The 260,994-nt window shown below is 38.5% G+C and overlaps 4 protein-coding genes across 7 annotated transcripts in view; 1 reads left to right on the forward strand and 3 right to left on the reverse strand.

The window, feature by feature from the left end:
• The window catches only part of LOC122739680 (pyroglutamylated RFamide peptide), a 1,941-nt gene extending 84 nt beyond the window's left edge, over positions 1–1,857 (forward strand). The window contains exon 2 of one of the 2 annotated variants that reach the window (XM_043981330.1): positions 1,444–1,857. In XM_043981330.1, the coding sequence (XP_043837265.1) occupies positions 1,444–1,857 (414 nt within the window). Of the gene's footprint in view, positions 1–1,428 lie in introns of those variants that run through there. The other variant, XM_043981329.1, reaches the window with a different exon arrangement.
• Positions 1,858–7,779: 5,922 nt separating this feature from the next.
• ABL1 (ABL proto-oncogene 1, non-receptor tyrosine kinase) lies at positions 7,780–216,090 on the reverse strand. Of its 2 annotated transcripts, none has more exons than XM_043989353.1 (11): positions 214,480–216,090; positions 60,841–61,017; positions 59,989–60,284; positions 50,579–50,851; positions 22,039–22,123; positions 21,211–21,388; positions 19,406–19,590; positions 18,258–18,410; positions 17,276–17,365; positions 16,806–16,970; positions 7,780–11,770 (listed from the first exon to the last, which is right to left on the reverse strand). In XM_043989353.1, exons 1-11 carry the CDS (start codon positions 214,613–214,615, stop codon positions 10,062–10,064), a joined length of 3,447 nt encoding a protein of 1,148 aa, XP_043845288.1. In that variant the 5' UTR covers positions 214,616–216,090; the 3' UTR covers positions 7,780–10,061. The 2 variants fall into 2 exon arrangements, with proteins under 2 accessions (XP_043845288.1, XP_043845289.1); XM_043989354.1 differs by lacking the exon at positions 214,480–216,090 and adding an exon at positions 73,426–73,829.
• Positions 216,091–230,046: 13,956 nt separating this feature from the next.
• EXOSC2 (exosome component 2) lies at positions 230,047–242,548 on the reverse strand. Its single transcript, XM_043987294.1, has 9 exons — positions 242,408–242,548; positions 241,637–241,738; positions 240,374–240,419; positions 239,285–239,374; positions 236,637–236,702; positions 235,283–235,351; positions 233,774–233,950; positions 232,372–232,500; positions 230,047–230,494 (listed from the first exon to the last, which is right to left on the reverse strand). The coding sequence occupies exons 1-9, from the start codon at positions 242,527–242,529 to the stop codon at positions 230,414–230,416; spliced, it is 882 nt and encodes a 293-aa protein (XP_043843229.1). The 5' UTR covers positions 242,530–242,548; the 3' UTR covers positions 230,047–230,413.
• Positions 242,549–257,034: 14,486 nt separating this feature from the next.
• Positions 257,035–260,994, reverse strand: part of PRDM12 (PR/SET domain 12) — a 22,862-nt gene continuing 18,902 nt past the window's right edge. For both annotated transcript variants that reach the window (XM_043987745.1, XM_043987746.1), the window contains one exon: positions 257,035–258,929. In XM_043987745.1, the coding sequence (XP_043843680.1) occupies positions 258,544–258,929 (386 nt within the window). In that variant the 3' untranslated portion in view covers positions 257,035–258,543. The remainder of the gene's footprint in view (positions 258,930–260,994) is intronic.

Consider the following 260,994-nt stretch of genomic DNA (forward strand, 5'->3'; position numbering starts at 1 on the left):
TAGCTTACACACATCTTTGCTCATCCCTGAAGATGGATGCAGGACAGACCCAGTTCCTGTCTACTGCAATTAACCAATAATGCTCAGCTCAGACAGGTGCAAACTGGAACCAGGGTCCAGACTGGATCAGGAGGTTGGACAAGATTGTAGGATTGAGAACTGGGTGCTTCCAACTTCTAAAAAGCTTGAAGTTGGACACTAGGAAAAGTCATTTCCTACTTCAGGCAGTTGAAATCTTTTCAGAGTGCTGATGAACTGATTTTCATTATGGGGATGAGATAGGCTTTCCTTTTTTTTTTTTTTTTTTTTTTTTTGACCCTTCGAGTCACCACCTTCCTACCTCCCTTTAGCAATCATTTCATTTGAAAAGCCCAATCTCCTTCAACCTGTGCAGGATTCTACTGCAAAGGATTTCCTAGGAGAAAGCTAAATTAGCTTAAGGGATGAAGCAATTGGTTCTTTAAAAGCAGACAGGTTTGTAGGGGGTGCATTTAGGTAGAGAGGGTTTTTTTGGTTTGTTTTCCTTCCTTTCTTTCTTTTTTAATTTCTTTCATGCTTTCTGGCCAAGGTTGCTTCTGTAAAATGTTTTCAAATGAACTGATTTTTGGAAGGTGCTGAAAAGTTCTGGAGAACATAGTTCTGTATTCATTAGAACTGTCTTTATCTAAATCATAATTTTACTCCCTAGGGGGCAGAAAGGGAGTCCTAAACTCTAGCCACCCATACTGGGGCCTCTCAGCTACAGAGGGAGAGCAATTACTGTAGAGGCAAAGGTGTTTAGAGAAGATTTATTTATGCTTCAAAGTCTACAGTGGGCCAGCCACCTTGTCTCTAAAAGCTGGGGTGATAGGACTACCTTGCCAATTTCTCTAAGTATGGTGAATACTACCGTGCTGGTTCTAAATTCTAGGAGCATCTTATTTAAATATTAAGAGGACGTTAGTAAGCAAGCTAACTAAACAGCTTAGCTAGTCCTATATATTATCAAGTTGAGGCCTATTAGAAGTGGATACTCATAACTTTCCACCCAGTGCTTCTGAGATGATAAAGCCCAAGAGTCAATAATTATAATAAAAGACTAATGAGACCAAATTCACTCAGCCCTACCAAGGCAAACCCGCACTGCTGTAAACCATTCAAGCAGCTGCAGTATTATAGCACTAAGCTGCCAAAGCAGCCAAATCCAGGGGATTTCAGTAGAGTGAAAACCAGCCTAATTGGTACAATCAACTCCCAAGCCTGCTAAGAAAATAAAAGCCTAAACACCCAGCCTAGTGACACTAACTAATGCTTCTTGGAAGTTGGGCTCAGCTGAGGAGCTCCAGCTCAGCCCCACAGTGTTTGCCCAGACTTTGAGATGTTACTGTTGACAAGTTGTTTTGAAACACTGAGTATGTGCAGTCTGTAACTTTCTCCCTCTGCTCCCCAATGCCAACAAACCAGATGAAAGCACCTCACTCCCTCTCCTGTCTCCTTCTTCTGACTCTGGGTGCCTGCTTTCCTCCAAGTGACAGAAGAGAAATCGGAGATCCAGCGGATAGCATTGGCAGGGTTCAGATGAGCAGGTCGGAGACAGACGGAGGTCACCAGCCTGGCTTCCTGGAGGGAGCGCCTAGGTGGAAGAGATTCCAAGATCCAGCCTCCCTGTTCATCATGGCTAAGAAACTACGGGGACTTGGGAAAGAGCGAGCTGGTTTCAGATTCAGGTTTGGGAGGCGAGACGTGGACAACAAAGCTAACAACATCTACCTAGCAAGTGAAGAAAAGCACAATGGGCTACTGGGGAGCCTGGCTGAGGAACTCAGCAGTTACAACAGAAAGAAGGGGGGTTTCAGCTTCCGCTTTGGCCGGAGATGAGGGGCTGTGGATGGCTAGGGTAGTAACATGGAAGGGAGTCTGTTCAGGGACTTTCTCCCATCTGCCTCCTTTGAGTTAAATTCCCTGTCCGTCCCTGGTTCTGTCTTCTTCTAATTCCCACTTACCCTAATTCCCAACATAAACTGCCAAGAAACTTAGAACGTTGTTATTTAGGCTTTTCTCAATGTTGATGGGTGGGTTCATATGTGAGTTGAGTGACCCTTCAATCCCAAACTTTGCTCATGTAACAGGACGAGAAACAAATGGTATATTCTGGTAAGGAAAAGCGCAGCCTTTGTTTAGATTCACTGAGAAGCAACAATGCTCTCAGTCCGTACATTCCCTCCCTCCCCCAGCGGTCTGTTTCTGATTGTTTTAAAGCAATCCCCTGGCCTCAGTGGCACTGAGCTGAGAAAGATGCAATGCAATGAATAAGAATTGGGAGAGCTTGTATGCCAATGCTCTAAGTTGAAGGCAGGAGGACTGAGTGATTATAGTGGGATAATCAAAGTGTTGACAGTCTCCACAGGGATGCCTGTAAGCTGACATCCAAAATGTGGCTGTGAATGAGGAGTAGATTCTACTGGGCACTGTGCACAGGTTTAAAAAGTCAAATTAAAACAAATAAACAAAACAGACCTACCAATATTCTTATTCTCCATCCCCATTAACACAAAATGCCCCTAGCAGGAAAACACTGCTCCAGGTTGAGATGCCGTGGCTGGCCAAGCTATTTGGATAAGCCATCTTCCAAGTACCATGCTTTTACTGGGCCAGGGATCTCGTGGGAATTGAATGAGCCATGCGTGAAAAGGCATTTGATGTTGCTGTTTAACAAGGCTGTATTTCAAATTTTCAATATATGTATTTCTTTTTAAATAAAAGTTACAACCCCTGCAAACTACAGACTCTTTTAACTACAGGCTGTTCACACATTAGAACTTAATTTTAACTGTGTTGTGAATGTCTTAACACTTTGAATACTGAAACTGCATTACATATACCCACACACCTTGCTCAACGTTTCTCTCTAATGGACAGTCTAGGAAATAGCAGTGGCCGAAAGGTTGAGACAATATAGAGTATGTTTTCTTATTCTATTTGGCTTTTGCTAGTTTCTTTGGAGAGAACAAATGAAAAACAGATCACCTACCCCAGGAAAAAGCAGAGCTAAGCCTGCCTAGTGGTTTCAGACCTGGGGCTAGGTACCTTGGCTATTTCAAACACAGCTTTGGTGTCTGCTTAGATGCTATCCCATGTCAGATATAGTGATCTGATGCTGCTCACATGCTGGTCGGCTTCAACTGCTAAGACAAGGAGCTTATATTGATGTAACTATAGCAACATTTCCCCTCCTCTTTTAAAGCCGTACCTTACCCCTGTTCACAATTGAATAATTTTCCATTGAACTGTCACAATTAATTGGTGGATTTTTATTAGCCTTTTAGAACCATACTGGGCTGAGCCCAGCTTGGCAGCATGTAGTATTCAACAGCCCTTTCTCATTTTGTGAGGGACTTGAATTCTCTAGCAACAGCCCTCAATCTTCAATAGTCAAAGAGCTGCTTCATTATGGAGAAACATATTGGTGCTACAATAGAACCAAACCGATTTAGAATAGAGAAACATGGGTAATAAGATGGAAAAGGAATACTGGAGTTAATAATTTACTTTCCATTAGGGCAAGTCTCTTTCCACTGGAGCTTTTCACTTAACTCTAAAGTGGACACTAACAAAGACAGATTTAATCTCTGCGCCTGGCAACATGTGATCTGCTTTTGATGACCATTTTGGTGTGGGACAGCTACAATGAAGATCAAATGATGGGATAATCAAAGGAATATAATGAGACCAAAAAGAATGTGTGTCATCATTTGAGGGAAAGACAATTCAGAAGGCTTCCTGCAAGGAAGGAGTGGACTTTGAATTAATACTAAAATTGCAACAGGTACTGATTCTGGGAGGGTAATCCCCCATTTGCTTTCCCTTCTAATCACAGAGGGTGAAAGTTCTAGAACTCTTAAGCAAAAACTCTTTTTGTTCAAATTTTTTGAACTGAATTCCCAGGAAAGTCACACTTTTGTGAATGTATAAATGTATATAGTAATTCACAGTCAATACTCTTTCATACCAGGTGTGTTCAATATACAGAGCATACCAAAAGTCCTAGTGCAGTTTTCAGCTTTAATAGCTTCAAATTTACCCATGTTCCCAATTGACTTTTGGGTCAGTCTCTACGTATATGTACTTAAAATAAACGGTAACCTGGGGACCCTTCCCTTAGTACATTAACAAACATCTCAAAAGTATTTAATTGCATTGTCCACCCATTAAACCAGAAAGGCCAAAAAAAAAAATCAGAGCTATGAAGAGTACCTTGAATGAATTCTTCTCAAATTTTTGTTCCTTTTTCTAGAAAGACACTCACATGGTCACTAATTAATGTCACTTTGCAGGATACTAAGAGTTGGGCCACCAGTGCGTATGTTGTGTAGTTTTTGACTGCAGCATTTGACTTATCTACTTTTGCCAGAAAAAAAACAAAACATGAGAGCAAGAGAAAGCATGGTTTCAGGGGAATGGAAATACTGACATTAAGTTTTCACCTTAAAGAAAAAATACACAAAAACATCCAACATTGAACAACAAATAAAGCTAGTCTTCCAGTTTACTTGCACATTCAGGCTCAATAATCCTGAAAATTGGAGCAATCAAATTGTTAAATGCATTGATCTGTTAAATCACCTCCCACTGTATTTGGCTAAATTTAGTCTTTAACCCCCCTGCCCTCCTTCATACCAACCCTGCCATTTCCTGGTTAAAGGTCTGCTTCTTCCTGATGTCAACCAATCATCCTATACTATGCAGTTACCTTCCGAGTTCTTCACAGTAAAAAATTACTCTCCAGATTAGTGGAGGTGAAGGTCTTTGGAAAACATTTATTTTGGAAACAGATTAGGCTCCCCTGAGCAACTCATTCTCATTCCCTTACTTTTCCAAATCAAGGTCACTGAAGCATCTCGATGACTGTTTGCATCTGTTAATTGCATTTATCTAATACACAAAAAGGTCTCCATTTTGGGTGTGTAAATCTAAAGGATTTTAGCTATTAAAACTGAAGGTGGAGATAAATCAACAAGGCTAATGAAATACAATCTTCCTCTTGAGCTTTTACAATTGTGGCCATTTTAGATCCCTAAATAAATTCATATTTTGTCATATATACAAATTGTGGCATTAAAAACATTCACAAACCATCTTTCTCCAAGTATGCCAACCACGAATAGATTTAGTTCATGTCTCCCCATGATGCTGAAGTTCAAACATTCCCTTAGCCTCTATGCTAATGGGCATCTGTGCAGAAAGGGGTATACCTGGGAAAGTGTCTCAGAATCCAGCTAAGGCAATGAGAAGAGGTCTCTAACTCTCTAAGAGGCTCAGTACAGCTGAGCAAGTTAGTCATGGGATGAGTCAAACTCAGTTCCACACCCCACCCCGCCCCCCACACTTTACTCCCTCTACCAGTTATATTGCTCAAAGATCCCAAATTGTACATATGGGAGCAGAGGTAATACCCTCCTTCCAGAACAGTGTCCTAGAACCCTGGAAACTGAGGAAAACTGACAGACGTTAGACATGGTACCTCTCTGATCCAAAGAGTAAAGCTGCAAGTCATGTTTGGAGCCTCCCAACCCCCAATGCCCAGCCAAAGATGAACTGATTTGATATGTTCTTGAAGGTGTTCCCTTTCTCCAGCTCTCGTGAGGCCTCAGTCTCAATCAGTGGTAAAGGATATCATTCTATGAATCTCTTTTGTATAGGTAAATTTGGGGCATAGGCTCTCCTTTTCCTTCTTAGTGTAGATGCTAACTTTCCACAAAATCATTCATTTGGTAAGGCTAAGTATAAGAATTAAAATAAGTAGGAGAACTTTATCAATTCTCTTTAAAGAAAATAACCCTACAAAAAACTTACAAAATAGGATGAATTCACCAATGTTCTTTTTAGCATGATATGAATTGATTCAGGGAATGATACCACAAGAATCTCTACAACACCTAAGGAAACTAGTCTCAATGCGATTTATCACAGGTTTTCCCCATGGATGTGAAGCCCCATGAGATGTCACAGGCAACAGTGAGATGTTTATAAAAGGCCATTTTAAGTCTAGTGTTCATATCTTGGGGATCTCCCCAAATCATTTTATTGGGGGGTCAGAAAGATCCCTAGAATTCTCCAAATGAAAAATTGAAAGTAGTGACATGCAGTGATATGAATGAACTGGAGTTTGGGGCAGGATGAATCCATTAGGATGCTTGGGAAATTCTTGGGAAGCAAGATGAGTCATCCACTTATCCCACTTCTTTCAGATTTGAAACTAGAGATCAAATGAAAAGGGAGATTTAGTTACTTGTGGAAGAAACACTAGACTAGTCAGGAGACCTGGGTTCCAGGACTGGTTTTACCACTAGCTAAATCCTTCCCATAATGTTTCAGCTGGAAAGAACCTATGAGACCATGTGGTCCAACTTCTTGGAAGTTTATGGATAAGGACACCGAAGCTCTTGCCTAAAGTTGCACAATTTGCACAATCTACTAGGTACCAAAGGGGGATTCGAATGCAGGTCTTCTAACTCTGTGCTCAGTCTGGGCAAATGGGTTCAGGTCCCTGCTTTTCATCTACAAAATGAGGGCATTGGATTAGATGATGGTTTAAGTGCCTTAGAGCTCTAAAGTGGTACAGTTCCAGATGTACAAATCTACTCATGCAAATCTTTTATCTAGGTTATTTTCCTCTTCCAATGATGTTCAACACATCCTGTTGCAACAGAGTTCCTTTCACAGGGTTTCTGTGAACCGCACTTTTCAATATGCTTTGGTGAGCATGATATGTATTCCTTTGACAAGTCTACTGGTTTAATAAGTATTATTATGAGAGGGCTCTACTTACTTCCCCAACTTCAACTTTCCAAGCTGTCAGCCAGCGTTAAATGGAGACCAAACCCATGAAGAAAGAGAGTCCCTCTTGACAACCTGTGCTCAGTGGGTGGCTAGAATAGGCCTCTGTAAAGGGTTACCATTATAGTCTTATAACACCGTGTAGGCCAGCACTCCACAGCTATTCATCATTCCCACAAAGAAATAAGACACTAGGCATGTCAAAGACAGGTAAATGAGGGGTGCTTTAAGGCTGATGGGTGGTGGCAGAGAGAGGGTTCAAAGGCAAAGAAGAAATGCCTTTCTGGAGGTGTTAACTCTTTCAGGACAAGAAGGAGCTATTCAGGAAATTACCTCTTTCTGCACACCAAACAATACCCCAATAGCATAAAAGTTAATGCAGTTTCACAAAGGAAATCATGTTTTCCTTTCTGCCTGTCACTATCAAGTGGGGTAAATTCATTGCTGTTTAGCCCCACCTTAGTTGCTGAATTACAAGCAGTCCAGGTTACTGGAAAGTAAGTTTCTTATGATGCAAGAAAGGTTTGAAAAGAGGGACAAGGAAATTGTTCCCGACTGCAGATAATGACACAGGACACAAGACAGCCACAGTCACTGTGTGCTAGTAACCACTTTGGGAAGGAACAGTGAACCTTGTTCCATAAGAGGTGGAAAATGAAATAGCCAAAGGAAACGGACTTGCTTTCTGCAATAATGATTCACTTGTCTTCCCTTTCATATTTTTTTACCACACCCTTCCCCCCTTCCCCCCAAAATATAACATTAAAACCCAAGACCCTTGCCCCTCTCCCCAGACTCTGACAGGCAACAGCCCTTATATTCCCTTTACCAAAACAAGAAATCTTCCTTTTACCACAAACTGGATGGCTCACAAAAAATGAGGAGTTATGGTTTGAAACAATATATGAAGAGGCTCTTATTTTTGCCAACATTGATTTATTTAAAAAATACTAAGGAAGACAGATTTGGACTCAAAAAAACATTAAGAGAGTCACATATTGAACAAAATGTATTGGACCAAAAAAGAAAGAAAGAAAGAAAGGAAGAAAGAAAGAAAGAAAGAAAGAAAGAAAGAAAGAAAGAAAGAAAGAAAGAAAGAAAAAAAAAGAAAATGGCACCATAGGTATTACAGAAAGGACAGTTGAAAAACTATTTACACATTTATAAAAGAGTAAGTCTATAAAAGAGTGTAATAGCAAGATACAAATGCATAATATAGTGGCACATTATGTTAACAAAACAAAAACAGTACCTCATAAAACAGTCCAAAGGGGTGTGTGTGTGTGTGTGTATGTGTGTGTGTGGTTTGTTTTGTTTTGTCTGTTTAAAAGGCAGCTGGTGGTGTTTTAACATCTCTTTCTGTTTTTAAATCACAGCAGTCTGTGAGGGCAAAGAGGTGACATGAGAATATAAAAAGGGTACTGGAAGGAAACCATTTAAAAAACCATTTCTAGCAGAAAAATAAAATACAAGTTAAGGTGATTAGCGTAAAAATAGTGTAATGCAATAGGGTCATAGGAGTTAGAGGGAAGGGGGAAGGAATGTGATTTTTCTCCCAGTTTCTATAACTATCAAGGGGTTAAATTGCACCATTAATAGGCATAACCCTTGTTTCTTGGGTAATGTTGTGAGTTGCTTTTTAGTTCCTTGCCTATTGCTTTCTGCCCCTCAACTAGCCTGGATACTGGCACACAGAGGTCAAGGAAAACTACGAGTGGCTGCCCCGTGAGTCATGGTCCCGTACCTTCAGCACTCCTGGGGAGTCCCTGGGGAAGAATGAGCAAGACAAAATATGGCTGCCTGCCTCATTTGAAATACTTTCTGTGGCCTTTCCCTCCCCCCTTAACAGTCCCTGATAGAACCCCCAGAGAAACATTAGATTGATAAGTGTTGTTCATGGTAATTAAAGAAAAGGCATTTTCCAAACTCCACGCATGTGGCCAAATGTGGCCAGGGCTTTTGCATGTCAACACTTTTCCCTTTCTCTTTGGTGCAATGAACTCTGTGCTCACCGGCAGCTAGATTCTGACTAAGACCCAGCTGTCGGCTGTGATGAAGCTCATAGGTTTGCAGAGAATGGAGCTTGTTCGGGGAGCCTTCAAGAATGCCAGGAAACTAAATAGTCTCTTGTCTCAGAAAAGGGTTTCGAGAATGTGCTTCGCTTAGAGGAGTGCATGAGGAAGAAATAAATGAGTACACTGACTGGATGTAGACTTTTGTTCTCAGTATGGCATCCTGTCACTAGAACTGTACGCAAAAGGGCAGCACCAGATCTGCTGAGTGTACAGACTCTGCTTGCTGTGGGTGACTGAACAACTTATGCAATAGTCCCCCGGCTTCCTTTCCTGTTCCTTCTCTATATTACAGTGGCGGCGGCAGCAGTGGTAGCAGCAGCAGCCCCATTTTCTTTAGGAACCAAAGCCTGCTGGCCTCAGTTTGGCAGTACATGTCACAAAAAGGAGGCAATTTATTCTCTAGGATAAAGGAAAGGCTGGATGACCACACTGCACCTCCTCCTTGGCTTTCCCTGCTCACTACAGGAGCCACTCAGTTGCTGCCCCTATTACTAACCCAATAAACATCAGCTCTCCTTCACGTAAGAAAACAAGGGGAAAAACTCAGCCCTTGTCCAACAGGTGAATCAGAGGGGTCAACCTTTCAGTGAATGCTCTGAGCATCTTTCTGAGTGTTTGATTTCCTCAAGCATGCTTTTTAGCTGAGGAGACTTAAGAAAACCCAACAGGACTATTCCCTTCATGGGACAAGGAGAGGTGAGTGTTAGCAATACTTTACTGGAGAGGCTCAAATGTGTTAGTGTTCAGGAGATTCATCCTTTGGGAAAATGGCCAGAGGACGCAGGAACGCTTCTGGAAGGGAAGAAAACAAAATCCCATGTCTTCCATCCCCACTTCCAACTTAAAGCTCATTCAAAAGCAACGTTAATAAACAGGGATAGTGGGGCTTAGCATTTGGGCTTTAGTTCACAGAGATGGAACTCCACAGATGAGTTTCAGAACAGCAAAGACTCAGGGAACCTGGACCGAGAGGGAGAAAAACATATCCCGATTGACATCCCGTGGCCTAGGTGGTCAGGCTGCGTGTGCTCTACAACAGCACACAGTCTGTACCTCGTATGCCTTTTCCTGTCCTGGAGACACTGGTTCACTGGTCTTTTGTCAGTCTACCATAGCTCTTAGGCTACACCTATCAGCAGTCAGCTCTGGCCAGCTGAGCCCCGGCTGCTGCTACCTCTGAACAATATCGCTGATTTCCTTCACTGAGCTGAGAAGTTTGCTAAAGTCCTGGGTGGCAGCAGGGCCACTGCCCGCTGTCGCGGGACAGATCTGGAGCTCACGAAGATTGTTTTCCAACTTGTTGATGGCCTCCCTGAAAGCAAACTTGTTCCGCATCTGCTGGATGGAGTCCACGTAGCTCACACAGAAAGTATAAAGGTTTTTTCCTGCTTCCAGCACAGCACTATGGCTGGCCATCTGCTCTGAGTTTTTGGAGATAGCCAGGCACAAGGCCTCAGTGCTGTCCAGGACCACACCTTTAGTGATAGCACCACTAGCAAGCCTCTCTGGGGGCTGGCGGGTTTTCCGAAGGGACACTCGGGTAGATATGAGAGGGATGAAAGCAGTGGAAGATTGCTGCTCCCCTCCCAGGGCCGATGGAGCAGACGGCAAAATAGGAGGAGAGGTGGTTGGAGTGGTTGTTGGGGCCATCGACAGTTTGTTGGATGACTGTGGCTTTGGTACAGAGGAGAGCGCAGGCTTTTTGACACTCTCTCCTAACTGGTTCTGTTTGGCAGCATCACTATTCACAGCATCTGCTACCATAGTCAACTGCTTTGCTTTAATACTAGGTCCCACATCCCCCAAGGCTTCATGGCCAGGGCTATGAGAAGACTTTGAGGACTTCCCAGCAGATGATGATGGTGGGGGAGGCGGGGCAGGTTTAAGTCTGGAGAGCTTCCCCTTGTCCTTCCCTAATGATTCAGAAGGATGTTTGTGCCTCCTCACTCTGGGCTCCTCACTGGAGACCTTATTGGGCCCCATAAATGCACTGGAGGCACCTTTGCTAACAGGGACTTGTTCAAGTACAGCAGACGCTCCTGAGGCACTAGGCTTCCCGGCTTCATCCTTGTGGGATAGGCCAGAGGAAGCTGTTGCTGTGACTTGCCTACGGACAAGTTTTGGTGTCAGACTTGGGGGGCTGGAACCGGGGCTGGACTCTGTATCTTTGAAGACGTCGTCAGCAGCCTCCTCGCTCTGTTTCAGTAGCCTGGGAGGCGGGGTCGCCGTGCCCCTGGAAGTCACTTCAGATTTATTCTCACTCGCCCGTTTCCGAGGCAAGGCTGGCTTCTCACTCTTGTGCCCACCAAATGTAGAAGAATCAAACTGCCTCCCAGTGGACTGCAGGTCCCGAGGTAGCGTTACTGACCTCCACTCTGTGTCCTTGGCCCCATGGGGTACGCAAGAGGCAGAACATGACCTCAGGAAGCGCTTGCTGGAGCTGCTGTTACTTTCTTCTTCATTGGCTGCCGATCGGCTACTTGTTGATGCGATGGATTTTTTCCACAAGTGGGGAGACCGGAAGCCTGAGCTCCCTGATACAGCTCCATTGCTAACACTCACCCCGTTGCTTGGGCTTGGGAACTTGGAGGGCTCAGCTGCATCTAAGGGAGCTGTAATCAAAGTGCCATTGAGGATATCTCGGGTCTCGTCCTCTCCACCTCCCCTGCGGTCTGAATGGCCATCCATCTCCCGAAAAGAACTGCTGCGCTTGGGCGGGGTTGGAGCGGTTTTCTTCTTCTTCTTGATGAGAGCACTAAAGAGGTTGGTTTTCTTATCTTTGGGGAGAAGGCGTTCATCTTCATTCACGCTACCGTCTTGGGGAGCTCTTTCTTTCCTTGGAAGCAGTGGAGAAACAGCAGGCTCATGATCCAAAGGATCTGAAACAAAATTAGGAATGTTTTAATTAATCAAGAGAAAGCATTTCCATGCCCCTTTTTGTGACCATGTCATTAAGACCTCCTTCCTATAAGACCAGATTGGCACACAGATTCTGCAGCATGGGAGCCATGTCAGGCCACGGACTCACTGCTGACAAACTAACACACTATTTCCTAAAATGATTATCAATAAATTTTTTTCAGAGTAGAGATTTCTACCTAATTTTCACAAATTAGTTCTTTTGTATTCAGAGCTCTGCATTTTAATGTTGTAATTATTAACTATTTATCAAGTATGTAACTGCTTTCTCCTCAAAGTAAGCCTCTCATTCATTGAGGAATTAAAGATATAAGAATAAAAAGTAGGGGTGACACTTGTCTCCTTTACTCCCTCATTTGTTTAGATTAAAGCACAAGAGTTCCATTCTGACATCATTATCTGGTCAAGTGAAAACAATGACAGAGTCAAACAGAAACTCAGAACCTATTACCCTCAGATCACTCAACCATCTGAATGTTCTAAGTGGCCTACTTTGGAAGGGAAGGTGCTTCATGCCATAGAAACATAGTGGCAATGAGCTATTAGCCTCTGAAGACAGAGGGGATGACCTTTTAAAATTTTCAAATTGGCATCCTTTAAATATGAATAATGGTTTACAATAAATATATTTGGAATCTTCAATGTCCTCATTTTTTGAATGACAGGTATTTTCACCAACAGGTCAACTATTGGAATAGGGTTTCTCTGCTAGCACTCTCTAATTCTAAATAGAGTTGATTATAGGACAATATATTCATTTGCCCTAAGTCAGAGATAAGAATTAAGGGAATCTGAATGATTGTTAGTCACTCAGATTTTAGTCTGGGGTAGAGTCAGTGAAGAAGGGAGAAATTCTAGTAAAAGATTTTCAATGATGATACTTGATGCTCTTGGCTTCACACTATATTTTCCATTGACATATAGCTTTAAGTTGCCAAAAATGAGACACATTTCTTATTAAGGTGTTTTTTATCCTGCACTGAAGTCCTAATACAATGCCTCATCATGGCATGGAAGAAGCCCAACTGATGCCAGTGGAACACGAGTTCAGTGTTAAGTTGAGAAGGCTTTAGTATGGGTTTCTTTTTTATATTTTTAAATTATGTAAAGCATTTCCATATTAATCATTTTGTATATGAAGACTCAAATAAAGGAAGAAAACGAAAGAAAGTGAAAAATAGCATTCTTTGGGCTGTGTTCACTATCAGTTCCTTCCCTGGAGGTGGATAGTATGCTTCATCATTATTCCTTTGGGATTGTCTTGGATCACTATATTGCTGAGAATAGCTAAGTCACTAACAGTTCTTCATCAAACAATATTTTGGTTACTGGTTCTATTCTTCAGTTCATCTAAGTCTTTCCAGGCCTTTCTGAAATCATTCCGCTTGTCATTTCTTATAACACAATAATATTCTATCACAATCGTATACCACAGCTTGTTTAGCCATTCCCTAATTGATGGGTATGCCTTTGATGTCCAATTCTTAGCCACCACAAAAATAGCTCCTATAAATCTTTTTGTACAAATAGATCCTTTTGGACCACATGTACAAAAATATTTATAGCAGCTCTCTTTGTGGTGCCAAAGAATTAGAAACTGAGGGAATGCCCATCAACTGGGGAATGGCTAAACAAGTTGTGGTATATGAATGTAATGGAACACTACTGTGCTAAAAGAAATGATGAGCAGGCAGATTTCAGAAAAACCTGGAAAGACTTAAGTGCACTGATGCTGAGTGAAGTGAGCAGAACCAGGAGAACATTGTACACACTAAGAGTAACATTGTGCGACAATGAACTGTGACAGACTTATGTATTCTCAGCAATACAATGATCCAAGACAAATCCAAAGGACTCATGATGGAAAATGTTTTCTACATCCAGAAAAAAGAACTGTGGAATCTGAATGCAGATTGAACCATACTATTTCCACTTTTTTTTGTTTCTTTTTTGAGGTTTTTCCTTTTTGTTCTGATTCTTCTTTCACAACATGACCAATGTGGAAATATATTTAATGTGATTGTACATATATATAAAACCTCTATCAGATTGCTTTCTGTTTTGGGGAGGGGGGAGGGAAGGGAAGGAGGGAGAAAAATTTGGAACTCAAAATCTTATAAAAACAAATGTTGAGGGCAGCTAGATGGCGTAGTGGATAAAGCACTGGCCTTGGATTCAGGAGTGCCTGAGTTCAAATCCAGCCTCAGACACTTGACACTAGCTGTGTGACCCTGGGCAAGTCACTTAACCCTCATTGCCCTGTTTAAAATAATTAATTAATTAATTTTTTAAAAAACCAAATGTTGCAAACTAAAAAAAAAAAGTAAATAGATCCTTTTCTCTTTTTTTTTTTTGGATGTCTCTGGGATACAGACCTAGCAGTGGTATTCCTTGATCAAAGAGTATACACAGTTTTATAGTTGCCCTCCATAATGGTTGGATCAGTTCACAATTCCAGCAACAGTGAATTACCATCCGTTTTCCCACATCCCCTCCAACATCCAACATTTTCTGTTTTCATCATATTAGCCACTCTGATAGGTGTGAGGTGGCACCTCAGAGTTCTTTTAATTTGTATTCCTCTGATTAATAGTGACTTAGAGCATTTTTTCATATGACTAAAGATAGCTTTGTTTTTTTTTGTCTGAAAACTGCCTGTTCATATCCTTTGACCATTTATCAATTGGGAAATGACTTGTATTTTTATAAATTTGACTCAGTTCTCTCTATATTTGAAAAATGAGGCCTTTATCAGAGATACATATTACAAAAATTCTTTCCCAGTTTTTTGCTTTCCTTATTTTGGTTGCATTGGTTTTGTTTGTGTAAAAGCTTTTTTATTTTATATAATCAAAATGATCTAATTTACACTTTGTAATGCTCTCTTTATCTTCTTTGGTTCTAAATTCTTCCCCTGTACATAAATCTGACAGATAAACTATTCCATGTTCTCTTAATTTGCTTATGGTATCACCCTTTATGTGTAAATCATGCACCCATTTTGATCTTATTTTGGTATGAGATGTGAGATGTTGTTCTATACCTAGTTTCTGCCATACTGTTTTTCAGTTTTCCCAAGTGTCTGTCAAATAATGAGTTTTTGTTTCAAAAGTTTGGATCTTTGGGTTTGTTATATACTAAACTATCATATACTAGATTTATCATATACTCTATTATTATAGTAATTTACTATAGTGAGTATGGGTTTCTTGATGGCCTGCTGATACGTTAATGAGAGGATCAACTTAACTAAGTTCACAGAGGCTCCTGATCAGAGGGTTGGTCACTAGGTGATGATTAATTTTTGGTTACACTAATTCATTAAATGATCTACTATGGGTTGGATGTGATGTTCATCCATAAATATTCACATCAATAAAATCAGAGATCGGGGACAGCTAGGTGGCGCAGTGGATAGAGCACTGGCCCTGGAGTCAGGAGTACCTGAGTTCAAATCTGGCCTCAGACACCTGACATTTACTAGCTGTGTGACCCTGGGCAAGTCACTTAACCCCAAATGCCTCACTTAAAAAAAAACAAATAAAAAATAAAAAAAATAAAAAAATAAAATCAGAGATCCTTTATGTAGTGATTGGTTAAGAATTTTCATTAGAATCTTTTTCTTAAAGGCTTTCTCAATCAAATTCAAAATTTAAAAGTCAACAAATATTCATTAGGTTCCTACTATAGGTATGTATCATGCTTAATGCCTCATGTCATGGCCCTAGAAGGATGAAAAGCAGATAGTAGTGAGGGGTTTGAGTTCCACTGCTGAGAATGTCCACTCAAGACCTGCTTTGCTTATTAGTTATTCAGACAGAAAATTCCAACTCCGCTATAATGGTTTAAATCATAGCTACACTCAAAATCATGAGACCCTCTAACATACCAATCCAACCTTCTTTATTCCCCTAGGGAACAACATTGGAAAGGTTCTTTTTTCTACACAGTATTTCACCAAATGCTATGTTTGTTTATTCATTTATTTATTTAATATTATTATTATTATTATTGTTATTTTGTTACCAAATACTATGAATGGAAGAATGGTACAGTAGTAAGAGCACTGATGTAGTGGAGAGGACAATGATTTTGGAGAACCAAGCTCAAATCCCAGCTCTGACAGTTACTAACTTTGTAACCCTGGGGAAAAAATTATTTTTTGTTTTGTTTTGGTTTTTTGAGGCAATCAGGGTTAAGTGACTTGCCCAGGGTCACACAGCTTGTAAATGTCAAGTGTCTGAGGCCAGATTTGAACTCCGGTCCTCCTGACTCCAGGGCCGGTGCTATTCACTGTGCCACTTAGCTGCCCCAGGAAAATTATTTAACTCCCTCCCACCCCCAATTTATTTCCTCATCTATAAAATGGGGACCACTACTACTTGCACTACCTATTTCAAAAGACTGTCATGGGAAAAGCATTCCATAACCATAAAACACTATACAAATATGTTTTTTCACACCACTAGTTCATTACTGGAGGCTGTGGGGTTTTTTTTTGGGGGGGGGGAAGGGAATGGGAGTGTTGATTTGGTTTTCTTTGAGTGAGCTTTTCATGTCAATGTTCCACCAACAATTCCCCTTTCATTTGGGTTCAATATTTATTATTGTTTTATCTGCCCTGGAATGGGAACCACAAACGCTTTGAATAATAGATGAAAAGGTGGATTAGTTTCTCAGTAGATTTTATAAGCATCTCTGCCTCTTTGACCGAACTAACTGCCAAAGCCAATTGCTCCTTAATGATTCCCAAAGGGAGAGAGGGGTGCTGCAGGGTGATTAGCTTTCTGTTTTCAATGGGAATCCTTCCACTTTCAAAAAGGCTAGACACTCTATTTCAGGACATGCTCCTCTATGTAGGGCCTAGTTGATACAGAAAAGACAAGAATAGGTTCTTCCTTTTACTTTCCATTCCTGTACATCTGACCTTGGATGTTTCTAGTAGCTTGGAATCTGCACGGTACAAGGGAAAGCACAAGGGCCAGCTGTACATACCGCCTTCTCCCTGACTCCTCGGATGAGGGGTGTCCAGCAGCTCACTGGCATCTTTATTTTCAGCAGTTCTCCTGGATGTTCTGGTTTTAGTTGGCAATTCTGGTGCTTGCAGCAGTGTACTGACAACACTTCGAACACCTTTCTTCCCCAACTCTTTTTCCACCTCTAAAAACACATGAAAGAACCATCAATGGCAAGAGTCTTGGTCTTGTTTTGTTTTTTAAACTAACAGTGATTACCTACAAATTATTATGGAAAAAAACCAAATGTTAAAGCAAAACTTAACATTTTCCATTGCATGTTTACAAAATAAAGTGCTTCCTATGCCTCTTTCCTTCTTGCACATACTCCCTTCCATCATGCAGGAGCACAGAGAATACTGCTGCATGTAGTCCACAGGGCATCCCCCTAGTCTACACGCTCCCATCCTAGCCTCTTATTGACCTTGGCACAGCACTACTATATGTTACCATCTGATATGCTGGACTCCTGGAACATCGTTTCAAAGGCTTGGTGGATTTCAGCAAAGGAGGGCCGGTCAGAAGGACTCCACTGCCAACCTGGACAAATAAAAACCAAGTTAAATAAACCATCAACAACTCCTTATGAAGCAAGTGTGAAATTATTGCTGAGCATTCTAAATGAAGAATGGGACTATTAAAGAAACATCCTACTCCCGTTTGCCAGTAACTAGGTGTTATGGTGCACAGAGTACTATACCTGGGGTCAGGAAGACTCATCTTCCTGAGCTCAAATCTGGTTTTAAATACTTCCTACTTGGGTGACCCTGGGGGAGTATCCTTGTTTGCCTCCTCTGTAAAATGAGCTGGAGGAGGAAATGGCAAACCACTGCCATATCTTTGCCAAGAAAACCCCAAATGTGGTCATAAAGAGTCAGACATGATTGAACAACAACAGACAGACTCTCATTTAGCACCACATAATGGACCAGGAGTCAAAAATGATGGATGCTAGTCCTAGCTCTGCCAAAAACTCATTGAGTGATCTTGGGCAAGTCATTTCCCCACTGGGGACTTCAATTTCCTCAGCTATGTAATGCAGGGACTGAACTAGATGATCTCTAGGTTTCCTTTTAGCTCTAAATGCTAAGACTATGGTCTTTTCCTTAAAAAAAAAAAAAGACTATAATCTCCTTATGTTGCTACACTAAAAATTTGAAAACTGGGTATAAACAGGTAGAAATGTATCTTTCAAATTCTCAGATAGTGCTTGAAAACTTGTGATTCACATAATATGTGTGTGTGTATATATATATATATATATTCACGCATAAAAATACAAATTTTTTATTACCAAGAACAAAATTCCTTGGAAATAACATGGCCAAAGGATTCTGCTTCTAACCTTCCACATATATCACTTTATGAAAAAATTTCAGTTTTTCAGGTCAGCTAAACAAACTCTTTCTTGCTGGGTTTGCAGAAAACTCACATGCTCTCATAAGTTCATAGACTTTTTCTGGACAGCCTTCTGGACGCTCCATGCGATAGTTTTTTTCCAACAATTCATATACTTGTGACAGATCAATTCCAGGGTAAGGGGACATACCATATGTCGCAATTTCCCAAAGCAAAACCCCAAATGCTGAAAGAAAGAGGAAGAAAAATAAGTTTAAATTATCAAGATTTATCTGTGACTGTGATCTGTGCATTAAAACCATACAGAAGAGGCAAGTACTATGCTCAAAAGCATTTCAGATGCTAACAGACTTTAGTTAACAAGCTTCTTTGTTAACCAAGACCAGTGACACAACAGAGTAAAATTAGACTACCTTTCAATTTACTCCCTCTTTCAGACTTGAATGCTCTGAAAGAATTAGGATCTTTCAAGTTCTATTAAAGGCATAATTAAGGAAAGTCACAGTGGATTAGCCATTATGTAGTCTCTAGAAATATAATCATTTTGACACTGCAGTACAGTGGATATTCACCTTCATTAGGTGCTCTACAACCAAGTCAAGGACCCCTGTGATCCCCAGCAAAGTAAGCTCTGGGCTTCAGTTGAGACCTCTAAGGTTCTACCTAGCTAAAGAGATTCTGAGATAGTGTTTTAGAATATTTAAGTTCAAGACCTAGTCAAAGAAAGTAGTGGAGATTACTCTATCCTATGGACATCCATGCCTACATAAAACAGGAAGCAGCAAGTAGGATCTCTTATTAGTGGCAACCATAGGTAAGCCAGTTAAGATTTGTCACATGACAAGCTGAAAGGTAACATCCAAGAAAATCACTGCAAGCACAGAAGCACTGATCATGAGGCCCAACGTCCTATGTGTCATTTAACACTCATGCCAAATCTAGATACCACAGTTTGAATAAAAACAAAAAGCTGGTTAAGAGAAGAGAATGCAATTTATATTCAAATTACTTTGGAAGAATAAATTCATTGGTACATCAAACAACAGGAAGAACTGCTTCTCTTTGGAAGGAAAGAGAAAAAAGAAATGAAAAATCAGGAAGAATACAAAGTATATAAGAGAAAGAAAAGAAAGGAGCTAGCAAGAAAGAGAATGCCAGCCAGAAGATAAGATGGAAGGAATGAGTGATTTTTTTTTTTAAACCAAATATACAAGTCCTTACCCCAGACATCTGACTTAATGGAAAATTTATTGTAAGCCAGGCTTTCAGGTGCTGTCCATTTGATTGGGAACTTAGCTCCAGCATGGGCTGTGTAGGTATCACCTGTCATTAACCTGCTCAAGCCAAAATCAGCCACCTTCACCAAGTGGTTTTCCCCTACAAGGCAGTTTCGGGCAGCAAGATCCCTAGGGAATACAGAAATCAATCCATCAGAGGTCCTGAACATCATTTCAGTTTTGGAGATCAATAACAGTTGAATTTAAAAAAAATAACAGCAATCAAAAGTCGTCTATTTCCTTTAAACTTAGGTTATCTCATTAACTCTGACGTCAGAAAAAACTCCTGAGACTCTCCTTGCCCCCTCCATATTTTAAGTATATTTTACTCAAACGGCATTTGTCAATTTGTCTTCTTCCGTAATGCTTGCGGAGATACATCTCAAAATCTCTCTCATTTGTAATCTGCCTCGTCTCCTGACTCACCCAGCAAAATTTCAGCCTAACATTGTGGTTCATGGACATTAGCTACAAAATCATACAGCAATCAGGATAGGGGGATGAAAAGCAGCAGCTTATGAAGATGACTGTTTAAGATAACTTGGTCATCAGCAATCATAGAGAAATTAAACGCAGAAGAGTTTAGTTTAATAGGATTTTGGTAAAGTATTTTAGGCGTGCCTGAATGCAGAGGGTACAAACTTAACAGTGCAAGGCAAATCAAAAGTCAAGAAATCTCAATTTGCAGCATCAGAGAGTTTACTTTCCTGAGTGACAGAAAGTATTTGAATCAAACTCCCATGCAGCATAGAAAATATGTCTTACAAGGAATTGCTAGCATTTCACACACGATACTCTTATTCCTCACTATGGAATCTCATGTACAGATTTCATACTTCAATTAATTGGGTAAGAACGGTCAAAATCATGGCAGGAAGAACATCTTGTATAAAACAGACCTCGCAAAGCCCATCAGGCCCCAATTCAGGCTGTGTCATTACTTTGCTAGGAAGCCATTTCCACTGGCAAAGAATGCAAAGCACTAACATAATTGCAGCACAGTCGAAGGTCAAAACACTTCAGCCTTTAAAACAGCAAAGAAGCTTAATTCAAAGATACATGCAATTCAGACCACAGCAAAACATTCCTGAACCAGATGAGAGTAAGGTGATTGGACTTTAATAATAAAGGGGAAAAAATGCAAACATTGGCCACTAACATGAGTTTGTTTAAAGGCAATGCCTACAGCTCCCAGGAAGAAGTCATTACTGATGAAAGCTGTGCAAAGGAACAGTGTGTCCTCTATCGCAAAGAGAACTATGATTATTAGGAGTCAAGCTTTTAACGAATCTTATTTAACATACCACTAAAACCAAAATAGCTCAGATCGAATTATACATGCCCCTGAGATTTTTTTTTTTAGTGAGGCAATTGGGGTCAAGTGACTTGCCCAGGGTCACACAGCTAGTAAGTGTTAAGTGTCTGAGGCGGAATTTGAACTCAGGTACTCCTGACTCCAGGGCCAGTGCTCTATCCACTGCGCCACCTAGCTGCCCCCATGCCCCTGAGATTAACCACTAGGGTGGTCCAGGGTCCTTTCCTTTTCTCTTTTAAATCCTGGTTTTGTGCCCCTAAAGATCGCAAGACGAAGAAACTTCCCTATGCTTTTATTTCAAGGCCCAATATCCTGCCAACACCAAAGTTAGAGGCTGATTCTTAATACCAAGAGAATAAGAAGCTTTGTAAAAGAAAGTTCCAGCCCTCACGCTGAGGCTTTAAGTGGCCCAGGATGCTAAGCACAGCTCCTACCTGTGGATGAAGTTTTTCTTCTCCAGGTACTCCATAGCTGATGAGATCTGAGTGGCCATGTATAGCAGCACAACTGCATTCACCTCCTGCCGATTACACTCTCGTAGATAATCTAACAGATTCCCATAGGTCATGAACTCGGTGATTATATAGAATGGGGGTTCCCGAGTACACACCCCTGTGGAGTAAGACATGAAATACTTCAAGCTACTGCTTCATCTACTACTTAGTAGACATCAGAATGACTGGCTTTAGGGAAAATGACTTCTGAGAAACATTCCAACACCATACCCACATCATAATCCTAACCTACCAATAAAAAATACAATATTTGTGGCTGTAAGTTCACCTCCAATGAGATGGGTGTTTCTAATCTCTCTCTTTCCCCTAATGGTAAAAGACCTTGGATATGAAAAGTACCACAAAGTTCAGAATGGAAGAATTAGCATAAAAAAAGGAATTACCAGTAAAACCTAACCACTCAAGCCCCCCATACAAAACGATCTAAACCATCAATTACTTTTATCAGAAGATTGCTTTGACCCTCAGAATCACTTTGTGAGAGGTGAGAGAACTGAAAATTCTAATGTTTCAGCAGTCAATTTTAGATTTGCATTCCCTGATTACTTTCAGATACTAGCGCAAGTAATAACAGATTAGCATACCAAAAAAATGCCTCTTGCTTTCAAGTGTTGAACGTTGGTAGAGAATAGCTGTCTGGATCTGAAACCTTAACAGGGTAAGCAGCTTATCTCTTCTTCTATGGCACCTATATCACCCCAGAGGGTTTAATTAAAAGTTCCTCTGCTTGGTACTTCTCTCACTTACCTAGTAATTGTACTAAGTTAGGGTGTTTGATCTCTTTCATTACTGCAGCTTCTTTCAAGAACTCTTCCACCTCCATAGTGTCTTCCTGCAGAGACAAAGAGGAAAAGTTTCAGCAAGGAAAATGTATAGGAGAGGAAAGGGGTTGGGAGGCTGAGCTAGTTTCACAGTTAGTGTAAATTGGAGCTCTGAGCTGCAGCTGTCCTGGGACTTCCACTCTTCACAACCACATTACATTGATTTGCTACTGGATGTGCACCGTGCCTGCCAATCTGTTTGACTTCCTTTCCCAGGGCTCACTCTTAGCATGAATGCTTCTATGCGGCACCTCCCCACCCGTGGCACTGAGCTTCTCTCATTCACCTACGGCAACAAATACTAGTTAGTGTCTGTGTGCTTGGTAGCTTACTTTCAATGGCAGCTGTATAGAATGTACGTTTCTACAACAACATGGTGTTTTGCTAGCATGTAAGGTGATGGTAAAAATGGAATCCGATTCAATATCAAATATAATGGACTTAAAATAAAAGATAGTTTAAAGAAGCTGACATGCAACTCACTTAAGGAAACAGAGCAGTCTACTCTCAGGGACACAAAGTAGCACTGTATATAATAAGAGGACACACACAGAACACACTAAGATGGATCATGGGATTCTTACTGAAGTAGCCACAGTTGTCTGTCACAGGATCACAGGATTGAGAATTGGAAGGAATATGAAAGATCATCTGGTCTGACCCCCTGACTTTACAGATGAGGACACAGAGTAATGAGGTGACTGACTTAAGGTTGAGTAACCGGGAAGCAGCAGATCTGGATTTAAGCCCAGGTCCTCTTCCTCATACTACATTTCCTCAAAGGAATGAGGTGAGCCCCAGAACACAGCACTCAGGGCTAGCTGGGGCTGATGCCATTGCTGGCCATGACTGAGACAGAGGAGATTTCCTAAATTGAACCAGGAGTCTAAATTATTTGAGGGGACTTTGGCATGTTACATTGAAGTCCCCAGCTGTGAGGACTGTGGGTTGAAGTGGAGAAAAAGACTGTGAACCAAGTAATGAAGTGCTTGAGAAAGGAGCGGGGAATGACCAAGAGGACAGTTCATGATAGTAACAAAGAACTCTGTCTCAGAGTTCCAGCCAAGATCCCAAGCCTCTAACAAACCAGATCCAGGCCAGAATCAGAGACTGAGCCACCAAGGAGGATGAGAAAAAGTGACAATGCCCTAACCCTCCCCAATCATCGAGGGCCCACCTCTAAACATCCAGGGCCGAGGACACTAGGCTTCTAGTCCCTCAAACTTAGTGTAGAACCAAAAATAACTATGGAGACAATGAGTAAGCCAACAATGCCACAGGCCCTCCATCACCCCAAGGCCTGCCCTGGACCAAGGAGCTAACAGTTCTTACTGACAGAATGTCAACCATCCTATGTTCATAAACTGCTTACTCCTCCTCTTAGAATGCCTGTGATTCAGAGCTGTAGACTTCTGAGGTGAAAACTAGCTTTCCATGCCTATCTTCCTCTTCTCCCAAACCTTCATCATTATTTACCTCAGCCCTTTTTCCTCCAGGCTCCCCATCCTGCTCAGCCTTTCCCTTACATCGTGCCTTTGGAATCCCTGATTCTATCGTTAACAAACTTCCCTTCATTTTAGATCCTCCTTATGTTCCTTCTGCCTTTTTGCACCATGGAGTTTTGGTTCCCTCCAGAAGACGCTACATCCCCAACTACCTTCAACAGTACTAGTACAGCTCTCGCGCTACCAACACACTGTCCAGGAAGGAAGGAATAAATCTTAATTAAATGTCTACTACACATCAGGTGCTGTGCTCAGCATTTTACAAATATCTCATTTGAGACTCATAATAAGCCTGTGAAGGAGGTGCTATTATTATTACCCCTAGTTTATAGTTAAGGAAACTGAGGTGGAAAGAGGCTAAGTTACTTGTCTAAGGCTGAATTTGAATCCAGATATTCCTGACTTCAGGCTTAGCATTCAATCCACTGAACCACTGAGTCACATCTAAGGAGAGGCTCACTTCATGCTTCTTGCTTCTCATTACCACTGCCACTGCTATTTTCCTCTGCTGCCAATCAGCACCCTTTCTTCCTTTGAGGTTCACTCCACATTTCTGTTTTCACCCTATCCTGATCTCTGTTACAATCATGAACAGTTTCCTTGGTCATTCCCCACTCCTTTCTCAAGCACTTCATTACGTCACAGTCTTTCTTTCCACTTCAACCCACTGTCCTCAGAGCTGGGGACTTCAATATACAGTATAACATGCCAAAGTCCCCTTAAATAATTTAATCCCCTTAAAAATAATTCAACTTCCTTAATATATCACTATCACCATCTCCTCCTCCTCTTCTTCCTCCCTCCCTCCTTCTCTGTCTCTGCCTATCACTGTCTCTCTGTCTGTCTCTGCAATCTCACTCACTCTGCAATCCCAGTCCATCAATCTGGCTTTGACCTCACTTTCTTTCTTTTAGAATCCTGAGGTGCCATACATAGTTAACCTGTTCTACTATATACTATCCTCTACTTTTGAATCCCTTGCCCCTTTGTACTACAGCCATTCATAACTTGCAAAAGTCAACTCTGGGTTACCTCTGCCTCATCCGCTCCTACTCTCATGCTACAGAACACCCCTGGAAGAAGTCAGTGGGGCTATTACAAATTTTTATGATCATAAGAGCAGCTCGAATTTATATAGCACTTTAACATTTACAAAGTACTTTATATAAATTATCTTGCTGGGGAGCAGCTAGGTGGAGCAGTGGATAAAGCACTGGCTCTGCATTCAAGGAGGACCCGAGTTCAAATATGGACTCAGACACTTGACACTTACTAGCTGTGTGACCCTGGGCAAGTCACTTAACCCCCACTGCCTTGCCAAAAAAAAAAAAAAAGAATAAATGGATGGATAGATGGTTAAATAAATAAATAGATAGATAAATGAATAAATGGGTGAATTATCTTGCTTGACTTATGGTATTTAACTTCAAAAGGATACTCACTGCTATAGGGCAATCCTTTCACTTTTCCCTGTTTGAGACCCTCCACCCATCTATGACCCCTCTATGACTCTCCCAAACTTTTTCTTCTGTTAAGCCATCCACACAATTTCCCCCAAAACAGTCCTTTCAGCAGAGGACTCTGCCTTCTACTCAATAGAGACCATCCATATAAATTCCTTCTCCTCCCCTATTTTATACCCAGAAACCCTTTCACCATTATCTCTCATTCTCTCCTTTTTTTCTAGTCTCTGATGAAGAAATAGTCCTTTTTGCCAAGGCCAATCCTTTTACTTGTACACCCGATCCTATTCCCCACCCTAACCTCCATCCCCAACCTCTTCTGGATGCTTGTTCCCTTCAACCGTCCTCTCCCTCTTTGTAATCTTCACTGGCCTAATCCACTGGTTTTTTTCGTGGGAAAGAAGGTAAGAAAAAAGACAAAACTCTCTTGATATTACCGTTCCCTCAGGCTATCATCCTCTATCTCCTCTTTTTCACTGCCAGACTCCTAGAAAAACCTTATTATCATTTCATTGCCCTGGCAATGTAACCAAATACCTCAACTTCTATCCTCTTATCCTCCTCTTTCCTGACCTCTCTGAGGTTCTGGACACCATGACCCTCATCCCCTCGGAATACTCTTCTTTTCCCCCAGCATTAATGACACTTCTTTCTTCCACCTTAGTGCACTGTCTTTAATCATGTTTACAAGTGAAGCAAAACCAGAGACTTGTCAGTGTATAGTAACTAAGTGTGGGACACCGAGAGACTAAAACTTAGAAACAACTTATTACTCTGTAAAAAAATGGTGCTATATGCCTAATGTCAATTAAATATAGTTAGTTGGTAGTCACTGTGTCAGATTGCACTGGGAAAGAATTATTTCCAGGCTCAATACCATAGGCTGTTTAATTCTTCTGAGTCCTCTCTGTTCCTTAAAATGCTCAGTAGACCATATAGTTTTTGGCCCAGAGTGCTTTGATTTACCAGGGTGACACTAATGTCAAAGGCACAAGAGCTAATGCTTGCTGCAATTCTTGAATTTAATGCTGTTCACGAACTGAAGTGGGGATTTAAAAATCTTGCTAGGTCAACATTATATTCCAAAAGGAGCTCTGAAATGATGTACTTCTATTCCATTAAAAACAAAACAAATAGGCTACCATGTAATAATTTCAGGTGTATCATCACCTCTTCTAATTCCTTTCCTTTCCTAAACATCTATAACATAGATTTGAGAAAGGGAAGAGCATACTATGACAGGTAACTCCCTTTACAAAAAATTAAAATGATCCTCTGTTTATATCAGTGTGAACTTGTCTCCCCCTGCTGGAGTCAGACCAATTTCACTGGTATTTTAAACCAGTAAGAAAGCAATTTTCATTTTTAACTGGATACATCTTTGATACTGTTTAACTGGAGACACTGTTGTTTCTGTTTAGTTATATTCATCAATATTTATTTTTTAAAGTTATTTAATCCTTTTGAAGGGTTCTTTCATTCATATAGTAAAATTTCAGTAATTCAAACTAATTAAGGAAAAATAATCCAAAACTTGTATTAAAGAATGTCATTTTATTGTTTTCAAGTACATATTAAATAGATAGTAGAATTAAATAAATCCAACAGAAAAACAAATCTTCCTCAAAATAACCATAGAATCTATAACATATTTGGAAGCACATTGACTGAAACATATACAGGAATAACACAAAAACTACAAAATACAATAGAAATAAAGGTAAACTTAAATAATGAGAGAAAAATTAATTACTCATGGTTGGCCCATATTACTATTATTTATTTTTTTTGCAGGGCAATGTGGGTTAAGTGACTTGCCCAGGGTCATACAGCTAGTAAGTATCAAGTGTCTGAGGCCAGATTTGAACTCAGGTCCTCCTGACTCCAGGGCCAGTGCTCTATCCACTGTGCCACCTAGCTGCCCCAGGACCATATTACTATGATGAAAATTATAATACTATTTAAACTGATTTACAGATTCAGTGTCATAGAAAACTATTTTTAAGAACCAGACAAAATAATAACAAATTCATTTGAAGAATGAAAGATAAAGAACCTCGACAGAAAAAATGAAAATAAGTGGGAAGGGAGCCTTGGCAATACAGCTCTCCAAATATACTGCAAAGCAATAATTATCAAAACTATATGTCACTATAGAAGACTTGAAGGATGAAATACAAACATACACACACACACACACACACGTCCAGAAGAAACCACAAATAATAGCATTGTGTTTGATAAATAAAAGAACACCAACTACTGGGATAGGAACTGACAAAAACTGCTAAGAAAATTGGAAAGCAATCTGGGAGAAATTGGGTTTAGACCAATGTCTCACACTATATACCATAATATGTTCCAAATGGATACAAAGTCAAGATATAAAAAGTATCTTAAAAATATCAGAGGAGCAAGGAATAAGCTATCTTTTTACAAGTATGGATCGGTAAAGAGTTGCTGATCAAATAAGGATAGAGAGACTTAGAAGAGATAAGATGGACAATCTTAACTACATAAAATTGGAAATTTTTGGCACAAACAAGATCAATGAAGTATGAATTAGAAGGGAAACAGGTAATTGGGGAAAATCTTTCTGGGATATTCCTCTCATAAAGATATGCTATTGTGAAAATTGGAGTGACACCCCCTGCTGGAGAGATCTGTAGGAAAGCTCCGCCATGAGGAGTAGGCATCTGAGGACAAGCCATGTGGCTTGGAAGGTCAGTTCCTTGACGTTAGGAAGTGACATTTGCTTGTGGGTACTGTCGATCAAAACTACCAGCCAATTAGCTTGGAGCTGTGTGTGTGGGTGGATGGGATGTTTCTGGTTTTCACAGGAGGCTTGTGGGATGAAGAAGGGGTGAGGTTCACTCTCTTTCGCCAGGACCTCGGGTAGAGTGGAGATGAGGTGCTGGCTCCCTTAGACACATGAAAGCATCTTGGCCTCTTTCTCTCTCCTCACCAAATTCTTATGCTCCTTAATAAATGCTTAAAAGTCTAAACTCTTGCTAAAGCTTCTAATTTATTGGCGACCACTCCTTACATTTTAGACAATCTAGCTAAAATTTTAGCCACCTCACAGATAGCAACTTTACACTATCCAAGATACAGTGTGTTCCAAAACTCTTAGTTCAGCTTAAGGTATATATATGGTTAAAAGATGTAAACAGACTGTCTTCCAAAGAAAAAATGCAAGCTATCAACAAACATATAAGAAAACAGCTATGAGGTCTCACCTCAGGCACATCAGATTGGCAAAGAGGACAAAAAGGAAAATGACAATTATTGAAGGGGTTGTTGGAGGATAGAAATGCTGATGCACCACCGGTGAACCTATTAAGTTGTTCGACTATTTTGAAAAGCAATTTGGAATCATACTGAAAATAAACTAAACTGTACATAACCACTGAAAAAGCAATAGCACTACTAGGCTTATACCACAACAGAGATCAAAAAGAGGAAAAGGGTTTAGATGTACAAAAATATTTACAGCGGTAGTTTTTTGGTTTTTTAATAGCAAAAAACTAGAAACAAAGTGGGTGCCCAACAACTGGGGGAGGGCTGAACAAACTATGGTACATCGACATAATATTAATGTGCTGCAAGAAATAATAAAAGGGGGCAGATTCAAAGAAACCTGATCAATGCAATGACCAATCACAACTCTAGAAGACTAATGAAAAAGCATGCTTCCCACCTTTTGGCAGAGAGGAGACAGATTACAGGTACAGAACAAGATATGTTTTCTGATATGACCAATACAATGCAAATTTATTTTGTTTCACCACTCTTATTTGTTCTAAGGGAGGATTCTTCATGGGAGAGGAGAGAATGCTAGTAGTAGGTGACAGCGATAGCAATAATGCAGAAAAAAGAGTCAATGAAATGGTTTTTTTAAAATATAAAAGAACACAGAAGGATATTCCAAAGGAGACAAAGGTAAGAATGACAGTGTTGGTACTACAGTGTTACAGTTGATGCAGACTTAAAAAGAGACAGTATGATGTGGAAAGAATGTTTGACTTGGAAGTCAGGAGACTTGGGTCTGATTCCTGCTAATACCTACTAGCTATGTGACCATGACTAAGTCACTGAATCTTTCCAAATCTCATCTATACAATGGGATTAATAATGACTGCAGTACCTACACAAGTTTTTTTTTTTTCTTTTTGTTTTTTGTGCAGCAAGGATCAAATGAGATAATGTATGTGTAAAGTTCTTGGTAAATCTTAGAGAGCATTATTAGTGTTAGTTATTATTAACAATGGCCCATCCTTGAATGAGCTAATAGACCCTGTTTAAATGAAGAAAAATATCTGGTGTAATTAAAAACTTGGACTTCAGATAAGCAACATAAATAGAGCTATCCAACAAGGAAGGAATGAAATACTAGTCCTTCAGTTAAGAACTAGTTTTCTGCCTTTCTGGATCAGAACCAAGTTTTCCAAGACTAAATGTCACAACCTAAGTCTCATATCTAGCTATTGACTCTCTCTGACTCCTCCTCTCCGATCAGTTGTAAAGTCCTAGGAATTCTATCTTCATAGCATTTCTCCTCTGACACTGCCACCACACCAGCAGAGACCCTCATTACCTCATGCCTGGTGTATTGTAGTTACCTTCTTGTTAGACTCCCTACTTCAAATCCCTCCCCAATCCAGTCCATTCTCTACTCAATTGTCAGATTGATCTTAAAGTACAGGTCTGCTCATGTCACCTACCCTATTCAAGAAATCCAGTGGTTCTCTATCACCTCTGACATAAAATATAAAATACTCTGTCTGGCATTCAAGCATTCAAAGTATTTCAAAAACTTTAGATCCCTCCTTCCATTCAGTCTTATTACACCTTACTCCCCCCCACCCACCCCCATCCTCTGCAATCTAGTCAAGATACTCCAACAACTCTGAGCATTTCAGTTGTTCCCATGTATGAAATTCTCTCCCTCCTCACTTCTGTCTCTGCCTTCTTTCCAGTCCCAACTAAAATCTCACCTTTAAGAAAAATCATTTTATTTATTTTATTAAATATTTCCCAATTAAATGTAAAAAGCAACAATCATTTTTTAAAATTTTGAGTTCCAGATTTTCTCCCTCCCTCCTGCGCCTTCCCTCCCACCTTGAGAAGGCAAATAATTTGATATCAATTAGACATGTGAAGTCATGCAAAACATAGTTCCATATTAGCCATGTTGCACAAGAAAACACAAAGTAAAACAATAAAAATAAAGAGAGTAAAAAATGTATGCTTTTCAATCTGCATTCAGAGTTCATTAGTCCTCTCTCTCTGGAAGTAGATAGCATTTTTCATCATGGGTCTTTTGGAACTGTCATGGGTCTTGATCAGAGTAACTAAATCTTTTACAGGTGATCATCCTAATAATATTGCTGTTACTATGTATAATGTTCTCCTGGTTCTGCTCACTTCACTTTGCATGAATTCATGTAAGTCTTTTCAGGTTTTTCTGAAACCATCCTGCTCATCATTTCTTGTAGCACAACAGCATTCCATCATAATCATATACTACAATTTGTTCAGCTATTCCTCAATTGATAGGTATCCCCTCAATTTCCAATTCTTTGCCACTACATAAAGAACCACTACCAATACCTCTGTACAAACAGGTCCTTTTCCTTTTTCTTTGATCTTTCTGGAATACAGACCTACTAGTGTTATTGCTGTGTTAAAAGGTGTATATATACAGTATTATAGCCCTTTGGGCATAGTTCCAACTCATTCACAACTCCTCCAAGAGTGCATTAATGTCCCAATTTTTCCATGTTCCCTCCAGTATGTTTTTTTCCATTTCTGTCATGTTAGTCAATCTGATAGGTGTGAGATGGTATCTCAGAGTTGTTTTAATGTGCTTTTCTCTAATTAGCAGTGATTTAGAATATTTTTATGTGACTATTGATAGCTTTTATTTCTTCTTCTGAAAACTGACTGTTCATATCCTCTGACCATTTAGCAGTTGGGGCATGGTTCTTATTTTTATAAATTTGATTCAGTTCCTAATATATTTGAGAAATGAGGCCATTATCAGAGAAATTTGCTGAAAATTTCCCCCCAGTTTTCTGTTTTCCTTCTAATTCGCCTGCATTACTTTTATTTGTGCAAAAGCTTTTTAATTTCATGCAATCAAAATTATCCATTTTATATCCCACGATAATCTCTATCTCTCATTTGGCTATAAACTCTTCCCTTACGCACAGATATGACAGGAACATTTTTTCTCACTCCCTTAATTCACTTACATCACCCTTTATGTCTAAATCATTTATCCATTTTGACCTTATCTGTATATGATGTCAGAAATTGGTCTATGCCTAGTTTCTGCCAAACTGCTTTCCTATTTTCCCAGCAATTTTTGTCAAATGTTGGGTTCTTACCCTAAAGCTTGAATCTTTGGATTTATAAAATCTCACCTTTGCCAGAATCCTTTCCAGAGTCCCCTAATGCAAGTGCCTTCCCCCTGGTGATTATTCCCAATTTATTCTGTATGTACCTTGCTTGTATGTAGTTGTTTGCATGTTATTCCCCTCCCCACATTAGATTGTGGACTCCTTGAGAGTAGGACTGTTTTTGACCTTTCTTTGAATCCTTAGTGCTTAGTACAGTGCCTGGCACATATTAGATGCTTAACAAACAGTTATACTGACCAATTACTAAATGTCTGACAAGTACCTTTTAATGGGTTTCTTTTTCTAACTTTATCATATGTACAATATTCAATAAGATCTATTCCAAAGTGGTGTGGTATTTCAGTAGTTTTTTAATAGCTCTTAATAATACTCATGCCATATTAATTTGAGCAGGATTGATTCAAAGAGTGATCCTCCAGCCTGCTTCATTACTTTAATGAACTGGATTAAAAGAAGGAAACTATTAGTGATAAGACATTGTGGTGCTGTGGGAAAGAACAGTGAATTTGGAATCAGAGTGTCCTGGTCCAAATCTCAGCTCTATTATTTACTACCCATGTGATTTTGAAAAAGTCACAAGCTCTTTGGGCCTCAGATTCCTCTGTAACACCAGGGGCTTAGTAACTGCTATTATTCCTTCCAATTCTAAATCTACGATCCTATGAACACATAAGAATTATTTGTAATTAGCATGATCATTTAAATGAAAATTTGATTCTTCAAAAGGATATAAAAACACAATTTTCGGAATGTGCCATATACTGCCTCCACCTAACCAACCCCTTTCTCTTTTTTTCCTGGAACCAAGCTGTGCAGGCCAGATGGTGCCCCCCTGATGTTCAATGTGTAGAACTGTCTGACCCCAAAACTCTACTGTCCTTTTGGAGAAAGGAGGAGGATCTTCTGCCCCTCAACCTTCTTTCTTTATCACTGCTTATAGTTCAGTTACTCTACTTTTGATAATCTCTCCCACTAAAGAGCTCTTCTTTAACATTTTTTCCTTTCCTCTCCTTTTAATTCTATTTGTGAACTAAGGAACTTTAAAGATCATATAATCCAACCTTCTCACTTTACAGATGAGGACACTGAGTCCCAGGAAGGCTAGATAACTTATTCAAGAATATAAAGTTATGAATAATGCAGAGATGCTGAAAAATGGGTGTGAAATATTGCATATACTATCAGCTACACTGTATGTATTGGCTTTGTTGAATTCAGTTTTTTGCCTCTTTTAAAATTTCACGAAGTACTAGAGGGATATATTCAGAAATAAATGTGATATAAAAACAAAAGGCATCCATAAAAAATTTTTAAAAGAAAAAGGAGCAGCTAGGTGGCGCAGTGGATAGAGCACGTCCCTGGAGTCAGGAGGACCTGAATTCAAATACAGCCTCAGACATTTGACATGTAGTAGCTGTGTGACTAGATAAGTCACTTAACCCCAATTGCCTCACCAAGAAAGGAAGGAAGGGAGGAAGGGAGGGAGGGAGGGAGGGAGGGAGGGAGGGAGGGAGGGAGGGAGGGAGGGAGGAAGGAAGGAAGGAAGGAAGGAAGGAAGGAAGGAAGGAAGGAAGGAAGGAAGGAAGGAAGGAAGGAAGGAAGGAAGGAAGGAAGGAAGGAAGGAAGGAAGGAAGGAAGGAAGGAAGGAAGGAAGGAAGGAAGGAAGGAAGGAAGGAAGGAAGGAAGGAAGGGAAAAGGAAAGATATTCATTTGAAAGTGATATTTGAGACCTGAAGCAGGGCTATCAAGCATTAATGCTCTGAAAAAAACTTTTAGAATTCTAATAAATGACTTAATTCCTCCTCTAAGCCTATAGTTGTTTTCCTCAAGTATCAACACCTAAGATAAATTTTTAAACCATTTCCTCAATCTTATTGTTTTTCTGCTTTGTTTAATTACTAATACTACAAAACTATTATTTTTCACCATTATTCACTATAAATATACAGTTTAGTTTATATCATATGTTAATTATAGGCTTTTGTAAGACAGCCCAAGAATCTAACCACCAAGTTTTATCACTGTAAAAGGTGGTTGAATGAGATGATCTCAGAGGTCTCTTCCAACTCTAAGAGTCTGTGATTTATTAGTTTGCTTCTATGAGAAAATGTGTTCCAAGTTCCAATGAGCTTTTTGGAACATGACCCATTTATAAACTGGGGACTTCCCATACTTGAAGACAGTTTGTTCTCTTAGGCCAAACCTTTTCCTCATTGATAGTGCAATAATAAACTTAAATCTAGTTCCTGTTCACAAATTCAAATGAGTGGAGCCAAAATTAACAAGCTTGTTATTATAACTCTGTTGTCCCTACATAAAAAAATTCAGTCATGCTTGACTCCTCACTGTCCCTCACCTTACATAGACAGTAAATGGCCATATCTTTTTTTCATCTTTCTTTTTTTTAAATAATTATTTTATTTTTTCCAATTACATGTAAAGATAGTTTTCAACATTCATTTTTGTAAGATTTTGAGTTCCAAATTTTCTCTCATCCTCCCCTCTCCCAAAGCCAGCAAGCAATCTATAGGTTATACTACAATCATGTTAAGCATATTTCCACATTTGTCATATTGTGAGAGAAGAATTAGAACAGAAAGAAAAAATGCAAAAAACCCACCAACAACAAAAGTGAAAATAGTATGCTTCAATCTGCATTCAGACTTAATAGTTCTTTTTCTGGATGTGGAGAACATTTTCCATCATGACTCTTTTGTTTGTTTTTTTGTTTTTGTTTTGTTTTTTTTGCAGGGCAATGGGGGTTAAGTGACTTGCCCAGGGCCACACAGCCAGCAAGTGTCAAGTGTCTAAGGCCAGATCTGAACTCAGATCCTCCTGAATCCAGGGCCAGTGCCCTACCACTGTGCCATCTAGCTGCCCCCATCATGACTCTTTTGACAGTCTTGGATCATTGTATTACTGAGAAGAGCTAAGCCTCTCACAGTTGATCATCCCACAATGTTGCTGATACTATGTACTATGTTTTCTTGGCTCTGCTCATTTCACTCAGCATCAATTCATGTAAGTCTTTCCAGTTTTTCTGACATCACCTGCTCATCATTTCTTTTCTTCCCTCCCCCCACCCTCCCCGCCCTTGGCAAGGAGGGTTAAGTGATTGCCCAAGGTCACACAACTAGTAAGTGCCAAGTGTCCAAATCCAGATTTGAACTCATGTCCTCCTAAATCCAGGGCCAGTGCTTTATCCGCTGTGCCACCTAGCTGCCCCCTCATCATATCTTACAGCACAAGAGTATTCCATTACATTCATATACCACAGCTTGTTTAGTAAATGGCCATATCTTTATGTTTCTATCTCTATACCATCTCTTGCATCTCCCTCCTCGCACCACAGCTAGCCTAGTTTAGGTCCTCTTCACTTTCACCTGGACTATTGTAATACACTCCTAACTGGTCTCCTCACCTCAAACTTCTCCCCTCTCCAATCTGTCCTTCACACAGCTGCCAGTACAAGTCTGACTGTGTCACTCTTCTACTCAATGAATTCTGGTGATTCTCTATTACCTCTAGGATCAAATACAAACTCCTGTTTGGCAGGTAAAGTCCTTTACAGCCTATCTTTCCCCTTTTAGTATGTATTATTCTTTTTATGAACACTGGCATCCAGCCAAATTGGCCCTCTTATGGTTCCTCACATACTCCTCTCATCCCCATGCCTTTGCACAGGCTGTGCTATACAGCTGGAATGTACCAATTCTTCACTTCCACCATTTAGAATCCTGAAATTCCTTCGAAGCTCAGCTCAAATGCCACTTTATACATAAGACCTTTCCTGAATGTCCTAGTTGCTAATGCTTCTGTATTTCATATATACAAAATTCTCTCCCTCAATGGATTGGAAGCTTCTTGAGGACACTATGGTGTCTGACACATAGTAAGCATTTAATAAATGCTGATTGACTTAAAATATTAGGTTTAATCTTATTCCAAGCAAAAAAGTAAACTGTCCACATTTTAGACATGCACAGCATACCCTGAAAGTGGGCGTTTATTTAATAAAGACCTAGTAAGTGTGCTGCATCCATTTCCTCACCAACCTCTTATAATTTGGCTTATCAATGAGCAATTAAGTGCTAATTGTAAAGATAGACTTTTCTAGTTTCTTATCTTTCATTTTTTTTTAAATTAAAAAACAAATTGTATTCAGGTAAGTAGGTAACATGATAATTCAGTTAAACATTTATTAAGCACCTGTTGCATGCAGAGAATTATAACAATTCTTAGGGGAGATACAAAGCATCATTAGATAAGGCAAGGGGCAGCTAGGTGGCACAGTGGATAGAGATCTGGCCCTGGAGTCAAGAGGATCTGAGCTCAAATCTCACCTCAGACACTTACTAGCTGTGTGACCCTGGGCAAGTCACTCAACCCCAGTTGCCTTAAACATTCAGGGCCATCTCTAGTCATCCTGATGTATATTTTGCCACTGGACCCAGATAGCTCTGCCAATTCTGATGTTAAGGTTCACTGACTCCCCAACTCCTTCCCCCTCTTCTGCTCTCCTCCATAAGCTTTTTTCTTGTTTCCTCCATGTAGAACCCCCTCTCCCCAGACCATCTCTCCCCTTCTCCCTCCCCCAGTTTATTCCTCCTACACCTCAACCCCATTTTAATGATGTCATCATGGATTAGTTAGGTGGCACAGTGGACAAAGCACCAGCCCTGGACCCAGGAGGTCCCAAGCCCAAATCCAGCCCCAGACATAAGACACCCCACCCTGTCTGCCCCACAAAGAACAAAACATAAATGCTTTACAGATATCATCCCTACATATTCAGTTCAGACCTGTGTCTTCTCTGAGTTTCTTACTGAGATAGTTCTTATGATTTCAAAGTATTATCTTCCCATATAGGAATGTAAATAGTTTGATCTTTTAATATCCCTCATGAAGTCTTTTTCCTGTTTATCTTTTTATGCTTCTCCAGGGTCTTGTATTTGAAAGTCAAATTTTCTATTCAGTTCAGGTCTTTTCATCACAAATGCTTGAAAGACCTCTTTCTCATTGAAATCCCATTTTTGCCTCTGAAAAATTATACTCAGTTTTGCTGGGTACGTGATTTTCAGCTGTAGTCCCAGTTCCTTTGCCCTCTGGAATATCATATTCCATGCCCTTCGGTCCTTTAATGTAGAAGCTGCTAGATCTTGCTTTATCCTTATTGGAGCTCCACAGTATTTGAATTCCCTTTTTCTAGTAGCTTGCAGTATTTTCTCCTTCACCTGGGAGTTCTGGAATTTGGCTATAACATTCCTGCAGGTTTTCCATTTGGGATCTCTTTCAGGAGGTGATTGGTGGATTCTTTCAATTTCTATTTTAGCTTCTGCTTCTAGAATATCAGGGCAATTTTCCCTCACAATCTCTTGAAGGATGGTGTCTAAGCTTTTGTTTTGGTCATGGTTTTCAGGTAGCCCAATGATTTTCAAATTATCTCTCCTAGATTTATTTTACAGGTTAGCTGTTTTTCCAAGGAGATATTTCACATTGCCCTCTATTTTCTCATTCAATTGGATTTGCTTTACTGTGTCTTGGTTTCTCATAAAGTCACTAGCTTCCATTTGTTCAATCCTAATTCTTAGGCAATTATTTTCATCAGACAGTTTTTTAATCTCCTTTTCCATTTGGCTTTTCAAACTGTTGACTTTTTTATGACTTTCCTGCATCGCTCTCATTTCCCTTTCCATTCTTTCCTCCTTTTCTCTACATCTTCTTTCTATTTCTCCTACTTTCTCTTCAAAGTCCCTTTTGAGAGCTTCTATGGCCTGAGACCATATTTTTCTTGGAAGCTTTGGATGTTGGAGCTTTGATCCTGTTATTATCTTCTTCTTCTGAGGTTGTATTGTGGTCTACCTTACCCCCAAAGAAGTTTTCGATGGTCTTCTGCTTTCTTTGCCTACTCATCCTGGCTTACTATTTCTTGGCTTTTAACTCCTTCTTAAAGTGTGGTGCTGCTTTCAGGACACACCGTTCAAGCTACGGCATGGCACAGGGGATGGTTGGGCTTCTTCTCAGCCTGCCTGGCCTCACTTTCATTTGATTTTAAACTCTCCACTGGGGGGGTGATTGGGGGGGGGGGAAAGGCTGCTTCTCGGCTCCCTCCTATTTCTCAGCTTCAGAGGGTCCCAGGTGTTTTGGGTTGGGGGGGGGGCAGGCTTTAATCTCACCTGGCCTGTTCTCAGGTCTGGAGATAACCTCAGGCCTACTTTATTAAGCAACCAACCAGCAAAGCTTTCTGTGGTGTGGTTCTTAGCTTCCAATGAGACTGCTCCCCTGCTCCCCTCCCCCACCTGGGTCTCCTGCCACTCAGGATTTCTTCCTGGTCACCTGCTGGGGTGGGACAGTCAAATCCTTCCCCCCAGTCCACTGGTACCCCTTCCCCTCCCCCACCCCTCCTGGCCAGCCGTTCAGCCCGATCGCGAGCTTGGTTCCAGAAGACGCCGGTGCTGCAGCCAATTCAGAGGCACTGGGGCAAATTCCTCTGGCGGGTGTCTGGTATGTCAGCCTGATTGCAGGGTTAGGCTTTATTCGTGGCCCAGCACGGCCCCCTGAAATCTATCTACAGCTGGAGAAAACTCTCAGCCCGTATCTTTGTGTGTTTTTCTGCCCCAAGGGTTCTTTTATTGCTCTTTTTGGGGTGATTGTATCAGGAGCACTCTGTTTAATGTCTTTCCTCCGCCATCTTGGCTCCATCATTTCTCATCTTTCTTAACCACTCAGCAACTTTTGAAGATGTTGACCACTCTTCCTCTTGGATAGTCTTTTTTTTCTCACAGCCTAGGTGTTTCAGCTTTCCCATGGTTCTCTTCCTACCCACCACATGTCTAACCACTCCTCAGTATCATTTACTAGATCACCTCTTTTCCCCATGCCTAAACATGAATGTCTCCCAAGACTCTGTCCTGGACCTGTTTCTCTCCCTATATTCTTTCTCGGTGATCTCCCATAGACTCAATTATCTCTAATCCCAAATCTATATAATCAGCCTTAATTTCCTGAACTCCAGCCCAGGACCTCTAAGTACTAGCTATATACTATAGATCTAGCAGCAGTATTTCAAATTAAACATGACCAAATAGAAATCTGTCTCCCAAAAACTTTTCCCCTTCCCAATTTTCCTGTTTCTGTTAAGTCTGTCACCCCAGTTCATAATTTTGGAATCATATGCTTAGCATTTCCTTTTCTCCTCACCTCCTGTCCCCCTTCTGTTTCTTATGTCTTCATAGTTATCCCAAATATTCCACCCTCTCCCAGACAGCCATCCCATAAAACAAATAGCACTTTTTTTTTACAGAGAGGAAAAAAATCAGCATAACTGGCCAATGCATTGAAAAAATCTAAAAATATACACAACGTATAATACCTGTGGCTCTCCCACATGCATAAAGAGGTAGGTTGAGGTATCTTCTCACAGCTCTTCATTTGATTCCCATTTGATCTGTGTAATTTTGTTATGTTCATTTTTTACTTTTTTGGTATGTCGTTGCTCTTTCCATTTCCACTGTGTATGTGTGTATGCGTGTGTGCACATATTTATTCATTCATTTATTTATTTACTCATTCATTCATCTACTATTTATTTATTTATTTGATGCTCTGCTTACTTCCCTGGTGTCCATTCATATAGATTTTTCCATGCTTCTCTGTATTCGTCACACGTCACCTGCTTACAGAACAGCAATGTTCTGTTACATTCACATATAACAATTTGTTTAGCCATTCCACAATTGATAGACGTTTACTTTATTCCTAATTTTTAACTATCACAAAAAGTGCTACTATAAATATTTTGAGGTATATGGAGACTTTCTTCTTATCAATGGCTTCCTCTGGAACCAGTAATAGTTTAAAAATATAGACATTTTAGTCACTTTATTTGCATAATCCCAAATTGCTTTCCAAAATGGCTGTAATGTGAACATGTGTTTTGCATGACTTCATATATGTATAATAGGTATCATATTTCTTGCCTTCTCAGTGGGTGGAGGAAGGGTTGCGGGAGGGAGAAAACTTGGAACTGAAAAAGGTTTTTTTTAAAAATTAAATTACTTTGAAATTATTTGAGTCCTGTGTATATTCATAATTAACTACTAGATCTTTAAGGGATTTTAATTTTATTTTCAATTTTTTTCCTTATCCCTTTTCCCATTTTTGATACTAATAAATAAAATGGTGATAGCACAAGATTTAGTAGCTTCTACATAAAAGGACAAGAGGCCTTGGAATATGGTATTCTGGAGGGCAAAGGAACTAGGATTATAACCAAAAATCACCTACCCAGCAAAACTGAGTATAATCTTTTTGGGGGGGGTGTATGTGGGGGGATGAAGTGGATATTTAAGGAAATAGAGGACATTCTAGCATTCCTGATGAAAAGATGATTTGAACAGAAAATCTGACTTTCAAATAGACTCAAGAGAAGCATAAAAAGGTAAACAGGAAAGAGAAATCATAAGGGACTCAATAATGTTAAACTGTTTATATTCCTACATGGGAAGATGATACTTGTAACTTCTAAGACCTTTATCATTATTAACACAGTTAGCAGTACACATAGACAGAGGGCACAGGTAGGAGTTGACTATGATGGAATGATATCTAAAAAAATTAAATTAAGGGGTAAGAAAGAGGGATGCACTAAGAGAAAGGGGAAAAAAGTAGAATGAGGTAAATTATCTCACATAAAAGAAGCATAAAACAGCTTTTACAATGGAGGTGAAGATTGGGGAGGGACCCTTGGAAAATGCTTGAACTTTACCCTCATCAGAATTGGTTCAAAGAGGGAATAACATACACATTCAGGTGGGTACAGAAATCTATCTTACCCTACTGGGAAGTAGCAGAGGAAAGGGATAAGAGCAGGGTTAGGCTGATAGAAGGGAGAGCAGACTAGGGAAGACAGTGGCCCAAAACAAAACACTTCTTTTTTTTCTTTTTCATTTTTTTCTTTTGGTGGGGTAATGAGGGTTAAGTGACTTGCCCAGGGTCACACAGCTAGTAAGTGTCAAGTGTCTGAGTCCAGATTTGAACTCAGGTCCTCCTGAATCCAGGGCTGGTGTTTTATCCTAGCTGCCCCAACAAAACACTTCTGAGTAGGGAGAGGGTGGAAAGGATAGAGAGAAGAATAAACAGGGAGGGGGGAGGATGGGGTAGAGGGAAATACACAATAATAATAACTGAAAAAAAATTATACCAAGTTTCTCTGATAAAGGCCTCATTTCCCAAATTTTCTAAAGAACTGAGTAAAATTTATAATACAAGTCATTCACCAACTGATAAATAGTCAGAGGATATGAACAGGAAGTTATCATACAAAGAAGTCAAATATAGTCATATAGTCATATGAAAAAATGCTCTAAATCACCACTGATTAGAGAAAAGCAAATTAAAACAACTCTGAAGTACCATCTCTCATCTACCAGATTGTTTAATATGACAGGAAAGGACAATAACAAATGTTGCAGGGGATATGGGGAAATTAGGACACTAAAGTACTATTGGCAGAATTGTGTATTAGTCCAACCATTCTGGAGAACAATCTGGAACTATGCTTAAAGAGCTATAAAACCATACATACCCTTTGACCCAGCAATACCACTATTACGTCTGTATCCCAAAGAGATCAAAGAAAAATTCCTTTTCAGCCTATTTTTACAAAAATATTCATAGCAGCTCTTTTTGTGGTAGCAAAGAATTGGAAATTGAAGGATGTCCATTGATTGGGGAATGCCTGAACACTGTTAGTTTACGATTGTGATGGAATACTATTTTACTGTAAGCAATGATGAGCAGGATGGTTTCAGAAAAACCTGGAAAGACTTATATGAACTCATGCAAAGTGAAGTGAGCAGAACCAGAACAGTGTACAAAGTAACAGCAGTATTGTATAATGATCAAGTTAACTACGAATAACTTAGCTATTCTCAGCAATAAAACAATCCAAGACAATTCTGAAGGACTTGATGAAAAATGCTATCCACCTCCCAAGAAAGAACTGATGGCAACAATGCAGATTGAAACAATCTCCCCCCCACTTTATTTCTCCTTTTTTGTTATTAGTATTTTCCTTTACAACACGATTAATATGGAAATATGTTTTGTATGACTACACGTTTAACATGTCAAATTGATTGCCTTCTCAATAAGGCGAGGGAGGTTGAGAATTTGGAACACAAAATTTTTTAAAATGAATGTGTAAAATTGTTTTTACATGTAATTGGATAAAAGATATAACAATACTTAACACTTATATGAACTGATGCAAACTAAGCGAGCAGAGTCAGATCACTGTACACTATATTGTACAATGTTCAAATGAATGACTTAGCTATTCTCAGCAATATAATGAAACAAGACAATCCCGAAGGGCTTATGATAAAAAATGCTATCCACCTCCAGAGAAAGAACGGAGTCTGAACACATATCGAAGCATACTTTGACTTTATTTTTCTTGGGGTTTTTCTTTTGTCTGTGTTTTATTTCACAACAGGACTAATACAGAAATATGTTTTGCACAACTGCACACGTATAATCTGTATCAAAGGGCTTACCTTCTCAAAGAGGGGGCAGGCAAGGGAAGGAATTTGGACCTCAAAAATTATTAAAAATGTCAAAAATTGCTTTTACATGTAATTAAGAAATAAATAAAAACATTATTTTAAAAAACACATCCCTACCCATAGCTATGAGAGGTGCATGAGCTATTTCTCTCATAATTTTTTCAAAATATAATCTTTTATATTAAGGTCACATATTCACTTGAAATGTATTGTAAAATATGCCATAAGATGTTGGTGTAAGTCTAATTTCTGCCAAACTGCTTTCCAGTTTTCCCAGCAGTTTTTGTTTTTAAATCAAATAAGGAGTTTTTTCCTAGGTAATTTATGTTTTTTCTGTCTTATCAAATACTGTGTTATTGAGTTCTGTTGTTTCTGATTTTCCCTTGTCTAGTCTGTTCCATTGAGTTATTTCTTATTTGGTTTTTTAAAACCAATATTAGCACTGGCCCTGGATTCAGGAGCACCTGAGTTCAAATCCGGCCTTGGACACTTGGCACTTACTAGCTGTGTGACCCTGGGCAAGTCACTTAACCCCCATTGCCTCACAAAACAAAACAAAAAACCACCCAATATTAGAGGGTTTTGATGACTGCTGAATAGAATTTGAGGTCTAGAAATACTACTCTCCCTTTATTGCTACTTCTTTTCATAATTTTCATAATTTCCCTTAATATTCTAGATCATTTGTTTTTCCAAATTAGTTCTGTTATAATTTTATCATGTTCTATAAAGTATCTGCTTGGTAATTTGACTAGTATAGCATTAAAGTGTAAATTAATTTTGGTAGTATTGTCATTTTTATTATATTGAAATGGCCTACACATGAGCAGTGAATATTCTTTCAGCTATTTAAGTGGTCCTTTATTTCTTTAAGGAGTGCTTTGTAACTGACTCTGTAAGTCTTCTGTTTTGGTAGGTCATTCCCCAGATATTTCACAGATTTTGTAATTATTTGGAATGCGATTTCCCTTTCTATTACTCCTCTATGCTTCTCTGTGCATTTTGTTATTACTATATAAAAATGCTGTTGATTTTTGAGGGTTAATTTTGTAGCCTGCCACTTTGCTGAAGCTATTTTCTCAATTAGTATCTTTGCTGATTCTATCGGATTTTGCAAGTATACTGTCATATCATCAGGAAATAGAGACAGTTCTATCTTTTCTTTCCCTGTCTTTATGCCTTGGATTTCTTTCTCTTGCCTTACTGCTGTTGCTAGCATTTTCAGAACTATATCAAATACATAGTAGGGAGAGTAGTTATCCTTGCTTCATTCCCATATCTACTGGGAAAGACTCTAGTGTATCCCCACTGCATATAATGCTTACTTTTGATTTTGGATAGATGCTTTTTATATTAAAAAGAGATTCTTCTTTGTCTATACTTTGTAATGTTTTTATTATAAAAGAATGTTGTACTTTGTCAATTTAATAGCTTTTTAATTGGTCTCTCTGCCTCCAGAATCTCCCTTTCTTGAATCCATTTTTTACACAGCTGCCAAAATTATCTTCTTTATGCACAGGTCTATCCTTATGGTTTCTAGGATTGCTTAGCTTGGCACCTGAACCCTGCTGCAACCTGGTTCTAACCTACATTTCCAGTCATATTTTGGAATGCATTCCCCTACACACCTGCATTTTCAGCCAAACTTGAATACTAGCTCGAGTTCCACCACTATCTTTGACTCCTTTCTCCAAACAGAACAGCAGTCACCTGATCACCCCTGGCTCTAAGTAGACACCCTCCAGGGATCACAGGGTGACCTCCCTCATCATGATGTCCAGCCTGGGAAAAACACCCACCAGGAAGGACTGCTAAGATCACAGAAGAGAAGGTGGCATGTATTCCACTACTTTCCCCTTCTTCCCCAATAGTAAACTCTGAGAGCAGAAACTGCCTACCTCAGTGTACCTAGAATGAAACAGCACGCTGCCTAGATTAAGCCTTCAATAAAGGTTTATCAGTTGCTGCATTTCCTGACAAACAAATAATCTATCCCTGAGACAGTTAGGTGGTAGAGTCAGGAAGATATGAATTCAAATTTGGCCTCAGATACTCATTAGCTATGTGACTGTAGGCAAGTCACTTAAAAAACAAATGAGGGTACTAATAGTATCTTCCTCCCAGGATTGTTGTGAGGATCAAATGAGATGATATTTGTAAAAGTGCTAGGCACAGAGTCTGGCACATAACAGGCACTTCATAAATGTTTGTTTCCTTCCCTCCCCACCCTCATCCCCACTGTAACTGAAGGCATTCAGAGTCAGTAGATGTGTTTGCACATCATTCTAATTAGAACTCTAAATGTGATTTTGCTGCCTCTGCCCACACTCTCATCCCTACCCAGTTCAGCCTCTGCCCTCTCTAGTCCCTATGGTCTCTGTCCTCCTTTTTCACCAACATCTTATGGCATAGATCTCTTCTCACGTTCTCTCCACTCTCTGCTCTTCACTGAAACTCAGTTTTTTTTTCCTTGATGACACCACATTTTTAGCCCCCTATCCAAGGCTGACTATTGCTTCCCTCACACCCTCAAAAGAAACCAAAAGGATAGATTACTTCTATAGTCTGTGTCCAGTACTCCACCCTCACTTGGGACTGAAGGGCCCACCCCAGGATCCTGGGCTCGGATGAGGCGGTATTCTACCTAATCTTGCCTGGTCTCACTCGCCAAGATACTTTCTGGCCATCTCCATGCTATGTCATAAAAAACCAGTGTCCTCTCCTTCTATCCTCCCCTCCCTTCTGACTCTAACTCTGTAAACTGTAATAAAACCAATACTACACTTCCTTGTAAGGACACGTCAGTCAACTCTCTATTGCTCCAATCAGGACTCTCTAGAACTTCCCTGTCCCAAACCCTCCTCCATGGCCGCCACTGTCCTGTACATGTTGTCTTCCCCTGTTAGAATGTAAGGTTGTGGAGGGCAGGGACTGTCTTGCTTGTTTGTATTCGTACCCCTGGTGTTTTTAGCACAGAGCCTGGAACATAGTAAACTTACTTAAAAAATGTTCATTCATTCGGTAATCTATCCACTATGCCAAGCTGTTTCATACTTTCACCTTTCTTCCAACCTGACAAAATCCTTGTCATTATTGTTTAAGGAGCTCCAAGTCACTCTTTCTTCTCCACAGTAAGTTTAGTACCTGGCTAACAGTATTCTTTCATTAGGAGCAGCCAGGTACTTTAGTGGATAGAGTGATGAGTCTGCATTCAGGAAGACTTGGGTTCAAGTCTGGACTTAGACACTTACTAGATTGTGACCCTAAGTAAGTCACTTAACTTGTTTGCCTCTGTTTCCCCAACTGAAAAATGGGGATCACAGTGGCACCTACCTCATAGAGTTGTGAGGATTAAATGAGATAATATTTTGTAAAGCACTTAGCACAAGGCCTGGCATGTATTAAACACTAAATAAACACTTATTCCCTTCCCTTTTCACTTCAATTCCTGGCCCCTTTAAACATCTTGACCTCCCACCATGCCTTGTCTCCAGTCTTCTTCAACCATACACAGGAGTCGTTATACATTAGATGTCCCCAATTCTCATAATGGGACTTATGGGCCAAGTGTTTCTCTCTTCCAAGACCCACTTCTCCTTCATGGCTGCCCTACCCCAACTCCTCAACAGCTGTTCCCACCTTCCACAATGCACAACACCCCTTTCTTTGAGAATTCCCTGTTAGTAAGAGATGAACCCAGTCTGGTCAGCATTTCTGTATATATTCCAAATGTGAAATGCAAGGCATGTATAGCTGCATCCCCAAATGATCCACCCAATAAATGTAAGTGAGTAGCTAGTGGGAATTAAAGATATGGAGCAGCTGGAGTTTTTGCCCTAAAATGACTCCCCCTCTTTCTTGCTTTTTGGCTGTAGAGCAGTCCTAGGGTTTCTGAAAGGCTTCTGTTAAGGGCTAAAATTTTAGCTAAATGTCTAAAATATCTAATGAGTGGTCACCAATAAATTAAAAGCTTTAGCAAGAGTTAGACTTTTAAGCATTTATTAAGGAGAATAAGAATTTGGTAAAGAGAGAAGAAAGGCCTAGATTCCTCTATCTATTAAAGGAAGAGCGCATTTCTAGCTGCCTTCTCCACCAGCATCCCCAGGAAAAAGAGCGAGACCGAGGGCCAGTCTCTTCCTTCCTCCTCCCACTAGCCCGCGTCACTTCCTGACACCAAAGAAAAGACTCCTGGTCTTGCCCTCAAAGACCTTCGCTTCATGGGCGGAACTCTTCTACAGTAAGTCTCCAGTAGGTGGCGTCATTCCAATCGTTACACTACCCTGGGAAGTCAGCCTGATACTTCTAGCTACACCACTTACTTTGTCATCTCAACCACTTGATTTCCCAGCTACCTTTGACATGCAAGGTACCCAGAGCTGAAGGCCATGATTTGGGATTTGAGACTGGGCACCTAAACTCAAAGGCTAGCTGGAAAGGCATTACATAAGTGTTGTAGGTAAACAGAAAGAGACTTTAAATTTGCACTGAGCCAACTCTGCCCTATCGTATACCATCCTTAAACCAAGCCTAGATAACCCCCACCTTAAGGTAGCTTCCACATAAGAATCAATCCTTGTTTCTAAGATCATCCCCTTCATGGAAAGTCATATACCTTTTCATCTACATCTCAACATGATTCTTTGCATCATACTCTAATACCCTATCTTAGCACATCATTTTCTAACATTCTGTCCCCACTGAAAATTACCTTTCCAGGACAGTTACACCCTAATCTGTCAGGGACTTAGCGAATCCTGACTGCCTCCACCCCCCTCCTTCTATTTCACTGCATCCAGAGCCATCACCAGACCTCCTGACCCATGTCTTGTGACTGGAGTCTGTTGACTCTAGAGGAGAGAATGAAGTTGACAACTTTGCACAGCCGTTCCTCATTTAAATCCAATTCACTTGCAAGACAAGACAACACCCTCCTGGTGTCATAGGTTCTCTTCCATTAAGAAGGACAAACAACAATAACAATCTATTTCAAGGTACTACATCCCCCAGTCTTTTCTACTCCGGGCTTTCCTCAGTCCCCTCATCATCCTTGTCACCTACCTCTGGTAGCCTCCAATTTAGTTTAGTAACCAGGGACCCATGAAAACTAAAGAAAAGAGCAACAGCAGCAGTAGCATTATTCTCTAGTTTGGATTTACACGCTGAGGGTAGTTTAGGAAATTCCCCGTTGGCACTATAGGCTGACTTTGTGGAAGCCAACTTCTAGGTTTTGAAACACAATAACAATGTATAGATGACACATTATTGTGTCCATTTCCAGAAACAGTGGCAGCATCCAGGGGCTTATACTACTATACCAAGACCCTGTCACCCTTGATAATCCTTACTCTGTTGTTTAGTTTGTGACGGTGTTTTTCTATGCTAATGCCAAAAATTAATCTCAACAAAATGGAAACTTCCCTCAAGAGCACTAGAGTTGGAGTCAAAGGGCCTGGGTTAAAATCCCTGGTGTCACCTTGGGGAAGTAATTTAACCTTTGTTGGCCCTGGTTTCCTCATTATAAAATAAGGATTTCTAAGGTTCTTTCTGGTGGATCTACTACTCACTTTAACCAGTTACCAATAATAGTGTCCCAGCTTTGTTGTGGTACTACTGAAGAAAAATTCCCATTACATTAGCATAATCTCTAGAGAGAAAAATATCTGATACTGCTAATAACAGAATGGGTCAGAAGTCCTTTCTTGTTTGTTTGATTGGTTGGTTTTTTGCAGGGCAATGAGGGTTAAGTGACTTGCCCAGGGTCACACAGCCATTAAGTGTCAAGTGTCTGAGGCTACATTTGAACTCAGGTGCTCTTGGATCCAGTGCTGGTGCTTTATCCACTGTGCCACCTAGCTTCCCCCCAGAAGTTCTTTTGAGAAGGATTAACCACACTGAGAAACAACAGAGTACGGTGGAAAGAACACTGAAGTTCCAGTCAAGAAACTTGTATTTTATTCCTTTAAAAAAAATAACATTTTTATTTAAAGTTTTGAATTCCAGATGCCATCCCTCCTCCCTGAGGCAGTAAGCAATTAGATATAGGCTATACATGTGCGGTCATGTTAAACGTTACTTGTATTCTATTTCCAAGTCTGCTATGAGTTTCCCCTGAGGAGTCCCATGCTCACATGGAGCCTCAGTTTCCTCACAGAAAAAGAAGATTAGGTGGTATTTGAAGTTCTTTTCAATTCTGATTTTCGATGGTTCTAACTTTTACTTGAATTTCTTTGTCTTTGATGAGTGAGTGGTTGGATGTTTCTTCTTTTTTTCCCCACTTACTACGATAAGAACTGACTCCATTTTTCTCGGTAATTTGACATAACCACAGTTCAGCTAAAGGAATCAGAAAATAATGCTGGTCAACACTAGGGGACACTCTAGTCCCAAGTAAAGCCATACTATCAAGATTAAGAAATAGAAGGGACTTTAGAGTTCCATACTTTGAAGGAGTTAAGTTGGAAACTAAAAACCTTTCCTTGGGGGTCTCACTATGTCAAAGACCTTCAAAAGAAAGCATTAAGCTCTGGAAATCACAAATGCTGAGTATTCTAATAGGCTAAACTCACAGCCAGCAATAAAGTGTGAAGATCATTTCAGTCATAAAGTCTCTGGTTATCATAAGGCTTTAATATAATCTTGCCATGTCTCTAAGGGAAGAGAGGTAATATTTGGAGATACCTTATGCACCTCACTTTCAAAGAAGGTAACACAACTGGGATAACTCTTAAAGGATTCCAACTCAGAAAAGTTTCCTTCTTTGAAATCGCAAGAGTAAACAGCTACCTAACACCTGCATTCAACAGAAATTCATCACTTCCAAAGAACCTTTTCAAAAACTGAATGTCCCCAGTATCAACCGATAGCAGTGACAAAAGTAGCCAAGGGCACAATGACGATTCACCATGCTTATGGGGAACTCCTCAACCACCCATGAAGAGGAGAGAAAAGGAGCTGTGACCCCTTTGCCCTATGTGCTCTCTCATGTTTCCTCTGTACTCTATGTGTACTTGTGAGAGAATGTGTCACAGATTGTGGGGGGAATATTTTGTACCAACAGCTATTATTATACCACCTTAGTAAATACCTCTTTCTAAGAGTTACCTAAGGTTGGCTGACAGACACACAGCTGCCCAACCTTAAGCCCTGGTAAAACTCCATCCAAAGCCAACCTCTGTGGATAATGATAAACTACCTGAACTCATTCTTCAATGACTAACATACTTTCATCCAGTAAAATCCCCTCCATCCCAGTGATTCCAAACCTTGGCTTCCACTATTTAAACTCTATTCTCCAATCCCCACTGATCACCTTATTCCCATCTTCCTCAACCCAACTCCCAACTTCAAACCCCCAGTTTAAAGCTACCCCAACCCTTCCATTGAGCTCTCTGGAATGCCTGGTTCAAAGATAACAAATTTTAAACCTTTTCCTTTCTCATGCCATCCATCTTCTTGCAATTAACTGAAACCTGGCTCTATCCTGATGACATTGCTACCCGGTTAGCCTCTGACACTGAAACCACCCTGGTGCAGGTCCTCCTCATGTTATAGCTAAACTACTGCCAATTGGTCTTCTTGCCTTAAGTCTCCCCCCACTCTAATCCATCTTTTACTCAACTGTCAAATTCACCTTCCTAAAGTACAGGTCTAACTCTGTTATCTAACCCTGCCCCACCATTCAATAAACTATAGTAGTTCTCTATCACTCCCAGGATCAAATATAAAATCCTCTATTTGACCTTCAAAGTACTTCATAAGCTGACCCCCTCCTATCTCCAGTCTTTTCACACCTTATTCTCCTACATGTACTCTGCAATCCAGTGACACTGGCTTTCTTCCTGCTCCTCACACATGACAGCTCCCCACTCTGAGTGTTTTCACCAGCTGTCTCCCATGTCTGGAACACTTTCCTTCCTCATCTCTGCCTCCTGGCTTCTGTGGCTGCCTCCAACTCTTCACTCAAGGTTCACCTTCTGCAAGAAGCCTTTTCCAGTTCTTAATCTGAGTGCCTACCTTACAGACTACCTCCAGTTTTTCCTGTCTATAGCTTCTTTGTACATATTTGTTTGTATCTTGTTTCCCCCATTAGACTGTCAACTCCTTGAGAGCAGGGGATAATTTTTCCTTTTTTGCCTTTCTTTAAATCCCAGCACTTAGTACAATAACTAGAAACCCAGTAGGAACTAAGTGAATGCTAGTTTACTGACTGAAATGACAAATCCTATTATCCCCAAGAATCTTAGCCATTCTCACCTCTTCCCATGTGTGCCAACATATTAAAACTATGGAGAGTTCAGTCCTTACACAGAAATATAATAACGAGGACTGAAATGAACAAACTGGCACAGACTAACTCATAAGCTTGGACTTATTCACAGATGGCACAATTTCTGGCTATGTTGCTTTCCATTAGTTACTAAAGTAACTAACCACATTTAAGTTCCATACCATCAGCACCATAAGCATAAAACATACAGTAAGAGTATGCTGCACACAAGGACTTACCTTCAAGGTTTTTACAGCCACAGTGAGGCTGTATTTTTTCCATACACCTTCATACACTTCTCCATACTGCCCTCCTCCAAGTTTGTGCTTCATGGTAATGTCTGTCCGCTCAATCTCCCACTTATCGTAGTTAGGAGACACTCCATATATGGTGGGTTTGTTTCTCTTGGGAGCCGGGTAATGCAGAGTGGTAATCAATCCATCTGCCACTGTTGAATGGTGATGAACCAACTCTGCCAAAGTGTTAAAGCGGCTTTCTGAAGAGACGTATAGCTAAAGCAAACATAAAATGGCATTTTATTAGATAGTATAGACATAAGATGAAATAAATCAAGCAAGAAAGCCTTATTAAGCCTCAGTTTAATAAGCTGCCAAATAGAAAACTTACCTTTTCTTCTTAATGATCAGGCTGAGTGTGCACATGTCTATGTATGGTATCACTAGTCACCTCTTACCCCATTTCACATGCCAACCATACCTTCTCTACTAGAACTACCGTCATGGTCTCTTTCTCACTGGTTACTATGGACTAGAACCCTTGGTCCCTTGGCTCTGAGAGATGAGTTTTTGCCTTATCTTACTGGGGCCCAAGCTTCCAGGACACTTCCTGCCCCGCAAAGCTCTCTTCTACATGTTGTCTTTCTCTTATTGGAATATAAGTTCCTTAAGGTAAAGGACTCTTGCTTGCTTAGCACAGTGCCTGGTACATAGTTATTACTAATAAATGCTCACAATGAGTGCGCAGATAGGTGCATTTCTACTGAGGAATAGTGGAAAAGATATGGATATAAACTGCACAGGTTACAAAGTTTATAAGAGGAAGGTATTGATGGAGAATATACCCATAAATTAAATGAAAGATCCAAATAAAAAGGTATTGTTTTACCCTAAACAGTTCAAATTACATTATGGGTAACATAAAGTAGTCTTGCAAATATAAAATCCTCTCTTTGGTATTCAAAGCCCTTCATACCATACACCACTTCCATCCCCACCCCATGCCTCCCTTTCTATTCTTCTTATACCTCACATTCCCTTTATGTACTCTTCAATCCAGCGACATTGGCCTCCTTGCTGCTCCTCAAAAAAGACTCTTGATCACTAACTCCAGGCATTTTCAGTGGCCATTCCCCATGTCAAGAATATCCTCCCTCTTCAACTCTACCTTTTGGCTCCCCTGGCTTCCTTCAAGTCTCAACTAAAATCCCATCTTCTTCAAGAAGCCTTACCTTGTCCTTCTTAGTTCTAGTGCCTTCTCTCTATTGATTACTTCCAACTTATCTTTGTATCTACTTTGTATATAGTTATTTGCATATTGTCTGTCCCATTAGACTGTGAGTTCCTTGAGAACAAGGACTACATTTGACTTTTCTTTGTATCCTTGGCACATAGCAGGCTCTTTTTTTTTTCTTTTTCTTTTTCTTTTTGGTGAAGCAATTGGGGTTAAGTGACTTGCCCAGGGTCACACAGCTAGTAATTGTCAAGTGTCTGAGGCTGGATTTGAACTCAGGTCCTCCTGACTCCAGGGCTGGTGCTCTATCCACTGTGCCACCTAGCTGCCCCACATAGTAGGCTCTTAATAAACACTTACTAACAAATAGGTATCCCATCAGGTAGGAACATGGACTTGCAAGGAGAAACACAATCTACTGATTTGGAAAAAAAAATCTTATTTTTTCATTATATTTTTAAAAGGATTTGTTCCAAGGAAGCTCCAATAATAAGCTAGAAGTTATCAGGTACATGAGATCCTCTCTATGATTCATATTTTTTTGCTCTTTGGACCACACATCATTTTCCCAGGGTTCAAAAATCTCAGCTGTCTAACCCTCAAAAAATGAAGCAATAAGAAACAGGCTTGTCCAGGAATAGATCCGAGGTCTTACTAGTGGAGTCAGGGCTAAAGTGTCTCAATAAAGAAAGTGGGAGGAAAGAGGTAATATGTCTCTTTCAAATCAAGTTCATCATAGGAAAGCATAAAAATTTGTAAGACAAAAATAATATCACTTTCTTTATCTAGGACCTATAACATTACAAGACTGTTATAGTCAAAAATTCTCAATGAAGATTGGAAGGAAAGGGGGGAAAGAGGAGGAGGAAGGGAATGAAGAAAGAAAAGAGAAAGAATAGGAAGGAGAAGGAAGGAGGGAAGGAAGTAACAGAGGGGTCAAGAAAAAGCTATTATGTGAGTGTTGGTGGCTGTGTCTGTGTCTCTTTTAAAGGGGATAAAATATTGCTTCCTACTTTTTTAAAAAAAGGACTCTATTGGGGTAGCTAGGTGGCGCAGTGGATAGAGCACCGGCCCTGGAATCAGGAGTACCTGAGTTCAAATCCACCCTCAGACACTTAACACTTATTAGCTGTGTGACTCTGGGCAAGTCACTTAACCCTATTGCCTCACCAAAAAAAAAAAAAAAAAGGACTCTATTTTAAAATTCCTCATAACATGCATACAAGACCAGATATATACATCTAAGACTATATGCTTACTGATGATAACAACTAACTTTAAAATAAGTAGAAAGTGGTAAGACTTGTATGAAGTTCAAAAAGAAATAATGGCAAAATGTTCAAGCCAATCTAGACTTGAACCCACAAGAGGAAAGAAATTCATTATGTTCACAAGGGTAGTTTTATGGTTTTGCTCAGGTTACATTAATTACAAAAGATTTATATGGTAGGCTGTAGTGTTAAAAACCTTTGTGAATCAATCCATCTAATTCAATACCAAAAAATAAAGTTTTCAATCAGAAAGTGTGTTCTTGGAATGGAGACAGGAATAGATCACCAACAATTCCAGACATGGGTACACCATTCTAACATGCTATTTCTGTTCAATAATACTCTTTGAACTGCTTAGAAGGGGGAAGTATGGCCCAAGCATGTACCCTAGATCTCTTCAAAGCACATGAAGAGAAACCACAAAGTGAATTGTTCTAGAGATAACATGAGTCACACAAAAACACAGACATCCAGACCTGGCAACTTGGGGGAAAAAAACAACAAAAACCTGGTAAGTTGAATCTCTGAGATTTGTGGTTTGTATAACACATACAAATAAATGTGTGTGTGTGTGTGTGTGTGTAGTTATGTATAGAGTTCTCTTCCGTGTTAGGTACTAATAATACTAGCATGGTTTATATAGAAAATTATGTGGAAGATAAGGGACACTTAATAATCCCTTCCCTACTTCTCCCAGGAGAAGCCAATTGTGATCAAATTATTTCACTGAAGTACTAATAATAATGCTCCAGATCCTGCCTCTTCAGTTAGTTCATGTTGTAATTTTCAACATTATGGAAAAGAGGGAAGGATATACAAATTCTACAAGATGTTCCTTAGAATAAGCAAATCCCTAGTAATAAGCTACATGGAACCACAGGGGACAGAAGATGCATATGGCTGTTAGCATTGAGGCAGACTCACCTGGGAAGAATGCTCATTGCCCAGTTTCTCCTGGTTATACTATGAAACACAGAGTCTATAAACAAAAAGTTCCACCTGATCCCACAAGCTCACATTCCTTCTGCGGCACAAAATCCTTTTAATAGTTCTCCATAGCCCTTATTTATACAGATTTTGTTCTTGGACCTCTTTTCTTCCCTCATAGGCTACTTTGTTAAAGAGATTTCAGAATTATGGCAAGTTTCACAGAGAAGGTCAATTTTATCCTTTTCAATAATTAAATTTATAGTTCCTGTTATTTATTTCCTCTTCCACTATAAAATTTACATACTAAAACTCATTAAACATTAAAACTACTGTCTTATACTGAATATTCTGTTCATGGCTATTTCTTAATACTCTAGTCTGGTATCCTCCTTCCTCAGTTCAGTACTATGCTCTCTGGGGAAGAATTATGCTGATGAGCTGCAATCTGTATCAGGAATTCATGGCATGTTCAGAGAAAAGAATGAAATTAACAACTATGAATGGCCTGGTACTTTGGTTCTGAATATTTCATAAATACAGCACATTTCCAGAACTACCTCTTTCTAATCATCCCAGTAACCTGAAAGATCTCCTTGTCAAAAAAAAAAATAATTTAAGCCTATGCTTTATTGCGAATGACCAGACCCAAAGGCTTAACTGAGCTTAACTTGTGCAGCACTGGGCAAAACAGAATGCTGTCACACCTCTCTCATACAATGTTTACAGGCTGCTTTGCCCCAGAGTTGATGCTCCCCTGGGACCTTCTAATAGAGAAAGGCTCTAAGCCAATGATGTACTGGAGCCAACAGACAGATCTTAAGAATCAACTGTTAAATTTTCAGTTCAACCATTTACACCTCAGAAATTGGCAAAACTACAAATCAGGGCCAGAATTATTGTTTTGTTGATTATATAGATTTAAGAAAGTGATGGAGAAAATGTTAATAATGCAGATTAAACTTTAAAGTGTGTCATGTGTACATATTCCCCAGAGAGCCAGTTGTTAAAATTTACCAGCACACCAGTGCTATAAATCCAATTCTGACACTAACTTTCCAGACTTTTCTGCATGGGAAGATTCAATTGTACTTCAGCAAGCTCTGCTCAAGTCCTACCACAACTGCTAAGTCTTTTAAGGCAGGTAAAGGTTAGAAAACTTGAGAGATTACAGAATTGGTTCATCATTTTTGCCCACACTCTACTCTTATCAAACTGAGCATATGTGACTTATCATCAAAGTAATCCATAAAAATGAAATTATAATGAATACTGAACCTCTCTTCCTAGGAAAGAGTAATAAGAGGTCTAAATTAGCAGTACAAGGAAGTGCTGGCAACTTGAGAACTACAATGAACTTGAAGAAATGAAAATATAGCCTAGAGTAACTAATGAGCAAAGCAACCAAAACATAGACTTCAAGATCACTCTCATACCATGGTCCTAAACTCCGAAAATACCCTAAGAACTGTGATAAAATCCCAGTAATCCTTGTTATGAAAACTTAAGATATTTTAAAGCCAACCAGAAAATAATGATTGCTCAACTTGGTTAGAGAACAGGAGAATAAGAGCTTCTAATTCAAAACAACAAAAGCTTTCTGGAGTAGACTAGTGGCCCAGGTCTGGCAGCTTTGGGTCAGCTAGCTGGAAATGGTCATTTATAAACTCCTCTATGAAAGCCCAGGAACACAGAGACAGATGAGCCAAGAGGGTGGAGGCAAGAAGAAAAATCCTTAGGGGACTTATTTGCAAATCTCTTTTACTCCAATACATTTTTTAAAGATTACCTAATATGAAAATAAGAATAATTAAGCATAGTCGAACTCAGCCTACCCTTCCTAATCACCCTTAAAATTTCCCTTTGGAAGCTTACAGAAGACTGTATCAAAGTTCTGCTATGTTAGGCATACTTTTAATGCCAAGCAGCAGTTCCACACATTTTTGCAATACCTCTCCCTTCCTATGCTGTTTTCACTCAAGTCACAGGATATGATCCCACCAAAGCCATTCATCCCAGCTGTGGATATTAAATTCCTCAGATTGGCTGACTAATGACACTAAAGGCTGAGGTGTTTCCAGGTGCTCAGACAGATGAGGGAAGAAAGATCCTTATTCTGGGACAGGAGGGCAAAGATTAGTACCTAGAAATCCAATCTGTTACCCAGGGGTGAATGTAATCGGACAAAAGTAATCCCCTGTGAGGAGTCTGGAACAAAAGCAACCTGCTTGGAATATTATTGATTTTTATATGGTGGAGGCCTAGGAACAGAGCACCATCTTCTACAAGTTTCAGTCTCAGTCGCTTTTAAATTCTTTTTTCTCTGACCGACAGCTAATAGATAGTCAAAATAGGCGACAATTTTTTGAATCCATTCTTAACAATGCTAATCAAACATATTTGTGGGGGGGGGGGTTGTGGGGGGCACTATCTTTCCTAGTTAAAGACTAATAAATAAGCAAGCTTGTTTAGGAAAAACGCAAACTCATCACCTGGCCCTGAATGACTGTTGCCCAGGATAAATATTAGTAATGGGATCCATTCATTCAGCTTCAGAAAGTTACCCTGAGATGAATGGGATAGAACAACTCTCTTGGAACAGTAAACCCTATAAATGAATTGAATCTATTTCCCAAACCATCAACATGTCCAGGGGAGCACCTAGATAGAAAAACATAGCTCAGCACTTTTGAAAGTAATGAGCGAGGTCAACTAGGTGGCACAGTGGATAAAGCACTTGCCCTGGATTCAGGAGGATCTGAGTTCAAATCCAACCTCAGACACTTGGCACTTACTAGCTGTGTGACCCTGGACAAGTCACTTAACCCTCATTGCCCTAGGGGGGAAAAAAAAGGAAAAAAAAGAAAGTAATGAGCTATTATGTCTAGAGCCCTGTTATCTATTAACATTTACTGAGAGCCTAGGGCCCATAGGATTTACCTTTAATTGTATTAAATGTGGCCGATAACTAAAAAGAAAAGGAATTAACGAATTTGTGCATCAGGTACTTGTTTAAAAAAAAAAAAGTACTCCCGCTTAACATTTCAAATAGCAGACTCTGGAAAAAAAAAAGAAAATACTAGCTAGGTTAGACTAGGGAGATGATTTTTATGCCTTACCCACTAAGTTTTGAGGGTTCAATTATCCCATCAAGTTATCCAGGTCCAAATCCCTTACAAATAAACCATTGGGATAAAAATAAATATATAAAAGCAGGTCCAGAGCCCCAGCTGATAAGCCATGTATTTCAAGAATTATCTAAATTGGGGCGGCTAGGTGGCAAAGTGGATAAAGCACCGGCCCTGGATTCAGGAGTATCTGAGTTCAAATCCGGCCTCAGACACTTAACACTTACTAGCTGTATGACCCTGGGCAAGTCACTTAACCCCAATTGCCTCACTAAAAACAAACAAACAAGAATTATCTAAATGAACAAAAGTCCAATACAACAAAGCATTAGTATAGTTCTTTGGAACTATAATGAGATATGACTTCAACCAGCACTTTCATAAAAAATGATGAAAATTATTTTCCAATACATGAACTGGCAGTTTCCAAAGGAAGAAATACAAGCTGTCAACCACCATATGAAAAAAGAAATGTTCCAAATCACTAATAACTAGAAAAATACAAATTAAAGCAACTTCTGATATTCCACCTCAAACCCATTAGATTGGCAAAGTTGACAAAAAAAGAAAAATAACAAGTGCTAGAGGGATTGTGGGGGAAAAGGTACATTAATACATTATTTGTGGAGCTATGAATTGGTGTAGACATTCTAGAAAGTAATTCAGAACAATGCCCCCAAAGTTATTAAACTGAACATATCCTTTCGCCCAAATATGCCCCTACTAGACCTATTCCCTAAAAAAATCAAAGAGGAAAAAGATCCTTTTGTATAAAAATATTCATAAAAGCTTTTTTTTTGTAGTAGCAGAGAAATGGGAGCTAAGTGGGGTATCCTTCTATGTTATACAAATATAATGGATATAGCAGGGGTCAGCAAATCTGCATCACACTCTGTTTTTATATGGCATGAGAGCTAAGTTAAAAATGGGCCAAACCCTAGAATATAGTACTGCTCCATAAGAAACTATGAAATTGACAGTTTCAAAGATACCTGGGAAGACTTGAATGATGCGATGCAAAGTAAACTCAGCAGAGCCAGGACAATGATTTACATATAATAACATTATCAAGAAAAATGACTTTGAAGGACTTAAGAATTCTGACTAATGAATGATCAAACGTGATTCCAGAGAGCAGATGATGAAATCTGACAGAGAAGTGATGGACTAAAGATAAAGAATAAGTAAATTTTCAGAAACAATCAATGTAAAAATTTGTTTTGCTTGACTGTATATATTGGTCAGAAGGATTTTGTTTTTCTTTCCCCTTCCCCCATGGAATGGGGTTGGGGAGAGCAAAGGGGATTTAATGATAGGGTAGCAGAAAGGGGAACGGGAAAGAGATAAAGGGGAAAAGGAAAATGAAGATGAAAAGAAAGAGAAAAGAAGAAAAGAGAATCACTGGAGAATCTTTTTTTCCCCTCCTACAATGAGAAAAGAAGGAATGTCAGAAAGGTCAGAAAAGCCGATTAGCTTTGAAAGCTACAGATTATTGTGATTTTATACATATATATATATATTTTTTAAAGCAAGCTATATATAATAGAAACCTAGAGTTTCATGTATAATCTTTTTTTCTGTTCATGTATATGTATGTATGTATATACATACACACACACACATACATATATACACAGAGAGAAACATCTATCTATACATAAGATCATAGTTAACATTTATGTAGGGCCTACTATGTACCAGACATTGCACTAAGCACTTTTACAAATATCATTTCATTTGATCCTCACAACAATTCTACTAGGTAAAGGCTAAAATTATTCCCATTTTACAGTTGAGGAAACTGAGGCAAACAGGGATTAATAATTTGCACAGCGTCATACAACTAGTAAGTATATGAGGATAGATTTGTACTTAAGTTCTTCTTGACTCCAGCTGGCTCTATCAGCTATACCATCTAGCTGCCTACACACACACACACACACACACACACACACAAACACAATTTATCTATATAAATGTCCATTCTATTTGGTGTTTAAATTCAGACTAAAAATAAAAATTACTTGTTGAAAAGAATGGAAATTATTGCTACCATCCACAAAATGAAACTCCTGAGTGGACTCTGATGCATCATATATAAGGCAAAAAATAGAATTTCTCCAACTTAGAACTTTTAGACTACTCCTATCCTTCAGTATAGTGAACCTAATGTAAAGGGACCAAAAATTTAATCCCAAATCTGTTAAAAACTAGCTGTGTGACCTTAGGTTAGTCACTAACTTCTCTGGCCTTTGATTTCCTTACCTATAAACTGGGGTGGGAGGATGCCTATGTAAAATCTATGATATCTTTATAGCTATAGTATTAATAACTATAAATATTTATATGTATATATACATATATACTCATACACACATACATATCTTTAAAGTTTTCAAAGTACTTTAGAAAAAGTAAATTATTTTATCCTTACCACAGTAGGTTGCTGTCATTGTTCAATTGTTCAGTAGTGTCCAACTCTTTGTGATCCTGTGGACCACACTACACATGAGTTTTTTTTCATAAAGATACAGGAGCGATTTGCCATTTTCTTTTCCAGTGGGTTAAGGCAGTGGTTAAATGACTCACCCAGGGTCATACAGCTAGTAAGTGTCTGAGGCTGCATTTGAACTCACATCTTCCTGATCTTCCTGATTGTATAGAGGTCCAGTCCTCTATACAATGAGCCACATAGCTGCCTCCAAAAACACTAGGAGGTGGGTGCTATTACTATCCCCAGACAAAGGTAAAATAACTTGCCCAGAGTCACACAGTAAGTGTATGAGGCCAGATTTGAACTTATAACATTTTTTGTTCCTAGGGCTCCAAGTCAACCTTCTCTGGAAATCCTACCTTTCCATCAGATGCAGTGTTTATCCTGTAGTGGTACACCCTTCCCTCATATCTTAGTGAAATGGATCGCTGGCCTGGACTGCTCTCACTCTCTCGAACCAGAAAGCTTCCATTGATTCCACTGCTCAGCAGGTATTCAGCAGCATTTCGTGACACAGGCCCATGGTACCAGGAATGTTTCTCTAAACTGTTGACAGGGGTGATGTAGTTGCTTGGGACCCACCCCTGTCCATTCTTGGTTTGGGCTTCGCACCATTCTCCATTGTGATTATAGCCCAAGACACGGAGCTTTTCACCTTTAGAAGAAAACCAAGTTAGATATGTCACCTTCTCTGGGATTCCAGGTCAGCATGTTATTTCATATCTATTTAATCTTATATAATAACTACATTGGTGTCTTTAGATTCCTAAATATATAGTTTACTTTGGCAAAATCCATTCTTATATGCATATGTTCATGTGTATATGGAAATATGTATCTAGATACTATGGCTAATGTGGTCCATTCCTAATATTAGCCATTTATTGAAAATTATGCTTTTATCATAGAACAAAAATATCATACACCAGATATAAATCAAAATGTCTCTATAACTAGTCTAGTTCTGCTCTGTATCATAAAAGAAACTTCACCTTGCATACTAATAGCTCTATTTTTCTTAAGCATCAATGTGGTATGAATTTTTAAAAGTAGTCTTTACTAAAATGATTTCTTCCATTTTTTCTAATGGTCTTTACTATTCTAAACTTTAAACCTATTATTTAAATGGCCTAAGTGGTGGTCAATCCAAGCTATAATTTCTCTGAATTTTGTCTCTTAAAATCATTGCTAGCAACTCACAGTGCTCTTACCTTTAGTGATACTTAGAGTGTTATCCCCACTGGCCACAAAATCATACAGTGCAACAAAAAGATTAGGGTCATTTTCACTGGGACCAGCAAGAAGGTTTTCCTTCGAGTTCCAACGAGCAGCTTCACTCAGACCTTGTGGCTCAAAATCAGGAGCAGTTACTGGCCTCTGAAGGGCTTCTGAAAGAGAAGAAAGGGAAAGGAGAGGAAAGGGGAGGACAGAGAGCAAAAGAAAGGAAGAAGGTAAGGAATAGAAAAATTGGAAAATGGAGAGAAAACAAAGCTAGTGTTACTCTCAGGTATGATATAAAAATCATTTACTTTTGCAACACATTTGAGTTCAAATAAGATCTCCTCTCTCAATATCTGTACTCTTTGTGCAGCTGGATAAAGGTGGCAAAAAAGATCCCTTAATTTAAAAATGATCCTTTAGTTTAGCTTTATTGGAAAATATAAGCTCTTTCATTCCAACGTGCTTTGGTGATGCTACTTAGATTCTATTTCTGAAATGGTTTAAAGTTTTCAAATTCATAATTTCAAAATTAATTTAGTTGGAAATCCTTCTGCCATCACATATGTGGAGTTAGGAAGACATCCTGCTCATACTCCAAGGTGCTTCCAAAGAAGCATCAGCACAGCTCCCCTTAGTGGATACTGATCATTTCCTCTCCATTGATACTTGCAATCTTCTGATTATTCTATGAGGAATTTATAAACTAACAACAGCAACAAAACCTGAAATGTGAATTTGAATCTAGAAAGGCAAGAAGGGATCTGGTATGTGCCAGAATCAAGGACAAGAGGTAGTGTAACAATGAGGACCTTGATTCTGGAATCAGAGAACCCCGGTTCAAATTCCACCTGATATTCATTATTTGTGCGTCCCACAGGCAAGTCTCTTTCTTGCTCTGGGCCTTAGTTTCTTCAGCTATAAAACAAGGGAGTGGGACTAGACGGCCTCTGAGGTCCCTTCCAGCTCTAGATCTACATAATTCTAGGATCCTACACAGAAAACAAAAAGTTTCTTTTTTAGTATAAAAGAAATCATATTCAAATTTTCCTTTTCCCTGCACCTAAAGAATACCAAAGCATCTCTTGCTAAGCCTCACCCAGACTAAGGAAGAGTCCTCATTTTTCTATTTACAAACAGCTGGATGTGTTCAATTCTGACCTAAACTCATTTCAGAATAGAACTAAGCCTTCACACCCATTATTCTGGAACAAGTTGGGGCTCTTTAGAATGCAAACCAACATGGGTGCGGGGGAATGAGGGGAGGGAAGTCTTTCAGGTTTAGCTTCTGGACTCCTCGGTAAAGTAAATCTTCAAAGATGGTTTCTTTTTAAAGGATAATTTTCAGCTTGTATCTTCACCAGATCTTGTTATCTCACCTTATAAATCATGAGGATAAAGAGAAGTAGAGAAGAAATGTGTCCCGTTTTAACATTAACATTTTCTAAACTATAGAATAGTCCCAATGACTTATGAGGTACTTGTTCCTTTAGCATATGTTACAGGATTTGAAATATTAAATACAAAGATAACTATCTTTGAAATATTACATCAAGAGTGTTAGGGGGCAGCTAGGTGGTGCAGTGGATAAAGCACTGGCCTTGGATTCAGGAGGACCTGAGTTCAAATCCAGCCTCAGATACTCTACACTTACTAGCTGTGTGACCCTGGGCAAGTCACTCAACCCTCACTGCCCTGCCCCACCCCCCAAAAAGAGTGCTAGTCCTCAACTAGACATTCATTATTAGAGAAAACACAAACAATAAAATGGAAAAGCTTGTTTTTGAAGTATATAAGATAGAGAAACATACACAAGTACCTCACTACTCCAGAGTTGTAGAATATGTAGAACATTTAAAGTCTGGTGAACCTGGGTTCAAAACATGTGTTCCCTGGGTGAGCCCTCGTTTGTACAATGAGTTGATGGATTAAATGACTCCTCAGGTGCCTTCCAGTTCTAAATCTATGAGCCAGGTACCCCCATAGCTTCATAAAGCATACATGTGTTCAGCCCAAGTAGACTTGTGCATTCTTATCAAACTAAAATCATGACCATAGAAACGGTTTGGGTTTTTGTTTTCTTCAAATGATACTACGTGACCTCTCTCTGCAACACTAAACAGTGTCTGGGTTTTATAAAAGAAATTCCATAATGGGGTAGGGGGTGGGGAGGAGATGAGGCAAAGACTGAAAAACACCTGGAGTCAGCAAAATGTAAATGACAGCCAGAGGCCAGCTGACACTTCAAAGTGCTGATGAGAGAAGTGCTCTGAGGGGCTACCCCCAAAATGGAGGCAGATGCTGGGAATTCTAGGCAATAGGATATGGCATTTCATAGGAAGGAAAGGGCCTCCCACTGCTTTCTGATTCAACAGGAAGGCAGGAAATCCAAGGCAGTCCCCCAATTTTCCTCCTCAGATTCTTCCCTGCTCCACAAATTAATGACTGAAACCTAGTGGGGAAGTTTGCTTATGACTGCCTTTGAATCAGAATACTGGAGTGGAGCCACAATCCAACACCAGAATCCTCCATTTAATTCCCAGTCCAGACTGATGTCAAAACTGACTCACAGTGTACAAATGCCAAGTTTCTTGCTTCATTTCATAACAAACTCCACTGTCAAAGCTTAAAAATGATCACCACTTAGAAAAGTTGAAAAAAAAATAGAAATCTTCCTTGCTTATTAATACTAATACATTAGTACTGCTGGTAAGTAATTATACCACAAAAGAAGTCTCCAAACTTTCATTAATATCCTTGTACATTTGAGAAGATTGCAGAAACAGAAACAAGTTTTCTCATTTCTTCTCCTTATAGATCCTTGGAATGGTGTAGAAGTCCCTACAAAAAATTTTAGTAGGTACTATATTTTGAAAAGGGCAGCTAGGTGGTACAGTGAATAGAGTACCAGACTTGGAGTTAGGAAGACTCATTTTCCCGAGTTCAAATCCAACCTCAGATGCTTCCTAGTTGTGTGAAACTGGGCAAATCACTTAACCCCAATTTGCCTCAGTTTACTCATATATACAATGAGCTAGAGAAGAAAATAGCAAACCACTCCAGTATCTTTGCCACGAAAACCCCAAATGGGGTCATGGAGAGTCGGACACAACTGAAACAACTGAACGACATTTTTAAATGATTTTGGCAGTCTCCTTGAATCTCTTAATGTATACCTCATGATCACTTCTTCCCAAGAGCCTGCCTTTGAGGGCAGCACAGTAGAGTGAACAGAGAGCGTGACTAACTCAGAAAGACCTGAGTTTGAGTTCTGCCTCTGCCACACACTGAGCAAATCATAGCCTCTGTGGCACCAGGCAACCCTCAGCTTTTAAAACACAAAGACAAACAAACAAAAAACCTACAAAGACATGCTCATCTACTTCAGTAAAGGAATCTTCTTCTCTGAGTTCCTGAGAGGTCTCAGCTTAACCAAAACCAAACAAAACAAAACAAAAAAGCCCAAAGCCCAAAACAAAAACAAAATAACACTCCTCTAATCACATCTAAAATGGTTTTCAAATAGTCATTCTGACACCAAAATGGCTTTCACCTGCCAACAAAAGTATAAAACAAACCCGAATCGTCAAACAAACACAATGTATCAGTGACAAAATACCCGGAGAGCCCTCTGATGGTATCCAATGGTAAACATGTCAAAAAAATTCAGTCCATACTATCCCATTAAGACACTAGATCTGGAGGTAGACAATCTGAGTCCCACTCTAAGGTTTGCTTTTTTAAACCAATCCTCCCATGCTACATGATAAATCCTTCTCTAAGGTTGTGCTGTGACTCAGTCAGTGCTCCCAACTGTTTATAAAAGTTTCTCAGATGGAGAATACTTCTGTTCTAGACTTCCAAGACTTGCTATTTAAGCAAATACTAAGGAACAACAAGGGAAGTAACCTTCTTATAAACTTCAATGGCTTGCTACTTCACAATCCCAGGGGGAAGAAAAGTCCTCCAACTCCAGGAAAAACATCCCAGAGAGGCTCCCAGACTTCCTATTGGCATTTTACACAGTCACAGTTTCCTCTAAATAGCGGGACTTGTCAGCTGTATTTCTGTATCTATTCTCATGCTAACCATCTGATTATTCCCTGCAACATTTCTGCATGGAAGTGGGGAAGATACAAGTACCCAATGAGTAAATTCATGCTCTTTAGTTTTGCTCATATTCAGTTATTTAAACACTTCCCACGTTGCCCTTGTTATTTCCTTAAGGGCAGCTCACTGCCTTCCTCCACTTCATCGAATATCTGTATTTTAAAATCTATAAAACAGATCCTTCCAAGAAGGAAGAAGGTTTCATGTTTTATTTAATACTCTGTTCCAGTTAGTGAGATCATGCTCAGGCTATTCTCAAATCAGTTTATAAGAATCTCATATAACTTTTTATACTATGAGCTTAGAGTAAAAGCAGCATTTCCCATCATTTGAATTTGGTTAGCATTAGCCAATTTCTTTATGCCTGGACCATATGCAGATATCATTTTATGTACACTGTGTCCAGTCAATTAATTTTGCATTTTTAAAAATAGCAAACATGTCTAAAGTGCTTCAAACTAAATAGCCCTAGCTAGCTAAGCCTAGTCACATCCTTAACTACTCTTTTAAAACCATTACTTGTTGAAGCACTTTACTGAGTGTTATAGAGGATACAAAGAAAAAATAAAGGTGTATGTAGTTCCTGCTCTGGAGCCTGAAATCGAGGTAATAGGGAGATAAGATTAGGATGTATGAAAAAACTAAATTAAACAGTATCAGAGAAATCACAGGACAGGGTATGTGTCAAATGAGTGAAATAGATAGAAAAAGTTAAAAGGGGGGAAGGGAGGAAAAGAAGTACACTGGTAACTGGGAAGACTTGATGGAGAAAATAGAACTGAAGCTTGAAACACAAATTTCACATACACACACACGCGAAAAGGATTGTGAAATCGGTTCAAATGAGTAGATCACCATAACACTTAGCAACCTAGAATATTCAGAAGTATTTAGACCAAGAATATCTAACCAATCTAGACCTTTTTTTTAGTTGAGAAACGGAGATTAAGGTAGAGAAAAAAGCCAAACTGAATGTAAAAACTTATGGAATGTTTAAGAGATGTAGTTTGTTTTTCTGCAGTGCATGTAATAATTACAACTGGTTGAAAAATGCTTTACTAGGCAGGGGTTCTGACAAATTTGCTTTAATGTAAAAAGAATTGTTTCAAATTAGCCCTTTCTTTGTTGGTATGCAAACTGATACTAGCTAAAGCTTTTTTAAAAGTTTCTCCCTTAAATAGGTTAACTTAACCCAGGAATTTTGTTTACCTTACTTATTAATTTAAGTAAACTTTTTTTTTTTGCTTATGTATCACCCCAGCTCCATGAAACTAGCATAAATCTGTATTACTAGTGATGGAATTGATCATGTTAAAGTATTTATTCAGGAGCAATTAGAATATTTAATCAGGGTAAAGTATTTAATCAGGTGGAAAGAGCACCAAACCAGGTTGTCAACACAAGGTCTGAATTCAAGTCTCTATTCTGTCACCTATTAGCTCTATGACTTTAAATGAGTCACTTCATGAACCTCAAGTTTCCTCATCTGCTAAACAGGGATAATAATCCTTGCCTACTTCCACTGTAATAAAATAAAACAACATAAGTAAAGTGCTGTATAATTATAAAATAATCTTTAAAAATCATTTCTAAAACTAGCTCTAGCTACCCACTCCTCCACCCTCCCACAACCAGCATAAAACTCACTAGCAAAGCAGTCAATAATTACTAGAAGGAGCTACAAACAAAAACAAAAGACAAGACAGCATGTCACCAAACATCTATTGAATGTCTACTCTGTGAAGGGAACTCTGAAGTTATTTTTGGAACTAAGATAAAACACTTAAGATTTAGACTTGAAGGGGGCAGCTAAGTGGCACAGTGGATAAAGCACCGGCCCTGGATTCAGGAGGACCTGAGTTCAAATATGACCTCAGACACTGGACACTAGCTGTGTGACCTTGGGCAAGTCACTTAACCCTCACTGCCCCACAAAAATAAATGAATGAATGAATGAATGACTAAATAAATAAAAGACAGACTTGTAAAGGAAATATAAATTTTCACTTGTTTCAAAAAGATGATGCACTTATTTTTTTAGATTCTTAACACTTTACCACAAAACTAAAACTAATCCATACTTTACAAGCCCATGAGGACATTCTATGCCTTTAAGTTAGGTACTTATGTAAGAAATATTGGAAAAAACGACAAATTTGAAGACAGAGGACTATGGTTGAAATCCTAGCTCTGTCACTTGGTACCTGTGTGCAAGTCATGTAACCTCTCTCAGCCTCAGTTCTTCATCTGTAAAGTGAGGAAGTTAGATTAGATGACCTCCATTCCAGCTGATCTTTCCTGTGATCTTTAGTTGTTCTATGGAGGACATAAGGCAGGAGACGAGAAAGGAGCCCTAAAACATGACTGTATTGCTGGAGTGACCCAATTAGTGCTTGAGTTGGAGTCAAGTTGAAACAGTCCCTATCTAGCCACCACTTCATGATTCTGTCTTTTATTTCCTGAAATATATGAAAATATTTTCATTCTGCCATAAACCATTTGCAAAGGATTAAAATCACTCCTCCCTTATGTTAGCCATATGATAGTTTGAAAGCATTCATTACACATTTCCTGCTCTTTCAATGTGGATTGTAGTCATTTGAGGCTTGATACACTGGGAATACAAGGTTAGTGGTTATCTTGGTTCCAATTTCTACATAGGTGTAAGGTTACCTGTTAATACTTAATTAGGCTCATTTGTCTAATTCAAGGTTGGTTAATTAATTTTCCATTACAGCAAGCATTTCAGACTGTAACTTGTCAATTCAGGCAGCTAGGTGGCTCAGTGGACTAGGCCTGGACTCAGGAAGACTCAAGTTCAAATCTGGTCTCTGATATTTACTAATTAGGTGACCCTGGGCAAGTCAGTTAGCTTCTAGTTGCCTTAATTCACTGGAGAAGGAAATGGCAAACCACTCCAGCATCTTTGCCAAGAAAACCCCATGGACAGTATTGTTCATGGGGGTCACAAAAAGTCAGATACAAATGAACAACAAGGAGAACTTATCAATCCATGGTGTTTTCTTCAAAAATCTGAAAATGCAATTTTGTCAATGTGAGGGAACCCTTCCCCACCCCAGTTAAGAAATTTCCTCTATCAATGCATATTAGTAACTGTCCTTTGGCTACCACTCTTAGAGGGTCAACTGAGACACTGAGTAAGTAACCTGCTCAGGGTCACACTGCCAATTTGTTAGAGGCAGAACTTGATCCCCGGTTGTCTGGATTCAAAGGCCAGTTCTCTGTCCGTTAGACAAAACTATGTCTCAGAATCCGCTCTGATACAATTATAAAATGGTATGATGCTCAACATATAGTTTTGTTTCCTAGGTTTTGGTCTTGGTGAGGGCCAAGTTACTAACTTTAAATACTTTTAAAGGAATGAGGTAATTGTAAATGCAATACAGTGATAAAGGGAAAAAGAAAATCCATGATTTCTGGTTATACAGAAGCAGAAAAGAAGTGCTGGTTAGCCTCCATTAGAGTTTTGGACTAAACTTTGCACATATATTGAAACCACACAACCTTCCTTTATCACAAGCCTAAAAGGAAAGGCCAACAGGCAACAACCCTAGTTTTACTGGCTTCCTTTAAAGAGCAGACCATCACAAAGCCTGAACATAAACACCAGCTACAAACATATAACAAGGCAAAGAACCAGACCAGAAGTCAGGAGGGAGGGAGGAAAGAAAGAGGCTCTCTCACACAGAGAACAACAAAAATGTCTTACTTTTTGAGGTGAAAAAGTAGAATTTAAAAGTCAATTTGAATAATAGTGACAACGCAGAGCTTTAAGCTCTTATATCTGTTATTCCTAAAGGCCTAGGACTAAAAGTGCAATTTATTTAGGCAAGGACACTCGATTTAATATGACTAAACTAAGAAACTGCTGGCATGGTTTAACCTGGGAATGTGGAGGTGGGGATAGATTCAAATCATTTGAAATGCATTTAAATGCTGCATTGGGACATCAATATTTGTAGTGGTGGTGGGTTTTTTTTTAAAGTTTTAGTTCCCTTTTTTCTGTTCCTATTCCAATTCTAAGGGCTGCATTTTCCAAACTTCAGCTCCTTAATTTCACACAAAGAAAGTAGTTTGTTTGAACTACTGTTTCAAATGTTTCGCGTTTCTGGAGGTGTCTCAGGGAAGAGGGCAAGGGGTGTCTAAAATGTGAAATGTAGACCAATGTAACTTTTCCCATCCCCAACTAAAATATTTACCATGGGGAAAAGTGAGGGTCAAGAGAGAGAGAAGAAACTTTCCAGCTTAAAATCAAGTACAGGAAGTATTAATTATGTGCATCAAAACTAGTCTGAAAATGAATCTTTTCTATATAATAAGGGATGGACAATTTAGTTCAATTCTGAGCAACTCAACTGAAAATGAAAACTTCAATGTCAACACTAAATAAGAATATTTTTAAAACTATATGTTTAGGGACAGCTAGGTGGCACAGTGGATAAAGTACCGGCCCTGGATTCAGGAGGACCTGAGTTCAAATCCTGCCTCAGACACTTGGCACTAGCTGTGTGACCATGGGCAAGTCACTGCCTCACCAAACACACACACACACACACACACACACACACACACACACACACACACACACATACACACACACACACCCAACCCAACTATATGTTTAAAGTCCAAAGGAGCCACAGTTCTATCACCTTACAATCTGTATACCCTTATGGTTTTGCAAAGTCTTTTCACAAGTAATATATAATATCCTTAACAGCCTAATTAGGGAAGCAGAACAGATAATATCATTATTTGACAGATGAGAAAACTGACACCCCAAAAGAGGAAGTGATTAGTCCAAGGCAACACAACTAGTAAATGAAAGGTGGGAGAAACTAGTTCCCTCAATTCTCATTCCGGTTCTCTTTCTACTCTATTCACACTGGAATGGAGTTGATGGTGTTCTCTGTGACAACAACCCAATAGTGTTCCAGTGCACTGTGGTAGAAGAAATGCTGACAGATGTAAGGAGACGGAAGGCCTGGGTTTGGGTCCCAGTTTTGCCACAAGAGACTTTGAATGAGTACTTCACCTTTTGGGAACTATTTCCTCATCTGAAAAATGACTGGTTTGGGATAAATGTTCTCTACTGGGTCTCCAACAGTTCTAAGACCCATTCTAGCTTTAATGTTCTAAGACTCCATATCTTTTTGATGATGTAAAGAATAACTAGCAAATAGTAGGGACTTTAAAAATGTTTGCTGACTGGGAGATCAATTGGCGTTTTCGTAAGCAAAATTAGGCAATTTCCCTAATTTTCTCATATTACGTGAGAATTTTCCTTTAATTTAAGAGGCAACATAATTTATAAAGAGAAACAGAGCACAGTGCCTGGCCCATAGGAATCACTTAATAAATTCTTGTTTTATTCTGAGAAATGCGATTGTATTGCTACCATATAAAACTAGCAGTTATTTGCAAAAAGATGAGTTTAAAATGGTCCTTTGTAAAAGTGTTTGCAATGTTCTCAAAGGGTTGGTTGAATTGCTATTAATTACTGATTTACATAATATGAATGTATCAAAATAGCCACTCCTACCGACGTACAACAAATTTAAATGGTAAAAATTAATTCAATGTCTGAAAGGAAAATATTTCAAAACATCACCAGATGGGGCAGCTAGGTGGCACAGTGGATAGAGCACTGGCCCTGGAGTCAGGAGTACCTGAGTTCAAATCTGGCCTCAGACATTTGACACTTACTAGCTGTGTGACCCTGGGCAGGTCACTTAACCCCAATTGCCTCACTTAAAAAAAAAAAAAATCACCAGAAAATTGAATGAGCCAGAGATTACATGGCTTAAATGTCACAAAGAGAAAATTAGGCCTAGATGCCATGAAGTTGGGCATCACAAATCAACTGCTAAAAGGTGTACAATTTTTACTGATATTATATTCCTTTCCCTCCCTCCTCTACTCCTGTTGGAATCCTCTCATTTCTGAGATCAGTTATAAGAATTTAAAGGGTACCACTGATATCTTACATTTTTCCTGGAGAAAAGTGATTCTTACTAATAATAATTCATATTGGGTTCAAAAGAACAGTTTTATATTGGAGAGAAATAGTCTGTGTTCAGATGGAATTGTGTATGAACAGTCAAGTTGCTTTACCTGTTGTGGAAAAGAAATCAAAGATTTGATTGTGGTCAACTTTATTGATCAGTAAATGAAAACTTCTGGGCCAAACAGAGAATAAAATGCTCAACCAATACTTATTCATTGTTTGAACAATTATGAAAACATATTCCCTGTAGGAACAATTGTATGACTGACTGGAAACGTTAGTGAAAATGCAAAGGTAAGATTACTTACCCAGCTGTTGGCAACCTTTTTTTTCCCCCAAGCAACTAATGACCTTAACATTTCTTAAGTCATTATCACTGAGATTTAAAGTCTCAAATCAACTACAAAAACATGAATTCCATTACCCTATCTCTATCTAAACACAGTACTAAAATATGAAGATCTCCTAAGAATGAATTTCTAGATACTTGAGTTACTCTTATACATGAAGTAAACTTCATGTTTACTTAGGCCTAAAACAATATGCCACACCATGAAAAGTTTTTTGAGAGAGATTTTTCCTGTTTTTGTTTCTCTAATTACCAGTAAGATAATTCAAAATTCCAGAATTTCTAGAATGAGGATTTCTAAAATACTAAAATTTCCAAATTGGGAAATTTGGACAGGGTTATTCAATTTACCCCAAGAAATTTCCAAGTTTTAGAGAAAATGAGCGTCAAATGACTTTAGTTTTATTCCAGTTCCACTGATACATACATTGATACATAACTGAACCTCTGGCTCATCTGTAAAAAAAAAAAAAGGTTTTGATGAGATAATACTTAGTCTCTACGGGTTATTGAGTAAATAATGGGCAAAAAAGTTTTCTGCTACTTGGAATACAAATGCTATTTGAATTACAAGCTTCATCAAACTTAAATAGTGAGAACTATAATCACTCAGAGCAAACTTGGAGACCCCCAAAAAACCTATCACTTTAGAATGCTGTGATTTTTCTCCAGCTTGTCTGATCTGTAAATTCCTTCTTATAGTACAGCAAGCATACAAAAACATCAAACTAGTGTGTGAAACAGCTGTGCTCATCCTGTTTTCAATAAAAATAAACATTTTCCACCTATCTCACTGGAATTTAAAATCTGGAACAGCATACCTAGACTTCATAGAGCCCTTCCAGGAAGTCAAGGATTCAGAGAGAAAAGAACGTGGGGCTAGTAAATAAGTGAGTCCTTAGTTTCCATCAGAAACTTACTAGAAATACATCTAAAAACCAGAACACTTCATAGGCTTTAATAAAATTCCATTCTTCCTAAAAGCTTCTCTCTTTATTACTCAATTCTGTTTTAATCAATAACCACTTATTAAACATTTAGTATGTGCTGGGCATTGTGATGTGCTTTGGGAATACAAAGATGAAAAATTCCAGCTCCAAAGAGATAATTAATACTCAAGAAGATTAAAATGCTAGGATTAGGTCTTAGAGTTGGAAGAGATCATATCCTCACGTCCAAACTCCTGATTTCTGGATGATACCATATTGTTATCTCCAAAATCTTGTGATATTAAAATGATTACTAACAATCACAATGTGGCCAACAATTTCCACAGAGATGTTAATGCCACACCAGCCACTACTTACTGTGGTCAATTTACTTTTTACAAATCTTACACCTTTTTAAAGTTTAAAAAAAGGAAAAAGAAAGGGAAAGGAGGCAGCAAGAGGAAAGAAAAAAGAAAGGTGGGAGAAAGAGAAAAGTGAAATGCTCCCAGCACTAGGCCTTATTATTGAAAGAAATGAGAACATAAACTTTTTCCAAGTACTTTGACTCATTTAGAATTCCTTTCTAGATCATTTATCTTTCTTCCCCAGCATAAGAAAGTTATTCCTCCAACCAAATTCAGGGCCTGTAGATAAGATTGGGATGAGGTTTCTCCCCATCTACTCTTGGATGATCAGAAAGAGGACTTGAAATTTTGCAACCATAAATGGTATAGCCATGTCCTCCTAGTAGACGAAGCTTAATGCAAATCACATGTTTTCACAAACACGAATTCACACTTTTAACATGCAATTCTCCGTTAACGGTGAAAACTACTCAAGTTTGGCTATTTGACAAGAAGACTATCACGGATACTTTATCAAAACTTCCTCATTTAAAAACTTTGCCAGAAACTCTGGTGAAATAGCTATCACATCACAAATTACAATTCTAACCTGGAACCAAAATCCTTTCTTAATTTATATCCTGGGAGGCCATATCTACACAATGAGACTGCTCTTCTCACAAAGCAGGGCCATGGGGCTGGCTAGGGAGAGGCCTAAACAAACTGGATTCCGTACTTCAGGAATCCAGCCCCTAGGCCCTCAGGACCCAAGCCTGTCTTCTGAAGCCAATTAAAAGCTATTGGAGCCTTGAACTTACCTTCCAAATAACAGCTGGAGGAAGAGGAAAGTCCCTTCTTTGACTTGCAACCCACCAACTTCAAACAAATCTCCAACATTTTCATTTGTTAGAGAGCGTCCTTGATATGTGTTTTTCCTCCCTCCCCTCCCCGTCCTTTTTGCTTGAATCAGTCTCTCACATAAAAATCCTTTTGAGAAGGCCAAAGAATCCAAAGCTCTGGATTATTAAAGTGCCCAGTAATGGGGCTCCTCCACTGTGCCCATGTTGCCTGTAACTTAAGTACAGCTTCTTGTTCCTTTGGGGTCCCTCTTTTGGCGGGAGAAAAAAACCCCACAAAGTTGAAAGCAGTTATTCCTTCTGGCAGCTCCCAGACTGCCATCCGCCCCTCATTCTCGGGCCGCTGAACACTCAGTAGAGTCAGAAAGAAGTGCTTGGTTCAATTGCCAACAAAGGGCCCCCTTCAGGCTTGGGCTGTCTGACTTCATGACATCAGGCAGGCTAGTAACGCCCACAGAAGCCCAAGTGGGTGGATTCTTAACTCTTTCATTACCTGGGCCACAGAGAAAGCCCAAAAACCCCCCAGACTTTGCTTAGCTTTCCAGCTGTCCTCCAGCTTCTCGAAATTTGCTGCCCAGTGTGGTGTTATTTTTCTCCCCATGGCAAAATATTCAGATGAATTAATTAGAGACAAATTTCTATGGCAAAATGAAGCAATAAAAATGTCTTAATACCTTAAAAGAACCATACTCTAAAACCCAGCCATTTAAAAACAATCAAATCTAGCTCTCCCAACCATATGCTTGCTCTAAAATTTGATGACTGTTGTGCTAGCTCTTGTGAGAAATAAGCTGAATGACTCCAACAGTGAGAAATACTATTATTCATAATCTAGTCCAAATCTTTCATTTTATAAAGACACATGGGGGCTAAAAAGGTCATACAGGTAAGTACTATCTTAGCCAGGATTTTAACTCTGGAATTCTGGTGTCAAATCCAAAAACTCTTTCCACTAATTCACAAAGCCTCTCGTTTGACTCATAAAATCTATGGTGTAACAGGTTTCTAGCATATGTTGGAGCATTTCCCTTTTAAATTGAAAACTTAAAACTAAAATGGCAATCTGTTAACTTAAAAATGAAAACCAGCAACATCAGTTTAAAAATACTGATCATAGCATTCACATTAATGCATTAATCCATGCTGTGGAGTGTCTGCTTTCTCAATAAATCTGAAACACTCTACTTCTTAAGTTGTCTTCATGTCATCCTGAGGTTTCTCCAAATCTCTGGCTTGGGAATGCTGCTGCATAAGGAAGAATTCCACTCAAAATCTTATGCCAAAGCACATCCTATGTCTCAAGAATGCCGTTGAATAATGCAGAAATTCCAGTGGAATTACCTCTACTAGTGCCATCAATGCAGGCTGATTCAATAAATATCAGAGGGATAAATAAACAGTATGTTTACTGTATTAAAGGAACAACGCTTTAATACTTTATATCTAGGTTCTAAATTATTTTATTCTTCTCAGACCTAGGGTAGAGTTACACACTATTCAAAGCAGTAATAAGGCATGTGGGGAAATGGAGGTTTTAATAAACTGATAGCACAGGAAGAAATGAGAAGTATATCACATGATGTCAAACTTTTGAGTATTGTATTAGTTTGGATTTTTGTGTGGTTAAGTAGGTAAAAATGTGCCCTGATATAACTACTGCTACCACTACCAGTAGCACCAGGTAATCAATAATGTAATTTCTATTCAGCACAATAAAGTTTAAAAATAATTCTACACACACACAATCACCCAGTGAGGGATGTAGTAACACACCCCCATTTTACGGATGCACTGAACCCTGAGGCTTATTTATTAGTTTGATTAATTAGTCTGAAACTGAGGTTCAGAGAGATGGACGACTTGCTTGAGATCACACAGTGTGGGAGTCAAGATTTAAGCTCAAGCTTTATGATCCCAGGAATAGGGGCCTTGTCACAACAGCAAGCTTCCTCCTCATTCTGTTTCTTAGGGGAGTTATTGTGTCCTCTGCGTACTAAAGCATAATGCTGTACAGCAGCTGGAACATTACAGATTCAAAATACATTTGAAATAATAGAGGATACATGGAGTCATACCTAACAGAAGTAAAATTCTTGTTAGGCTCCAAATTTCCTTTTCTCTAATAATATATTTTTCTTTCTAAATGTCATTCACTATATACCACAGCAGGAAGCTCATCACACCCTTCTCTTTTGTTGGACTCCCATTTTAATTACTTTGGTTAGAGACCAGGATTGGGGGAAGAGGGTGGCCTCATCTGCTACAAGGGAACCCCAGGGTTAGGAAGGCACTGACAGCAGCACTAGTCTCATGAAGCAAAGCAGTACTTGCTTGCTGCTGAGCGCATTTTTTTTAGTCTATCTTGTAATGACTCAAACTTGGATAAATCTTCAGGGCATCGTGCATATTAAGTAACAAGATATTCACTTATGCCTGCCAAAGAAAGCACACAAGAATTCAAGATTGGACTGGATATGGTTTGGAGGGTTAACACTAGTGTATATCATATAACCTATTATTACATACCATGTTAGATTTCAAGTACTATATCTCAAATCATGGGCTAATGCTGATAGGTGTTCATTAATGGGCATTTGTTACAATGTTAATCCATATCTTTAAAGATTATTAAAAAATGGAGGGGCAGCTAAGTGGCACAGCAGATAGAGCACTGGCCCTGGAGTCAGGAGTACCTGAATTCAAATCCGGCCTCAGACACTTAACACTCACTAGCTGTGTGACCCTGGGCAGGTCACTTAACCCCAACTGCCTCACTAAAAAAAAAAAAAAAAAAAGGATCTAAATCCTCTGCTGGTACATATTACGTTCTTATACATGCAGATATGGGCAGATACACAGTGTGGTTGCAGAGGTGTCGAACTCAAATAGGAACAGGCCAGTAAACCATATACAAGTATCTCTCCAGGCTGTATATGTTGACTTAGAAAATCACATGTTAACATCATCTATGTTGTTCTGAATTTTTATTTATTTTGTTAAATATTTCCCAATTACATTTTAATACGGTTTGGGGCACTTGGGAGTACTGCCAGTCACATTGGTCCATGGACCTTGTATTTGACACCATGGTGAAGTAGAGAATGTTAGACTTGGAATCCAGAAGACCTGAGTTTGAATCTTGCTAGAGCTTCTAATTTATTAGTGACCAGTCATTAGATTTTAGGCAGTATAGCTAGATAGCAACTTTACACCAGATTTGAACCCAGGTCCTCCTGACTCCAGGACCAGTGTTTTATCCACTGCGCCACCTAGCTGCCACTGATGCCATCATTCTTGATAAAGGTCTGATATTCAAGACATATAGACATTTAACAGAACTGTACAGGACCAGAAGCCATTGTCAATATGAAAGTAGTCACAGGATATGAACAAACTGTTCAAAAAACGATTGTAACCTATTAACAATTATATGAAAGAATGCTCCAAAGAGGCAGCATGGAGTAGTAGATAAAGCACTAGACCTAGAATAAGGAAGACCTGAGTTCAGAACCATCCCCATCAGATACTTAGTAAAACTCATTTGTAAAATAAGGAGGTTGGACTTGATGACCTCTGAGATCTCTTCCCATTTAAATCCATGATGTTTAATTCTATGAAATTGCTAATAATAAGAAAAATGTAGGGGCAGCTATATGGCACAGTAGATAGAGCACCGGCCCTGGAGTAAGGAGTACCTGAGTTCAAATCCGGCCTCAGACACTTAACACTTACTAGCTGTGTGACCCTGGGCAAGTCACTTAACCCCAACTGCCTCACTGAAAAAAATTTTTAAAAAAGAAAAAAAAAAAAAGAAAAAGAAAGAAAAATGTAAATCAAAACAACCTTGAGGTTTCACCATACATCCATCAAATTGTTAAATATGACAGAAAATGATGGTCTTTCTTGTGGAGTCATAGAAATGCAAACAATGCTAGTGCATTGTTCGTGAAACTGTAAATGTATACAACTATATAGAAAGCAGTTTATGCAAAGGAACCGAGGCAAACAGAAGTTAAGTAACTTGCCCAGGGTCACACAGTTAAAAAGTGGGGGGGGGGGGAGGAGACAGCTAGGTGGCTCAGTGGATAAAGCACCAGCCCTGGATTCAGGAGGACCTGAGTTCAAATACTGTCTCAGACACTTGACACTTACTAGCTGTGTGACCTTGGACTTAACTCTCATTGCCCTGCAAAGCAAAAAAAAAATTTTTTAAAGGCTCTAAATCACCATTGATTTAAATGTAAATTAAAACAACTGAGGTACCACAGAGTATCAGATTAGCTAATATGCCAGAAAAGGAAACTGAAAAATGTTGGAGAAGATGTGGGGAAATCGGGACACTAATGCACTCTTGGTGGAGTTGTGAACTGATTCAACTATTCTGCAGAGCAATTTGGAATCACGCCCAAAGGGTGATCAAACTGTACACACTCTTTGATTCAGCAATACCAGTACTAGGTCTGTATCTCAAGAGATCATAAAAAAGGGAAAAGAATCTATTTGTACAAAAATCTTTATAGCAGTTCTTTTTGTGATGGCTAAGAATTGGAAATTAAGGGGATGCCCATCAATTGGGGAATGGCTGAACAAGTTATGGCATATGAATGTAATAGAATATTATTGTGCTATAAGAAATGACAAACCTGGAAAGACAAGTGGACTGAAGCTGAGTGAAGTGAGCAAAACCAGGAGAACATTGTACACAGTAACAGCAACACTATGTGATGATCAACTGTGACAGACTTACTTCTTCTCAGCAATACAATGATCCAAGACAATTCCAAAGACTCATGATGGAAAATGCTATCTGCATCCAGAGAAAGAACTATGGAGTCTGAATGCAGATCAAAGAATACAATTTTTATTTTTTGTTTGTTTGTTTTTCTTTTTTGTGGCTTCTCCTTTTTGTTCTGTTTCTTCTTTTACAACATGACTAATGTGGAAATATGTTTACATGATTGTACATGTAACCTATATCAGATTGCTAGCTATCTTGGGGACAGGGGATAGGAGGGAGGGAGGGAGAAAAAACTTGAAACTCAAAATCTTATTAAAAAATGAATCTTGAAAACTATCTTTACATGTAATTGAGAAAAATAAAATACTATTTCTAAAAAAAAAAAGAATGAGGGTATCACGGGATCAAATATTTAGATATTTGATACTAAAAATTTTCCCCCAGTGGACCACTTCCTTTCTTTCCTAGTTATATTATTTTGTTCATACAAAAGTGATTCCTTGTTTGTTTATTAATTCATCTCCCACCCCCAGACTTGTATGAACTGATACAGTATGAAGTGAGCAGAGGCAGAGAACAATGTAACAAGAACACTGAAAGAGAAACAACTATGAATCACACTGGTGAACTGTGTTCAATGCAATGACCAACCACAGTTCCAGAAAACTACTGATAAGGCTCGCCATGCACCTTGACAATACAGAATTTCTAGCAGACCACTTTTCAGTTTTCCTAGTAGTTCTTACTTAGGCTGTACATACTTAGGTAATTTATCTTTTCAGGAGTAGATAACCTCTGTGCTGTGCTCCTTTTAAGTTTATCCTGTGATCCTAATTGTTATAATTTTATCTTGGGTGGTATAAATGAATAGTATAAATGAGTTTCTCCTTAACTTTATCAGAAGATCTAATAGTCTCAATTCTTCCAACCTTTTTTCTTAAAGCCTATTTTCTTACCCATCAATAATTTTAATTCCTTTACTCTGCCTCCCTCCCTCTGAGTTGTCCACATATTTTTTTTAAAAACTACTTTATTGTTTTGGATTTCAATTTTTATCCCTCTTTCCCTCCCTCCACTCCTCCCCTCCCCAGGTGGCAAACAAGCAGATATGGATTATACATGTGCAATTATGTAAAAACATTAACATATTTGTCATTTTGTACAAGAAAACTTGATTAAAAGAAAAAAATGAAAGCAAGTGAAAAATATGCTTCAGTCTGTTCCATCAATGTCAGTTCTTTCTTTGGAGGTGGATAGTATGTTTCATCAATAGTCCTTTGGGATTGTCTTGGATCATTGTATTGTTGAGAATAGTCAAGTCATTCGTCTACATATTATTTAAGATGTGACTTCCTGGGGGCGGCTAGGTGGTGCAGTGGATAGAGCACCAGCCCTGGAGTCAGGAGTACCTGAGTTCAAATCCGGCCTCAGACACTTAACACTTACTAGCTGTGTGACCCTGGGCAAGTCACTTAACCCCAATTGCCTCACTAAAAAAAAAAAAAAAAAAAAGATGTGACTTCCTGGGAAGCTAGGTGGCGCAGTGGATAGAGCACTGGCCCTGGAGTTAGGAGGAACTAAGTTCAAATCCAGCCTCAGACACTTGACATGTACTAGCTGTGTGACCCTGGGCAAGTCACTTAACCCCAATTGCCTCAAAAGCAAAACAAAAAAATAAAATAAAATTGAATAATAATTAAAAAAAAAAACAAACAAAATTTTGGGGGCAGCTAGGTGGCACAGTGTTTAGAGCACCAGCCCTGGATTCAGGACTACCTGAGTTCAAATCCGGCCTCAAACACTTAACACTTACCAGCTGTGTGACCCTGGGCAAGTCACTTAACCCCAATTGCCTTACTTTAAAAAAAAAAATGTGACTTCCCACTCAGAAATAATGGCATCCAGTAGCCTTCTAATTAATTGATCTCCCTGATGCAAGCCTCTTTTCACTTCAATCTATCCTTCACAAAACTTACAAAATGATTTTCCTAAAATGCAGGTCTCACTATGTCACTGTCCTACTCCAGGGCAGGTAAAAGGATGGACTGGAGTGGGGAGAAACTTTTGGAAGGCAGACCAACCAGCAAATTATTGCAACAGTCCAGGTATGAGGTGATGAAGGCTTGCACCAAGGCAGTGGCAGTATCAGAGTAGAGAACAAGGAATATTACCCTGTCTAGTCTCTCTGGCTAGACTAAAATCACTGAGAACTGACCATACCAGGGGCTTTGTGTCTTGACCAGCTGGCCAGATAACAATGAGATTAATATTCAGAACTAGAAGGTTCAAACGCTCTCTTGTTATAGAGGAGGAAATCAAGACCCTTAAATGGAGAGGGCCCTTGCCCCTACCCCCACCACACAGTTAGCAAGGAAAGTGAGCAGAACCAGGAGGACAGTTTATATAAAGATAAGATTATTGTAAAGACAAACAATCTGAAAGACCTGGAACTCTGATCAACAAAATGACCAGCCACAATTCTAAAAGACTTCTGACTAAACATGCTACTCACCTCCTGATAAAGAAAGGATGGAATCAGAGCACAGATTGAGAGTTTGTTTTGTTTTGATTTTTGGACATATCCAATGTGGCAACTTGTATTGTTTGACTATACATGTCTGTAACAGGGGTTTTATTTTTCTTCCTTTCTCAATGTTGGTGGAGGTAGGAAAGGTCAGAGGAAAAGAATTAAGACCTTAAAATAAAATTGAATGGGGGGGGTGTGGCTAGGTGGCACAGTGGATAAAGCACTGGCCCTGAATTCAGGAGTACCTGAGTTCAAATCCAGCCTCAGACACTTGACACTTACTAGCTGTGGGACCCTGGGAAAGTCACTTAACCCCCATTGCCCTGCAAAAACAAACAAACAAACAAACAAAAAAATAAAATAACATTTAATGGGGGAGAGTGGAGGGGAAGGAAGGTATTGTGAACATTTGTTGCCTTAGCTTATTTTTTTTTAATTATTTTTTTTTTAGTGAGGCAATTAGGGTTAAGTGACTTGCCCAGGGTCACACAGCTAGTAAGTGTTAAGTGTCTGAGGCCGGATTTGAACTCAGGTACTCCTGACTCCAGGGCTGGTGCTCTAACCACTGCGCCACCTAGCTGCCCCTTGCCTTAGCTTATTAAAGATAGTGAACGATTCTAGATAAATGACTGTGTCTTTCTAGGTATCCAGTAGTTGCTAATTTTTTGAAGCCTGTTTTTGAACCTCTACTGTATAATCTATACAAATCAATAAATCCAAACTCCTTAAAGATAACCTTCCTGTAATTTCTAGTGGCAATGATCCAATTCTGATCTCCCTTCCATTTCTTTTTCCTTTCTTTTCTTTTTTTTTTTTTTTTTGGTGAGGCAATTGGGGTTAAGTGACTTGCCCAGGGTAACACAGCTAGTAAGTGTTAAGTGTCTGAGGCCAGATTTGAACTCAGGTACTCCTGAATCCAGGGCTGGTGCTTTATCCACTTCGCCATCTAGCTGCCCCTTCCCTTCCATTTCTATAAACAAATATGTATGACTTAGACATTCATTCAATAGTTCTTTGTTGTTGTATTGTTGGTTGTGTTTATGTGGATATTGTCTATGGAGCACCATATGAATTCTACTTCTGGAACTCAGTCCTTTCACAGGGGTTATCCAGAGATAAACCACATTTGGTTGTTTCACAAACCCAATGGCATATACTTATGATCAGTCTTTATTATTACTTTATGAAGTAAGATCTTGTTGGTCCCAAAAATATTCCTGTAAAAATATTTTAACATGTTTATTACATGCTCTGTGAACATTCTTTAATCTTTTCCCTCCTTTTGTGATGAATTGTTAGTCGATGATAGCTTTAGGATAATGAGCCCTGGGTTTCATTAAAATTTCATGGGTTTTAGCTCAGATCCTTCTAGATGCACTATAGTCTCTTTTATTCAGCCAAAAGTATATATATGGTAAGACTGCTATTTTGTAGAGGTTAATCACTCTAAATGTCTTCTTCCTATAAAGACTTGACTTCAGAATGTCAAGCAGTATCTCAACATATAAGGCCTCAGCTTTCTCCTAGAGAGTTTTATACTTGGTGTGCCTTACCTGAAGGAAACCAAGGCACTGGTAACCATTTTCATCCATGGTTCAATTTGACCTTCAGATTTAAGCTCAAGCTTTTTGTCTCTATTCTCCCCTGATACACATTAAGAATTTTATACTTATTGTGTCCAAATAATATTTTGATGTTGAAGAAAGTTTCTTTAAAATATAGTAATTGTTTAATTTGCTTTTCAGTAGTATGTATAACTTGGTGTCAATGAGGTATATCAGGCCACTAATATCGTATTTTGTAAAGATCCCTCTTTGACTTGAAAACCATACTTTAGTTTTATTCAGAAATAATAATGATGACGGATTTGAAGTTAGGCAAAATCTCAGTAGGTTTAAGTGGTCTCTCTGGAAGACCATAGGATCAGATTTTGAGCATCAAGGTACCTCTGAGGCCATATAATCCAATAACCTCATTTTACAGATAAAGAAACACCTGGGGGCATCTAGGTGGCACAATGGATAAAGCACTGGCCCTGTATTCAGGAGGACCTAAGTTCAAATTTGGCCTCAGACACTTGATACTTACTAGCTGTGTGACCCAGGGCAAGTCACTTAACCCCAATCACGGAAGAAGGAAGGAAGGAAGGAAGGAAGGAAGGAAGGAAGGAAGGAAGGAAGGAAGGAAGGAAGGAAGGAAGGAAGGAAGGAAGGAAGGAAGGAAGGAAGGAAGGAAGGAAGGAAGGAAGGAAGGAAGGAAGGAAGGAAGGAAGGAAGGAAGGAAGGAAGGAAGGAAGGAAGGAAGGAAGGAAGGAAGGAAGGAAGGAAGGAAGGAAGGAAGGAAGGAAGGAAGGAAGGAAGGAAGGAAGGAAGGAAGGAAGGAAGGAAGGAAGGAAGGAAGGAAGGAAGGAAGGAAGGAAGGAAGGAAGGAAGGAAGGAAGGAAGGAAGGAAGGAAGGAAGGAAGGAAGGAAGGAAGGAAGGAAGGAAGGAAGGAAGGAAGGAAGGAAGGAAGGAAGGAAGGAAGGAAGGAAGGAAGGAAGGACTAAGCCATGAATGTGGAACTGAGTCATAGGAAGCAGCAATCAATGACTATGATGTAAATGTTATGATGCCTTTCAGTAGTTTGTTTAATAATCGCCAAATCATTAATAAATTATTCTTTACATGTAGCCCTGGGATTTTTTGGCACATTCTTTCTCTCCTTCAACCAGTATATTGTTTTCTTATAAGTGTTTACAGACCTTTTTTGAGTGTTACAAGCTGTAAACGCTTTGTAAAAGTATATAAACATATACTTTGGCCCCTATTTGGAAGGTCACTAGTATTCTCATCTTTTGGTAATAAATTTATGCTGCCTTTTGTTAAGAAAAAGATGGGATTAGCCTTGAATTTGAAAAGAAACTAGTAAGTGTTTGCTAGTAATTAATGGGTCACCATGAGGCATTTGAGCTAATAATTCTGGATCCTAATCAGACCCACCCCCTTTTAGTTTTACGGAGAAGCTACTTTACAAAGTAGCTCTTTAGTTACTTACCTTGACAAAAATGTTTCGTGATTCATTATATTAATGGTGTATTCATTCTATTTTTTGTTTGATCCAACTTGCATTTTTTTATGTTAGAATTCTTACGAGAATATGGATGGCAAGAATTTCCTTATCCTCCTCCTTCAGGGTTTTCTGTATTATCTGATCTCTTTGCTTCTCAAATAAAGTTTTTTATTAATTGATTGTTGTTTGCATTGTTTTGACTTCTAGCATTCCTATAGCTTTCTGATTTTTGCTTTTAGTTGCTGATAAAGGGAATCTACAATTTCTCATGTATTTTTGTTTTCCAAATTCTATTCCACACAATCTGGGGGGGGGGGTTCCCTTTAATTGAGCAACATGGTAATCACATTTTCTCCTGCATGTACTGGAAAGATGTTGAGGTGTTGTTCTACTGCCTTTCCACAGTTCTTTAATAGATCTCTCAATTAGCTTTTGTCATAGTAATGTTTGATACCTGTTCTTAAGAATATTCTTTGAGGGGGGGAGGGAGGGAGAAAAATTTGAAATTGGAAATCTTATCTAAACAAATGTTGAAAACTATCTCTACATGTAACTGGAAAATAATAAAATACTTTTATTTTTAAAAAAAGAATATTCCTTGAAAGCACCAACTTTCCTCTTCAGGTTCTTTCCATGGCAACAATCATATACTTCTGAGTGCAGATCTTGAATGTTTTTTATGTTGAGTCAAGTATTTGTTCATAATGGTTATAGTAATATCAGCTTTTCAAAAGTAATCTGTCTTAGCACAGTTGGGCTGCTAGTTGGATTCATGCTATCAAACCTAAAAAGGGCTTTAAGAAATTCTAGTCCAATCTTCCCATCTCCTTTTCAGTCATGTAAAACAAGGGTATTATTCTGTCATATAGTTTGTTACTAAATATAGTTTTTGAAGTTCGGTATTAAGTGAAGATTTTCAATGATCTCGGGTTCCTCAACTTTTCCTTCTTCAGATTTTGGTAATTCTTCAATTTCAACTTTTATTTTATCTGACTGAGGCATAAGGGAATTTCTTTTTGATGAATTACCTTACTGGTTAATAATACTTCATTGTGTGACTTTGGAACTGAGGGTGCCATTGCCAAACTGCAATGAGAAGCAATGATCATAATTGTTAAGATCTGTTTCCATTTTTATTATGAGAAGATACTGGAATATAATGAAAATGTTCATATCTTCCATGCATTTCATGTGCACTCATCGTTTGTCTACTTTAGGGTTCAGCTTCATTGGACCTGAGGTATTTACAACAGTCAAGCTATGGGTATATCTGACTTGTTCCAGTGAATTTTGTCTACTTGTGATATAAGAATATGAAGGAGCACCACCTGCTTCTATTAAGCTAATCATCAAAACCGTTTTTAATAGGACCAACTTGCAACACCATGCCGCCGCCTCCTTCCTCCTCTTAGAAGCAGATATATTACTGTGAATAGGTGTCATCCCAATTAGTGGCATCCCCAAAGTCTAATTTGACAGCATTCCAGGTTTCCTTTCATGCTTTCACATGACAGGAGTCAGAACATAACAGTCTCAGAACAGAAAATGTTCATTCCTACTGTCTAAAAACTTGGCTGGCAAATCTGTACTTTTCTGTACCCCATCTCCTCCACCCCAAACATGACAAGCAGGAGAACAAATTGAATTTTGAGTGAGTTAATTATTATTGTTAATGTTAAAAAACAGTTAAAATTTGAACCCGTGTTCTCTGACTACCAATCCAATACTCCTTTTATTATATTAGTTTTCAAATATACAATTATGTAAGCAGTTGGGTAACATTTTACATCTACCAGGTACAAAGGGGAATAAAAAAAAAATTACTTATATCCCAACTTTGCCACTTACTACTTGTGAAATCTTGACAAATCACCAAACCTCTTATTCTAAGCCTTTGTTTTTCATTCACAGAATGAAAAGCTTTGAGGAGATAACTAGATCTATGATCCTACTGGGTTTGTCTCCTGGCTCCAACACTAACTGAGCTGTGTAAGAAGAGAAAGGGGAGAAGATACAAGAGTAGAACCAGATATTTCAGAATTCTATTTATTTTATACTCTCTCTGTTCTATATTCCTACCACAGGCAAGCATTCATAGTAAGAGACTAACAACCATGGAACAAGCATATTCGTTTCATATGCAAATTTCAAGGAAGAAATCACATTTAATATTAAAAGAGAAGCCCAGATAGGCCAAAATGAAGAACCTTAAAAGTTAGAAGGGACCTTAAAAATCCTATAATCTGGGGCAGTTAGGTGGCACAGTGGATAGAGCACCAGCCCTGGATTCAGGAGGACCTGAGTTCAAATCTGGCCTCAGACACTTGACACTTACTATCTGTGTGACCCTGGGCAAGTCACTTAACCCCATATGCCTCCCCCCAAAAAGAATCATATAATCTATAAGAACACCTCCAATAACATGTCCAACAAGTAGCCATTGACTTTGCTTAAAGACCTTCCACGAAAAAATCCTTTATATGAATAAATAATTCTCAAAAGAATTGCAAAGTAAATACAACCACATGAAAAAAGTTCCAGATCACTAATAATAAGAGAAATGAACATTAAAACAACCCTGAGATTTCACCTCATACTCTGCAAATTGGCAAAAATGACAAAAATGGGAAAAGTCAATATTAGAGGGGTTACAGAGTAATAGGCATATTAAAGGATTGTTAGTGGAGCTAGGAAATGATACAATCTTGGAAAGTAAATAAAGTGACTAAAATGCCCATATGCTTTGAACCAGAAACTCCATTACTGGGCATATATCCCAAGGAAGCCATCGATAAGAAAAAAAAGTCCCCATATACTCCAAAATGTTCATAGCAGCACTTTTTGTGACAGCTAAGAATAGGAAACAAAGTTGATGTCCATCAATTGGGAAATGGCTAAATAAATTGTGGTACATGTATGTAATTAAATATTATTTTACTGTTAGAAATTATGCATATGATGAATACAGAAAAGCATGGAAAGATCTATATGAACTGATGCTAAATGAAGTAAGCAGAGCCAATAAAACAATATATGCGGTAACTACAATATAAATGGAAAAAATGGCACATCGAAAATCAAGAGTAAATATAACAAAATCATAAATATCAAGCAGAACTCAAAAGAAGAGGTATGAGAAGATACACCCACCCTATCCCTTTGTGGAGATGGAAGATCCACAGGTGTTGACCACTGCACATGTTTTCACATTTTTTCAATATATCAATCATCTGTGGTGACTTTTTTTATTGGTCACTAAAAAATACTATTCCTATAGGATGGCTCCCTGAGAGGGAAGAGGGAGAGAATAATGTATAATAACTATGATCATATAAGAAATAGAAAATATCAATAAAAACTATTTAAAAGGAAGAAAGAGAGGAAGGAAGGAAGGAAGGAAGGAAGGAAGGAAGGAAGGAAGGAAGGAAGGAAGGAAGGAAGGAAGGAAGGAAGGAAGGAAGGAAGGAAGGAAGGAAGGAAGGAAGGAAGGAAGGAAAAGAAAGATTCCTATACCTTCAAAGGCAAACCACTTTTGGCAAGCTCTGCAAGTTAGGAAATGGTTCATTTCATCAAGACTAAATCTGAGGGGGCAGCTAGGTGGCACAGTGGATAAAGCACCAGCCCTAGATTCAGGAGGACTTGAGTTCAAATCCAGCCTGAGACATTTGATACTTACTAGCTGTGTGACTGTGGGCAAGTCATTAACCCTCATTGCCCCTCAGCAGCAGCAGCAACAACAACAACAACAACAACAACAACAACAACAACAACAACAAACTAAATCTGCCTCTTTGCAAATCCTACTCATTTCTAACTAGTTCAGTTCTCTGGGATCAAGCAAAACAAATTTAATTCCTCTTCCATTGACCAGCCTTTCAAATACTCAAAAACAACTCCATGCCCCATATCTACATCTTCTCTTCTCCAAATATTCTCAGTTCCTTCACCTTATACTCATATAGTATGGTCCATATCTCCCTCATTATCTTGGTTACCGCCCTCTGACACACCAGGTGGTTAATATCCTACCCAAAGCCTAATCTCTCTAAAGATGAAATAAGACTTGCATCAGAGAATACTCGAGTGTTTCACTAATAATTGATGCACCACCCTAAAATACTTAAGTTCATAAGTATGAATTCCATTCAAACACACTACTTTCCATTATGATATAAAGTGATTGTTAGTTCTATTAGTGATTTCCATTATTTGCTAATAATTTGCTAGGACCCAAAATTGAGTACCCAACATGGTTAAGAACAAAGTACAACCAAAACTATCACTTCTTTGATTTTTAATGCAATCTAAGACTACATTGGTTTTTCTTTTCTTTCTTTTACTAGTTAATCAATTTATTAATGGTGCAACAAACAATACAAAGACATATTTAAATGTATCACAGTGAGAAAAATCATATAGCTAGAGTCACCTCCCAAACAACAACTTCAACTGCTGACTTCAAATCTGGGGAGACAGTCCCATCATTCAACTTTATCAAGATCAAAGTCACAAATTTCTCGAGAATTCTCTTCATAATGCTCCTATACAACACATGAGTTAAATGATTTTTTTCTCAAGAAATATCTCATTAGACTCTTTTTTCTTGACAGCTAACTAAATTGGCAACTAGGCAGTGCAGTGGATAGAGTGCTGGGCCAGGAGTAAGGAGGACCTGAGCTCAAATCCAGCCTCAGACATTTACTAGCTGTGTGAGCTGGGCAAGTCACTTGACTGCTGTTTTTGCCTCAGTTTACTCATCTGTAAAATAAGGATAATAACAGCATCCATACCACAGGGTTTCTGTGAGGATCAAATGACATAATAACTGTAAAGTGCCTAGCACAAACGTTAGTTATTATTATTATTATCAACATTATTACTCTTTCAGTAGTAGTTTTTTTTAGTTCTCTGGGTCCTCACACAGTTGCTCTCCAGCCACCAGTTAACAGGAATGACATTTAAACTTCCAGTCTTCTTATACACTTCTCACAAATGATAATTTAAAATTTTTTTTCACTTATTTTCACTATTTTCTTTTACTCCTAACCTCCACTCAAATTCAAAAGAAAAACAAATCCCTTTAAACAAATATGCATAATCAACTGAAATAAATTCCCACATTGGCTATACCCCCAAAATGCTTCATTCTGCGCCCTAAGTCCATTCATTACCTTTCTGTCAGAGGATGGGTGACATAATTCACCAGTTGTCTAGAATCCTGGTTGTTCACCACATTGATTAGAGTTCTTAAGTCTTTCGAAGACAATGATAACAATGTTGTTATCATAAAAATTCTTCTCCTGGTTCTGTTCAACTAGTTCACACAAGTCTTTCCAGGTTCTCTGAAGTGATTTCATCTTTTTTGACAGACCAATAATATCCCATTGCATTTATATACTATAAATTATTCAGTTATTCCTCAACTGATGGAAAATCCTATTAGTTTCCAGTTATTTCTCACTACAAAAAGGATTGAGATATATATAGATAGATACAGAGATAGAGATAGAGATAGAGATAGAGATAGAGATAGAGATAGAGATAGAGATAGAGATAGAGATAGAGATAGAGATAGAGATAGAGATAGAGAGATAGGTTTATGTTTTTGGTTTTTTGCAGAGCAATGAGGGTTAAGTGAAGTGCCCAGGGTCACACAGCTAGTAAGTGTCAAGTGTCTGAGGCTGGATTCAGGTCCTTCTGAATCCAGGGCCGGTGCTTTATCTATAGGGTTGCTATATTTTTATACCTATGAGTCCTTTACCCCCATTTTCTCTTTGGGATGTAGGCCTAGTGGTGTGTTATTGCTAAGTTATGCCTGGCTTTTTCTGATTGCAATGTCATAGCACTGATTCATAGATAGCTTTCATTCTACAAAATTCCCCAGGACTTTTTGGTACAAACTTTAATTCAGATATACCTATGCCAGTCTGTATTTATCAAACTGATTATATGTGGAAATATGTTTAACATGACTGTAATGTATAGCCTGTATCAAAGTGTTTACTGGCCTCGGGAGGATGGGAGAAAAATCTGGAACTCAAAAAATATCTTTACACGTGATTGAGAAAAATTAAAAATTAAAAAATTAAAAATCATTAAGCTGATTAAAAAACAAAACAAAACACTTTAACCAGGGCTTTATATTTATCCTTATTAAATTTTATCTCTATAGTTGATTTTTGTGAGTCCAGACTTTTTTTTGGCAAGGCAATGAGGGTTAAGTGACTTGCCCAGGGTCACACAGCTAGTAAGTGTTAAGTGTCTGAGGCCGAATTTGAACTCAGGTACTCCTGACTCCAGGGCCAGTGCTCTATCCACTGTGCCACTTAACTGCCCCTCTATAGTTGATTTTTGCACTATATAGCTAAAGTATATTCCTTTCTCTTGCAATCACTGGGACTACTACTAAACTGTGAAGTGTCCCAAAGGTACCAGATCTATGTTTCCTAAAGTGTTCTCTGAACATGGCAGAATGTGCTCTAGAGTTTACATGGAGGTCCTTAAAGGGCTGAAGGTTCTGCTAAGGAAAAGAGAGTAGTCAAATTGGAAGAGAGAGCTCCATCACAAATTAAAAAGTCACAAATGTTTGGTATAGATACCAAATGAGTATACATTCAGAAGAGATTGAAACAATGGCCAAAAAAATTTCAGGGAACCAAGGAGAAAAATGTTATCAAGAGAAACAAACACTAGCCACAGGAATGAACACACTGAAAACTGAAGAATATAGGCCTTTCAGTCCTATGGTAAGGGTTTGGGAACCAAGGCCAAATAGGAAAAGTGAAGCACACTCCATTTACTGGATACTTTTCTACTGGAAGCTGGGGCCAAGAGGCTTCATTGCCTTTTAGATGACACTACTTCAGAACAAGGCCCTTTGGGTATTTGAGTAGTTAAAGTCCCAGGATAAGTCACCAAAAGATAAGACGAAGTTGTCTTATGGCAAATCTTGTTATTTATTAAGTTATGTTATGTTATAGTGAGTTTTTACTATGTTATTATTCAACTTCTGGGGAAAAAAAGGAATGATACAGAGAGGTCAAATTGTAAAGGGCTTTAAAAGGAAAAATAATCAAAAGGCATGTTTTAAAAACACACACAAACAACTAACTAGAATCCTCACCCCCTCCTCAAAAAAAGACTAGCATGTAAATTTATGGTATCTGACTTTTAAAGTCCTGTTGACTTAAAACTGGTAAGAAAATGGTTAATTTTTTTTCCATTCAAGACTAAAAGAATCTGCCAAAGCAGAAGACCAGGCCTGAGAGATCACATTACACTGGAGGAAGGGAATGGGGTGCAGGGAGAAAGGCTGAAAAGGAAAAGAAAACAAGTATTCTGAACCTCAGCACAGTGAAAGACCCAGCAGGGATTAGGAGGGACATGGAGGAGCCAATATTTATCCAAGTTATCTCCAGGGCAGTTGAAATGGACTGAAAAAATATCTATGCATGCTCTCTTTTTATTCAAATATTCCCAGCAGCAGAGTTAAATGAGTTATCTCAGTTATGTGTAAAAGATCTTGAAAAGTAAAGCATGACAATTCTAAAGATTTTTTTAAAAGGTCGGTGCCTTCAAAACATTCAATCCCAATTTGTTTTTGTTGTCAAGGTTTAAAACAAACACACATAAGGCAAACAGCCTGAATGCCCTGCCTTTAGCATGTTTGACAGCAGCATTAGCCGAAGAGAAGCAAAGGCACAGATGACAACAGGCTACTCTGTTTTAGGTTTAAAATGAGAGATCTGGTGTCATAACACTACACTAAGTATGATGTGGTTAACATAAAACAACAACAACAACAACAACAATGCTTATTAGGCTGAACTTTAATAATAGGAGGAAACAAGTCAACAATTGTCCTTGAGTGACTTACAGAGAGAAAAGTACACAGACAACTAAGGACTGTAAGAAACCTTTCCTGGTCGGTCCTCTTAGTGACTTCTCTCTGAGAATATCTCCAACTTATCTTGTATATATCTCATTTGTACATAGCTGACTGCATGTTGTCTTCTCCATTAGACTATGAGATACTTAAAAGAAGGAACTCTTTTTGCTTTTCGATATTTCCCCAGTGCTTAGCTCATTGTCTGGTATCTAGCAAACACTTAATATGCTTGTAGACTTGATTTCAAAAAAAGCTGCCTTAACAAAAGCAGTCTTCTCACCTGGTACTCTTCATCACTGACTGTTCTATACCATACACATTTAACACAACAACCACAAAATAGGATTTAATACCTAAGGTATATTCTACATTCCTTAAAGCAGGAATAACTAATATTTAGAGCTATATCACCTGAAAAGTAATCTAGTGCAATTTTAATACAGAATTAAAACAAACTTCTTAGCAAGTGGTAGGCAAGCAATTTCATCTCAATTATACTTTCTCTGATAATAAACAGAAAACCTCCTGAGGGCTGGTGAGAAGGAACTGAAGTCTATGTCCCTACAATAATTCATGTAATCTGTTCCATCATATAAAGTATTTTTTTCTTTTACAAATATGAGCCAGGAATCAAATATCTGAACCAGCTGTAGAGCTTCCACAATCAAGAAGGATAGGCCTATCTAAAGTCGTTCTTTAATAAACAAATAGTAAAAAGATAAGAACACAAATTTTTCAAAAGATGAACTGCAAATTATCAACCATCATTGAAGTATTTCTCCAAATCACTAACAAGAGAAATGAACATTAAAACAACTCTGAAGCTTCACTTGACAACTATCAAATTGGTAAAGATGAAGAAAAACGAATAGTAAAGGATACTAATATCACTGGGGGTCTATTCTGGAAAAACAATTTGTAATTATGGGGGTAAAAATCACTAAATAATTCATACCTTTTAACCCAGGGTAATCACCACCACCACCATGCCCATCCACTGGGCATATATCCCCAAGGAGGACAAATAAATAAATTTCTCATATTCACCAAAATATGCACGGCACTATTGCAGTGCCTCCAAATAGAATGAACCAGAAACAAGTGGATGCCTACTAATGGAGAAATGGCTAAATAAAATGCACCATCTGAATGTAATGAAATATTATTATTCAATACAAAATGAACTGATGTATTATGAATTAAGCCAAATGCAAACATACACAATGTCTAAAACAACTCTAAAAAGTATAAACTCCAATTAATTGTAATGGCCAATCTTGATCCAGGAGAATACATAAGAAAATACTCCTCCGTTCCTAGAGGTAGGGAGTGGAGGGGGAGTGCCTATGGTTATGAAATGCATTATGTACAGCCTGCACCATCACTCGATGGTTTAATTTTACCTGCTTTGCTTTGTTACAAAGGAGAGCTGGATCTGTTGCAGGGAGGTAAGGGGATAGCAGTCGATATCAGAAAGTTACCATGGTGTAAAAACAAATGATAATAATAGAACTTAGAAAGATGAAGCTGAAACTGTCTGTTGCCCACAATCACCAGAATTGGGAAATCAATCATCCTAGTCAGAGAAACAAATGGAAAAAAATTCATACTTCTTGACAGAATATAAAATCAACATTTCCATTGAGACTATTTTATACAAAACGCTGAGTACTAATCAACTCACAGAATCACAGGATTGGCCAGAGGAAGCAGCCACAGAGCCAGGACTCACACCCGGGTCCTCTGATTTCCTGTCTAGTAGTCTTCTGTATTCAAGAGTCTACTGGTAGTGTGAAATTTTGAGAAAATCACCTCAGACAAACTTTTGAACTTTAGATTTGCTGCACAGGAAGATCTCAAGATTCCCTGGATAGTTTCTCTTGGTTTAGTACAATTGAACATTTATTGTCCCAGACCACTGTCTAACGGTAAATTTATTCTCTGCTCATTTCCAATGTAAGGGTTTCAACGATAATAAACAGTCATCTATTGCCATGGCACCAAGGTACAAATGAAGCCATTGACCTAGAATGCTACTCTCAAAGAATTTTTCCCCCCTGAAGGTGCTAGGATCTCCTTTGCAGTTATACTTAATGATGACTTGTAAAATCTTGTCATCATCTCCTATCACTGTTCTTTTCTTGTCGTCCCCCCACACACACACCACACACAACCATTTCTTGTATCAGTGTTTCTTTTCACTGTCCTTCTCTCTTCATCTATCCCCTTTTCTTCTCTCTTCTCTCAGTCCCCCTTCTATGCAATGCTATCAGACAGCATTCTCCTGTTCTTTATCCTGAATTAAGGTTATTATAGGTAACTCATTAAAAGAATTTGGCAAATTTTTATTGGAAGGGCACCCATTATTACCCTTTGTAGATAAATTGTAATTAGCTCCCTTATTCAAATTTTCTGGTATTGAAATAGACATAATGAAGAAGATAAAAGATCAAGCACCAGGGGCAGCTAGGTGGCATAGTGGATAGAGCACAGGCCTTGGATTCAGGAAGACCTGAGTTCAAATTTGACCTCAGACACTTAACACTTACTAGCTGTGTGACCCTGGGCAAGTCACTTAACCCTAATTGCTACACACACAACAGATCAAGCACCAAAAAGGACAGGTATACAATAAAGTTCTTTTAATTTATTGCTTCAAAACTCCTCCAAAATGTGATTGCATAAAATAGGCAACAGGTGCTGTAGGTGTTAAAAACTAATTCAAGATTGTCGATTCTTGAAACTGCCACAAGTATATCTTCTTTAAAAGCATCTGGGCAAGAGCATCTATATAACAATATCTTCATTCAAATTTTGACCTTCAAAGATCTCACTGTAAGTTGCTTAAAAGGCATAGGTCAACACTTAGGTGTTAACTACACAAATATCTAGTAGAATTCAGGCTGAGAATGTACTGCATAGATGAGAAATATGGTTTTCACACTGAAAAGTGCCTGACTAAAAAAGAAGAAATATCAGAAAGCAGAAACTTTGCAAAACAAATAACAAAATGTACAATTTCTGTTCCTACAGAGCTCAGGAAACCTGAGACATGTCTGACTGAGTCTTCTTGTCAATAAAAAGGAAGCCGAAGCACTAAGAGGACCTAACTATACTTCTCCACTTACTTCAATATTGCATCCTCTAATCTAGATGATCTACTCAATACTCTGAATGTCTTCCTTTCCTGGTTGATAATATCCTATAAGCAATTTCTGCAACATAACTTAATGAAACATGTTCTAAAATATCACCTCATTTTTAATCGAGTCTAATGAAGGCATCTAGTCCAATTCCCTTGTTTTACAGACAAACAAACTGAGGTCCAGAAAAGTGAAATGTCTTTCTAAGGTCACAAATTAATAAGTGGAAGAACTAAAATTTAAATGTACTTCCTAAGTGGGGCAGCTAGGTGGTGTAGTGAATAAAGCACCAGCCCTGGATTCAGAAGGACCTGAGTTCAAATCCAGCCTCAGACACTTAATACTTACTAGCTGTGTGACCCTGGGCAAGTCACTTAACCCTCATTGCCCTGCAAGATAGATGATAGATAGATAGATGGATGGATGAATAAATAAATGAATAAATAAATAAATATATACAGTTCCTCAGACTATAAATCAAGTATTTTTTGCAATGTACTGAAACAGAAAGGTAGGATTCAAATCAAAGGGGAGACCAAACAATTAATAAGCATTTAATAAGTGCCCATTATGTGCTAACCACTAAAGACCAGAAGAATAAAACTACTCCTACTGGCAAATAACTTACATTTTAAAGGGGAAGACAGTAAGTGTTATGGGATTAAGACACAGGTCTGAGGTAACTCTCCTGGAGAAGCTAAACTGAAGGACAAAACACACCATGAGAAGCAAGAGAGATAAACCCATTAGGCGTAGCTGCTGCCTGAGTGGTGCCATGGGGACATAGATAACTCTGGAAGTCCTCTCATTCAAACCTTCACTCAAGCTTTCCCCACCCCCAAAGGGAACTTTCCATTGTCACATGGTGATCACCCCATCTGCCATCTATAAAAGTTTTTGCCTTTCTCCTGTTTGAGGAGATAGGTATCTCAGAGAACCATGTCTCTAGAACTATCTCCCCTCAAGACCCCTCTCAAGGTTTCCTTTCTCTAGCACTTAAATAAAAGATTATTTTATTCTGATTGGATTTGTGTGCAAGAGGGTGTAATTCTTTAAAGGAGAATACCTAAAGATCCCCACCAACCTATTTCCCCATAACAGAAAGTATCTATGTAAGTATAAACATAAGAGATATAAAGCTAATAAATGCAAAATAGTTATATCCTTAAAAGTTTGGATGGGAGAGTACTTGCAATTGGGGGGATCAGGAAATGTTTTATGTAGAAGATGGTACTCGATGTCCTGAAGAGAAGGATTCTCTACAGCAGAGATGAAGGCCTGGGGAATAGAGAAGTGGGAAGGGAGAGTCATAAGTGAAGAACTAAGAGAAGGCCCGTTTGTTTGGAATGCAAAGTGTGGAAGGGAGAGTACTGTCCAATGAGGCTGGAAAGATGGTTTGAGATCAGGTTATAAAGGGCTTTCAAAGCTGAACAGAGGAGTTTACAAATTATCCTGGAGACAATGAGAAGCCACTGGAGTTGACTGACTAGGGGAGTCACATGATCAGATCTGTGCTTGGAAATAGTATGGGCTGGAATAGGGAGAGACTTGAAGTAGGGAGACCAGTTAGAAAACTATTTCAATGATCTAGATGAGAAGTGATGGAGGTCTGAACTAAGGTATTAACTGTATGAATAAAAAGAAGGGGCCAGATATGAGAGATGTTGTGGAGGTAGAAAACGACAAGCTTTGGCAACTAAGTGGATATGCTAGGTGAAGAACTGAATCATGGAGAATGAAGGCTAGATTAACCTGAGAGACTAGAAGGATGGTGGTTCCTTCAAGAAATGAAGAAGTTTGGAAGTGGGAAGTGTTGGGCGTAAGGGAAGGAAATTTTGGAAATTTTGAGATCGAGGTGTTTCCTGGATATCCAGTTTGAAATCTGTCTTAAGCAATTAGTGATTCAGGACAGAAACTTGGCATGAATATATATCTGTTTGTATGTATATGTGTAAATGTACATATATGTGCATATATACGTATATATGAGAGCCATCTGCATAGAAATGATCATTAAACCAATGGGAGCTGATGAGCTACTGAGAGAGACAGTGTGTAGAGGAAGGAAAGAAGAGGGCCTAGGACAGAACCTTGAAGAACACCTATAGTTAAGGGGTAAGATATGGATGACAGAGAGACAAAGGAGACTGACGAGTGGTCAGACAGGGGAATGGGGAACTAGAAGAGAGCAGTATCATGAAGGCCCAGAGAGGATGGAGTATCCAGGAGAAAAAAGTGATTGGCAAGGTTAAATGTAGCAGATAGGTAGAGAAGGTTGAAAAGTGAGAAAAGATTATAAAATCTGCCAATCAAAAAATCATTGATAACTTTAGAGAGAACATTTCCAGTTAAGTGAAGTCAGAAGGCAGACAGCAAAGGATGAGAGAAGATGTAGAGATGGTAAATATAGATAGCTTTTCCATAGAATTTGACTGAGAAAGGGAGGAAAGATGTTGAACTTGAGTAAATGGGAGGGTCTAGTGAAAATTCTTTTGTGGATCAGGGGAAAAGGGGAGAGCATGCCTTTGAAAGCGACAGAAAAGGAACCAGTAGATAGGGAAAGACTGAATATTGGAGAGGGAGTTACAATTAAGTATATAATCAATCTTCTGGAGAAAACTGGAGGGAATGACATCAAGTGCAGATGTAGAAGAGTTGGTCTTGACAAGGAGAAGGGCCAACACTCTGACAGGCACTGGGGAAAACACTGGAAAATAATGTCAAGGGGTTTTGAAATAGAGAATGGGAGAAGAGTGAGCTCACCAAGTGTGGCTTCAATTTCTTCAAGAAAGGAAGAGGTGGGGCAGCGAGGAGGCGCAATGGATAAAGCACTGGCCCTGGATTCAAGAGGACCTGAGTTCAAATCTGCCCTCAGACACTTGACACTTACTAGCTGTGTGACCCTGGGCAAGTCACTTAACCCTCACTCCCAATCCCACCTCCCCCCAAAAAAGAAAGCAAAAGGTAAGGTCCTTAATTGAAAGAAAAGGAGTATAGTAGACTTTGGGAGGGAAGAGAAGGTATTGAAAATTTTCCATGGGAAGTAAGACAGGAAATGGATTAGGGAGAAATAAAAGGACTACTTTATGGCAGTAAGGGCCCAGATAAAGTTAGATGATGTGAATTTATAATGTAACCCAATCAGTAGAGTTGTATGAATTTCTTCAGTGCTTAGCACAGTGAGTAGCACATAATAAGTGTTTAATAAATGCTAATTGATTGAATCCAGCTCCATTCAACAATGAATAGTAGCTGAGGAGGCAGTTGGTGGTTCTATTCCAGGACTGAGTTTTGGCAAGAAATATATTTAAGGTATGACTGAAGAAGACTTTTTAGAATCTTTAAATTTCTATAATTTTAATGTGCTTAGAGTTAAGATCTAACATCAATCTTAAAGAAAATAACCTGGATAATAACTTGCTTATCAATAACCACAATTCATGGATTATAAGCATCACATTGTTGCAGAGTGAAATGAGGAGCAGAACAATTTATACAATAACAATATTACAAAGAAAAACAATTTTTCAAGACTTAAGAACTCTGACCAACACAATAACTAACCACAATTCTAGAGAACTCAAAATTAAAAAAAAAACAACAAACAAACATTATTTGCTTCCTTCCTGACAAAGAAGTGATAGACTCAGGGTGAAAATTGAGGCATATATGTTTTGACATGGCAAATTTAGTTTTGCTTGACTACACATATTTGTTACAAGAGTTCGGCCCTCCCCATGGGAATTGGAGGACGTGGGAAGGAAAGGAGATAGATTTTTGTTGAGTGAAAAGAACACAATTTAATTTAAAAAGAGAAAAGTTTTTTTTAAAAAGCATCATAAAAACAAGGAAATAAATCAACAACTGTAACAATCACTGAGTGTTCATACTGTACCAGGCACTGTGGAAATTTAAAATGCAGAAACATAAAAGGTCCCTACCAAGTATCTATTCATTCTTCTCTTCATTTTCTCCCCACTTTGTCTATAATGGTTTTTATTAAATTCATGATATTTTAATTGCATGTTTGGGGATCATAACATACAGATCAATGGAATGGGAGATTTTTCCTCTTCACTATCCTCCTTTCCTGATTTTCAAATAAATTAAGACTGCAAATAGAATACTGTGCTTGTCTTCCTGAAAGCCTAATTCTACAGGCTACAAGTGCCAGTGACCAGCCTTTGCTTTTCCGGATGGACGACAATGCCTGGGGATTTCCAAAATGAGAAACAGGATACCAGAGCACTACATGATTTAAAATTATTAGGCTCAGTAGGAAATACTAGTAGCCTACAAGAACATTTGCATTTAGTTACTCTCCATGAATTCTTCCTTAAGACTGGGCTCAACAAATTTGCCTTGGATCAAAAGCCATCTCTCAAATTTAAGGATCAAACCAATTTTTCAGGTTTCAAGGAAAGAAAAACAAAAATGTTGGGTATGAGGCAAGGGACTATGTCAGAACCAAGTATTATAAAATGTTATATCAGGAGATCATTTGGTCCAACTCTGCCATTTTATAGAGGAGGAAAGAGACACACAGGCAAAATTAAGCACCTTACCTGAGGTCACAATGCTATTTTAGTGATAGCCACATTATCTTTTCACAGAGTCATAACCTCAAATGGAGACCCAAATTAGTATCACAAATTATCTCCTAAAAGGCATTAAAAGATTCTCTGGAAAGACTCAAAGAAGTTGCTGACCATATCTTACTGCATAGAAACATCTCAAGGAACTCACATTCCATTGAAGGAGACTATCTATCTATTAGATAGAGAGTGTTATAAATGTATGTGTGTATATATGTATACACATATAATATAATATATATCACATATACATATACACACATACATATAAGGTAGTTTTGGGAGGGTAGTATCAGCTTGGAAGCTCAGCAAAGGTTTCATGTAGAAAACAGTACTTGAGCTGAGTATTAAAAGAAACATGAAAATCTAAGAGGTGAAGGTAAGAAAGAACACCTTTTAGGCATGAGGAACTAAGTAAATGCTTCTATAGTTTCTTCATGAAAACTTTTCTGAAAATACTGGGTGACAAAATAAAATTACTAGGCCTGATGACTTGGGAATCCAAGTTTCAACAAACTGTGCCTTAATAGGACACAGACCAGATACAGAAGCACCACAAATTATCAAGCTCAGACAACACGATTAAAAGGTATAGAAAAAGAATCCTAACAAGATTCAATCATGGGTTCACTGAACTCTTTTCTCTGATAAACAATCACAGAATCACAGAGTTGGAAGAGATCTGAGAAAATATCTATTCTGGATCTGACTCATCTCTATAATGTCCTTCATAAAGCTCCTATGTAAGGCACTCTACTAAGTACTAGGAATAAACAACAACAAAAAACCACAAGTAAACAGTACCTACATTCAAGGAATATATACAATTCTACGGGCAGAGGAGTGGTGTGGAGAGTAGTACAACACATACATAGTAAATATAATACACAGTAAGAAGTGAAGGAGAGGGGGGCAACTAGGTGGCACAATGGATAGAGCACCAGCCCTGGATTCAGAAGGGCCTGAATTCAAATCCGACCTCAGACACTTGACACTTACTAGCTGTGTGATCCTGGGCAAGACACTTAACCCCAATTGCCTCACTTTAAAAAAAAAAAAAAAGACATGAAGGAGAGGGAACAACTAGGTGGTGCAATGGATAAAGCACAGGTCCTGGATTCAGGAGGTCCTGAGTTCAAATTTGCCCTCAGACACTTGATACTTACTAGCTGTGTGACCTTGGGCAAGTCACTTAACCCTCACTGCCCCTCCCTCCCCCCACCCCCAAAAAAAGTGAAGGGGAAAAAGTAAAGATCAGAAAAAGTACTCCTGGAAAACAGAGAAAGCAGTGACAACTGAAGTGGCACCTGAGATATCCTCAAAGAAAAATCAAAAGCCTAAACGGCTTGAAATGAAGTGAGTGTATTCTGGGTATGGAAGTCAGCTTGTTCAAATGTTATAAAGTGGAGGGTGGTATGTCAAATTTAGGAAACAACAAGACGTTTAGTTTGCTTATAACATAATATGAAACACAGTTAGAAAAGTAGGCTGTAATCAGATTATGAGGAGTCCTAAGTATAAGGTTGAGGAATTTATATTTTATCTTAGAGGTGACAGGCAGCCACTGAAAGTTAAACCTGAGTGGGGCATTATCAGACATGGGGATTAGGGATGATATTTTGGCCGCTGAATCGGAGGTTTAAGCATGTGATGAGGAGGGTCTCAACAGACTGGTGGCCATGGGATTAGAGAAAAAAGGGACAGACATAAAAGATTGGGGAAGAATTGAAAGAACTTGCTATAAACCACATAAACAAAAGTACTTTGAAGGGGAAGTCCTCAACAATTTTTAAGAGTGTACAGGGGTCATGAGACTGAAAAGTTTGGGAACTGCTGCTACTGTAGACTCTTGAGTCAGAAGGAGAAAATGGATGATGGGTTCTGAGTCCCAAAACTGATATGGTTCCCCTTCTTCCCTTCTTCTCCCCTTGCCTCTAGTCTCTTTTCTCTCCCCTCTTTCTTCTACTCTCCCCTCCCTTCTCTTTTCTGCCTCCTCCCTCCTCTTTCCTCTTCTCTCTTCTCCCTTTACAAAAAGCAAAGCGGCTAATATGTTCTGGACTCACCTTGATGATAATCTTATTCTTCAAAAAGTGAAGAGTGAAGCAGAACTGGGTGTTGTTTTTGTTTTTGTTTTCCTGGCATCTGATTCTGACTAATATGGAGAAACAGACTATTTAGTAGAAATACTGGGAAGCTTGGTGTGTATTAAGCCCTTATTAAGGGTTAGGAGTTGTGCTAAGTCCTAGGAATACAAAGAAAAGGGGGGAAAAACAGTCTTTGCCTTCAAATCAAGTCAAAATGCATTAACTAAGCACTCACCATGTACCAAGTGCCAAACTAAAAACTAGGAATACAGAGAAAGGCAAAAAAGGTTACTGCTCTCAAGGAACTCACAGTCTAACAGAATAGAAAAGACACAAACTACTATATGTACAATATATACACGATAAATGGAGACAATCAACAGAAGGATGGCAATAGCATTAAGAAGGATGGGTAAAGACATTTTGTAGAAGATGGGATTCTAGCTGAGACCCAAAAGAAGCCAGGAGGCCAAGATGAAAAGAGAGGGAATTCCAGGCATGGAGTTTAACAACACGTACATATATAAACATATACTAAAAAATAAATAAATAAAATCTTAGAAATAAATAAATAGATGTAAGATGCAAAGTAGATACAATGTAACTTTATAAAAGAAGGTACCAGCATGGACTTGGGCGGGTGGGGGGCAGAACAGAAAAGGTTTCCTAGAGGATATGGCATTTGAACTAAATCTTAAAAGGAAGCCAGAAGTTCTAAGAGGCAGGGGTGAGGAGACATGGAGAACCATCAGTGCAAAGGTACAGAGCTAAAAGTAGGGCCATTGTGAGTGTGGAGAAACAAGTGGGCTGGGCCAGCTAAACTGAATAGTCCATGGAGAGGAGTAATGTGTGAGAAGACATAAGAGTTCATGGAGGAGGGTAATGGAAAGATAGTAAGGGATGAGATTGTAAAGAAATTTAAATGCCAGAAGAGTTAATATCGATTGTAGAGGTAACAAGGAACCAATGGAGCTTACTGAGTAGGGGGTTTCACGGTCAGACCTGCACTTTGAGAAAACTATTCTAGCAGCTATGTGGAGGAAGGGGAAGAATTGAAAACAATTCATATTCTTGAAGACCCCATGCTGATTCATAGCAATCACCCTTTCTTAGAGCTTGCAAACCATCATAATATGTTTTAAATTTTTGCCATGAATCAAAGTCAAACTCACACATCCCTTTGTTTAAAGAATTTTTTTCCCTCCTCCAGTCCTATAGCACTTTGTCTCATATTCACTACAATTTTTGCAAAGCTCACCAAAAACATCTGAACAATCACATACAAAAATTCAGTACACAGGGATGTAATTTGTCTGGAAATGATGACTTGAAATAATTAAGGGAGTTTAGGTACTTTCATATCATCTTTTTCACTTATGTAGTGTTTAATCCTATGTTAACCATTTTTGTTCTATACTTACTAAACTGAAGAGTTTTTTCCCCTGGAACAGTAAACAGAAACAAATTATTTCAGTAGTCAGGTGGTCAATAAACATTTATTAAGAAAAGGAACTGGACTAGTGGGGAGGATAACAAATGAAACAAAAGACAGACCCTGCCCCCAGGGAGTTCACAATCTAGCAGGGGAGAAAACAAGCAAACATAAATGTATAAACAAGCTACATGCAGGATACATAGGAAATAATTAAAAGAAAAAAAAGGCTCTAGAATTAATTAAGAGAGGTTGGAAAAGGCTTCCCCCCAAAAAGATGGAATTTTAGTTGGGATTTGAAGAAAGCCAGGAGACAGAGATGAAGAAGGAGAACATTCTGGACCTAGGGGACAGCCAGAGAAAATGCCAGGAGCAGAGATGGAGTGTCTTGTTCCTGGAACGGCAAGGTCAATGTCACTTAATCAAAGAGTGCATAACAAAGAATAAGGTGAAAGAAGACTGGAAAGGTATGAGAGGGCTAGGTTATAAAGGGCTTAGGATACCAAACAGAAGAGTTTGTATTTGATACTGAAGGTGATATGGAGCCACTGGAGTTTATCAAGAAGGCAGATAATGTGGTCGGACCTGCACTTTGGGAAAATCATGGTGCCTGAATGGAGGATAGCTTAAAGTAGGAAGGTGGACCCACCAGCAGGCTACTGCAATAGTCAACAGGCCTTGTTGGCAATGGATTGGATATGGGGCATAAGAATTCTACCTTCTTGTCAGAATCCAAAATCATCACATCTCTTATGCTCCAACTAAAGTTTCTATACCTTCTTTGATGTTTCTTTTGATTCTAACCTACCTAAAAAGGCCTTTATTGTCATTACTATTCATGATAATCCTTAGGTCAGTCTGGGTTACTCATACTAGAATCATTCTTATATGACTATACTATTCTTTTATATTCATCCTCAGTTCTGCCCTTGTTTTAATTTCTGCAATTTTTTTTTTTAATGAATCAGTCCACTCCTCTTCCAGGTAAATAGATCAGGTTCAAAGTATGGCATATGCTGTCAGACACAGTCTGTGTATTGGCTGGTTTTGTTTAACTGTTCATTACAATGGGGACAAGGAAGGACAAGAGCACTGCTTTACACACAATATCAAGAGATTTAGAGAAAAGCTTCCAGGATGTTGCCTGAACCCTTGCAGAACACATGTAGGCGGAAAGGGACAAGAGATGCAAGGGATAAGCAGGCATGGATTGGAGGGGGGGGTGGAGATGAGGGTACAATAAGTATACCACAAAATAACTGTACTATTAAAAGGCTTCAATAAAATAGAAAGAAATGAATTAGTAGATCTGCATTAGTTTCTTTTGACAGGTCTCCCATTTCCTCCTCATCAGAATAATTTGCCAATCAATAAAAATGTATTAAGCCCTGACTATGTGCCAGGAACCATGCTGAGCACTGGGGGTATGAATACAAATAAAAACAAAGATGGACCTTGCCCTCAAGGAGCTTACAATCAAATGGGGGAGACAACACAAAAAAGGATGGGGGTGGTGCAGAAAGGGGAAAGAAGATACTTAATGTAGGGCATGATGAAAAGTTCCAAAGAACTGTAGCTAGGTAGCACAGTAGATAGAGTACTGGCCCTGGATTTGGGAGGACCTGAGTTCAAATGTGACCTCAGACACTTGATGCTTACTAGCTGTGTAGCCCTGGGCAAGTCACTTAACCCCAACTGCGAAGAAGAAGAAGAAGAAGAAGAAGAAGAAGAAGAAGAAGAAGAAGAAGAAGAAGAGGAGGAGGAGGAGGAGGAGGAGGAGGAAGAAGAGGAAGAGGAAGAAAAGGAAGAGGAAGAAGAAGAGGAGGAAGAGGAAAAGGAAGAAGAGGAAGAAGAAGAAGAAGAAGAGGAAGAGGAAGAGGAAGAAGAAGAAGAAGAAGAAGAAGAAGAGTAGCTGGTGGAAAATAGGGAAAAGGCCTGGGCTGAGTCCCTTAATTAAATAGAGGCCCTGAAGCCCCTCCAATTAGAGAATACTGATAAGATATGAGGACCAGGCACATTCAGTCTTACAGAATAATGAGATTTCTCAATAATGAGTTTCTTGGAGGAGAAAGAATGGAGAGGTTCAAAGAAGTCCAAAAGCAGTGGAACTGGTGGGAAATGGCATCCATTTGTGTCACTGGATTTTCAGGTAAGTTTCCTATACAGTCTTAGGATCCTACCTAACCTTTCTCTGAATTCTTTGAAATATACGCTAGAGCATATCTAGGCCTGGCTTTACCTCCCTTATTTAATATGAAATTTTTTTTTTCCGGGGCAATGGGGGTTAAGTGACTTGCCCAGGGTCACACAGCTAGTAAGTGTTAAGTGTCTGAGGCCGGATTTGAACTCAGGTACTCCTGAATCCAGGGCCGGTGCTTTAACCACTGCGCCATCTAGCTGCCCCCTAATATGAAATTTTAAATGGCACAGTCACTTCCTTCCAAGGTTCACAACATTCCTACTGAACAATCAATTCCTCCCTGTTAGTCAGAATCAGGTGCCAAAAACCAGTTCTGCTTTACTCTTCACTTTTTGAAGAATAATATTATTATCAAGGCAAGTCCAGAACATATTAGCCACTCTGCTTTTTGTAAAGGGAGAAGAGAGAAGAGAAAAAAAAGGAAAGAGGAGAGAAGGGCAGAAAAGAGAAGGGAGAGGAGAGTAGAAGAAAGAGGGGAGAGAAAAGAGACTAGAGAGAGGAAGGGTGACCATATCAGTTTTGAGACTCAGAACCTATCATCCATTTTCTCCTTCTGACTAGACAGTCTACAGCAGCAGCAGTTCTCAAAATTTTCAGTCTCATGACCCCTGTACACTCTTATTATTGAGGACTTCCCCTTCAAAGTACTTTTGTTTATGTGAGTTATACCCCTATTGTATTAGAAATTAAAATGTCTTCCTTAGTACTACTATAAAAATAATTTTGACATCATAGTCTCCCTAAAAAGGTCTCAGGTGTCCCAGAACCACACTTTGAGAACCACTGATCTACAGTATATTCTCACCACACTATACTTTGTTTTCTCCCTCCATTGGTCTTAACCCAAATAACTTCCCACTCTGGTTCATGGATCATAGAAGTATGTCAAAGAATAACAGATTTAGAACTAGAAGGGTCCTTAAAGGCCCTCAAATACAATGCCTTCATTTTATAGATAAGTAAATTAAAGCACAGACAGGTTAAGTCACTTGCCCAGAGACACACAGTTAGAGGTAGAATTTGACCCCAGTTCTTCCTAACTTCAAATAGAGCACTCCATTCACTATGTGAGAGGTGTCAAACTTGAGGCCCAAAAAAACTCTCCAACACAGCCTAAACCAGATTAAAATGTAACTGGGAAATGCTTAATGAAATCCATAAAAATATGGCAAAGATATTATTCGTTTGTGGTTTTCTAAATCAATATGTGGCCTGTAGAAATCTGTTTCTATTTGAGTTTGACACCATGGCACTACACCATGCTGTCTGGACTTAAAATGAAATGCTGCTATCCTTTTTATCTAATATGCGCCTTTTGAATTCTGCAGATTGCACCAAGCCCGCGAACACTACAGAGCCTCTGAAAGGAGATCAATAGTCACACAAAATATTTTGATCATATTATATCACCATAGGAATAATAAAGTGGTTGAAGAATGCTTGAAGTCCTGGCCAGAAATGTCAAACTCTTGTTTCAGTGTAGCCCCCAACCAGAACAAAAGGAAATTGGGAAAGGATTCACAAACTAAATAAAAATACAACACAATACAGTCAGAATGTGGCCCAATTTGTTTCTTTTTAAGTTTGACACCACTGTTCCAGACTATGAGCTGATGCATCACTATCTTGGTGCATCCACTATCTTGGACAGAAACTGCAAAGGCCTAGTGACCTAGGGACAGAGCTGACTGCAAGAAAAGACAGATGGAATGTCTTTGGGAAACTGTACAATACTTTCAATAACCCCAAACTTCTTCATGAAACAAAGACCCAAATTGTTTTTGGCCGGGGCAATGAGGGTTAAGTGACTTGCCCAGGGTCACACAGCTAGTGTCAAGTGTCTGAGGCTTAATTTGAACTCAGGTCTCCTGAATTCAGTGCCGGTGTTTTATCTACTGTGCCACCTAGCTGCCCCCAAGGACCCAAATTTTTAACAACAATATTCTACCAGTGATGTTCAACAGCTATAATTCATGAAATACCATACAGAATCTTTTTTTAAATAAACATTTTTATTTAAAGTTTTGAGTTCCAAATTCTATCCCTCTTCCCTCCCTCCCCTGCTCCCTGAGACAGTAAGCAATCATGTATAGGTTATACATGTGCAATTATGCAAAACATTATCAACATACAGAATCTTAAGAATTTAATTTAAAGGTCATCCAAAGGGCAATAGAGGGACACATGGTGGACACAAGCAGACTATAACACTACAAATGGAGAACAGCACAGAATTGATATAAAGGATGTCATCAAGAAGCTATATGACAGGGGCAGCTAGGTGGCTTAGTGGATAAAGCACTGACCCTGGATCAAGAGGACCTGAGTTAAAATCGGGACTCTTGACACTTACTAGCTGTGTGACCCTGGGAAAGTCACTTAACCCTCACTGCCCTGTGAAGAAGAAGAAAGAAGAGGAAGATGAGGAGGAAGAAGCAGCAGCAGCAGCAGCAGCAGCAGCAGCAGCAGCAGCAGCAGAAGAAGAAGAAGAAGAAGAAGAAGAAGAAGAAGAAGAAGAAGAAGAAGAAGAAGAAGCGGCAGCAGCAGCAGCAGCAGCAGCAGCTATATGACCACAAAAAAAAGATAGGCCAGTCACACAGCAGAACTATGTGCTCTAGAGCTATCTGCACAATGCCAAGAAATTCAAAGAAAGGCTCTTTTCTTTAAGAATGTTGGCTGGGAGGGACAGCTAGATGGCGCAGTGGATAGAGCACCAGCCCTGGAGTCAGGAGTACCTGAGTTCAAATTCCGCCTCAGACACTTAACACTTACTAGCTGTGTGACCCTGGGCAAGTCACTTAACCCCAATTGCCTCACTTTAAAAAAAAAAAAAGGACATTGGCTGGGGGCAGCTAGGTGGCACAGTGGATAAAGCACTGGCCCTGGATTCAGGAGGACCTGAGTTCAAGTCCAGCCTCAGACAATTGACACTTACTAGCTGTGTCACCCTGGGCAGGTCACTTAACACAAAAAGTTTAAAAAAAAAAAAAAAGAATGCTGGTTGGACTTCCTTAAGACGATGCATAGGAGAATACAGGGAAGAATTACACAGAATGGGCAGTCATGGATTAGCTTCGATCTCCATTCACTAGAAGTAGTACCCACATAAATGAGAATATTGATGCACCAGTTCCTCTAATATAAGGTAAAACCTTATTTTTATGCCATAAGTTACATGCCATAAGTCTCAGCAATACTTAAGTGGTAAAAGTCACTTCCTTTGTTTTAAGATCTAGCTCTCTCATACTGAGGCTTTGTACATAGATTTCTGGGGTCATAAGTACTCTAAGCCTTCAAAAATACTATCTCTTGTGAATTACTGACCTCTCCACTGTTTTATCTATACAGTTCTAGGCAAAACTCTACCTAGGAAGAAAGAAGGCACATATATTTACCAATTAAAGTCATAAAGTGGGAAATAATTAAGTGGAATTAAAAACAGGATGGGGAACAGGAAACCTGGGTACAATTCTAATATAATTTGGAGCAAATTATTTGCCTTTCTAGGCCTCAGTTTCTAATATATCCTATGTTTCATGTAAAATATTTTCAACTTTTCACTGTCAGGGCTTAAAAACAGAATCTTTTCTGAAGACTTCTAGACTGGAAAGAACAAGTTCTCAAGCCTACAAATTACCCGTTCTAAACCAAAAATACAGAAGCATTGGATTTTTCTTATCAAGTTCCCGTCCACTGCCAAGCATAGGAGGTGTTCACAATATAGCTTGGGCAAGTCCAGGCCTAAGAATCCAATAGACAGAGTTCAGTTAAACCACAACAAGAAAATGGAAAATAAACACTGGCTTCCATCCAGAACATTGCTGCTTTTGAATCCTGACTCATATCTCATCCCTTCCAGGGTGAACAAGCTATAAAACATTGTGGAAAATATGCTATACTGTATGACTATCTTTTTGCCACTAAATTAAAAGGGAGAATGCAAGTTTTCTCATGCTTTTCCAGGGTCTAAGAAGAACAGAGAGGGCAACCCAATTAACTCCCTAAGTTGATGAATGCTTAAAATTACGAAGTAGTTTTTAACTTTGTATTATTCTTATACATATATACTATCAGGATGCTGTATGTTGAATATCTATATATAATATATATCCATATCTATACAGACAGTATACTCTGCATTAAAATGTGCACACACACCCACACACCCATATACATGTTTGTGGGGATATACAAATGTACATGCATGAGCAATGGTTTGCATGGCTTAAACCAAAAGTTTAAAAAATGCTGGTTATAACATATTCCCTAAGGTTCATACTTTATAGGTAAAGGTCATCTTATAATTATCTTTTTTTTCTTACTTCAATAACTAACCCCCCTTTGATAGGATCTAATACAATAGAAGGAATTCCATTCTAAAGCAAGTAAAACACTGAATTTCCAGTGCAATTTCAAAAGCATTTAATTTTATTCTAGAAGGATTCATTAGATTTTAATTGCAAAGATCAAAGAATATGAAAACGTTCAAACTAGCACAAAAGTTTGACATCATCTAGTCAAATCTCCTTTGGCAGAGGGGGACAGTGCAGCTCAGAGGAATTAATTTACTTGCCCAAGGTCACAATTAATCAACCAAAAACATTTACTGAGGATCTACTGTGTGCCAGGCCCTGTGCTAGGCCCGAGGCGTACAAGTACGAAGCATTAAAAGAGCTTTGCTCACAAGGAGCTTACAGGGAGACAATAAGAACACATGAAAATCTATGTAGCGATAAATATATAAATACAAATACATGTAAAGTAGTTAAATGTAAGGAAGTTTGAGGAAAAGGACATTAGAAGTCAGGGGATCAGGAAAGGCTTCTTGCAGAAGAAAATACTTGTACATCCTCTTAAAGGAAGAGAAGAACTCTGAGTTAGGGGTAAGGAGTGAGTGCATTCTAAGTAGAGGGGATGGCCAATGCAAAAGCAAAGAGATGGGATATGGAATACCTTTTGTGAGGACAGAGAAAAGGCCAGTTTGACTGAATCAGGGAACAGAAAGGGGGGAATAATTTACAACAATGCTGGATGGATAGGTTGGTACCAGGTTGTAAAGGGTTTTAAAAGCTAAACAGAGGAGTTTATTTTATCCTATTGGCAACCGGGAAATCACTGAATTTGGTTGAGTAGAGGAGTCATAGTCAGATCTGTGCCTAAGGAAAATTACTTTGGCAGCCATGGAGAAACTTATGGTTGGAAAACCAATTACGAGATCATTTTAATATTTTAAGCAAGAGGTGAAGAGATTTTGAACTAAGGTGATAGCTTTGTAAGTGTAAAGAAGGTACTGGATGTGAGATGTTATAAAAGTATAAATGGCAAGATGCTATAACTGACTGGATATGCAGAATGAGAGGCAGAGTGAAGAAAATTGAAAAATGCCCAAGTCACAAATCTTGTAGGCTGGTGGTACCTTCCACCGAAATAGATTATAGTAGAAATGTGTAGGGTTTAGGGTGAAAGATAATAAGTTCAGTTTTAGACATGTTGAGTTTCAGATGTGTTTAGAAAATCTAATTTGAAATGCCTAATAGGAAATTATTTGGTGATGCAGGACTAAAGAGCAGGACTGAGGATAGATACGTGTGCGGTGTTGTTGTTTGTCCTTTATTCTCGAAGAGGACCATGACATCAGGGTGATGCCATGACTTGCAGTAAATTGGATTTAATTGAGGGAGGGTTGTGCAAAGTCACCAAACTCACTCTCTCCTCCAGAGCCATCTGGGTTTAGTGGCAAGATATACATCAGGACGACTGGAGATGGCTCCAGATGTTTAAGGCAACTGGGGTTAAGTGATTTTCCCAGGGTCTCACAGTTAGTAAGTGTCTGAGGTAAGATTTAAACTCAAGGGCCAGCGCTCTATCCACTGTGCCACCTAGCTGCTCCATATGCTCAATATGTGTGTGTACATATTGGGCATACATATATATGTATATATACACACTCACATATATCTGGGAGTACAATCTGCTGGAGAAGATGAGAGAGGATGGAAACAAGCTCATATGTAGAGAGGTTGGCTTTGCAACACAACAAGGGCCACCTCTTTGCCAGACATTGAGGAAAAACGAGCAGAGATTGGCAATGATGTCAGAGAGTTCTGAGAGGAAGAGAATGGGAGAAGAGAAAACCCAGATCCAACTAACTCAGCTAATCAGTATTAGATGAAACTAGAAGACTGGTCTAATTTTTAGTCTCACATTGTTTCTATTATCCAGTGCTGCCTCTCCCTATAATTCTTAAAACTACATTTTTTTTTAAAGTACAACAAAAATTAGTAAGGAGTGATTTTTCCCTTACAAGTAAACTACTCCTTCCACAACATAAGAAATAGACAGAAATAAATGAAACATATCAATCAATAAATTCTAGAATATTACAATATATAATAGTCTCCTTCTAAACAATGGTTAGCTATGTGAGGTAAAGAATGCTACTGAGAGTATCAAGTGCTGGGTAATGTTTAATCTGGAGTACAAGAAAAATTAGGCCTATGTATCTAATTTCTATTCATTTCATTTCTGGAAACCATAATAATATTTGCTCACATTTATACAGTGCCTTAATTTCTGCAACATATTTGACATACATTATCTCAATTCATCCTCACCACAACCCTGCGAGGTCGTTATGATACCATTTTAAAGATGAGGAAATTGAGGATCAGAGAGGGTAAGTGATTTGTCGAGGTTTCACCCAGCTAACAAGATAGGATTAAAACCCTGATCTCCTAGCCACCACATTAAACTATCTCATATCTAATATACAGAAATAGATATGTATATATGAGGTAGCATATATATATATATATACACACACATATACATATAAAATATTTATGCGACGTGTACAAAAAACATACACACAGGGTATTCCAAAAGCCTTAGGACAGTTTTAAGCTATTCAAGCTTAAAACAACTAAGTGCTACCAATTTGTAATTCTAGAGAGGGTAGAATGGCAGAGTTCAGAGAAATCTACATTCAAGGCCTTTCCCTAAAATAAACTGAAGGACCTTGATCAAGTCTCTTCACCTCTCTGAGATTCAGTCTCTTCTATAAAGCAGAGATTATCATAAAGTACAGTTATTGAAGTAATCCTTCACAAGGTTATTTTGAGGATTAAAAAAAAGATAACAAAAATCATATGGTAAAGCTTAAAGCATGATACAAATGTTGATTATATTACCAATTCTACATGCAATAACCACCACCAATTAAAATTTTATTGTTAAGGGCACAGAAACATGGAAAATATTTGCCCAGATATTATCTATAATGAAAGAGAAGCACACCTTCCCCGAGAAAGAAGAAAAGAGGGTCATCATAACAAGTCCAGAAGGGGGCACAGATAAGTAGGGCAGCTTTGCAAGTAAGATGTTGAATTTATTCTATTTCTTTAAAATATAAACTATATTTGGTAGAGATTCGTGGTTTTATGTATTATTTTCTGTGTATACGAAAATACTCATGTTTGATGATGTTTTTCAAATATAGAATGACTGAGAAAAAAATGAAAAAACCTTAAGGGGTAAAAGACATGTGCCTTTATATCTAAATAGTAAGAAATTTGGTGCAAAGTAGATATGTGTTCACAGCAAAAAAAGAGATAGTTATCTTTGGGCATAGGCTGGACAGAAACTTTGTCATCAATAGATCAAATGATATAATCTTTGTAAAACACTTAACACAGTGCCTGGCACATAGTAAACTCTAAATAAATGCTTATTCAATTTCTTCCTCCTCTCTTCTAACAAAGGACAAGAAAGAATGTGTTCCTATTTATCTATTATTTTCCCAGATGAAAAAGGATGCTTTTTGAATATCAAAAAACAGGTACAAAAAATTCAGATGTAAAGACTATTAGATGAGATCAACTAAAGAAGGAAGTGTTTTCAAAATCTGTCAAAATAGGAAATTATCACAATAGGCAAATTTCAGAACAGAAAGCTTATCTACTTCCATGAGATAAATTCTTGAAGCTGTACTAGTTGAGTATTGGTGAAGAAAGGAAAATGGGTGAAAAGAGGCACCACTGTGTAATTTAGAACTGTTTCTATTTTACACCAAAGATTTAAAAGTATTCATTGAGGAGCAGCTAGGTGGCACAGTGGATAGAGCACCGGCCCTGGATTCAGGAGTACCTGAGTTCAAATCCGGCCTCAGACACTTGACACTTACTAGCTGTGTGACCCTGGGGAAATCACTTAACCCCAATTGCCCTGTCCCCCCCCCCAAAAAGTATTCATCGAAGCAAATCTGATTGGTCATAGGAGGTGAGGAGCTGAAGTAAAAACCAGTGTTTTTCTGCTTCAGCAACATGCTTTTGTCTAGATTGAAGAAGCCCAAAGTAATTTTTTAAAACTAATGGTAACATTCACCAAAATCCCTAAAAGGATGGAAGAAGCAGTAATAACTCACTGCTATCGAGTCTTATGGTTTAACAATCAAACTGATATTCATTAGATGAGAGTTGGGGGGCGGGGGAGGGGGTGTCAGTTTCCCAAGGGAAGTTCAGACCTGTAACTCACTTTACACAAGATATGTGCTTCTTGACCAGTTATTTGTAAATAACTGATTTATAAATAAAATGACATTTTAAACTTACTACAGTACTATATTCTTGCATAAATTCCAAGGAGGTCATTGATATTAAAAAAAGTTCCCATATACACCAAAATACTTACAACAGCACTTTTTCTAGTATCAAAGAACTAGAAACTACATGGATTTCTATTGAGAAGAGACTGTCTAGGGGGCAGCTAGGTGGCGCAGTGGATAAAGTACCGGCCCTGGATTCAGGAGGACCTGAGTTCAAATCCGGCCTCAGACACTTGACACTTACTAGTTGTGTGACCCTGGGCAAGTCACTTAACCCTCACTGCCCCTCAAAACATTAAAAACCAAAAAAAGAGAAGAGAATGTCTAAACAAATTGTGGTACATGAATATACACAAATGTAATGAAATAGAACTGTGCTGTTAGAAATGAAGAATATGATGGCTACAGAGAAGTATGGAAAGAGCTAAATGAACTGATGCATTGTGAAGTAGAGTCAAGGAAGCAACATATACAATGACTACAACAATGTAAATGGAAAGAATCACCAGTCAAAAGCAAATGCTGCAAAATTACAAAAAGCAAGCATGATCCCAAGGAAGACATATATGAAGACACCTCCCTACAATTTCTTTGCAGGGGGAGGAGGTCTACAGCTCTGAAATACTGGATCTATTTTCAGATTATTTTTCAATGTACTGAATGGTTTTGCTGATTTTTATCTTTTTTCTTTTTTTCTTTAAAAAATATTCTTTATTTTATGGGATGGCTCTACAAGAGAAGATTTATGGGAGAGATACAGGAGGAAATTTAAGTAACATAAAAACAAAAGATATCAATAAAAATATATTTTTTCAAAACCTGCCATGACTCTTTTTATAAAGAATAGCTCATGTTTTCAAAGTAAAACCTAATCATCCCCATATTTCTCCTCTTTGCAAGCTGGATTTAAAAAAAAAATCAGTTCTCTGAAAATAGATGTACATCTAAACAACAAAGGGACTTGGCTAATTACATACTATGAATGAAAGTATCACCTTCTTCCTTTAAAACTACCCAACAGAAGATTATCTGGAAACACAGTATTTTTTTCCTAAATGCTGATATCAACCTCATAGTGCACATTTTGGCTTCTGCCATGCACTTACACTTTGCAGTATCATTAAAAAAAGCAAATGAATAGCTACAAGGAACAAACTATGCTGAAGCCATTTCCAGGAACAGGGTTTGTTTAAACAAAATATATTAAGTGAAACCAGCTGCATTAAGGGCCAATGCCATTTGAAGCAGAATACTAAAAACCACCCACTTCATAATATCAGGGTGATTACTCCTTCTGTATAGCATGAAACATAAGCTCTATGGAAGACTGGCTATAGGATATGGCGTGACGTGCAACCTTTTCCTGAGGTACAAAAATCTAATTGTTCGGCAAGTGGCTACTCATATAAAACTACTCAAGAAAGTTATATTGTTATGAAGACTGCCAGCTTGTTTATGCTTTTCATATCCCATCTCTCAAGCAATCTACCAAAGTTCCTAGGGAGACAAGTAGGGGGAGGAGAGAAGTTAATCAGATATTTGCTAGTTTTCTGGCCAGAATAGTGGGAGGGGTAGTCCCCACTGAGGGGACAATCCACATATTCTGCCAGAGGGTCAGTTGATATGCATCATGTGGATGACACTTTCATAAGAGCTGCTGGCATAGGAACCTCTACTAATTAAAAATATACTCAAGGGGAGCTCTGAAAAACTGAATGCTTCTTAACTTGGTTTTAAAAAAAAAGAAGAAGAAAAGGAGAGAGGTCAAGAGGAAGGAATTGAGAAAGAGAAAGAAGAGAGGAAGGGAAGGAAAAAGAAAAGAAAAAAAACAGTATAGGGGGGCAGCTAGGTGGCGTAGTGGATAGAGCACTGGCCCTGGAGTCACGAGTACCAGAGTTCAAATCCGGCCTCAGACACTTAACATTTACTAGCTATGTGACCCTGGGCAAGTCCCTTAACCCCAAATGCCTCACTTAAAAAAAAAAAAACAGTATAGGGAAGAAAGAAGGGAGGAGAAAGGATAGAAGAAAAAAGCAACTCAAATTTAAAGGCCCTCATTAGTCATATTTAATTTGGATATTATAGAATTAATCAATTCAATTCAAATGTCAATTATTGTGTACCTATTATGATTTACACTACACACGCCCATGTTTGGGGGGGGTGAAAAAAATGAAAATAGTATCTGCCTTCAATAATAATAGTAACTAGCATTTATATAATACTTTTAAGATTTAAACAGCATTTTATTTATGTTCTCCCTCAAAATGCTCACATTTTACTGGGAGGAAAGTAGATAGAAAACCAACTTTGGAATCAGGAATAAATCAATTCAAGTCCTGCTTGGCATACTAGCTGTGTGACCAGAGTCAAGTCACTTAACTTTTCAGTAACCTACGCAACTTTAAGACTGTCAATCTCTATTACTATAAGGAGGTTCCATACCTTGAGGTCCCAATAGCAACTATATGGTGAAAAAATTACAGAATCATAGAATTTTGAAATGATAGAGCTCTTGGATCCAGCATTTAGTAAAGTGGTATAGAATACTAGGCCTGGAGTCAGGAAGACCTGAGTTCAAATCCAGCATCAAACGTTTACTTCTAGCTGTGTGACCCAGAGAAAGTCACTTAACCCTGTTTGCCTCAGTTTCATCATCTGTAAAATAAGCTAGAGAAGGAAATGACAAACCACTCTAGTACCTTTGCCAAGAAAACCCCAAATGTGGTCAGGAAGAATCAAATACAACTGAATGACAAATCAAACTCAAATAGAAATAGAAGGCCACTAATCCAATAATGAGGATCTCTATAGGCCATATATTGACACTTAAAATGTAATGTTATCTATGTTTTATTGTAGCTTTATTCATTTTGTTAAATATTTCTCAATGACATTTTAGTCTGGTTCTGGCTGCACTTGGAAATGTCATTTTTGTTGTTCAGTCATTTTTAATTGTGTCAGACTCTTTGTGACACCATTTGGGGCTGTCTTGGCAAAGATACTGGAATGATTTGCCATCTCCTTCTCCAGCTCATTTGACAGATGAGGAAACAGGCAAAGAAGTTTAAGTGACTTGCCCAGGGTCACACAGCTACTCTGAAGTCAGATTTGAACTAAGAAAGAGTCTTCCTGACTCTAAGACCAGCATTCTATCTACTGCCCCACCTACCTGTCCCAGGAATGTCATAAACAATCAATCTATTTTGACATCTCTGATCTAGTGCTTTAATTCTTAACCAGTAGTCTATGAACTCAAAATCAAATTTTAAAACATCTATTTCAATATAATTAGTTTGCTTTGTAATTCTATGTATCCCATTTTATATATTTAAAAACACTGTTCTGAGAAGGGGTCTGTAGATTTAACCAGAGATCTGTGACACAGAAAAGGTTAAGACTTCTTGATTTAGCAAAACTAGCTCATTTTATAAATGAGGAAACTGTTGCCCACAGAATCACAAATAATAAATAAAGCTGGGTTTTGAACCCAGATTTTCTGACTCTTTTTCACTATGACATGCTGTCTCTTTCAATGGCTACAAAGGAACAAAGTTAATATCATTTATGCATTACATTTAATAAGATAAGTGAATTGAGGTGTTGTTGTTTTTTTTCCTTTGAGGATCACTTTCTAATGTCTCCCCAGAGTATCTGATGAAGTCAACTAATGGTCAATTACCTGCTGAAAAATTTCTGAATATCTGAGTAGTACATTACTAGTATAGGCAATATGGGCATAATCAAAACACTATTAGCTATGAAAATGAAAGGGATGACAATGAAAGTTATTTATCATTTTATTTTGGAAACCAATTAAGGGAAAAATTATGAAAGGGAAAACAATGAATGTTTTGATGAAATTTTGCTTTCAAAGGGCAAGCCTGTCCAGGAAACACCCATATTTTTTATAGGCTAAGAGATCTCAAACAGCCATTTTTAAAAGATTCTGCATGAACTCACTCAATGAATAAGTAAATCAGCTGGTTCATAGATCAAAATCTCTTGGCAAGAGCATATTCTGATAATTTTATGAACATGAGATCATAGGTGAGAAACAGCCGAAAGGAAGTTACAGTCCCAATTTAAGGAACTTCTACTAACAAGATGGCAACTTGCCAATGAATCAGTGTCATCTATAGATGGTTCAGGCTTAAGGCTATCAAAATTCAGAGGCAGGAAGATGTCAATGCTGAATTTGAACTAAAATTATTAGTTCTTTAAATGGGCTTTGAAAGCTTTCTCAAAAGAAAAATGTCAAGATCTGGCATGAGAACAAAGTATAAACCTATATGGGAAAGTGGCATATAACAACAAAAATTAATTAATGTGAATTATACTAAGCCTGAATCCAAGATAATTTGGATACTGGTCTTTCTCAGAATACAATTAAAAGGTGGCTTGCTAAGCAAATTAATAATGTAACCAAGGTTTGGAGGTATTAGAGATTTTTCCACCTCAAAGTTTTCCATAGAATCCAAGGAAATATCAAAACTTAATAAATTAATTGATTCTTCTGTAACCATCAAAACATTTCCCTGAGTTGGTGAAACTTTGTTATCTATTACTTTGTGTTATGAATGATATATGTGAAGGTAATAAACTGAATTTCTTTTAGAATATCTGATCCATTTGTTCCCAAATATAAAGTAGAAAATATGGTTGTTTTCTACACCTAATTCTCCCACTCCCACCCCAGTCTTATCTGTTTGCCAAAAATAGTGGGAGCTGCTCTGAAGATTTAGCATGAACTGTTGGAAGAAAAAACAAAAAACCTCCATATCAAACGTCTAAGGGGGTTCTAGTCCCTGGGAAATAGTTTTCCTAACTATATCTGGTATTTAAAAGTTTATATTAGCAAATTTCATAGGTCCATGTGGAATCTAAAAACTACATAATTAATATAATTGGAGATGGGGAACTGAGGGAGAGAGATTTTGTGTTTGTAAATGTAGTTATTCCAATAGGACATTTCCTTTCCTTCTGCACAAATTAGTAGGGTTATTTTTTTAAATACTTATTAAATTGCTATGTAAATCCCAATGTTTTGAACTTCTAACACTTTCATTTAATAATTCTTCATTTTTCATAAGTATTTTCTTCCTGTTTCACCCATATTATTTATGACTGAAGAAAGAAATTTATGCTCTTCATTAAGTGCCTAATATCTACAAAGCCCCCTAGAGGGCAGTGAGAGGAATACAAAGACAAAAATGAAAGTCCTTACCCCTCAAGGAGTTTACAATCTACTGAGGGGCCAAAACATTGAATTCAATTCCATAAAAGTATTATGTACTTCAGATAAGCACAGTTACAGGCACTGGAAGGGAGATACAAAGACCAAAGGGAAAATGGTTGCTGACCTTAAGGACCTTAAAAATAGATATAATTTTTTTTTCATTTTAATTTTCTTTCTCTTTTTTTTTTTTTTTTTTTTTGGTGAGGCAATTGGGATGAAGTGACTTGCCCAGGGTCACACAGCTATTAAGTGTCAAGTGTCTGAGGCCGGATTTGAATTTAGGTACTCCTGACTCTAGAGTAGAGTAGAGTAGAGTAGATAGGGCTGGTGCTCTATCCACTGTGCCACCTAGCTGCCCCTCAAAAATAGATATAAATTAAAGGGGAGAGAGAACAGTAACAACTGGGAGGTTCACTGAAGCAGGCTACTGAAGCAGGAAAAGGCAATAGCAAAGCCAAGACTTAAGGGAAAATGAGGTTTCTAAGGTGAACAACTGAGGAAGGAGCTGTAGATTTCTGCATATGACAGGAGTTATGAAGACAGGTGGAGAACAGCAAGTCAAGTTCTGGGAACAGCCAGGAAGTAAGGCTGGATAGACAGGTTGAGGGAAGACTATGGAGGGCCTTTAAGGCCAGCCTGAGGAGTCTGCATTTTATCCTGGAAGTAACAATAAGTCACCAAAGGCTTTTGAGAAAAGAATGATATCATGAAACCTGTAGTTTAGGAAGTTTGTTTTGGCTACTGTGGAGAGGATGTGGATTAAAGAGGAAAAGACTGAAAAATGGGAGCCCAATAAGGATGCTATTGCAATCAAATTGGTAAAAAATGATGAGGGCTTAGATATAGGAGTAGCCATGTGAATGGAAAGCAAGGGGCATATGTGACAAATGTTATAAAGGTATTATCAACAAGTTTTGGCAAATGATTTGATATGAAGGTTAGGAAAAGGAACTTGTGTGTCTGAAAGATCAGTGGCACTTATCATCATAAATAGGTTTTGGAGGAGGCAGCTAGATGGCACAGTGGATAAAGGACTGGCCCTGAATTCAGAAGGACCTGAGTTCAAATCAGGACTCAAACACTTGACATTTAACTGGCTGTGTAATCCTGGGCAAGTCACTTAACCCTCATTGCCCTACAAAAAACCCCCACACAAAACAAACAAAAAAAACTAAACCTAATCTCCAAATTAGGAAGGGAAACAACAATAAATAATTTTTGGAGGAGAGGTGAGTTTCAGAAGGAAGAATAATAGTTTAATTTTGGACATGATGAATTTGAAACACCAACAGAAAATTCCGTATGGAGATGTTCAAGGTGCAGAATTATTGGTAATTCAAGATTGAAAAAGGATTAAGAGGGGCAGCTAGGTGGCACAGTGGATAAAGCACTGGCTTTGGATTCAGGAGGACCTGAGTTCAAATCCGGCCTCAGACACTTGATACTTACTAGCTGTGTGACCCTGGGCAAGTCACTTAGCCCTCATTGCCCCGCGAAAGAAAGAAAGAAAGAAAGAAAGAAAGAAAGAAAGAAAGAAAGAAAGAAAGAAAGAAAGAAAGAAAGAAAGAAAGAAAGAAAGAAAGAAAGAAAGAAAGAAAGAAAGAAGACTGAGAAAGACCAGTCAAAGAGGTAAAAGGAGAGTCAGGAGATAGATAACACTGTCACGAAAGCCATCAGAAAAGACAGAGAATCCACAAGGTACTGGTCAATATTGTCAAAATCAGCACAAAGGTGAAGAAAAGACTACTGGATTTAATGGTGAAGACAATGCTTGTATAAAAACATTAGAAGTATTCCTATTAAAAAAACAAACAAGCAAGGCCAGTTTTCTACTTTTATTTGATATATTCTAGCAAATACAAAAATAGGTTAAAAAAAAAAACACTGGAAGAATTAAGATTGGAAATGAAGAGGTCAAGATATTATTTATTCATGACAGTGATAGTATATTTAGAAAATCCAATTGCTGCAACAAAAAAAATTAGACAATGAACTCAATAAGGTGACAGGATATAAAATTAACCTGCAAAAAACATTTTTATTCTTACCTCGCTAACAATAAAGATGAAGAAAACACCATTTAAAAAGAAACCATATTTAAAATAACAAAAATTATCAGATATTTATTTGGGGAATAACCTAACTAGACATACATTCTATATAGCACAACTATAAAACTATAATGAGTGAAATAAAGAAATCCTAAACATTATTTAGAAGGTCATTCCATGTTCATGGATGGGTTAAATTGACACAGCAAAAATGACAATATATACTAGCTAAATTAGTTTATACATTTATTATAGAAAAATCAAAAATTTCAAGGTTTCTTCATTTAACTGGCTAAAATTATAAAGAAATTTATTATTTTTTTAAATTGACAATACCCTAGAGTATTATGAAACAAAGTCAGTGGAAGTGATCCTGTGATAAAATACTTTAAAACTTCTAATAAAGCAATTATCATTTAAAATATCTGGTATTAGGCAAAATATAGAGACAGATCAAATCAGTGCTAGATAACTCTATAGAAAATAAAAATTGGGGAAAGGATTCATTATTTAATAAATAAGAAGTCATATTGTCCTGAATACCTTTCAGACAGGCCTTAACTATGTCTCCCTATTATTTGGCCACCTTCTTTTTTTTTTTTTTTTTTTTTTGCGCAGGGCAATGGGGGTTAAGTGACTTGCCCAGGGTCACACAGCTAGTAAGTGTCAAGTGTCTGAGGCCGGATTTGAACTCAGGTACTCCTGAATCCAGGGCCAGTGCTTTATCTACTGTGCCACCTAGCCGCCCCCATTTGGCCACCTTCTTAATAGTTGAGGAAATTAAGGCATAAAAAGAGGAAATGGCTTGTCCAAGTTTTGCATTTGGATATTTGATCCTTGACTTAGGCACACTTTCTGATCACCCCCAAATCAGAAAACTGACCAATTAGAGGAGAAGAAAAAGAAGTATGATAGACTGAGACGACCAAGTGAAGCTGTTTTAAATATAGGGATACTTGTATATGTTTCTTGGTGGTAGGAAATGAGCCCATAGACATGGAGAAATTGTAGAGAAGAGGTGGGAGGAGAGTGTAATTATTACTGGAACATATTCCATGAAAAAGAAGAACCAAACAAATTTTTTTAAAAAGTGAAAATAGTATACTTGGATCTGCATTCAAACTCCATAGTTGTTTTTCTGGATGTGGGGAGCATTTTTCATCATGACTCTTTTGACACTGTCTCGGATCATCATATTGCTGAGAAAAGCTAAGTCTAGCACAGTTGATCATCACACAACATTGCTGTTACTGCATATAATGTTCTCCTGGTTCTGCTCACTTCACTCAGCATCAGTTCAAGTCTTTCTGGGTTTTTGTGATTCTTCTCTCACAACATGACTAATGTGGAAATATGTTCAACATAATTGTACTGTACAACCTGTATCAGATTTCTTGCCATCTTGGGGAAGGGGGAGGGAGAAAAATTTGGAACTCATAATCTTACAAAAATGAATGTTGAAAATTATCTTTACATGTAATTAGAAAAAATAAAATAAAACAGAAAGAAAAGAAAGTCTGCGTCTAAACCACTGTTAATACCCACAATCTGCCCGAGTCAGCAAGAACTATTTCATTTTTGTCTTTTTAACTCCAGAACATAGTACAGTGCTTGGTACTTAACATTTATTTATTGAATGAATGAATGGATGGATAAGTGCGTGAATGAATAAATGAGCGAATTCAGGGGAATCTCCATTACATCAGCAGGTTCTTCTATCTAAAAAGGCTATGAGGCAATATAGCATCTTCTACAACTTTCAGATATTTTCTTGGCCAGAAGCCCAACAGCTAAAAGGCTAGTACAAGTACTACAATACAAATTTGGAAACTGAGTCATTAAATTCCACTAAGAAAACCTTCCTCCCTAATTCTAGAATAAAACCAAGTAGCACATCAGCATATATAACATGAAGAATTATCAGTATTGATAGCAGCAGCATCTGGCATGAAAGACAAACTTGGACATGAGATTTGGAAAATAACATGAAGAAATAAAACAAAGATTTGACATGTAATTCTACTAACAGACACAATTTAGTTAAGAGTGGGCAACAAAATGGTCAACAACCAAAGCTAAGAGTGGACATCAAAATGGTCAACAACCAAAAATAAAAGAGATGAATCTTTTCCAAATAGGATTCTAGTAAAAACCTAAAATGTTTTCTTGATTACATCAAACTGTAGTATAATTCAACAATACCAGGACCTACACTAATATTACTAAGGAGAAATTATCTGTAAAGTTCAATTATTGGATGGAGCAATAAAGGCAAAATAATTAATTTTAAGAATAGCCTTTCTATACTCTGCCATTGGCCATCTTATGTCAAACAGGAAGGCTATGCACTAGGCTTCTTTGGATTCCTCCATCATGCCCCCAAGAATTTCATCTTTGGGAAATCTTATCATCCTACAAAATCTAATCAGCCTTGGTGCTCCAAACTCATCATTACTCCCAGCTCTTTTTTTTTTTTTTTAAGTGAGGCAATTGGGGTTAAGTGACTTGCCCAGGGTCACACAGCTAGTAAGTGTTAAGTGTCTGAGGCCGGATTTGAACTCAGGTACTCCTGACTCCAAGGCCGGTGCTCTATCCACTGCGCCACCTAGCTGCCCCATTCCCAGCTCTTCTAATTGGAGGGTGAAGCCAGGAATTCCCAAACCTTCTGGGAAGTAGCGTGTTGAGGCCAACCATCTCTATGACTCTGCACTGGTCTTCTTTGTCATTTTCCATCATACCCCTGCACTGAATACCTTTTCCTTCTCCCCTTCTTCTCTCCTGTCCTTTTTCAGCTTCCTTTTGTGTATTATCTTCTCCCATTAGGTGGTAAGCTCCTTGAAGGAAGAGACTGTCTTGCTTTTTTTTTAATCTATATCCCTAGTGCTTAGCACAGTGACTGACAGACAGCAGAAGCTTAATAAATGCTTACTGAATATCAAGTGGGAAGGGAAAATAATCATTCCATATGTATTTTTTTAGGTTCATGATAAAAGGAACTGCTTTCTTTGAATTAATCATGATACTGCTAAATAAAATTCTACACTGAAAGTACTATGTCTTTAAATTCATGTTATTTTCCATTTCAAGTTTCTGTTTGAGGCTGTTACTGCTCCCTTGGGACTGGGTTGACTCACTGCATTTTCAGAATGACGCAAGTGTGCTCTTCTGCACAGCTTCAAAACAAGCTATGAACATTTCCAGGCAAAAGTTGGCTCCTGAGCAACCTGGATAAACCAAACCCACATTAGCTGATAGCCTTAATATCAGGGCAGGTGGCAAAGAATGCTTTTCTCTTCTTCAAACTTATCAGGACCTTTTAGTGTGTTTGAGGGGTTAATTTAATTTCAGAGTCGCTTTACCAACATTTCCAATGCCTTGACTAATTTGTTCCATCCTCTTGTGACCTCACATCCACCTATTTCAGTGCCTACTTCAATGTTCAAGGTCTAATCTTCTTTCTCAAATTCAGTCATATATGGCAAAGAAAGAAAAAGGAATTTAGTTCAAGTTTCACTTGTGATGACTATTCCACACATCTGGAGTAGTTCTCCATTCTTTGGTTGCTCAAAAGTATGGACACTGGCACTATTTAAGGGGAGTGGGTAAGTCAGTTTCAATTACCATGCTCTTCTTCTCTACCCCACACCAGAAAAATGGCTGTAGCAAATTGCTTTTTCCAGGAGTACATACTCTTAGTAAATTTCATAATCAGTACTGATCAGAAACTTTCTACCAAAGGTTAAATCTCATGCCAATCACCAGTGGAACTGGAAAACACAGTCAACAGAAATATATAGATTTGTCATGCACAGAACATTAATAACACAGCCAACATTGATACAGCACTTTCAAGTTTGTAAAGTATTTGCATACATTATTTTATTTGGTCTTCACAATTCACTGATAGTTTTACATTTATGTATACATAAGTAAACATATACTTTGTGCACATATACATATAATAGTCAAAGTCGTTTACCTTAATAAATTTCAGATATTACATCAGAATTTGCATATGCCATATTTATTTCAGTTTGTATCATTAAATTTCATAGGTCTATATGGAACCTAAAAACTATTGTGATTCAGAGGTAGAGTCCAGTCTCTCTTCCCTATGGAATCTTGGGTAAGTCATCTGACTTCTCTTATCTTGTTTCCTCAGACATTAAATGAGGGGGTGGGATTATCTGACCTGCCCTAAATCTAAGATCTTACATTGAAAAAGATTTTCATAAAATTAGAATTCTAACCATAACAAAGATAAAGAGCTCACAGAAATGAGATGGAGTCTAGGTGCCTTACAATCTTATTTCCTTTCTCTATGTGTTATGTCCACTTAACAGACTATGCCACTTATCAAAAAAAAAAAAATCCCTGAGCTTCCTTACTAAAAAGGAATAATAAACGAAGTGATAAAACTGACTGTAAAGTGTATTTTTAAAGACAGGTTGAAATTGGGGTTGCTCAATTTCACAATGTTCTTTTTAAAGAGAAAGTATTAGAACAGCAGAAAGAAAGAACAGCATTAGAAAATTATTTGTTACATCTTTTTTTCTTTTCTTTTTTTTTTTTTTGTAGGGCAATGAGGGTTAAAGTGATTTGCCTAGTGTCACACAGCTAATAAGTATCAAGTGTCTAAGGCTGGATTTGAATTCAGGTCCTCCTGAATCCAGGGCCGGTGCTTTATCCACTGTGATACCTAGCTGCCCCCTAGAAAATTATTAATACAGTAACAGATATGGAGAGTTAAAAATGTCATGCTTTGCAGTTTGTCCCTTAAGATTAAGCCCAATACATTTTCCATCCATTCCTATAGTTAGTGCAAGATAGATATTTTTAAGTGTCCAAGGTACAGATATTTTAAAATCCAAAACATATCATTCAACATATCAACAAGTAACTTTTTTTTTTTAGTGAGGCAATTGGGGTTAAGTGACTTGCCTAGGGTCACACAGCTAGTTAAGTATTAAGTGTCTGAGGCCGGATTTGAACTCAGGTACTCCTGACTCCAGGGCTGGTGCTCTATCCACTGTGCCATCTAGCTGCCCCAACAAGTAACTTTTTAAAAAAGCATTTGTTAGGGGCAGCTAGGTGGCATAGTAGATAGAGCACTGGCCCTGGAGTCAACCCTGGGCAAGTCACTTGACCCCAATTGTCTCACTTTAAAAAAAAAAAAAAGCATTTGTTTAGCATTTCATTATCATCAAATTTATTAAACACCCAAATTTATTAAGCATCTGTATATCTGTAAAACAGTTATAAGTGGCAATCACATATTACTCCTTTGCTCCCTTCTTGGCCTTGGGCCCATTTTTCTATTCTATTCTATTCTACATCTCTTGATATCATTACCTTACCTCCTCCTTGATGAAGAAGTGGTCCTTTCTCCTTATCAAGGCCAACTCCTCTTTTTTGACTCTTCCTTCCCTCTCCTCTAGTATACATCTCACAATATCTTCCCCTACCCTCACCCCCAAGTGCTCTAATTTTGAGTTTCTCCGTAGCTAGTGGCTCCTTCCACATTGCCTACAAACATGGTAAATCTTCTCTATCATAAAAACCCTTCACTTAAACATCCCCTCAATTCCATTGGTGATTCCTCTGCTAGGAAAAAAAAAATTGTCTATACTCATTGCCTACACTTCAGGTCCTCTCAATTTCTTGAATCTGGCATCAGACATAACCTCTTACTTCACTCTAGGAAGTCTCTCTAGGATACTCTTGGTTTTTACTGCTCTCTTCCTCTTCAAATTATCTTGTGTTATTATAGTCTATCATTATCTGTTCATATGTTGTCTCCCCCAGCAGAATATGTGCTAAGGGCAGACTTTTGTCTTTGTATCCCCAGCACTTAGTACAGTGCTTTGCACATGGTAATCATTTAATAAAGGCTCAATGAACTGAACTTAAACCGTTCTCTCCAAAGTTGCCTACGAAGATTTCATTTGCCAAATTTACGGGGCTTTTGTCAGTTCTCATCCTTTTTAACTGTGCAGCATGTGACACACTGACAATTCCTAAACTTTCAACTCCTTGCTAGGTTTTTGTGACACTGCTCACTCCTGGTTCTCCTCCTACCTGTCCAGCCAATCTTTCTCCATCACCAAATGCCTACTGGACATTTCCAACTAGCTGACCCTTAGCTGAGATTCAACAAGTCCAAAACAAAACTCGTCATCTTTCCCCCAACAGTCATTCCCCACCATCTTTCTATTTATCCAGGTGGTCAATCACAGATCACTTTCAACTCTTCCTGCTCCTTCATTCTCATAAATTTAGATACTAAGTCTTGTCAATTCTACCTCTACAATATCTCTCACTTCCTTTTCCTTTACTCGCATGGCCTAGAGTTCAGGCTCTTGTGATCTCTCTCTCTCTCCTAGAAAACTATCTCCATCTAGCCTCTCCCATCTCTAATATACCTTCTAAATGTATAATTTTAAAACACAGGTGTGATGATGTCTTTCCTCCTCCTAAGAAGCTCCCGTGGCCCCTAGTTGCCTCTAGGATAAAATACAAACTCATCTGTCATTTATAACCCTGCACAACCTGGCTCTAGCTGACTCTTCTAAGCTACTCTCCTTCACTCACTATATGTTCCAACCAAACTGGCCTACTTGCAGTTCCGTAGTACGTGACATCCCTTCTCGCTTCTCCATGCCTTTGTACAAAATGTCCTCCATCTCCAAAATGAATTCTCTCCTGGCCTCTGCCTTGTAGAATCCCTAACTTCCTCCAAGGTTCAGCTCGTGTGTCACCACCTGCACAAGACCTACACCATTCTACACTTTCAGAAATTAATTTGCATTTATTTTGTGTATATTTTGCATTTACTTATCTGTGTTCATGTTCTTCCCTCTTTATCACCACCCCCAAGAATTCAAATTCCATAAAGAAAAGGACTATCAGGTTCTAGTCTTTGCATCCCTGGTGTTTACCACAATATCTAGTGCATAATAGTACTTAAATGCTGGCTGAATTAATGAATAAATCACAGTCTGGCTTTCTTAAATCATTTTAGCTAAAGGACTAGCTAAAAAAAAAAATTCTCTAATACAAAAATGCTATTCCCTCCATTACTCTGAGTCTCCTCTGAGTACTAGGGGGAAACTTTGCCAAATCACATGAAGTCCTTTCATGCCTTAAATTGGGGACTAAGGTCTTAAAAACATCCCAAAACTTCACAGACTTTGTCTTAGAGGTGAAATCATAGAGCATTATCCCATAAACCAACCAACTCTAGTATACACATAGCAGAGGGATAAGAGAAAAGAGGCAAAGAAAGATGGAATTTTTATAGTAAACAACTTTGCTGTTGTGAATAATGACTGTTATTAAAATGGACTGCTGCTTTTCCAGTATCTTTTTCTCTGTTTATCTCTGTTACCATAGCTACCATTTGAATCATCTTAATAAATTGCATACACACATCTCCAGCAATGTTATTTCCACTCAGTGACTCCAGATCAGCTTTCATTCACCTGGCAGCTGCTCAGGCCAAATGCCGTCATCATGTCTTGACAATGAGGACTGCTATAGGGACAAAATAATTAGAAACCTATTCTGATATCAGATTTTAAGGATGCAAGATCTCTCTTGATGTTTGACAATATTTCAAAACTGATTATTCAATTAACTACAAGTTTTTCCTCTTTCCCAACCTAATAATCATAGGATCATAAATTCCAAATATGAAAGAAACTAAGGAATCATCTAATGCAACCATGAATTTTACAGATAGGAAACTGAGGCCCAATGAGTTTCAAACCTAAGTCTTCTTATTCCAAATTGTATACTTTTTGCTAAAGCAAATTTTTTAAAAAGTGAAGTAATACATTTAGGAAAATTATTCACGAAAAAGATTGAAATGAAAAGTATTGACTGCTGCTTGCCCCTCCACTCTGCAGGAAATTAAATTAACCAGAACTTTGGTATTTAAGGACTATAACACTCTACTGGATCAGGATTTATACCATGGGACTTTCTCACATTCTCTTGACATTTTAAGGATAGCAATTATCAAAGCAAATTAATCTGTTAGCTATTACTCACACTCACTATGTGACAAGAGACAACAAATATAATACCAAGAGAACACAATACTACATCAAGTTGGGAATAATTATGATAAAGGGATTAAAATGAATGGAACTTAATTAGTTTCTGTGTATCCCTTCCTCTACTACACTTAAGAAATAGCAAAGAGGTAAAGGGAAAGTCTGAATAAAGGCATGCATCTCAACATGATCCTTTTTAGAGATTTATAATGTAAGGACTATCGCTACTGGTGTCTAGGCACAAATTTCTGGAATTTAACTACAGGGAAAGGAAATGGAAGGTTGAATAAAGTGTAAAAATGGACCTGGGAATCAGAAGATCTGAGTTCAATTTCAACTTTGCCACTAACGAACTGTGTAACTGAGCAAGAAATTTATATTCTACTAGATGATTTAACGGCTCCTTTCACTTCAAATATTCTATGAACTACTCAACAAACAATAAGTATCTATATTAGATATATAAACAGGAGGGTGTTATACAAATCAGCAACCAAAAGAAAAGCAGGTAGCCTATCAAAAACATTTAAAACTTAGCCTATTCATTAGCTTTTTGCATTTGAAAAGAATGATGGCTGTTGGGCTGTATCACTGTTCTCTCATAGAAGAACAAAAGAGAGTCAATGTATCTATGGAGAATAATACAGTAATCTGTTAGCTGGTAAAAGTGGTCAGGGCTAGAGGAATAATCTGCAAGAGATTTTCCAGGGGGCAGCTAGGTGGCATAGAGGATAGAGCACTTGCCCTGAGTCAGTAGGATCTGAGTTCAAATCCAACCTCAGACACTAGACACTTATTAGCTGTGTGACCATGGGCAAGTCATTTAACCCAATTGCCTCACTAACAAAAAAATAAATTAAAAAAATTTTTAAATATAGTTTTTCCAGACCTTTTAGGCAAATTGCATAAGAATCCATTCTAGCACCCACCATGTTTTGAGGAACCTGGAGAAAATTACTTTCTATATGAAAAAGAAAACAAAGTTCCAGATTAGTGACTTGCAAGTTTTTTTCATTTCATGACCTCAGTACCACCTAAAGGCATGTTATGACTTCCACATTACCACTCTACAAAAATACAAAAGAGAAGACCGTAGTTCATTTCTAACAGCCACTGCCATTACCACCAAACAGCTGTCTGTAGTCTCACAGCACTGATTTTTCATCTCAACATTACAGCAAATTATAAAAGTTGAGAGGAAGTGCAAGGGACATGCCCAGGAAAAGTATGAGGCAAGATTTTCCCATTTACATATCTTTAATTGGCATTCTTCCACTCTGATGTCTGAGGTTGACACCTTCATTTAAGAAAAATTCCAATAGTGGTAGAAGCCAAAAATTTAAATAGTTCCAAAACACTTAGATAAATCTGGAGATGTTCATCCTTCCTTCCCAAACTCTAGCCTTTCCAATTCCACAACAAAGTAGCCCAGGTCCTTATCTCACATCTGGACAACTGCAATAATTTCCTCCTAACTGGTCTCCTTGCCTGCAGGCTATTCCCTCCCAACCTTCCTCATCTGCAAAAACATTTTGCATAGTTACATAAAATACTGCTTTGAGCAGGTATACTCCTCAATCCAAAAACATTTAACACAGTCTACTTAACAAAACTTAAAAATCCTTACTATAGTATTCAAAAAGGTTCCTACAATGTGGCTCTTAATCTACCTTTCCAATATAGTTCCTACTTTTCCCTAAACAAAGTGCTAACCTTACTCTCTAAGACTGTAAATGACAGAGAAATCATAAGTCTATAGTGATACAGTGAGTTTCCTAACCAGGAATTCCCCACATGGACAAAAATCACAAATCCAGACACAGACAGATATACATGTATGCATCTATATGTAAATATATAATGAGGCACTTCTGGAATTATATGTTAGATTGAAAGTTAGGAACAACTAAGTTTGAATCTTGCCTCTGACACTAGTTATGTAAACCTCGCTTTCCTCATATTTTGTGAGGATCAAAAGAGCAAGCAAAGAATGCTTTGCAAAATTTAAAGCACTGTGTCAGCTATCATCATCATGTATTTATATAGTATTGTTATGAAATAGAATTAGGTGGTCTCCTGGCAAGGACCTTCCAAGATCTCTTTCATGTCTTTGAACCTCTGAATCCTAGAATGTAAACAAGTACTAGGATAGCTTCTTGTCATTTCTGTTGGCACATGTGGTGACAGTAAAATCCCAGTCTGCTGTGGTCAAAAACAAAAACAAAACAAAGTGCTAACCTTAACTTCACTAGTTTTTTAGCCTCTCATTAATTTACTTGGCACTTCACCTCTTTGCTCCAAAGTTTCCCCTTCTTTCCTAAGGAAATCAAGAGAAGACATATTGAAACTGGAATTTTACCCATCTTTCAAGGCCTAGATCAAATGTCACTTCCTCCACAAAGCCTTCCTTTCTAGGTGGTCAATCAGAAGTGATCTCTTCCTTCTCTGAATAGCCAATCATTCAAAACATTTATTCAACATTTTACTAAATATTTATATATTACATATAAAGAGATACTGAACTGAACAAGGTTGAAAAGACAAAGTTCAGGTGCAGGTCTCTATTTCTGATGTAAGTCACTGAAACAGAGGCCAGAACTGATGGGACTTGATAATACATCTGTGTCCCCCATGCCTGGATTGCTCTCTTTCCTTACTTTTTCCTCTTAGACTCCTTAAGTCTCTTTCAAAGTTCAGTTCAAGTACCACTTCCTACATAAAACCTTTCTGGATCCCATGAGCTTAAATTCCTTGGAAAGTAAGTGGACATTATCTTGTATTTATTCTCTCTATATTTTATATCTACTTATATGCACACACATTTTCCCCAAGAGTATATATAAATTTGTGGACATGCACTGTTTTGTTGTCATCTTTGTGTGAATTAGTACAGTGCGTTGAATAAATCCTTGTTAATTGACACATGTGAACTGATGGAAAAGAGGGATCATAGGATGATTAGGGCTTTGGTAACTGATATAATGATGCTGCTATTAATGTGAATAGCAAAGTTAGGAGATCTTTAGAGCAGCAAGTTTGAGGGGAAGATAATAAATGAGGGACCAAAGGTCTGATTCAATAAAACAAATCTTAAGGAATGTTTTAATAGAAATTATTTTGAACTAGCTTTACAACGCCTATTCGAAATTATGAATTTTATATCTAATAAACAGAGACAACAGGGTGCAGTAGTAGCTGACCTTGGGGTCAGGAAGATCTATCCTGACTCTGACCTACTGACTACCTAGGCAAATCATTTAACTTTCCAGTGCCCAAGCAATATTCTAATGGTCTTATAGTATGGTTGTCTATTTGCATCAATGGAGGGACTTTCTATATGAAGATCCCTTGCACAATAATGAAATCTCAGTTCCAACCTGAAACCTTCTTCATAAACGAAATTCAAATGAACATTTAAAAACATCTTAGGGTAATTCACAGGTAACAGATCTCAGGTATCAAATTCTGATTTTAAGGTATGTTAACTACATAGCTATCACCAAGGATATCTTGCTTCTGTAGGGGAAAATATTTTGAATAAACTTTTTCAAAGTTCAACCAGTTCAGTTTTCACAGAACTTTTTTCATAATCACTAAGAAGTAATTTATCTATAATGATACCTTTAGCAAGGTCCTAAGCCTATAAACTTATGACAACTTATTTTCTTACTTTTCACACAATATTCAAAACATTCAAACTCAAAATGCAACTGCCATAATTCAGTCGGGCATTATGTAACGTTTAAGGCTGACCTCTGATTTTCACTTTCATTTCTCAGCAAGCGCCACCTGGTGGTAAAATTGTAATTTTAAATATAAACCTTAAAATTGTATACTTTCCATGCTATTCCCACAGCCCTATGATTCAAGTATTAATGTTCTCCTTTTACAGAAGAGGAAACTAAGGTTCAGAGGATCTTCCAAGGATCCTAGAGCTAATGATTACTGGGAACAGTTTTTTGACACACCTCTCCTGAGTCCAGGTACATGCTTATTTCTAAAATATCACACTATCTCCCTGCCCTGTGTTTATATAAAGCCTAATACCTCTAAGTCTCTTTATAAACAAATGATAGTCAGGAGAGAAAAAGATTTTTAAAGTAATTTCTTTAAAATAAAAAGAAATAATAAATTAGCAAATAGATAAATTAAAGGAAGGTATGCTTTGAAAAACAGAGGAAAATGCAAATAATCCAGGTGGTTCTTTCCCTCAATACAATGTACAATCAATACAAACAACCAATGTGAAGCATTTTATTCTACTAATTACTTTTTTTTTTTGGTAGGGCAATGAGGATTAAGTGACTTCCCCAGGGTCACACAGCTAGTAAGTGTCAAGTGTCTGAGGCTGCATTTGAACTCAGATCCTCCTGAATCCAGGGCCAGTGCTCTATCCACTGCACCACCTAGCTGCCCCCACTAATTACTTTTTATAATACCACTACTTTAATTTGTATAGCAGGCTTCACAGCTAAAGGTAGCTAGGTGACACAATGGATAGAAAGCTGGGCCTAGAGAAAGAAATGAGCTTAAATTTGACCTGAGACACTTGCTAGCTGGATGAGTTTGATCAAGTAACTTAATTGCTGTCTGCCTCAGTTTCCTCAACTGTAAAATGGGGATAGAAATAACAGCTATTTCACAGGGTGGTTGTGAGGATCAAATGAGAAAGCATTTGTAGAGCACTTAGCATAGTGCCCATAACACTGTAGGCAATTAATAAATGCTTGTTCCCTTCCCCCTCCCTTCTTGAGTATCCATAAATTCTCTCATTTGAGTCTCAAAAGATCCCTCTGAAGCAGGAGGTGCAATTATTATCTCTACTTTACTTATAAGGAAACTACTATGAGGCTCGGAGAGGGAATGGGACACCCTCCAAGAATCAGTACAGTACAGTAGTAGTAAGAGAGCTGACTGGCCTGAATTAAGACCAGTTAGCTCTAATGCTCTACTAGTATCTAATTTTTTAGTGATTTGAGAAGTGAGGAAGGCTCTCCACTACCCCCAACCCCAGCAGTGACTTAAGGAATGCATGTCCTTCTCTGCTCCTAACTTGTTTGTGGTCCTGGACAAAGTCAATTCATTTCTCAGATCTCATTTCACCATTATTTTTAACAAATAAGATCCTGTTTTAACAAATAAGATCTTTACTTTTTCACTGTATTTTCAGGACCTATCCCAGTCCATTGTACACAGGTGCCACTTAATAACTGGTTGTTTTTTGGGGGGGTGAGGCAATTGGGGTCAAGTGACCTGCCCAGGGTCACACAGCCAGTAAGTGTCAAGTGTCTGAGGCTGGATTTGAACTCAGGTACTCCTGACTCCAGGGCCAGTGCTCTATCCACTGTGCCATCTAGCTGCCCCCACTTAATAACTGTTTAACTGAACTGTCTACAAAGTACTGCTCCTGACCTCATCCTGAGATGAAGGGGAACCTGAATTTTTGAAGGCAATGCCAGCTGCGCTTAAATTCTGAAAAGTGCTACCACACTGGAAAAAAACTTCTATCATGGTTCTTCCAACAGACTGAGTCCCCTTTCTGAGATACAACCTAGCTGAATATAAAGAGACATCATCAGCAGACTGGACACTGGTGATAAATTCTTTGGTTATGGCAAAAACATATGTCCCCTTCTTAATACTCACAGGCATCCTACACCCTATGAGTGTGCACTGATGGTGGTGAAGTGAATCAAGAGTTTTGTGTTGTTTTTTGTTTTTTGCCTGTCTATAAAAGGCACTCTTACACATAAGGTTCTTCTTCAATGACCAACAAGCAGATACACTACTGGGGGAACTAAACTGTATCAATCTTGACATTCTTGCTTTAAATACAAGAAGAAAGCTCTAACTAAATTTTGATACCACTCACAGGTTGTCAGGGAAGACGCAAATAAGGGACTTTGCAGAGTTGGTCCTATCCTGCATCCAAAGTTCAAATCATTTCAGAAACTAAATATTCTACAGACAACTTAAACTGTTCAAAACTGAACTCATTATTTTTCCTCCCCAAACCCTCCCCCTCTTCCTAACTTCCCTATTATTGTCAAGGGTACCACCATCCTCATAGTCACCAGTCTCCAAACCTAGGCATCATCCTTGACCACTTCACTCTCACCCTCCATATCCAATCAATGATAAGTCCTATCATTTCTACCTTTGCCTCTTATCTCACACATGCCCTCTTCTCCAATCACATTGCTACCACACTGGTGCAGGCCCTCATCATGTCAGTCCCGGACTATTACAATAGTTTTTTGGCTGATTTCCCTGACTCAGGTTTTTCCCCATTCCACTGGGCTCTCAAAGTGATCATCCCTAAGCATAGATCCAACCATGTCTCTCCCTCTCCCAAACCCCACCACACACACACACACACACACACACACACACACACACACACACACACACACATGCACATATGAAAATCCCATGGTTCCTACTACCTCCTACTACCAGGATCAAATATAAAACCCTCTGTTTGACTTTTTAAAACTTTCACAACCTTTCCCATTCCTACCATTCTAGTTTTCTTACACCTTACTCCATCCTCCAAGTACTTTGCAATCGAGTCTCTCTGAGATCATAAAAAGGAGGAAAGGACCCAAATGTACAAAAACATTTATAGAAGCTCTTTTTGTGGTGGCTAAGAATTGGAAACTGAGGTGATACCCATCAACTGGGAAATGGCTAAACAAGTTGTGGTATATGAATGTAATGGAATACTATTGTGCTGTAAGAAAAGCAGGCAGATTTCAGAAAAACCTGGAAAGACTTACATGGACTAATTCTGAGTGAAGTGAGCAGAAGCAGGAGAACATTGTACATAGTAAAAGCAACACTGTCCAATAATCAACTGTGATAGACTTAGCTATTCTCAGCAATAAAATAATCCAAGATAATTCTAAAAAGATTCATGGTGTAAAATGCTCTCCACGTCCAGAGAAAGAACTATGGAGTCTGAATGCAGATTGAAGCATGTTATTTTCATTTCTTTTTATTTTTTTCTCCTTGTGGTTTTTTTGTTGTTCTGATTCTTCTTTCAAACATGATTAATGTGGAAATATGTTTAATATGATTGTTAACCAATATCAGACTGCTTGCTATCTTGGGAAGGAGGGAAAGGATGGAGGGAAGGAGAAAAATTTGGAACTCAAATATTATTCAAAAAAGAATGTTTTAAACTATCTTTACATGGGAAAAAATGAATACTATTAAGGGGGGGGCGGGAAGCAATAGTCTTTTTGCTGTTCTTCACATTGCCTACTCAATCTCCCAACTTCAGGCATTTTCATTGACCTTCCCCGCTGCCTACAATTCTCTACCACTCATTTCCCTCTTATTGTTCAGTCATGACCCCATGGACCACAGCACACCAAACCATCCTATCCTCCACTATCTCCCAAAATCTGTCCAAGTTCATGCTCACTGCTTACATGATACTTTCTATCCCTCTCATCCTCTGCCTTCCCCTTCTCCTTTTGCCTTCAATCTTTCCCAACATCAGGGTCTTTTCCAGTGAATCTTGTCATATTATGTGGCCAAAGTATTTAAGCTTTTGACCATCCAGTGAATAGCCTGAATTAATTTCTTTAAGCATTGACTGATTTGATCAGTCCAAGAGACTCTCAAGTACTCTTCAGTACCACAATTTGAAAGTATTAATTCTGTGGTGCTCAGTTTTCCTTATAGTCCACCTCTCACAGTTATACATTGCTAGTGGCAAAACCATAGTTTTGACTATACTATACTAAGTAATAATACTATATTACTTCCCTGGCTTTATTCAAATCTCAGCTGAAGTCTCATCTTTTGCAAGAAGTCTTTCCCAGGGCTCCTTGATCTTAGTGCCTTTCCTCTGAGATTATATTTATCCTGTAAATATCTAGTTTATACACAGTTATTTGCATGTTGTCTCTCCCTTAGACTGTGAGCTTCTTGACTGCAGGGGCTGTTTTTTCACTTTGGTTTTGTTTTGCCTTTCTTTTTTTCCAATGCTTAGCACAATACCTAGAACATAAGAGATTAATAAATGCTAAAGGAATGACTGATTGACATTAAGTCTTCTTGTGTTACAATGCTTATAAATGTTTGCAAAAAGACCATTTCAAAAACAGTTGCTGTCTAATGCATCAATAATTTGGCAACAAATTTGGCAACAAAGGAAAAAAAAAAGTAGAGAAATTCTCCGAAAAGCAAGTAATTACAAAGGAAAACAGGACTAAAAGATGTCATCAAAATAAGTATAAGCAAAAAAAAGATACGATGGTCACATGGAAAGAACAAGGTATAACAGATGGACAGTCAATGGATAGACCCTGTGCTCTACTAATATTTAATCCTTGTGATATCAGGAGAAAGTGAGGAAAAGCAGTTATTTATGGAAAGCAAAGACAAGAATCACTCAAAATGGGCAGCCATAGGTGGTTGTGATCTACATCTTGGGAAGGAATACCATCACTGATAAGATTACAGATTCATTTGAATACTGCATATATCACTGACCTGGTGATCTTTTAAAATCCCTTTCAGTTCCATCATGCTGATCCTAGACTGTTTTCTCACTGATACACAACTAATAAATGACAAAGCCAAGATTAGAGGCCAGTTCTCATGTCTCTACTTTCAGTGCTCTTTCTACTGCACCCTATTACCTCTAAGATTATATTTTTTAGGGATGGGAGGGACTGCAAGAGATCAAGTGCTCTAGGCCCCTATATTTAACTCAAGTAAAAAATTACTTGGTATTGTTTTAAGTAATGCTATTCTTTAATTTCACATATTACTTTGTTTCATAATTATTTAATAAGCTTACTTAAGATTGGGCATTATAGCTATCTGTGTTATCTTATCCCTCTTCTAGAGTAAGTTCCTTGAAAGCAACAAACCATGCTTAGCTACACTTTGTATCTTCCTTGGCATCTAGCACAGAACTCTGAATATTAAAGGAACTTTTTTTAATAAGGTAAAATTTGTAAATCTTAAAATATGTAAGTGTGAATAACTATTATTATTATTCCTATTTTACAGATAAGACAAATGAGGCAAGATAAAGTTAAATGAGGGAAGATAAGTTAAAGGATCTGATCATTAAATCACAAGATGTTAAGGAGACCTGAGAAATTAGCTCTCTTCACCTCCTATATTTTCAATATACCATTCTGCTTCTGTCTTCAAATCCTCTGTATTTACGCAAGGCTTTCTATGAGAATTTTGAAGCACTATACATTACTTCAACATTCAAAACACTTTGGGGTAGGGAGGAGGCAAGACCATCTCTGTTTTGCACAGGGTAAACTAAACAGGACCTGCCAACATTGAGGCCTGTCAATTTTCAAAAATGCCTGGATCAATAATTTGGCTTTCCCAATGAAAGTCTGCTATCATTTTCAGAAGCCAAATAAGTGACTTATTTTTTTGTTTGTTTTATTTATTGGGGGGGGGAGGGGCAATGGGGGTTAAGTGACTTGCCCAGGGTCACACAGCTAGCAAGTGTCAAGTGTCTGAGGCCGGATTTGAACTCAGATACTCCTGAATCCAGGGCCCGGTGCTTTATCCACTGCACCACCTAGCTGCCCCAGTGACTTATTTTTAATGTCAGACAAAAAATAGCATAAAGCACCATCATCTGCCTATTCTCATTATAACTTTGACTGTTTAAGCATTTGCTACCTATTATACACCTTTCTAGCAGAATGCAGAGAACACACCCAAAGGTGACCAACTGAGGGAATCAATGACTTAGTGTTGCTATCCTAACAGTTTCAAGGATTTTTGCTCCATTCACTTAACTATTGTTCCTAATCTCCTCAAGGATGCTGCTAAATGCCAATATATACCAAACCCTGTCGTGAAGCTTATGTGCTTAGTCAAATGTGAAATGTTTTATGTAATAACACAATTGAGATTCTACTGAATATGTTCTTCCCTGCCCAATCTTCCAGTATGGAAGAAACAGAAAAACAGAGTACTATGATTATATGATTCTATAAGGCATTCCACTTACCACATAATAGTATCCCCAGCTGTCCAAGGAAAGCTAGAGAATTCCTTTCCCTGGAAATATTTACAAAGTAACAGAGACAACCATCTGCCTGTATTAACTTACACAGAGTCCTGGGTGGGGGGACAGATATAATGGGTGCTTTGAGACCCATTTTGATCCTGTGAATTTTTTTTCCTTAACAAAAATGCAGATTCTTCAAAGTAACTCCACTACAGAATGAAACTGTGGTATAATAAAAACTTGGATGCTTGGTCTCAATTTCAAGGCAAACACTTACTGAAAGATGTTTCAGTACATGAACTTAAATGTCTTTAATTTGAAAAACTTCCTTAAGTTGTCAAAAGGAAAGTGCTTTTGAATTTTTAAAAAATTGTTCTATTTTTGTTTCTACTTTATTTTGGAGGTCTGTGGCTAGCTAACTCAGTAAGTCAGGGCACAGCACTATATGACTATGGTGGGGATCCTCAGCTCACTCTTCTTGGGATAAATGGCTCTTCCAACCTTCTATTTTCTGTATTAAAGTGTTCTATTATGCTAGATTCCACAGAACAAGTGTCAAGTAGCTTTTTTTGCTCAATGATGATAACAAAGGTTCACAGAACTATGAATATTGTTATTCTATGAGTTAAAGCCTTGTACAGACTTTTTAGCTGTCTTTGGTCATAGCTTATAAATCTGAATTCAAAAAGTCATCTTGCAAATATTAATTAAAAATTCAAAAAAAAGAAAGAGGGAGGGAAGAAATGATGAAAGGAAACAGAAAGAGAAAGAGGGAGGGAAGAAAAGGAAGGAAAGAAGAAGGGGGAAAGATGAGGGAGAGAAGTAGGAACAAAGGAAGGGTTTAAAAAGTGTGAATGGATCAATAAAAATCCACCATCCCTAACAGAAAACCTTATTTAAAAAAAAAAGCACATGCCTTACTAATGATAGGCCAGTAAAACTATCTATATCAGGCCTTCTTAAACTTTTTCTACTTGCAACCCCTTTTCACCTAAGAAATTTTTACATGACCCCAGTTATACAGGTATATAAAATAGGCATACATAACCTTTTACTGTTGCCAAATTTTTCACAACCCCCACATTTAGTTACATGACCCCATATGGGGTCATGACCCACATTTTAAGAAGCTTTGCTCTAAGGGGCAGCTTGGTGGTGCAGTGAATAAAGCACCAGCCCTGGATTCAGGAGGACCCGAGTTCAAATGTGACCTCAGACACTTGACACTAGCTGTGTAACCCTGGGCAAGTCACTTAAACCTCATTTTAAAAAAAGAAGAAGAAGTTTTGCTCTATATTATAAGTATAGCATTACCATTTTTAGAATTATATTTCTAAGGAACTAATTCTGACTGAACCTTCACAGAATTTTTCTCAGAATATTAAATCTAGAATAGAAAGGGACTTCAGAGGCCATCTAGTCTAACACCTTCATTTTACAGACAAAAAACCTGAGGCCCAAGGAGGTTGTGACTTTTCCAAGGAAAGACAAGGAATACATATCAGAGTCAGGATTTGAACCTGGTTATTCTGACTTCAGAACCAATTCTCTTTCTAACATATTATGCTGCCTCCCTAATGCCCTCAAAACTTCACAATAATCAGTCAACACTAGTCATTAGCCTTTGTAGGTTTAGCTACTTATCTAATTTTTTTTTTCTCCTCAGGCTCCTACTCAGAAACTCATCAATTATACCCTACTCAGAAAATAAGTGTCTGTTCTATCACAGTAACAATCATTTTCCACATTTTGGCCATGCAGGTTGCTGTGGCTCTGAAGCATGAATATAAAAGCAAACTGGGAGAAGAGGAAGGCCATGGGTATTTGGTATGTGTCTAAGGAATGCAAGAGAGGTCACATTCCTTAGTGAGTACCAACACATGCCACACGTTCCAGTTCCTTGACATTCTGAAACTCCTGAAGTGCGGTTTTTCCCAAACCCTGGGAAACTTGGAGTAGGCGATGACCTGCACCCACTTGGTTTCATTCTGCCAAAATATAAGTAGATGAATTAATCCAATTATTTGCTGCACCTATTTTTTCCGTCCAAGAAAAAAAAAAGCTTACAATGTCAATGACATCCCATGTTTGTGACTCTTTTTATGTAATTCTACTGACAAGCAGTTTTTCCATTGCCCTACTGGAAACAAAATTAGCATAGTTAATGCTAATATGCTGACAAGTTGCTAAACTATTATTCCCCACTAAATTTATTTTACAGTTTCTAATTTTTATTGATATTGGTCATAGAATCAATGAGATGGAGGATTAGACACTTGTTCTCAGTCCTTATAACATTGTAAACATCTCCAAAATAGAAACTATGCATAAGAGATAAAGCAATTTTAGCAAGTTCTGTGGTCTAAGACAGGTGTCAAACATACAGCCCGCAAAATTTCCAAGTGTGGCCAAACCAGACTAAAATATAATTGGGAAATATTTAATAAATTTTTAAAATACAATGGAGTCCTTATGTATGGGTTTTTTTGTTTGTTTGTTTGTTTTGCGGGGCAATGGGGGTTAAGTGACTTGCCCAGGGTCGCACAGCTAGTAAGTGTCAAGTGTCCGAGGCTGGATTTGAACTCAGGTAGTCCTGAATCCAGGGCCGTGCTTTATCCACTGTGCTATCTAGCCGCCCCCCTTATGTATGGTTTTGTAGCCCCCATTTCTATTTGATTTGACACCAATGATCTAAGACACCAAGAAGTCTGATAAGGTAAATAAACTAAACGAAGAGAAAACTAATCCCCACTTCTGAATTCATTACTCCTCTCTAGAAGAGCTGCACAAACTGACCTAGGCAGGACTTACAACAACTCTGCCCCTACCTCCTTGTGTAGAAAACAAAAAACCAGAAGCTTGCTTTGGCTAGAAAAGCAGTTTGACAACACTCTGTGCTGCATCAATAATCAGACAAACAATTGAAGAACAGAGGGAAAGGAAGTAGGATGAAGCTTGTTTGAGATTTCACCAGGTCTGAAGCAAATGAGACTGGCATCTAGCTGAGACCAGTCCTGTCCCCAATTAGAAGTCACTTGGGACACAGACTGAATCCAGTGAAATGTGAAATGCTTAGTATGGAAAGAGGCTGAGATAGCTTTGATGTATAGCCCCAGGAAATTAGCCACCAAAGGGGAAGGAGTCAGAAAGTGAACAATAATGGATCATAAGGGAGAAAAAGAATGAAATTACCAAAGATCTCATAAGGAAGGAAATTCAATTAAAGACCCTAAGCACAAGCAGATAAAACAACAGGGAATATATTAATAACTGAAGGAAATATGACCTCCAGATCATCTGATTCCAGACAGCTACAAATAAATACTGCAAGAAAATGAAAACAAATCCACATCTAATGGGGCAAGAAAACCCTATGATTTCCCAAGAGACTATGGATGCACAGCAGGATGTTCCCAAACAGTTCAAAAGAGAGATAAGAACTGTGAAAGCAGAATTTATGGCTTACATAGCAAAAATAACTGGCAGAAGAGAAAAATTGAAATCTGTAATGGCAAACCTCACCAAAGAAACAAAAGAAGAACAAATCATTGGGAATGCAAATACACAGAAATAAAGGTCAATTCAGAAGAAGAGAAGCAAAATTAATAACATTAAAAAGAAAAATATGATTGCTATACAAACAAAACATATTGATCTCAAAGACAGGATACAGAGAGATGGCTTAAGCATTATTGGGTCTCCCAGAAGAACATGTCAAGCAAAAAAGATGAATATCATAATGCAAGAAACGATACAAGAAAACTGCCCAGAACTTCTAAAGACAGAAAACAAAGTACCAATTAAAAGAATCCATAGATAACTTCCAGAAAGAAAGAAAGACAGAAAGACAGAAAAAAAGATAGATTTCATATTGCAAACAGAGAACAGCAAGAGGTCCCAAGGTATCCCTGAATTAGCACAGGGTACAGAAATGGGTGTTATCTGGAAGCTCTGCCACTCATTATCCAGTCCCACATCACAGCAGGGCAAACTAAGAAGAACTAAGGAGAATGTCTGTTCTCAGGTATGGTGGAGAAAAATGGTTGAGACTCTAGCAGTGTACTGAACAAGGAACAAGTTCAGAAACAAAATATAGCTGTTTGTCTCTGATCTCAACAGTAGAGCAAGGACTCAGTTAAAGCATCTAGCCCAGGCTAAACCCTCAGTGGAATAACCAGGGCAGGAATCCATAACCATAGGAGTGTCTACAGTCAGAAATTCCCAGTGGATTAATAGTGACTGAGTCAAATAGTAAACTACTAAAATTTCCAATTGAGGACAATCTAACAAAGGTTTTTTTCAGATCCAAATCAAAGTCGAAAATTCATAGAGCTAAGACCAGGAGGTCAATGAGCAGACCACCCCCAGATCACATCACCCTGGGGGAACTGAAATCTTGTAGATCACCAACCTGAACTGTCCCCAACATCCAAAATAACAGAATATTCAATTCTCCAATAAAGCAGCAGAAAGACTCAAGAACACAAAGGTTCAGCCCATATATTACACAGAAAAATACATAGAATCCAGTCTTAATACAAAGGTCAAAGTCAAGAGGAAGGCTAGAAGAGAGAGCAAACAAACAAAACAAAAAAACACACACACCATAAAGAGCTATTATGACAACAGGGAAGCTCAAGACAACCCAAAAGAAAATGACTTATAAAATATGTAAAAGCAAAGCCTCAAAGAGAAATGAAGATTGGGCACAAATCTAACAAGAATTCCTGAAGAGTTACCACAAGAGTTTTAAAGAGAGCTTAAAAATGATTTAAAAAACCAAACCAGAGGGGGCAGCTAGGTGGCTCAGTGAATAAAGCATTGGCCCTGGATTCAGGAGGACCTGAGTTCAATTCTGGCCTCAGACACTTGACACTTACTAGCTGTGTGACCATGGGCAAGTCACTTGACCCTCATTGTCCCACACACACAAAAAATTGATAATAAAAACCAAATGAGGGCAGTAGAAAAAATGGGAAAAGAAATGAAAGCAATGAAAGAAAGATATGATAAGAGAATTAACAGCTTGAAACAATAGGTACAAAAAAACCTCATGTAAGTTAATAACCATCAGAATAGATCAAATAGAAGCTAATGACTCCATGAGAAATCAAAAAGTATTATGACAAAGTCAAGAGACAAAGGGGAAGAAAGAAGAAAATTAAAGCATCTCATAGCAAAAGCAACTAACCTGGAAAACAGATCAAGGATAACTTAAAAATCATTAGATTACCTCAAGGTCATAAATAATGATGATGATAAAAGCTCTAGACATCATATTTCAACATACCTTAAATGAAAACTTCCCAGATATCTTAGAACCAGAATTTAAAGAAGAAATTGAAAGAATCCATGATTCACCTGTTTAAAGAACCTCAAAATGAAAACTACCCAAAATACAGCTAAAATCCAGGTCAAAGAAAAAATACTGAAAGTAGCCAGAAAGAAAAAATTCAAATACTGAGGAGCCACAGTCAGGATCTCACAAGATTTAGCAACCACCACTGTAATGGAGCAGTAATGTAGTATTCCTTGGAATAAGATATTCTAAAAGTCAAAAAATCTAGGCTTATATCCAAGAATAATTTACCAAGGAAAACATAATAATCTTCCAGGAGGAAAGTGGATCTTTAATGAAACAGAAGACTTCTAAGTATTTCTGATGAAAAAATAAGAGATGAGAAGAAAATATGTTATATAAACACAGCCATCAAGAGGAAAATAAAACAGCAAACATGAGCAAGTAATCATAAAGGACTAAACAAATAAATAAATCTCTTTTCATTCTTAAATGGGGAGGGGTGTTTGTGTGTGTGTGTGTGTGTGTGTGTGTGTGTGTGTGTGTGAGTGCACATGCATGTGCACATGCATTCCTGAAGACCTCTATCATCTTTAGGGGATACTAATTGGACAGAGGAGTGAATATCTTATATTTTTTAATCTTCAAAGAAGACTAGAAAGGGAAGGGAAAAGGAACTGAGGTGGGTGGAGAAAATTATCTCATATAAATGGAGTATGCAAGTAGAAATCTATACAATAAGGAAGAAGTAGGGGGGGAAGTAGAGGGGGCAATACTTGAACCTGGTCAAATAATTTCTGGGTCATGGGAGCAACAAGATGGAGAATTAGACATTTTATTTGACCTCTCAAAGCGCTCCAAAACAGAAATTATACTCCAAAGATAAAGCAACTTTAGCTGGTTCCATTATTTAGGACGCTCACAATGAAAAAGAAAGTTGAAAAAAATAACACCCCATGAACTAACACTCACTGACCCTGGGCTCACTGGGTACTCCTCCTCCACCTCACATGCTACTTGCAGCAAGGCTATATTAGCAGATCCAAGGACATGGCACTGGCTTACCACAAAACCCACCCCTACACTGTGGTGGCCTGTCCCTTTTTTCAAGACCTGGCTCAAGGTTGTGGAAATTTGCCTGGTCTTAACACCAGCCTATGTGGCTGCAGCCCTTCAAGAACAAAAGCCTGTTTGAACCTGAAGCACTAGCACTGCAAAGCTCTGAATGGCTGGTGCTAGGTCACAAAATTAAGGAACAGAGGGAAAGGGACAGGATACTGTATGTTTGAGGATGGGGGCAGGGGGGAAAGAGTACAACACTTCACTAAGCCTGAGGGAAAGAGCATACCAACCAGCTGAGACACGTTTTGACCATCCAAAAGTCATTTAGGGCAGAGACCTCAGCTGGTGAACTATGAATTGCCCATTATGAAAGAAAGCTGAGAAACCTTGAGACCCAGCTCCTAGGGAAACTACAGAAGGGAGGGAGTCAGGAAGTGAGTGATAAGGAAAATAAAGCGGGCGGGAGTGGGGGCAGAGAATAGCCAGGAGAAAGACTTTCGAATATATAGGAAAGAAAACTGTACCCACCAAAAATTATACAGGGGAATAAAATATGTTCTAAAGAACCAAGAAACTCAAGATACAAGGTGACATACCCTGCAAACTTAACCATTAATTTAAAAAAACAAAACTGATGTGCAATAAAGAGGCATTTAAAGTATTCCAAGGAAGAAAACAAAAACCAGAGCAGATTATTTACTTTGTAAACACCCTAGAAAATAGAAACAAAAGAAAGGAAAGGAAATATAGCAACCAAGGGAAGCACAGGTAACAAAACAAATTGCCCCAAGAAAAACAAGGGAAAAAAAAATTTTAAAGGAGATATCTATATTATCAAAAACAATAACAAAATAACAACAAAGGAATTATTAAGAGATTTTTTTCCCCTAAAAGTACACAAAGAGACAAGGGAGAAAGCAGAAGTCAAATAAAAGAAATGATGGTAAAAGAACAGGCCTGAAAAATAATGGACTAAAACTCACAACACCATACCTACAGAAGAATCAATATTTTTGTGGTCCTAAACTACAGAATAGGAAGGTGCATAAAGGGGAAAAGGGAGAAATATGTGATGTGACTTCCTGTAGCCTCTCAGAAAGAAGAGTACCTATAGTAAAATGAGGAGTCAGAAAGGGACTGAAACCAGAGGAAAGAAGAGTGATGTAAGGGGGACACAATGAAGAACATTCCCAAGATGGAAAAGAGATATTCTATAATGAGATGGGCACCTAACAAAATGGGTATTATCTTAAGGAACTTAGTGCTTGAAGAAAGCACTCATCTTGCCCCTGGAAAAGGCAAATCAAAGCCCCTAAAAGCAACTGGCACCCAGAAAAGTGGAAGGACATGGACCCAGAGAGGAGATCTTATAGCAAATGAGGAAAAAATGAGCATGGGGGAAGGCAAAGAGAAATAATAAACTACGTAATCAGGGACATGTGAAAATTTCTACCATAGGGCAATATTTCTATCTTATTACCAGCAGGAAGTGCAATTTTTAAGAGGCAATAATGTTGTTTGCCTTCATTCTCAAAAAATACCATGACATCAGGAGGTGATGCCATGACTTGCAGTGAACTGGATTTAATTGAGGGAGAGCTGTGCAAAGTCACCAACTTCACTCTCTCTTTCAGAGCCATCTAGGTCCAGTGGCAAGATATTTCAGGACAAGTGGAGATGGCCCCGGATGTTTAAGGCAATTGGAGCTAAGTGACTTGCTCAGGGTCACAAAGCTAGTGTCCAAGGTGAGATTTGAATTCAGGTCCTTATAACTCTAGGGTCGGTGTTCTATCCACTGCACCACCTAGCTGCCCCAGTAATAACAGAAACCGTTTAGAAGAGGAAACTCAAAATAGATACCTTAGAAGCTTTCATTCTATGAAAGCTAAGAAACTAGAAAAAGGATTAAGTCAGTATAAAGGCTATAAATCAAAGAAGAAAAGTCTAAAATAACTAGAAATACAAAAGAAATAATGAAAAGAACAGGGGAAAGAAATTATTTTTAGAAAATGGTGCAGAAATTGAAATTTTAAAGCATAAAGAAGAGGGGAAGGGGAATTTTACTTGGCTACTCAATTGAGGGGGAAAAATGGGGGAATTAGATAATTAGTAAAAAGGGAGAAAGAAAAAGTAATTAAGCAAAACTCTAAAACTAGGACAGAAGGGATTAAGGATATGGGAAAGAGAGCCAGCGGCAATAGTTACCTTTTTAAAAATTAAGCAAAAATAACTGAAGAAACAAAATAATGTCTTTAGAAGAGAAGGAAAAAAATCTTAACGGAAGGGGCGGGGGGGGGGGGGTCAAGACAAATGGAGGAAAACAGAAACCTAATTCTTATAACTTTAAAAGTGAATGGATAGGGGCAGCTAGATGGCACAGTGGTAAAGCACCGGCCCTGGATTCAGGAGTACCTGAGTTCAAATCCGGCCTCAGACACTTAACACTTACTGGCTGTGTGACCCTGGGCAAGTCACTTAACCCCCATTGCCTCACTAAAAAAAAAAAAAAAAAAAGTGAATGGATTGTGATCCTGGGCAAGTCACTTAACCCCAATTGCCTCACTAAAAAAAAAAAAAAAGTGAATGAATTGGGGCAGCTAGGTGGATCAGTGGATAAAGCACCAGCCCTGGATTCAGGAGTACCTGAGTTCAAATCCGGCCTCAGACACTTGACACTTACTAGCTGTGTGACCCTGGGCAAGTCACTTGACCCTCATTGCCCCGAAAAACAAAACAAAAAAACAAAAACAAAAACAAAAAAAAAGTGAATGGATTAAAAAAAATTTTTTTAAGTGAATGGATTAAACTATTCAATAAAATGAAAAAGCATGACAGATTGGATAAGAAAACAAAACCCTGGGACAGTCATAACAATTTACTCAGCCATTCCCCAATCAATAGGCATTCACTTTGTTTCTAGTTTTGGTGTTTTGTGGTTTATTTCACTTCTCAAAAAAAGTGCTCCTATGAATAGTTTTGTAATATGGGGCCTTTCTGTTACTGATTTATTGCCTGAACATTTATATATATTTTAGTAGTGGGATTGCTAGACCGAAGGGTGTGAGCAATTTAATGAATGTTTCTCATATAATTCTAATTTTTTCCCCAGATCAGTTGGATCAATTTACAGCTCCAGTAATGTATCAGTGAACCTGTCTTCCCACATCCTCTGTAACATTATTTTCATCTTTGACCATCTTTACCAACTCAACTGGTTTGAGGTAAAATCTCAAAATTGTTTTAATTTGTTTTACTATTAATATATGCATTTGAAATATAGTTACTGATAAATAGTACTTCTTATTTTGAAAATTGTTCATCGCCTTTGGCCGTTTAACTGTAGGGATCTTCCTCAACTATTAACCTAATTAATTATCAAGACCAGCCAAGCTATTATTCTCCTCCTTAGATTTGATTTTTTTAAAAAGATTAACTAAATACCTTCCACATTGTTTAAAAACAATTATAGACATAATTTACTATAAACCTATGAATTATCTGTGGTTACTTTTAAAATCTCAAACCCACTTCCCCAGAATGTTTTAGATTATGTTACACACACACACACACACACACACACACACACACACACACACACACACACACACACCCCTCACCTATTGTGTGCTGAGGTCATTTTTTAAAATGCTTTGATACGGAACTCAAAACTTTTGGGGGGGGGGGGCCATGGGGGTTAAGTGACTTGCCCAGGGTCACACAGCTACTGAGTGTAAAGTGTCTGAGGCCAGATTTTAACTCAGGTACTCCTGACTTCAAGGCTGGTGCTCTATCCACTGCGCCACCTAGCTGCCCCTCAAAACTTTTTTTTTTAAGTTTTTAAAAAAATTTTTAACATGTAATTGGGGAAAAAATAAAATACATTAAATACTGTTTTCATATCTCATTTTTATATCTCCTCCCAAATCCCACCCTACTCTTCTACTCAATAAACTATATATAAAAAGGAAAGAAAAAAAGGCAGTAAAACAAAATCAGTCAAAACAACCGAGCTAACTTATAGTATTATACATAGCAAGGTAATTTCAATATTATTTTACTTTGAAGTTAGATTAATAGATGTATAGTTTCATGATTCTGTGATTCATTTATGCAAGTAATCCTTGATCAATATAAATAGATTACAATGTTTTGTAGGATCAAGGATTAAAGGTTCAGCTCTATAGAGCTGGAAGAGACCTTAGAAATCCTAGATTCTAATCCAACACCTTCATTTTAAAGATGAAGAAAATGAGGTCAAGAGAGATTAAGTGACTTGCCCAAAGTCTTGGAAGATAAATATCAAAGCCAGGATAGGAATTGTTTCCTAACTCCCAAGTTCAGTGTTTTTTTTTCACTGTACCATGAAACAATCCATTCATGGCTTCTCATCTCATTCTATTTTTGTCTATGTTTTCTCATAAATGCCCCCACCCACCCAAAAAAAGTCACCCTGCATGCTAGAAAACTTCCTCTCATTTAAAAACATATCTTAGGTATACCAACCAATGTATTAATCAGAGTGTCATTCTAGATAAACGACCAGCTCTTTTTCTTGTTAATACCTTTTTGATAATGGTTTCTATGACACTTTTAATTCATAAACCATTGTCTGTAATATGCTATAGCTTACTTAAAACACTCTATACATTTTTCCCTTTCCCTGTGATGAAGAGAAGTATGGAAAGATCTATATGAACTGATATAGAGTGAAGTAAGCAAAGCAAACAATATACCCCATAACTACAACAATGTAAAGAACTACACATCAAAAAAATCAAAAGCGAATGTAACAAAATTATAAAGATCAAGCAGGACTTGAATAGAGAGACATGAGAGGTTATTCCCAAACTACTCCTTTTTGGTGGCAGGAAGTCCACAGGTATTACATATTACACTGGTTTTCAGAGTTTTTCAATGTATTGATCAGTTGTGCTAATTTTTTTTCCTCTCTAAAAAATACTATTTGTTATATTGGACGGCCCCTCTAGGAGGCATAGGGGAAGTGATGCTTGGGATAACTCTAATGATACAAGAAACAGAAGACATCAATAAAAACTTATTTTTTAAAAGTTACACAAATACAGGGTCTGAATAATCACTTCTTCCAAATGAAACTGCTTTCTTTCCAAAGTTAAACCGATTTCTTAAATTGATAAATCTAACAACCTTTCCTCAATCCTCATCCTTCCTGACCTTTCTGAAGCATCTGAAACTGTTGATCACCATCTTCTTCCTGGATATTCTCTATTCTTTGAGTTCTCATAATACTGCTCTCTCTTGCTTCTCTTCCTACCCTATATGACCATTCCTATAAAGTTTCCTTTACAAATTCATATTCCATATTACACCCCGAAACAGTAATAGCCCAAGGCTCTGTCCTACATTTTCCTCTATTATCGCTCTACACTCTTCATTTGGTTAAATCATGAGTTCATGTGGGTTTCTTTATCATCTCTCTGCAAATGACTTACAAATATATACATACAGCCCAGGTCTCTGTCCCGAGACTAATCACACATCTCAAACCCCTTATTGGGTTTTTCTACTGTAAGTCCCATAGGCATCTAAAACTAGACTCATTTTTTCCCCTCAAAACTGAATTCCCATACTTGAAATTCCCCTAATTCTGTCAAAGAAACCATGATCCTTCAAGGCATACCAGTTTACAACCTTGGCATTATTTCTGATTTCTCGCTTTCTTTACTGAATACAACCTATCAGTTGTCAAATCTTGTTATTGTTACCTCCATAATATCTCACATTTTTCTCCTCTCTACACATATAGTCATCACCCCAGTCTAGGTCTTCATCACTTATTTCCTGGACTATAATAGCCTCCTAACTCAGGCTTCTTAAACTTTTTCCACTCATGACCTTTTTTCACCCAAGAAATTTTTATGCAACCCTGAGAATATAGGTATATAAAACAGGTATATATAACCTTTTACTGTTGCCAAATTTTTCATGACCCCCACATTTAGTTACATGATCCCATATGGGGTTTCAAACCACAGTTTAAGAAGCTTTGTCCTAACTGATCTCCCTGCTGTAAGTATCTCTCCTTTCTATTCCTCTTCTACACAGTTGTCAAAGTAATTTTCCTAAAGGGCAAAGCTACTCATACTACTCCTCTACTAAATAAATTGCAATGGCTCTCTCTTGCCTCTAGGATCTAATATAAACTCTTCTGTTTAGCATTTAACATTTCACAACCTGGCCCCCAATTTATCTTTCTACCTATTTTATTATTACTCTTCCTTCCCATATTTGACATCCAGGTACTCTGGCCTAATTGCTGTTTCTAGCACATAACAATTCCTGCACATTTGCATGTCTACTTTACCTTGTTAGAATCCTGTGTTTCCTTCAAAATTCTGCTTAAGTCACACCAATGTGGAGACTTTCCAATCCACATAGCTGCCCAGTGCCTTGTCCCCTCCATTCTTTATTTTATTTATTTTGTATATATTGTGTTTATACTAAAATTTTTTGGGTGTTATAACCCTAGTGGAATGGAAACTCTTTAAGGACAATGACTTTTATTGTTGCTTTTATATTGTCAGCTAGTCCTGTTCCTGGAATATTATAGGCAATAAATGTTGCTGATACCAACATATCTGATTATTCATGCCATACACTGTAAGGGTGGGGTGACTGATTTACTCAATCCTATTTCAATAAAAATAATCAATCTCATTTAAAGACCTTAGACCAAGGGTGGGAAAGTACTTAGAACTATGTTGATACTACACAAGAATGGTGTCTGAATAGGTTGAAGAAACTTAATGGTGTCCCCTGGGGTTGTCTATAAATTATCAAACTAGCATTAAAGAGATTAGAACAAGAATGGCATTCTAACACACACTTGAGGAGCAAATATAGGACTGAGCTGTAACAAGGAAGAGAGATATCTTGAGCATCATCAACTCCACAAAGTATCTCATTTCATCTCAGAAGACCTAGGGTGAATGAAGACCTGAGAAAAGGTAGGCTCTTTCTGTAACTTCACCTCCTGGTATGTATCTATCTACCAACACTATAATATAATGTCCTCTTTTGTTACCCAAATGTTTCCAGTAAATTAAATTGTACAACCTCTACCTAAGTGTTAGGGATTCTCCTAACTGGGGGCTCAGAGCAATTGTGACTGAACTCATTAATAGTCCTTTGGGATTGTCTTGGATCATTGTATTGTTAAGAATAGTTAAGTCATTCACAGGTCTTCATCAAACAATACTGCTGTCACTGTGCACAGAGTTATCTTGGTTCTGTTCACTTCACTCACTATATATCAGTTCATACAAGTCTTTCCAGGCCTTTCTGAAATCATCTGGCTTGTCATTTTTTTATAGCACAATAATATTCCATCATCATCATATACCACAGCTTGTTTAGCCCTTCCCCAATTGACAGGCATTCCTTTGATTTCCAATTCTCAAGCACCACAAAAAGAGCTGCTATAAATATTTTTGTACAAATAGGTCTTTTTCTCATTTGGGGATGTCTTTGGGATATAAACCTAGCAGTGGTATTGCTAGATCAAAGAGTATGCACAGTTCTATAGCCCTTTGGGCATAGTTCCAAATTGTCCTCCAGAATGGTTGGATCTTTTCACAACTCCACCAACAGTGGATTGGCATCCCAGCTTTCCCACATCCCCTCCAACACCCAATATTTTCTGTTTTTGTTATATTTGCCACTGTGATAGGCATGAGGTGATACCTCATAGTTGTTTTAATTTGCATTTCTCTGATCAATAGTGATCTAGAGCATTTTTTCATACGATTATAGATAGCTTTGATTTGTCTGAAAACTGCCTGTTCATATCCTTTGACCATATATCAATTGGGGAAACAATTGTATTTTTATAAATTTGACTGAATTTTCTATGTATTTGAGAAATGAGGCCTTTATCAGAGATATTTGTTTCAAAAATTCTTTCCCAGTTTTCTGCTTCCCTTGTAATCTTGGTTACATTAGTTTTGTTTGTGCAAAAACTTTTTAATTTTATATAATCAAAATGATCTATTTTACATTTTGTTTTACTCTCTATATCTTCTTTGATCCTAAATTTTTCCCTGCCCATAAATCTGATAGATAAATGATTCCATGCTCTTTTAATTTGCTTATGGTATCATCCTCTATGTGTAAATCATGTAACCATTTTGACCTTAGTATACAGTGTGAGATGTTAGTCTATACCTAGTTTCTGCCATACTGTTTTCCACTTTTCTCAACAGTTTTTGTCAAAAAATGAGTTTTTGTTCCAAAAGCTTGGATCTTTGGGTTTATCATATACAAGATTACTACAGTAATTTATTATACTGTAATTTGTACTTGTTCTATTCCATGGAGCCACCTCTCTATTTTTTAGCCAGTACCAGATTGTTTTGATAATTACTGCTTTATAATACCGTTTAAGATCTGGTACTACTAGACCACCTTCTTTTGTATTTGTTTTTTTGGGGGGGGGGGCGTGGCAATGAGAGTTAAGTGACTTGCCCAGGGTCACATAGCTAGTAAGTGTCTGAGACCAGATTTGAACTCAGGTCCTCCTGAATCCAGGGCTGATGCTTTATCCACTGCAGCACCAAGCTGCCCTCCTCTTTTGTATTTTTTTGTTGTTGTTGATTCCCGAGATATCCTTGAACTTTTGTTTTGCTAGCTGAATTTTGTTATTATTTTTTCTAGATCTAGAAAATATTTTTGATAGTTTAATTGGTATAACACTAAATATTGTCATCTTTATTATAGTGACTCAGCCTACCCATAAACAATATTTTTCCAGTTGTTTAGATAGAAATGCTGATGATTTAAGTGAGTTATTTTGTATCCCGCACCTAGGCTAAAGTTGTCAATAATTTCAAGTAGCTTTTTAGTTGATTCTCTAGGATTTTCTAAGTATAACATCCTATCATCTGCAAAGAATGATAATTTTGTATCCTCATTACCTATTCTAATTCCTTTCATTTCTTTTTCTTCTCTTATTGCCATAGTTAACATTTCTAGTACAATATTAATCAGAATTTATAATAATTCAAAAAGGTCTGGATTAATGTTTACCTCTGAATTACCCAGGGGGTACAAAGGATTTATTAAGCAAATTAAGAACATAAACAAGATTGAGAGGAAGAAAAGACATAAGAAATTTAACAGAATCTTAAATTCAGCACCTTAGCAATAACACTTTTATGTAATTAGAAATTATTCTGACCTTGTCATTAAAGCAGGGCCCTACCAGACCACTGCTAGTCAGTCCTTGGTTCAACCTGGTTTCTCTCAATACCTAAATGAAAGAAAATTGCATCTTTAAACTATTCTATAATTCAGAACAATAATCTATTTCCTTCATGCACCAAACTGTTTCATAAGAGATGTTTTACTAAAAGGGTGTTTTGCCAAGTGCAGGACAACTGTTGTATCTGACAGTACAGTAGCATACCAACTACAATAACATTTTCTCTTTGGTGATGGAAAAAGATTGGCATGTCTGTGTTATAGTTCTATTTGTTCTGAGGGCATCATGGTATAGAAGAGAGAGCAATGGAGTGAGAGTTAGAGCATGGGTTTAAATTGCAGCTCTGCCATTCTCTGTATGGCCAAATTCCCCTTTGGGGTCCTGAATTTCTTCTTCTGTAAAAAGAGTAGGTTGAATTTGAGATCTGAAACATACTATGATCCTATACATACTGTCTGAAATCAAGTGAAAAGCACTAAGTAAAGCAATAGTTAAAGGACTCAAATGTGAATCAAAGAAATGTATCTTTCCTTGCTCAGACTACAAGTAGACTGCTGAAAAACAGAAAGTGAGAAAGTTACACTCAATGAAATTTTCTGCCTAGAAACCTTTTTCAGCTCAGCAAGAAAGTAAACTTTACAACAAAAAGAATCAAATTGGGCAGTCTTGTCACAAAAATATCCTGCATTCTTCACACAAGTGAATCAGGAAAATTAGCAAATAAGCACAAATTAATTTTACCGTTTTCGTCTGAAATAAAAACTATTCAAACCTAATATTAGCAACATAAAAACAATATACTTGACCTTATTCATAACAAGCAAACCAGAACATAATAATGAATGTATACAAATTTTCCAAGCATACTAAATTAACTAAATTTAACTAAAAAGTTAAAAATTAATATAAACTCTAGAAAGATACAACCACAATGTTGTAATAAAAAAGGTAAATAAAACTATACTGAACCCAGAGTAAAAGAAAAGCTTTGAAAGCAAAAAAAGTTCAAATATAAATTAATCATAAATGTCTGATTTTTCTCCAATAGTAGTATATTCAAACAATCTGATGAGACTACCCTCTTGGGAAGTTAGAACAACAAATATTATTCCTCACTTTACAAAGCTGATAGGATCCAAAAAGTTGGCTACAAAGTGTATTTCTTTAAAGAGAGTCCTATCCCCCCTCCCTGAATTTTACTGCAATATCAGATATTATTTCCAACAGGATAAAATTAAAGTAGAAGAGGTTGAAAACATTTTAGAGGGAAGAATTAAACAGGATGGCCAATTCAAAGGATCAGTGAATTTAAACCTGGAAGAGACCTTCCAAGATAATAGTACTTCTTTACTTTACAAAAAGAAAAAATGGAGCCAAAGAGAGAAAGTGAATTACTATAGCTCAAAGAGCTAATATGGAGCAAAGCTAAGATTCAAACCCAGCTCTAATCCAGACTAAGTGTTTCCTTTTATCACAAAGTTATAAGAATCAGGGGAATGCCACAAATATTTCTACAGTGCCTGGTCCATTGCAGGTACTTAACAAATGCCTGTTGATTATCTTAATAGATATTTATGATAGTTTTTGTTTTTATGTCAACAGATTTCCCTCTGTCCTTCCAGGATGCTATCCCCTTATGATGGTTTTATTTTTAAGAAAAAGAAGCAGGGCAGCTAGGTGGCACAGTGGATAGAGCAGTGGCCCTGGAGTCAGGAGTACCTGAGTTCAAATCCGGCCTCAGATACTTAACTCTTACGAGCTGTGTGACCCTGGGCAAGTCATTTAACCCCAACTGCCTCACTAAAAAAAAAAGAAAGAAAGAAAAAGAAGAAAATAATAATCCACCAAAAACAATTGACACATGGAAAAAAGCTAACATTATATATAATGTTTCACACATCTGGACCTAGACCTCTGCAAAGGAGCAGGGCAAAGTATCTTCTCATATATGTTCTTTTCAGCCAATGCTTGTTTTTCATAATATTATAGCATTCCACTGCAATGGTTTTATGATGGTTGTTCTTTCCATTTACATTAGTATAATCACTCCATATATTGTTTTCCTTGTTCTGCTTGCTTTACTTTTTATCGTTTGTCTTTCCATGCTTCTCTGAATTCATCAGGCTCCTCATTTATTACAAGACAATAATACTCCATTACACTCATGTAACATAATTTCTTTTCAATCAATGAGCATCTACTCTGTTTCCAGTTCTTTGCTATCACAAAATGAATAACGCTATATGAAGTAATTATTTATTTCCCAACCTGATGATCTTTTTTAGTCCTAATACTTTTGAACCTAACTATTATACTTAATACTGCTAACTACATGGTTTCAAAAAGAATGGGAAGACATATGAATTGAAGTAAAATTAATTAAGAAGAACCAGAACAACAATATGTACAACATCAATATTGTAAAGATAATTAACTATGAGAGACTTAGTAACTCTGAATAATAAAATGATACACCACAATTTCAAAGGACCCGTGATGAAAAATGCTACCCTCTTCCATATAGAGAACTAACAGACAGACTACAGACTAAAGCATATTTTTTCTCTGTATTTATTTTTGTTGCTTTTGGGGAGAGGGGAGAACATGGCCAACATGGAAATGTTTTACACAATTTCATATATATGAATATTATCATATTTCTTGCAATCTCAATGGGTGTTTGATGAAAAGAATGGGAGGGAAGGAAAAAATTTAGAACTGAAAATTTAAAAATTTTTTAAATAAAAGAATTTTAATTATGTTTGTCCTTTAAAAAATATACAGGACACAATCACTCCAAAAAAACATCCAAATAAGGTCATAGGAAAATGTCCAGAGCAGCAAAACTCACAGAAGAATGTGCTGAAATCATCTTCTAACCAAGAACGGCTTGGAAGGTCAGGAGGGAGCTGCTGTGCTGATACAGGAGTCGGGCCCAACCCCACAGTCACCCTGACACAGATCCAGTCTCACCAACTCCTCACCAGAGAAGGAAACCCCTAGAGCCTCTGAATCAGCTGAAGCAACCAGTGTCATCTGGAACTAAGCTCACAGTCTGGTGAGTGGGCCGAGCCCTGGGCAGGGGAGAGACTACAGGGGTCTATGCTGGTGCTAAGGCAGAACTTGGATTTTACACCCCTACTGAGAACCAGGTGGTAGGCTCAAATAGAAGTGGCCCAGGTCAGGGAGGGGCACAGGCTCGTCGGAGGTAACAACCACAATACACAAAGCTGGTTGATTGGCAAGTTGGTCTGGGGTCATCTAGGACCAGGAAACAGGCCGGGTGAGGGAAGAACCTGATTCTCCTTAAATCATACCACCTGGGACTTCTTAAGCTTGGGATACTGCAACCTGGAAACAGTGCCCCACTTTAAGGAGCTAAAAGTCTAGTAAAAGAAAGGCAAGATGAGCCAGCAGAGAAAGATGAGGACCATAGAAAGTTTCTTCAGTAACAAGGAAGACCAAGGGGCACCCTCAGAGGAAGATGTCTAAAGATATCTAAAGCTTCCAAGAAAAATACGAATTGGTCTCAGGCCACAGAGGTGCTCAAAAAGGACTTTGAAGATAAAATTAGAGAGGTAGAGGAAAAAATGGAAAGAGAAATGAGGGTGATGCAGGAAAGATATGAGAAAAAAGTCAACAGCTTGAAAAGTCAAATGGAAAAGGAGGTACAAAAGCTCTCTGATGAAAATAATTGCCTAAGAATTAGGACTGAACAAATGGAAGCCAGTGACTTTATGAGAAACCAAGACACAATAAAGCAAATCCAAATGAATAAAAAAAGAGGGCAATGTGAAATATCTTCTGGGAAAAACTGCTGACCTGGAAAATAGGTCCAGGAGAGATAATTTGAAAATTATTGGTCTACCTGAAAACCATGATCAAGGAAAGAGCTGAGACACCATCTTCCAAGATATTCTCAGGGAAAATTGGCCTGAAATTCTAGAAGAAGAAGCTAAAATAGAAATTGAAAGAATCCACCGATCACCTCCAGAAAGAGATCCCAAAAAGAAAACTCCTAGGAATATTATAGCCAAATTCCAGAGCTCTCAGGTCAAGGAGAAAATATTGCAAGCTGCCAAAAAGAAAGAATTCAAATACCGTGGAGCCCCAGTCAGGATAGCACAAGATCTAGCAGCTTCCACATTAAAGGACCAGAGGGCATGGAATATGATATTCCAAAGAGCAAAGGAAATGGGATTACAACCAAGAATCACCTACCCAGCAAAACTCAGCACTATCTTTCAGCAGAAAAAATGGGACTTTAATGAAAAAGAAGACTTTCAGATATTTGTGATGAAAAGACCTGAACTGAATGGCAAATTTGACTTTCAAATACAAGACCCTAGAGAACCATAAAAAAAAAAATGGAGCTGGGGGACATACCTGAGGTTGTACAGTGGGTGACTGTCTTGTGTCTGAGGCCAGGTTTTGGCTGGGATCCCCCTGGGTCCAAGGGTGATGATTTGTCCACTGTGTCACTTAGCTAGATGATGATATCTTTAGGGTTAAATTGAGGGGTGAAGGGAATTCACTGTGGGAGGGGGAAGGGCAGAAGGGAAATCCTACAGGAAAGTAACAGGAAAAGGCTTATGGAGTGGGGGAAGAGATGGGAAAGGAGCAGGGCAGTAAATGAGGGAAGAATGCACTTCTGGTTTGGAGATGTTTTTGTAAATTCTGTCCTTGCTATACCTTCTCAGTAAATATGCCTCCCTAAAAGCTACTTGATATCAACTGGTTAATCAATATTGGAGGGGGGGCAGCTAGGTGGCACGGTGGAGAAAGCACCAGCCCTGGATTCAGGAGAACTTGAGTTCAAACCCAGCCTCAGACACTTGGCATTTACTAGCTGTGTGACCCTGGGCAAGTCACTTAACCCTCATTGCCCCACCAAAAAAAAAAGAAGTCACAACTCCTCACAGTTACCCCATAAATCTTGTAGGAAGAACTAGTAATCACACTCTGTAGACCTGATATGCCAATGAAAGTGAGAGTTGATTACTAGCTGTGTGACCCTGGGCAAGTCACTTAACCCCAATTGCCTCACAAAAACAAAACAAAAAAAAAGAAAGTGAGAGTTGAGGAATAGTCCCTCATAATTTTCCTCCTCCTCCTCCCCCCAGCTCCGCCTCCTCCTCCTCTTTCTTATTGTCCCCTGTGGTAGACTGACTGTGGATAGAATAGGCAGTAGGTAGACTTAGATTTGAAGTCACAAAACCACAGCTTGTTTCCATATTTGTAAAATGGAGCTGTGCCTACTGTACAGGCTATATGAGGCTGAAATGAAAATAAAACATGAATAGCAGAGTTTATACAGAGCCCCTCTCCCAATTTTCCACTTCCAATGGATCCAAAATTGCATTATACCAAGCAAGAAGTGGGAATATGGCTCTTCATCCCTTGACAATTTCACATGGTTTAAGGTAGAAATGAGAAACATCAATCTACACTCTGGGTTTTTTCCTACTGTGAACTCTTGAAAACTAAGTAGAACAAGAAGGAGAGCTGAGATTGCTCCACTATGGGGGTCCACCAGAGACCTGAAAGAAGTAGGAAAAGGCAGAATAGTCTCAGAGATGGCTCTGGGATAGACCAGGTCAATCATGGTGAAACTAAGCAAGGTTGACTCTGGCACTTCCTCTTCCTCTCTACTCTAGGAACAGTTGCTAAAGAAATCTTTGTAAGTTAAAAAAAAAATTTCCATATCTTTCCTTTACATCCCCAATTTTTACTTTTTTCAGTTTGGGAAGATGGTTAGGGAGAAAGGAACATAAAACCAAGTTTCCACTATCCTGCAACTTGGCTATCTGAAAGACTTTTTAGAGTTACTAGAACTGATTTTTCCAATAAATCATTATGACCAATAAGAGCAAATTGTCAAATCTTATGAATGGGAAGACAAGAACAAGGCAGGAAGAGCCAAACCACAGATGGACTCTTTTTTTTTTTTTTTTTGGTTAGGCATTTGGGGTTAAGTGACTTGCCCAGGGTCACACAGCCAGTAAATGTTAAGTGTCTGAGGCCAGATTTGAACTCAGATACTCCTGACTCCAGGGCCAGTGCTCTATCCACTGCGCCATCTAGCTGCCCCTACAGATGGACTCTTAAAGAGCAGGTCTTTTGGAGAGCATATTCCAGACCATATCCATACCCAACTATAAGAAAACATGGAGGAGGAGTAATAGGAAAGGAAGTAGATTGATTACTGGTGGCTAACTAGAACATTATCTGATGGCCAAATAATATACTATGCCCCTAAAACAGTCATTTAATCAGATTACAACCTACTATTCTCTGCAATAATGCAAAGCTAGGGAATGAGTATGGTGTAGGTAGATATAGTTCTGGTATTACATGAGCCTGATATACCACTTTCCCCCTTCCCTAAAGGGTAAATGTACAGGAAGGAACTCACACAAGTCAACTAAGTATCACATGTGCAAAGTACTTTGCAAACCTTTAACCTCTATATAATTATTAGACTATGACATTATTATTGTCACTTTTATCTCATAGTTCTCATCTTTTTTTTCTTTCTTTTTTTTTTTTGCGGGGCAATGGGGGTTAGTGACTTGCCGAGAGTCACACAGCTAGTAAGTTTCAAGTGTCTGAGGCCAGATTTGAACTCAGGTCCTCCTGAATCCAGGGCCAGTGCTCTATCCACTGCGCCACCTAGCTGCCCATCTTTTTTTATAGAAATGGTCTAAGGAGAAGTGTTATACTGTCTACATGATCCATCTTCTACAGAATACTGGACAAGTGGATAAGATCACTGGTTTTCATAATTTAATAAGAGTGGACTTTCCAGTCAAGTAACCAACAAAATGAAGTAACAGACAGTCCTTACAAATGCTTAAAACTTCCCAAAATAAGAATTACATACAAGAGATAAAGTCATTGTAGCTGACTCCACAGCCCAATATGCCAAGAAGTCTAATAGAATAACAGTCTGATGAATTAATAACAGAGAAGTCTAATTCCTAAAATACCTATTTAACATCCCTTGCCCATCAGCCTCTCCCCTCCCCCAAACTCTGGTACTGAAGGAAAATAGGACTCATGGGCTTGTGCTTGTTTCCTGTTGTTCCAGTTTCTGCCAGCATAACATACTCTGGCCCTGACCCTACTTTTGTGGCAACAAGGAACAGAACTAAATCCTGCCCCATCTCATCCCCTGGGTTGGAAGTAATAGCAAAGCAAAAGTCTGCTCTGACTGGGGGAGTAGCATTCATGCACTGGGCTAGAGCAGGAATTAGAAAAGTAAAGAGGGAAATGAAGCAAGGTGCTATATGTGGAGGGAAGGGGGAATGAGGATAGGCTAAATCAGGCCTGAAGGAAAGGGAACTGGCATCCATCTAAGATGAATTCTATCTCCCCAGAAGTTACCTGGTGCAAAAGGAAACTCCCCAATGTGAAAAGATTCTGAGGTATACCTCGAGGAAAGCTACAGTCAGAGGGCACAGAGACAGAAAGTGAACAATGGGGGAAAAAGGAATGGAAGGAAGGAAATAAAAGAAATACAAGGGAAAAAAAGACTGAAATCAACAAAGATCTCAGGGATGGAAAGAGTTTAAAAACTAGAGAAAAACAGAAAGATTAACAAATGTCAAAACAGAAAGCCGGCCTCCAGAAAATCTAAATTAGTTTAAACATCTCTGAAAATGAATCAAAACCTAGTAAGGCAGAGGATCCTATAGATTCCCAAAAGAGCACAAAACCACAGTAAGTTCTCAAAAAGTTATTTTGTGCTACACTTCCGCCTGATTGCAAGCCTCCTGTGGTGAGAAGAAGGGTGCCTTCCACTCAATAATGAACATTCTGACACATGGTCATACCATAACACATGCCAGTGATTCTAAATCCCCTGTAGGTCATCAGCCAAACCCCACTGCCCATCCCTCCCACCTCTCAATTCCACATTCCCATCCCATTCAACCTTCTGATGCCAAAAGTCCCAAAAACCACCCACTCCTTCCCCTCAGAAATGTTTATTCAATAGGCAATAAACTTTCCTTCAGTCTAAATTTTTTCCTCTTCCACTTCTTTCATCTTCTAGCTATCACTAAAACCTGGATCCTTCTTGATGACACAGCCTTCCTAGAGACCCTTCCCAGTACTAGCTGCCCTTTCACTCATTCTCCTCAACTCACTGGTGGAGGTGAGAATTAAAATACTCCTTGCTCCCCACCACCACTTCCAAGTTCTCTCCCTATGATTATCATTCAGTAACATCTCCTACCTAGACATGCTATTCATATATACCACCTTCCTGTCATCCTCACTCATTTATCTTCAATGTTTTCCTGTCTAACGGCTTCTCTAGCATTGCCTACAAACATGCCTATGTCTCCCCCATTAAAAAAAAAACCCTCACTTGATCCTATCAATCTAACTATCTTATCCCCTATATCTAAAAGACACTCAGACACTTAACATTTACTGGCTGTGTGACCCTGGGCAAGTCACTTAACCCCAAATGCCTAACCACAAAAAAAAAAAAGAGTCCATCTGTGGTTTGGCTCTTCCTGCCTTGTTCTTGTCTTCCCATTCATAAGATTTGACAATTTGCTCTTATTGGTCATAATAATATGTGAATTTTACAAATTCACAATAAAAATCTAATTAAGCAAATGCACTGATGAATGTACACAGATACCACAAGAAGGGGGGGGGGTACATATTACAGAATGAAAAAGAAATAAGGGAGAGTTCACTCAGGAAGGTAAAAACATTCAAATTATTTTGGCTGGAATATTTACTTTCAGTAGAAACAGGCTTGAAGTCAAAAAGACTTGAAGCTGTAACAAATGTGACGTTTTCATTTTAAATTAAGTGTTGGTGAGTATACAGAGATACAACATTCCGTTGTCTTTAAATACAAATCACCATCTATCTTAACAGAAAGAGAGCTGTATTTTGCTTGTATTTTAAATGAAAGTCCCAAATATCCAAGAATCTTTAATCAGTTATTCAGATTGTCAAAGATATATATATATATATATATATATACACACATGCTTTTGTGGGTAAGAATGGGTGTGATTTCTCCCATTTGACTCCTAAAATTCTTATTGTTTGTAGTAATCATATTTCTATATTTCAAATATCTATGATTTTATCATTAGAGCTATGGTCAATCATTTATTAAGAACTCAGGATGTACCAAGCACAGTACTGAGGCAACTGTGAAGATAGTAACCTTTCCTTCACATTTTAGAAAATAGTTTCATAAGCTGCTCTATCGAAAAACTTTATCACTTAGTGGCAAATATTTTGGTGATAGGCCTCTTCAAATCTACCAGGTTAGTTCTCCAATAAGCCACTGCCTAGTCCATACCATTCATAGTACTATTTAATTACGGGCTGTCACATTATGTTAATTTTCTTTTAGGGCGGGGCAGGACAATGAGGGTTAAGTGACTTGCCCAGAGTCACACAGCTAGTGTAAAGTGTCTGAGGCCAAATTTGAACTCAGGGTCCTCCTGAATCCAGGGCTGGTGCCTTATCCACTATGCCACCTAGCTGCCCCTGTTAATTTTCTTTTACTTATGTCTCATTGGTTTTATATCTGTTTCCCACAGGTTTAGCACCAAGCTATGTATACAAAAATCAAGCTACAGAATCCAAAAAACTAAAATTAAAATACAGGCAATTAAGGATCATAGAATGTTAGAACCAAAAGTACTCTTTGAGATCATCTGGTTCAACCTCTTCATCTTATTACCTCAAAATTTTCCTCTATTGCCTCCCTAATAGATGATCATCAAATTTCTACTTGAAGAACTTTAGTAAGAATGAGTTCTCTGGTCCAGAATTATGACATGGGTTAGACTTTGGAAGTCATTCCCCACTCAAGCTCACCTCTGGTTTCTCACCTTATCCCAAACCTTCCTTTCCATGCCTCCTTCCCCTTTCCTAATCCGATTCCCTATCCTAATAACCTTTTTTTTAAATTAAAGATTTTTTTAATGTGTTTCATTTTTATATTATAATTATTTATAGATTACTCCCATTTCCTAAGAGGTCACTTATAATAAAATATGTTATATAAAATTAATAATAGTGACTTCATCTGAAAGTACAAGCAACATCTTACAATCATACCGCTCCCCCACATATTTTTTTAAATTAAAAGAAATCAAGTTTCTCTTCCTTCCACTCTCTGTTCTTTTTTTTTAAAGAAGGAAAAGAAAAACAAATTTCTTGTAACAAACAAATATGGTCAAGCAAAACAAATTCCTTTAATGACTGTATACAAAAATACATATGTTTCATTCTATACCCTAAATCCATCACTTCATCATAATGGATAGCATGTTTAATCATTAGTCCTCTGGAATCATAAATGTTCACTGTATTGATCATAGTTCTTACAGCTTTCAAAGTTTGTTTTTATAGTGCAGATGTTAGTGTATAAATTGTTCTCCTAGTTCTACTTATTTTATCCTTCATCAGTTTATAAGAATCCTCAAGATTGTTCATTTTTATAATTTTTGATGGCATAGTATAAATTGTTTCTTCTGGTTCTGCTTACTTCACTCTGCATCAGTTCACATAAGTTCTTCCATGTCTTTTTTTTTTTTTTAGTGAGGCAATTGGGGTTAAGTGACTTGCCCAGGGTCATACAGCTAGTAAGTGTTAAGTGTTTGAGGCCAGATTTGAACTCAGGTACTCCTGACTCCAGGGCCAGTGCTCTATCCACTGCGCCACCTAGCTGCCCCCATGTCTTTTTAATGTCATGTATTACTCATTCCTTAGAGATCAACAGTACTCCAACTTATTCATATAACACAGCTTATTCAATCATTCCTCAATTAGGATAAACATCCCATTAATTTCCAGTTTTTTTCCACCACACACACACAAAAAAGAGTCACTATAAATATTTTTATACATAAAGGGTCCTTTTCCCTTTTGTTGATCTCTCTTGGGTTTAGGCGTATCAGTGGTATTGCTGGATCGAAGGGCACATACTATTTAGTAATTTTTTTGCACCTAATTACAAATTGCTTTCCATGATGTTGTACCCATTACAGATCCATCAACAGTATAACAATATGCCTGTTTTCCCACAGCTCTTCCAACATTTATTTCTTTCCCTTTTTTGTCATCTTTGTTACCCTAATGAACGTGAGGCAGAATCTCAGAACTGTTTTAATTTGCATTTCTCTAATTAACAGTGATTCAATGTAGTGACTTGGAGAAATTTCTTCCCTTGAGAACTCTGCTCACATCCTTAGGTCATTTATCACTTTGAGAATACCTCTTTTTCTTATAAATTTTAATCAGTTCCTTATATAACTTGGTTTATGTAAAACCTTTAATTTTATGTAATCAAAATTATCAGTTTTATCTTCCACAGTCCTCTCTATTCTTCATTTCATCATGAACTTGGTTTTTGGTTTTGGTTTTGGTTTTTGTGGGGCAATGAGGGTTAAGTGACAGGCCATGGGTCACACAGCTAGTAAATGTCAAGTGTCTGAGGCCGGATTTGAACTCAGGTCCTCCTGAATCCAGGGCTGGTGCTTTACCACTGTACCACCTAGCTGCCCCCTCATCATAAACTTGTAACCAAAGAACCTCAGGGTGTTCCTATTTACCCCAATGCTGTACCCTCTAGACACATAAGTGAAAGTTCAACAGCAGGGGGATGGCCTTTTCCCATCCACACTGCAGTTGAGTGCTATCTCCTCCATGAGCATTTGAGCTGGGACTGTCTTGCTTTTTTGTCTCTGAGTACTTAACAAATTAATAAAATGCCTTTTCTCACTCTGTCAGTCATTTATTCATCCCCACTCCCAAGGGACAAAGACTGACACGACTAAATATTTCTAAAATGACCTCAGGTTTACTCACTTGGGATCCTCCAGCCCTGGGCTGTGGGACAAACAGCTGGTCACTCAAACTGCCTGGAAGAAGTGGAAATCACCAACTTTCTTCCAATAAAATGGCAGACCATAGTACCTTCCCTGCTATGGCCCCCTTAGAACAATAGGCCTTATCATTTGGCCTGCAACTACAACCAACAGACCCTTCCATACATTTCCATATGCCCTGCTGCAGTACATTCCAGACTACCTTGCCTTTCCATAATTCTTGTAGCAAAATATGTCAATTGCTTGCTTCCCAGTTAGAATGTGAGCTTTTTGAGAGCAGAGTCTGCCTTGTTTTTTCTATTTGTAGTCCCAGCATTTTAGCATACTGTTTGCCATATAAGAAAGGCTAACAAATGCTTTTTCATTCATTCCTTCAAACAAGCAGAAATAAACAAATTCACTACTAGCAAATTCTCATGGACATCAAATTCTTACATAGAATAAAACGTTAGTTCTTTGAGGTCAGAGACTGTGCCTAGTTTTGTTTTGTTTTGACACTTTGTACCCCCAGCACCTTTTCCTTTAATAAATGTTTGTTGAAGCAGGACAGTTAGGTGACACAATGGATAGAGTACCGATCCTGGAATCAGGAGAACCTGAGTTCAAATCCGACCTCAGACACTTGACACTTAGTAGCTGTGTGACCTGGGCAAGTCACTTAACCCCAATTGCCTCACCAAAAAAAAAAAAGAATGTTGGTTAAATTGAGCCAAAATCTGTCTCCTCACAACTTCTATGCATTTGATCTTAGGTCTGCCTTTTAGAGTACCACAAAATTAGACTACTTCACATTCAACAAGACAGTCACTCAAATATTTGAAGGCAATGTGACCCCTTTGTCTTATTTTCCCAAAGCTAGCCATTCTTCACTCCTACACACTTCAACTGTTCCTCCTTTGACGTGGTTTCCAGATGCTTCACCATTCTGGCCATCCTCCTATGGATGAACATTAATGTGTCAAATAAATATTTGTTTAATTGAAATATGAAGCCTAAAATGAATCCTATTTTGAGGGCGGCTAGGTGGCACAGTGGATAAAGCACTGGCCTTGGATTCAGGAGGACCTGAGTTCAAATCCAGCCTCAGACATTTGACACTTACTAGCTGTGTGACCCTGGGCAAGTCACTTAACCCTCATTGCCCCTAAAAAAAAAATTTTTTTTTTAATTAATCCTATTTCTAAGTTCTCAATAGATTAAATATGATATGATTGATATTATATGAGGTACATTCCTACAACTAGGCAAATATTTAGTAATACAGTGCACTGTTTCAAAATCAACTCCTTTCTGAAATAAATGACTAATTTGTTTTTTGCATACTCTCAGGGGTGAGGAATATTAAAAATGAATATTCTTATCTTATGGAGGTCATTATACTATCTGAATTTGCATTTTCAGCAAAAATGCTATTTTTATCTCGACCCCAAATCTGAGGAAAAAAAGATTCAACAAAATTATTAAAGGCCTACTGTTTACATTACTTTTAGACAAAAAAAAAAAAGGGGGAGAGGGGGAAAAGGAGAATTACTAAAAAGTGAACACTAAAAAACTATGATGTTAAAAAAGTTGTTAAATCTTTAATGTCAATACATTTCAACTTGGATGAGAAGATGTCATAGAATGCTGCACTAGTACTAAGAGTTCTCTTATTTCTAACAAATTGGGACTTATCAGCAGTTTCATATAATTTCGTAAGCAACCACAGAGCTAGTCAAGGAAATATTCAATAAAATACATGTAGTTAAAAATGCGTTTGAAATGATAAGTATGATTAATCTATTACTGGCCTTCTCTGGAGAGCAATAATGTGGACTTATGTGATCAAAAATTAAAATTTCCTCTGGTCTTTATAAAGTGAATGAATAGAAAAGGGGGCAATGTAGAAAAGATGTGCAATACTCTTGTTTGGGCTACGACTATCTTATGGCACAGTAGACAAAGCTAGACAATATCCTAGAAGTCATCTAAATAAAGCTTTTCATTTTAAGGATAAAGAAACTTAGACTCCAAAATAGCTAATATATGTCAGAAAAAGACCTTTAAAATGCAGGTCTTCTGGGGTTTGATTCCAACTGCAATACTGGGCTCACTATATCACTTTAGGGTTAAAGGATAGGGGATGGAACATCAAACTCCAGATATTTTTAACTAAGTACTTTTGATTTTTATTAAAACCAAAGAAAGTCATTTAAGATAGCTGAAAATTAATTACATGATTCTATATTTCATTTATTTTACTCCTATTCACTTATTCCACTCTGCTGAACTTTTCTGAACAGAGATTATTTATTCATTGCTAATGGCCACCAGCACTCAATTAATTCTCCTTAACTCCATAAAAGCTTGAGCATGTAGAACTTAAAAAAAGGGGGAGTAGGGAGGATTAACAAAATGCATTACCATGGGCTGCTGCCTGAAGATAAAATAAATGGCTATTGCTTGGAATATCATATGCAAGATGATTAAATGTTCCTAAATGTGATATACAACATTAAACCACCATGAACTAAAGGTTTAAAGCAACAAAATGACACGCCTTCCTTCATGTTTTATGGGGAAAATTTAAAAAAAATTTTTTTAATAATTTGGCAGAAAATAATCATGATCTCAGATTTTAATATCTCATATTAAAAGAATATAAAACAGCCCCTTCTCAAGACTGAATCATATTATCAAGCATTTAAGTGCCTACTATGGAGCTGCTTCTTTCCCATTAAGCTATTTTCCTGCAGATTTCTCCATCGGCCCAAGAAGTCTCTTCATCTAGGAGACCACATCGGCCTTGGAACTCTCACCTCAGATGTATCCTCTGCCCTAGGGCTTCCTTCTTCTAATCTGCTCCTCCTGAACCTTTATTTAAGGAATTCCTCTGGACTTCTGTATCGGTATCTCCCCTCTTCCCTTTTCAGCTTCATTTAATGTGTTGTCTTCCCAGTAGAAGAAACTCCTTGAGAGCTGGATCTGTCTATTTGCTTGTATTTGTATTCCCAGCACTTAGTACAGGGCCTGGCACATAGTAAGTGTTGAATAAATCTTGGCTGACTGACAAAAAATGAGCCAGGCACTATGCTAAGCCCTTCGAAATACAAAGAAAGGCAAAAGACAGTGCTGCTATCAAGGAACTCACTGTCTAACTGGAGAGGCAGCAAGCAGACAACTATGGAGAAACAAGATAAATACAAGATAAATTGAAAATAATCTCAGAAGAAAGTCATTAGAATTAAAGGGAATCAGGAAAGGCTTCTTGTAGAAGATGGGACTTTAGATGAGTCTTGAAAGAAACCAGGAAAACTAGGAGGCAGAGATTAAGAGGGAGACCATTCCAGGAATAGGGGATAGCCAGTGAATATGCAGAGTTGGGAAATGAAGTGTTTAGTGCAAAGAACAGGAAGAAAACCAGTGGTCATAAGTAAGGTATAAGAAGACTGGAAAGGTAGGAAAGGGTCAAGTTATGAAAGACTCTGAAAGCCAATCAGAGAATGTTTTATTTGATCCTAAAGGCAATTAGGAGTCACTGGAGTTGATGGAATGAAGGGGACATCATGGTAAGAGTTGTGCTTTAGGAAGACCAATATGAGAGCTGGGTGGAGACTAAACTGGAGTCAGAAGAAACTTGAGGCAAGAAGAACAACCAGAAAGCTATTGTAGTATTAAGGTAATATTTTGCCTACATGAGGGCAATGTTACAGGATAGTAGGGGGTATATACAAGAAATACTGTGATGGTAAAAGTGGCAGGTCTTGACAATAGATTGCTACATGGTGTGTAGAAAAATACAAGATTATAATTCACAGTTATAAAAAAAAATTTGTTGTTTTAAATTCCATACATTGAAAATGCACACATCCCATTCCCTTGATGGGGTAGGGCACCCTGTTCTGAAAACATGTCCCTGAGATAAATGGCACCCATACTTTCCTGATATCCAGCAGATGTTAAAGTTGACCTTACCATTATTGGTTTAAATTATTCTTGCTAACACTACAGAATACTGCCTTAAAGGAGTATATAAAAGAATGCTTTTACCTTATGATCATGGTAGATGCTATGAGTGTCTACCTGGTTAGCTCCCCCCCCAAAAAAAAAAGATCTTTCTGCTTTCTCTCCAGACTCCTTGTTTACTTATTGACCCCATCCTCATGGACCCACTAAGACTAGTGAGTAGTGACTTCCTGGGGGTCAACTTCAAATTTAATTCCACCATAGAAGTGAGAGTTAGGAGTTAAGGATGACACCTAGGTTGAGAGTGTAGGTGACTGGGAAGATGGTGGTACTCTCTACCCTAATAGGGAAGTTAGGAAGTCAGATGGTTTGTGGGTAAATATAATGAGTTGAGTTTTGGAAGCTAGTTGATAGGGAGAGATTAAAGATAAATGAAAGGGGCAGCTAGGTGGCATAGTAGATAAAGTACCAGCCCTGGATTCAGGAGGACCTGAGTTCAAATCCATCCTCAGACATTTGACTCTTGCTAACTGTGTGACCCTGGGCAAGTCACTTAACCCGCAATGCCCTGCAAAAAATAAAATAAAATAAAATAAAAATAATGATAAAAATATAAAAAAAAAACTTAGCCGTAGCGGCGTGTGCAGGTGATTTGTGTTCAGCTCTGGGTGTGCTGGTTCTTGGCCTGGCAGGCAGTTTGGGATTCAGTGAGTTTTATAAAGGAAAATAGACTAAGCTTAGATCTAAGATTATTTATTTGTATTTCTATTTCCCTATTTCCCTAATTGGTATCATCTTTTGTTGTCTAATTAATTCCCAAGAAATAAAAATGAATCCCTCACAGATTAAAGCTCAAAGGCTTCTTTTTCTTAGTGGTCTGGGATATATATATACATATAAGGGAAAAGTTAAAAGGGGGAGTTTAATGCTCATATTTCCAATTTTGAATCTCACACCCACAAAAAAAAAAAAGAGAAACAAGAGGGTAGGGACGATAAAGAGAGTAAGCTGCTGGAGGTGACAAGATGGAATAGGAAGACAATTATAAAAGAAGCTATTCTGATAAGTTAACATGAATTTGTGGAAAAAGCACTGAAACAAGAATCAGAAGACTTGCTTTCAAATTCCAGATCTGCCACTAGCTTGTAAATTTTAAGCAAGTAACTTGATTTCTCTGGGCTTCAAGTCCCTCATCGATAAAATGCGATTGCACTACATGATCTCTTAAGACCCTTTCCATCCCTAACAATCTATAAGTCTAAGTCCTCTAGAGAAAGGGAAAGAGCAAGGCCTAGAATGATTCCAAAATATCTTCCAAGCTAATCAGAAGTAATGACATTCTTATTATTCCATATAATTTTTGTCTTATAAAAATCATGTCTTTGTGATCATTTTCTATTATTACTTTCAATTATTATCTTTATGTAGATAACTCCCAATTCAACTCAACAAGCATTGATTAAGCACCTACTATGAAATAGGCACAGTACTAAGGACTAATGTCCTACTCTCTCTCCTGAGCTCCTGTCCCATACCACCAACTGTCCACTGGACATCTCCAAGTGGATGTTTCACCAGCATTTCAAGTTCAACATATCCAAAATGGAAATCATTATTGTTCCTTGTAAATTAGTTCCTCTAAACCTCTTTATTTCCGATGAGGGTAACACTATTTTCTGGTTACCAAGGTTCATAACCTCTGAGTCATCTTCAGCTATTCCCTATCTTTCACACCTCCTTCCACCTCATCATAACTGCTCAGTTGCCTCTACAACATCTCTGCCATCTCTCCCCTTCTCTCTTTTCACACAGCCACCACCCTATTTCAGGACTTCATAACTTCTTGCTTAGATTATTACAACAGCCTCCTAACCTGGACTTCCAAGTTCAGTTTCTCCCCTTCTCTCCAATTGTAAGGGAGCTAAAATTCTAGCTATGATATCTAAAATCTAATGAGTGGTCGCCCCAAATTAGAAGCTTTAGCAAGAGTTTAGACTTTTCTCACTAAAAAAAAAAAAAAAAAAAATTTAAAAGAGCAGCTAGGTGGCGCAGTGGATAGAGCGCAGACCCTGGAGTCAGGAGTACCTGAGTTCAAATCCAGCCTCAGACACTTAACACTTACTAGCTGTGTGACGCTGGGCAAGTCACTTAACCCCAATTGCCTCACTAAAAAAATAAAAATTAAAAATTAAAAAAAATTAAAGATTTTAGACTTTTAAGACTTTATTAAAGAGAAATCAGAGATAGGTGAGGAGAGAGAGAAAGGTAATAGATCTAACTATTTCTAAGAGACCCCATCATCTGACCTCTCCAAAATGTCAGGAACCCAATAGACCCCAACACTTCCTTCCTCCTCCCAGAAGCCTCCTCTCCAACAGGAAACAGGGCCATCCATACACACACAGCTCCAAGCTAATTGGCTGGTAGCTCTTGTTGACAAGCCCCATAGGTGGTTCTACAGAAGTAACTTCCGGATGCCAGGCTGACCTTTGGGATCCCTGAAAAGGTCAGTTCCGGACACTAACGTCACATGGCTTATTCTCACCTGCCTTCTCCTCATGGCGGAGCTTCCCTACAGTATCTCTCCAGCAGGGGTGCCATTCCAATTCTCACACAATTATCCTTTATGATGCAGCAAAAATAACCTTCCTTTTAAAAAATTTGACCTATATCACTGCCCAGGCCCTGCTTCTTATTAACTCTATATGCCATTGAATGTATTAAGTTATAGTATTAATCTATATCAAGATTTTTGAAACACCCTATATGCTAAATTGACTTGCTGACCCCCAAAGTCAGGTACTTTATATAGACCCTCATGACTAGAATACATTCTCACCTGCCCCTCTTAGAACCCCTAAGCATCTTTCAGGTTCAACCCACATGCCAAGTCTTATAGGAATCCTTTCCTGATACTCTGAACCCTTGATACTTTCTCAACCATGAAACTAATACCTCTTCAGTCCACTCCTGCCCCTGGTGCCCCTCCCTCCCTCTGTTTGAAAGGGTGGAATATGGACATTAGAGAGTTCCTCCCAAATTCTCTATTTAAAGAAGGCACCAGGTCAGTCACTTCATTATTTTCTACTCTCATCATGCTCCAGGATAGTAAGGTACCTTCTCTCTGCTATCCTTTCAGATGTTTTTTCAGTGTTATCTTCACACATTAAATTGTTCTCCTTGAGAATGGGAACTATCTTTTACCTTTCTTTGTATCCCTAGCACTTATCACAGTGTTTGACATACAGTAGGTGCTTAATAATTATTTAAGGACTATTTATCCTTAGTTATTAGTGCTCTCTTCCTTCTTAAATTATCAATTATGTTCTTATCTACTTATATGTTATATTATACCACAAGTAAAATACAAATTCTTTGAGGCAGGGATTGTTTTTCATTTTGTCTTTATACCCCTCAGAACCTGCATATTACTTAGCATATAACACGCACTTTAAAACTGTCCAATGGAGGGCAGCTAGGTGGCACAGTAGATAGAGCACTGGCCCTGGACTCAGGAGGACCTGAGTTCAAATCTGACCTCAGACACTTGACACTAGCTGTGTGACCCTGAGCAAGTCATTTAACCCTCATTGCCCTGCCCCCCAAAAAAAATGTCCAGTGGAGGGGCAGCTAGGTGGTACAGTAGGTAGAGCACTGGCCCTGGAGTCAGGAAGGCCTGAATTCAAATTCGACCTCAGATACTAGCCACGTGACCCTGGGCAAGGCACTTAACTCCAACTGCCTCACACATACAAAAATGTTCAATGAACTGAATTTTCTAGTCAGTAAGATGGAAGGACCCCATTTGTACTCTCCTCTTCTCTCTGAAGGCTGGAGATCAAGCAGGAGGTAGACATCACACCCTATATAGTCCTTTCTCTTCCTCTTGCCTCAGGAAACAGCAGGAGACGGAAGGTGCCCAGGTCAATAAAGGTCAGACACTACCAGGTTGAAGATTAAGTAAGCACAGAAGTCCTGCACCCACTTCTCTGCTTAATCTCAAATTTCTTGAGTTATTTTTATTGGCTTTTTTCTCTCTCTTGTTAATTTTACCTTTACCTTTCCCAGCTCAGGGATAGTGTGCTACACATTTCCTTTACATCAACTCAATTCAGACAGCACCAATTAAGTACCAACTACATGCTAAGCCACTCTACTACATGCCAGAGATAGAAAGGCAAAAATGTAAACAGTTCCTTTCTTCGCAGAGTTTGGTCTATGGGAAAGAGCACAGACTCTGGGGTCTGAATACCAGGGTTCAAAGTCTGCCTCTTACGCTTACCACCTGTATGACCTTGGGAAAATCATTTAAGTTTCCTGAGCCTCCCTCTCTTTATCTGTAATGAAAATATTGGACTAAATAGCCTTGAAAGTCGACTTCAATATCTAAATCAAGAGTTCTTAAACTTGTCATAGACTCCTTTGACAGTCTGGCAAAACCTATGTACTCCTCAGAATAATGTTTTTAAATGCACAAAATAAAATACAAAGAATTACAAAGGAAATCAATTATGCTGAAATACAATTATCAAAATATTTTTTAAAACACTCACAGACCACAGGTTATAATCTTATCATCTAGAATCTTCTTCCTGCTTATGTTGCATTCTGGGACTCGCATATTTGAGATGGTGGAAGAGATTACCTTCTCAGTCCATCTCAGTATTTGCTCTAATCCATAGATTTTTACAGAATGTGTAGCCTCAGGAAAGTGCAAATTACAATAGTATTACTGTACTGTCCTTTTTTTGATTTTCTTTTTTACCCATATTACTTTCTGAGATTCCTCAGGAATAATACAGAATTAATGAGGATTTTTGTCAAGTGTTTCATAAATTTCAGTTACTATATAACTATGATCTATTAGTGTTATTATTACTAAGCATAATCAATAAATGCTTAACTCTGAATCAGGAAGAAGTGGGCTCAATTCTAGCCTCTAACACTAGCTATATACCCATGGGTAAATCAGGTAGCTTCTCTGAGCTTAAGGCAACTCACTATGACATTAAGTTATATTCAGGTTTCCATTTATATAGGTGTGGAATGGTCCCACAGCAAGGAAATCTGAGGTCCTTGAAATACTAGAGAAGAAATCAGACACTGAATAAAGGAATTAACAAGGAACAAATGTTTACAATTACAGTCTATAGACTAGATCTACAAAAGATTTTTTATGAAAAACAATAGATAGGAGGTACCCTAAAGTAATGTGTAATAGGTTAAATAGGGACTGCCTTATCTTCAGTGTCTCTAGATCACATTAGATACTATTTAGTCCTCTGAGTCTTAATTTACTGGGACATATGTTATAATATTACATCAATTCAATTTAACAAGTAGATATTATTAAATATCTACCATGGGCAAGACCCAGAGGTGCTAAGAATATAAATTCCCTGCCTCCTGGCAGACATGTAATTTCAGTTACTTCTAAACTAATCAAGCATTCTTGGAGTTTCCAGACATGAGAAAGTCAGTTGCAGTCAATAAGCATTTACTGTGCACCTACCATGTATTAGACACTGTGCTAGACCCTGGGGATACAAAGAGAGGAAAAAGATGACATCTGCTATGAAGTACCTCATAGTCTATTGGGGAAACAATAGCCAACAACTATGTACAAACGAGATGTATATAAGATAGACTGGAGATAATCAACAGAAGGAGACACTAGCATTAAAGTGAATCAGGAAAGACTACTTGCAGATAAGACTTTAGCTGAGACTTGAAGGAAGCCAGGGAAGCTAGAAGGTGATGAGGAGAGCGTTCCAGGCATGAAGGACAGTTAGTAAAAACACCCAGTCAAGAGATTCAAGTGTCTTATTCAAGAAACAAGGAGGCCAGCATCACTGAACAGCAGAGTAAATAGAAGGGAGTCATGGGTAAAAAGGGGGTCAAGTTACAAAATACTCTGAACATCAAATGGAGGCTTTTATCTTTAATTCTGAAGATGACAGGGAGTCACTCTGTTGAACAAGAGGGCCAGGGGGTGACACGGTCACACTACTGCTTTAGGAAGATCAATTGGAGAGCTGAGTGGAGGATGGACCAGACTGAGAAAAGACTTGAGGGAGGCAGACCCACAAGCAGGCTACTGCAATAGTCCAGGTCTGAAGCAATACAAGGGTAGTAGCAGTGGCAGATGAGAGAAAGGGTATATGAGAGGCTTTTTTTTTAAAGTCATGAATTAAAAAGGAAAAAAAGAGCCATAAGCAGCACTCAATCTAAAATCAGGAAAAAGAAACCTGAGAATGAGAGCTAAATGAGAGCTAAATGTGAAAGTGACATGTTGGGATTTTTTTTTTCTCCCCGCAGTTTCCATTTCCTATCATAGGCTAGAAAGAGTAGGCAGAATCGGAGGAGGGGTGGGGATCCTGTGTGGAGAAGGCACCAAAGACCTTGCTATTGTTTTTTATCTATGGAACACTGAGAATCAAAATAACTGGGAACTTTATCGTGCAGACCAGTGCATAGCCACCCACACAATGAAAAAATTGAGAAAGGCTCTGGAAAAAAGACAAAATTCTACACAAATACCGTTTAATACCTTACTTTCTCCTTCTTACTTGTTTGATAGATTTCTACTAAGAACATTTTTCTGGTCAAATAAAACAACAAAATTCAACCTCTGGGACAGCTAGGTGGCACAGTAGATAGAGCACCAGCCCTGGATTCAGGAGGACCTGAGTTCAAATCCGGCCTCAGACACTTTACACTTACTAGCTGTATGACCCTAGGCAAGTCACTTAACCCCAATTGCCTCACCAAAAAAAAAAAAAAAATCAACCTCTGCCATAATCATAATTTAAGTAATTATTTAAGCATTAAGCTAACATTATGTATTTAAAGAAAGAAGATCAATATGCCTTGAGGAAAAATAGATTTGAGTCTTTTATATTTAGGGTGAAGTCTGATTTAAACTTCAAGCTATGTTTTACATAATTGCACATGTATAACTTATATCTGATTGTTTACCACCTCAGGGAGGGAGGGAATGAGAGAGGGATAGAATTTGGAACTCAAAACTTTAAATAAATAGACTTCAAGCTAAATATTTTTTGAAGTCTCAATCTATGTCATAGGATGTTTGTGGGGGGGGGTGCAGGGAGGACCACAATAATCAATTTGACATGACAAATTCCAGAGGTACAAGTCTAGAAAAACATGTATTGCCATCAGTATCTAAGGTACAATTACTAGAACATGAGTGAATTCAGGGATTGCAATCCTAGAGGTTACCAATTACTATATCTTTAATATACAGAATTCACTTTTTTAAAAATTAGGATCAAATTCCTTGTTTTCTTTATATCTAGAAACATATTTTCATATAGGAATCATACTATTCCTAGGGATACACATTTTTTAAAATTACTACAAAGGGGCAGTTACAAAAATGACTATAAAAGCACAGTAGATAGAAAGTACTGGCCCTGGAGTCAGGAGAACCTGAGTTCACATCTGAATTCAGACACTTGCTAGCTGTGTGACCGTGGGCAATTCACTTAACCTTGATTGCCTCTCTCCAAAAAATGACTACATGACTTTTTCAACAAACCAGAGAAGTACTGAAAGACTAAAGTGAATTCAGAAATATCTCATGCTTATTTCTCCTTTTACATTAAAATGTCTATGAGTATAATGGAAAACTACAGATCTATCAATATGCAATACTAAAAAGTTGCTGTCTTCTAGTTTAAGAGGACTCTGCCCTAATGGCAGACCTCAGGGTCTGTCATGGTCCTGCTGCGGGCTGGGGATGGAGTTCTCAACAACAATAACAAAAAAGCAACATTAAGCACCTACTATGTGTTTGGCACTAGGTTGCAATGAACACAGAGAGGGAAAAAAATGTTCCTTCTTCCTCTCAAAGAGCATATAATCAAAGAAAAGGAATATGGCATCTATATAAATGATTTAAGCATTCTCTTAGGGTTCAAATCAAGTAGGTCTATGGCAGTCCAAGTCTCCTACCTTCTGTTTTGGTCCCCAAAAAGATCTAGAAAAGCTACACTGGTGAATCAAACCTAGGAAGATGAAATTTAATGTGAAGTTTTAAATTTGGGTTAAAAAAAAATCAGGGCTGAATTACAAGATGGAAAAGACTTGGTTGGATAACAGCTGCCAATCTGAAAAAAATCTGTCAGGGGTGTGCGTGTTAATGAATGCAAGCTCACTATTGACCTCTCCTGGAGTGCTATGACAGCCAAAAAAGCATCTGAAACCTTAGGCTGCAGGTATAATGTCCCAGATGGAAAAGGTCACAGTACTACTGTGCTCTGTCCTGTCAAACTCCAACTGGAATTCTGTATTCTGTTCTGGGCACAACCTGTCAAGTAGCTCATTGACAAAATCTTAATGCTCTTTACCATTCTTATTACCCTCCTCAGTATATGCTGAAAGGCATCAAGATTTTGCCATGTGACAGTCAGCTGAAGGATTAACATGGTCAGGCTGAAAAAGAATAGCTGCTTATTAAATGCTACATAACCAAACAAATTCTATTCTCAGCTATTTAAACTGAGCCTATGCAAGCTGCTTACAATCAATAAAAACTAATGGGCAGCAAGTTTCTCTATATTATAAAAACCCACTGCCACATTTGTCAAAAGGCTCACATATCACAACCTCCAAATTTTGCTGAGAAATCATATTGCCTTAAAACTTTGTCCATTCGGCAATGAAATGGTTTTGAAAGAGTGAAAAATGAAAACACTTTGAGATTGTTACCATTGTTTATAATTCTACCCCCTTATGCATCTGGCAGAAATTCGTATTTACAAACCACCTCATTTCCAGCCACCATTTCAAATTTGCTCTTCAGAAACCCCCACAAATGTGCTTGGAATCTTAGGCACTTCATTTTTTGCTGACATCTACATATGCAAAGGCAATGGAATTTTTAAATGTTCAAGTGTCATGTGAACTTGTGATTCAATATAAAAGTTATAACTGTCCTCTGTGTGAACTTTCTTTTTTACTATTAGGCAGTGATCAGACTGTAATCAGTAGTAAGATTTAATAAAATCATTCTTAGGGGAAATTTATATCTCTAAATGCCTACATGAATAAAATAGAGAAAGAGGAGATCAATGAATTGAGCATGCAGCTACAAAAAAAACAACTAGAAAGAGAATGAATTTAAAACACCCAATTAAAGACCAAATTAGAAATTCTGAAAATCAAAGGAGAGATTAATAAAATTGAAAGAAAACTACTGAATTAATAAAAAAGAGCAGGTTTTTGGGGAGAAAAAAACAATAAAAATAGATAAACCTTTGGTTAATTTGATTTAAAAAAAAAAAAGAAAGAAGAGGAGCGGCTAGGTGGCGCAGTAGATAGAGCACCGGTCCTGTAGTCAGGAGTACCTGAGTTCAAATCCGGCCTCAGACACTTAACACTTATTAGCTGTGTGACCCTGGGCAAGTCAAGTAACCCCAATTGCCTCACTAAAAAAAAAAAGAAAGAAAGAAAGAAGAAAGCCAAATTACCAGTATCAAAAATGAAAAGGGTGAATGCACCACCAATGAAGAGGAAATTAAAGCAATAATTAGGAGCTATTTTGCCTAACTGTATGCTAATAAATTTAACAATCTAAATTAAATGGATGAATATTTACAAAAAAATATAAATTGCCCAGATTAACAGAAGAGGAAATAAAATCCTTAAATGAGCCCATTTTAGAAAAAGAAATTGAACAAACCATCAATGAACTCCTTAAGAAAAAAATCTCCAGGGCCAGATAGATTTACAAGTGAATTCTACCAAACATTTAAAGAACAATAAATTCTAATACTATATAAATTTTTTGGAAAAATAGGCAGAGTCCTACCAAATTCCTTTTATAAAACAAATATGGTGCTGATACCTAAACCAGGAAAAGCTAAAAAAGATAAAGAAAATTATAGACCAATATCCCTAATGAATATAAATGCAAAAATTCTAAATAAAATATTAGCAAATAGATTACAGCAATTTATCATGGGAATAATACACTATGATCAGGTGTGATTTATACCAGGAATGCAGGGCTGGTTTAACATTAGGAAAACTATCGACATAATCAACAACATTAATAACAAAACTAACCAAAATCATATTATTATCTCAACAGATGCAGAGAACACTTTTGACAAAATATAGCACTCATTTCTATTTAAAACACTAGAGAGCATAGGAATAAATGGAGCTTTCCTTAAAATAACAAGCAGTAGGGGCAGCTAGGTGGCTTAGTGGATAAAGCACCCGCCCTGAATTCAGGAGGACCTGAGTTCAAATCCAGCTTCAGAAACTTGACACTTCTTAGCTGTGTGACCCTGGGCAAGTCACTTAACCCTCACTGCCCTCAAAAAAAAAAAAGGCAGAATCTATCTAAAACCATCAGCAAGCATTATATATAATGAGAATAAATCAAAAGTATTCCCAATAAGACTGGGGATGAAACTATGATACCCATTATCCCCACTATTATTCAATATTGTACTAAAAATGTTAGCTTTGGCAATAAGAGAAGAAAAAGAAGTTGAAGGAATTAGAATAGGCAAGGAGGAAACAAAACTATCACTCTCTGCAGATGACATGATGTAATACTTAAAAAATCAACTAAAAAACTACTTGGGACAATTAACAACTTTAGCTAAGTTGCAGGATATAAAATAAACCTACACAAATCATTAGCATTCCTATATATGGCCCATCAGCAAGAGACAGAAAGAAACAGAAATTCCAAAAATATTTGGGAGTCAACTTGGCAAGACAAACCCAGGAACTATATGAACACAACTACAAAACACTTTTCACTTAAATAAAATTAGATCTAAACAATTGGAAACACATAAATTGTTCATGGGTAGGGCAAGCTAATATAATAAAAATGACAATTCTCCCTGAATTAAGTTACTTATTCAATGCCATACCAATCAAACTACCAAAAATTATTTTATAGAGCTAGAAAAAAAATAACAAAATTCATCTGGAAGAACAAAAGGTCAAGAGTATCAATAAAAAATGTAAAGGAAGGTGACCTAGATGTACCAGATCTAAAACTATAAAGCAGTAATCATCAAAACTATTTGGTACTGGCTAAAAAATAGAGTGGTGGATCAGTGGAATAGGTTACTCACACAAGACATAAATGACTATAGTAATCTACTGTTTGATAAACCCAAAGACTCCACCTTCTGGCATAAGAACTCACTATTTGACAAAAACTGCTAAAAACAAACCTGGAAGAGTATAGTAGAAACTAGACATAGACCAACACCTTATACCATATACCAATATAAGGTGAAAATGAGTACATGATTTAGACATAAAGGGTGATGCCATAGGCAAATTATGAGAGGAATGAATAATTTACCTGTCAGATGTATGGAGAAGGGAAGATTTTATAACCAAACAATTTGATTACATTAAATTAAAAAGGGTTTGCACAAACATAACCAATGAAACCAAGATTAGAAGGAAAGCAGAAAAATAGGGAAACAATTTTTACAGCCAGTGTTTCTGACAAAGGCCTCATTTTTAAAATGTATAGAGTACTGAATCAAATTTATAAGAATACAATTAATTCCCCAATTTAGAAATGGTCAAAGGGGGCAGCTAGGTGGCGCAGTGGATAGAGCACTGGCCCTGGATTCAGGAGCACCTGAGTTCAAATCCAGCCTCAGACACTTGACACTTACTAGCTGTGTGACCCTGGGCAAGTCACTTAACCCCAACTGCCTCAATAAAAAAAAAAAAAAAAAGAAATGGTCAAAGGATATGAATAGGCAGTTTTCAGATAAAGAAATTGAAGCTATCTATAGTCCTATGAAAAAATGCTCTAAACACTATTGATTAGAGAAATGAAAATTAAAACAACTCTGAAGTACCACCTCACACCTATCAGATTGGCTAATATGACAAAAATGGAAAATGATAAATGCTGGAGAAGATGTGAGAAAATTGGAACACTAATACATTGTTGGTGGAGTTGTGAACTGACCCAACCATTCTGGAGAGCAATTTAGAAATATGCCCAAAGGGTATAAAACTGTGCATACCCTTTGACCCAGCAATACTACTGCTGGGTCTGTATCCCAAAGAGATCATAAAAAAGGGAAAAGAACCCTCATGTAAAAAAATTTTTATACCAGCTCTTTTTGTGGTGGCAAAGAATTAGAAATTAAGGGGATAGGGGCAGCTAGGTGGCCCAGTGGATAAAGTACCGGCCCTGGATTCAGGAAGACCTGAGTTCAAATCTGACCTCAGACACTTAACACTTACTAGCTGTGTGACCCTGGGCAAGTCACTTAGCTCCAATTGCCTCACTAAAAAAAAAAAGAAAGAAAGAAAGAAATTAAGGGGATGCTCATCAATTTGGGAATGGTTGAACAAGTTGTGGTATATGAATGTAATGGAATACTTTTGTGCTATAAGAAATGATGAGCAGATGGATTTCAGAAAAACCTGGAAAGTCTTACATGAACTGATGCTGAGTGAAGTGAGCAGAACCAAGAGAACAGAGTACACAGTAACAGCCATGCTGTGTGATGATCAACTGTAAAGGACTTGGCTCTTCTCAGCAATGCAATGATCCAGGGCAATTCCAAAAAACTTATGATGGAAAATGCTCTCCACATCCAAAAAAAGAACTATGGAATCTGAATACAGATCGAAGTATATACTATTTTCACTTTATTTCTTCTTGTTATTTTTTATTTCTTGTGGTTTTTCTCTTTTGTTCCGATTCTTCTTTTACAACATGACTAATATAGAAATATGTATAACATGACTGTACATATCACCATCTTAGGGAGAGGGGAGGAAAGAAGGAAGGGAGAAAAAATTGCAACTTAAAATCTATAAAAATGAATGTTAAAATAATCTTTACATGAAATTGGAAAATAAAATTAAATTCTATCCAAAAAAGGGGGGAAAGATTTAACAAAATCTGTAAATTCCTTTTAAGTTTGAATATTTTTATTGAGTTTCACATTTGAATTGAGTAATTTCTCTAAACCTTGGCACTTCAATGAAATGGTTATTTATTAAGCACTGCTCTCAGCCTCACTTTCTTCATCTATAAAATGGGAATGATGATAACAATAACACCTACCTCACAGGGCTGTTGTGAGGACAAAATTAAATAATGTGTTTTATATACATACACACATATAAGGTACTTTGCAAACCTTAAAACTCTATATAAATGCTAGCTGCTATTATTGTTGTTGTCACCTACTTATGTTCAAGGCACTATGCTGGGTGATGGGTATACAAAGACAAAAATGCCTTCAAGAAGCTTACCTGCTATTACTGAAATATGTAAATAAAGAGTAACTTCAGGGTTAAGAAATAAAGAGAAGTGCTAACAACTAAAAGGAATCTAAAAGAGTGTTCAAAAAATGTGAAAAAACAAATATCCATCATTACTTTTAGAAGTCCACATAGCTAATAACTATTAAGGAAGACTCATGTTCCTGAGTTCAAATCTGGCCTCAGACACATATTAGCTGTGTGATCCTGGGCAAGTCATTTAACCCTGTTTGCCTCAGTTTCTTCATCTCTAAAACAAGCAAGAAGAAGAAATGACAAACTACTCCAGTATCTTTGCCAAGAAAACCCCAAGTGAGGTCACAGAATGTCAGGCACAACTGAAATGACTGAACAACAACATGCTGGCTGTTGCTATGGCCACACAATTTATCACCAACTGGCCAACCTAATCATTTGTTAAATCGAGCCTACTGGTGGTGGGACACTCCATCCTAGACTACTTCTTGGTGATGCTGGCAGTAGTATTCAAAAGAGAAAATGAAAGATTTAATATCCTTCATTTGATGCACAAAAAATATTAAGAATGTGATATATTTTTTAATATAAACTGTACTCCTGAAGTACAAGTCTTTTGAATGGAAATATATGTATGTTGATAAGTAAAACACAAAATATTGTATAAAATATTTAGAAAGTTTTTTTAATTTCCTTTAATTCAAATAATATTTTTATTATTCATATAAATTTCCCTTTCCAGTCTTATTGTATATTACTCCCCTTCTGGAACTCTACAGTCTTACAGTCAAGCTGGCCTTCTCTCTCTCTCTCTCTCTCTCTCTCTCTCTCTCACACACACACACACACACACACACACACACACACACACACACACACACCACTCTCTCTCCCACCTCCATGCTAATACACTGCCTGTCACCCATGCTTGGAATGCATTCCTACCTCACAGAATCATTTGTTTCCTTCAAAACTCTGCTCAAGCACCATCCTCCTCATTGCCCCTAGTTACTAGTTCTGTCTCATCTCCCCCAAAAACCTGCCTTGTATTTATTTTGTATATACTTATTTATGTACATGATATATGCCCTGAAAGGTCCTTGAGGGCAGGACCTGTTTCAGTTTGGGGTTGGGGGGGGGGTTGTCTTTGTACCCTTAAAGGATCACACAGCACCTGGCACACAGTAGGCATTTAATAAATGCTTAATGACTGATCATTGCTATTATATCAACTTCAATACTTTCATTTTCATTCTCTTTTTCACTAACTTCCCATAATAGATAGTAAAAAACAATTATAGGTTTCACTCAAATTTCATACAAACTAGATATGGTGGAGAAGAAAGGGACAGCAAAGAATTGCAGAAGTATGGTCTGTATTCAAACAATACAGTAGCTCAAATTTATGTAGCACTATACTATTTACAAAGCACTTGGCTCTCATTTTGTGAGCTAGGAAATATAAGTATTATGCTCATTTTAAGTATTATGAAATAGAGGTCCAAAGAGCTAGATATAGTGAGTCTGAGGTAACATAACTGTTAAGTGACAGAGCCAGGATTTGAATACAGGCTGTCTAACTAGAGTCCATGCTCTTTCCAGTCTACTACAATCCCAATATGTTTCACTCCACCATGGCTCATGAAGAACCACAGAATCTCAGAATCAGAAGGCATCTCAATGCTCACTTAGCACATACTCAAGTGAGGCTGTCCAGTACAGTATATTGTTTCCTCAGCAGTACAATGAAAGTTGGGCTAGATAACCTCAAAGATTCCTTCTAGTTCTAGAGCTATTATGCTATGATACTATCTGCTTAAAAATTCCCAATGAAGTGGAATCCTCCATTACCTCCTGAAGCAGCCCATTCCAGTTCTAGGTAGCTCTCATTTTAAAGGTTTTTCTTCTTTCCACCCCTTACTCCTAGTTCTTAGCAGGGAGCCAAGCAGAAACTCTTGATTAAAACTATTACCTTCCTACAAATCTATCATTATTATATATGTAATATCTATTAAGATGCTATTATTAATAATCTTGAGCTTACAACTGATATCAATGATTGAGGAAATATTTTGAGAACTTTTTCATTTCCCAATTCCCCCTGGGAACCCAGCCTACAGTTGCACCATTAAGAGATGACATGGGGAAAACTAAAATCTGGTTTCAGCGTAGGCATGAGTATGACACCTCTGCTCTACAAGTTTATGCTTTTGTTTTTAACTAGATTTGCCATAGTCAAAACAACTCATCGTCTGGTAGCCAACCTTCTGCTGATGAGCCTCTCCAAAGCTAAATCGACCCTTAGACAACAGATAGAGTCCATCATCAGCTCATATTTTCTAGCTTTGTAGGACCTGTCGGAACTTTATATACTAATGGCATATATACTGAGAACAGAGAACCTGCATAACACAATAAACTTTAAAGTAGGATTTTAATGAATCAACTATTAAAGTGTCAAGGGGTGACAACCTGCATTGACAGAAAGAATAACCCCACTGATCATATCACAGATCCTCAAAATACTAAATTAAATTTTTAAATAATTTCCTTTATTTTTCCCTCTTAAAAGCAGAGTTGTCAAAGAGATATTCCAGCTAAGCATTTAAAAATTAGGGTTTTACTGTAATTTGAACTTCATTTACTTATAGTTTATAATAACTTAAAAGCTTTTCATACCAAAACAAGCAACACCCTTCTAAACCTAAACAGCAACCAAAAGAACTGGTCTTCTTAAACCATTGGCTTAATTCTATTATTCTAACATGAAAATTCCTATTTGTCAATTTTCTGATTCTTCCATTATTTTTTCTACCACTCCTTTTACACCTTTAAAAATCAAACCCTTAAGAATTCTTTAACTGAAGTCTTTCTAAAATGATTCCTAATAATGTCAATACCAGTTCATCAAATTATTTTCCTTCACTTGCTATATATTAGAAGCAGGTTTTACCACCAGCAGTTCCGCCATAAGTTTAATGATCAATTTGGCCTTTGTAACTCTGGATAACAGATGGGTAGGCTAAAGAAAATTTCCCTAGTGTAACATTAACCTAGCTCAATGTCTCCCCAAGTGTGATCCAGGGACCCCTGGGATTTTGTTGTAGTTTGACTATAGCTTTTCAGGACCAGAAATTACTATAAGGAAAGGAAAGATTGAGAAATAAGTTACAAAAAGCAATAAGAAAAAGAAACATTCAAGCCATATTCTGTAGGGAATGGATCAGAAGCTAGCAGTTTAGAGAGAAAATGGAGAATAAAGACCTAGAGTTAGACTAATAAGTACAACATTAGTTGTTAATCATAAAAGCAGTGAGATGCCACAAATATTTGAACCAGTGGCTAATGTTAAAAACCTCAGAAGCTGTTAATTCATCTGATATGACAAAAAGGCAAAAGAGAAAATTAAAAGCAAGTCAAAGAAAGAAGAATTTTGGCAATATTACTATGTTTTGTTACTCTGAAAATCATAGTAAAAAAAATTGCCTTTATTATCAATAGTCAGGAAATAAAGCTCCACCTAAAATCCAACAATAAGAATCTGCCCTATTCCATTATTTACCCTCAATGTCAAGGAAGTAAACTACAAATCAGAGTAAGACATTAATAATCTTTGGGAGATTTCAAGATAAACGAACTAATGGAGTTCCAAAATAGGAGTTTACTCCAATGGGGGTACATTCAGTACTTTGTACATTTAGTATAGGGCGCCAAGTCTAGGATTTCATTATGATATAACAACAGTAAGAAAATAAATTTGTTTTTATTCAGATTATCAGGGATTTTACATCCAATATCTCAATTGATCCTCACAGCAACCCTGTGAAGCAGGTAGTGCAAGTAGCATCATTACTTTACAAATAAGAAAACTCAGGCTAAGGTTAAGTGATTGGCCCAAGGTCACTAGCAAATAAAGGGTGGAAGAAGGACTTGAATCCAAGTCTTCTGACTAGAAATCTAGTACTCCTTCTACTCAAAACTTTTTGAAAAACAGTGGAAAAAAATCCAAAACTTTCTCTCTCTTTCAAATCAGTGTTCTGGATCCAACCCTTCTGGAGAGCAATTTGGAACTATGCCCAAAGGGCTATAGAACTGTGCATACAGTTTGATCCAGCAATTCTACTGCTAGGTTTATATCCTAAAGACATCCCCCAAAAAAGAGAAAAAGACCTATTTGTACAAAAATATTTATACCAGCTCTTTTTGTGGTGGCTAAGAACTGGAAATCAAAGGAATGCCCATCAATTGGGGAATGGCTAAACAATCTGTGGTATATGATTATGATGGAATATTATTGTGCCTAAGAAATGACAAGCAAGACAATTTCAGAAAGGCCTGGAAAGACTTTTATGAAGTGATGTATAGTGAACAGTATCAGGAGAACACTGTGCACGGTGACAGCAATATTCCTCGATGAAGGACTGTGAATGACTTAACTATTCTCAGCAATACAATGATCCAAGATAATCCCAAAGGACTAATAATAAAGCACACTATCCACCTGCAAAGAAAGAACTGATATTGATAGAACACTAAAGCATGATATTTTTCACTTTTGTTTTTTCTTTTATTCAAGTTTTCTTATACAAAATGACTAACATGGTAATGTTGCTTACGGCCTCAGAGAGGGGAGAGGGGAGGGAGGAAGGAGGGATAGAATTTGAAACTCAAAACTGTAAATAAAAATGTTTATTACAAAGTAAAAAAAAAATTTTTAATTCTAAAAATCAAATCAACGTTCTTATCGAGGGCCAAGAAAGTTGATGGGAAGACAGTAAAGGTGTTGGAATTAAGTCTTATTTCTGTAATGAACTTTTTTTTTTTGCTGGGCAATGAGGGTCACACACCTAGTAAGTGTCAAGTGTCTGAGGCCAGATTTGATCTCAGGTCCTCCTGAATACAGAGCCAGTGCTTTATCCACTGTGCCACCTAGCTGCCCCAAGTAATAAACTTTTTAAAAATTATTAGTTGCCTGTTAAAAGATATTTTGATTTTATGACAAATAATAGAGCAACTCTGAAACCCGATCAGGTTGTCTTTACAAAGAGAACCCACATTTCCTCCAGCTGGTTATGAGGCTGACAGTTGGTCAAGAACCCCAGATATTCTCTATCTGGCTTGATACCAAGTGAGAGTTAACTATATCCACTTTCAATCAATCAACAAACATTTATTAAGCACCTACTAGGTGCCAGGCACTGTGTTAGAGATACAAAGAATGAAATAATCCGTATTCTCAAAGAGCTTATGTCTAACAATAATAAACTACACTGTCAGTGTGCTATATCCACTTTTGTGCCAGCAGGAAAAGAAAAAAAAAAGCCAATTGCAATTCTGTCTTCTTGCAGTTAACTAACATGAAAAGAATACTGTAATTCATTCTAAAGTCATTCAGCTGTTAAAAGTTCACACAGAGATTTGAATTACAACTTGATACAGTAGCCTGAAATTTCGTCTTTTAGAAATCTTCTTCTAAAACCCAGATTTGTATACATTTAGATAAATAGCTATATAGTTACTGAGCTTGAAACCTCATTCTCCCTGATACATTCCAGAGCTCCTACAATTGGGCTATCTCTACTACTACTTTGGGTGAAATAGTATAGCATGGAATTTTAGGTCTGGAAGAGATCCATGAAGAAGACATTTTCATATAATGCATTTTCAGATAGTTGTTGGGCTTTTTTTAATTTTTATTTTTTAATGAAGAATCCCAAAGCTTGAGGACCAAGAAACTGGTTCTAGTCCTGGCTCTGCCACAATCTATGTGACTTTGTTTAAATCATTTCCCCTAAGCCCTAATTTGCTCATTTGTAAAGATACGTTCCAATTCTAAAATTCTAGAATACTATTTTGTAAAATGGTACATTACAATGCCCTAACAGCTAGTACTATGCTACTTAAAAAGAATAAAATTGTTTATCAATTAAAAGAAATCATAAGATCCTAGAATGTTAGGAGGATTCTGGGACTAAATTATCTATCACAACCACCTGTCATTCATTTTACTGATGAAGAAACTGAAGCCCAGAGAGAATACATGCTCCTAAACCATACCAGCTTAGTTAGTGGCAGGGCCAGCACTTTAACACCCGGGTCTCTTGATTTTCAAGCTTATACCTTAATCCACTCAATCACATTTCAAGAAAACTTGAATGAAAGAAAAAAAATTAAAGAAAGTAAAAAATAGCATGCTTCAGCTGTGTTCCATCAATATCAGTTCTTTCTTTGGAGGTGGACAGTATGCTTCATCAATAGTCCTTTGGGATTGTCTTGGATCATTTTATTGTTGAGAATAATTAAGTCATTCACGGTTCTTCATCATCAAACAATATTGCTGTCTCTGTGCACAATGTTATCTTGGTTCTGCTCACTTCACTATATAGCAGCTCATACAAGTCTTTCCAGGCCTTTCTGAAATTGTCTTGCTTGTCATTTCTTTTTCTTTTTAATCTTGTCATTTCTTATGGCACAATAATATTCCATTACAATCATAAACCACAGGCTTATTTAGCCATTTCCCAATTGATGGGCATTTCTTTGATTTCCAATTCTTAGCCACCACAAAAAGAGCTACTATAAATATTTTTGGGGGGTTATATAAATAATTTTGTACAAATACAAATAGGTCATTTTCTCTTTGTGGGGATGTCTCTGGGATATAAACCTAGTAGTGGTATTATTGCTGGATCAAATGGTATGCACAGTTCAGTTCTATAGCTCTTTGGGCATAGTTCCAAATTGCTCTCCAGAATGGTTGGATCTTTTCACAACTACGCCAACAGTGGATTAGCATTCCAGCTTTCCCACATCCCCTCCAACATCCAATATTTTCCATTTTTGTTATATTTGGCCCTCTAATAGGTGTGAGGTGATACCTCGTCGTTGTTTTAATTTGCATTGGTCTGATCAATAGTGATCTACAGGGGCAGCTAGATGGCGCAGTGGATAGAGCACCGGCCCTGGAGTCAGGAGTACCTGAGTTCGAATCCGGCCTCAGACACTTAATACTTAACTAGCTGTGTGACCCTGGGCAAGTCACTTAACCCCAATTCCCTCACTAAAAAAAAAAAAGTGATCTACAACATTTTTTTCATATGAATATAGACAACTTTGATTTCTTTGTCTGAAAACTACCTGTTCAAGGGGCAGCTAGGTGGCACAATGGATAAAGCACTGGCCCTGGATTCAGGAGGACCTGAGTTCGAATTCAGCCTCAGACACTTAATACTTAACTAGCTGTGTGACCCTGGGCAAGTCACTTAACCCCAATTCCCTCACTAAAAAAAAAAGTGATCTACAACATTTTTTTCATATGAATATAGACAACTTTGATTTCTTTGTCTGAAAACTACCTGTTCAAGGGGCAGCTAGGTGGCACAATGGATAAAGCACCGGCCCTGGATTCAGGAGGACCTGAGTTCAAATTCAGCCTCAGACACTTGACACGTACTAGCTGTGTGACCCTGGGCAAGTCACTTAACCCTCATTGCCCCAGCAAAAAAATAAAATTTAAATTTAAATTTAAAAATGAAAACTGCCTGTTCCTATCCTTTGATCATTTATCAATTGGGGAATGGATTGTATTTTTATAAATTTGACTCAGTTCTCTATATATTTGAGAAACAAGGACTTTATCAGAGATATTTGTGTCAAAAATTCTTTCCTAGTTTTCTGCTTCCCTTGTAATCTTGGTTACATTAGTCTTGTTTGTGCAAAAACTTTTTAATTTTATATAATCAAAATTATGTATTTTACATTTTGTTTTACTCTCTATATCTTCTTTGGTCCTAAATTCTTCCTCTGCCCATAAATCTAACAGATAAATGATCCCATGCTCTCTTTTTTTTTTTTTGTGGGACAATGGGGGTTAAGTGACTTGCCCAGGGTCACACAGCTAGTGTCAAGTGTCTGAGGCTGGATCTGAACTCAGGTCCTCCTGAATCCAGGGCCAGTGCTTTATCCACTGCACCACCTAGCTGCCCCTCCATGCTCTCTTAATTTGCTTATGGTATCATCCTTTATGTATAAATCATGTAATCATTTTGACTTTATTTTAGTATACAGTGTGAGATATTGGTCTATACCTAGTTTCTGCCATACTGTTTTCCACTTTTCCCAGCAGTTTTTGTCAAATAATGAGATTTTGCTCCAAAAGCTTGGATCTTTGGGTTTATCATATACTAGATTACTAGTCATTTACCATAGTGTAATTTGTACCTATTCTATTCCACTGATCCACCTCTGTATTTCTTAGCCAGTACCAGACTGTTTTGATAATTACTGCTTTATAATACAGTTTGAGATCTGGTACTACTAGACCACCTTCTTTTGTATTTTTTATTGATTCCCATAATATCCTTGAGCTTTTGTTTTTCCAGATGAGTTTTATTATTTTTTCTAGCTCTATAAAATACACAATTTATTTTAAAGGAAAAGAATAATTTGCAAACTGATTGATGCACCATAAATTAATAGAGACTTTTTCTGCGCTATATAACATGGATAAAAAGAAAAGATACTAAGGAATGCTTCTAAGATATAAAAAATGTGAATATGGGCCTAAAATAATAAATGTCATGTTAATTTAACAATTAGGTAATTATGCACACTAAATAAAGCTATACTAATAATAACCTAACATAAAAGGGTAGAAAATATGAAACTAAATAATTATCAGATCCTAAATTAATATAGTATCTTTCACTTAATCTTTTCACTGAGGATCTCAAAGTGTTTTATAAGTACATGCTACCTGAGCCTTAGGCAGTTTGGTCTCTTCATGCAAAAGAGTCTCTCTCTCTCTCTCTCTCTCTCTCTCTCTCTCTCTCTCTCTCTCTCTCTCTATATATATATATATATATATATATATATATATATATGTATATATATATATATATATATATATACATATATATATATTTGGGGGGGGGGCAGGGCAATGAGGGTTAAGTGACTTGCCCAAGGTCACACAACCAGTAAGTGTCAAGTGTCTGAGGCCAGATTTAAATTCAGATCCTCCTGAATCCAGGGCCAGTACTTTATCCACTGTGCCACCTAGCTGCCCCAACAATTTATTTTTTATTAACATTATGCAACCCAACTCATCTATTTAAAAAAGGAGAAAAAAGTTCTAAAAAGCATTCAATAAAATTCTACAATGTAATAATTCGATTTACAATTCCATGTTCAGGAAAAACAATCAACGGCCAGTCATAATTCTTGATGATTAGTATCCACTGCTAAACAGGTTAAGAGACTCTCAAAGGCAAGGCTGAGATAAGATATATAAAAGTAAAGGAGGCATTTGCCCAGTTAATCATTTATTTCAAAATGACACTACAGAGTCTTGCTTATCCCCTTAAGAAATAAGATCTTTGATACAAAATTTAATTTCCACTTAAAATTAAGACAATTTTACTCTACAATAAAGCTCAGAAAACTGAATAGAAAATACATCAAATGATGCTCAATTATGGAGTAAATGGACAATCTTATGTTGCTTCAACTGCTTAAGCTACAGCCAGAGAGTAGTAATATCAACAGAGGACATGTAGCACTTTAGAGTCTACAAAGCACTTTATCCACATTATCTCATTTGACCCTCAAAATATTCCTGTTTAAAACAGTTATTATCCCATTTTATAGGTAAGAAAATGTTCTTTAGTTAACTGAGTTGCCCAGAGTCACATATCTAATGACTGTCAAAGGCAGAATTTGAACAAAGGTTATGCTTGGCTGCAAGTTCTGAGCTTCTTTATTTTCACAAGGAATTGTGAGAAAATAAAGACAATTGTAAGAAATGAATACACATCATTCATAAATATTGAACTTGAATTGAATTGAATAACTATTGAACCTGCCAGTGCTTTTCTTTGTTCTGGCTGTTCTGCCAGCCTGAAAGGAAGGACAATGGGGTGGGGGAGGAAGCCTAAGAGAGGATTTCTTCTCCCACCTCAACCTTCGAAGCTCAGTCTCCTAACAACACTGCTTGGCTTTCTGTAGAAAAAAGAGGAGGATGGCCATCTGGTCCCACACCAGGCTGGTCTTGATGAAGTGCTGTACCACTCTTAGGGAAACAAGAATGGACAGGAGTGAAACAGACTGAGAATTTTTTTTTTAAGTGAGGCAATTGGGGTTAAGTGACTTGCCCAGGGTAGTAAGTGTTGTGTCTGAGGCCCCATTTGAACTCGGGTCCTCCTGACTCCAGGGCCGCTGCTCTATCCACTGCGCCACCTAGCTGCCCTCAGACTGAGAATTTTTAAAAAGAGACATGTCGGGGCAGCTAGGTGGCACAGTGGATAGAACACAGGCCCTGGAGTCAGGAGGACCCGAGTTCAAGTCCGGCCTCAGACACTTAATACTTACTAGCTGTGTGACCCTGGGCAAGTCACTTAACCCCAATTGCCTCACCAAAAGGGGGGGGGGCAGCTAGGTGGCACAGTGGATAGAGCACCGGTCCTGGAGCCAGGAGGACCTGAGTTCAAATCCGGCCTCAGACACTTAACACTTACTAGCTGTGTGACCCTGGGCAAGTCACTTAACCCCAATCACCTCACCAAAAACAAAACAAAACAAAACATTACACTGCTATAGGCATCTAAGACTGTATGTTGGGGGAGGTAGGAAGGGGAGGTCCTGACCTACATTAGAAAAGTAAGTTTTCTCATTTAGGAGTTCCCTATATGAGTGGTTCTCAAAGTGTGGTCTGGGAATCCCTGGGGGTCCCCAAATGTCAAAACATTTTGTAATAATACTAAGAGGTTTTCATTTATAATACTGATAGGTATAACCCATATAAACAAAAAGCTCTTTAGAGGGGGGGTCCTCAAGAACTTTTTAAGAGTATAAAGGGGAGCAGCTAGATGGCACAGTGGATAAAGCACTAGCCCTGGATTCAGTAGGACCTGAGTTCAAATTCGGCCTCAGACACTTGACACTTACTAGCTGTGTGACCCTGGGCAAGTCACTCAACCCTCATTGCCCCACGGGAGGGTTAAATGATTTGCTCAGGCTAGAAAGCTATGTGAGGCCAAGTTTGAACTCAGGAAGATGAGTCTTCTTGATTCCAGGCCCAACACTATATCCACTTCACCACCTAGCTTTCCTTTATATAAATAAGAGGAAGAAAAAAATTTTCAACTAAACAGCACTCATTTTTATGTTTTTAAAAACAACTTCAAAGTATAAGTATTTACATCCTCTTTATAAATAAACAAAATGCCAATATCAAAGAATTTCCCCTTCCAGGGCTAAAATCTTATATTACTCACCCAGTACCTCAACCAATACTACAGTAGGGACAATCATTGTAAGAACTGTTAAATGTATCAGGGCGGGCATAATTTCAAGCTAAGTAACCAGATAGGGCTATTCTTTAATACAATCAAAAGTTTATATCTACTCAGTCTTCAATGAATAAGTGATCAAAGGATATAAACAGCCAATTTTCAAAGGAAAAACAAATTATTAATAATCATTCAAAAATGTTGCACCTTACGAACAAGCAAAGCTCCATAAATTGAAATAAGCAATGTACCAAATTCACACTCATAAAGGTGGAAAAAAATAATCAAAAGCAAAAAAACCTTAATGTTATTAGAGTTCTGCAGAAACAGATAGACCCATCCACTGTTGGTGGAAGTGCAAACTTGTAGGGCTTTCTATACAGTATCTTGTCACTATGAAGCAAAAATTACCAAAAAATGATACTCTGACAACTGACACTTACTAGCTGTGTGACCCTGGGCAAGTCATTTAACCCTCATTGCCCTACCCCCAAAAAATTATGCTCTTTGATCTAACAATTCCATTTGGGGTCTAGACCCTGAAAATATCATTTTTTAAAACTGTACAAAGATTTTTCACAATCTATTTTAAGTAACTGCAAAAAACTGGGAGCAAGCTTAAATGCTTAAAAATAGCAAAATGCTTAGTTTGTGTCACAATAATGTAATGGAATTTACATAACACATATACAAATATAAAACCAATATAACTATATCTATAGAACCACGAGCTAACATTATTTGCAACAGAGAAACAATGAAAGATTTCCCAACAAAAATTAGGTCAGGGTAAAGCTTGCCCTTGCTTTCTACTATTATTTGACATAATACTAAAAATGCAAGCTATAGAAATAAGAAAGAAAAATTATTTAATCAACATTTTTTTTTGCGGGGCAATTGGGGTTAAGTGACTTGCCCAGGGTCACACAGCTTGTAAGTGTTAAGTGTCTGAGGTCAGATTTGAACTCAGGTACTCCTGAATCCAGGGCCAGTGCTCTATCCACTGAGCCATTTAGCTGCCCCAATCAACAAGTATTTAATAAGCACTTACTACATGCCAGACTGGGGCAGCTACATGGCACAGTGGCTACAGTTCCAGGCCTGGAGTCAGGAAGACTCATGCTCCGGAGTTCAAATCTGACTCAGATACTTCCTAGCTGTGTGACCTGGGCAAATCACTTCAACCCTGTTTGCCTCAGTTTCCACAACTGGAAAATGAACTGGAGAAGGAAATGGCAAGCCATTCCAGTATCTTTGCCTAGAAAACCCCAAATGGGGTCACAAAGAGTCAGACATGACAAAAACAACTGAACACATTCCAGGTGCTTTGCTGGAGATGTAAATACAGAGAATGAAACAAACCCTACTCCCAAGGAGTTCACAGTATAACAAAGAAAACAATAAGAACATATATAAGTATATACAGAATAAATATTAAGAAAATAAATACAAACATTTATAACAATAAATATTTAGCATATTTTGATGTGTATTTAGTATTATGTTTCTATTTAGCATATATTATATTATATTTAGCATATTGTATATTGTCGTAAATGAGATAGTTTAAAAGGGAGAACACTTCTACTTGAGGGAATCAGGAAAGGTTTCACAAAAAGGTGATAGTGAGCAGCATCTTGAAGGAAAAAGAATTCTATGACAGAAAGTTGAGGAGAAAATTCATTCGCAGGATGGGAGCTAGCCAGCACAAAGGCTCAGAGATGGGAAGTGGGGTGTCACATGTCAGGAACAAAGAGAAGGCCAGTTTGTCTGGATGGAAGAATACAGAAACAGAGTAACATAAAATGAGGGTAGGAAGACAGGTTGGGATGGGATTGTGTAGGGCTTTAAAACTAAAGAGAGGAGTTTCTATTTTATTCTAGAGGGGAAAGGAAACCATTAGAGTTGGTAGAGTACACAAGTGATATGAGCATATCTACAATTAAGCAGTTGTTCATAGTACAGAAAGAATGGAATGGGAAGAGACCTGAGAAGCAAGGAAACCACTGAGGAGGCTGCTACGAGGATGAGACACTAGAAGGTAGAAGTGGCAAGATTAGGCAATTGTTAGGACACAAGGGGAGTGAGTAGTCTGGGATAATGCTGAGGCTACAAACCTGAGGGAATGAAAGAATGGCAGTGCCTTCCACAGAAAACACAAGTTTGGAGGAGGGCTGAGGTTAGAGGCTTTTGAATGTGCTGAGTTTGAGATAACTCTTCAATATCCAGTCTGAAATGTCCAATTAGCAATCTGTGATAAAAGATAGAGGCTTGGGGAAGAAAATGAGGTTGGAAACACAGATTGGAAATCACTGGTATAGAGATGATAACTAAAATAAAGGAATAAATAAATATTGAGAGGGACAAAATTATCCCTATTTGCAAATTGTTTAGTTACTTAGAAAAATTCAAAGTATTAGTGAAGAAATTAATCAAGATGACTGTTTCAGTAAAGTTTTGAGGGCTTTTTGGTTTGTTTAGTCATTTTTCAGTCATGTGTGACTCTAACGGTACAAAATAAACCAATGAAAACATAGGCATCCCTATACAAAACTAGCAAAAACTAGAATGAAATAAAAGAAAATCCATCCAAAATAACTACAAATTGAATAACACTCCTGGGAATGACCTACCAAGAAACACTAAGGCCTTTTGTAAACATTTTTTTTAAATAAAAATAAAGGAAGACAAAGTAATTAGAGAGACAGTCACTGCTAGGCCAGACCAATATAACAAAAATATTGCCTAAATGAATTTACAGATTTTTGTGCTATATACATTATTTTACAAAAGAGTTACTTTATGGCATTCAAAATTCACTTGGTCCACAAAAGATCAAGAATAAAAAGTAGCAAAGAAGGGTGTTGCTAGCTCAGCACTCGAATTATTATGAAACAGTAATCATCAAAACTACTTGGTTAAAAAATAGAAATGTAGATCAGTGGAACAGACCGGATAAACAAGATCTAGAAGGAAGTGGACACAATAGCTCAGTGTTCAATAACCCCCAAAAACCAAACTACTGGGGCAAGGGCTCCCTGCTTAATAAGATCTGCAGGAAAAACTAGAAAATAGCAAAAAATAAATTTCAACTACATCTTATACCATCTTACAAAACAAGTTCAAATGAATAAGTAACCTAAATACAAAATTATCTCAATGTAAAAAGATCATATATTTTAAAATTATAGAACACAAAAAATAAATCTTTTACAACTATAGGCAGAGGGTAGAATTCATAACCAAACACGGGACAGAAGTGCTCACAAAAAGTAATAGTTTTAATTTTATCATATACTTATTTGCACATATGGTGTACCATGACTGTAAAATGCAAATTCTTTGTGGTTGGGGAATACATCTCCTTTTGTCTTTGTGTTCCCAAGCCTAGCACATTGCCTTGCACACAGCTATTTAGTAAGTGCTTGGTGAACTGAATATACAATTTTCAAAGTAACAAAACAAGGAAGCTAGAATAAAAGAAGCTACCAAGTGAGAAAAATAATCTTTGCATGAAATATCTGATAAAAAGTTGATATCCAAAAATAATAAGAAATAAATGCAAATAAATAAGGCCAAGAGTTATTTCCAACTAGAAAAGTGGTCAAGTGATAATCGACAGTTTTCAAAATAAAAAAAGACAACCATATAAAAAATTAATATTAAGAGAATTACAAATTTTAAAAACTCTAAAGTTTCATTTCAAACTCATCAAATTAGCAAAGATGATAAAAGATGGATTTATGTGGCAGGGGTTGTGAGAAGACAGGCACAATAAGACACTGCTGGTAAATCTGTGAATTGGTCCAACTGTTCTACCAAACAATTTGCAATTATGCCAGATAAGCTACTAAACTGTACATATCCTTTGGGCATCCATATGAGGGAAGTCAATGACAGAAAGAAATGTTTCATATATATCAAAAAATATTAAAGGCAGCATTTTTGTAGTAGTCAAAAAAGGTAACAAAGAGGTGGTCCATTGATTAGGGAATGACTAAGCTAACTGTGGTATATGAATGTAATAGAATATTAGGACACTAAATAAAACAATGCACTAAGAAGGAATCCAGAGAAACATGCATAGGAAATGCTATAGAGCAAAAAAAGCAGAACCAGGAAGGCAATATGTACCAATACAATCTTGTAAATTTCAAAAAGAAAGCAGAATTCAGATTAAATGCAATGACTAAACTTGGTTTCAAAGCACTTCTTACTTTCCTCCTCTCAGTAAAAACAGAGTAAACTAGTGTGTCAGTTGATTTTGTCTGTTTTTCTTTGTTATAAGAAAGTGTTCTGGGGGCGGCTAGGTGGCACAGTGGATAAAGCACCGGCCCTGGATTCAGGAGTACCTGAGTTCAAATCCGGCCTCAGACACTTGACACTTACTAGCTGTGTGACCCTGGACAAGTCACTTAACCCTCATTGCCCCGCAAAAAAAAAAGTAATCATAAGGTCTCAATAAAATCAAACTCTTTATATATAAGAGAGTGTTCTAAAGTGGGGGAGTAAATACTGGGAAATTATTGTTGTGTAAGAAAAATAATTAATAAAACATAAGAAAAAAAGCAGAATAACCATCACAGATTATTTCTAAGACATGCCTTATTTATAAAATTCATAGGATAAATTTATATCTAAGTCAAATTTTTAAATTGTGTATGACATTAAAAATAAATAAGCTTGCTAACAAAGTCAGAGGCAATATGGTTTGCCAGCTAGAGATCCAACCTTAAAAAACCAGGAAGACCTGGATTCAAGTTCTACTTCTAGCATACCTGCTGTGTGACCCCAAGCAAATCAATTTAACTTTTCTACCTCACTTACTAGCTGTGTGACCCTGATCAAGTTACTTAACCCTGTCTGCCTCAGTTTCCTCATCTGGAAAATGAGCTGGAGAAGGAAATGACAAACCACTCCTATATCTTTGCCAAGAAATCCCCAAATAGGGTCACAAAGATGGAAAACAACCGAACAATGTTATAATACATTTCCCAATTATATTTTAATCTGATTCAGACTCACTCAGGAGTTTTGAACACCTTGACTTGATACCTCTACTCTAGATAACTCTTTTTTTTTATGTATAAGGTATTTTATTTTTTCTGTTACATGTAAAGATAGTTCTCAACTTTTGTTTATACAAGCTTTACAATTTCAGATTTTTCTCCCTCCCTCCCTCCTCCCCTAAACAGCAGGTAATCTGATATAGGTTATATCTAGATAACTCTTTAAGACTATAAGGTGCTACTCTCCATAGGCTAGACTTTCCTTGTCTAGGAGTTTCTTATATCAATAAAATCACATGTCCAGTTCCTATCCTTATCCCACTAACAAGATATGGAATATTTTAAACTCAAGCAATCTAACACTAGCAATAACTTCAAAGGAGCATCAGTAGATCATAAAACTAACTGGTCTGCTCACTGTTACCTGACAGATCTTGTTCATTCCTGTCCACAGGTCTTTGATAAAATCTTTCCCCACATATATGAGGGGTTACCTTTGACTTGCCTCTCCACCTCATAAATCCTAAAGACCCTTCTGGATCTTTTCCTCCATGACACTTTCCTTAACTACCCATGGCAATCCCTCCCCTCCCTTTATGTCCCTGATTCTTGGTACCACTGATAAGATCATTAAAACTGTAAGTTAGAAGAGACCTTACAGGTCATGTACTTCAATCCTTTCATTTTGATGAGGGCCTCAGATAATAAGAATAATGGACATTTACATGGTACTTTATGGTGTGCAAAGACTTTTACATAGATTATTTCATATGAGTCTTATAACAAACCTATGAGTCAGGTACTACAATTATTATCCTCATTTGAGAGATAAGAAAGAAGGGAAGCAAATAAGCATTTATATAGCACCTATCTGCTAGCACTGTTGCTAAGCGCTTTTACAAATATTATCTCATTTGATCTTCACAACAACCCTAAAAGGTAGGTGCTATTATTATACCCATTTTAGAGTTCAGGAAACCGAGGGAAACAGAGGTTAACTGACTTACCCAGGATCACAGAGCTAGTTAAGTATCTGAGGTAAGATGTTAACTCAGGTGTTCCTGAATCCAGGCCCAGAGCCCTATCCACTGCACCACCAGCTGCCTCTAAAATAAGCAGACTAAGGCAAAATCAGGCAACTTGCCCATAATCACACAACTAGCAAGTGTCAGTGGCAGAAAACTGTCAGGAAAACCTGAGGTCAAGCCCCACACTCTTATCCATTATGTTATGCTACCTCTCAATTTTTTCCCACACCAGACAGGTACTAAGTAGTAAGGCCTGACTCCAAATACTGGTCATCTAACTCCAAATCACAAGAACACAGCATCATAGATTCAAAGTAGGAAAGGACCCCAGAGGTCTTTGGATCCCAGGAGGAAAGCGAATGACATGCCTAAAGGCACACAGGCATTAAGTGGTAGAGGCAGGCTTTGAAACCAGGACCTCCACCTCCCGGTCTAGGACTCTTTCCATGGGACCACGCTGCCTCCCCAATCTACTGGTCTTTTCACTCTTACACACATCATAAACTGCCCTATATTAGAGGTTACCCTTATTGTCTATATACGTCTTCCTTACTAGTATGTAAGCTCCCTGGGGGGAAGGAATAGATTTTATACTTCTTGGTACCCTGCCCAGCAGGTGGTATAATGCTCCGTAAATAGATGTCCAAGCTCTCAGTCCACTGAACTAGGCAACCTCTGTCACAATGTGCTACCAGTCACCTAAATGTGATCCTTTTATTCTGAGAGCAATGCAGTTTTGTTTCCTTTTCCAAGTCCATACTGCAGCATCCCAAATAGAAGAAGGCAAAAAATAAGCAATCTAGAAGATATAGTTAGTTTTCTTCTCTTCTGTTTTTCATACATTATAGAATAACAACTATAAATATTATATAATGGGGGGAGAGAATGACCTGTCTGAAGAGTAATGAACAACAGAGGAAAATCAAGGTATTACTGGAGCTCCTCCTTTTGTTAAAAAGCATTACCTACTGGAGAACTAATTTTATGTCTTTTTAAATTTCATTCATTTTCCATAGATGGGGTGTTTTACTTAATCCAAGTCAAATTCTCTTTTTGATAAATTCTTCTCCATCATCCTTATCTGCCCTTCCCTCTATAACAACAGTTCTCAAAGAATAGTCCATAGATCTCTGGGGGTCCCCAAGACCCTTTCAGGGAGTCCCCAAGGTCAAACTGTTTTCATAATCACACTAAGACAGTATTTGCTTATTAAAATATTCCTCCCTTTTCCAGTTAGATGTCTTTATGAGACTACTTTTTCTTCCTATATTTCAACCAAAAGACCATATGGCAAGAGATTGAATGCAGAAGTAGATATGAGACTGGCTATCTTCTATTTTTTTTTTTTTTGGTTTTTTTTTGGGGGGGGGGCAGGGCAATGAGGGTTAAGTGACTTGCCCAGAGTCACACAGCTAGTAAGTGTCTGAGGCCAGATTTGAACTCAGGTCTTCCTGAATCCAAAGCCGGTGCTTTATCCACTGCGCCACCTAGCTGCCCTTTGGCTATCTTCTATTAAGGTAGACATTAAAGAGATTTGCAAAACTATATAATACAATGCCATTCTTCTTACTAAATTTTTGTTATGGAAGATATAGTTATTTTTAATTAAAATATCTTATATTAATATGTAATGGTCTTGTTATTGTCATTTTAATAAATAAATATTTTTTAATTTTATCTGTTTTATTTTGAACAGGATAAATATTGTTGAATATAAGTAGGGATGTGTGATGGAGCCAGCTCGAATCAGCTTTCAAGAGTCAATGGTTACATTTTCATGCTACAAATCTAGCCCTGATTTATTGTTTTGTTAATTGTCTAGGCTTAAGAAAGTGATGGTAAATGTTAATAATGCACATTAAACTTAAAAGTGTGTCCTGCATTTGGGGGTGGGGGGGAAGGCGGGGGTGGGGGGTGGGGGGGAAGTACAAAGCTGATTGTTAAACATTTACCAGAATTTGACTGGATATAACCCAGCTCTTTAGGGCCTTCAATAATTTTTAAGGGTATAAAGGGGTCTTGAGACCAAAAAGTCTGAGAACTACTTTTTTTTCTTTTTTGGGGGGGGGGGCCAATGAGAGTTAAGTGACTTGCCCAGGGTCACACAGCTAGTAAGTGTCAAGTGTCTGAGGCCGGATTTGAACTCAGGTATTACTGAATCCAGGGCCGGTGCTTTATCCACTGCGCCACCTAGCCACCCCCATGATACTTTTTTTTTAACAAAAAAGAATGATAACACAATCTATAAGTAAATATCTAAAGATACATTTCTATACAGTCTAGCAACTAAAGTTTTAATATTGTCCCTTCCTTGAACATTTAAATTCATAAAGTGCTAAAAAGTTTTTAATGCATTTTCACATTTCTTATATCGTTAGATGTTTACACCAATGTTCCAAGGTTCAGAAAGATTCATAAATCATAGGATTTGCATCTGGAAAGGACCTTAAAAATCAAATAGTCCAGCTTCCCTTATTTTACAAGTAAAAAAATGAATCTCAGAAAGGTTAAGTGACTTTACCAAAGGTTAAACAAGAATCCCAACAGAGCTGGGATTCAATCTAGGCCATCCAACTCAAAATGTAGAGTTTTTTCCACTGTAGTCAAAGGTTGACTTACTCAGGTTTACATTTACAAGTGTTCTTTTTACCACACCAAGCTGCCTTTAACAATTCCTTATGCAAAATGATGTTATCATTTAACAAAGATAAAAAAGGGACAATGATTTCTTGTCTACCTAATTCCCAGGACGCTTACTTTAATTAAAGTTTCATTTCTAAGGTCTAAGTGCTGTCAATATCTTATCAATCAACAATCACATTTATTAAGCACAATAAACTTTTATTAATAAGTTATTAATAACTATGTGCCAAGCTGACATTATGCTAAGCACTGGGGTTACAAAGGCAAAAATGGAAGTCCTTGCCCACAAAGAGTTTATACATAGACATATTTGAGAGATACAGGGGGCAGCTAGATGGCGCAGTGGATAGAGCACCGGCCCTGGAGTCAGGAGTACCTGAGTTCAAATCCGACCTCAGATACTTAACAGTTACTAGCTGTGTGACCATGGGCAAGTCACTTAACCCCAATTGCCTCACTAAAAAAAAAAAAAAGAGAAAGAGAGAGAGATACAGGATAATTTAGGGAGAAGGCCATAGAAGCTATAGAAGTCAGAAAAGGCTTCATATAGAAGGTGGCATTTAAGCTGAACCTTGACAGAAATGAGGAATACTAAGTAGCAGAATACTTCATAGACATGCAGTGCAGAGACATTCTATAGTGCTGTATACAGAGGAAAGTATAGAAAGTCAGAGTGGGTTGGACTATAATGTACATGAAAGAAAGCACGTGTGAGAAGCCTGGAAAAGTAAGTTGAGGCCAGGTTGTGAAGGGCTCTAAATATCAAATAAAGACAATTCTATTTGATCTTCAAGGTAATAGGGAGCCACAGGAATTTAAAATAACTAATATTCCTAGAGTACTCAAAAAATGTATATGTGTACATGACTTCATTTGATCTTCACAACAAACTTATAAGACAGGTGCTATTACCCCACTTTGCAGATTAGGAAACTGAGGCGGAGAAAGATTAAATGATTTAACCAAGGTCCTATGGCTTATTAATATCTGTGGCAGAATTTGAATTCATGTTTTTCTGATTACAAGTTCAATACTATCCAGCCAGCTGAACATTCCCATGTTGGGGAAAGACATTAAAGAAAATCACTCTTAGGTGGCGCAGTGGATAAAGCACTGGCCCTGGATTCAGGAGGACCTGAGTTCAAATCCGGCCTCAGACACTTGACACTTACTAGTTGTGTGACCCTGGGCAAGTCACTTAACCCCCATTGCCCCGCCAAAAGAAAAAAAAATCGCTCTAGCAACTGTGTATACAATGAATTCTAAAGGAAGAGACTTGAGGCAAGGAGAGTTATTGCAATAGTACAGGTTATTGCAATAGTACAGGAAAATGATAAGAGCCTAAACTAGGAATTTAAAACAAAAAACACTGTTATGAGTAAAGAGAATGGAACAATCAAGAAACATTTTAAATGTCTATATGCTAAGTTCTCAAGATACCCAAAAAAGCAAAAAACAGTCTCTGCTCTCAAGAAGCTCACAGTCTATAGCGGGAGACAACATGCAAACAAATTGATATATTCAAGATAAATTGGAGATGGTGTTAGGAAAGACACTAACATTAAGGAGGAAAGGGAAAGGCTTCTTGAAGAAGGTAGAAAGCTAGGAAAGCCATGAGATGGAGAGAGCTCCAAGCCTGGGGCACAGCCACTGGAAATGCGGAGTCAGGAGATAAGAGTATTTTGTGTGAGGAAGAACAAGGACAACCATGTCACTGGATCACTGAGTATGGGGATTGCAGGGGGAGGGGGGGAGAGGATATGAGAAGATAAAATGGGCAATTTCAATTATATGTATATTTAAATTAAATATTAATATTAAATAAATAAATATTAAATTAAATATATTTAAATTTAAATAAGATCAGAAGGGAAAGTTAACTGGAAAAAAGCTTTGTTGCAAGTTTCTCTGATTAAGGTCTTATTGCCAAAATGCATAAGGACCTGATTCACCTTTGTAAGAATCAGTACTATTTGCCAATTAACATAGTCAAAGGATATGAACAGGCACTTTTCAAAGGAAGAAATCTAATCTAAAGTCATGAAAAAAAGCTCTAAATCAGAGGTGTCAAACATGGTCCAGCCTCTGAATATAGCTAGAACCAGACTGAAATGTAACTGGAAAATATTTAACAAAATAAAAATACAGGGGCAGCTAGGTGGCACAGTGGATAGAGCACTGGCCCTGGATTCAGGAGGACTTGAGTTCAAATCCGGCCTCAGACCCTTGACACTTACTAGCTGTGTGACCCTGGGCAAGTCACTTAACCCCCACTGTCTCACCTAAATAAATAAATAAAAATACAATAGAACACAGATAATGTCAATATGTGGTTTTCTAAATCAATATGCTACCCACAAAAATTCTTAATGTACAACTAGTTTAGTTTTTACTTGAGTTTGACATTAATACTCTAAATCACTAATAATTAGAGAAATGAAAGTTAAAGCAACTCTGAGGTTCCCCCTTACAACCATAAAATTTTCAAAGTTGGCAAAAAAGGAAAATTACAAATGCTGAAAGGGCTGTAAGAAAAAGGGCAAACTGACAAACTACTGGTGGAGCTGGGAACTGGTAAAGCCATTCTGCAAAGCAACTTGGAACTATGACCAAAATTGCATACCCCCTGATTCAGCCATACGCACTACTAGGCTTATATCCCAAAGAGATCAAAGAAAAAGGAAAAGTATTCTTACATACAAAAAATACTTATAGCAACTCTTTTTGTAGTGGCAAAAAAATCAGAAACTAAGGGTATATCCATCAACTGGAGAATGACTGAACAAATTATGGTACATGAATGTAATGAAAAACTACTGTGCAATAAGGAATAAGGAATGAGATGGTTTCAGAGAAACCCAGGAAGATTTGCATGAACTGATGCAAAGTGAGCTGAATCAGAATAATATATACTAAACCAAAATTGTAAAAAACAAACTAATTTTTTTGGGGGGGGGATTAGGTCTCCCCATCTCACCCAGGTTGGAAATGTAGCAGTCAATCACGGACTCAATCCCAATACTGCTCAGCACAGAAATTTCAAACTACCGTTTTTCTGAACGGGGTCAGTTCTTCTCTCCTTAGGCAACCTGGTGGCCATCCACCTCTGGGGGCTCACCATGTTGATGCCAGACTTACTACAGACACCTGATTAGATTTTGTCCTATTGCAACTCAGAAACTAAATTCAAGAAATCCACCAATCTTAGCCTCCCCCACCACAAAGACTACAAGCATAAGCCACTATGAATGGCAAAAATGAACACTCTTAAAAGACCTCAGAACTCTAATTAACACAATTCCAGAGGACCAATAGTGAGGAATGCTATCTACCTGCCTCCTGAGGGGAAGATGATGTACTAATATGTGGAATAAGATATACATTTTTTGACATGGCCAATGTGGAAATTGTTTTGCTTGACCATACTTATTCATTGCAAGGGTTTTGTTTTTCTTTTTTTTTTTGGGGGGGGGGGGGGGAGATGGGAAGAAGAAAAATATGCTTGACAATTTTCTTTTAATTTCTTAAAGGAGAAGGGGATAGATGCAAAAGATACAGTAGAAACAGAAACAAGATTTGGCCATTGCCAAATTGGCAAATGACAAAATAAATATTAGGAGTGAAGAGTTAAAGATGATACCAAGTATGCAAGATAAGTGACAAGAAAAGTGGTGATAGCCTAGACAGAAGTAAGCAAGTCTTGGAAGAAGGTGAGGTTTTGGGGAAAGATAATGAGTTGTATTTTGAACATGTATAGTCTGAGATGTAAGATATCCAGTATAAAAATTCAGTTAAGCCAAATTTGGTCATTGATTTTAAGGTGAAATAAAGGATAGACGTTTTGATTAAAGATGTAATACTCTGACAATTTCACCAGGATTCGGGGTAGGGGCAGCTAGGTGGCACAGTGGATAGAACACTGGCCCTGGAGTCAGGAGGACCTGAGTTCAAATCCGGCCTCAGACACTTGACACTTACTAGCTGTGTGACCCTGGACAAGTCACTTAATCCCAATTGCCTCACCCAAAAAAAAAAAAAAAGGATTGGGGGAAAAAGTTATGGAAGAATATTTTTCAACCACAAAAGCTGTCTCTATTCATTGCTTTCACTTCCTCTCCTCTCACTCCTCAACCTTTTAATGCTCATGCCTCCCTTCTGCGATCATCTACAGTTTATCCTGTATATATCTTGTTTGTACATTGTCTAACCCATCAGACTGTGAACTCTTTGATGTCAGGTACTGTTTTTTGCCTTTCTTTCTAACCTCAGTACTTAGCACAGTGCCTGGTACATAGTAGGAACTTAATAATTGCTTGCTGATTTGGCTTGACTTGTAATCTAGCTTCTGACCTCAACTGAAACTGCTCTCCAAAGTTACCAATGAGCCTTCAGTTGCCAAATCTGATGGCCTTTCCTCAGTGCTCATTCTTCTTGACCTCTCTGGCATGTGATACTCTTGATCACCCTTTCCTCCTGAATATTCTTTCGTCTCTTGGTTTTTCTGTCACTGCTCTCTCCTTGTTCTCCTCTTACCTTTCTGACTACTCCTTCTCAGTTTCCTTCACTGGTTCATGATCCCTACCACACTTCCCAAAGGCTCTGATTTGAGTCATCTTCCCTTCTGTCTCTACACTCTCCCTGGTGACAACCTTATCATTTCTCTGCAGATAATTTCTATATTTTTATACCTTGCCCCAATATCTCCCCTGAGCTTCAGTCCCATATCTCCAGCTATTGTATATTTGTCCAAACAGAAGGTCCTAGAGGCATCTCATATTCAACATATCTAAAACTCATTATTTTCTCCCCAAACTCATCCTCTTCTGAACATCCCTATTTCTGCCAAGAATACCACCATCCTTAGAATCAGTTTGGTTTACAACCTTGGTGGCATCTTCCACTATCACTCTCTCAACCTATACATGCTATCAGTTGCCAAATCAAACCATTTCTACCTCCATAACCTCTCTTATATCTGTCCCCTTCTGTCTAATTACATAGACCACCTTAGCTCAGGCTCCCATCACATCTTGCATCACATATTACAAAATCCTCCCAATTGGACTCCCTGAGTCTCTTCCCATTCCAATCCATCCTCCACACAGGTGCCAGAGTGATTTTCCTTAAACGTAGATCTTATCACCCTCCCCATCTCAATAAACTCTAGTTGTCCTCTATTGCCTCTAGAATAAAATATAAACTATTAGTTTACTTTGGAACCACTTTTAAAGACTTAACCTAGCCTCAACCTGTCTTTCCTATCTCACCATAGATTATCTCCCCTCCTTCACTCTGCAGTTCAACCTAAGTGGTCTCTCTTCTCACCCCCCCCCTTTCTTTGTACTCTCTTTCTCTCTTTCTCCTTCTATTCTGTCTTTCCTCTCCCCCAGATCACAAAGCACTCTCCAGCCACTGCTTATGCTCAGAATGTACTCTCTTCTCACTCTTACCTCAAACAATCTTTCCTCCTTCAAGACTCCGGTCAAGCACCATCTCCTCCAGAAAACCTTCCCCCACCTACAAGTGTCCTTACCAACCTACCTTATATTGATCCTTTTTTACATGCATCTATCCTGCATGTGCTTACATAGGTATTTGTTGATTCTCTCATTCAAATATGAACTCCTTAAGAGCAATAATGATATTCTTTATACTTGCATTTTCAGCCCCAGCCCAGTGCTTGGCAAATACTTAATAAGTTCTTATTGATTGACTGACGAACAAAAAGTCACAGGATCATAGGCTCAAAGCTTTAAAGCTTCGAGAGACCTCAAAGGTTTTCTAGTCCAACCCACTCATTAAACAGATAAGGAAATGGACTTGTCCAAGATCACAAAAAATAAGGAGCAGAACTAAAATTTAAAACCATATCTTCCCTTTCCAAATCCAGCATGCTTTCCACTATACCATCATTCCCTCAAATCCAGAAGAAACATTAAAAATTAAAGATAATGACATATAAGATTTTATTCATTCAAAATGTAAATTATAGTTTTTTAAACCACTGTCCCTAAAAACCTCAATTTTATAAAACAAGAAATGTTAAAGCCTGACTTAAACTTCTGAAAATCACTTTAAACATATAAAGGAAGCACTTACCAAAAGGGATTTTAAAAGTGAGAATAAGAATAAATTCTTTTATATCTACTAACAAAATATTCTTCTTATAATTGCTTCCAAAACTGTTAAGATGCTGAATTCTCTGGTAGACATATGAAACATAAAGATAACATTATGATTCCTATTTATCCTTGTACATTTTACTAACCCTCATAACTCCAAATCATCCTAAAAATGTTGCTATCTGACCATTCCTATTAGTACTGCTTTATGATCAATAATCTATTTCTGGTTCCTATACTCAAGCCAATACACTATTTCAGTATGCTGATGTCTAACTGCAGCATATGCTATCATACAACAGCATTTAAAAGATCACAGTGGGGAAAAATCTGAAAAAAAAAAATACTGTATTACAACCCAAAGAAAATATACTTTGGTCAACAAAAAACAGTACTAAAGAAAAAGTGCTGGAGAGCCAGGATGGCCGACTAGCAGGAAGAAGTACAGTCAAACTCTGCATCCCTCAACACCTCCAAAGAGATCTAGAAAACAGAACTAGACCAAATACTGATCAGAAAATCTAAGGGGAAAAAAAATCACAAGTCATTTTTCCAGTCCAACTTGGCACAGGGAGACAAAGAGGTCTGTGGACACTTAAGATAGTGTCTGGCCAGGAACTGCCCTGCAAAGCATTCCATCACAGGAAGAGTCTGTGCACGAGCGCAAGAAGGCATTCTACAAAGAGGGGTCCAAACTTGTACAGGGTAAAGGAATAGATACTAACTGGTAGTTCTGTTACTACTAAGTTTTGGGTCGCAGATCCAGGGCTGATGGAGGATGGGAACAATGCCTTGGGGTAGCTTTCTAAGGTGAGAAGAAATCTTGGGCCTGAGGCTGTATACCTCAAAGCCCATCCAGAACCAAGCATCATCTGCATGGTTCTGGCCTCAAGAGCTAAATTCCAGGCTACAGCCACGTCTAGAGACTCTAAGGTTTCAGTTCCAGCCTCCTGGAATCCTAGACCAAAAGGGATCCTGCAGTTCTGTCACTCTGACCAAGCAGAGCTTTCCAGCTGGCTGATAATGACTGAGTCCAGCAGGAATCTACTGGAACTACCACCAGAGCCCATCTACAGGTTTATTGCTCAGACCTAAATCCAGATCAGGAACTTACAAAGCTCAACCAGAGAGCAGAAATGAGACTTTGCCCTGGATCAGAATACTTTGGAAACACTGAAAACTTGCAAATGCCCCACCTAAGTTGTCCCTGAAATACTGAAATAACACAATGCCTATTTACTATAGAAAAAATTAGCCTTAGGACAAGCCCAAACATTCCCTCCAGAAGTATGCAAAGTTTGGCCCTAACATAAAGTCTGAAGTCAAAAGGTAGGCTGAAAGAATAAGCAAACAAGAAAGGAATACCATCATTTTAAAAAAGCTATCATGGTGACAGGGACACTCAAAGAAACAAAACCAGAAGAAAAGAATGTCCCCAAAATATCTACAAGTAAAGCCTCAAAAGAATGTACAGCTAGGGTACAAGTTCAACTAGGATTCCTGAAAAAGAGGAAGCAGGTTAAAAAAACGTGTTTTAGAAATGAAGTGAGGGGGCAGCTAGGTGGCACAGTGGATAAAGCACCAATCCTGGATTCAGGAGGACCTGAGTTCAAATTTGACCTCAGACACTTGACACTTACTAGCTGTGTGGCTCTGGGCAAGTCATTTAATCCTCATTGCCCTGCTTAAAAACAAAAAAATTTAAATGAGAACACTAAAGAAAAAAAATGGAAAAGAAATGAGAGTTATGGGAGAAAAAATAGGAAAGAGAATAGCTTGGCACAAGAGGTAGAAAACTTTACCTAAGCAATAAACTTTCTGAAAATTACAATGTACCAAAAAGAAGATAATAATTCCATAAGACAAGAAATATTCAAACAAATTCAAAAGATTGAAAGAAAAATACAAGAAAATGTAAGGTATCTCATATCAAAAAGTGACCTAGAAAATAGATTAAGTAGAGATAATTTAAGGATCACTAAACTACCTGAAAACCATGACAACCAAGAAAAAGGGAATAAACATCATACTTTCAAGAAATCATAAAAGAAAACTGCCCGGATCTCTTGGAACCAAATGGCAAAGTGGAAACTGAAAGAATCTATAGGTTGGGGCAGCTAGGTGGCGCAGTGGATAAAGCACCGGCCCTGGATTCAGGAGTACCTGGGTTCAAATCCGGCCTCAGACACTTGACACTTACTAGCTGTGTGACCCTGGGCAAGTCACTTAACCCCCATTGCCCCGCAAAAAAAAAAAAAAAAAAAAAAAGAATCTATAGGTTACCTCCTAAAAGCCCAAAGCAAAAACTCCCAGGAACATTACTGCCAACCAAAATCCAAACCTTCCAGGTCTGGAAGAAAAAATACTGCAACCACCTAGAAAGAAAAAATTCAAGTACGTATTGAGGAGCCACGGTAAAAAACAAATGCGATTTAGCAGTCACCATTATAAAAGAGAGCTCAGAATATGATATTCCAGAAAGTAAAGTACATGGGCTTATTATCAACATAACTTACCCAACAAAAACAAATATAATCTTAGAGGAGAAACAAATGAACCACTGATGAAAAAGGCTTCCTAGCATTCCTAATGAAGAGACTAAAGCTGCAAAAAAACTGAAGGACACAAACAAGAATCAAAAGAAACATAAAAAGGTAAATATGACAGAAAAGGAAGAAAGGAGATGGGAAGGATTTATTAAGCGCCTACTATGTGCCAGGTACTATGCTAATTACTTCACAGCTCCTCCACCTCCTAATATAGAGGTGATGGATTCAGAGTGCAGATTGAGATATATAGATATATGTGTGTATATATATATATATATATATATTTTTTTTTTTTTTTTGGATATGAACAATGTGGAAATTTGTTTTGCTTGACAATAGATGTTTGTGACATATACAGTCAATTTTTTTTTCCTTAGTTACTTTTCTTTCTTTCTCAACTAGGGGAAGGGAGGTAAAAGGGAGAGGACTTTTGTTGATTGGAAAAAAAAATTATTTAAAAAAAAAAAAGAAGAGGTGATATAACAAAGTGACTAGTCAGCTAAAATGTTATCATTTGTTGCCAAAGTTTTTCTGGTTTTCTGGGGGGCAATGGAGGTTAAGTGACTTGCCCAGGATCCCACAGCTAGTAAGTGTCAAGTGTCTGAGGCTGGATTTGAACTCAGGTCCTCCCGAATCCAGGGCCTGTGCTTTATCCACTGTGCCACCTAGCTGCCCCCTACCAAAGATTTTAAAACAAACTTTTAAAAGGAGGGAAAGGGGTACAGAGGGTGAGAGAGAAGAAATCATATTGAGCAATTATTTTAAATATCACTAAATTTGCTTGTCCAACTGGACTAAAATTTAATTAGATGTCAGGGCTCTTTCAAGAAGCTTAAGAAGAATTAAAATTCAAGTATCTAGTTAGGTCACAGATCACAGATTTGAAGTTGAATGGGACCTCAGAAGTCATTTAGTCAAATTCCCTAATATTACAAATGAGAAATCTGAGGCTTACAGAGTTTAAGTGACTAACAAGATCATGGAAGTTTTAAGTGCTGAGTTGGGATTTGAACTAAGGTCCTCAGAGTCCAAATTCAATACTCACTGCACCAAATGATGCTGCTTAAAAATGTATAAGTACTTGCAAGATTAGTTAATTTTCATATCTTTTTCTTCACCTTGAAATACATCTTTGCTAAAAAAGTCCTTGGACTAAATGTCCACTAGGGAGATACTAAGAAATTCCTCAACCTGGGTCATGTTTACATTTTGATTGTCAAATGTAGTTCTCAGTTTAAAAAGTCTCAGTACAATGAAGTTATTACTCCCATTTAGTAACTCGGATCCTTACTCGAATTCTACAAGTGTATGACTTGAATATTTCATTAATCTGATGACTAGGGCCCACATCACTAAATATTTTAATATGATAGGTCATATCAGGTCACAAGACCTCACAAATACTATTTCTCATAACAGAACTATGAACAGGATCCTGAGTTCATAAGTTCATAGCTGTTCCCTGCTGAGAGACATCAGTCTAAGTTGGTTGTTTTAAGTTAACCAAAAAGACTTACTAAAAGCAAGCTGTAATCACACACAGACAACAAGACAACAAAAAGCAATATATTAAAAATCTCAATGATAACTTTTCATAAATGTCATTTCAAACACGATTTAAAATAAGAAAACCATTCTTGTCTGTTCATTCAACCAGCATTTAATAAGCACCTACTCTATCCAAGTCACATTTGTGCAAGATATGTGCTCAATTATCATAGAATCATAGATTAGAAATGAACTGGGCCTTAACAATCATTTAGACCAATCCTCTCATCTTACAAAGAGAAACTAAGGCCCATATTTGGTGGAAATGGCTTGCCCTACGTGACACAGCAAGTTTATCAGAAAAGCTGGGGTAGGAAATAAATTAACCTATGAGATTTCACATAACATCAAGTCATAAAGAAACTTTTTCTCATACAAAGTGAGTCCAAGAGGAATATTAGCTTTCTAAATTTTTTAATGTGAAGTCTGAATCAGAAAAATCTATTGTGCCCTAATTCTACCATCCTAGAAAAGTTTATACGATAAACATTAATTTGGGCAATACTAATAAGCACTTACCATGTTCCACAAAAACATTGCAGTGTGGACCCCCATGCCTTGAAGATTCCTTCTTCCCTGCTCCTTTGATAAAGTGCAGGGCAGGCAAACTTGGTCTTCTCTGGTCCCCAAGGACTTTTCCAGGCTGCTGCCCCATAAAGGAATAATAGACAACCCTTTCCAGAAGAAGAGGGTTCCAGATCTTCCAGAATGGTTCAATAGCTTAGAATGACAATAGTATAATTTGGGTTTCACATTCCAGATAAATCACTTACTGACATCAATAACAAGAGAATTCTCACCAAATGTAGTGTAAAAAGGCTTCGAAGTCCACTCAGGTAAAGAGGAGTTCCAATTTAACAGTTTATCAGTTTGGTCAATACAACTATAATGCTATCAAAATGTCAAGTTCTTTGATTTAAATGTCTTTTACTTGTTGAATAGGAATTAGTTTCTTTCCAAAAGTGAAGCCATTTTAAAAAATATTCACAAGGACTTAAGTTTTCCCATTTTAACTTTTTCATCCCTCTTGACAGTCAGGTACTTGCATGGAGTATTATTTAAATCGAAAAGGGTCAGGTATGCCAGTGTCATTTTAGACTTCCAAACAAAGACAAAGTGTGGATGTTTCTGCGTCTTTGCTTATCAGAAAAAATCAGGAATGGTCTTTGACAGAAGGATCTGGATACGGGCTCTTAAACTTTTCCTGTGGAAGTCGCTCAAACCCTATCTTGGTTTCTTCATCTTTGACAAATTTCCTGCCAATCTGGCTGCTACTTCTCTCCGGAAAACTGAGCAGGGTCACCCAGACTTCACAAATAGATTTACACTAGCAGTCAGTCACTCAAGGAATGCATTGCCAGCAATTTCAAGTCAGCTTTTTTAAAGGGCCTGTGGAACCAACCCAGGCTTTTCCTTTGCATTGAAGTTTGCGGCTGTCTAGAGCCTAATAAGGCCTTAGGTGACATAGAAAAAGACTCAGGGCATTAGAGGCTGGCAAGGTTGGGGGGAGAGGGGAGGAAGGGAAGCAAGTGGATTCGGAAGAGTGTTTGAATGGGTGGCACCGGAGAGAAGCTGAACCCGGGGCAAAGGGGAAAACTTGGCAGCTTTTTGGGGAAGAGACAGAAGGTGGGGGGAAGGAGAAGGAGGGGGAGAAGTGAGTGGCAGAGTTGGGGAACCTTCGAAGAAAAGCAGTGGAACAGGGGAGTCTAGGGGTGCAGAGGAGTCAGCAGGGAAGGAAGAAGGCTGGTTCTCTCGCTCACGACGGTCTCCCACAGGGGAACTATCGGCGGAGGAGCTCCAGGCTCCGAGGGTGGGGGCACGACCGTGCTGGAGAGTCCCACCTCCCCCGGTACCCCAAAAGCAGGGGTCGGGAAGGAGTCACCGAGATGCCCGTGGGGCGGGGGGAGGGGAGGCGCTGCCCGGTCCTCGGGGTGAAGGGGGAAGGAACTCGGCCCGGAGACACCCGCTGCTCCCGACCCGGCGGTCCTTCCTCCCTTGGGTCTCCCACCCCAGCCAATGGTCAATCAGTCACATCCCCCGGAGCTCCCGAGCGTCCGCCCGCTCCCTCCCTGCCAACCTGCCTCCCCTTCTGCCTGCCTCTCTCTGTCTCTCCCCCTCCCAGCTGGGGCGCGGGGCTGCAGCGGCGGGGGCGGGGGCCGGGGGCCGGGGGTGCGCCTTAGCTGCTGATACACGGCCACCGGCTCCGGCGCTGCTGCTCAGGCAAAGACACCAACCCCCTCGGCCGCCATGATGGATTACAACCCGCTCCACAACGAGGTTCAACCCCGCCCCGGGCTCCCGCGCCCCGCCCCCTGGCCCCGCCCGCCGCTAGCACGTACGGTACGTAGCGGAAGCAGTGGAAGGAGGAGGATGAGAGACGAGTGGGTAGGGACGTACGCCCAAGGGAAGGTGTTTTGTGTTTTGTGTTTTTTTATAGGACGTTCTCCTTTTTATGAGTCAGCCGTATTTTCCAGTCCCAGTCCTGGCGTCTCGACGAGCCTAGACAGGAACAATTAAAAACAGCCCCCTTTTTTATTAGGGGTTTTTTTCAAGCAAGAAGGAAACACCCGCCTATTTTCATTGGTCTCCGATAAATCAGGTCGGGACAAAGCTTTCTTCTCCATTGGCCGGTGAGCCTGTTACTACTAAAGTTGCTAGCCAATCGCCTTGGGCACCGTCCTGAAGGCCGCTGGGAGTTGTAGTTATTCCTTGACTCACTCCAGTCCGCCAGGCCACTCTGAGACTTTGTACCCTCTTCTTCCAACCGGTTTTTCAATCCCTCCCTCCAGGGGTTCTGCGGGCGCCCAGGCCCCTTGGAGAGCAGGCACGAGTCTTCCCAGCTAGAGTGCCCTAACAGGCAGAGATCTAGAGCGAGACGTAAACTACGGACGGGATTTTCCCAGAGCTGGATTAGGGTTTCTTCCCTGAGATACCTTTAGGAGATCCACCTGTACCCCACCCCCATCCAACTAGCCATAGAGTAGTGTCTTCTTTTTCAGTCTTCGTTGCATCCTTCTCAAGAGTTAAAGCATTGGAGCTATGGAAGGAAAAATATAACTGGGAAATCTAATCTGTTTGTTGACCAAATAAGAAACACAGGCATGTATTGGAATTTCGCTTCCTTCCTTATTCACGGATGTTAGGGGGTTTATGCAACAAATATTAGAGCATCTGTTTATAAAGAGGTCATGCCAGAAGCTGTGGAAGATGTTAAGACAAGATCACCTAACTACTTCGTGACCTTATACATATCAGAAGGGAAAGAGGTGGGAGGTAATTTAGGATGAGGGGCTCATCCATTGTTTGGGTATGTTCAAAGGGTATGGCCCCCATCTCTAATCCAGACCTTTCAAACATATCATAAGAGGGATGATCTTTGCTCAAATTGTCCCCTGTGTCTTGTATGGTCTCTTCTCCTTTGCCTCTTGGAATTCCTACCTCACCACAAAGCCCAGCTTAAGTCTACTACCTCCTACAGGACTTTTCCTGATCTCCCCCATCTTTACTCTCCTATCCCCAAAAAGTTACTTTGTAATTATTTTATACATGTATCTATGTATGAATTGTATTCCATTAGTAGAATGCAAGTGCCAGGCATATAGTTGGCACTTGATAAATGATTATTGAAATGTCATTTCTTTCACAGGCCTGTTTCCCCATTTGTAAAACTAGTGGGTTGATCTAAATGTATCTCTTCAGGTCCCTTTCATGCTGCAAAACTCCTTCAGTTCAAAAAGTCTTAAGTTTCTCAAGGAGTTTACATGGGCCATGGGGAAGGAGAAGAATCACCTTCAACTCTAAACATGGGCACATCACAGGATTTATAGCTTGAAGGACACTTAGTCATCTAATCTACTCCCTTCCATATAGATGAAAAAATTGAGGCCTAAAGTTAGGAGACTCGCTCAAGGTCACACAGATAATAAAAAGGAGATCTGAGATTTGGGAGTCAGGTCTTCTGACTTCAGATCTACTACAGTACTTACTTAACTTCCCTTCAAATTCCATTTTACAAGTTGATCTGCTTAATTGGGTTTCTAGTTTTGCTAGCACAGAAGGTTCAATCCAAAACTTTTGGCTACATCTGGAGATTTTAATTTGTTTTTTAGACATGTTTTTTATTGTGGGTTTTGTTTTTGGTTTTTTGGTGAGGCAATTGGGGTTAAGTGACTTGCCCAGGGTCACACAGCTAGTAAGTGTTAAGTGTCTGAGGTGGGATTTGAACTCAGGTCCTCCTGACTCCAGGGCTGGTGCTCTATCCTGGAGATTTTAATTTTTAACAAAAACATAGCATGCACCCTACAAGACCAGAAACTTTTCAGAACTTGGCTCATAGATTCCATATTACTTAACACAAAACAGTTTTACAAGTGGCTCTTCCTGGTTCTCTTTCTACTTTCCTACTGGAGTAGGAGGTGAGGCCTCCTACTCCAGTATCTGACAGCATTGTCATGGATGACCAGCCGCACTTTGCACAGCAGCTCAACAAGAGGCAACAATGTTTAGTTATTTTACACTCCAGTTGTCTGGTTCATTAATGTGCAAATTCCTGTCCTCCAACAGATGTAATTCTCAGTTTCTCCCATTCACAGAAAAAGTGCTATTCTTTTCCATTTGTCACACTACTTAACGGTGTTGCATTAAAGCTAAAAACAAACCAAAAAACAAAAAACACCATAGCATGCAGTGGATAAAGCACTGGCCCTGGATTCAGGAGGACCTGAGTTCAAATCCAGCCTTAGACACTTGACACTTATTAGCTGTGTGACCTTGGGCAAGTCACTTAACCCTCATCGCCCCACCAAAAAAAAACCAAAAAGCATAGCATATAGTTTAAGAATGGTAAGTGCCTATGAAACAGAAAGACGGAGTTTTAGAATATATTCTGGGACAGGGCAACTAGGTGGCGCAGTGGATAAAGCACTGGCCCTGGATTCAGGAGGTCCTGAGTTCAAATCCAGCCTCAGACACTTGATACTTACTAGCTGTGTGACCTTGGGCAAGTTACTTAACCCTCATTCCCCTGCCCCCCCCCAAAAAAAGAATATATTCTGGGATGATGTAGAATGCAACTGAAAGGCAACCAATTTTTTCCCCAGGTATAGTTATCCCTTCTGCATCATGACTTTCCTCATCTCTTTTTCCATATATCTCAGGTCAGCATAGGAAATTAAATGGGAATTTTGGGGAGTTTTGCAGAAGCCACAGACAACAAAAGAAAACCAGCAGAGGACATAGAAAAAGTTTAGAAACTCAGAATTCATAAAATATATGTATAGTATTGTATAACCTAAATTTTATAATAAGGCATTCTAAACATCCCATTAAAAAAATTCAGACGTCTCTTGTACAAAGGGAGGGCCAAAAAATTTTACTTGGATTGTCCAGACCAAGGGGGTACTGCACCCCCAACTCCCATGATGTGGAAGGGATAACTGTATTTCTTATATTTCTCAACAAATCTGCACAATTGGACCTACCACATCAAATAACTCACTGCTCTCATGTTCCACCAACTATCTTGTTTCCTTCAATTGCTGTGGTTGAAAGAGCAAGTGGACTTGTAGTCGAAGATCTCAATAAAAATTCCAGTGCTGTGACTGTATAACCTTGGCCAAGTCACCTCACTGCAGTCAGCCTTGGTTTCCTTTTACCTAAAATGGAGTTAAGAATGTTTGTTCTTCAGTTTATGACCAAACAAGAGATAGGGAATATTATGAAATGCAAAATGGATGATTTAGATTACGTTAAATTAAAAAGGTTTTGTACAAACAGAAGCAATGCATCCAAAATTAGAAGGGATGCAGAAAGCTGGGAAACAATTTTTATGGCCAGTACTTCTGATAAAGGTCTCATTTCTAAAATATATAGGGAACTAAATCAAATTTATATGAATCCAAGTCATTCCCCAATTGAGAAATGGTCAAAGGATATGAACAGGCAGTTTTCTGATGAAGAAATCAAATTTATCTATTCCTATATGAAAAAATGCTCTAAATCACTATTGATTAGAGAGATGCAAATTAAAACTCTGAGGTACCACCTGATACCTATCAGATTGGCTAATATGACAAAAAAGGAAAATAATAAATGTTGGAGAAGCTATGGGAAAATTGGAACACTGATGCATTATTGGTGGAGCTGTGAAGTGATCCAACCATTCTGAAGAGTGATCTGGAATTATGCCCAAAGGGCTATAAAGTTGTGCATACCCTTTGACCCAGCAATACCACTTTTGGGTCTTTTTCCCAAAGAGATCATAAAAAAGGGAAAAGGACCCACATGTACAAAAATATTTATAGCTGCTTTTTTTGTGGTGGCAAGGAATTGGAAATTGAGGGGTTGCCCATCAGTTGGGGAATGGCTGAACAAGTTGTGGTAGATAAATGTAATGGAATTCTATTGTGCTGTAAGAAACAATGAGCAGGAAGAGTTCAGAGAAACCTGGAAGGACTTGCATGAACTGATGATGAGTGAGATGAGCAGAACCAGAAGAACACTGTACAGAGTATCATCAACATTGTGTGTTGATCTACTGTATAGACTAGATTCTTCTCACCAATGCAATGGTACAGGAGAATTTCCAGGGGACTCATCTCCAAATCCAGAAAAAAAAAAAAGAAAGAACTGTAGAGTATAGATGCTGATTGAACCATACTATTTCTTTTGTTTTTGGTGCTGTTGTTTTTCTATTTTGAGGCTTTTCCTCATTGCTCTGATTCTTCTCTTACAACATGACTAATGCAGAAATAAGTTTAATGTTATTATACATACACACACACACACACACATATATAAAACCTATATCAGATTACCTGCTGTCTAGGGGAGGGGGAAGGAGGGAGAAAAATCTGAAATTGGAAAGCTTGTATAAACAAATGTTGAGAACTATCTTTACATGTAACTGGGAAAAAATAAAATACTTTTATCAGACAAAAAAAACCAAATAAATGCTTAATACCCCCCCCAAAAAAAAAACACAACCAAGAATGTTTGTTCTTTATAACCTTGTGGGGAACTCTAACCCATTAGAGGCTCTAATTTACTCAGTTATTATTAAATCTTAAAGCCTATATAAAGTCAGTGATTGATATCAATTATGAAGTGCTAAGAAAAAACAGGTATATTATTCTATTATGACTATTACAGTCTAGTATTATAAATCACTAGCTCATAGATCCAAGCTACAGTGGCCTTCAGAGGTCATTTCATCCAACCCCCGATTAAAGATGAGGAAACCGCAGTCCAGAAAAAAGTGACTTGCAAAACATTTATCAAGATAGGAAGTGGGAGACCTGAGATTTAAACCCACATCCTCCAACTCCAAATCCAGTGGTCTTTTCACCACAGTCCTCTAGGCCTCTACAGCATGAGTAGTCTTGAATAACCCCTAAGGATTATCTAGAGGATGTCCTAACAACACAGCCCTCTGTAGTGTGGGCCCTCAAGATTGTTGTGGCAATAAGTGTTTTAGCATGCTGTTCTTCTGTACCACTTAAATGTGAATAGGAAGTTTACACACATAAAATATTTTTGATAGATAAGGAAATGATTCTGTGTTTTATTAGTATTATTACATTTGAGAGAAACTAAGGAACTATTTGGACACACAGCTTACCTAAGACTATGTGGTGTTATATAATCAGATCTTTCCCATTGAAAATTCTAAACTCTAACTTACCAGCTTTGCTTACTCTTTTAAAAATAATCCACATTTCTGCTTTCAGAAAAACCTGGAAAGACCTACATGAGCTGATGCAAAGTAAAATGTAATGTATACAAAATAACAGCAATATTGTAAGATGATCTGCGGTGAATGATTTGGTTATTTTTAGCAATGCAATGATCCAAGACAACTCTGAAGGTCTTATGAAAAATGCAGTCCATTTACAGAGAGAGAATTGATGGTATCTGAATACAAATTGAAGTATAATTTTTTGTTAGTTCCTTTATCTGAAGTTTTGTTTTTTGTCTGTTTTCTTTCACAACCTGGCTAATGTGGAAATGTTTTTCATGACTGGTCATCTATAGCTTATATTGAATTGCTTGAGTGTGGCGGCGGGGGCGGGGGGGAGAGGAAGAGAATTTGGAACACAAGGTTTTAAAAAATTGATGTCAAAATTTGTATTTTACTTGTGACTTGGGAAAACAAAATTCTAAATATTGAAAAAATAATAATCCACATTTCTCATTAACCCAAACATAGGTCTTTAGTCTAAAAAGGCGAGAAGCCTTTGAGTCATAGCTCAAGCTTCATCTCCCACATCTTCCTTTCTGGTCAAGTCTCCATCTTATCCTGTCCACCACAGTAATCTGTCTTTAGGCTGACCTTACTTCTACTTTGTTTCTCTTCATGCCTTAATCATTTCCTCTCTCAAATCCAGCATTTGCTTTGCAAGCCTTCTTCAATCTCTATTTTAGCAAAAAAATGTTGTCGCCAGGCCAGCTCTCTTTCCAATATGTACAACCAAACTGACCTCATTCCCTATAATCTACAGCAGTTCAAACTCAAATTCCATTTCAAAACCAGCCGTGGGTTTTTGTCTCTTCCAGATCCATTACCCTACATGCGCAGTTCAATCTCAACACTCGCTTAGTTGTAGCACTGTGGCTGCCTTGGAAGAGTTCTTCATTCCTGCAATACTCTCCCTTTTCCATTTTGTGACAACTTGGGCAACAGCTCTAGTTCTGGCTCTACCTCAAACTAGCCTCGTGACCTTCAAGAGGTCACATCCTCTCAGTTTCCTCCTTTATAAAAAGGAGAGATCTGGTTGTGAGAAACAAATGAGATAATGTATGTGAAAGGCCTTTTTAAACTAACAAAATGAGCTCTTAAGGTTTATAGAACATTTTCCTCACAACCACGGAAACTAAAGCTGAAAGATTTGGTAATTTGCCCAGGATCAGTTAGTAAGCATCAGAACTGAGATATAAACCTAGGTCTTGTGACCTCAAGTGCAGTATGTACATATAAATTGCATTTGATTCCCTGTCTTCCCCTCAATCTCCATTAGATCTGCTAACACTGATCTGTTACCATTTCCCCATTCCTTTGACTTAGTAATCATGTTGCCTTTTTCTAGTTTTAAGGGGGTCCAGGACCTAGGCAGGCAATAAAATTTCTTTAGTGAATTCATGTCAGCTCCTGGTTTTCTGGAGATGTAGTTGTTTGAGGAGGCTTTTTTTGTTGTTGTTTGTTTTTAAACTTTCTGTAAACCATTTAACAAGGCTGCTCTTGGAACTTCTCTCAACTAGCAAGCCTTTCCAGCTTATGCATCCTCTCCTCATTACAACCATCTGGCTCCGTCTACCTAATTCTCTTCCATTTCTATAATTGTAAGTAGAAAAGGCAGCCTACTCATTTGTTAAAGCTACTCACATAAAAGAATTAGAAGAGGGGCGGCTAGGTGGCGCAATGGATAAGCACCGGCCCTGAATTCAGGAGTACCTGAGTTCAAATCCGGCCTCAGACACTTGACACTTACTAGCTGTGTGACCCTGGGCAAGTCACTTAACCCCCATTGCCCTGCAAAAAAAAAAAGAAAAGAATTAGAAGACTATTAGAAGAATTTGAAGCATCCCTGCAAAAAAAGAAAAAGAAAAACACAGACCTGAGCAGATTATTTGCTTTCCAAATATTCAGACAACAAAAATACAAGAAAAGTAAACACATATAGCAACCAAGGAAGGCACAGGTAAAGAAATAAATTACCCTGGTGAGAGAGAGGAGAACTAAAATAAAAGAGAGGCACCAATGGAGTCAACAATAACAACAGCAACAAAATAGCCCCCAAAAAGAGAACATTAAGAGATGTACAAAACTACACAACGAAACAAGGGTGAAAATGGGAAGTCACATAGTAAGTGATGGTGACCGGGCCTGAAGCATCATGGACTAAACCTCAATATCACCATCTACAGGTAAGTCAATGTTCTTAAAGGCACATAAAAGGGGTAAAGGAGAAGATAAGGGGAATATTGTTGTGCTCTGATCAAGACAATCATAAACAATTAAAATAATTTCCATAGCCTCTCAGAAAGAAGAAGGCCTACATGGGTGAGGAGGCAAAGAGAGGTATTGAACCTGGGGGGGTGGGAGTGGGAGGATGGAGGCAATGTTGTTTTGGTGATTGGAGGGAGGTCCCACTGAAGAATACACCCAAAGGGGAGTTTTATATAACAGGAGATAGAAATCTTCTGATAGATATAATTTGCAGGGCTTTGGTGCTTGGAGAGATCATTCATCCTGCCTCAGGAAAGGGGGAATCTGAGCTCCAGGGGACAACTGACACCCAGAAGAGTGAGAGGGTGAGGAGCCACAGAGATTTCATAGCAAATGGGGAAAAAAATTGTGAAGGACAAAGGGTAGTAATAAGCTGAACAATCAGGGTCATGAAAATTACTACCATGGTGCAATGCTTTTATCACCTGCAGGAACTGGTATTGCTGAGAATGAGGCACAACAGAAGAGGTGTCAAGATCAACAAGGTAATAACATAGAAACAGCTTGGATGAGGAATAGAGACTAAAGTTCTATTAAATCAATATAAAGGCTATGAATCAAATAAATAAACATTTAGAACAAACAGAAATGCAAAAGAACTAAAGAAGGGAAAAGGGAAAAATTTTTCCTTAGAAAAGGGCATAGAAATTGAAATTTTAAAACAAACAAGTTGAAGGAGAGGAGATAAAGGGGGATTTTACTTAGCTATTTATTTGAAAGGATAAAAGGTGGAAGAATTAGAAAAATAGGTAAAAGGAAGAAAAAGGAACTAATATTTAAGGTAAAAATCCAAAATTAGGGAAAGGGGTAACAAATGGGAGGGCAGAGGGGTGACAAAAGGGTGAAGGAAAAGCTGACAGAAGTAGGGTTCCCTTAAAGTAGATTAAGTTAAAATAACTTGAGACAAAATATTGTCCTTACAGAGGAAGAGGAAAAAAATCCTAACCAAAAATACCCAAAAAACAAAAACAAAAACCCCAACAGACAAATAGAGGAAAATATAAACCTCTTGTAACTTTAAATGGATGGATTAAACAATCCAATAAAATGGAAAAATGACAGGTTGGATGAGAAAACAAACGCTCACAATCTGTTGCTTAAGGAAATACATCTTTAAAAATTAAGACATACATAGAAAAAAATGAGGGGCTGAAATAAAATTAACTGCATCAGCAGAATCTACAAAAGTAGGATTTGTAATCCCTATCTGTAAGGCAAAGCAAAAACAAACATTCAAAGCTTAAAGGGGAATAAACAAGGAAGCTAAAAATATGAATATGGAGATGCATGGAAAGATCTATTTGAACTGATGCAGACTCAAGTAAACAGAGCCAAGAAAACTATACACAATGACTTCAAGAATTTAAATAGCAATAATCACAAAAAAAGTGAATGTTGCAAACTTACAAGAACAAGCATGATTCCAAACAAGATATTCAAAGATTCCCCCCACCCCTCATCTTATCCTATTACAGAGTTAGTTTCTCTTGCTGACATCAACAGCATACGTCACTCAGGGCAGGCCAGGTGTGACCCATTCCAATCAGTCTGCCAAATTCCATTATTTTACCACAAAAATCCTCCAAAAAGGGGGGGGGGATGTAATATGATGTATATATCAAGTTTAAATATGAGCTATATATTTTTTTGTTTTGTTTTTTGGGGTTTTTTTAGTGAGGCAATTGGGGTTAAGTGACTTGCCCAGGGTCACACAGCTAAGTGTTAAGTGTCTGAGGCCGAATTTGAACTCAGGCACTCCTGACTTCAGGACCAGTGCTCTATCTACTGCGCCATCTAGCTGCCCCAATATGAGATATATTTTGAAGAACTCTCACTGTTTAATTTGATCATTGACTGAGGATTAGTGAAAATCCAGCAGTTCAACAGCTAAAGTAAAAGAGTCCAGAGACAACCAGAGTCCAGATATAACCAGAATCCAGACCAGAGACCAGTTTCCCTGATGACATCTCAACACTCAAGGAAGACAAGATTTCAAAGATTTTAAATGAAAAGTTTTGGTTTGTTTTTCCTTCTGTTATTATATACACCATTTGTAATATGTATTCTCTGCAGAGGCCCTCCCTCTGTAGACAGTGTCAAAGCACAGGTTCATGCCCTTCTGGACAAAATTTCCCCTTTGTTCCTTTTCTGTATTAACATATTGTTTGTTAGCATAGGGTATTATATTCTGTTATTTTTTACTGTTTCATCAAGGAAACACTCCATGTTCCTCGAAGAAACAAAGGGGGGGAATATGGTAAAATAATGGAATTTGGCAGACTGATTGGAATGGGTCACACCTGGCCTGCCCTGAGTGACATATGCTGTTGATGTCAGCAGGAGAACCCACTCTCCACAGGCAGTGTGAAGGACCTCCCCTTTTGGGGGAGGGAGAATAAACGCTCAATTTCTAGTTGGGTGAGCTGGCGGGAACAGACAAGAGGTTTTCTTGGCAGTTTCTCCTGTGGACCCTGGCTACATAGCTGTTTCCCATTGAAGCTAGGGACCCCAGGTGGTGAGTTAATAAGCCAGGCTCTTTTGGAATTAGTTGAGCTGGAATCGAGTTGGGGGATTGTATAGGCTTTTTGTTAGAGCTAGGGGGATTATCCATTTTTCTTTTTCTCTATTCCCTTGTCTTTGACTTTAAATTTCAACTTTGCTGTGTATTTTATTCCCATTAATAAAACCTGATTTGTTTGTGGAAAAGAGGCTATAAAGCTCCCTTCTTATTGGCCTGGGAGAAATATCCAAAAAAGCAGTTCAATGGGGAGTGAGTTTCAGACCTAGCAGTCCCTCATTATTTTCTGAACCCCAATATTGTGGCAAGCCACCTAATTAACTCTCTACATATTAAATTTGGCCCCCACAGTTTGTTGAATATATGTTCAGACTTTTGCAATGTATTGATGTTTTATTGATTTCTTTCCTTTTTATTCTTTTAAACATATTTGTTTTATGGAATGGCTGTCTGGGAGGAAAAGTGTGTGATATACAAGGAAAAATTTGGTGTTTTTAAGAAACAACAAAAGACACTAATAAAAATTTATTTTAAAAAAGATACACAGAAGAAAGTTCAGAAAGGGCATGAACCAGTAGGGCAGTAGTATTGGTAATGTGTTCAATTTAATATATACTTTTCGAAAAAGCTATACAAAGTACACAAATTGGATGTACAGATCTTTTCTATTCCTCTTTGCATACAGAATGTTCACTTTTATTGATATTTGTCAAATTCAAAATAAAAAAAGAAAACTGAATTTTTTAAAATGCTAAAAAAACCCAATATATAGAATTTCTCCAGTAAAGCATTTAGCAATTTGATTCACTGAACTATGTCACCCTCTTGTGGCCACAGACAATAACTAAATTATAAAACCATTACAGTATAATGATTCAGTAACAAATTAAATAAGACCAACTGCCATTCTCCAAATGAATATCTGGGCAAAGGACTTGTGCAATTCCCAAAAGAAGAATTTCAACTAACAAAAATAACACAAAAGACTGTTCCAGACCACTAATAAGAAAAATGTGAATTAAAACAATTCTGAGGTAAAGATAAAAATGAGAATAATAAACCACTAGTGAAGATGTGAACTAGTCCAACTGTTCTGGAAAGCAATTTGGAATTATGCTAAAAAAGCAACAAAAATGTCCATACCTTTTGACTCAGAGATCCCACTTCTAGGCACGTAAATACCCCAAGATTAGACAAAAAAGGTCCCATATACATCAAAATATTCAAAGCAGTATTTTTGTTGTCTGTGTGTGTGTATGTGTAAAATTCTACTTACACAGAGCAGTACAGTAAATATAGTATTCACAAAACAAAACTTGCCTCACTCACTAAAAATACATCAGACCCTTACAAAGAATTTACAAAGAATTCAACAAAAAATGGCTGCTCTTATTGAAGGGAAACTGCATGTTCAAATCTTAAATGTTGAATGAGCTACAAATTCCCAAAAGCAAATACTGTGTTGTGAACAAAAAAAGCTTGAGAACCACTGGGGTACAGGAATGTAATGGAAAGACAAGAACTAATAAAGTAAAGAAAGCAGAACCAAGAAAATAATATACAGAACTACAATGGAAAGAACAAAAGGACAAAACATATAGTCTGTAATTATAACAAAACTTTGACTTAAGAAGAGCTGAAAAGATACAACTTGCCAGCTTCTTTGCAGAAATGGGAGCCGTGAGCATAGAACACTGTATATAATGTTAGACTCAGTTGATCAGTTAGCTTTGCTAACCTGCCTTTTTTTCCCATTTCTTTTTCATTCTCTAGGACAAGAGAATGAAATCAGGAGTGGGGAGGAGAGGGATATATTCAGTACCGAATATAACCCAAAAGAAAATGTCAATAAAAAAACTTAACTGCTACTATTTCTACACAATAGTCAACTAAACTTTATTTGGCACATCACAAAGGATTCAAGTCCTGCCTCTGCCAGAGACTAGCCATATGACCATGGACAAGTAAATTAATTTCTTAGTAAGCAACTCTCTTAAGACTTAAGTAATCTTGCAAATCTGCATCTATAAAGGGAGTTTGTTTTGTGAAGCGAGTTTCCATATCAGAAGCTCTCTCTACTAATAAGATCTCAGGGCTGAACAAAAAATTTTTCAATATTTATTAAACACCTATGTGTACACAGCAACGTAACATGGTCCCTGCTCTCAAGGGGCTTATGATCTGATCCCAAACCAAGCCCCTCAATCAGTCATCTGAGACCACAGGCAAGCTTCCACTTCTGCCCTTTCATTTCTCTCAAAGTTTGATGAACTAGAAAATTATTCTTTAAAAATACAGAGAACTATTAAATACGAGTTGAAACAGAGCTAAATAAATCGTTTCATTCTGTAGAATCACTCAAAATAAAATGAGTGACAAAAACTGGGGACAGGAGTGACACCTTTGAGGTAATGGTGAACTATATAAGGAAAACTAATGTGTCATTCCAGGAAAATTTATCCAATATATATTCAAGCCTTATCAAATTCAGTGTGGAAAAATATAATGCCAAAGCTCAAGTAAAAAGCTACTTTGACTATTGCACTTTTCTTTCAAATTATTTGGATGGGGTGTGATGCAATGCATCTGTCAGCAGCCACCCTTCACTCAAATCAGCCCCCAACAGTGTCACAGAAGAAAAAAAAAAAACACCAAAAAACCCACCAAATTCCACCAGTGCACCAAGACAATACAGGTATAATATGTACAACAGTATTAAGGTAACTTTTAAAAACTGTCTTTCAACAACCTTCACAAAACCACATAAAAATACTGCATAAAGAATGCCCATGTCCCCAAAAAGACCGTGCCAAAATCACTCTAGAGCCTCATTTCAGAGCCCCATTTCATTCTTCTTTATCAAAGCAAAAAGATTCGATTCATCCATCCTAACATCAGTCCAAGGTGACTTTTAATTCAATGATGACAATTCAACTACCCTTCAGGGATCTGTATAAAGAATATCTTTTTTGGCAGAACTAAGAGGTCTTGTTGAAGAGGATTCCACTCTTCTAAGGATGAATCTAGAATCCATTCTCGGGTAATGTTCATCAAAGTTAAATTTATTCTTTTAAAGTAGTCCATTAAACAGGATACAAGATTCCAACTGTGTAAGCTGCCACTGTTTAGACTTAAACTAAAAAGCTGATTAAAATACAACTGGAGTGTGGTATGTTTTTGCTCAAAAAAACAGGCCTGAAAAGTAACAGTTAGGGTCAGAGTTGCTACGTCTTTTATAGGGCCAATTTCATGGGTCACTGGGTTTATTTACATTGTTATGTTTGAAAGATGGTGGGTGGAAGACAAAGGATTCTCTTTACTATCCCAGACAGTGAAGCACATTCTGGCTGGGAACATCACTGAGCTGAAACTGCCATCTAGTGCTTGGACTCAAGCTACAATTAAAGAGTCCAAAGGCACAATTTTCCACTTATGTTCTTATCACCTTCATTTTCTTTTCTTTTCTTTTTTCTTTTTGGTATTTTTTTGGTTTTTTGTTGTGTGTGTGTGTTTTTTTTTTCAGGGCAATGAGGATTAAGTGACTTGCCCAGGGTCACACAGCCAGTAAGTGTCAAGTGTCTGAGGCCAGATTTGAACGCAGGTCCTCCTGAATCCAGGGCCAGTGCTTTATCCACTGAGCCACCTAGCTGCCCCTGCTCATTTTCTATATGAAGGGAAAGAAGAAAGAAGAGCTACAGGTAAGAGACAGAAGAATGCCTGTCAGTACTGATCAAGTGATTCTTCTCTTCGTTCTTCATTGAGCTTAATGCTGTGTGTCCATCACAGTGGCTCCTGTATGTACATCCGTTAGTCAAATTGTCTACTGAAAAAACTGTCATGTCCCTACTAAGAACCAGACACATGACTAGGCTCTCCCCAAGAACTGCATCAGCCAAAAATATACATCATTCTTCATCTCCAGATTCCTTTCCTTATCCCTCCTGTTCCAAAAGCCTCTGTCGAGTTTCCATTACAATTTCTTCCATTATCTCTGGTTTTAAAATGTCCTTGATCTAAAAGAGAAAAGATAAAGTTGTTCATTCAGATAAGGAACCAACATCAAGCATACAGTCAAGCTTCATAAGCTACACTCAACACAGAGAGAACAAGCTAATACAAAAGGAAGAAATAAAAGAAACTGGCCCAGAAAATAGAATAGGCTAAAAACGACAATCAAATAACAAACATTTTATTAAATACCTCCTATGCACTAACCACTGTGCTTGGCAATGGAGATACTAAGACAAAAACGAAACACTCCCTGCCCTCAAGGAACTCTGAGCAGGAAAGACAACATGTACATACATTAATATTTACAAAATTTGGGGGCAGCTAGGTGGCGCAGTGGATAGAGCACCGGCCCTGGAGTCAGGAGTACCTGAGTTCAAATCTGGCCTCAGACACTTAACACTTACTAGCTGTGTGACCCTGGGCAAGTCACTTAACCCCAATTGCCTCACTAAAAAAATTAAAAAAAAAATATTTACAAAATTTATACAAGGAAAATTGGGGGAGGGAATTTAGAGGGGATCACAAAAGGTTTCATGTAGAAGATGTGGACAATTAGCAGGTTTTTGTGTTGTTTTTTTAAATTTTTTTTTTAGTGAGGCAATTAGTGTTAAGTGACTTGCCCAAGGTCACACAGCTAGTAAGTGTTATGTGTCTGAGGCTGCATTCGAACTCAGGTCCTCCTGACTCCAGGGCCGGTGCTCTATCCACTGTGCCACCTAGCTGCCCGACAATTAGCAGTTTTGAAGGAAATACAAGAGCCCAATATGTCAAGGGAGTACATTCCAAGGATGTGGGAGAGCTGATACAAAGATGTGGAGGTGGAAGACAGAAAGAGTCTCAAAAACAGAGAAACAGAGAGAAGGGCCAAATCTGACTGTGGAGTACTTAAAACAAAGCGATGCCAAATAAAGTTGTAAAGATAGGTTGGGGCACGGGAGTCTATAATTTATTCTAGAAATAAAAGGGAACAAGTGCAGTTTCACGGGGGAGCGATTTGGTCAAACCTGCACATTAGCAAAGTCACTTTAGCAGCTGTATTGAAGGAGGATGCATTGAACAAAGCAGGGATCTCAGGAGCCTGTTACAATAATCCAAGAGAGAGGTGACAAGTGGCTGAATTAGGAAGGGGGCTCTATGATGAGAGGGAAGAAAACAGACATAGGAGACGTGCTGAAGGTAGAAACAGCAAGATTTGGCATTTGACTGCATACAAGGAATGAGGGAGACACAGAACCTACTGAAACCTTAGTATTAGCTTAATAAATCAGAAGGATTCTCTCTGTTGACCAATATAAAGATATTATTGTAGGAGGAATTAAGAAACCAAACCTGAAGAACCCAGGGTAATCTGCTGTTCAGTCATTTTTCAGTCGTTCCCAACTCTTTGTGATCCCATTTGGGGTTACTGGAGTGGTTTGTCATTTCCTTCTCCAGATCATTTTACAGATGAGGAAACTGAGGCAAACAGTTACATGACTTCCCCAGGATCATATAGCTAGTAAGTGTCTGAGGTCAAATTTGAACTCAGGTCTTCTTGACTCAAGCCTAGCACTCTATCCACTGTGCCACCTAGCTGCCCCCTGGGGCTAATAAACCAGTGGAACTTGGAATGTCCATCCCACCTGATCCTAAAGTTGCCAGATGTTGAAGAAATCTCAGAGATTTGCTCATTTGTAAATAAGGAAAATAAAAAACATTTAATAAGGAGGCAGCATTGTTTGACTCAGATATTCACCATATGGATTCACACTAATATAGAGAGGTACATTTGGGAAGATTGCTCACTGCCTTTAGTGGAATTAAGGGAGAGAGATCTTATCTTTGCCACAAAACTATTTAGAGCAGATAATGAAACATGGAAAACAAACCAACTGAATACCTGATGGGAAAGAGATGCTTCATAGCAGTAGAGAAGGCTAGTGTCGAATAACATCATCTTCTGCGATACCAGGGAAATGATGCAGTTCCGGAGCCGAGATATCACCTCCCGATCAGAGAGTGGCACTGGCTACAGATAAGAGGAAAAGGAATTGGGGGAAAAAGAAAAGGAAAATGCACTCAGCGTCAATTGTACAAAGGGAAGAGATAAAAATCACTCACACGCACTTTCACACATACACTGACAAGACTGAAAACGATACCAATAGAAACTCAAACCATACATTAGGGGAAAAAAGGCAGAGCTGATAGCTCTGATTTCCCCATGCTACCCCCTGACCTTGCACTCTCATCAGCTTTAATTCCAACACATCATTCAAGACCCAACTCAAACACTTTGTTCATGAAGTCTTCCCTGACTGCCCCCATCTAGAAACTAGTCTTCCCTCTGCTACACTCACACAGCAATTTGTACATATCAAAGAATTTGTCAAATTCTACCTCACAGCATATTTGTGTAAATGTCTTAGCTCAAGACCTAGACTATGAGAACTCTAAGATCCATCAGGGCAGAAGCCTTGGCATAGTTCATTAATCTCCCTGAAGGTTTCCTTATCTGTAGAGTGAGAATGATATTTTCATGACCCCCTTCACAGGGTCCTTGTGAGGATCAAATAAGATAGAACATATAAAAGCTATTGTTGGCTATTCTTTAGGTTCACCACAGGACCTTGTACGCAGTGTTAAGGGCTAAAATTCTAGCTAAACTGTCTAAAATATCTAATGAGTGGTCGCCAATAAATTATAAGCTTTAGCAAGAGTTAGACTTTTAAGCATTTATTAAGGAGAATAAGAATTTGGTAAAGAGAGAGAAAGGCCTAGATTCCTATCTATTAAAGGGAGAGCACATTTCTAGCTCCGCTCTCCACCAGAGTCCAGAGGAAAGAGCGCCAGTCTCTTCCTTCTTCCTCCCACTATCCAACGTCACTTCCTGATGCCAAAGAAAAGACTCCTGGTCTTGCCCTCAAAGACCTTCGCTTCATGGGCGGAACTCTTCTACAGTAAGTCTCCAGCAGGTGGCGTCATTCCAATCGTTACAACAGTAAGTGCTTGATAAAAGTCTAAATGAACTACAATAAGGGAGATGAATATGGATGGGTTCATATCTTTTATTACAAAGTCAATCTTTGGACATGAACCTAGGATTGCCCATTATTTCTGCTAACAATTCACTGGTCAAAAACTTAGATCTTTTCTGAACAATTTTATGGAATGCATTCCTCAAGGTAATTCAGAAATGTGCATCAAGAGGCAGGTTAGAAACACACCACAAAAACACATCCAGAATTCTTTCGGTTGTCACTCATTCACTCACCAATACTGGTAACAGTCTGACTTCTCACCTCTAGATTGGCAATGAAGCCCCCTGCTTCTTCTTCTCTCTGCTCAGGAGTTGGGTAAATCCAGATGAAGCCATTATTGCCCAAAATCACGGAGGCACCACAAGGCAAGTCATGGAAGTGGGTCTTCTGTCGTTTCACCAGGGAAGGGGAAACCTGGACGAGAACTCCCTGTCCAAGCTAGGAAATAAATTACAACAAATCAGTAGAGGCTGGCCTGGGAGAATGAAATATACCATAAATTATGGTGCCTAAGTTGACCTCTGAAAAGTTAAAAATAAAAATCTCACATAGAGTTGAAGTTGATTATAGACTGGGTGTAATCAGAGATCCTTCCTCCATTCTACTTGCTTAAGAATATCAGTTCTACTTGCTTAAAAGCAATTGCTATATTACATATACACACAGAAACACAAATATATGTGAATATTTATGCATAAATCTGTGTGTATATGATATAAAAAGCTGAATTTTTATATAGAAAAACCTAAATAAAAAATTCAATTTCTACACCATGTTTATTTATTGTATAAAAGTTGTACATGTTAACTATCAGCTGATTATTCAAAACCTCTTTTAATCAGAATCACTACACTAAACTGGCCCAGACAGTCGGGCCAGTTTAGTGCAATTAAATCTCAGGTGCAATGAGGCCAAGGTCAAGGCTTTTATCACCAGTTAGTTTTGTCCCATTCCCTGCTCACACCCTGTCCAATGGAGGTGGATTAGCACAAATCCAGTCCCCACAATAACAAGGGGTTTGGTAGCACTATCTTCAACAACAGAGGATGACAGCACATATTGTAAAACAGAGTTCCATTTCATATTTGGTAACTACTTTCCCAAAGATTTCCTTGTTCTCCTTCAGAAAATTAAAAATATATAAACCCAAGAGGCCTAACAAGTCATAGGATTTCTTAAAAAAGAAAATGTGTTGTTTTTTTTTTTTAATTAGCTGTAAAGATGTAGCTTCATAATAGCCTAAATCCCTGAGAGACTTCTGTTCATGCATGGAATCCCACTTTGAAAGCTCAAATAACAAAATGCATTTTACCAGAGGGCATACCCTTTATATTTTGAAGTGTTCACATTAGGTTAAAGCCATCCATTTTGTCCTTCCTTCTAAGACCAGGTCCCACATGCTGAATTTATTTCCTCTAAGAAGGAATGGCATTAACAATGTTTAACGGACTATAGTGGCTCTGATTTCACTAGAGCAAGTTCTAGGGAGAATCACTCCCCACTTAGGAAAGCAAAATGTTTTTTCCCATTTTCTCCACTCCACTGTGTGTTTCCAGGATATCCCATGCCTGTTGCCTCTGGCCTCTTTCTCTTAAGCTGTAAGAGCACTGGAGCTGAAATGGGATGTGGGGTACCAAATTCCCCTCTCTGAACAACATGAAATCCTTTGGCTCAGAGTGCTATAGACTGCACCAAAGATTTAGAAATAGATTTGCAGGTCACAAGAAGAATGAAAACGACAGTCGATTCTTACTTTAGAATACTACTTACTTTTCCATATTTTAGACTCCTGGTATGTAGAGACACAGCACCATCAGAAAACACTGCCTGGACCTCAGCCTGGCCTAATGATGAAGGAAGTAACAGTAGTCTGCAGCTTATACCTCTCCATTCCCATTGTAAAGTTCATTCTCATCACCCCCATCCCACAACTCCCTCCCCTCACATACACACAAACAGCTCCCATCACCTTGATTTGTATTCCGTTTTCATCATCCTGTCCCCAAAAACCTAGACTAAAAACTAAACTCATCAGGAATATTTCATTCTGACCTACCCACTCTCTTTTAGTCACAATTGACATCTTGGTCTGAAAAACACCCTTTTAAATTCCCTAGGATAAATGGCCACCTCATCATTAAAGTGAATTTTCCTGTTGTGGTAAAAAAATATGAAAGTTTTTTAACAGTCGGTTAGGATAACTGAAAGATGCCAGTTTTTGAAGGACCACCCTTTTGGGGAGCAGACCAACAGTCCACCTGCTGCACACGTCAGACTGCCTGCTACGCACTCGACTTCCGGGGTGTGAGCTTAAAATACAAGGAGAAAACGGAAGTGGGGCTTTTTCCTGCTCTGCTGGTCTCCTGACTGCGCTGCACAGACGGTCTCTCTCTCTCTCTCTCTCTCTCTCCAAAGGTGGCCTTCGGTTTTGGTGAGTTTTTATAAGGAATATAGACTAAGCTTAGACTTAAGACGATTTGTATTGTGTTTCTACTTTCCTATCCTTCTAATCAACATCACCTTGTGACTACCATAACAATAAAAGGTCTATCTAGAAAACCAAAAGCTTCTTCCATTTACTAGTCTGGGAGATAAATTAAGGGAAAGGTTAAGTAGGGGAGATTTATGATCTAATACCCAATTTTAAATCTCACACTGTCTAACCCAAAGCCCAGGCTACCACAAACCTGTCACAAAGAAACAGCTGAAAACAAAACAAAACAAAACAGGGAGTTAGGGGCAGTTAGGTGGTAAAGTGAATAAAGCACTGGCCCTGGATTCAGGAGGACCTGAGTTTAAATCCAGCCTCAGACACTTGACACTTACTAGCTGTGTGACCCTGGGCAAGTCACTTAAGCCTCACTGCCCCACCAAAAAACAAACAAACAAACCAAAAAACCCCCAAAGAAACAGCTGAACCAAACTAGGTGGTATCTAGAAGAAGCAACAGAGTTCATGGGAAAAGTGAAGAAATTCTTCATCAGTGTCCATGACCTTGGCTTTAAGTTTACATGTACTTGTGAAAATTCTCAAGCTTATCACATCACTTAAATACAATTTCAACTATATTTTTGCCACTCTGTGCAGAAGCAGAAAGATGCCAAACCACAAAATCTAAGGATACACTAATAAGGTCCCCTTCCCGTAAGAAGTCCCTCATTGCAAGTTCATCTTCTGCAGATCTTCTCCTCTGAAGTACACAAGGAAACAAAAATGTTATTTACATCAACTCACAGAAACAAATTTCCCCAGATCTTATTTCTCTTTTCTCCTTAGGAAGATATTTATTGAAACTATACAGGGTGTCCCAAAAGCTAAATAACATCTGCTACCAAGACACCAAGATGCCCCAACCATCTCAGGATCACCACGGGGAGAACACTGGACAAGAGTCAGGAAGATATGAACGTGAACCTTGTCTCACACACTGGCTAGCTGGGTGACCCTGGGCAAGTTGCTTAGCTTCTCAGTTTCTCATCTGTAAAATATGGTGGCCTCTGAGGTCCCTTCCAGCCTTGAGTCTGGGATCCTGTGATCCCCCAAAAGAATTTTTGGAGTTGGAGAACCTTAGAGCCAGAAGGATCTTAGGAATCTTAGTCTAACCCCTTTGCTTTACCCCTCTGTGCCCGTCTACCCATCTATAACAAATAAGAGGTCTATATTACATTATTCCTAAGGGCCTGCCTCATTTCTTAAGCACAGCAGCAGCAGAACTGTGATACCTGTCAATCAAAGGCAGCAGCCTCTCTCTCTGCTTCTCTCTCTTTCTCTTTCCTTTCCTCTCTTCTCTTCCCACCTCCCCTTCATGTCCAATTTTCAGATGACACAAAGCTGGAAGGGAAAGCTAGCACAATTAGGACACAAAAGGATCCAGCCGGACTGGGACAGGGGTAGATCTAATAAGATGGTTTGTTATTTGGTTTCCATTTGCCTAAGAAACAAATGTTTGATTTTGTTGGTACAGAGGATTCCCAGGGAGGAAACGTTTCTCCAAACTAATAAAGATCAACATTTGCTCTGCAACTTCTAGTGTCAAGACATGGTCTGTGGCACCAAGAGAAGGGCTTAGAGCAGGTCACACAGCCAGGCTGTATCAGGGGTTAGACTTGACTACAGGATTCTAAGGACAATTTATCAGCCACTACACCCATCTGCCTCAAGCTAGAAATTTAAAGGGAATAAATATAAATTCCTACACAAAAAAGTCACAAGTATAGGATAAGAGAACTCTACAAAGACCATGGTTGGGAAGTTTTAATGAGATTATAATCTCAATGAGTCAACAGTAAGACATGGAAGTCAAAAAAAGTCAATCTAATTTTGGATTGAAGTGAGTGTGGTCTAGTGTCCAAAAGGCAGGAGGTAAGAGTCCCATCATATTCTCTCCTGGTTACAGAAGGGCTGAATTATTATTATGTTATGTTTGGGGCTCCATATTTTAAGGACACAAAATTGGCAGAGGAAGAAGACTGGGATGCTGAAGTGGTTGGAGACCATATATCTAATGACTGAATGACCTGAGAATATCTGAATGAAAAGAGACGTTGAGGAAGGGTACATATCAGTAGCCTTCAAAGGGCTGTCACCAGCAGTTGGCACAGTGCCTGGCACATACAAGGCACTTAATACATACCTGCTGCCTAGACTGTCACAAGAAAAAAGATTAAGATTTATCCTATTTAGGCTCAGAAGAGAGAACCAGGACCACCAGGTTAAAGTTGCCGCAATGGAAAAAAGCAGTCACAGATGGGAGGGCTGGGTTTGAATTCCATCTCTGAGGCTAACTTGTCAAAACTACACACCCCTTGAACTTGTTTTCTAACTATAAAAAGATGACAATATGACTTGAACTGCCTATCTCACACACAAGCACTATCTGAACATGATGACGGTTGTTGTCACTGGCATTATTATAAAGCTGCAGAGAGGCAGACTTGGAGCTCAGCATAAGGACACAATTCCTAACAACAAGAGCTGATAATGGCATGGGCTGCTTCAGGAAGTTGTCAGCTCCCTAGCACAGGATAGATGACCATTTGTCAAGGATGAGGCAGAAAGGATTCCTGTTCAGATAAAGGATGAACCTGATGATTTTTGAGCTCTATGCCAACAGAGATTTTGTGATCCTCCTCTTTTTTCTTCTACTCTGCCCTAAGACTGCCAATAACATCCAAAAGAACCATTCGGTCCAGGTAAAAGCATGAGGGCTAAAGAGATTCTCATCTTCGGCATAAGACTACAGGTGTACAATACCTTAAGTAAGCTAGATTTGAAAATCCAGCAAAAAAAGACAGGAGGAATTTTAAACAACTTTTAAAAAAAGGCTCAGCATAGGATTCTTTTACAGAAAGCTTCTCATAGTAAACTTAAATAATGAGTCCATATGCTAAAATTTAATTTACATACAGCTTTCCAGAAACATGCTGTCTGTGTAAAGCAGCATAGACCTGGAACAGGGAAATGATCAGAATCAAGGGGTCTGAGTGCTATTGTATACAGACCTTCCAGATAAAATTCCATTAGGTTTCCACCCCAAGGATGTCCTTACTGTTACATTAAAGTCAGAATAAACACTGCCTAAGTTGGAAAAATATAGCCCTTCCTTTCACCACATAAAAGGATGATGTTTTAATCCTACCACGAAATTTCCTCTACATTTTCTTCAAGCAGTAAGGAAACATGCCAGTGGTGTCCACTGTATGTGTAGAAACCCTAGGCCTTGGCAGCTGTGCTTGGAGAGCAGGAACATGGAATTTAGCTGCAAGCACTCACCAGCTCTCCTCCTGGAAGGTTCATGGATGAGAGAAGCAAGACTGAATCCAGCCTGGAGTTGGTCTCCACCTTCCATCGCTTCTGCTGAACCTACAAAGTAAGAAAGTCTTGAGCTACTGACTCAAATCCAGTCACTGAACAATCAGTGACCCTAAATATGACAGCCTGAATTTCTGCAGCAAAACCAACATAAAATACAATTTAACTTATCATTTATTAAAACAATACAAGGGGGAGCTAGGTGGCTCAGTGGATAAAGCACTGGCCCTGGATTCAGGAGGACCTGAGTTCAAATCCAGCCTCAGATGCTTAATAGTGGTATGACCCTGGGCAAGTCACTTAACCCTCACTGCCTCAAGGGAAAAAAACAAAAAAACCACACACACAATACAGGACAGCCCTCTACCAAAAATTGTGTCATAGGTTTGATTTTTCTTTTTCTTTTTTGTAAAGTACACAATCTCTATGAACTGGTCCAGCCATTCTGAAAAGCAATTTGGATGTATGTCCCAAAAGTCACTAAGCTCTATATACAGTTTGATCCAGCAATGACACTTCTAAACCTACACAACAAAAAGATCAAAGAGAGGGAAAATATGAAAATAATTATAGGAGTCCTCTTTGTTGTAGCAAAGAACTGGAAACAAAATGGGCATTCATTGACTGGGGAACCACCAAACAGCATACAGTATAGGAAGGCCAGTTTCAGAGAAAGCTGGTAAGATTAATGTGAATTGAGGATGAGTGAAGTGAACTTTAAAAAAAAAGTCAACTCGAAAGACTTAAGAACTTTCACCAATTCAATGACCACTCAAAAATCTAGGAGTTCCCCATACTGCCCACCTCCTAAGAGAAGGGTGATAGATCCAAGATACAGAGTCATAAATACATTTTAGAGCTTGGAAAATGTGCTGACTACACTTATTTGTACATGTGAAACAGCTTTAAAAGTAACATGATGACATATACTTTTTTTAAAGTAGATAAGAAATTTATGGTGGCACACATAATATAGACAAATGTTCTTTGTTTTTGCTTGTGAAATTTAGAATAATTTTTTTAAAGCAAACTGCCTGATTCAGACTTTACCTCTGTGATTCTCCCCACCACAATGTCTCCTACTTCACCATTATACCTGAAAAAGACAATAAAAAGTTAATCATTAGAAAATGGACTTTTTTCAATTTTCTTTTTTCTGAATTTAATAACCATTAGCAAACATAAATATTTCAGCACAGAAAAGATAAAAAACAAGGATTGTATATGAAATTGTAAACATTTGTAACAGTTTGGTTTTTTAAAGCACGTATTAAATTTAAGATGGTAGTAACAAAACTGCTCTATGTGGCCCATTTGGAACTTTTTTCTTCTTTGTACCTTTAAAAAAAGTTATATGGGGGAAGCTAGGTAGTGCAGTAGATAAAGCACTGGCCCTGGATTCAGGAGTACCTGAGTTCAAATCTGGCCTCAGACACTTGACACTTACTAGCTGTGTGACCCTGGGCAAGTCACTTAACCCCCACTGCCCCGCAAAACAAAACAAAACAAAAAAAAGTTATATCGATGTTCTTCTCTATTTTTCTGTACCTCTATCACTACCCACCAATAGAAAGCCTCCATTATAACAAATTGGTCAAGCAAAACAATTCAATACACTGGCCATACTGAAAATGCCTGTCTCATTCTGTACACTTTATTGACAAGAGGTATATCATACACTTCATCCGTTTTCTGAAGTCATGATTGTTCAATGCATTGATCCAAGTTTATTATTTTGACTAGTAATTAACAATGTACTTCTTTATGGCCTCTCTTGTACTGTTTTATTTAACTCTAATGGGTCACTTAACTTTTTTGCATTTATGCCTAACTAGACTGCAAGCCCCTTTTGGGCTACAGCCATATTTTACTTTCCTTTATCATGAAGGATGCCTTAAAGACAGTAGATGCTCCATAAATGTGCTGACTGGAGTTTGGTTTGATTTCTCAGAAATTTACTCCTGTTTCAGAACTAACAGGAATGTGGAGCCTCTACATAACCTAACAAGGACAATTATAGCTATACAAGTGACCATTTGAAGTCAAAGAATATAAAGAACATCATCCAGAACCAAATAAAACTTTTGTTCTATCCCCATTACTTCAACAATTACCCTTCCTCAGAAGTTTCTGCTTGTATCAGTTGCAATTAACTGCTGTACATTAAAACAAAGGATTTAGCCTCTCTCCCCATTTCTACAAACTTTAGAGCAAGCACTTTTAGCCTAGTGGCTTACTACAAACTTACAAATGCCTCCCTTCTAAGGCTATGACACCAGTGTGATTCCCAGCTGGAAGAAAGAGTAGACACACCTTGTTTTCAAAGCTTTCACACAGATCAGCTTGTTTACTCTCTCCACAGAGCCAGCCACAGATGCTATAAGCTTCTCATCTCCCATATAGGTACCATGGCCCCTGTAACAAAAATCTCGGTTACTACTCAAGACTTGTGCATGTCGCTCTGCTCTCCCCATCAGGATAAAGCAGATTTTGGCTACTTGAGGCTGTTTTTGCCTTTCTTTGTATCCCTAGTTTAGCACAGTTACTGCAACACAGGAGGCGCTGGATAAATACTTGTTGATTGAATGGTGGATGCACAGACACTTGGGAAGGACAGGAGGACATGCAGGGTCGCAGGGAAGAGAAAGACAAGGCCATTTGGGAACAGGTTTGAAGAGACAGGGGCACATGCAAGGACACTCAGGGAAAAGAAACACAAGAATACAGACAGAGGAATATGTAGACACGCACAGGAGCAGAGACACAGGACCTATTGGGACACAAAAGGACATTTGGTAACAGGGACGTGTAATGGAACATGCAGAACAGAGACACAGGGATATGTAGGGGCACACAGGGACATGTGGGGACACGAAAGGACAAGCAGGAACAGACACTGGGATACATAGGGACATGTAGGGACACTAAGGAACAGAGACACGGGGATATGTAGAGACACGCTGGGACGCGCAACGACTCAGACTCGTGGCTGGCGGGAAAACGCAGGTCTTGGGGACGGGAAAGAGGAAGCCCCAGACGCATGTTACGCTTCATGGGTGCCCGCCCGGAGCCCCTGCCACGCACCGCATGAAGCCAGTATCCGTGGTGATCGTGTCCCCGGGTACCACTAAGTGCTTCTGTGTGTCCCGGTCCAAGCTCTCAGGTAGCCGCGGGCGAGCCACAGGAAGCCGAATCTCCATCGCCATCTTGATGTCCAGAGGGCCGCGCAAGCGCACCTGGCTCTAGAGAAACTGTTTCCGGTTCCACAACTACGGGCAGCCTGAAAACGGGATGGGGCGGAGCGAAGCGGGGGAGGGGGGGGGCGGGACGGAAGGTCGGGCTTTTAGGTAGCTACCAATGGGGACCCGCTAGCAGATGGCCATGTTTATTATTGGCTTGGAGGAGTATGAGTAGTTTCAAGCATTTAAGATAAAGGGGAAAAGGGGCAGCTAGGTGGCGCAGTGGATAAAGCACCGGCCCTGGATTCAGGAGGACCTAAGTTCAAATGCGGCCTCAGACGCTTGACATTTACTAGCTGTGTGACCCCGGGCAAATCACTTAACCCTCATTGCCCTGCAAAAACAAAACGAAAAATGTCATCTAAAATAAGAGGGAAGGGGGGGCAGCTAGGTGGCACAGTGGATTAAAGCACCGGCCCTGGATTGAGGAGGACCTGAGTTCAAATGCGGCCTCAGACACTTAACACTTACTAGCTGTGTGACCCTGGGCAAGTCACTTAACCCCCATTGCCCTGCAAAAAAATAAATTAAATAAAGGGGAAGAGCAAGTGAAATTCCCATGTTTACTATTGGCGACCCTTTCCCAACCTGTTTACATTGGTTCCCATACCCTATTTTAATGAGGACCCGACCTAGACGTCATAGGCTTAGAATTATTGCTTGGGGAAGGAAATTTTTTAAATTATAGAATAACACTAATTTCTTAACATTTTATGGCTCTTATTCCCCCATTGATAAAAGGTGAAAGAATATGAATAGGCAGTTTTCAGAAGAAATCAAAGTTATCAATAGTCACATAAAAAAATGCTCTAAATCACTGATTTGAGAAACGGACATTAAAAGAACTCTGAGGTACCACCTCACACCTATCAGATTGGCTAACATAAAAGAAAAGTAAAATAACAAATGTCGAAGGGGATGTAGAAAAATTGTAACACTAATGCACTGTTGGTAGAGTTTGAACTAGTCCAATCATTCTAGAGAACAATTTCTAACTATGCCCAAAAGGCTATAGAACTGTTCATGCCTTTTGACCCAGCAATACCACCATTAAATGTGTGTGGAAAAGAGATTAAAGAAAGGGAAAAGGCCCTATCTGTGGAAAAATATTTTTAGCAGCTCTTTTCGTGATGGCAAATAATTGGAGATTGAGGTGATATCCATCAACTGAGGAATGGCTGAACAAGTTGTGGTATATGATTGTGATGGAATACTATTGTGCTATAAGAAGTATGGTTTCAGAAAAACCTGGGAAGACTTTTATGAACTGATGCATAGTAAAGTGAGCAGAACCAGGAATGTACTGTATACAAGAACAGCAATATTGTAAGAATAATTAACTATGAAAGACTTAACTACTCTGATGAAGACAATCCAAGACAACTCCAAAGGACCCATGATAAAAAATGCTATCACCTACAGAGAGAGCTGATGAACTCTGAGTGAAGTTTGAAGCATACTTTTCTTACTTTCTTTATTTTTCTTGTGTGTGTGTATTCTTTGATGTGGAAATATTTTGCATGATTTCATATGTATAAGCAATATTCTATTTCTTGCCTTCTCAAGTGGTAGTGTAGGGGCGTTTTTACATATTATCAGGAAATATTTAATAAAATGAATATATTTAAAATAAATAAAAGATTTTATAACTCTTTAGTGTTCAAAGTACTTTAACATCTATTCTAAGAGGCAGTATGAAAATAGGGAAAGAGCTTTGGATTTGGAGTCAATGATGTGGGTTCATATATGGGTTCCACCACACTATCTCAATCACAAGGTCATTTCCTGGATACATCCACCTGGGTTTGCTTAAGATCAGAAAAGAGTAAAGACAAAGGTGCCATTTGTTCACAAGCACCACAACAGTCTTCTTCTAACTGGGCTCTCCGAGGCAGCTCAAAATGATCCTGCTCCTAGAAACAGCAAAGAAAAGGTAAGGAAAGATGGGTGGACTACCCCCTTTTGTATTCACATTCAGTTCTGCAGCCAATTAGAAAACTTTACATCATCAAACAGTACCACCAGCCCCTTGGTTCTCCCAAGTTTCCACATGAACCTGTCTTGGACTAAAACCAGGTAGGGAATATCTGTATGTACTCAATGGTTTAGTCCTCATATATCAGTCTACACTTGAAAAAAACAAGTCACATCACCCCAAAGTCTGCTTAAAGCTGAACATCTCTTATTCCTTTATTGTATATACATAATACATAAACTTCAAGCTTCTTACCCCCTAATTTCCCTCCTCTGGGCAATAATAGCTAGCATTTCTACTTCCTTTAAGGTTTTTTGTTTGTTTTTTTGGTGGGGCAGTGAAGGTTAAGTGACTTACCCAGGGTCACACAATTAGCAAGTGTCAAGTGTCTGAAGCTGGATTTGAACTCAGGTCCTCCTGACTCCAGGGCTGGTACTTTATCCACCGTGCCACCTAGCTGCCCCTCCTTTAAGGTTTTCAAAGCATTTTACTTAGGTTATTTCATTTATCCTCACAATAATCCTGTGAGGTAAGTACTGTTATTATCCCCATTTTACATAAGAGGAAACAGAATCTGAGAGAGGTTAAGTGACTTGTTCAGAGTCAAATGCAGATAGATCTTCCTGAATCCAGTCCAACACTCTATCCATTACACCACCTAGCTGCTTATCCATCCTAGTAAGGTCCTTCCAAACATGTGATGGCCATAAATAAATATCAAACTCCATATATGGTCTGACCAGGACAAAGTAAAATAGGATTATTACATTCCTAGACTTTTCTAAAGCCACCCAAGTTTGCATTAACTATGTTACATGGTTGACTCCTATTGAACTTTCAGTCCTTTAAAACTGTCAGATCTCTTTCAAACAAATGCAGCCCAGCCACGCTCCTCCTATCTTACAATTGTGAAATTGATTTCTTTTCATCCAATTTCTTAATTTTACATATGGAAAAACCAAAACACAAGGAAGAGTCCGAAGTCTCACACTGAATAAGTAATAAAATTGAGATTAGTTTACCAGTCTTCTAATTTCCAGTCCGGAACTCTAGCTTTTATCCTTGTGAAGATATCAGGGCAATCATCATTACCCTTATTTTATAAATAGAGTTAGGAAGGAAGCAACTTCTATACTTGGCTTTGTCACTGTTATTTAAAACCAGAGCATCAGTATCAATGGCTGAGTTTTAGTTCTGTAGATTTTTATTTAACCTGACAAAGCAATTATTTCTGCTTCTGGCAATGGATGAAGGCTGTTACAATTAGACCACAGTGGTACCTATTACCAACAGCAAGAAACCTGATATTTGCAGTCAGATTTTGAACCATATATTAAATATAACTCTGACTGTACATTTTGTGGGAATGTTCAGAATCTCTCCTTTGCAAAGGAGGACACTAAGGATCTAGCGGAAATTCTGGCTGTGCATTCACTTGGATAATGAGAACCTGAACAAGGGATGGTAAGTGAAGAGCTTTATGACTCCTGCTGAGGGGGTCTATGACACTAACAAGGTTTAGAACCCCTGCTCTGGGGGCATTAAAGGACTTTGAGCTCAACCATACTGGTGATGGCAACCAAAAAAATGAATGAGATTTTAGGCTGCATTACCAGAATAATATTCCAAACAAGAGAGATGGCATTCCCATTGTACTTTGTCCAGGTCAAATCACATCTAGATTCAGCTCTGGCATCGTGTTTTAGGAAGGACACTAGTAAGCTAACATCCTAGCCACGAATAAAAGGGTAAGGAAGGTAAGGGGGCTCAGTACCACAAGCGACAATATTTAACTTGGAGAAGAAAAGAAAGGCGGGGAAGGGTGATGATGGTGAAGACATGACTGCTATCTTCAAATATTTGAAGGGCTTGTTCTTTGGAAGAGAGATTAGATTTGTTCTGCCTGAAGTGGGGGATGGGTTTAATTGATCAAATTGATCGTGAGGCATCTCAAAGAATTACAAGACTCAGTGACTCAGTTTCCCATTTTTTATTAGAATACTGGTGGCCATAGGGAGAAGCATCCAAAGGAGATAGGTTTCTTAGTTTGGGATATGGAAAATGGTTATATTTATAGTGAGAAAAGTAGGTTATCTCCTCATTATCTTAATCTCCTCCTTGGGGAGGTTCATATCCGATTTTGGATTTCCTGGGGTCCTAAAACATCCTCCAAGGTAGGTACCTTTTTTCCTAGGGGTGTGTTTTTTTGGGTTTAAACATCATAAGGTGAACCTAAGGACACATTTGGTCTTTTCTGTGCTTGTTCGTAAAGATATGCTCAAACTTGTCATAACCAGAGGATCTCTCTGTTTATGATATCTCTTTACTTTAGGATCTAGTTTCTAGGTGTCCTGTCATCTAGAAATATTAATGGCTACTAATGGTTAATGGTCCCTGGTTATCTTCCCTAAGCTTCTATTGGTATTGTTTGTTGACAGGGACTTGAATCCTCTTGGTTAGTGTTGATTAAAAAAAACCACAACTTAGATCTTAGTTTCTCTATTAACCCTTTTAACTACTATTGATAGGTTATCTGTTAACTCTTTTTTAGCCTCTTCTATCATGCCTACTCCAAGTGGAAAGAACTGGTACCAATAGGCAAGAAAGTGGGAAGGGGAGGGAGTAGGTCAATATTTCTACTGAATATAAGGAAGAGCTTCCTAATGTCATGGGGCACAGAGCACCCCAGAATTTCTCTGGGGCACACCGAGGAATCTTCTCCTTGAGAAACTAAACCAGAGGACAGATAACGCCTAGAGAGATCAGCTGAACCAAATCGGACTGAGCTAGCTTGGGATTCCTACCCTTCATTCTGGTCTCCCTTACCCTGGGGAGATAAATTTGGGTGTGGCTTCGGCCTTTACGTTCTGAAGAGGGATCCGTAGCCACCCCTCACCCAATTCCTTTAGTCACTACCAGTGGGGGATGGTCCTCCACCGCTCACCCAATTCCCCCAGCTACCACCAGTGGGGGATGGTCCTCTCTCACTAAAGGAACTTTTCACGGGCAGATGGGCCATCCCCATCAGTCCCCTATAAGAGTACCTTCCAGTCTCCTTTTCGAGGAGATTTGGTACCTCTGAGCCATGTGCTTTATGCCAAATCTCCCCATGAAAAGTCCAAGGATTTCTTTCATGGTTTCCCTCCCCCCACCCTTCCCTTCCCTTGCTCCTAAATAAACTATCACCTTGTTCTAAGTTTTGTGTGCAAGAGGGTGTAATTCTTTAAAGAGGAATTCCTAAGAATCCCAACACCAACACCAACCTGTACCCATTTTCCCACCATATCACTAACAATTAAAGCTATTCAAAAATGTGGTTTATTTCATAGATGTAATGGGAGCTCCCCATCACTGGAGGGCTTCAGGTGGAAGAGGGATGTCTTCTTAACTATCAGGGATCCAGTAGAAGGGATTCTTCTGTGAGACCCTTCCCATGTGGGGGACTCTAGGATTATATTGTTAGAGGCATTAGGAAAGCTAAGACCCCAAAGGAGAGATTCTTTAGAAAGCAGTGTTGATTGGATAGCATTTAGTTTAGTCCATTTTCCATCTTTCCTCTTTTTAGGGTGTAATTGTCCCCTTCTTGAAAAGTCAACCGTCCCCAGTTCTCACTTTCCTGAGACTATTCTTCACTGGGCTGGTTAACTTAAACTATTGAGCGTTCTTCAAAGTAACCAGATGCCAGTAAATAGAGATATGTATTTCTACACCACCCACCCCCTCTTAAGAAAACAGAGCCAAACTTACAAAACAGGTAAAAGATTGTGGATGATTGTTCAAGCTTTAAATGGAGTGTCTTATTTACATAAGGATTCACCCCCTCCGGGCTTCCTTAAATTGCTGTCCCTTCCTTTAAGTGTTTGTTTACAGGTCTTTGAATCCTAACAAAGTAGGCCTAACGAGGAAAAATTCAGTAACAAAGTACAAAGAATCACAAGTCACTGGAAGATCAATCAGGAGTAAAGATGAAAGGTTCCTAAGTGACAAGTCAGTGGGAAAATTGGAGTCTATTCCTGTCCATTCCATTAATAGAAACTAAAATAGGACCCACCAATTAAAATCCAATTTAAATCTTTTCAGAGCTACATCTAGCACACTGGGCTCTTTCCCAGGAGAAACATTTTCTCAGGAATCTGGGGAGTGGGGGGAAGGGGGGGTTGGGGGGGGAGGTTTTTGTTGGTGGTATACCTTCATTCTCCACTGCCCAATGGAGAAAAAAGAAGACACTGAGAGAGCGCCCAGTCTCTATTTTGTATATATTCTGTTTATAACTATGTCCATACAGGTTGTTTCCCCTCACTTGACTAGACTTCTTTTGGGCAGAGAATGCCAAGTCAATAAATATTTATTAAGCACCTACTAAGCGAGGGCCAGGAACTATGCTGAGCTCCAGGAATAGCAAGAAAGGCAAATCAGTGTTCCTGCCTTTAAAGAACTCACATTCTAATGAGGCAGACAACATACTAACAAGGAGTAATGTGTAAGTTATATATTGTGTGGGGCAGCTAGGTGGCACAGTGGATAGAGCATTGGCCCTGGATTCAGGAGGACCTGAGTTCAAATCCGGCCTCAGACACTTGACACTTACTAGCTGTGTGACCCTGGGCAAGTCACTTAACCCCAACTGCCTCACCAAAAAAAAAGAAAAAGAAAAAAAAAGATATATATTGTGTTAGTAGAGAGTACTTTAGAAGGAAGACAGTAAAATTAAGTAGAACTGGAAAAGACTTACTGAAGTTAGTATTTTAGCTGGGATTTGAAAGAACCTGGGAGACAGAGATAAGGAGGAAAAACATTCCAGGCATGTTAGACACAAAGTGGAGAGATGGAGTGCCTTTTTTTTTTCCTTTTTAATTTAGAATTTTATTTTTTCCCAAATTACATGTAAAAACAATTTTTAATGTTGATTTTTAAAACTTTGTGTTCCAAATTCTCTTCCTCCCTCTCTCCCTACCCCCCCTTAAGAACTCAAGCAATTCAATATAAATTATACATGTGTAGTCATGCAAAACAACCACATTAGTCAGGTTGTGAAAGAAAACAGACAAAAAAATGTGTTGGGTTTTTTTTTGCAGGGCAATGAGGGTTAAGTGACTTTCCCAGGGTCACACAGCTAGTAAGTGTCAAGTGTCTGAAGCTGTATTTGAATTCAGGTCCTCCTGAATCCCAGGCCTGTGCTTTATCCACTGTGCCACCTAGTTGCCTTCCCCCCACCCCCATTCCCCCCTCCTAAAAAGTTTTTAAAAAGGAACTAAAAAAATTATGCTTCAATCTGTATTCAGACATTATCGGTTCTTTCTCTGGAGATAGATTGCATTTTTCACAAGTCCTTTAGAGTTGTCTTGGATTATTGTATTATGGAAAATAGCTAAATCATTCACAGCTGATCATCTTACAATATTGCTCTTACTTTTTTTTTTTTTTTTTTTTTTTAGTGAGGCAATTGGGGTTAAGTGACTTGCCCAGGGTCACACAGCTAGTAAGTGTTAAGTGTCTGAGGCCGGATTTGAACTCAGGTCCTCCTGAATCCAGGGCCGGTGCTTTATCCACTGTGCCACCTAGCCGCCCCTCTGCTCTTACTTTGTATACAGTACATTTCACTTTGCATCAGCTCATGTAAATCCAGGTTTTTCAGATAGCGTCCTGCATCATTTCTTATAGCACAATAGTATTCCGTCATAATCTCATCCCACAATTTGTTCAGCCATTCCCCAATTGATGGGCATCTCTTCAATTTTGAATTCAACTTTTTGGTTTTTATCTTTTTGACACTGACCTAGTAGTGGTATTACTAGGTCAAAAAGTATACATGGTTTTAAAGCCCTTTGGGCATAGTTCCAAATTGCTCTACAGAATGTCTGAATCAGTTTACAATTTCACCAACTGTGCATTAATGTCCCATATCTCCTACAACATTTGTCATTTTCCTCTGCAGTCCTAAAATGGGGTCCCATTTCTAGTCCCATTTATGTGGACTAGAAAGGAGGCAAGTGTCACTGGATGCAAGACTTCATGGGTGCAATGACATGAGTGGGAGGTGGTGGTTCTTAGATATTCCTCAATAAAGAATTACACTCTTGCAAACATTTAGAATTAAAGTAGTTTTTATTTGGCACTAGGGAAAGTGACTGAGAGGGGAAAGTCAAAGACTTCACCCTCAAGGGAGGAGGGCTTAGAAACATTCTCCTTCTCCCAGGATGGAGGGAAGGTAAAAACTTTTATATAAGATAGATGGGTGACCATTTGAAAACTGGAAAGTTCCTTTTTGGGGTGGGATGAGGAAAGGTTGGATACTTGTCATATTTTTGAGAGTTGAGGGGGACTTTTTTTTTAATGATGGTCCTGACTTTTGGGGTTATCTCTGTTTCCTAGCTCCAACCAGGTAGTAGACACACCTAACTGACATTCCTACTATAGAATTTTATCTCCCCTTACTTCTTCAGTACATCAGTCTTGATATCTAGTTGGTCAATCTAAGATTTAATAGTTCCTTGATTACTTGATACATCTGTTCTGTTATCTGGTCATCTTTGGTTTTGCTTTTCACAGGACAAACCCCTTCTGATTGATCCTAAGCCCATGTCAGTAAAGTGTAAAAAGATTGGAAAGGTAGGAGGGGGCCATGTGATGAAGGAATTTAAAAGCCAAATAGGTTTTCATAGTTGACCCTTGAGGTAATTGGGAACTATTAGAGTTTATTAAGGAGAAGCTGGGAGGCTCAGTGGATAGAGAACTGGGCCTAGAGTCAGAAAGACTCATCTTCATGAGTTCAAATCCTGCCTCAAATACTACTTCTGTGACCCTGGGCAATTCACTTCACCCTGTTTGCCTCAATTTCCTCATCTGTAAAATGAGCTGGAGAAGGAAATGGCAAACCACTCCAGTATCTTTGCCAATAAAAACCCAAATAGGGTCACAAAGAGTCAGACACGCAAGAACAAAGAGTGTATTAAATAGGGGAGTGACTCAGTAAGGCTTTAGAAAAATGCCTTTGATAGCTGAGTGGAGGATAGACTGGTAAGGGAGAGATTTGAAACAGGAAAGACAACCAATAGTCTAGGTATGAGGTGATAAGAACCTACACCAGGGTAATGACAGTGTCAGAAGAGAGAAGGGGCGAGTATTTAAGAGTTATTGTAAAAGTAGAATTGAGAGGACTTGGCAACAGTATAGATATGAGGGTTGAGAGAAATTGAGGAGTCAAGGTGGTGCCTAGGTTTCCAACCTTGGTGACTTGGAAGCATGATAGTGCCCTCAACAGTAATAGTTATGTCAGGAAGAGGGAGGGGCTTGTTCAGTTTTTAACATGTTGAATTTAAGGTTACTAAAGGACACCTAACTCAAGATGTCCAACTGGCAGTTCAAGATGGTTCTTTGTATTCCCAAACCCTACAGCAATGTCTGACATATTAATACATTCTTATAAGTAGATTGATTAAGTCATTACCAGGAATAAAAACTATGATGTCCTGACCCACAAAGCTCTGTCCACAAAGTTAATCTGAAATGTCCTTGTATCTATGGTAGATGGCAGGTTTCCAAAATCACTACAGCCTGGCCCATAGTAGTCAATAAGTGATTGTCAAATTAAATTGAATTCCCACTCTCCACAAAGAACTCCTAGGTAACTGATCTAGGAAAGGGGGACAGAGAAGAAAGGAGACTGTGACTAATCTAAATTGTGTTATTTCTGCTATCATAGCACAGTTTTCTGCACATAGTAGATACTTAGTAAATGTTTGCTGTGTTTTAATAAAAAAAAAAAAAAAAGGCTGGGGCAGCTAGGTGGCGCAGTGGATAAAGCACCGACCCTGGATTCAGGAGTACCTGAGTTCAAATCCGGTCTCAGACACTTGACACTTACTAGCTGTGTGACCCTGGGCAAGTCATTTAACCCCCATTGCCCCGTAAAAACAAAAACAAAAAAAAAAGGTGGTATTTGAGTTGAGCTTTGAAGGATGAAACCTAAAATTTTGTGCACCAATTGAAACATACATACACCTTACTTTTCCCATGAAGCTTGGCTGAGCTCTGCCTTCTTAAACACAATAGAAATGGGAGCTATCGTTACAATAATTTGGGGACGTCGAAACAAATCAACAAGCATTTATTAAGTGCTTACTATATGATACCAAAGTGTGCTATGCACTAAGGATACAAAGAAAAGCAAAAAACAGTCCCTGCCCTCAAGGAGCTCATAGTCTAATGGAAAAGACAACATGAAAATGATTATGTACATACATGATAGATACCAGATAAATTGAAGATCACCTCAGAGGGAAGGCATTAAGATTAAGGAAGACTGGGAAAGGCTTCTTGTAGAAGATGGAATTTTAACTGGGAGCTAAGGGAAGGCAGGAGGCAGAGATGAAGAGAGAATAGGAGACAGGCAATGAAAAGGTATGGGGTTGGGAGATGAGGTGTCTTGTTCAAGGAACATCAAGGAGGTCAAAATCACTGGATCAGAGTAAGTACATGGAGGGGAGCAATGTGTAAGAAGACTGAAAAAGAAAGAAGGGGGTTGGTTATAAAAGGGTTTAAAAACCAAAAAGAGTGTTTTCTATTTGTTCCTGGAGGTAATAGGACAGGAAGTGTCTTCTCAGCATTGATCAGGTAGATATAAACCAGGATTTTTATGAGTATGAATGGCCAAAAGAGGGCAGTGGTACAACATTGACTTCTGTGTTGGCCTGGGAAAGGAAGCAGGTGACAGCTGATATTAGCCAGAGAGAATAGGGTGTCTCTGGAAAGTCAGTAGAAAACGACCCTTTGTGGCTAAACAGGAATATAAGTAATACCATATTGACTTGGGTGAATCCTCTATCACTCACAATCAATCAAAGGATCTACCAAACAGAAAGTCACCACCACCACCCCCTCCCAACCAAGAAAAGCTAGGAGAAGACACTTTCCCCCAAAGAAAAGAAGACACCTTCCCCAACTACTTTGCCAAGGCTGGGGTCCATACATGTGGAAATTAGCACTTAATGTCAGGTTTTTTCACATGTTGCTCAGTTTTGCTGAATTTGTTTCTCTTGCTCTTTTTCTCCTCTCTTTTTGTGATAAGAGATGACTCTCTTGGAGGGGGAAAAGATGTAAGGGGAAAGTTATGCCATGTGAAGACAAAAGATATCAATAAACATCTGGTTTTTAAAAGGGGCGTCAGAGAAGCTAATAGTGCTGTGGTTTAGGAATGTGGCATGACCTCAGGCTTCTCTCCTGGCTTCTGTAAGTGAAAGATGATCTAGGTAACTTTTAATGTCCCTTCCAATTCTAACATTTTCTCTTTTGTGTTTTGTTTTGTTTTGTTGTGAGGCAATTGGGGTTAAGTGACTTGCCTAGGGTCACACAGCTAGTATCAAGTGTCTGAGGCTGGATTTGAACTCAGGTCCTCCTGACTCCAGGGCTGGTGCTTTATCCACTTCATCACCTAGTTGCCCCTCTTTTGTGTTTTAAGATTCCATGTCCATCTCTGACATCCTATGGTTGGAAGGGCTCAAACCTGACCCTTTATGGAGAGTTTTTCTTCAGCCATGCAAAGATGGATCTCATGACAAAGTAACTAGCTAGGAAAATAAGAAAAAAAAACATTGTTAAGCGTTTGGGGAAGATATTACTATAAACACATTTGTCAATTGATTAATGCTTGATAAATGCTAGCCTGAAATAAGGAGCAATGTCCCAGATTAGAATCATGGAATCATAGGATCTCAGAGTCAGATGGGACCTTAGAACCTTAGGGTCATGCAGTCTAATGTTGTCCAAACAAATAAAAGAATCCCACCTATCAGGTGGTTGGTCATTCAGCTGGATTTGTGCTGCCCCTGATCACTGGCCCTTTATGAAAAGAAACAAACATTTATTAAGTGCTTACTATGTGTTGTTGTTGGGTCCTATCTGACTCCTTGTGACCCTATTTGGGGTTTTCTTGGCAAAGATACTGGAGTGATTTGCTATTTCCTTCAGCTCATTTTACAGATGAGGACATTCAGGCAAACAGGGTGAAGTGACTTCCCCAAGGTCACACAGTTAGTAAATGTCTGAGGCCAGATTTTAAAGTTTTAAAATTAAAAAAAAATTTTTTTAGTGAGGCAATTGGGGTTAAGTGACTTGCTCAGGGTCACGCAGCTAGTAAGTGTTAAAGTGTCTGAGGCCAGATTTGAACTCAGGTACTCCTGACTCCAGGGCCCGTGCTCTCTCCACTATGCCACCTAGCTGCCCCGTGAGGCCAGATTTCAATTCATGAAGATGAGTCTCCCTTACTCTAGGCTCAACTCTCCATCTACTTTGCTACTCAGCTGCCAAGGCACTGTTCTAAATGCTTTTAAAATATCCCATTGGCTCCTCATAACAACTCTGGGAGGAAGGTATTATTATGATTCCCATGTTACAGTTGAGGAAACTAAGGTAGACAAAGGCAAAGTGACTTGCTCAAAGTCACAGAGCCAGCAAGTGTCTACAGTTAAATTTAAACTCAGTTCTTCCCGACTCTAGGCTCAGTACTTGGCTAAATCACCTAGCTGCCTCCAAGCCACTTTTATTTAATTTATTTATTTATTTAGGCAGGGCAATGAGGATTAAGTAACTTGCCCAGGGTCACACAGCTAGTAAATGTCAAGTGTCAGAGGTCGAATTTGAATTCAGGTCCTCCTGAATCCAGGGCCCGTGCTTTATCCACTTCAACACCTAGATGCTCCCCAAGTCACTTTTATGAGAAAGCATTTCATCATCAACATCATCAATAACAACAAATAATTATTGGGGCAGCTAGGTGGTGCAGTGGATAGAGAACCGGCCCTGGAGTCAGGAGTACCTGAGTTCAAATCTGACCTCAGACACTTAACACTTACTAGCTGTGTGACCCTGGGCAAGTCACTTAACCCCAATTGCCTCACTAAAAACAAAAAAAAACAAATAATTATTGACAACTTACTACACACAAAAAAGCAGTATGGTGTAGGAGAAAGACCTGATTTCCAGTCCCACATTTCACCTTTACTCATTATGTGGCTTTGGGCAAATCTCTCAGAGCTTTAGTTTTCTCATTTGTAAAACAGAACTAAAAATACCTAGGTATTCTTGTAAACCTTAAAACACAATAGAAATGGCAGCTCTCATCACATGAATTTAAGACACAATATTAGCTAGGTACAGAGGCTACGAAGAGATATGGGATCTAGCTCTTGATCTTTGAGGAGCCTGGCACTGATAAGGGGTACAAGCAGGAACTATAGAATAAATGACACTAACAGGCCACAGGCACCATTAGCAAACCATCAGAGCTAAGCATGCTTGGCAGAGCATTTCACACATAGTAGTTAAAATAAAAATAGTGGAATGGATGGGGCAGTTAAGTGGTGCAGTGCATAGAGACCTGAGTCCTCCCAACTCTCACCCCAGCCACTTAATAGTTGTGTGACCCTGGACCAGTCACTTAATCCCAGTTACCTTAAACTCCAGTTTGTCTTGATATATATCTTGCCACTGGACCCAGATGGCTCCAGAGGAGAGAGTGAGGTTGGTGACCTTTCATAGCCCTGCCTCACTGAAATCAGTGCAAGTCATGACATCACCCTGATGTCATGGTCCTCTTTGAGAACAAAGGACCAACAATAAGTGGAATGGATAGACTTGAGTATGTAATATCTAATAGCATCCATCACTGGTCATCTTGACTTTAGTCATGGCATCGGATTTCCATGACTGACAGAATGAGTGAAGCTGATGACTTTGTTCAACTTCCTCACTTAAATCCAATTCATGAGCAAGTCAAGATATCACCCTATACTGTCATTGGTCCTCTTGGGAAAACAAAGGACAAATAACATTATGTCTTCTGGAAACTATATGTCATGTGAGGTCTTGAAAATCACCCATTGCTTTGCATCAGAGCCAGGCCCACTGATACCTATCATATGAGTGGAAAGAATGAGGTGGGTGGGTGGGGAATATCACTACAGATTATAGATAGATGTATCTTGTACATAATAGGTATTTAATGGTGGTAGTAGACGTATAAGTACAGTGATGCTTCCTATGGAAGCACACAAATGCTTTTCAAACTGAATTAATCACCGAGCATATGTATGGTGGGCCTTTGATTAATCACAGTTAGGGTAAACCATGTTAAAGGGCTAGAGTGAGGGACCAAGAAATCTAGGATACAATAGGTTACACAGCCTACATGCCATTCCCTTAACAGGACAGGAAATGGGAAATGTAATTTCCCTAACCCATAGGCAAGCGTAGGCTTTTAAATATACCTTAACGAAGAATAAGCTCATGGCAGACTTTACTTCTCCAAGGCTGCTACATACATAAAATCCCAAACTATTCATTTGCTAAATGATAAATGTTTCAAGTATTTTTTATTTTAGAATACAAGAGGTACAAATGTATTTACAGTCATACATATACAATCAAATAATATATATCAAAGTTTTGTAAATATCATTTTAGATAAATATTTACAAAGTTAAAGTGACCATTTCCTGGAAGTAGAACACAGTTTTTGAAAACTCTATACACTTTATACTTTTCATTAATATTATTATAGTGGTTTTTTAATTATTATTTTACAAAACCCTAAGGGACTTGTCACTTGTTAATGACTATGGGACAAGGTGGGAGACACTAGAGGGCGCTAGTTACTGGAGTTTAGGAGCAATTTGGGGTGGGGAGGGAGGGGAAGAAGATGTGATTGGGTCTCCAGAGGGCTGGGGCTGTGAAATCAGGTGAAGTAGTCTCCTAGTTTTCCCAAGGGATTTCACAGCTGTTTGGAAGTGTTTTCAGGGAGGGGGCGAGGGTGAGACTCAAAAGCACTGTTGCCAGTTCTCCTCATTTCTCCCCTGAGGACAATTCAGATGAGGCTTTGGGGGTAGAATTAAATTCCATGGCGTTGACACCTCTTGACCTTACTCCTCCCAAATCTGTTCCTACACAGTTGGCCTGATCTACCATAATCCCTTTAGGCTTCCAGTTTCCAGTTTCTAGGAGCCCAGGTCAGGGGAGGATACGGTCTGATGTCAGAACGTTGTAACAATAGGCCCTGAAATCCAGTCTTGCATCTCTTGGTCTGAAAACCTAGTGGTCTCAAGCCTGCCCTCCCAGTCTCTACCCATCCTTTTTTGTCCCGGCCAGACCTGGGTCCCATGAGGGAGCAGCTTTAGCAAGGACACTGTTTTTGAACTCAAACCAACTAACCTGCATCTGTTTCCTGAGAATAATAGAGAGTGGAAGGGAAGGGAGTGAAGGGAGAGATCTGGAGGAGTTTTAAAGACACCAGAGGTACCCCTTGTTTGGGGAGTGGAGGAATTCCTGATTCCAAACCCACTCCCATTCCAGCCCCCATTACTTTGGCCTCCAGACTGAACTATAAGCCACAGGGAAATCACAGATCGCTCTCTTTGTCCCTCCCCCAACATCCCCCTCCCCCCCCATGCTGTCCTTTTCCGGAGGATCACAACTTTCTAGAGTTGGGAGGTGCGGGAGAAGGGGGAGCAGATATCTTTGCTCCATTCCCCTTCTTCTCCTTCCTCACTCATTTCCCCCACCCACCTTCTGACTCCTTTCCTGAGAAGGGAAAAGGCTCACAGGTGAGTCTGGGGACCTGGTGATAGCTAGGTGAGGGGAAGGGAGATACAGATTGATTTACAAGGGCCAAAAGATGGTGATGTGAGAAGAAAATATATATGTATATGTATGTATATATATATATATATATAATATCAATCAACCACACTGAGTGTGCCTTCTCCTGCCCCTCCACCCCATGCTCCCTGGAGAAGGAGGCAGTATACAAACTGGGGATGTAAGCCGAGTGGGAGAGGGGACTCAGCTGCCTTAAAACCAAAAGATGAAACCAGCCCCATCTCTGCACTCCCCTTCCCATTCCAAGAGGTCAGCTTTCACAGATCTCGGGAGGGAAGGAATGGAAAGGATAGGAGCCAGGGCCGCGCCGCGATGCCAGTCTCCAATGCTTCCCGTCGCAGGCCAGCCAGGGCATCTCACAGCACCATGGTGGGGATGTGGTGCGCTGCAAGGGAAGTGGGGTGGGGCACCGGCAGGGCCGGGGAGTGAGCCTGCAGCGAGGCGTTGGGGGGTCGATGGCGGGCGCTCTTCTGGTGCGCTCGCAGCCCCGCCAGCTGGGAGTAGGCGCTCTGGCATACCTGGCATTTGTACGGGCGCTCGCCAGTGTGCAGGCGGACGTGGTTGCGGAGGGTAGAGGACTGGCTGAAGCGCCGGTTGCAAAAGCGGCAGACGAAGGGTTTGTCCAGGGTGTGGATGCGCATGTGAGAGCGCAGATTGCTGCGGGAGTTGAAACCCCGGTGGCAGATGACGCAGCGCATGCGGCCCGCGGTGTTGGCGGCAGTGTCCACTGGGTGGAAGTCCTCTGGCCAGGGCAGCGGGGCGAAGAGCGAAGAGCGGGAGAGGGAAGGAAGAACAGAGCGGCCGGGTTAGACCGATGACTTCAGTCTCGAAGTAGACCTTAGCAGGAAACCCTAGTCTCTTATGTGTAGATAAAAATGTAAGCTCCTTGAGGGCAGGCATGGCACTCAGCACTGGTTTCTATTTGGCTCTGTATGCCCAGATCCTAACAAAATCCCTAGCCTAAAGTAGGCGTTTAATATAGGCTTGTTTTGAAGCCTGAAGAGAAAGGAAAATAAACCCCTCTCCTTACTTCCTAGAAATAGGAGTATGGAACGTTACATGTACTGGAAGACTCAACTCATGTGTTGGTTAGTTTTACTGAGATGTTTTTGGGGTTTTTCTGTTTCTCTCTTTTTTATTCTGTTACAAGGGGTAGCTCTCTAGGGGGATAGGGGAGATACTTTGAAAATGATGATGTAAAAATATTTTTCAATGTAGACAGTAAACGTGAATGCTTGGTGATTCATTTGCATTTTTCTTTTTCCTTTCCTTTTTTTTTTTTTGCGGGGCAATGAGGGTTAAGTGACTTGCCCAGGGTCACACAGCTAGTAAGTGTCAAGTGTCTGAGGCTGGATTTGAACTCAGATCCTCCTGAATCCAGGACTAGTGCTCTATCCACTGTGCCACCTAGCTGCCCCCAATTCATTTGCATTTTGACCCAGACACTGTCAAGCAAAGGTTGAATGACTATCTGTCAAAGATGTAGAGGGAAATCCCTGCTTGGTGTACGCTGGATTTGGTGGCTTTTGAGATCTCAACCATGCCTGAAATTCTATGACTTTTATGAATTATTTACAATTATAGCCTCTTGCAACTGGAAGGAATCTTCATGACAATCAAGTCTAGCCCAATCCTCTTTTCACAGTGAAACTAAGAGCCAATAAGGAGAAGTGAGTAGCCCAGTGAAAGAGTGATTATAACCTAGGTTTCCAGTGCTGTTTCCACAACTCACTGCTTCCCTTGGAGGAGATGCCATTTTAGAATAACTACCTCTTGACGCCAATGAATATTCCAGGTAATTTATACTTCATGACTTTAGCAGAAGCTAACCATAGGTGTCCCTCAAGACTCTGTCCTAGGCCCTATTCTCCTCTTCCTTTATACTATTTCCCATCATGTTAGCAGCACCTTTTGATGCTATTATTATATCTCTGCAGGTGATTCTCAGATGTACTTATCTTGCCCTAGCCTTCTGTCTGTCCTCCTGTCTTGCATATCCAACTACCTACTGGACATCTTGAACAGAGTATCCCTTGTCATCTTTTTTTTTTTTTAGTGAGGCAATTGGGGTTAAGTGACTTTCCCAGGGTCACACAGCTAGTAATTGTTAGGTGTCTGAGGTCGGATTTGAACTCAGGTACTCCTGACTCCAGGGTCAGTGCTATATCCACTGCACCATCTAGCTGCCCCCCCCCACCCCTTAAGTCATCTTAAATACAGCATGTCTAAAACTGAACTCATTGTCTCCCCTTCAAAACTTTCTCCTCTTTCTAACTTCCTTATTACTATTGAGGGCACCACCATACTCCCAGTCACCCAGGCTGGAAACCTAGGTATAATCCTAAACTCCTCACTTTCTTTTACCCCCTATATTCAAGTCAATTGTCAAATTTTGTTGTTTCAGGGAGCAGCTAGGTGGCATAGTGGATAAAAACACCGGTCCTGGATTCAGGAGGATCTGAGTTCAAATCTGAGTTCAGTCACTTGACATGTACCAGCTGTGTGACCCTGGGCAAGTCACTTAACCCTCATTGCACTGCCCCCCCCCCACCAAAATTATTGTTTCTACCTTTGTAAGATCTCTCCTATATGCCCCCTTCTCTCCTCTGACACTGAAGTTTCAGCTTCTTAAAGTCCTACTTCTGCAAGAAGTCTTTCCCAGCCCTCCATTGATGCCTTATCTCTGAGACCATCTCCAATTTATCCCATCTCTATCTTATTTGTAATTAATTGTTTTCATGTAGTCTCCCCTATTAGATAGTGAGTTCCCTGAGAGCAGGAACTGGTTTTGTTTTTTCCTTTTTCTG

Source organism: Dromiciops gliroides, chromosome 2, assembly GCF_019393635.1.
Source record: "Dromiciops gliroides isolate mDroGli1 chromosome 2, mDroGli1.pri, whole genome shotgun sequence".
In the NCBI taxonomy this organism is placed as follows: domain Eukaryota; kingdom Metazoa; phylum Chordata; class Mammalia; order Microbiotheria; family Microbiotheriidae; genus Dromiciops; species Dromiciops gliroides.

Excerpts from the sequence above, each read along its gene's own strand:
- EXOSC2 (XM_043987294.1), bottom strand. The coding sequence starts at position 242,529 with ATGGCGATGGAGATTCGGCTTCCTGTGGCTCGCCCGCGGCTACCTGAG. Across the intron at positions 233,951-235,282 it reads GGAGTCTAAAATATGGAAAA|CTTGGACAGGGAGTTCTCGT; the intron begins GTAAGTAGTATT and ends TTTATTTCCTAG. Across the intron at positions 232,501-233,773 it reads GCTTCATTGCCAATCTAGAG|CCAGTGCCACTCTCTGATCG; the intron begins GTGAGAAGTCAG and ends TCTTATCTGTAG.
- ABL1 (XM_043989353.1), bottom strand. The coding sequence starts at position 214,615 with ATGGGGCAGCAGCCTGGAAAAGTCCTTGGGGACCAGAGAAGACCAAGT. Across the intron at positions 61,018-214,479 it reads CAATGTTTTTGTGGAACATG|AAGCCCTTCAGAGGCCAGTA; the intron begins GTAAGTGCTTAT and ends CTTCTCTTTCAG. Across the intron at positions 11,771-16,805 it reads GAGGAGTCAGGGAGAAGGCG|ATCCTTTGGATCATGAGCCT; the intron begins GTATGTACAGCT and ends ATTTTGTTTCAG.